Raw genomic sequence first — 288,358 nt, forward strand, 5'->3', positions numbered from 1 at the left:
ATTGAAAGGAGAGTGCTAGAGGTTCTACTATTGCTAATTTCCTATGTATCTCTCATTTCTGGAAGTATTTGCTTCATGTATTTTGGTGTTCTATTGTTAGGTGCATGAATGCTTATGGTTATTTTATTTTCAGATGGAGTGAAAACCCCTCTGTTGTTTTAAAATATCCCTCTTTGTGAGCTGCAACATTCAGTGACGTGGGGTAGTTTTCTGTCATTGGTCCAGCCATTCTACCTTTCTTATAGTTGTCTGCATGATGTAGTTTTATGCTGCTTAATGGCTGGATACATTTGGAGAAATGCATCATTAGAGATTCCTGCATTCTGTGAACATCATGTGTGCATATACAAACACAGAATGGGTAGGCGAGTCATTTGGTGTGGCCTCAGTGCAATGAAGATGTGTGTGGCTGGCATGGCACTGTGTTCTGTTTCACATAGGTATAGTCCACAACGATAAAATGTATAACATCCTGCATACACAGTTGTTTATTATCACTATGAAGCATTATGTGCTGTATATAATTGTATGTTATACTTTTATCTATAGCTGGCACTCTAGTAGGTTTGTTTACACAGCATCTCCACAAACGTGATTAAAATGTTACGGTACAGTGTTACAAAGACTAAGACATCATTAAGCAATAGAAAATTCTCACCTCCATTATAATCTTATGGGACCACTGATGTTTCAATAACTATCACTTCATTATGTAGCACATGACTATGTATTTTCCTTTTTATTTTTGATGTTGTTTTATGTATATAGTTGTGTATCTGCCTGTGCATATGCACATGTGTGCCAGTTCCAGAGGGTGCAAGAGGGCACCCGGCTCCCTGGAGCTGCAGGTGGTTTGTGAGCTGCCCATTGTGGGTGCTGGGAACCAAATTTCTGCTTTAGTCTTTTATTCTCTTTCATTTCCTGTTGAAATGATCATGGTTTGATTTTTTTCCCATTACATTAATATAAATAATCACATGAACTGATTTAAAATGTTAACCAAACTTTGCATTTTCATGATTATGCTTATTTGGTCATAAAATTACATTTATGTATTGCTTTATTATATTCCCTAGACTTTTGTCAAAGAACTTTATATCTATATTTATGGGAAAATGTCTTAGTTTTTCTTTTTGTAATGTGTTACACGATTTTAATATCTGAGTAATTCTGTCATCATAGAATGAGTCAGCAAATGTTATTATGCATTTAATATCTTTGTTTTTATAAAAGTGTTTTTCTAGGTAGCCTGGGTTAGCCTTGAACTCATCAAATAGCCCCAAACATCTTTCAACTCATGATCCTCCTGCTTCCATGTCCTGAGTACTAAAACCATAGGTGTGTGCCACTACTCCTGGACCACTTGGAATTTTTGAAAGTAGAATTGGCACTGTTTCCTCCCCAAAATTTTGTCAGAATTTACTTATGAAGCCTTCTGACCTTAAAGGGCTTTAAAAAATTGTTGTGACTTGTAAAGGATGGGTTTAGTTTACTCAGTAGATACAAGACTATTCATTTCACCTTCTTCCTCTAAACAAAGCTCCTTATGATGCTCTTTGTTTTTGTGAGCTGACCGCTCGGTTTGTTCAACTTTTCCGCAGTAGTTTGTATTCCATAGTCAACCATAACTATGGTGTGTATATAAACTATATATGCTTAATTGCTCCTTTTTATGTTACCTTTTTAAAAGAGAAGTTGTAGGGCTAGAAGAATAGCTTGGCTGTCAATCATGAGTACTGCTTCTGCACAGGACCTTGGTTTGGTTCCTACCACCTACATCAGATGGCTCACAGATGTTTATAACTTTCAGAGGATCTATGTCAACTCTTGACTCCTTGGCCATCTGTGCTATCATCTAAACACAGGCACACAGATAAACACCTTTAAGTAGATGTCAGGGATTCAAATTTGTGAGGTTACCATGTCTTTATAAAAGGATATCGAGCAGCCCACTGGTGACAAGGTTTCAGTCCATGTTACAGTGTCAGAGGAAGGAATTTCATTGTGGGTTGTACAGCTGAACAACAGATAAAGGACTTGGTTTGCACTGATAAATGATGTTTGATGCAAACCAAACCCCAAACAAAAGCACAATCCAGTGACACATCCAAAGTTTACTTTTCACTCCTGGTCCATGCCAGACAAGGGAGACTGCATAAAGCATCGGACCAGGAGCATGCCTTTTGGATGCTGTAGTCTTTGAGATATTATTACTTGATGAGGCAGAGGAAGAGAACTCAGAGAATTGGCCCCCAGCTCTTACATTTCTTATCCAGGAGTAACTGTATACACTTATGTTTATATCCATTGGTAAAGCAAATCTCATTGCCATAATTGATGCCAGTTGATTGAGAAAATACAATCTGCTCGAGTTCTTAAGCGCAGGGGAGAAGGGCTGGTGATACAGCTCAGTGGTAGTATACTTGCCCAGTATGTGTAAGGGCCTTGGTTCAGTTCCCAAAGGTGTGAAGAATAAAAGATGGAGGGAATGGAACTGTTTCTATTGTTAGTGCTTCTGCCACATGGAGCATGCATATTGTATGTGTGTATGTATCTAATGTGAAGTATAGGTTGGGGACCACTATTCACCTTTGTCTGTGGAGAAGTTGTCAGCAGTCACTAATGGTGACCAGGGTTTACTGGGCCCCGTGCTCTTTCCTCCTTTGCTACGCTGGTCCCCACCAGGTCTTCCTCACCCCCACAAGCACTCTAGTTCAAATGAAGTCAGTGGGTAGGAGGTAAAAAGATGTTGATTTTAAAGTTGACATTGCTGGATGTAGTAATCTTGGTTGGCAGTTATTCTCAAACATGTCATTTGGTTTCAATATTAATGATTGTGTAAACATCAATTTTAATTAATATTTCATGGATCTGGCAGTATTCACACATTGTCGTTGAAATTAAAACAGTCTCCACGACCATGGCATGTCTTTTTAAAAAATTAACATGTTTCTTTGAAACAATGATCATACACCTAGGCAGAAACTACTATTTGGATATGAGCCCCCCACCCCCATCTCCCTGCTTAAATCTTCCTGACAGGCTAAGTGCCAACTGCAGAAAATGCCACTTTGAAGGACACCATCTCTACAATGAATGCACTTATGGTTTCTGTCTGAGCAGGATGAGTCAGGCGCCTGGGAGGCTGACCACTATCCATCCTGAAGCCCCATAGAACATAAAAATGCCTCAGAGACTCTGATCTGCCACCTCTGCTTCCAGAGTGCTGGAACCAAGTGCATGTACCACCATGCCTGGCTGGACCAATTTTGAGAATGAAAAAGAGAAAGAATAACAAAACAAAATAAAATAAAAAAAATCAGAAAAGTGCCGGGCAGTGGTGGCGCACGCCTTTAATCCCAGCACTCGGGAAGCAGAGCCAGGCGGATCTCTGTGAGTTCGAGGCCAGCCTGGGCTAGAGAGCAAGATCCAGGACAGGCACCAAAACTACACAGAGAAACTCTGTCTCCAAAAACAAAAAACAAAAAAAAAAACAAAACAAAAAACTTACCTGGCAGGGGAGATACCATGATCACGAAGGTGGTTTTCCCAGGGCGAGGCTTATCCATTGCACTCCAGATGTGCTGACCTCTGCGATTTCCCCAAATGCGGGAAACTCGACTGCATGATTTGTGGTAGTGGGGGACTGCGTTCACGCTCTCCCCTGTAAAAAAAAAAATGCACAGAGATTTCTGAGATATGGGAAGGGTGTGGTAGCAGGAGCTCCTATGTATGGGGTGGGGTAGGTGGCTCAGATGCATGGATTGGCTTAGAATTACATTGGCAAAGACAGTGCCTGGTACAAGCAGTGCTCTCAATGCACACATTGAACAGCAGACTCAGGTAACTAAAATGATAAAGATCAAAATAAAAAAGCAGACACCACCCACAAAAGCAACAAAGAATTATCAGGACCTAGATAAATTCTCCTAAGAGGCTTCGCTGATATTGTTCACTCACTCTACTTTATTAATTTACTCTTCAGGGTCTCACTGTGTAGCCCAGGCTGGCTTTAAACTTGTGTTCCTCCCACTGTGGCCTCTCAAACAGCTGGAGTTGTTGGTGAGGTGCATGCCACAGTGAGGTGCATGGCACAAGCTTTGCTTGGCTGTTGTTATTGGTGGGTAGCTTATTACTTCTCAAGACAGAATACCCAATTAGACATTATTTACGTTGAGTGAGAATTTGCTTTTTCCTGTTTATTTTGTCAATTTGAAAGCTGTCCTTGCTGAATCTTTGTTGGTGGTTATTTGCTTTCAGGGCTTGAAACACACCATTCAATGCTTTTGTGGCTTTAAGATTGCTGGTCGGAGGTCTGATGTGATTCTGCCTTTGGAAGTAAGTTGGTGTATTTCTCTGTGTAGTCGGACTTTTTCTGTCCCAGCAGCCACTCCATATAACCGACACTTAATATTAATTATAAATGTTTGGTCAATAGCTCAGGCTGGTTACTAGCTAACTCTTTTATATATATATAATTTTACAATACCATTCAGTTCTACATATCGGCCATGGGTTCCCCTATTCTCCCCCCTCCCACTCCCTCTTCAATTTCTTTCTTTAGAGATTTAAAGTTCTTATCAAAAAGGTCCTTCACTTGTTTAGTTAGTGTTATCCCAAGGTATTTTATATTATTTGTGGCTATTGTAAAGGGTGATGTTTCTCTGACTTCTTTCTCAGCCCTTTTATCATTTGTATATAGGAGGGCTACTGATTTTTTGAGTTGATCTTGTATCCTGCCACTTTACTGAAGGAGTTTATCAGCTGTAGGAGTTCCCTGGTAGAGTTTTTGGGGTCACTTATGTATACTGTCATATCATCTGCAAATAGTGAAAGTTTGACTTCTTCCTTGCCAATTTGTATCCCTTTGATCTCCTTTTGTTGTCTTATTGCTCTAGCTAGAACTTCTAGTACTATATTGAATAAATATGGGGAGAGTGGACAGCCTTGTCTTGTTCCTGAATTTAGTGGTATCGCTTTGAGTTTCTCTGCATTTAATTTGATGTTTGCTGTTGGCTTGCTATAAATTGCTTTTATTATGTTTAGAAATGTTCCTTGTATTCCTGATTTTTCTAAGACCTTTATCATGAAGGGGTGTTGGATTTTGTCAAAGGCTTTTTCAGCATCTAAGGAGATGATCATGTGGTTTTTTTTCTTTCAGTTTGTTTATATGGTGTATTACATTGACTGATTTTCATATGTTGAACCATCCTTGCATCCCTGGGATGAATCCTACTTGGTCATGATGGATGATTGTTTTGATGTATTCTTGGATTCGGTTTGCCAATATTTTGTTGAGTATTTTTGCATCAATGTTCATGAGGGAGATTGGTCCGTAGTTCTCTTTCTTTGTTGCATCTTTGTGTGGTTTGGGTATCAGGGTAATTGTAGCCTCATAAAAAGATTTTGGTAGTGTTCCTTCTGTTTCTATTGTGTGGAACACTTTGAAGAGGATTGTTATTAGTTCTTCTTTGAAAGTCTGGTAGAATTCTGCACTGAAACCATCTGGTCCTGGGCTTTTTTTGGTTGGGAGACTTTTGATGACTGTTTCTATTTCTTTAGGGGTTATTGGTCTATTTAAATGGTTTATCTGGTCTTGATTTAATTTTGGTATGTGGTATTTATCCAGAAAATTGTCCATTTCTTCCTGGTTTTCCATTTTTGTGGAGTACAGGTTTTTGAAGTATGACCTGATGATTCTCTGGATTTCCTCGTTGTCTGTTGTTATGTCTCCCTTTTCATTTCTGATTTTGTGAATTTGGGTGCTCTCTCTTTGCCTTTTGGTTAATTTGGCTAGGGGTTTGTCTATCTTGTTGATTTTTTCAAAGAACCAACTCTTTGTTTCATTGATTTTTTTGTATTGTTCTCTTGTTTTCTATTTCGTTGTTTTCAGCCCTCAATTTGATTATTTCCTGGCATCTATTTCTCCTGGGTGAGTTTGTTTCTTTTTGTTCTAGAGCTTTCAGTTGTGCTGTTAATTCATTGGAATGGGATTGCTCCATCTTCTTTATGTGTGCATTTAGAGCTATGAATTTTCCTCTTAGCACTGCTTTCATAGTGTCCCATAAGTTTGGGTATGTTGTACTTTCATTTTCATTGAATTCTAGGAACTCTTTAATTTCTTTCTTTATTTCTTCCTTGACCCATTGATGTTTCAGGTGGGCATTATTCAGTTTCCATGAGTTTGTGGGTTTTCTATAATTTTTGTTGTTGTTGAGGTCTAACTTTAATGCATGGTGGTCTGATAAGATACAGGAGGTTATTCCAATTTTTTTGTATCTGTTGAGATTTGTTTTGTGTCCAAGCATGTGGTCAATTTTTGAGAAGGTTCCATGGGGTGCTGAGAAGAAGGTATATTCTTTTGTGTTAGGATGGAATATTCTGTAGATATCTATTAGGTCCATTTGAGTCATAACATCTGTTAGGTCCTTTATTTCTTTGTTAAGTTTCAGTCTGGTAGATCTATCTTTTGGTGAGAGTGGTGTGTTAAAATCTCCCACTACTAATGTGTGGGGTTTGATGTGCATTTTAAACTTTAGTAGTGTTTCTTTTATGAATGTGGGTGCTTTTGTATTTGGAGCATAAATGTTTAGAATCGAGACTTCATCTTGGTGGATTTTTCCCGTGATAAATATGTAATGTCCATCCTGGTCTCTTTTGATTGATTTTAATTTGAAGTCTATTTTATTAGATATTAGGATAGCTACACCAGCTTGTTTCTTAGGTCCATTTGCTTGGAAAGCCTTTTCCCAGCCCTTTACTCGGAGGTAGTGTCTGTCTTTGAAGTTAAGGTGTGTTTCTTGAATGCAGCAGATGGATGGGTCCTGTTTTCTTATCCATTCTGTTAGCCTGTGTCTTTTTATAGGTGAGTTGAGACCATTGATATTGATGGATATTAATGACCAGTGATTGTTAATTCCTGTTATTTTTTGTGGTTGTGTTGTGTTGTCCTTCTGTGGTGTATGTTGGTGTGGTATTATCTATTGCTTGATTTTTCATGGATGTGTTTAGCTTCTTTGGGTTGGATTTTCCCTTCTAGTGCTTTCTGTAGGGCTGGGTTTGTGGACAGGTATTGATTAAATCTGGCTTTATCCTGGAATATTTTGTTTACTCCGCCTATGGTGATTGAGAGTTTTGCTGGGTATAATAGTCTGGGTTGGCATCCGTGGTCTCTTAGTGTCTGCATGGGATTTGTCCATGATCTTCTAGCTTTCATAGTCTCTGTTGAGTAGTCTGGTGTTATTCTGATGGGTTTGCCTTTATATGTTACTTGGTCTTTTTCCTTTGCGGCTCTGTCTACCTCTGTGGACCGCCACTGGGCCTGAATGTCTCTGTCGGCTGCCGCTGCCGGGCCCGTCTACCTCTGCGGGCTGCCGCTGGGCCTGTATGTCTCTACCGGTTGCCGCCGGGCCTGAATGTCCCTGTCGGCTGCCGCCACCGGGCCCGTCTACCTCTGTGGGCCGCTGCCACAGGCCTACCTGTGTCTGCTTGTCTCGGCCACCGGGCCTGTCTGAATTTTTCTTTTTTGTTATGACTATGAGACATGTCGGCTCCTGGCAGTACCAATCTACTTCAGAGAAAATATGGGCATTGAAGAAACTGGAAATGGAGTTAACTTTGATTTTGGCAAAAGTTAGCCACTGGACTGCCCCACCTACAGGGCTTCAATGGGTTCTTGACCACCCTAAGGAGGGAATGTAGGGACAGGATATACAAAGGAAAACACACCAAGTCTAGATCCTGATCAAGGTGCCACTTTATTTCTCTTCCACAAAGGTTTATATAGTTCCGCAGGGTGGGGGGAGCAAGAAGCTGCCATCTGCATAAAGTGGGGCAAGCTAACAGGATGTTTGTATAGGATGTTTAATGGGTGAGAAGGTCAAGGGTTCTGACTCAATGTCCTGTTGCTAGGCAACCTGAGTGTAAGCTGATCTAGTTCCCTGTCTTATTGGGGGTCTGTATTTTTTCACTAACTAGAGATTCTCTCCTTGTCCCTGACACTGGACAACAAATTATCCTCAAGTCAACTGCTGACAAACAGGACAGACAGGACATGAAACAAAGGACAACTGATTCTTGCCAAAACAAGTGTGGTTATGGATTTATCAAAAGGCATCTTCTGAGGCCAGAACAATATGGCACCATCCCTGAAGTGGCCTTTGCAATCCGGAAAAGGTACAGTGTCCTTTTCTTCAAAGGCAGCTTAACAGGCAGTGGGCCGATGGCTTCTGATGTGCAATGAAACAGCAGCTGAAACAGTTATTCTTGAAGAGTAACTAAGCTCACGCCTCTCAATAGTGGACTGGCATTTAATAGAGGGATGTGAAGAAGAATGGAATGCTGAGATGAAGCCATATATACACAGAAGAATGGACAGCTGAATTAAAAAAAAAATCAACAATTTCCAGAATTTAAAATCTTGAATCATGACAGGATACTAGTGGAATTCAGGTGTTTCTGGTACAGGGGCTGCTCTCACCCAATGTGAGGTCGAACTACTGACCTTATGTACATCCTACTTCACAAATGAGTCTGTCAGATATGCTAAGCCTATAGGCTGAAGATGATGCCCCAGCACTGCGGAGAAACCTCAGATGACTGTCCAGGCAGCTGGCTGTTTCTGTCAACTCACAATTTTTTGGAAGTTGCTTGCATGTACTTCCTGTTTTTATTTTTGCTAGGTAATATTATTTCCTTCTTGGGTCTCTGAGGGAGTTGAAGATTAGTCAGTTATAGTTGAAGATTAGTTAGGATAGAAAGTGAATTAGGTACATTTTGGACTTACCAAAATAGGATAGATAATGGAATTATTTTCTCTGAATTTGTCAAATACAAATGGACTAGACATTGTTTAGGTATTTATTACTTGTATATATGGTATATAGTTATTGTACTTTTGTATATAGTTTTTCTTATGTTAGTCATAACCTTCCTCCTTTTTTCTTTTTATTAAAATAGAAAAGAGGAAATATGGTGATATTTTATTTGTACTGAAATGTGATTTTATTTGTATGTTAATAAATAAAGTTGCCTGGGGGTCAAAGGTATTAGCATGCCATAGCGAAACCTGGGCGGTGGTGGTGCTCACCTTTAATCCCAGCACTTGGTAGGCAGAGCTAGGTAGATCTCTGTGTGTTCTAGGATATAGCCAGCATTGTAGACACATGCCTTTAATCTCAATACCAACCATAGAAGACCTGGAGGTCTGTACAGACAGGCAGTAATGAGGCGGTCATGTGGTTGGGTTTACAACCAATAAGAAGGCAAAACAGAAAGTCTTTATAAAGACAGACACACAGGAAGTAGGTCTCTTTCGGAGAGGTAGGACCACCGCGAGAGGAAGGGGAAGGTTTTTAGCTCTTAGCTATTGCTCTGACCTCTTGGCTTTCTTCTTTGCGTTGGTTCTGTGTTTCTTATTGAATAAGACAGTTACTTCTACAAATTGTAAACTGTTTAGCCTATTGCTCAGGCTTACAACTAACTAACTAGCTCTTACACTTAAATTAACCCATAGTTCTTATCTATGTTTAGCCATATGGCTTGGTACCTTTTCTCAGTCCAACATTCTCATGTTAATTCCTCTGTGTCTGACTGGCAATCCCATCTCTGCCTTTCCTCTTCCCAGAATTCTCCTAGTCTGGTCACTCTGCCTATATTTCCTGCCAGCTAGATACAGAGGAATTAACATGAGAATGCCCTACTGAAAAAAATTACTAAGCCACGTGGCTAAACATAGATAAGAATTATGGGTTAACTTACGTCTAAGAACTAGTTAGTAATATTAAGCCTCTGAGTCAATTATTTGGGAAGCAGCTTGTGGGTATTTGGGAACAGGAGAGAAAATTTACCTACAGGGAATCTTGAAGGACTGTCCTTCCTTGTCTTGGCAAAGTTTAGCAGTCACTTTCTTTGCATCCTACTGGTCCAGTTTGGACAGTATACTGTCAGCAATTGAGGCAAGAGCAGTTTTTTTTTTTCCAAATGGCTAGCTTTGGCCAAAAAGAAAGTAAACTCCATATATAGTTTCTTCAATGCCCATCATCTTCTCTGTAGTAGATCAGTGCTGCCAAGAGCAGAAGTGTCTCACTGTCATGAAAGTCCTTAGGTTATTAAACAAATTAAATGGCATTTTCTGTAGGTCTTTGAAGTGTTTGAAGACCATCTATCTATCTAAATATATCTGTGTATCACCTTGAAAACATACATAACATGACTATATGTTTGACTATTATAGATGACTATTAAATTTTATTTCTTAATTATACATTACATTTTTAAATGAGTTGTATAAGCACAATACCTTAAACAAGAGTAGAAACATACATACAGTATAACAAAATTAACTTTTTTTTTTTTTTTTTTTTTTTTTGGTTTTTCGAGACAGGGTTTCTCTGTGTAGCTTTGCGCCTTTCCTGGAGCTCACTTGGTAGCCCAGGCTGGCCTTGAACTCACAGAGATCCGCCTGGCTCTGTCTCCCGAGTGCTGGGATTAAAGGCGTGCGCCACCAACGCCCAGCCAAAATTAACTTTAAATTTGTATCAATAAACCAAAATCCATACCACTGTAAAATATTTTGAGATTAATAGTTGTTTTTTGGATTAAAGTAGATTCAATAATATACCCTTTTATCCTATTGTTTCTATATCTCCCCTTTTTCTTTTCAGAATATGATCCTTTGTTCAGTTTTTTTCTGACCATTACCAATAACAACTTGTAACCACCTCCCCCCCCCCCAAATGATAACAGACAGACACACCAATATTTTGGGCATGTGGGTGCCATTCTTTAGACTACTTCCTGTTGTCTGGAGCACTGGTATCTTTGGGGAACCTTGAGAAATTCAGGATAATTGTTAGGTCTTGGCTGGAGTAGTTTGTGATGTTGGCCCATCTCAGCCAGCAGCCTGGAAGCTGTTTGGATGCAGAAATCTGTGGAGACTGTAACAGAGGCATTCTGAGATGCTGGATCATCTGGGCTACCTGTTTTCATTGGTGTGTGGTCCCCTTGTTCTGAAAATACATAAACTTTTAAAGGTAACACATATTACATGTATGGAATATGTGGCGTGCACAAGTCAATTAAAGATGATTTTTGTTTTACATTTGAGTAGGTGAAATATACATTCCATGTCTTGTAGTTCTTCTATTTTTTTGTAGCCAGAATTTCAGGGAGTCTTCCCCAATCAAAGATGATTTTCTTTAATCTGGAATGAATTCACAGCTTCTCATCTCCTGTGGAAATATAAGCATAACCTGTCCCCCAAAGCAACACACCTTTTGACTCAAATTTTGAAGTAAAGATATTTAAAAATACATAGGTTGATATAATATAGCAGTTTCCCTAATGCAGTGTTTCTTAGTAGTTACCACTCATTCATTAGCAGTCAAAAAATTTAAAGATAACACAATAACATACAGGGTCCAGGCTCTGTGTATTTACCATTTTTTACATGGCTTTTTTCTTTCATATTACTTTACTTTCTCTTTAAGGACTTTACTATTTAAATTTTTTTTTCATGATTGTCAATACCCTTTTTCTTTTTCTCTCCCAAGCCTTTGCACATTTTTTTTAAAACACACTGCAACCCGTTTAGAGGTTTTTTTTTCTTCCCATCTGGATCTGTCTTTACTGAGTATCTGTAACCTTTTCTGTCTGCATGAGCCTTTAAAGGGATAAGCGGCATGGCTAGGACCTCTGCCTCTGATTTGGCAGCTGGCTTCTCCCCCAGTTGGTTCCCCAAGAGCCTAGCTTTATGGCAGAGGTATTGGCAGGAGTCACATTTACTGCCCTAGCTCTGGGAAGTTGCAGGGTTCATGCTGTCCCCAAGTAGCTTACCACCTGCTGCTCATAAACCCCATTTAAGTGTTTGGTAGCAGGGTCTCTTAAAAGAGCTGCACCCATTTTTGCTGCTAGCACTAAGCCAGGAAGCTGTCTCTTAGAGGAGTCACCTCTGCTTGCCACTATCAAATACAGCCTACCCAAGAAAAGGCAGTTAGTTACCAAGAAGCTGTGCTTGACTCTGTTTTGTGTGTTTAAAATCCTTTTTTTAAATCTTTGTTAGGTCTTATGTGGAAATTCTGGCCCCATGTTGGAACTCCAGGTGAAGCATTTATCTAATTATTCTTTATCAATAAAATATTGGGAGTCAGACAGATATCAGGGTAAGAACCTGAATGAACAGAGAAGTGAAGAAGCCACCAGTCACCTCTCTCTCATCAGATCCTCAATCCAAAAGGCTTGAGATCCTCCCTCAGTCTCGCCTTACTGCTTCCTGTCTCCTATCTGTCCTCAATCCAAGACCTCTATGGTTAATTTTGGTCGGCTAGTGGCTAGCTCTGCCCTCTGACTCAAAGCAAACTTTGTCAGAATGCGATCAAAATATCACACACATCTCTGCTTATTCCGACCTAGTTGTTTTGTGGTTTTGGCATCTTGACTATAATGTATCATGGAGACATTCTTTTCTGGTCATGTATGTCTCTTTGGGGTAACAAATACTTCTTGTGTTTGGATGTCTGTTTCTTTCACTAGATTTTGGGGATTTTCTACTATAACTTCATTGAATACATTTTCGATGTATTTAGTGTTTATACCTGCTCTTTCTTGTATCTTGTGGATTCGTAGGTTTGGGTGTTTGGTCAAATCCTAGAGTGCTTGGATCTTGAGACCATTCTGGTTTAATTTTGTCCGTATTGATGTTTGAATGTTGTGTTTCTTCAAGCTTGTCTTTCATCCATGGTATTTGGTCTTCTGCTTTCTATAGTCTACTGGTGGTGCTTTCCACTCCTTGTATTAGTTGACCAAGCTTTTTATTTCCTAAATTTCTGTCCTTCCATCTCAATTTCTTACCCAGGTTACTGATTTCTCTTCTTCACTGCTGGCCTTCTTTCACATCACTCAGTGATTCTTTTAGAAGCATATATTGAATTCTTATGATTCAATAATTTCAGAATCTTTGGATTCAGGAATGAAGAAGTGATGACCTCTTTGGGGATTGTGCTGTCTTGCTTGTTTTCCATTTTCTTGTATTTTTGTGTGCAATGTGGGCATATATTAGTTTTGATTATGTCTTATGGTTTGATTTAGGATCTTCTTAGTTACTAGTCTGCTCTGGAAAGTCCAATTCCCAGTAATACTTAATGTCTTAGTTAGGGTTTCTATTGCTGTAAAGAGATACCATGACCATGGCAACTATTATAAAGGAAAAACATTTAATTGGGGTGACTTATATTTTCAGAGGCTTAGTCCATTATCATCATGGTGCAACATGGTGGTGTGCAGGCCGACAGGGTGCTGGAGAAGGAACTGAGACTCCTACATCTTGACCCGCAGGCAACAGGAAGTAAACTAAGACACTGGGCTGGCTTGAGCATATATGAGACCTCAAAGCTCACCTCCACAGTGACACACTTCCTCCAACAAGGCCATACCTACTTCAACAAAGCCACACCTCCTAAAAGTGCCACTTGCTATGAGATCATGGGGACCAATTACATTCAAACCACCATGCACTCAGAGAGGAGAAAACAAACTGTTTTCATAGCAAAACCTCACAGCAAACACAATGTAGAAATACACTTGAAATTGATTCAAGCCAGCTAACACACCAGTAAATGAATGAGAAGGAAGCAGGGATGGGGGAAAGAAGGGAGAGTGGAAGGAACTGAAAGTAAAAAAGGAAAAGAGAAGTGTATTGTGAAGAAGAGAAAAGTGCAGCAGATACAAAAATATCTGGCTGCCAAATAAAGAAAAAAATGTATAGGCAAAATTAGATAAATGTAAGAAGAGGAATAAAAGTAAAAACATAAAAGTCTTTAAAACTAAAATGTTATCAAAGTATGATGAATAAAATACCAAAGAGACAAAGGAATGAATGGGAGCAACATGCCAGCAGACCAGTAAAGCCACAGAACACATGGCAAAACATAGATGAACAGAAATGGGTTAATTTAAGATATAAGAGCTAGCTAGCAAGAGGCCTGCCATAGGCCATACAGTTTGTAAATAATATTAAGCCTCTGAGTGATTATTTTATAAGCAGCTGGGGGACCATGGGGCCATGTGGGACCTGAGAAAACTTTCAACTACAGTGGGAGAATAACAGGGTAAGTGAGTATATAAAGAATTTGCCTGGTAAGAGAGAGGCAAGAGAATAACCAAGGACACCAACTCCCTGTATAATATTCTACTCTTCTGGTAACTAATCCATTTCTCTGGGAATTTTCTCATTACAGTGACATCGATCTTTTCATGAGCGCTCTGCCATAACTTGTTCACCTCTCACAGGCCTGCCTGTTAGTATTGTTGTATCAATGCATTAGATTTTCACATGAACACTAATTGAGGGAGAAACTGAATTTAATTTATACAGATGGTGCATTTCCATGGCTTTTAGTATATCCTCAAGGTTGTACAACTATCACCATCATTTGATTTTAGAACCCTTCTGTGGTGGTTTGAATAAGAATGACCCCCCCCCAGGCTCATATATTTGAATACCTGGTGGCCAGTTGGTGGAACTGTTTGGGAAGGATTAGGCGTTGTGACCTTGTTGGAGGAGGTGTGTCACTGGGGGTTGGCTTTGAGGTTTCAAAAGCTTAAGCCTTTCTTAGTTAACTCTCCCTGCTTTTCTCTCTCCCTTTCCACCTTGTGCTTCCAGATAAAGATGTGAGCTTTTTGCTATTGCTCAAGTGTTATGCCTGCCTGCCTGCTGCCATGCTCCTGGCCATGGTGGTTATGGACTAACCCTGTGAAACTGTAAGCAAGCCCCTAATAAACCCTTTCTTCTATAAGTTGCTTTGATCATGGTGTCTCTTCATAGCAACAGAAAAGTTACCAAGACAACTTCTATCACTCCAAAGAAACTCCAAACTTATTTACTATCATGTCCTGTTATCCCTCTCCCACCTTCTTAAACCATTTGTCTACATTCTACCTCTGTCTACTTGCCTGTTATGTAAAATTTCATAAAATTGGAATGATTTGTGTTTTTTAAATTTTTTAATTTTTTATTTCTGGCTTCTTTCTCTTGGCATGCTTTCAAAATTCATCCATGTAACAGTACTTCAGTTTTTTTTATTGCCAAATTAACATTCTGTTTTTGGATATATCACATTTCATTTTCCCATGCTTGATTTGATTGACAATTGGGTTGCTTCCACTTTTTGCCATTATGAATAATGTTGATTATTATTTGTTATTATGAATATGAATAATGACATTAATGATAATAATGCCACCATGAAAGTCTGCAGATTGTACATGTATTTTTCATTTCTCTTGGTCACATAATACTTCATAGTGGAACTGCTGGATTGTATAACTATTTGAACACTTCTGGGTGGGTGATAAACTGTTTTCCTCAGCAACCTCCCCATTTTTCTTTCCTACCAGGAGTGTACAGAGTTCCACCAACACTGGGCATTCCTTCATTTTAAATTTAAACATTATAAGTGATATTAAATGGTATCTCATTTTGCTTTTGTTTTGAATTTCCATGATGATTAATGATATTGAATATTTTTTAAATGTTTAATGACAATTGGCATATCTTATAAGGAAATATCCATTCATTTCTTGGTATAATCTTCCATCTTTTAAAATGTTTTTTTTCTTTCTTTTTTGTTTTTGTTTATTTGGTTTTTTTGAGACAGGGTTTCTCTGTGTAGTTTTGGTGCCTGTCCTGGGTCTTGCTCTGTAGATCAGGCTGGCCTCAAACTCACAGAGATCCGCCTGGCTCTGCCTCCCAAGTGCTGGGATTAAAAGCATGAGCCACCACTGCCCGGCCTTAAAATGGTTTTATATTCACAGAAAAATTGAGGATATGGTACAGAGAATTTCCATTTGCTTCTCTCTCTCTCTAGCCTTCCCAACAGTCAACACTGCCCTTTTGTAGCACATTATCACCACTAAAGAAACACTTTGATCCAGCATTCTTGCCCAAAGTCTGAAACTTACCCCAGGGTCCAGTTTTGGGGTGATAGACTGAATGGGTTTGAAAATGTATAATGACATTTATTCATCATTATAATACAGAGAATATTTTAACTGCCATGAAAATTCCCTGTACTCTAACTTTTCATTCCCTCCCTTCCTTTGGTAACTACTGATATATTTTTTTTACTGTCTTACTGTTTTTCTTTTCCTAGAATGTAATAGATTTGGAATTGTATAGTTATGTAGCTTTTTTCAGGTTGTTTTGTGTATTAGTCAGGGTTCTCTAGAGTAAGAGAACTTATAGAAGGAATCCCCCCCTCCCCCTCTCTCTCTCTCTATATATAATTTATTAGAATGGTTTACAGGCTGAGGTTCAGCTAATCCAACAGTGGCTACCTATGGATGGAAGGTCCAAGAATCCAGTAGTTGCTTAGTAGTTGCTTAGTCTGCAAGGCTGGGATGTCTCAGCTGGTCTTCAGTACATGCCGGAATCCTGAAAAAGTAGGCTTTAATGCCAGGAAAGGAATGGACTTGCTAGCAAGGGCAAGAACAAGCAGGCAAAGAGAGAGGCTTCCTTCTTGTAAGTCCTTTCCCTGGGCTCCAGTAGAAGGTGTGGCCCAGATTGGAGCCGAATCTTCCCACCTCACAAGATATGGATTGAAGGTGTGTCTTTTCACCTCAAAGATCTGGATTAGAAGTGGTTCTTCCCACTTCAAATGATTTAATTAAGCAAAAATCCCTCACAGGTGTGTCCAGCCATTTTTGGGTTTTAGTTATTTCTAGAAATAGCCAGGTGGACAACTGAAATACCCATCACGCTTGTCTCAGTTTTTCATTTTCATTTAGCTTTCTTTTGGTGCTGAATAGTACTCTATTGTCGGAAAGTACCACAGTTTACGTACGTACTCACTGATTCAAGTTCACTTTTCTTTCAAGTTTGGCAAGCACGGACAAAGCTGTATAATGTTTTGTACAAAGCCATAGATGGTGACCATGCCTATAATCCCAGCACTTGTTAGGAAGGGGCTGAAAGAACTTGAGTTCAATGTCATCTTTGACTACCTGGTGAGTTCCAGGCCAGGCTGTGCTACAAGAGTCCCTGTCTACAAAAGAAAAACAAAACAAAACAAAACAAATCATGTTGACTTGAGTTTCTAAGTCATTCGAGAAAACACCAAGAGGTGTGACTAATAGATTATATGGTAAGAGTATATGCAATTTTGTAAGAAACTACCAAACTGTCTCCCAAGGTGGCTGTGCTATTTTGCTTTCGCATGAGCAGTATCTTTTTTTTTTTTTTTTTTGAGTGGAGTAATCACTGTTCAAGGTTTATTTGGTGTTTTCATTGGCATGACACTTGGGTAGTTGGTTGCATCATCCATATGCACATCTTACTTTTTATATAGTATTTTAATGCACATTACAGACACATAATACACAAAATAATATCATTTAGAACAGTTATGCACAAATATGCATGATGGATTTACCCACTGGAGCCTCGTTATGACTAACCGGGAACTCACTGGCCTAGGCATGTTGGCGAGGGTGCGTAGCAGACACAGCAGGCTCCCAAGATAACCGAAGCCTGCACACAGTTGGCAGTGTGTCTCAGAGACAGTAGGATGACAGTGGGACTGTCACATCAACCAGGTTACCACTACACAAGTACCACTTAGCATCAGGGCAGAGCTGTGGGAATTGCCACCTTAACACAACCACACTAAACACCGCTCAGATGAGGAGACAGTGTGTGGTCTCCATAGAAACCCTGCTGCAGCCTGGACAGTGAAGCTCTAGGACATCTGAGGACTTTAGAACTGCAGCTCTTTCTGGATGCCCCAGAGTGTATCTGCGCTCTTCTTCAAGCGGGCCTCCTCTTCAGAAGTCAGAGTCACCTTCACAACATCTGAGATTCCATTTTGTCCCAGGATACAAGTGACACTGAGGAAGACTTCATCCTTGATTCCATAGAGACCCTTAATCATGGTAGAAATGGGATGCACCCGCCTAAGATTCTTCATCATGCTCTCAGCCAGGTCGGCCACGGAGAGGCCAATGGCCCAGGATGTATATCCTTGAGTTTAATCACCTCATAGGCACTGTCAACCACCTGTTTGTGAACCTCCTTCCACTGCTCCTTGTCTGCATCGCTGTCCAGTACTGGGTTCAGGTTCTTCAGGGAGACACCAGCAACATTCACACCACTCCACACAGGCACACTGGAGTCTCCATGCTCCCCTAGGACCCATCCATGACAACTTAGCGGGTGAATGCCCAGTCTTTCCCCCATCAGGTAACAGAACCGAGCTGAATCCAGATTGCAACCACTCCCAATAACTCGGTTTTTGGGGAAGCCACTTATCTTCCAGGCCACGTAGATCAAGATATCAACTGGGTTTGAAACAATAAGCAGCTTGCAGTTTGGACTGTACTTCACAACATTGGGAATGATGAACTTGAAGATGTTCACATTTCGCTGGACCAGATTGAGTCGGCTCTCTCCCTCTTGCTGACAGCCCCCCCCGCTGTGATAATGACCAGCTGGGAGTTTGCAGTCACACTATAGTCTTTGCCAGAGACAATTTTTGGTGTTCTGAGAAAAAGGCTGCCATGCTGGAGATTCATCATCTCTCCTTTCAGCTTGTCTTCCATGACATCAACAAGGGCAAGCTCATAGGCCAAGTCCTTCATTAGGATACTGATGGCACAAGCCATGCCAACAGCACCAACCCCAACAACCGTAATCTTGTTCTGGGGGGCTTGTTTTTCCTTAAGTAGATTCACAATCAGCTGGTCCTTGAGGGTTGCCATCTTGGTGGACTTTGAACCTCTTGGGACCGCTAGCGCATGATGAACAGCAGCGTGGTCTGGGCTTGGCGACAGAGGCTCCAGCCGCATGAGCAGTATCTTTATTTAGTTTGGTTTCTATTGCTGTAACAAAACACCATGACCAAAAGCAACTGGGGAGGAACACAATTATTTTAACTTATAGCTTGTATTCCATCGTCCAGGGAAGTCAGGACAGGAATTCAAGGCCGGAACCTAGAGGTAGGAACTGAAGCAAAAGCCATGGAGGAATGCTGATTACTGGCTTTCTCCTCTCCCCTTTCTCCTCCTTCTCTCCTCCTCCTCCTGTTTCTTCTCCTCTCCTTCCCCTACCCCTTCCATTCCCCTTCTTCCTCTTCTTCTTCTTTTAACACTGTTTCCTTTTTTTTTTATTATAATTTAAAGGGTCTTTAAAACATTTTTTATTCTTCTCTCATACATTACAACCTGACTAGTTTCCCCTCCCTCCACTCCTCCCAGTCCCCTCCCTCAACCTCCCTTCTTCTGCACTCCTCCTCCATTTACTTAAAAAAAAAAAAAGATCAGGCCTCCCAGAGATACCAAATGAACATAGTATAATAAGTTACAATAAAACTAGGCACATACCCTCATATGGAGGCTGGGCTTGGCAACCCAGTAGGAAAAAAAAGGGTCCCAAGAGCAGGCAAGAGTCAGAGATACCCCCCACCTTCAATGTTAGAAGTCCCACATGAATACCAAGCTACACAACCATGATGTACATGCAGAGGACCAGGTCAGACCCATATAGGCTCCACGATTGTCGTCTTAGTCTTTGTGAACCCCTATGAGCCCTGCTTAGCTGATTCTGTGGACTGTGTCCTCCACCCCTCTGGCTTCTACAATCCTTCCTGCCCCTCTTTTGTGAGGTCCCCTTGCTTACCCAACAGGGATACTTGCTCAAGTGTAGGACAACCCACAGTGTGCTGGGCCACTCACATAAAGAAAAGGCCACCGTAGACTCGTGTGCAGCCTTATCTAGTGAAAGCATTTTCTCAGTTGAGGTGCCCTCTTCCCAGACGACCCTGCTGGCTTGTGTCAAACTCACAAAAATGTCTAATCAGGTGAAGCAATAGATGAGATTTCTCTGCCATTAAACTTTAAAAAAAAAAAAAAACAACTATGTATGTATGTATGTATGTATGTATGTATGTGTGAGTTCATGGATACCTGTGAGTGCATGTATGCCAGAGCATCCTGTGGAGGCAAGAGGGCAATTTACAGGTGTCAATTCTCTTTTACCTTTTGAGTTCCAGGGATTGAACTCAGGTTGTCAGGGTTGGCAGCAAACTCTTTACCCCCTCGGACATACCCTAGTCCTTTTTGCTCTGTTTTCACTGATGAATTTCTCTTTTTACAATGTTGAGTTTAAAGAGTGCATCTATATATAAAACAATAGATCCCGACACAAATCCATTATTATTTTAACTGCCAAATCTCTTCAAGTTTCCCAGTCCCGGATGCCACATTTGCAGGCGTCCTGGTCACACGGGAGAAACATTTTACTCTTCTGTGTGGCACATTAGCCTGAGGGTAGTGATACTCGGGTTCCATCTGCAAAGAAAGTATTACCTTTCTATATACGATCGTTGGTCCAAAAGCAAGATGCGTCTCAGCAGGAGTAGCCTGAGTAGCTAGTGAAGTTCTGTGAGAGAAAACAATCCAATCACTAACCTTTCTTTACCATCCCGCACTCACTGACTCTGAGAAACACAGGAGGCAGTGTAATTTTAAAAATGAAAGAGCTACTGGAAATGACACTGTGAAAAATGATATTGGAGAAGAACACAGCCAGTCGCCTGGTGTGACACCGCACGCCACGCTGTTGTTGAATTTGGGGGTGGCTCCACAGCCAGGGACCGCATCTCAGGCTGCAGGGCCCTAGGTCCCGCTTCCGTCTGCGCCCGCGGCTAGGTCACGGCGTCCCCATCCCCGCCTCCGAACTTCCAGCTCCGATTGGTTTCTTTCACGGACCCGCCCCTCGGAACCGCCCAATGAGGAAGCTCCCGACGCAGCTCCGCCCTCCCTGCCGGCAGCGTGGGCTGCGGTGCCTGAGACCCGGGGATGGCGGCGTTGGCTGCGCGCGCGGGTGGGCTTCTGCGGCTCCGAGCTGCGGGAGCGGAGCGGCGGTGGTGCGGACTGCGCGGCGCTGGGCGGGTGCAAGGCTTCCTGCAACCCGGAGGCGAGGACGCGGCCCAGAAGCGGCGGGTGGCCCACTTCACCTTCCAGCCGGACCCGGAGTCCCAGCAGTATGGTGAGAGCCGGGGATCTCCCTGCATCCCGGGTCCATTCCCGCCTCGGGTCGGCTTGTGATCTTGTTGCTCTTTCTTGGTGACTCTTCCCTTCAGATGCAGCCTCTGGGCACCTTCGGGATAGGTGAGAGGGCGCCCTGCCGTCTGCGAGGGCCTAAGGGTGCAGAAGTGGTGTCCAAAAAACGCCCCTCTTGTCTGGAAGCTTCATCCCTGCTTTCCCATATCAGGCCCCTTAGGTGTTACCTTGCCAGGACTGGGTCACTAATTTGAGGCAGCAGCCTGTAAAAGACTTTTCTTTCTTTTTTCTTACCCCCCCCCTTTTTTTTTCCATTTGCAAGGGAAGAGTAAACCTAGGGAGTAAATAGTAGAATTTAATTTTCTCAAGGTCACGAAACAGGTTCTACCTACAGATGGGAAAGAATCCAGACTTCTATTTGAGCCTAATACTGAGCTCCTGCTGGGCTCTGCTGTCATTTGGCCAAGCAGAGGTAATCTCTACAGGTGGTGGGAAAGAGCAAGTGGAAGGGTATGGGTCAGGCTCCTATTGTGCCGCCTTTGTTACACTGTTTCTCCTACAAGTTTTGTGTAATCGCCTAAGATCCCAGGTCTATCTGCAGAGTAGCGGGAGACGGTAAGGATACCTGTCCTGCTTTCTTGTCTAATGACTTCTCCCACGCCGGGGCTGGTATTTTTGGAAGCCCGTCTTTACTTGTGAACAATAATTGTTGAGAGCTTGCTGTTGGTGAAATTGGCATTCCTCCTCTCATTTGGTTCATAGGACAAGTTTTAATTTCATGGGATAGGTCATGTTTTAATTTCCGCTTTGCAGTCAGATAAACTGAAGCCTTGAAACAGAGTATTTCAGAGTACACAAGGTGTAAGTTGACAGGTAGCTGTAAAGTTTAGAATCTAGTAAGCTAGATTTCAAAACTGCCACTCTACGTAAGGCAATAAAGGCATTTAGAAATAATTTACCCATCAGTCTTCCCAGTTTTGTGAAATAGTAGATTAGAAAGACGAATAGCAGTTGATTTTTTTTCCCCCAGCCTTCAATACTGTCTTCACAGCAAAGAAACTTTGGCCTAGTCATAGAGAAATAGAGCACAGGTCCTAATTCTCCCTTCCACAATTGTGAAATGACTAAAATCTGAGTGACGTCATGTCTCTATGTTGTTACTATAAAAACAGTACAAGCATATTACAGATAAAAGGCGTAAGTTAGAAAAAAGTAAAAAAGTGTTTGGTACCACTCATGGTAAATGCTGCTAAGCCTTTAAGGTTCATTCTTCCAACTCACTGTATTTTCTGTAATTAGAAAAATTTTCCTGTGATGCTGCAGAGTTTTGATAACACGTATAGTTCAGAAGTGAGAGTCAGTGTCTTGTGTTTGGTCTTGTCCCTATCTCTCTAGACTTTGAAGTTGTCATTCTACAAGCCTCAGCTTCTCTATAATTAAGGGATTAATGATGGCAGCTACTTCGAAAGGAGAGGAGAGCTAAGGGCTGAATGTCACTAATACATTTAACACAGTGTTGCTAATATATTTAAAATACTGTGGCTCCTTGGAAGTACTAACTCAGTAAAGAACAACTTTTAATAGACACCATCATACGTTTGTTATAGTTTCACAGTGTTATAAAATATGAAGATAGCTATATTCCATGCGCATGCCCCCCTCCCCCAATGATAAAGCCCCAGAGATTAGAGTTCTCATTCAAAAAATATGAATGGTTTAATGGAGTTTTAAAATGCTTACTTCAGATGCCCAGTTTATACTTAGTCTGTGTAAGAGTGTTTGTCATATTAAGTGTAAGGGGAAAGGATATAAGAATGTGTTGGGGTTAATGCTGGGAATCCCAGGAACACACCCTTGTGATTTTGTATTAACCACTGCATCTTATGTTTGCATTTGTTTCTCTTCTGCTGAGGAATCTTTTCCCATAATATTTGCTCACTAGTTTATGTTCTTTTGTGAAAGGCATTTCTTTTTCTTTTTTCATATTTTGAAAGTTGTGCCCTATGTCTTTTTTCCTGTCGATGCCGACTCCATTGTTGAGTAATTGCTTTTATCTAGGTGTTGTGGTGGGCATCAGTCTGTTATCTTCACAATAATCACATAGCTAGATGGTATTATGTTCATTGTACATCGAGGCTCAGAGATGTTTGTGACCTTCCCAAATGTGGTAAAGAACAGAGTCAACTTTCAAACCCCATTGTGTCTTACTCAAAGCCTCATAAGTAGTGCTAAAATTTTGCATATTACAGCTGCTAATGAAGATACCAACTCTCTGTCCTTCACATGTGCTGCAAATGCTTTTCATTCACCCACATTGTTCGATTTCACGTGGAAGAGGGACTGCTTCAGTTGGTGGCCAGGATCAACTTCCAGTAGGTGACTTTTAAGCTGCACAGTGAACTGAGACAAGGGCTTATCTTTGCAAAGATCACTGGAATATTGTTTTTCAGTTAGAAACAAGGTAGAAACTGAGTAGGTTTAAGGCCTGGAGTAGGGTCGTCCTTTGTATCAGCAGAGAAAATTGTAGTCAGATTTTCCTTTGGGCCACCAGCACACAAATAATGACACAGAGACTTATTATTAATTATGAAAGCTTAGTTTAGGCTTGTTCCTAACTAGTTCTTATAACTTAAATTAAGCCATATTTTTTATTTTATTTTATTTTATTTTATTTTATTTTACAATACCATTCAGTTCTACATAACAGCCACAGATTCCCTTGTTCTCCCCCTTCCTGCCCCCTTCCCTTCCCCCCCAGCCCACTCCCCATTACCACCTCCTCCAGGGCAAAGCCTCCCCCGAGGACTGAGATCGACCTGGTAGACTCAGTCCAGGCAGGTCCAGTCCCCTCCTCCCAGATTGAGCCAAGCGTCCCTGCATAAGTCCCATGTTTCAAACAGCTAACTCAGGCAATGAGCCCAGGACCTGGTACCACTGCCCAGATGCCTCCCAAACAGATGAAGCCCAATCAACTGTCTCACCTATTCAGAGGGCCTGATCCACTTGGGGGCCCTTCAGCCTTTGGTTCATAGTTCATGTGTTTCCATTCGTTTGGCTATTTGTTCCTGTGCTTTATCCAACCTTGGTTTCAACAATTCTCGCTCATATAAACCCTCCTCTTTTTTGCTAATTAGACTCCCGGCACTCCACCCGGGGCCTAGCCGTGGATGTCTGCATCCAGATTCCTCAGTCCTTGGATGGGGTTTCTGGCCCAACTATTAGGTTGTTTGGCCATCTCATCACCAGAGTAGGTCAATCCCGGCTGTCTCTCGACCATTGCCAGCAGTCTTTTGTGGGGGTATCTTGTGGATTTCTGTGGGCCTCTTTAGCACTTTTTCTTCCTTTTCTCATGTGGTCTTCATTTACCATGGTCTCCTATTTCTTGTTCTCCCTCTCTGTTCTTGATCCAGCTGGGATCTCCCGCTCTCTTTCCCTCGACCCTCGCCCTTCATTACTCCCACTCATGTCCAGGTTGTCCATGTAGATCTCAGCCATTTCTCCGTCATTGGGCGATCCTCGTGTCTTTCTTGGGGTCCTATTTTCCAGGTAGCCTCACTGGTGATGTGAGTAGCAGTCCAGTCATCCTTGTTCCACATCTAGTATCCTCTTATGAGTGAGTACATACCATATTTGTCTTTCTGAGTCTGGGTTATCTCACTCAGGATGATTTTTTCTAGATCCATCCATTTGCCTGCAAACCTCATGATGTCATTGTTTTTCTCTGCTGAGTAGTATTCTATTGTGTATATGTGCCACAATTTATCCATTCTTCAGTTTGAAGGGCATATAGGTTGTTTCCAGGTTTTGGCTATTACAAACAATGCTGATATGAACATAGCTGAGCAAGTGCTCTGGTGGTATGATTGAGCATTCCTTGGGTATATGCCCAAGAGTGGTATAGCTGGATCTTGGGGGAGATTGATTCCCAATTTTCTAAGAAAGCGCCATATTGATTTCCAAAGTGGTTGTACAAGCTTGCATTCCCACCAGCAGTGGAGGAGAGTTCCCCTAGTTCCACATCCTCTCCAGCATAAAGTGTCTTCAGTGTTTTTGATCTTAGCCATTCTGACAGGTGTAAGGTGGTATCTCAGAGTTGTTTTGATTTGCATTTCCCTGATGATTAGGGATGTTGAGCAATTCCTTAAATGTCTTTCAGCCATTTGAGTTTCCTCTGTTGAGAATTCTCTGTTTAGTTATATAGCCCATTTCTTAATTGGACTGTTGGTCGTTTTGATGTCTAATTTCTTGAGTTCCTTATATATTCTGGATATCAGTCCTCTGTCAGATGTGGGGTTGGTGAAGATCTTTTCCCATTCTGTAGGCTGTCGCTTTGCCTTGTTGACCGTATCCTTTGCTCTACAAAAGCTTCTCAGTTTCAAGAGGTCCCATTGATTGATTGTTTCTCTCAGTGTCTGTGCTACTGGTGTTATATTTAGGAAGTGATCTCCTATGCCAATGCGTTCAAGACTACTTCCTACTTTCTCTTCTAGCAGGTTCAGAGTAGCTGGATTTATGTTGAGGTCCTTGATCCACTTGGACTTAAGTTTTGTGCACGGTGACAGATATGGATCTATTTGCAGCCTTCTACACGTTGATATCCAGTTATGCCAGCACCATTTGTTGAAGATGCTTTCTTTTTTCCATTGTACACTTTTGGCTTCTTTGTCAAAAATTATATGTTCATAGGTGTGCAGGTTAATATCAGGGTCTTCAATTTGATTCCATTGGTCCACATGTCGGTTTTTATGCTAATACCAAGCTGTTTTTATTACTGTAGCTCTATAGTAGAGCTTGAAGTCGGGGATCGTGATGCCTCCAGAGGTTGTTTTATTGTACAGGATTCTTTTGACTATCCTGGGTTTTTTGTTTTTCCATATGAAGTTGAGTATTATTCTTTCCAGGTCTGTGAAGAATTGTGTTGGTATTTTGATGGGGATTGCATTGAATCTGTAGATTGTTTTTGGTAAAATTGCCATTTTTACTATGTTAGTCCTGCCTATCCATGAGCATGGGAGATCTTTCCATTTTCTGACATCTTCTTCAATTTCTTTTTTTTCAGGGACTTAAAGTTCTTGTCATATAGGTCCTTCACTTGCTTGGTTAGTGTTACCCCAAGGTATTTTATGTCATTTGTGGCTATTGTAGAGGGTGATATATCTCTGATTTCCTTCTCAGCTTCTTTGTCCATTGTATATAGGAGGGCTACTGATTTTTTTTGAGTTGATCTTGTATCCTGCTATGTTGCTGAAGGTGTTTATAAGCTTTATCAGTTCCTGGGTAGAATCTTTGGGGTCACTCAAGTATACTATCATGTCATCTACAAATAGGGAAAGCTTGACTTCTTCCTTTCCAATTTGTATCCCCTTAATCTCCTTATGTTGTCTTATTGCTCTGGCTAGAACTTCAAGTACTATATTGAATACGTATGGGGAGAGTGGACAGCCTTGCCTCGTTCCTGATTTTAGTGGAATTGCTTTGAGTTTCTCTCCATTTAATTTGATGTTGGCTGTTGACTTGCTGTAAATTGCTTTTATTATGTTTAGGTATGTTCCCTATATTCCTGATCGCTCCAAGACTTTTATCATGAAGGGTGTTGGATTTTGTCAAATGCCTTTTCTACATCTAGTGAGATGATCATGTGGTTTTTTTCTTTGAGTTTGTTTATATGGTGTATTACATTGACGGACTTTCATATGTTGAACCACCCTTGCAACCCTGGGATGAAGCCTACTTGATCATGGTGGATAATTGTTCTGATGTGTTCTTGGAGTCTGTTTGCCAGTATTTTATTGAGTATTTTTGCATCAATGTTCATGAGGGAGATCGGTCTGTAGTTCTCTTTCTTTGTTGTATCCTTGTTTGGTTTAGGAATCAGGGTAATTGTAGCCTAGTAGAAGGAGTTTGGTAATGTTCCTTCTGTTTCTATTATGTGGAACAATTTAGAGAGTATTGGTATTAACTCTTCTTTGAAGATCTGGTAGAATTCTGCGCTGAAACCATCTGGTCCTGGGCTTATTTTTGGTTGGGAGACTTTTAATGACTGTTTTTATTTCCTTAGAGGTTATTGGACTATTTAAATAGTTTATCTCATCTTGATTTAACTTAGGTATGTGGTACCTATCCAGAAAATTGTCCATTTCTTTTAGGTTTTCCAGTTTTGTGGAGTAGAGGTTTTTGAAATATGACCTGATAATTCTCTGGATTTCCTCAATGTCTGTTGTTATGTCTCCCTTTTCATTTCTGATTTTGTTGATTTGGATTCTCTCTCTCTGTCTTTTGGTTAGTTTGGATAAGGGCTTGTCTATCTTGTTGATTTTCTCAAAGAACCAACTCTTTGTTTCATTAATTTTTTGTATTATCATCTTAGTTTCTAATTTATTAATTTCACCTCTCACTTTGATAATTTCCCGGCGTCTATTCTTCCTGGGAGACTTTGCTTCTTCTTGTTCTAGAGCTTTCAGGTGTGTTGTTAAGTCACTAATGTGAGATTTCTCCAACTTCTTTATGTGGGCATTTAGTGCTATGAATTTCCCTCTTAGCACTGCTTTCATAGTGCCCCATAAGTTTGGGTACGTGGTGTCTTCATTTTCGTTGATCTCTAGGAAGTCTTTAATTTCTTTCTTTATTTCTTCTTTAACCCATTGGTGATTCAGTTGAGCATTATTCAGTTTCCATGAGATTGTAAGTTTTCTGTAGTTTTTGTTGTTGTTGAGATCTAACTTTAAACCATGGTGGTCTGATAGAACACAGGAGGTTATTCCAATTGTTTTGTATCTGTTGAGATTTGCTTTGTGGCCAAGTATGTGGTCGATTTTAGAAAAAGTTCCATGGGGTGCTGAGAAGAAGGTATATTCTTTTTTGGTAGGATGGAATGTTCTGTAGATATCTATTAGGTCCAATTGGGTCATGACATCAGTTAAGTCCTTTATTTCTCTGTTAAGTTTCGATTTGGGAGATCTGTCCAGTGGTGAAAGTGGGGTGTTGAGATCTCCCAGTATTAATGTGTGGGGTTTTATATGTGGTTTAAGCTTTAGTAATGTTTCTTTTACATATGTGGGTGCCCTTGTGTTTGGGGCATAAATGTTCAGAATTGAAACTTCATCTTGGTGGATCTTTCCTGTGATGAGTATGTAATGCCCTTCTTGATCTCTTTTGATTGATTTTAGTTTGAAGTCTATTTTGTTGGATATCAGGATGGCTACACCTGCTTGTTTCTTAAGACCATTTGGTTGGAAAGTCTTTTCCCAGCCTTTTATTCTTAGGTAGTGTCTGTTTTTGAATTTGAGATGTGTTTCTTGTATACAGCAGAAAGATGGGTCCTGCTTTCGTATCCATTCTGTATGCCTATGTCTTTTTATAGGTGAATTAAGTCCGTTGATATTAAGGGATATTAATGACCAGTGATTATTCATCCCTGTTATTTTGGGTGGTAGTGTGTGTGTATTTCTCTTCTTTGGGGTTTACTGCTGTGGCTTTATCTATTGCCTGTGTTTTCGAGGGTGTATCTGACTTCCTTCGGTTGGAATTTTCCTTCTAGTGCTTTTTCTAGGCCTGGGTTTGTGGATAAGTATTGTTTAAATCTGAATTTGTCTTGGAATGTCTTGTTCATTCTGTCTATGATGATTGAAAGTTTTGCTGGGTATATTAGTCTGGGCTGACATCCATGGTCTCTTAGTGTCTGCATTACATCTGTCCAGGTCCTTCTGGCTTTCAAAGTCTCCATTGAGAAATCGGGAGTTCTTCTGATGGGTTTGCCTTTATAGGTCACTTGGCCTTTTTCCTTTGCTGCTCTTAATATTCTTTCTTTATTCTGTACATTTAGTTGTTTAATTATTATGTGGTGAGGGGACTTTTTTTGGGGGGTCTAGTCTGTTTGGTGTTCTATAGGCTTCTTGTATCTTCATAGGCATTTCCTTCTTTAAGTTGGGAAAGTACTTTTTTTGGGGGTCTAGTCTGTTTGGTGTTCTATAGGCTTCTTGTATCTTCATAGGCATTTCCTTCTTTAAGTTGGGAAAGTTTTCTTCTATGATTTTGTTGAATATATTTTCTGTGCCTTTGAGTTGGTATTCTTCACCTTCTTTTATCCCTATAATTCATAGGTTTGGTCTTTTCATGGTGTCCCAAATTTCTTGGACATTTTGGTTCATGACTTTGTTGGCTTTAGTGTTTTCTTTGACTGATGAAACTATTTCTTCTACTGTGTCTTCAATGCCAGAGATCTTCTCTTCCATCTCTTGCATTCTGTTGGTTATACTTGCATCTGAAGTTCCCGATCTTTTACTTAGATTTTCTATTTCCAGCATTCCCTCTGTTTGTGTCTTCTTCATTTTTTCTATTTCCCCTTTCAGGTCTTGAACTGTTTCCTTTATTTGTTTCATTGCTTTTTCATGATTTTCTTTCAGTACTTTATTGTTTTCTTCCAGGACTTTATTGTTTTCTTCTAATTTGTTTGCCCTTTCCTCTAGTTGTTTATAGTGTTCTTCCCATTTTTTTTTTTGTCTTTTCCTCTACACAAGCCTCTACCTTCTTCATGATGTTATTCATAAGGCTGTTTTCTTCTGCTTCTTCCAATTTTTGATGTTCAAGTCTAGATGTTGGAGGCGCACTAGGTTCTGGTGATGCTGTATTGCTCTTCATTTTGTTGTATGTACTTCTGCCTTGACATCTGCCCATCTCCTTGTGGTTCATTTTTCTCTTATCAGCGCACTTGGTTCAGACAGAGCTGACAGATTCAGGAAGTCTCTCTCTCTTGTCCAGATGGGAGCTCTCTTGTCCAAATGGGAGCTCTGGGGCAGGATGGAAGCTCTTATCTGGACGGGAAGTCTGGGGCAGGATGGGAGCTTTTGTCCAGACAGGAAGTCCGGGGCAGGATGTGCACTTTTGTCCATAAGGGAGTCCAGGTCAGGATGTGCGCTCTTGTCCAGAAGGGAAGTTCAGGTCAGGATGGGAGCCCTCTCTGGTCCAGAAGGGAAGTCCGGGGCAGCATGGGAGCTGGGGGCCGGTCTCTAAGTCAAAGCCATATTTTTTAATCTACATTCTCCATGTGGCTCGTCACCTCATCTCCATACTACCCATCCTGCTTCCTCCGCTGTCTGACTGGTGGCTCCGCCTCTCTTCTTCCCAGAGTCCTCTCTCTGCCCAGAAGTCTCATCTATACTCTCCTGCTTAGCTATTGACCATTCAGCTTTTTATTATACCAATCAGAGCAACACATCTTCACACAGTATACAAATATCCCATAACAATTCCCCCTTTTCGTCTAAGTAAAAAGGAAAAGTTTTAACTCTAACATAATAAAACTATATATAATAAGAACAATTATCAGCCAGGCGGTGGTGGCACATGCCTTTAATCCCAGCACTTGAGAGGCAGAGCCAGGCGGATCTCAGTGGGTTCAAGGCCAGCCTGGGCTACAGAGTAAGTTCCAGGACAGGCACCAAAACTACACAGAGAAACCCTGTCTTGAAAAACCAAACCAAAAAAAAAAAAAAAAAAAAAAAAAAAAAAAAAAAAAAGAAGAAGAAGAAGAAGAAGAAGAAGAAGAAGAAGAAGAAGAAGAAGAAGAAGAAGAATTATCAGTTAGGAAATATAGTCACAATGTCCAGTTCATTTGTATTTGGCATATACTTGAAGAAAATACTCTATTATCTATCTTGGTGAGTCCAAAGTTTTATACATAAGCCATTTTTTTTTAGCATAACTTGTTTATTATCATCTTAAAAATATCTTTTTAGACCTTAAAACATCATTTTAGATAAACAACTTAAGCTTTTATGTTTTTTAACTTTATATAAATTTTACATCTCCTGTGTAAGTTTGTTTTTCTGAATTTGGTAACAAGGAAAACTGTAACTGTAACTCTTTAATCTTCAACACCATCAAGGATCCAAGAAGGATAAAATGTTACCTGAGTAAACAGGAAGTGCAGAGCAAACAACTTCCAAAACTATGGAAATGACAGAGACATCTAGCTGCCTGGATAGTCATCCAAGATTCCTCTGCAACATTGGAGCATTCGTCTTGGGCCTACAGGCCTAAAATTTCTGACAGACTTTTTTGTGAAGCAGGAATTTTTGAAGGACTGTCCTACCTTGTCTTGGCAAAGTTTGGCAGTTGCTTTCTTTTGTGTCCTGCTTGTCCAGTTTGGACAGCATACTGTCAGCAGTTGAGGAAAGGACAGTTTCTTTGCCCAGTGGTTAACTTTGCCACAATGAAAGCAAACTCCATATGGAGGTTCTTTGATGCCTATCATCTCTGAAGTAGATTGGTGTTGCCAGGAGCAGATGTGTCTCACTATCATGAAAATCCTTATGTTATTAAAACATCTTGGCCGGGCGGTGGTGGCGCACGCCTTTAATCCCAGCACTCGGGAGGCAGAGCCAGGCGGATCTCTGTGAGTTCGAGGCCAGCCTGGACTACCAAGTGAGTTCCAGGAAAAGGCGCAAAGCTACACAGAGAAACCCTGTCTCAAAAAACCAAAAAAAGAAAAAAAAGAAAAAAAATATAGAAAAAAAAAAACATCTTAAATGCCATATTCTATAGGTCTCTGAAGTGTTTGAAGACCATCTATCTATCTAAACTGTATCTGTTTATTTAACCTTGAAAATATACCTAACATGACTATAAGTTTGTTATAGATGACTAACTACTAACCTGCATTTCTTTATTATCCTAAATAGCTTTCAAAGACTAGAACTTTACAGTTTTAAATGAACTGTATAGGTACAATACCTTAAGAGTAGAAACATAAATACATTAAAACAAAAGTGACCTTAAATTTGTGTCAATATACAAAAATCTATACCAATGTAAAATATTTGAGACTAGTAGTTGCTTAAAAGTAGATTCAATAATCTACCCTTTATCTTGTCATTCCTATATACCCCCTCTTCCTTATCTTCAGGAAGAGATCCCTGAATCTAACCTACTTTGTTTAGTTTCTTCCCTGACCATGACCAGTAACAACTTGCAGTTAACGCCCCTAAATGATGACAAACATTCATAACCCACCGAATGACCAAAGACCACCCACTTCACCTCTTGGAAATGTGGGCGACATGCTTTCTAGACTGATTCCTGTTGTTTGGAGCCGGGGGCGGGTGTGTATGTGTGGGGAGGTGATGGCATCTTTAGGAGACCCTGAAAAAATTGGGATAATGGTCAAGTCCTGGGAGAGTTAGCTGTATAATTTGAGGGAGAGTGAAGGGCTTATCTGAAATCCTGGAGAGAGCACTCCGTGAGGCTGAACCCTTTCAGCTAGTAGCTTTGAAGTTGTCCTGGATGCAGAGTTTTACAGTGTAACAGAGGCATTCTGAGAGGCTGGATAACCTGGGCTACTTAAAATATTACTTTACTCTTTCTTTAAAGACTTTATTATTTTTAAACTATTTTTTTTCTATGACTGTCTACACCCATTCTTTTCTTTCTTCAGCATCTAAGCACATTTTTAAGCACAGTATATCTGTTCAGAGGTTTTCTCCATCTTGAACTGACTTTCTGTATGTTTGCAGCCTCCTCTGACCTTGTGAGCCAAATATTAAACTGCTAGGCTACAGTGCTGCTCTGCTTAGCACATGGTGCACTGGTGGCTGGCTGCACTTTTGGGTTCCACGAGAGCCTAGTTTCATGTTGGTGGATACCGTTCCTAAGCCACATTTACCCACCCCACCTCTGGGAATCTGTTGTGTCCGCCTACAGCAGGTATTTGTACCCAGTGCCGTCTGCTCAAGTGCCCAGCTGCATAGCAGGGCTTCTTAAAAGAGCTGAGCCTCTGTTCACTGAGCCTACCTGAGAGACCACAATGCCAGGAAGCTGCTTGTTTGGAACTTGTTTTTTTAAGCTTTCTCAGGCCATATGTGGATATACATAGTCGGATGTTGGTGCCATATGTAGTCAGCTTTTCCTTAGGGACACCAGCTCACAAATAGCCACATGGAGACATATTAATTATGAAAGCTCAGCCTCAGCTTAGGCTTGTTCCTAACTAGTTCTTATAACTTAAATTAACCCATATTTTTTTAAATTTATGTTCTTCCACATGTCCTGTTAACTCTTCTCCTCTGCACCTGGCTTCCTCTGCATCTGGCTGGTGGCTCTGCCTTTTTTCTTCCCAGAGTTCTCTCTCTGCTCAGAAGTCTCACCTATACTCTCCTATCTAGCGATTGGCCGTTTACACTAATCACAGCAACACAACATTCACTCAATGTGCAAATATCCCACAACAGAAAACTTCTATGATTGAGATACTTCAGACAGTGGGGTATGCAGGTCTTGTGATGATCAGGGTAGAAGAAGGACTTTCGTTCGTGGGGATTTTTTTCCCCCAGTATTATACAGGTAAGAATATTATGAGTAAAGTCAGATTAGGAAGCATGGTGTTTATTTGAGTAATGGGAAGTGAGTTTATTTGGAGGAAAAAAAGGAATACATATGAAAGAATAAATGAGGGTTTAAAATTCAGGACAAAGTTTGGGGAGATAATATATCACATGTCTGCTGTGTACCTCAGACCATGATGGGTGCATTGCACTTTGTTTTAAATTCTTTTGTGCTGTGGGAGGCCATCATTTATTTCTAGGAAGAGGGTGATTTGAGGAGTGCTTGTGTTGCTAGCAAAGTGAGTGGGAGGTATTGCTGGGTGTGTAGTGAGGAGCTGAGAGAGAAGCTCTTGAGCATTGTCATTCCTCAGGTGAGAGGGAGTAATTGAACTTGGAGTGTCAGTGGGTGGTAGGAATTTTGGAGACATTGACCCAGTTTAGCTCTGTTTTACCAGTGGGTGCTGGGGAAGGGTGTTGAGGATGACATCATCATTTGTAGCAAGGATAACTAAAAGGGTGCTGTGTTACTTTTCTTTTTGCTGGAATACAGTACCCAGACAAACAGCATCTTAAGGAAGGAAGGATCTATCTTGGCTCACAGTTCAAGGGTGCAGTTCATCATGTTGGAGAAGTCTTGGTGGCAGGAATTTGCTGAAGCTGGTCCCATGACATCTGCAGTCAGGCAGCAGAGTGGGGTGAATGCTGGTGCTCAGTCCTTCTCTTCTTTTAATGCAGTCCAAACGCAGACTGTGCATTGGTGCTGCTGGCATTAAGGGAGGGTCTTCCCACCTCAATTAATGTCCTGTAGATGACCCCTTACAGGAGTGTCTTGAGGCTTGCCTCCTAAGTGAGTCTAGATATTGTTAGGTTGACAGTTGGTACTTAACCATGATGGAGGGTGTAGTTTGAATGTAATCATAATCTTATAGGGAGTGGTGCTATTTGGAGGTGTGGATTTGTTCCGGTGGGTATGTCCTTCCTGGAGGAAGTATGTCACTGTGGGGGCAGACTCTGAGGCTTCCTCTGCTTAGGATACTGCCCAGTGTCCCAGTCAACTTCCTGTTGCCTGTGAGATGTAAGACTTTCAGCTAACTACTCCTCCAGCACTGGGGGCGGGGGGTGTGCCCACCACCCCCACATTTCCCCAGAGTGCTCTTGAGTGGGAGCAGCAGGAAATATTAGATAGAAGGATTTAGAGTGTGGAGATAAACAGGATAGCCTGAGAGGGCCTGGAACCTTTTCCAATGGGCCCTGACTGTTTCTGCCCTAGGGTATTTATAGAAATGCCAAGGGGTGGAGCAAAAGACCTCCCCCAGCACAGCCAAGTGCAGACCATCTCAGACACCTGTACTCAGGTCGGTAGTCCAATCAACCTCTCTATGCAGACCTGCTGGGTAAAGCCACTAGGAACCTGAAAACAGGGTCCCACACAGCACCATGTCTGCCTGCATGCCACCATGCTCCCCACCATGACGATAGTGGAACCTCTAAAACTGTAAGTGAGCCCCCTCAATGAAATGTTTTCCTTCTAAGAGTTGCTGCAGTCATGGCGTCTCTTCACGGCAATAGAAACCCTAAGACAGAGGGTAAGGTGCCAAGACTACTGATAGAAGTAGGGAATTCCTGGGCACATTCCCATCTTCGGAGAAAGGGAGGACACAAGAAGGAGACTTCAATTTTACCCTGATTTGAAGTATTGGTGGATATAGTACCATGAGGCAGGCTGTCTGAATGTTAGTCTGCCACTAAAACAACTTGATGGCAAAGTTGGTCACCCTTGAGGCCAGATAATTCCCTCTTTGACCTGGTGGATTTGGTGTTGCCCAAAATGTGACCCTGTGAGACAGGCTGTGACGGAGGTCACATTATCATCTACACTCTAAGAATGAAGAAGTTGAGACACAAAGACATTAACTTTCTATTTTCAGGCATTTAAATATAAGATGCCGGGCCATGTTCTACTGAGCTGTCTCCTAACGTTGTTCACACATCACATGGGTGAAGGGGTTTCTCTTACCGTTTGTTAGTTATAAAACTCGAGGACTAATATAAAATGTGAACCTGAGATACTTACCATGGCTGAGATGCACCTGCTACACTGCTTCCTGGCTCCCAACTCGGGGCCACTCTGTCTCTCATCCTGGGTCCTCCAAGGTCCTCCAAGGACTCGATGATCCACTCCGGCCAGCTGAATGTGAACTCCATCCCTCGAACCAAATGCCCTATTCAATTGGATAACGGACCAGGACAGTAACGGAATTCCCGTAACATGTGGATGCTTTAACACAGGCTCTACACCTCTTGGCTCTGCTCAGCTCACATCTGGCCTTCGTTGAAGACACCGCTTCTTGGTATTTCAGCAGGGACTGACCTTCCATCTCACATCATATACTTCCCTCAGGCTTCTTTTGAGCATTCTTTTGATCATCTCATTTTGGAGATTTTGGCATTCTAGAGGCAGTATCACCCAGAAGTTAGGAGCTGTGGGTTTGTGCTTTTTGCCCCCCACTCCCTCCCTCCCTCCTTCCTTTCTCTCCCCGCCCTCTCTTTTAAAGAAAAGTTCTCACACTGCACCCCGGGTGGGCCAAGAAATCATACCTAGCCCCAGCTGGCTTCAAACTCTGGTGATCCTCTGGCCCCAGCCTTCCAGGTGTTGGTCTCACAGGTATGAGCCAGCACATGCCTGAATTTTATTTCTCCCTTGACAGCTTTGGGTTGTGACGTTGTCCCCACTCATTAATCTTTGTATATTTTGCTGCCCTCATCTGTACTGTGGGAACCTAGTGAGATGATCCATGTAGCTATTGGTGCCTGGCAGCTGGGGTACTAGAATAAGTCTCTGTAGAGAGGAGAAAGGGGAGGTAGATACCAACATACCAGAGGTGGAAACTCTGGACGTTGGCTGCTTGATAGATATCACCTCACAGGTTTCTCACAATCGTCCTGTACATTAGATATTGTTTCCATTTTTATAGAGGCAGAAACCAAAAGTCAGCAGTTTAGGCAGCTTTCACTAAGTCACACAGAGAACAATTAACTTAGCAGACCTCAGGCCAGGCCTGTCTTGGCTGTTGTGTGTGTTGCCTGCATTATGGTGTGTTATGTATTATATCCTGGCCTCTTTTTGTTCTGAGGTTCCGTAATTGTGCGCGTGTGTGAGGTTGTTAACTCATTCATTTCACACATCTTTATTTCTTTCTGGATGCCAGACTGCTAGATGCTGAGGATGTATATGGCTATGGCCCTGCCCTCCTGGAATTGAAGGTTGGTAGGGAGATGGGAAGAAAATAGCAAGCAAGTGGATAAATAAACTAAAGCTCACTGTGGTCAGTGACCTTTGACAAATGTTCCAGTGCTAAGGAAGAGGATAACACAGATCGGTCAAGGCTCCCAAGATGTTTGGCCCAGGTTTTAAAAGGTACCCACATGTGGGAGAAGGGAATTCTGGCTGGAGGGGTTCTCGTGTGTAGGTTCTGAGGCAACAGAGCGCTTACATAATGGAATTGAGAGAAGACTGCAGTGGTCATCCTTGGGACCAGTGATGCAAAATGGGACAGTCCAGGTGGGCAGGTATGGGTCAGCAGGGTTTTTGTGGATGTGCAAGGAGTGGGATTATTCCAGTGTGGTCAGAGGTCTTTGTAGGGCTTTCTACAGGGGAATGATATGATGTGGTTTGCTTTGTAGGATTCTGGCTGCTCTGAAACTAACTCTGTTGATCATGCTGGCTTTGAACTAAGAGATCTGCCTGCTTGTGTCTCCCCAGTGCTGGGATTAAAAATCTTGGTGTGGCAGGGGGATTGCCTGGAATCCTAGTTCCAGAGGGTGATTCAGGAGGATCCTAGGGCTATCTGGTCAGTCAGTCTAGCCAATTGGTAAGCTCTCAGTTCAGTGAGGGACTCTAAAAAACAAGGTAGATCTGGGTGTGGCTGCACATGCCTTTAATCCCAGCATGTAGAGGCAGAGTAACATGTATCTCTGTGAGTTTGAGACCAACTGGTCAATGTAGTGAATTCCAGGCTAGCCAGGGCTACATAGTGTCAAACAAACAAATTAAAACACACAAAAAAATGAGAGAGCAATAAAGGAAGACACCAGATGTTGACCTCTGGCTTTCATAGACACCACACAGCCACATAGACACACAATTGGATTCATAGAGTCTTACTTTTTTTGTTCTTGTGAGTTTTTGGTGCTGGTAATTGAAGCCAAGCATGCATGCTGGTGAAGCTTTCTCTCGTTGAGCTGTGTCCAGGCACTTTCATTTACATTTTAGTACAAATGTGTGTGTGTGTGTGTGTGTGTGTGTGTGTGTGTGTGTGTATGTGTATCTATCTGTATCTGTCTGTCTGCTGCCTGTGTCTAGTTTTGGGTTCTCTCAAGTCTTAAGTTGTGGAGAGATATTTGGGATGTGCTTTAATGGGAGTTGAAGAAGGATAAAGGTACATGGCTGGCAAATAGAGGGTAGGTGTCTGGAGGCTGAGGCAGGATGATCTTAAGTTCGAGGCCAGCTACACTGTGAGATTATAAAATAAAGTCGTGTCTGTGAAGAATATGGTTTCTTCCATACCACCTGTGCATCAGTTTAAAAAGAATTGCAAGTAGATGTTGCTATGTCAAACTTGTCACTTGTAACTTGAAATAGTACTGGTGCGAACTCCAAACCTAAACTTTACAATCTTTAGTAAAAATATCCACTAGTGAAAATATCATTTCCATGCTGACATGGAAACACAAATAACCTGTAAGTTATCCCCCACAAGGTGAGGCAATATTTTTCAGTGTCAAGAGTACATTCTAGATTTACTTTGTATAATTTTTGTTGTTTTTGGTTATTTTGAGATAGGAGTTCCTTACATAGCCCAGGGTGGCTTTGAACTCACAGTCCTTCAGCTTCAGTGTTGTGTGATTTTTATTGAAGTTTTTACTGTTTTTCTAGTAAAAACTTGCTGAGTAGCAGCAGTATGATAAGATGAATCAAGAGGGTTGGGGATGGAGCTTGAAGGTGGATCCCTAGCTCCAGGAAGAGCATAGGTCTTGTGGGGGCATTTGCTATTAATACAAATGGTCAGCAATTAAAATAAAAAGGATAATAACTGTTAAGGCATTTTTATTCTCCCTAGGTTCTTAACTATGAGAAGCCTAAATGATCAAAATATTACTTTACTACATATATGAAGTAGGTATGCTCTTGCATGTATGAAGTGGGTGTTATTGTCATTAGGAAAAAAGTTTATCTTAAACTGTGGTCGGATGTTGTATCACCAACAACATTAAGAGCCTAGGGGGAGTCCCTCAATCAGATTAGCCTGTGGGCAGCCTGTGGCGTATTTGGTTGATTGCTAACTGCTGTAGAAGGCTGGACAGGGGTCCTGACTTTTTAAGGGTGCCATAGACCAAGCCAGCAAGCAGCTCTCCTCTGTGCCTCTTGTCTCAGCCTGAGTCCCTGCCCTGACTTTGCTCAGTGGTGGACTATATAACCTGTAAGATTAAATAAACATTTTCCTCTCTGGGATGCTTTTGGTCATGGTGCTTATCCCAGCAACAGGAAGGCTAACTAGAACATCAGGCTAGAGGAAGATTTAAGGAAGGTAACTTTTAAATGAGACAACTGCAGAAAAATACTCTATGAAGTAATTCTGGACATTTGGTGTGATTGTGTGTTCTTTGACACGGGTGATGTAATGATACTTTCTGAATGAATTCTTACTGTCTTCAGAAACAAGAGTATAAAGAGGCCATTATTCTGGGTGCAGAGGGAATCCAAGTGTCCTGATAGGGGACTGCCAAGGCCTGAAGTTTGGGTATACAGCGCTATTGAAGTGATGAGGGAGACACCTGAGGTCAAGCAGGAGCATGCCAGAGGCCAGGCTGAGGGAGAACCGTGGGAAGCTTAAAGATGGCAGAGGCTGGTTGAGGAGTCTGGCTGGGCTAGAAGAGGAAAGGATGAGTGACTAGCACTTCATGGTCAGAGGTTGAAGCCAACAGCAGGAGCTGTTAGGTCCCATGCTGGTAATTAGGCCTTGACTGCCTCATGTTCGATGACTAAAAGAACATGGAGATTAGCGGGACAAAGGCCAGAGTGGGACTGGAATTGAAGATAAATAGTTTGCTTCCTGTGAGATTCATGGGTAGCTTGCCTGTGCTTTGAAGGCTGTTGAAGAGGAGCTGGCCTAAAGTGCCAGTAACAGTGGGCCTTGGCCAGCATTTGGTTTTGCTCACAGCTCCAAAGTAATGTGTATTCTGAATTTGCAACATTAGGAATTCTACCCGATAAAGCTTTACTGTTCCACTCAAAATACGGAAGTTGAGAGAGTCATGAGTAATGCTGGGTCTGGCGATCGATAGCCAGCTTGCACGCTGCATTTAGGGATTACCAAATATATTCTTTGAACATCGGTTTTCATCGTTTTTCAGCATTGCCTGTGGTGGCGCCTTCCGATGCACTGTTGGTTTATGAGGCACTATTTAAGTTCTTTCCCTGTATTGCGTCATATGGCCCCTCCCAAAGTCTATTTACAGAGACAGGCATCAGGCTGCAGGGATTTTAGTTAAGCAATGAGACAGAAGGAAGGCCTGAGTCTGACATGTTCAGGGAAGAGATTTTAGGATTCTCCAAGCATCAATGATTTGGCACACCAGTTTATCTCTAGCCTTCCCTGTGTTTCATGGGCTATGGCCACCAGTGCCTCTCCACACTTACTTCCTTTGTATCTGTTATAGGTCTGTCATCTTTAAAAATAATCTGGTAAATTCCTGTGATAGATTCTGTTCCTTTCTTTGTATCTCCCTTTTTTGCCATGTTATAACCAACTGTTAAGAAACTGGTTATTATTACTTTTTTGCATGTTTTACAGTTTTTGATATAATGTAACTTTTCTTTTTGCAGGGCAAACTCAGAAAATGAACCTCTTTCAGTCAATAACAAGTGCCTTGGATAACTCATTGGCCAAAGACCCGACCGCAGGTAAACTTAATGTGTGTGTGTGGCTGTGTTCCTTCCAGAATCAGAGACCTCAGCCAATCATGAAAGCTGAAGGATCCACTTGCAGTATTAACACGCTTACCCCACTCGTTTCTGACATGCTCTCGTGTCTGTCTTTGTTAACTTGCTCTTCTCAGCATGCGTGGCCCCTTTATTATATGTTGGCTTCTGACCGATACCTTTTGGCTACTCCTGTGGGTAGGAAGAAACAGGAAATGCCACTTTGTTTAGATATTTATGTATAGCATAAAGACTTGGTTTGCATGGTTATTTTTGCATCGAACTTGTTGATAGTTTTGGAAATAGTGACTTCAGTATTTCTGTTTTCAAGATCAGTTTTTCAGTTACCGTACAGAGCAGTGGGATTTACGGTAGCTGTTTCCTCCATAGGTGTCCTGCTTTGTCTAATTTGACCTCTTCCTCACACCCACTCTCTTCTCTTGCTTCCCTACCCTTAGGTAGTCCCCATTCTGCTTTCAATCAAATTTCATTACTCTCTCTTTCTCCTCCTCCCCCCTCCCTCAAGATCTGTTTCAGTCCTCTCATGATAAACTTTCTGGTTACACACACACACTCAATCCTCACAGAAGCTCCCTGACAGGCTCTCTCTCTCTCTCTCTCTGTCTCTGTGTTTCTGTCTCTGTCTCTGTCTCTCTCTCTCTCTCACACACACACACACACACACACACACACACACACACACACACACACATTCAATCCTCACAGAAGCTCCCTGACAGACTCTCTCTCTCTCTCAAACACACACACACATTCATTCCTCACAGAAGCTTCTTGACATGCCCTCTCTCTCTCTCTCTCTCTCTCTCTCTCTCTCTCTCTCTCTCTCGCACATACACACTACACACACATACACATGCACACACATGCGCATACATACACATACACACCCCCACACTTAAATCTAGATTCTGATATGAGAGAAAGCAGGCGTATTTGCCTTTCTGAGTCTGGTTTATTTTACTTGATGTAATGATTTATGGTTCTACCTATTTTCCTGCCAATGTCATGATTTCATTTTTCCCTGTGGCTGAGTATAATTTGGTTGTGTATATGCATCACGTTTTCTAAACAATTTTATAGGTAACATTTATTTTTCAGTTTTAGTTTGTTTTTAGTTCTGTGTATGCGTCTGTGTGTGGGGATGTGCATTTGGGTGCAACAACTGCCCATGGAGGCTAGAGGTGCTGGAGGTGTCAGATCTCCCCGGAGCTGGAGTTACAGGCAGTTGTTGGCCGCCTTCTGTGGGTGCTGGGAATGAAACGTGGTTCTTATGCAAATTCAGTGTACACTCTTGACTGCTGAGCCATTTCTCTATCCCAGCGACTTAATCTTCGTCTTGCTGTGACTTTCAAGTTTGGTTGACTTTATATATACATGCATACTTACATATATATGTTTATGTGTATATATACATATATTGCATTACACATACACTGGATTATGTGTATGTGTTTATACATACATGTATGAATTATACAAAGATATATATATATGTATGTATGTATATATATATATATACATATATACTCACACCACATTTGTATTATTCCACATTTGTATTATTGTATTATGAGTATGTATGTGTATGTATAATTTCAAATCTAAATATTTAAATCCTTATTTTTCATAACTTAAAATTTAGGGATTGGTTACTAATTATATTCTTTGAACATTATTTTTCAGTAATATTTGGTGAAGATGTTGCCTTTGGTGGAGTCTTCCGATGCACTGTTGGTTTACGAGACAAATATGGTAAGTGATTAGCTATATAAAGAGTATTCAGTAGATCTTGAAAATATAAAGTATGTCTGTAACATTGATATATTATTGTTTGGTTGAGTTCATTTTATTTTGGCAACATCCTGCAGAGTTCTAGGGCCTGGATTTCTCCAAATCTGTTCTAACTAGAATCTTCTAATATAGTTTATGTTACACGTGTTCACATCATTTATCTCTCCAGGAACCTTGGGCTTCCTCTTATCACTCATCATAGCCAAGCTAAGCCCTGTTGTCTCTGATTCAGGATTCTGCCCATTGGTCTGTGTTAGTGAGAGTGTATATTTTTGTTGCTGTTGTTGGTGATGGTGGAAATTTAACTTTTATTACAGTACTGGCTCACAGGATTGTGGGGGCCTGGCCAGTCTGTAGGGAAACTCAGGCAGGATTCCTATGGTTCAGCCTTGAAGCCAAATTTAGTTTTGTGTGGGAAACTTCAGACTTAAAGCCTTGGGATGACGTGAGAAAGCCCACGCTATGCTGTGCAGTATCATCTGCTTTACATAGAGCCACTGACTCAAAAGTTCTTATATTCTGATAGATATCTATCTGCAAATAGCTATCTCTGGACCTGTGTCTGAGTAAACAGACAGCATGGTGGCCTGGCCGAGTTGTGGTTAAAAGTCACCACCCTGGAGCCCCTCCCCCCCCTCTGGTCACAGCTGCTCTGTGTCCTGCATGGCACAGAATTCCTGTCTGTGTGCTGCACTCACTGTCTTTTCACTCAGGTGGAACCATCCGAGTGGGCTTCGATTCTCTGGTGCTCACCCCTCTGACCAGCTAAGGAAGGTGTTTCTGTCCTTGCTGTTCATGACTCCTTTGTGGTGCCTCGTGTTTTATTTCTTCTTTCACTCTTACCTAACCTCAGAGTGAGCAAAGCAGGACATTTTTAGGCTTAGGAGGAGTTGATATTCTTACACTCCTCTGCCCTGGAGTGTTCACATCTGTTCAGGATGGGCCAGTGAGGGCCTTTAAGAGTTTTAACACAATTATTGTGTGTGGAATTTCAGTTGAAGATGTGTTACCTTCATTTATGCTGTGGAACATTGGTTTAACGATGCAAAGATATGTTGCATTCTTTTATGTTGCATTTGTTTAACTCTGTGAAGCTGTGATACTTTGCCTGCCTAAAACACCTGATTGGTCTAATAAAGAGCTGAATGGCCACTTTATAGGCAGGAGAGTGATAGCTGGGGCTGCCAGGCAGAGAGAATAAATAGGAGGAGAAATCTAGGCTCCAGAGAAGGGAGGAGCAAGAAAAGGAGAAGAGGAGGACACCAGGGGCCAGTCATCCATTAACGCAGCCAGCCATGGAATAAGAAGGAAAGATATTTATATATTATATATAACATATAAATATAATAAAGAGAGGTAAAAAGCCCAGAGGCAAAATGTGGTTAAAGAGAACGAAATAATTTAAGTTAGAAAAGCTTGCTAGAAACAAGCCAAGCTAAGGCCAGGCATTCATAAATAAGAATATGTCTCCATGTATCTATCTGGGAGCTGGGTGGAGGGCCCCCAAAGAGTAAAACCGACTATTGTGTTTCTCTGTTGCATCATTCCTGAGGTACCTGGTGTTGTGGTCCACGTGATGTATTGAGAACAATCATTGTGTTCTTTTTTCTCCCAGTGAAAACAAGGTTCCAATCCTCTTCTTCCTCCTTGCTGTGTGTTCTGTAAGCTGTTGAGAGACAGAGAAAGGTGGTCAAAAGCCTATCTTCCATACTGTGGACTCCTAGAAACTTCTAGATCGTTAGAAAAAACATTAAAGAAAACTTCTATACATTTGGTTTCAGAGAATGGCATATACATTGTGGACTAATTCAGGAAGTTAGGAAAACATAAAGGAGAAAGCAAACATTGCTCAGGTATTTCCAGAGATAATCAGTGGCTACATCTGAATAGCTGTACTTGTGGAACATATTTGAATAGGTGCATATATATTAATATTTAAAATACAGAATTTTACTTTTTGTCACTTGTTGTTTTCTCTGTGTGGTGCAGTAGCATGCTTCTGAGGACGTCCCTTCTTGTCTGACTCAGTGTGATGTATTTAAGCTGGAGAGAGTTTCCTGGCTCTTCCCACAAGTTCACATGTATGCTTCTTTACTGTATCCATTCTGTCTGGGGCATTTCATCCCTATTACCTGCTGCTGACAAAGTAGCAACTTATGAATTTCTGCCTCTTCTCTACACCTCTTCCCTGAGTTTGAGAGCCACAGAATCACTGTTCTATCCTAAATGTTCATGTTAAAGTTGTTAGCATTCAGGCATTTACACCGGCCTGCTCTTGGGGACATAGCAGGACGCATCATCAGCAACAGCCAAGACGTGATGCCGGCACCAAGTAGAGTACTCTCCCTATGCGCATGCGCTATATCCCCTTATGGAAGGCAAGCTCTTCCTGCCCCTCTCTCTCCCTTTCCTTCTGCTCCCCCTCAGAGGTCGCCTCTGCACCTCCCCCAATAAACCTCCCACGTGAGCTTTGTTGCATGGTGTGACTTTGTGGTATCCCCTTGGCTCCAACCCGCCAAGGTTGCCTTCCACTGCTAAACTGTTACAGAAATCCCACAGTATGGTGATTTATCTTGAATGTCGACTTGAGTGGATTTAGGATCACCTAGGAGGCAGACTTCTGGGCACACCTGTGAGGACTTTTCCCTTCTCATTTAACTGAGGCAGGAAGACACGCCTTACCGGTGGCTGGTCCCATTCCACGGACTGGAGTCCCAGACTGAATAAAAGAGGAGAAAGTAGAACTGAGCACCAGGACTCATTACTCTCTGCTTCCGGACTAGATGCTCTGTGACTTGCTGCCTCATGGTCCTGCCGCCATGACATCCTTACCATAATGGACTGTGACTCCTCAAACTGAGGCCAAACAAAGGGTTCTTCCTTCTTTAAGTTGCTGTTCTCAGGTATTTTGTCCCAGCAAGGCGAAAGGTAACTGACTAAGTCATTTAGAATGCAGCCTTTCAAAAGTCAAGCTCTAGACAGACACCTCTGCTGAGTCCATGTCTCAGGGAATGTTTCCTGTTTTGGTGACTACATCACGTCCAGTTAGTTGCTCACATCAGAAACACAGGAGGTTCTAGTCTTCCTTCTTTTCCATCCTTCCTGTCCCGTCTGCCCTGCGGGTTTGTTTTCCTGCCTAGCTTCAACTTGGTTCCTCCTTTCCAGACTACCATTGAATTTCAGAGTCGTGGATTTTTCTCCTCCTGGGCAATTTCACTTCTTGGTTAATTACCTGGCCTTTCTCCTGCCCTCCATCTCATTCCCTGTCCATTGCAAGTGCTGTCATTCTAAAATGCACATTTTTCAGCAGGATTGGTGGAAGACTTTAGATGTAGCTAGCTATCGAACTGACCACATTTTTTCTATTCCCTATAACTTCAGTTACAGGAGATCCTCGCCCGCCATGTTGGTTTTTTGTGCACATTTTCTGCATCTCTTTCCCCCACCTGATTACCCAGCCAGCAGCTTGTTTTCAGGTTGGTCTGTGGTAGAAGACTCACTCTTTTCCCACTGTATCTTTTATGCCTGTCAGTTACATCCTCCTTGTCTCGTCTCGTCTTGGTATTTCTCTCCCATCTCTTCTCACATGGAGAGGTATTTCATCTGCCCAGCTTTAGCTCCAGCGTGGTGTCAGAGTAAGTCATTGCTCCTGTGTCAAAAGCAGCTGTGACTCTTCACTTGGGAGTATGAGTTCAAATCTTTAAAGTTTCCCATTTGAAGTTGGGCAGTTACTGCTCTGATCAAATGTCTGTTTTCAGAACTGAAGGGTAATGGGGATGCTGGAGAGAAATATATATGAAAATAGTTTTTCTTACACCTACAGAAATATTCATACTTGATTCATGGCACCAAAAAAAAAAAAAAAAAAAAAAAGGAAAAAAAAACAGTTTCACATAAACATGTCTATTTAGCTTTATTTTATAAAATTATAAATTATAAAAACTGAAAAATTGTTAGACTACAGTTAAAGACACTGTTTAATAATGAGCTGGCTGTGTTGGTTGTTTTCTTATCAACTTGACACAAGCTAGAGTTATCTGAGAAGAGGCAACCTAGATTGAGAAAATGCCATCAGATTGGCTTGTGGACGCACTTGTGGGGCATTTTCTTGATTAATGACCAATGTGGGAGGGTGAAGCCCATTATGGGCTGTGACATCCCTGGGCAAATGGTCCTGGGTTGTGTAAGAAAGCAGGCTGAGCAAGTCACAGAGAGCAAGCCACTAATCAGCTTTCCTCCATGGTCTCTGCTTCTTCAGTTCCTGCATCCAGGTTCCTGCCTTGAGTTCCTGCCCTGACTTCCCCTCATGAGAGACTTTAAGCTGTAAGGTGAAATAAACCCTTTCCTCTTCAATTTACTTTTGTTCACAGTGTTTTATCACAGTAATAGAGAGCAGACCAAGATACCCAGGAAACCTCTTCCTGTTCTGAGAAGCCTTGTGTGTGTGGTGCTGGACGGCTCATGGCCAGTAGGTGGCAGCCTGTGCTTTGCAATGAGAGCTGGTCCTCTGGGCATTGTACTGGTCTGGAACTGCAGCCAAGCATTTTGTATTCCATCAGGAAGTAAAGGTTGAAGTTTTGCAGGTTTAGTGATGTAGTATTGGAAAGCTGGACACTGCTTTGTATTACAGTGAAAAGGCTGCATGATTACAGATCAGACTATACCCAAAGCTACAGGACTATTTTGTACTCAGATGGCCAGGATGGATGGGGATTTAAAAGCATCAGTTTCTCTTTTCCTTCCCCGTTCTTTGATAGAACAGACTGAGTGCCTTGGAAATGAAAAGCAATAGAACATGTCCGTAGCAACTCATGGTGTACGAAGTGGCAGCTTTGAACCCTGTAAACGCTGAGATCTGTTGCTGAGAAGTGTCGGATGGAGCGAGTGGACTTCTAGGGAGGCAAGGAACGAGAGAGTTGTTTATGTGACTTGGTTTGTGGGGAAGGTTGTGGTTTTTCTTCTGAAGGTCACATGCATGTATAGCATTGATGCTGTACGAGGTGTATGTGTTCAGATGAGACTGGTGTGTGCATTTTTAATTAAATTTTTTTTTTCCAGCCGGGCGGTGATGGCGCACGCCTTTAATCCCAGCACTCAGGAGGCAGAGCCAGGCGGATCTCTGTGAGTTCGAGGCCAGCCTGGGCTACCAAGTGAGTCCCAGAAAAGGCGCAAAGCTACACAGAGAAACCCTGTCTCGAAAAACCAAAAAAAAAAAAAAAAAATTTTTTTTTTCCTTTAAGATACATTTGTTAAATTAGCATGCAAAAGAACAGGTTTCTTGATGCCGTTTTCATACATACTTAGTTTTGGCTGATGGTGCTCGTCTTCCCCTCCTTTTGTGATCTCCCCAATTCTCTGCCTCTGTCTCTGCTTGTACCCTTCCCTCACCAGAGTCACTTCCACTTTCATACCACATGCATTCTATTCCTCTCCTCACCCTGGTCCCGAACACCCTACCTTCATCCCCTCAGGGAGATTTTCTGGTCCCCCCCAAATACACACATATATACACACACATGACCACTAACGCTAGGAGCTGTGCAACGCCATTCTGCACTGCTATAAATATTTCTGGGCTGTGGTTCTTAGACTGACTTTGACCCACTTACTGCAGGAACGTAGGTGAGGAAGAGAGCTTGAAGGAGTCTCCTGCCGGGACATCTGCCTTTTCTCCGTCCCAGAGGATTTTCCATTACTATATCCATTCCTTTATCCAGGTGTGGCTGCCATAGCGGCTTGGGAAAGCTAACATAAGCACTTAGTTGTTTTCTTTCTCCAAACACCACTGAAATTGTATCACCAGATGCGTTAGGATGCTGAAGTTAGGAGGGAGAAGTAGGGCAAGGGTAAGGAGAGGGAAATGTTCGTCTGCAACATGCCTGTGTTTGGGAGTCTGCAACATGCCTGTGTTTGGGAGTTGACTTTGGGCATCGGTCCTCATTGGTAGAGTGAAGAGGGAAGGTCAGGGGAACCCCACGGACTCTTCTAGACACTTTCAGGCAATCTATTGTACTTTCTTCTGTTCCCCCTCATGTGTGACTTCCTGAGAACCTTAGGCACCGTTAAAATTATTTTAAGAAGTGTCTTTCCTAGAATAGTAAGTTTCAGGCCTGAGGGATGTATGCACGGCTTTTTGATAGGTCTCATATTTTTATCTGAATTATGATATTAATATCTTCAGCAGAGTAAATGGTCTTCTGCTACACATTCCTCCTGTGTAAAGGCTTGTCTGACTGGTAGTCATGCGTTTGGAGTTAGTGTCAGGCCTCCCCTGAAGGATGGGCAAACTGAAGCTCACTTGGCTAAAGAAAACAATTTATAAAAACATGAATTCTTCAGAGAAGTGGAGTATGTGTTGTTTGTCCTTTTGAAGTGTGTGTGTGTGTGTGTGTGTGTGTGTGTGTGTGTGTGTGTGTGTGTTTCTCAGTTTCTTAACGTTTTTGTTCTTTGGACAAACTGCCCTCAGAAATGAGATGAAATCTTGTTAATCCATACTTTTTTTATATTGATCCTCCCTTTTATTTACTTTTTTGACCTTTTGTCAATTTTTATTACAAACGATGACTTTAGAATCTACTGAAATTCAAATTGTCAAAAGTGGCCACTGTGTTTTAATTTCTCAAAAACCAAGGGAGTGTTCTCCTGACTCTGCTTCAGAACAGTAGTTCAACAACTGGCATGGAAGAGGATAAGCTCCATGTTTTATAGGGCATCAGAGCTGGAGAGAAAGGGAAGCTGTGGGTAGTCCAGAGATTTTTGGCTCAGCAGTTTTGAGGCAGAGAAGCCCCAATCTGTCCATCTCTCACAAAAGGCCACAGAAATGGGAGTTCTTAGAGGTCAGTCATTCCCAGTGCCCAGTGGCAAGTGGGTCAGCAGTCTCTTGGTATAAAAAGAATTAGAAATATAAAGAGTTGTAGGCCCAGGTGGTGTCACACATCTTTAGTCCCAGTACTCAAGAGGTAGAGGTAGAGGTAGAGGTGAGGCAGGCAGATCTTTATGAGTTTGAGGTCAGCCTGGTCTACATAGTAAGTTCCAGGACAGCCGGAGCTAATCAGTGGGACCTCTCTCCATGGTGGGGGGTCAGGGGAGAGAAAAATATAAACAGTTCTAGAGCTAGAGAAGTCTTTATATTTGTTGTATATATTTATATATGTCAGCTCAGTGGACAGTGTGCTTGCCTAGCAGGAGGTCCTGAATTCAGTCCTCAGCACTTCATAAACTCATCCCAGCAATGGAGGTAGAGGCAGGAGGATCAAGAGTTCAAAGTCATCCTTAGCTACTTGATGAGTTTGAGGCAAGCATGGTACACATGAACTCCTGGGGGGCGGGGGGGGAGAGAGAGAGAGAGAGAGGGAGGGAGGGAGGAGGGAGGGAGAGAGAGAGAGAGAGAGAGAGAGAGAGAGAGAGAGAGAGAGAGAGAGAGAGAGAGAGAATGAATTCCAATTCAGTAGAGCTTAAGGTTTTTGATTTATCCTTGGTGTTGCTGGAGGGCCTCTCTCCAGGTTCCCCAAGCCCCACATCCCACAATCCACATATAAAATACTCACTCAGATGCTTATATCACTTATAAACTGTATGGCCGTGGCAGGCTTCTTGCTAACTGTTCTTTTATCTTAAATTAACCCATTTTTATAAATCTATACCTTGTGACGTGGCTGGTGGCTTACCAGAGTCTTTACATGCTGCTTGTCCTGGCGGTGGCTGCAGTGTCTCTCCTCCTTCCTGTTTCCCCAATTCTCCTCTCTCTTTGTCCCGCCTATACTTCCTGCCTGGTCACTGGCCATCAGTGTTTTATTTATATAGAGTGGTATCCACAGCACTTCCCCTTTTCTTTTTTTTTTAAAAGGAAGGTTTTAACTTTAACATGGTAATATTACATATAATAGAAGTCTGCCACGGCCATACAGTTTATAAGTGATATAAGCGTCTGAGTGAGTATTTTATATGTGGATTGTGGGACTGTGGGGCTTGGGGAACCTGGAGAGAAGCCCTCCAGCAACACCGTGGAGTGGAGACCAGCTAGCAGACGCTCATGTTAAAAAGTTTGAGAACTCTATGCTTTTTATCCAAACAGGTTTTCCAGAGTGTATTAAGTCTTCTGCTGGCAGCTGGTGCCCTCACCGCCTTTTCTTTCCTTAATTGATTAAACACTAAATGTTAGAGCGGCTGCCAGGTGTTCTCGTCGACATTTTCAGCATCCTGCCGAATGGGATGCCCTTAAGCCAGTTTTCCTCAGTCTATTTGACAGCGGCACAGTTTTCACATTTTCAAATGTGAGCACAAAGAGGTAGACTGAGATCAGAGTGACCAGAAAATGGTTTTCGATAGTGCAACATCGACTCATAGATCCCTTGAAACTTGGCAATTTAGAGGTGGAAACACAAGACTTGGTGTTTTATGAAAAGCCATATGCTAGACGAAAAAAGATCTTTTATGTTTTCAAGTATGACATGGTGTGTGTCCTTGCTGTAAGGTATTTCACACGTCCCTTCCAGAATGGATTTGCTACAGTAACCTCCTGGATCTGGACCAGAGCCCCTGACTGCCTTCCTTCCGTGGATGTCTTTTAGCAGGTGGAAGTATTGTTTGTCACTTTATGTGTTAAATACTTTTGATTATTTCATTTTCCTTAACTTTTTTTATGTGTTCAGTAATTGTTTGACTCAAATATAGTCTTTGCTGTAAAGCCTTTCACTTTATGGTGAGTAATTATGAGGCTCTAAAGATGGATAAAGTTGTGGATCGAGCCAAGTGTAGACACTTGCCCAGTAAGAGTGAGGACCTGTGATGAGTCATCAGCACCACAAACAAACAAGAACAAATGAGTAAAAACAGCACAAATACATTGTTTTTGTTTTTAAACAGGATTGCACTGTGTAGCCCTGACTGGCCTGGAATGCCCTGAGTAGATCAGGCTGGCCTCAAACTCACTGAGATCTACCTGCATCTGCCTCCTGAGTGGGGATTAAAGATATGCCCCATTGTGCCTGGCAATATTTTAGGAGAAATTTAATATAAAATAATATCCACCAAAAAAAGAGGAATTCTATTAATCTTAGGAGTTAAAGCCACCTTGTAGAATGGCACATGGCTGCCTGTCCTTCCTGGGTGTGGCTGACCTGGATATGAAGACTGGAATGTGGTACCTAGAGTCTTAGCTACTCTTCTGGATTTTGCACTTTACTTTCACTTGTAGTAATTCGATGTCGAGGACCACGAGAGCCCCTCTAGAAGGAATTCCCATTAGAAATGGGAATACAACCATTTTAAGACGCTTGTAGTTTGTGAATTTAACACATTAAGAAAATACAGTGAGGGAGGTAAGAGAGAAGGCTCAGCCGGTAAGAGCACTTGCTGCTCTTCCAAGGGACCCAAGTTCGGTGCCCAGCACCACCGCTGGATGGCGCCCAACTGCTTGTAACTCCAGCATCAGGGAATCCAGTGCCTTCTTCTGGCCTCCGAGAGTACACGCGCGCGTGTGTGCGCGCGCGCGCGCACACACACACACACACACACACACACACACACACACACACACACACGGTAAAGAAGTACATATTTGTTGAATTCTTCACCCTTTGAATTTTCACTCCATGATAGCAGCTGTGCTAGGGAGAGGCCAGCACTTGCTTCCTGTGATTCCTTGATTTAACTGTTCAGGGTTGTTTATGTATCCTGTCGTCGTTTTCCTCATTTTTTTCAAAGAGAAACCATGGGTGTCAAAGAATTAAAAACAGACTGTCACTGCTGACCTGGAGATTCAAAGATGAGTTTAAGTGGGGTCAGGCTAGTTACCCCCCCCCCCATAGCATTGTGAATTCCTTGGTTTCAATTGTTCAGGGGTCCTTAGGGGGATTTATTAGCATAACAATTTATTAAATTCCTTAAAGTTAAAAACCATGAGCCAGTAAAAGACTATCATTAGCAATAGCTCGTTTAGACTTCTATGAGGCTAAGAGGCTGGGAACAACCATTTTTGTTGAGTGGTTCCGGTTGATCTGTAGTGTCTCTGAATGCCTGGATTCCCCCACCGTCCTTTGCTAAACATGAAACAGATCACATGGTCGGCTGAGTTTTTTTTGAGGATGTTTTTCCCCTGCAGAAGCTGAATGCATGGCAGCTGCAGCAACTTCAGGGCAGCTTGACATGGAGCTGATGTTGCCGCTTTACTTGGCCACTTCAGCAATCTAAATGTACTGGCCATTATATTATACATGGAGGCACATTCTCTGCCTCTAATCCTAGCTTGGAGTTTCATTGCTTAGTGTGTGTAATGCAGCTCTCAGATCACATAGTAATAATTATTAAATTCACTAGGAAAAAGTCATTTTCTACTCAGACTAGGCGTAGCCAGTAAAAACAAGCCTTGTATGGAGGGGACAGCATGAATGTCAGTTGCCAGGTATTTGCTGAGTGAGACGCCTCTGTGAGAGCCACAGAAGGTTGGAGAACATGGCTTTGTTTTCTGTTCCCATTTAAATAGATGGGGTTTCTCGCTTGCTTTGATTGGCAGGGTTGATGAAGATCAGTTAGGTAAAGGTTGGCAAATGTCATGAGCTAAGGAGTCACTTGGGAAGCTTGTTGGACTGAAAGTTTTCAGTTTCCTGGTGAGCAGCTACACCCACAGGCAGCATTAGCCATGCAGTGCGTGACCTTCTCTGTGGCATCCTGCCACCCCGTTCTCTGGCCCCCAGCCAGAAGTAATGGCATCAGGCCAGCCATAAATTAGCCAAAGGATTCCTATTCTAGTTCTGGCTCCTGGAAGCACAAGTGTCTTTAGTAATAAGGAGTTTCTGCTCATTTTCTGGGCAGGTTGCTTGCTTAACCCATCTTCTTCTTTTCTGGTCCTTGCGAGTGGCGAGTCCAGTAGAAACAAAGAAGAAATTTGTTTCTGAGCCAAAAGGGAACACACACAAACCCAGCGCTGCTCTCTGAATTCAACAAGCTCTCTCCTTTATTGAGTTTGAGCATTTGTTTTAGAAAAAGTGGGAATTCGTCAAGTTCAGGAGGAAACTTTAAATCACTGCTGGAACATCTTCATTCCCTAATTAAAACAAGACACGGAGCACACTAAATGCCATAAGTCCATTGTGTTTATTTAAATTGAAATTAAACAATAGGCTGGTATGTCTGTTTCTCCTGTCTCCTTTTCTCTGTCTCTTTCCCTCCCTCCTTCTCTTTTTCCATCCCTCTTCTCCTCCCCTTTCTTCTTCCCTTCCTTCACAGGATCCCAGGTAGCCTCAATGTTGACATCCTCCTGCCTCAGTCCCCTCAGTGCTAGGATCACAGGTATGCATATCATATGAGTATATTTTTCCTTTTGTTAAATAAAGGTTCAGTGGAGTTCTGCCCAAGGAATACTTCTAATTATTCTGTCCATACATGCCAATGAATACCGTAGTCTTATGTTTCCTTGGCTACGGAGTATGTTTATAGGGTTGTGACTACATAACAAGAGAAACACTTGCTTTTTCTGTCTCAGCTGTGTTCTCTTTAATGGCTTCCTTCACCACACAGGATGCTGAAGGTAAATTGGGAGAGGTTCCATCTGTTGGGAGGCTCGGACCTAAGTATCTTCTCCTGATGGCTCCCTGATACTCCTACGCAGACCTAGAATGGAATAATCTCAATGGATAATTGCTCTTCCGTTCTTGCAAGTTACCTTTCTCGGCTTCATGGTTAGCAGATGATTTTTCTTAGAGTGTGGAGTGGAAGGCAGCTCACTTCCCAGTGTTAGCTCCCGCTGGAGGTGAAGATTTTAGCAAAGTAAAACTTGTTCCCAGTTCTTCCAGCCCGAGGATGCTTACTTCCTAGTCTTCATTCACAGAGGAAGCAGCAGGCAAGCCAGGCTGCATCTCTCACCGTTTGAATTGCCTTCCAGGGATAGTACCACTGCTGCTGTCGTTATGGTGTGCACCTTCCTTTGTACCTGGAAGGGCCCAGGGAAGCATGGGTCCCAGAACACATTATTGTTTCAGAGGGCTGTCTCACATGTGACCTCCATAGGGGACAGTATTTGATACAGCAGGATTTCCCTGCTCAGCTTTTTTTTTCAGATCTCCTTCTGGTGTTACTGGTGTCTGTTTTGATGGTTAATTTCTGCTAACCTCTGAAGGGATGAGGCTCAGGAGTTAGGCCTTGATGTATTTTCTTCTATCCAGACCACGCTGAGTCTGCCTGGTTCTTATCGAGTCACTCTTATGAAGGCTTTAGTGATCGCTTGGGGTCTTGCCTTGCCTCACTCTTCCTGCCTTTCAGTGGACTACTGTCCATTTTCTAGGAAAAGGGAGATGAGGAGGTATTCTTGATAGGCCAGTGACACAGGCATCTCAGGTTCCTGCCTTGGCTAAAATGGAATTTTCAGAAATGCTTGGGGGGGGGGGGGCTTGTGCCTTCGGTAATTCTCCCCCATTACCTTATGAGTGCGTCAGATCTCAGTGAACATAACAGGCCTGCTATGGAAATGTAAGTTCAACACAAGCCCTCTGGCTTTGGTTTCTGGCAGGAGCGAGTTTCCTGAGCTTATGCTGTATAGCTATTTTGGATCCCTTGCTGCCTGGCAACTCTATCCCTTTTGTTTATTTGGGTTTGTTTTTTTATAGTCTCTGAAGATCTGGAAAGTTGCCACTGAAAATATCTCTGGTTCTCTTCATGTATGTGATATGATGGTTGGGCTGCTGCACACAGGCAGTGAGTGATGAGCAGTATACACAGTAGAGAAAGACTGGCGTGGACTGGTCCCATCAGTACCTTGACTAGTAGTCATGGGAAGTAGATGGTTAATTGGACAGAGTTTTCTAGCAAGCAGGAAAACTATGACTAAACTTTGTCTAGGCTGATGCACTTCAGTGGAGTTACTTTTCTGGTTTAAGGTCAATTTATCAGGATCAAGAGTTTGCAGGCGATGCCATCGAGGCAAGTAGATGCCTTATGCTTGTGCATGTACACACGTAGGGTGGATGCTCAGAACAGGTCTGCAGACAGCTCCAGTCCTGTTGAATACCACTTCCTGGTTTTGCTCACGTTCAACATCTCTGATGCCCAGCCCCGCCTCAGAGATGCTGAGTTTTTTGAAGGAGTAGGCTGTGGTACTGGAGTTTTAAGAGGTCCTTAGGTAATTCACATATGTAGCCAAGACTGGGAACTGATGCTCTAGAAGTACTAAAGTTTTAAGATGTTATTTCTGCATTTAAGGAAATCACAGCATACTGGATAGACCAACACAGCATTACATAGGGAGTATGAAATAGCAGTATAAAACCACATAAGAAATGCCAAGAGGCTTTCTTTTCTTTTGTATAGAATTTAAATACAAGAGGGTGGGTTAAATTATGTGAGGTTCAAACTGTGTACCAAGAGTTTTGATGGCAAATGGCAGTTGAGACCTCTGTAGAAAGACATACTTAATGTAGGGATCTATTTTTTCTTCCTCCCCAAACACTGAAATCTAAGGGTCTTCCTTTGTAAAGGAAATCATCATGGATATGAATAGTGGGACCAGGTGTGTGGTTTGAATAGGTATGGCCCCCATAGACTTCATGTGTTTGAATGCTTGGCCTATAGCAAGTGGCACTATTAGGAGGTGTGCCTTTGTTGGAGTAGGTATGGCTTGTTGGAGGAAGTGTGTCACTGTGGAGGTGGGCTTTGAGGTCTCATGTATACTCAAGCTATGTCCAGTGTGATAGTTCACTTCCTGTTGCCTGTGGATGAAGATGTAGAAGAACTCTCAGCTCCTTCTCCAGTACCTGTCTGCTTGCATGCTGCCATATTTCCTGCCATGATGATAATGAACTAAACTTCTGAAACTGTTAGCCAGCCCCAATTAAATGTTTTTCTTTGTAATAGTTGCTATGGTCATGGTGTCTCTTCACAGCAATAAAAACTCTAAGACACCAGGAATAGCCTGGACAAAACTGTTAGAAGCTCAAACATAAAAGGTCTCATAGACATGGGAAAACAGAATCTAAAGAACTAGCCTGGTTCATGTTAACATTCTTGCCCAAAGACTCCGGACTTGGTAACAACAGAGACCTCTGGAAATGGGGTGTTGGGGAGGAAGTGGGATAAGGAGAATGCATAGAAAGTCTTTTGAGGAAGCTCTTAGATCTTCAGCTTCTCTGCACCAGCTGGCAGAATCCTGAGGTTCATTCTACATGGAAAAGGTAACATGCACAGAGAAATAGGGGTGACTGGAAGATGTCCTGTGTGCTTTGTGGTTAGGTGGGTAGCCAGGGTTCCGAGTTCTGGCGTGTAGAGGTGCAGGGCAGTGAAATATTGGGGGCAGCTAAACATTATGTTTCCATGCCCAGCTACTTGCTACCTTAATATGAACATGCGGGCAATGATCATGATGGTGATTATGTCGTCAAATCGGTTCTCAGGATGCTTTTTATACGCTAAGTACCGTCCTCCCTATCCGGTGAGCTTAGTTCTGTTATTATCTCATTTTGCAGATGTAGAAACTAAGGCACAGTGTGCTCAAGTACTTCACGGAGGTTTTCTCCATAAAAAATGATTTTGTTCATATACATGATTAATAAACATAAAAAGTTACTGCTGGTTTTATTCAGCTTTTTTTTGTTTCTTTGCACAAATCCAAGTAACAATAGACTTTATATCATTTAACATCTGAGTTCTATTTTTTTTTTTTTTTCTGTTTAAAAGGGGCTCATATATCTTGACTACTGTCCGGCAGGGAGCAAGCGAAACGTTGAAATTGGTAGGTTAGGATCTGACTTTGCTACAGTGTGGGTGTGGGGGTTGAGAAGAAAGACAGGGAGACCAAGGGTAAGGTGACTTCCAGGACAGGTATTTCTACTTGGAAGGTTGCTGAGGACACAGATTGTCGGAACCTGCCCCACAGGAGTTCTAACTTGGAGATCTGGGGTGAGACCTGGGAATTATTACTTCTGGAAAGTGCCAAAGTTGAGAACCACTGTGTCTGAGAAGTGTGAGAGTTAATCTATGGCGGTGTTGGGGACACAGCAGGAAGGGTGAGGGTGAAGTCAGGGTGAATTGATAGGGATTGTGAGTCTTTGGGAATTCAGAAGAATGGGGAAGAATGAGGCTGGCGAAATAGTGAGGGGAGAAATAATGAATAAAGGGTGGCTGAGGCATTTCCATGGAGTCCACTAGAGGTCGTTGGTGACTTCCTGACCCAAAGGAAGGCAATTTTCATGGAAAAGCATGGTCAGAAATCTGTTAGATGACTAAGACTTCAAGATGTTATGACTAAATCCTTTCATGTCATGGAGGATGAATGGAGAATTCTTTAATCTCAGAACATTGCGTTAGAGTGTATATTCTGGTTTACTTTAGCTGGCTCTTTGATTTGGAGTAGACTGGACCCATGCTTACCATAATAGTCTTCCTCAGGAAAGAGCACTCCAATCGGTTATTCAATACTAAATGGTCAGCCCTGAAAAGTAACATTATACAGACTGAGCAGGTTGTGTGCATGTGCGTAGGAAAAAAATCACATTCATGTACACACACATTTATATATAACAATTAACAAAGAAGGAGGCCATGAATTTGAAAGAGGTCAAGGAAGGATGTATTGGAGGGTTTGGAGGGAGGAAAAGGAAGGGGGAAATGATGTAATTATATTACTATCTCAAAAAGAAAAAAAAATCCTAACCTCCCCCCCTGAAATGTCTCTGACACTGAACAGAAAGTGTCTGTATAACCCCCATTTCAAGTGACGCCCCTCCCATGGTTGCTGACTGGCTGGGGACCAACATAAAAGCCTTTCTGCTGTGTTTAATTATAGATAGTGACTTCTAAGATCAACCTGCCTCTTGGAGCTTGCTAGACTCAGAAGGATGACTTCAGAGACATCAAGTTCTGTGGGTTTTACTTTGGGATTCTCTTGCTGTTGTTTCTGGGGGCACTATCATAGTTCATGCTCTCACTACTCATCTGAATATCCTTGGCCCATGAGAATCTTTACTTTCACCTTCCTAATTTGGTTTATCAGTAAGATTAATTTTTCCCAAATGCAGCTCTGGCCAACGCTTCCTTTAAAATCTCCCCTGAGTCTAGCAGTGGATGTCTGTGTTCTTAGCTTAGCATTTAGAACTTAAAGCAATCTGGCTTCAGCTCCAGGCTCCAAGCTTTTGTCATTTTGGCCACCATGTCCTTACCTGTGTCCACCCTCCCTGCCTCTCTTCTCAGAAAGCCCCCCCTCTGCCTCAGATCCAACCTGTTTCCAGACCCTGCCCATTCTCGCCATGACCTTTGACACCTTGCAAATGGTCTCTTCTGGGTGTATCTAGTATTGTGTCCTATACGTTAGTCTGCTTGTTTCTTACCTATACTGTTTGTCCTCATGTCCCCAGTGGCTACAGCAGTGTCAGACATGAACACTGATTGTATGAATGGAGGACTGGGAAGCCAGTCGCCATGATTTTGTGCAAACAAAAGAAACAACATTTAACTGATAGAGTATGTTCTGTGTTGGGAGTGACTTCGGGTGAACTTTTCTAAAGTTGCTGTGACTGAGGGTTTAATGGACCTCTAAGAACATGCAGTCAGTCAACCCTGTCATCTCTTTTGATTGCTCGGAACTATTTTCAAACCGAATTCTTGGGTTTTGATTGTACCCTGGGTTAGTTGAGCTGATGCCTATCATTAACATATGAGATCTCACTGTGTTAATTCTGTTTTTGACAAACTTAGTCATTGCCTGGATGCTATGTGAATATGTATGCATAGATAACACACAGATTCACATACATCTTACTTAAAATGGGGAATATTAATTGCATTTATCCATGCATTTGTTAGCCTAATTATTATTTTCTTTTGCCCACTTTCTTTTTTTTATAGTTCCAGTGATGCTTTTCTTTTTGTTATTATTTTAATTTTACATATATGAGTGTTTTTATCTGTATGTATGTCTATGTACCATGTATATGCCTGATGCCCAAGGAGGTCAGAAGGGGCAATCAGATCCTCTAAGACTGGAGTTACAGACAGCTCTGAGCTTCCATGTGGGTGCTTGGAATTGAACCTGGGTTCTCTGGAAGAGCAGCCAGTGCTCTTAACCACTGAGCCATCTTTCCAGCTCTTGCTGATGCTTTTTGGATTCTACATTTATCTGCTCATTGGAGTGCAAAACAGAAAAGTGATGTCCACAAGCCATTAGACTGTAGAAATGGGCTGTAGGATTTGTTGGCTATAATTGATTCTAGAGGAAAAATATATTTGGAACTAGTTTAGGAAATGATGATGTGATAAGCTCTAAAAATTAGAAAACACTTCAGATTTGCAGGAGGATAATTTATATTGTTCAAAACTATTTTTTTTCCTCTTTGGCCAACCATCAGTTCTTTGGGGGCATTTTACACTATGATACTTTGGGGCTGTATTAAAGATCGTATTTATGGAATAAGTTGTGTTTGGTTTTGCTCACATGTGTGCACATCAAGTTTGTTCCTAGCTGGGAAGCTGACAGATCTTTTAAAAATGGCTGATGACATTTAGAGAACACTGTTTATTTTCTGTTTAAAATGGATTCTTCATTTTCTTGTGCTTTCTTGTATTAATAGCTCTTCAGTTTGGTTGTAGAATTGGTTTGCTGTCAGCCTTCTCCTGTTTACAAAGGGGGAAAGCTCATTTATTTTTTTTATGCTTCCACGTCCTGTTCCTCTTGCTTCGGAGAAAAGGGCAGCATCCTATTTAGATAGGAAAGTGTAGGCTATTTATAAAGCGAGGCAGGTTAATGGAAATTGACAGCTTGGTAATGTCCTCTTGGTGAATGACGCACACGGGTTTCAGATGATGCTGCCTGGCTGGTTTCACTTACAGTCAGGAATCAGCTGGAGGAATTTGTGCGCTCGGAGCTTTGCTGTTGACGTAGGTACTGGGTGCAGATACATTTTCGGAAACATCTCATTTCCATATAAATGAAGGGAGGGTAAAAAGAAAAATGGAGTTGGCTTGCCTTTAAATTCCAGCTGGTATCACAAGGATGATGCAAATCTGTTTTTCTTGTTTATGGAAAGACAGACAGGCTTTGGTTAGAGTCAGTCACCATGAAACAGCCACAGGTTCCTTCAGAGATGCCCTCTGCTCATTGTCTGGAATCCCTTTAGCAGCACCGTCAGCTATGTGGACATTTATTTGAAAAATTAGATTTTCACTGTGAATTTCCTTGATTTTCAATGTTAGTCCCCCCACCTCTTAGGGACAGAACCCAGCCTTGTCTGAAGGAAGGGAGGTGAGTACTCTACTACTGAGTTTCATTTCTAGGCCTTCTTAATACATTTTAGTTGAGTGTACTAGGAAGTTTACATTATCCCATCAATAAATGTTTCCATTTGGTTTCAGTAGAGAGTAGAAGAACTAGGGCTTGAGATATCTTAGTGGTAGAGTGTGTGCTTAGGAGGCATTGGGCCTGTCTCCACCTGTAGTAAAAACAAAGACAGAAGAGCTCACTAACGTCTTCTCTCTCTCCATCAGTTTGAAATAAAATTTGGTATTTTTCAAGTTTCTGCTGTAATAGTATGAATTCTTCAAACCCAAGCCTTTAGACTGTGCTTTTCTACTCTGAGTCATTCACAGTGCTATGATTTCATCACAAGTGAGAATTTCATCTCCTTCAATCATATTGATCAGATCATGCATAGAAGAAAAATTCCAGCCTATAACGCAGTATCAGAACACGGGAGCTGTTGATTGGCTACTAGCTGATACCATACCCTCTGTGGGATCACAACACATCTCAAAACCATTGCTGGGAAATTCATAAAGTTGTCCAAGGCCCTGGGCATGCCATCGTCATCTTCTCGCTGTTACCATGTGGACCACCTTGGCGTGAGGTTTTTATTTCAGTACGTCGTGGGGGCAAACAGCATGTAGCTCAGGCATTAGACATTACCTCGCTCAGGTAAGGAGTGACGGAAAGGAATGCAGGTGTTCAAGGGACTACTAACTAGCCTCACGGGGGCTGCCCATCACCGGGATCACTGCTCTTTCTCCTGTGCTCTGGGTCTCTGTCTGTCGCTCTTTCAGTGTGGTGTCCAGGCTTTTGCAGACCCACAGCAGCAAGCAGCAGCAGTTGCTTTCCTTACTCTTTAGTCCTGAGTTGCCTTTGGCTTTCCATTCTTGCCGCTCAGTATCTCTTTTGTACATGTTCATCCATGACTAAGCCTCTCACTGATAGCTCCACTCTGTCCAGTGCTTGTCCACATGATATCTGGATGGAGGTGACTGGGAGCCTCCTCATGCCCATCCATTGTCTCACCATTGGGACAATGTTAGATTTCTGCTGCTGTGACTCCGTGTTGGGGAAATTGCCTTGAAAGGAGGAAAGGCTCATTTTGGCTTTATTGATGGTGCCTTTGGACCTGTGGTGGTATGGTATGTGCTAAAAGTGGACCGTGGCTGAGGAGGAATCATGTGGGAATCAATGTGTGAGAGGAAAGGGCTAGAGTCTTCATGTCCCCCTTGCAGGGTACACCCCCAGTGACCTGATTTCCTTCTAATAGGCCCCACCTCCTAAAGATTCTAGCACTTCCCAATATGAACTCATGCTTAGCATCTAAGCCTTCTGCATGTGGGCCCTTGGGGCAAGCAGAAACCGAGGCTCCTGGTGTAGACTTGCCTGTCGGGGCTCTGCATCATTCCCGAGTTTCCTTCACTCCGAATGGAAAGACAGTGCTTGTCATTGATGGCTCAGGTGCCACAGACATCAGGTTGGACTTGACTGAGGCTGGGGACAGGCATTATGCAGTCGGTGCTGAGTGGCCTTTTCCAGCTGATGGCCTGGGGGCCTTCAGGACTGTGTGCCCCAGGGTCTCTCAGTGTCAGAGAATCTCAGCTCCATGTGCCTAAATCCCCTCAGTTCCACAGTGTTTCTCACATTTTCTCTTTTTTCTTGCCACTATCCAGATGATAATGCTGCCCTGGGTTTTGCGGTCCATAGCTTGCTTTTTTCTTAGGTCGTCCATGGTTAGCCAGCAGGTTAATTCTTTTTTATCCTAATTTATGGATGGGAAAATTGAAGCATGACACAAGATCACCTAGCTTAGAAGTTGTTAGAGCCGCTCTTAAGCCCAGGGATTCTGGCTCTAAAGGCTCTTCTTTGAACTGCTATAGTAAGTCTGATTTCAAGTAGGAAATGCTCAACGTTTTTTTGTTACCACCACATTATAATTGTGGTCATTTGTTGAATTATACAAGTGATAGGATGGTTGGAGACTTCAGAGACTCTGAACTTATATGATGACTTACCTGAAGTTTCCTTTGTATCCGTCTGCCTCCGCCGCCACCTCGTTATTTTCAGATTTTGAGAATGAACGCCAAGTGATAGACAAGCATTGTACCCCTAAGCTGTACCCCCAGCCCACTTTCTCTTTTGAGTTGTGGTCCCACTAAGTTGCCCAGGTTGGCCTTGAACTTGCTCAGTAGCTTAGGTGGGCTCTGAACTCTATCCTCCTGCCTCAGCCTAAGGTCTTGATTGTGTTCTACCATATCCAGCCAACTTTTTTTTTCTGCATGAAAGTAGGTTGTACAAAAATATCCTGATAATTTATGACTTATGACATCTTAATTCTGTCCAAAGATTGGCGTGTTTAGACCTCTTCTTAGAGGTAGATGTGTGTCCGTCTCTCTAACATAGCTGCTAACATTCCTACAGAATATCAGTACTTCAGTCCTGTGCAGTTAGTATTAAAGCAAGCCTTTTGGGGAAGGTTGTTTAATACGTGCTCCCAATTAAGAGTTTTCTTGTCCGTTTTGGATATTGTTTAGTGTTGAAAAGGCCTTTTTAATTTTATTTTATTGTTGGTAACTAGGTCACATACTGTGAAAGTTTAAATGAGCTGTCTATTTGCTCTAACATTTTGGAGAAACATCTGAGGGAGTTTTAGGACATTGCTCACAGAGACGTATGACATTTGGAGTCAGTGTTTAAAACCATTTTGTGTCTGTGACTGTGGCCAGTTAATTAAGGTCTAATTTGATATGTTTTAACATTTATGAGTTGAGAAGCTTGCAATAGGAAACTTAGGGAGAGCATTTCTATTGTTGAGGGGAGCAGACCACTGCCCGTGGACTTAGGGAGAGCATTTCTATTGTTGAGGGGAGCAGACCACTGCCCGTGGACTAAGGGAGAGCATTTCTATTGTTGAGGGGAGCAGACCACTGCCCGTGGACTTAGGGAGAGCATTTCTATTGTTGAGGGGAGCAGACCACTGCCTGTGGACTAAGGGAGAGCATTTCTATTGTTGAGGGGAGCAGACCACTGCCCGTGGACTTTGGGCGAGTGCCGTTGCAGTGACTCGCTCTGTACCTGAAAAACCTATGGCTGGTAGGAATGGCTTCCTTAGGATTTTGTAATTTGTTTTTCTTTCGCTATCTTTTCATGCCCAGTTGTAATGTTTACAGCTCATTACATTCTTTCTCTGGTCCTTTGCCTGCCTTCTTTCTTGTGATTAACTTAAAAGAGCACATTTGGATCTTCTGGAATCCTTGTAAGTGTAGTCATGAATTTACTCTTTTTCCCCCCTTATAGTGATTAAAGTAAATAGACAAAACCCAACTAACCGGAGAGGTAGACTGTAGAATCAGACCTGAAGCCACACTGTTGCCGAGTGTAATTTTGTATGCATTCAAATAACACGCTGAAGCTGATTGAAGTTGCCATTGTGGGCATGTACGCATCCTCTTTTCAGATACACAATGCCCATTCCTGGTACTTGTTTACGTGCTGTTCATTCATCCATTGAACAAACTTATCTTAACAATTCTGTGTGTCCTAGATACTGGTCTATGTACTAGAGAAAGGGTGGACACATTCTTAGCTCTATGCCGGGGTGGCTGGGTGGCATTTTTGTTGTCACATTTCCCATTTCAATGAAATATTTCATGTGTATATTACTCCCTCAATTCCCCACTTAGGCACGCAGCTCAGCTCCTGTCTTTCCTGCTGCTGTATCTGTGTGTCCTAGTACTTGGTGGGATATGGGGCATGATTACTTCTTGAATTCCAAAGACACGACTGTCTTTAGTTTCCAGTACCTGGTGTATTTAAGCCTGTTCAGTTAGGTAATATCAAATACCTGCTAAGCTTAAGGCATTTCTACTCCATTCTGTTTGGTTTCCAAAGGTGACGGGGACAGAGTCAGTGTTGTGAGTAGAGAAGCTTATGGCTTTTTTTCTTGTCAGTCATTGGAATTGGTTTGGGCTTTTCTGGCTGTGAACACTGTTGGAGGTACACCCAGAATTACAGACTCATTGATCACAGAGGGACATTTGGGTTTTAGTAGATGTCATTCAACAGATGTTTCCTGAGCGTATACATATGCCCCTATTTGACTTTTATTTCCTTGAATTTTCCTCTCAATCACTCACTGGCACGTGTGTCTGGGATAAGACATAGAATCTATAGGAGGAGATGCACAGTGATTTGCAGTGATTGCTTCCTAAAGTTTGTGTCTTGAAGACTGTTGTGAGATTAGTGTACATGTAAGGGAGCTTCCCACGCTTTGAGCCTTGAAAGTTGCCATGATCTAGGATTGACAAAAACGGTATTGTTCCCTGTTGAAAGTAGAGTTGCGTAGTGAGAGATGGCCAGGCACGGTGGAGGACTCATGGCAGCTACAGCCAGCCACATGGGCCGTGCAGTCAGAGGGACTTTTCGGAGTTGAACTCAACTGGGCTGAAATGACCAGGCCTTTGTCCTCACATACAATTCATCAGCGCATGTCAGCTGCCATGGCCTGGGTCTGGGTGGGTCGCTCTTGATGAAGCAGTCCTTGAAGGCAGGGCTGACAGTTGATGCCTCCTACCCAGCAGCATTCTTAGCGGCCAAAGGAACACACTGAGAGAGTGTCACCTGGGAGTCCTGATGAGCATCCTGCCAGGGCCTCCATGGCCGGATGCTTGTTCTTCTCTTCTTCATTTCTAGGACTGGATAAGGAACATCTCACAGAGGAAGTTAACACCGTACTTCCCCTTATTAGTTTTCATGGGTGTTGCTGTCACTGACATTTCATAATAAGGGGACTGGAAGTCTTTGTTACCTGGGGCTGTCTTTTTGTCTAGAACTGCTTTGGAAGATAATATCTATTGTTTTTAAATAATGTCTACCACCCTGAAAAATGTTCCAGTTTGGAAGACAAATTGTATAGTCATCTCATTTTAGAATGAAAAAAAAAAAAAACCAAAAAACCACAAATCCTTAAGAATATTCTATTTTCTGTTTTTAATATAGGAAAAAAATTGGAAGCAGAATGATCTAGATTAGCTTTGTATTGGCCTCAGTCAACCCTAAAAAATGCTTTTCATCTTTATCAAAGCTTTGGACAAATGTAAAAAATGTCGAACAATCACAACATATTTCATAAAGTCTATGACAAAGATTAGAAAGATACAGTATTTCTTTCCCTCCTGTTAAAATTATACCTGTAGGAGCTGGAGAGATGGCGACTTGTAGTACTGAGTGCATGCTGCTCTTGCAGAGGACCTGAGTTCGGTTCCCAGTAAACATGTCAGGTGGGACACAATCACTAGCACCTCCAGGTCTAATGCATCCATCCTTCTTTTCTGGCCTTTGCAGGTAACTACATTCACATGCACATACCCCCTTGCCAACACCTCCACCACATATACACATAATTCAAAATAAAATAGGCGTCTTAAAAAAAATTGTGCCTGCAATGACTTCTAGTTCTCTGTTCTGTTTTGTGCCTTAGTCACAGATAATCATATGTCTTTCTTGTTTTCTGCTTAAGTCCTCTGTAACAGATGGTGATTAAGTTGCCCATTCTTTGAAGGGATGTTCTGGTCTACTGAAATCTGGGTACTGAGGTAGAAGCTGATGAGAGATGGATAGTGTTAGTCCTGCTTTTTATGACATTTTTATGGGAAAAGGAAAATTTAATTTTATCCTAGGTGGCTCCAAGAACTCATTAGGGATACTTGGTTTCAGAGTAAACTCTAAAATTAAGGATAGTCTGAAAACTGTCTAGGGACAGAGGAGAGTGAGGTGCTCCTTGACTTCCTTATCCCTGGAGGTGACTGGCCAGCTGTCATCTCAGGGTCCTTTCCTTTCTCCAGCTTTTTGTTCTTTGCCTTGATTGTGTCTGCACTGTGGCTGTCAGGGTGAGGACAGGACTCACTGCTGGACTCTCTACTTCTTTGGCAGGAGAAGTCAACTACTGGCTTGATTTTGATGTTTGGCATTGGGCAGATGATGTCTCTATAGACAGTGCCCTATTGGGGAGACAGAACTTCCTAGTCCTGTGTCCTTTACAAAGGAACGCTGTCAGGAAGTGGTGCTGTGACCTGATGCATGATTTCCCACAAATGTGAAGTCGATGATATAATGTGTAAGCCGCCAGCCAGCTGATATTCCACATGTATTTTCATTGATTTGGGAGACTATGAAGTTAGATAAACATATAGTCTGAAATTTAAGGAGGCATAGCAAAATATAAGTAAATGACATGTGGCATGGGCATTTTTTTTTCTTTTACTCTAGTTTCCTGTAGCAATATGTTTATCTGAAATGTCAATTTCTTTTTTTTTTTTTTTTTTAATTTTTCGATTCTGGGGATGAAACATATTAGGTGTGTGCTTTCCCACTGACCCACCTCCCAATTGCCTAAGGTGGTGCTAATTTGCTTTACAGCTGAAGAAGTATGTGTAGTATTTACTTTCTGTCTGATCCAGTTAAAGCTGGAAAGTGCTGTAGCTGCTTCAGTGGAGGTGTGGTTTTCTTTCATCTACAGTGAAATATCTAAGCCTACTAATTACATCCTTATACAGCGCAGTATATAGGACTGCCATGTGGATTCTTCTGGAGCCTCAGAAGCTTGGGAAGATAGGAGTTTCAACTGATCCCACATTTTAGCCATTACTTATATGAACGAATCCTATATTTCACAGACCACCAGTTTTGGTACCTGTTAAGCTACAAAGAGGATGGGCTGTGTGAGACTTTTGTATTCCCATAAACATACTTAGCCTAGGGTACTGAACTCAAACGAAAAAACTTGGTTCTAGATTTCAAAAGGCTGAGTTCACTCATTTCAGAACTTAGGACAAGTGTGGTGATATTGTGTTCCCCAAAATATTGTGCACACTAATAAACTTATCTGGGGTCAGAGAACAGAACAGCCATAATATTAAACATAGAGATTAGGCAGTGGTAGCACACACCTTTAATCCTAGCATTCCAGAGGCAGAGATCTGCCTGTATCTCTGTGAGTTCAAGGTCACACTGGAAACAGCCAGGCATGGTAAAAAGAGCCTTTAATCCCAGGAAGTGATGGCAGGAAGTAGAAAGGTATAAAAGGCCTGAAAACCAGGAACTGGCCTGGTTAAGCTTTTAGGCTTTTGAGCAGCAATTCAGCTGAGGTCCATTCGCATGAGGATACAGAGGCTTCCAGTCTGAGGAAAGAGGATCAGCTGAGGAATTGGCAAGGTGAGTTTGCTGTGGCTTGTTCTGTTTCTCTGATCATTCAGCGTTCACCCCAATACCTGGCTCTGGGTTTGTTTTTTATTAATAAGAACTTTTAAGATTCATGTTATTGACAAGGGCTGGGGAGGTGGCCCAGCAGTTCAGGAAGATCAGGGTTTGATTCTTACCACCCACATTGGGCGTTCAAAATTGACTGTAACTCCTCTTCCAGAGGACTTGATGTCCTCACCTGGCTTCTGAAAACAGACTCAGCCTCTCACAGCAGCTCATGTACACACACACACACACACACACACACACACACACACACACACACACACACACACCAAACACGCACTCACATAAATAAAAATGAAAAAAAAATCTTAAAAAGTAGGACAAGCTAATAAAGTGTATTTCTAAAGGCAAATATAGCTCTTGTTACCTAATTTATCTTTTAAAAACAAACATTTATTTAATGGTTTCAGTGTGGTAAGTGATAGGCACATCCACTATTATTCGTCATCAGTTGCTGGGTTCGTCCAATCCTCACTGAGGGCAGACTGGCTGCTGTCATCCTCCATCGTCTCCGTGTCTTCAAAGATGGTCTCCCCAACATCCCAGTCACTCCAGTTCTTATTTGTTTTCCTCTGCTTAATTCGCTCATCACATCCAGACACTCATTCTTGTTCCTGTCAATAGCAGAATTCTATCATCTCATTTTCAGCTTCCCCAAATCTGGATCTCAGCCTTGAACTTCTCTAGCTCCCTGATTCTAAGGACTGCCACTCCAATGATCTTTTTTACTTAGTAGCTTTTTTAAAAATTATTTCTTTTAAAATAAGTAATATTTTCTTAATTATTTCAGAATTTCATATAATATGTTTTGATCCTATCTATTCCCCTCCCCTAACTGCTACCAGATCCACCCCTTCTCTACTCAGTCAACTTTGTATGTGTGTGTGTTTTCTTAAGTCCATTGAGTCTAATTATATATATATTTTGCCCAAATATCCTTGGGGGCGGGGTATGAAACCTGCCTTGGAACATGTTGACCTACTAGGGGCCATACCCTTAAAGAAAACAGACTCAGCCTCTCACAGCTGCTATCTATTGCAGTAGCTCCTCAGCTTGGGGTGGGTCTTTATGCCCACCTCCCCCATGCATGTTGAGACCTTATTGGCTCTTTAATTTTAAAAATCTTACGTCACATGCTGGAGAGATGGCTCCACGGTCAAGATCACTCACTGGCTGCTCTTCCCGAGAACACAGATTTGATTTCTAGCACCCACCAGGCAGCTCACAACCACTGTAACTCCAGTTCCAGGAGATTTGACACCTTCTGGCCTTCGAAAGCACCAGGCATGCATATGATGTACCGGCATGTATGCAGGCAAAAGACCCAGATACACGAACTAAAAGTAAATATTTTAAAAAAATTTATTTTATGTGTATGGGTGTTTTGAGAGCATGTATGTACATCACATGTAAGCCTGGTGGAGTCAGAAGAGGAAATTGAATTACCTGATATTTATTGTTATAGAAAGTTGTGAGGCACCATGTGGGTGCTGGAAATTGAACTTGGGTTCTCCGGGAGAGTGCTTAACCACTGAGCTGTCTACTAAGCCTAGCATTACTGGTTTTTAAAGCCACAAATTCCTCCTCTCTTGTTTCTGTCTTCTCTGATGCTCTTTCTTTCTTTTCTCCCCATCTTGAATTCTACGTAATATTTGCCTGTTGGAATCCAATTCTGGTTAGATCTCCCTGGATGTCTGAATCCTGAGCTTGCTGAGCTGAATGCCGCTGTTACAAACATGGCACTATATCCAGTGCTCTCAGTTTGGGCTCAAGGCTGGTGGTGACCTCCGAGGACCACCCTTGCTGCCCGACTCCCAGGCATGTTCTGGACTCTCTCATTCTTCTTTCTTTAACCCCACCTTCCTCATCTTCCCTCTGCTAATCTGTTTTGTGGGTGTGAGAACACTTGCTGGGTACACACGAGGCCCCAGGTTTGATCCTTAGCACTGCAAAAAAGAAAGCAGGGTCTAGTTTAGGATTTTACTAAAGAGGTGAGTGGATGCCACCGAGACCTTGGGCAGGCTCACCTTTCCTTGTTCCTGGTATCCTTGTGTGGTCCTCAGTGCCCGTGGGCTGCTTGCTTCCTTCTGGATCTTGAGGGATGTCAGGATGCCCTTCGATCTCCCCTGTCACCTGCTCAAAGACATGGTCCTAGTTGTTACGTATTTATGTATTTCACTATACATCCTAACTTTTTTTTTTGGATAGGGTCTCCTGATTTTTTTGGTTTTTTTCAAGACAGGGTTTCTCTGTGTAGCTTTGCGCCTTTCCTGGGACTCACTTGGTAGCCCAGGCTGGCCTCGAACTCACAGAGATCCGCCTGGCTCTGCCTCCCGAGTGTTGGGATTAAAGGCGTGCGCCACCACCGCCCGGCCTGACTTTTCAAGTAGCTCTGGCTGGCTTGAAACTCCCTATGTAGAGCAGACTGGGTGCTCTAAGAAAGCAGGCTGAGTAAGCCATAAAGAGGAAGTTTATACGCAGTGGTCCCCCATGGCCTCTGTCTCAGTTCCTGGTTCCAGGTTCCTGCCCTGACTTTGCTCAGTGATAGACTGTTACCTGGAGTCTATAAGATAAACTCCTTTCTTACAAGATTTTGGGTCATGTTGTTTAATCACAGCAATAGAAACCCTAACTAAGACATACCAGTGACTATTCTTTGCTCTTTTCTTTTCTTCCTTTGCCCCTCGACATTCACTAAGTAATTGTCTTCCATCCCAGGCCATTAGTACATAAAGTGACGTATGCCGAATACTTCTCATATTCAATTGTCCCGTGATACGCTACCTAAATATCTGAGGTGTGGCACACGGTTTTGAAACAAAACTTTGGAATCTCATCCCAAGGAGCTATTTCATGACATTGAATCTATTTTTCTCCCTCAATTATCGGCTATGGTATCTTTAGAGTTACCCGAAGGCTTTCAGTCTTCTTTGCATGCCTCTGACTCATATTGCAGGCTCTTTTCATCAGTGAGTTCTCTGACTCAATTTTAGGACTACATCTAGTCTTGCTCGTTCTCCCCACCTCTTCTGCTGTTACTCATCTCTGTTGTCTACTGCAGCATCACAGTATCCTGTAATCAATCTTGCTGTGCCTCCCTTTGCTGTTTATAGACTATTCATAGAACACCAGCCAGAATGATATTGATGAAAAGAGGCTCACAGTGGCCTGGCTTTGCCCTGTGACTTCCTCTTTCCCCCACTCACCTGCCTTCTGACTCATCCTCAGTAAAAGTCAGTGTTGACACGGGAGTGCTTGATGGTTAGTGCTGTGAACGTGACGGGATCAGGATTCACCTTGGAGATGGATGGGCGTCTGGGCACACCTATGGGGGATTACCTTGATTGTGTTGATGATATGGGCAGGTCATGTGAATTTTGGGTGAGATTGTTCTGTTTTCTCAGAATCCTGGCCTGTGTGAGTGGAGAGGAAGCTGAGCACTGGCATGTATCCCTCACTTTCTACTTCTTGACTTTGAATAGAATGTGACCCACTCTTTGAAGTTCCTTCTGCTGGGACTTCCCTGCTGTGATGGACTATAACCTTGAGCTGTGAGCTGTAATAAGCCTTCTTTCTCTTAAGTTGCTTTTGTTAGAGTATTTGATTATAGCAATAGGGAAAGAAACCAAGACAAAGGGCCCGGAAGGCCTGGCCTGACCCCCACTGCCTCTCTGTAGCCTCTTCCTTATTGCTTATGCTTTCTTATGCTTTGGCTTATCCTCTGCCACTGTTTTTGTCATGTTCAGATTCCTGCTTCTCCTCTGTGCCCTTTCTCTGATGTACTGAAGCCTTCCTCCAGGGTCGTTCCACTCTTGGCCCTATATTAGTTCATCTTACATGCTGTGGCCAACGTCCCCGACAGAACCAACTTGGACAGAAGGATTTGCTGTGCCTCATGATTTTAGAGGGCTCAGTCCGTGATGGTGCGGGCTTAGATGCTTCAGCGGAAGATCCTGGGGCAGGTGCTGTTCACATCTCCATAGGTGGGAAGCAGAGAGAAAGGTCACGTCACTATTAAGCTGGCTTTCTCTTTTCGTCCCTTCTAGCCAAGACCCCAGCCCATGGCCCCAACCTACGGTTAGTGTGGATCTTGGTGGCTAGTTTTAGGAATGTAATCTAACCGTTCTTAGCAAGGCAGAGGGGATGGGGGAGAAGGGGCAAGACCTGCTGGAGACGTGTTTGCCATGCTCAGGCTGGCTAGAGTCCCTTCAGTCATGGTTTTTTTTTTTTTTTTAATCACAGCGAGAGAAGGTAAGCCAGGACAACCCTGACATATAGAAAAGTGTTAATTCATGGTGAGCACTTTATGAACACTAGAGAAATAACGGTGTAAGTTCAGTCTGTTTGGCATCATAATTCTGTTACAGATAAGAACAGAGCCTTAGCTAATTTAGCAATTTGTGGAGATAGCTATCCTGGTCTGCCTTGCCTCAATAGTGCTCTCTTGCTGTTTGTCCTGATTCATCTGTCAGGATATTACGCACATGAACTTCACAGTGGGTAACTGCCCTGCGGGAGAGAGAAAGTTATCAATACTGCGTGTCTTATTAGCGCTCTGACCACCAGTCCATGTTAGACAGAAGCCAGAAACAGATTTTTAACCACGAGTTCATGTTGAAGCACTTCTTGAAGCATATAAAAAGGTCCATTGGTCAAACCATTTCCTTTAAAGGAAGAATTCTGAGAAGTTCACCTTGTCCGCTTTCTAGCGGCAAAATGACTGCACTTTTCCTTACATAGATAAAAAGTACCCAGGTCCTGTGAACTTAAAGCTGCAGGATGACTGCTGCCTGGTGGGTTGAGGTGGCTCGGACTTGCTGGATCTGGCTCCCACTGCGAGCAGCTGAATTCATGTTCCTTTGCTACCACTCAAGGTAGCAATAGGATCAATTTTTTTTTTCCTCCAAAAAATATCCAGGTACTTACAGTGGAGCAGGGCACTGATGAGGTATAGATGTCATGTGCTCGGAAGACAGTCTCAGATTCTTATGACTGTGAATCACACTTTGAAGTTTCCGCAGCTGCTTTTGGAGTTGCAAAGCACAGGATGTGTCTAGTTGGCATTCGCCAGCACCTGCCCTATTTGTGGCTCGTGTTCAAAGGGGATGATTGAGCTGAAAGTGAATTCCGCATACCAAGATGAACTGATATCCTGGGCTATAGAAATGGAGTATGAATACCAACCAGATCTGTCCCTGAATGTTTGGGTTCCTCATCAGATTGCTGAAATTAGGATTTGTCCTAAAATGCTGATAGTAGCTGTGAAGCGGTGCAGTTTCCACTGAGATTTGAGTAGTGTGTTAGTAAAGTGTACGCTGTGGTTTGAAGGCAGAGCCTGAATGAGAGGTTTGTCAAGCTCCTCCCACCCCCAGCACTCCCATTTCTGGCCTTTCCATTTTATCCACATCCTCACCAGAATGTATTGAAAATTTTTGCATCTAAGTTTAATCATCAGGGAGATTGGACTATAATTCTCTCTCACTCTTTCTCTCTCTCTCTCTCTCTCTCTCTCTCTCTCTCTCTCTCTCTCTCTCTTCATCTAGTGGTGGCATCAGGGCAATACTTGTTTTATAAAGAGTTTGCTAGCATTTCTTCCTTTCCTATTTTATGTAGATGTTTGAGAAAGATTGCTATTAATTCTTCTTTAAAGCTGTTGCAGAATTGTGCAGTGAATCCGTTTGGCCCTGGACCGTGTTTAGTTGGGAAGTTTGTATGTATGTACACATGGGTTTGTCGGTGCATGTGTGTAGAGGCTGGAGAACAACCTGGGGTGTCAGTTCTTAGACATTGTTCACCTTGTTTTTTGAGACAACATCTCCCACTGGCTTGGAGCTAGGCCAAGGAAGCTATCAAGTGCATTTTGGGGATCTTCCTACCTCTGCCTTCTGATTGTTGGGAATTATACCAATATGCTTTTTAAATTATTTAATTTTTTTTCATACTGTTTTTTTTTATTATATTTTCCCTCCCCCAGCTCCCCCCGCCTCCCTACTCACTCAGCTTCATGTTCTTTCTCTTTAAACACGCAGAAAACAAAACCCCCATACCAAAACAAACAAGCAAATGAACCCGATAAGATGGGGATGGGCAAACAGTAAGCTCAAAAACTCATGATCCCATTGTGGGCTGGCCGCCTCCTCCTGGGCATGGGTGCTGGCCTGGTTTGGGCTATGGTTGATCTGTTCATTGACACTCAATTGGAGAAAGCTGATTTCCCCCTTCCCAGCAGCTATCAGTCACAAATAACTTCTTGGTTAGGTGTAGGACTTTGTGTACACTATCCTTTCTCCATGCTGGGATTTTGTCCGGTTTAAACTTGTACAGGCCTCATGTATGGTGTCACAGTCCCTGTGAGTTAATACATGATCAATCATGTTGTGTCTGGAAGACACTGTTTCCCAGGAGCCATCTGCCAGCCCTGGCTGTTGCAATCTTTCTGCGTCCTCTTTAGCATAGATTCCTGAGCATTTGAGCACTGAAGCAGGGGTGTGAGGTTGATCCGGATCCCATTTAGGGGTGAGTGCTCTAAAGTCCTTGATTCACTGCACATTGTCCAGTTGTGGGTCTCTGTGTTGATTGACGGCTACTGCCAGAAGAAACTTTTCTGGTGAGGCTTGAGCGACACATTGATTGTTTTTTATCCTTTGACGCTAAGGTGATGTCTTTTCTTGGTGGTGAAGTGTGTTACTTGGATGCAGCAGAAAGATGGATCCCATTTTTGAATCCAATCTTTTAGTCAGTGCTTTTTTTAAATCGTGATCATTAGTATAGTTATTGATCAGTGATTATTCCTTCATTTTGTTGTGGTGTGTTTTCCCCCATCTTTTGATTAACTGTACGTGGATTACTTATTCTTTGTGTCCTCTTGGGTGTAGTTGACCTCTTGAGACTGAAGTTTTCCTTCTAGTGCTTTCTGTGGAGCTGGGTTGACGGACATAAGTTGCTTAAATTTGTTTTATTGTGAACTGTTTTTCTTTCTCCATCAACTGTGATTGAGAGTTTTGCTGGGTGTAGTAGCCAGGCTGGGCCTGTGGTTCTTCTTGCTTGTAGAACATCTGTCCAGGCCTTTTTGGCTTTCAGAGTTTCCAATGAAAAGTCAGGGTTAGTCTAATGGGCTTGCCTTTATATGTAACTTGATCTTTTTCCCTTGCAACATGTATTATCCCTTTATCCCTGTACATTCAGTGTTTTGATTTTATGTTGTGGGGTTTCTTTTCTGGTCCTCTTCATCTGGTGTTGTGTATGCCTTTAGATTGTGTATTTCTTTAGATTGGAGAAATGTTCTGTGATTTTGCTAACAATATTTTCTGTGCCTTTGATCTAGGTTTCTTCTCTCTATTATTTGTAGATGTGGTCTTTTCATAGTATCTCAGATTTCCTGAATATTTTGTGCTGTATCTTTTTATTTATTTATTATTTTTTTTAAGATTTAACATTTTCTTCAACTGAGCTTTCCTCTATCCTGTCTTCTGAGACCTGAAATTCTCTCTTTTACTTCATCCAGTCTGTTGGTAAGACTTAAACCTTCGAACTCCTTGGTTGACCTTCTGAGTTTTTCATTTCAAGTTTTTTTTTTTTTTTTTTTTTTTTTTTTCCCCGAGACAGGGTTTCCCTGTGTAGTTTTGGTGCCTGTCCTGGATCTCACTCTGTATCCCAGGCTGGCCTCGAACTCACAGAGATCCGGCTGGCTCTGGGATTAGAGGCGTGTGACACCTCCGCCACTGCCGCCCAGCCTCATTTCAAGTTTCATTTCAGCTTGGCTTTTCTTTAGCAATTCTAGTTCTTTGTGAAATTCTACTTTCATGTCTTGAATTGCTTCCATTATTTCATTCAACTGTTTGTTTTCACGATCTCCATTGAGGATATATTCATGTCCTCTTTAAGGTCCTGGAACATATTCATAACTGCTGTTTTGAATAGTTGAATAGTGTAGTGCCTCAGCTAAGTTGCTTTTCTTGGGGCCTATTGCAGTGGGATTTCTGTCCCCTGGGGGAGGCACATTATATCTCGATGGTTCAAGTTTGTGTTTTTGAGCTGAGATTGAGGCATCTGGAGCTGTGAAGGTTATGCTGTTCTTAGTGTGGCTATCTGGTCTTATGCTGGGTAGGTGTTCGTTTCTTTGCTTGCTATGGTGGTTTGAATGTAATTGGCCCCCATCATCTCATAGGGAGTGTCACTATTAGGAGGTGTGGCTTTGTTGGAGTGGGTATGGCCTTGTTGGAGGAAGTGTGTCACTGTGGGGGCTGGCTTTGAGATTTCCTATGCTCAGAATCCTGCCCAGTGTCTCAGCTGACTTCCTGTTGCCTGTAAGATGTAGAACGCGCAGCTATTTCTCCAGTCCCATGTCTATCTGCTCCCCACCATGATGATGATGGATTAAACCTCTGAAACTCTAAGTGAGCTCCCCTCAATGAAATGTTTTCCTTATAAGGGTTGCCACGGTCATGGTGTCTCTTCACAGCAATAGAAGAAACCCTAAGGCAGTTATTATGCTCACATTCTGGGTCCTAGCCAAACGTGGTAGCTGTGGGTTCCCTGAAAGAGAGTGGTTCTGAGTCTCAGCTAAGTATGCAGCTGTTGGTCCCTAGCAGTGACCTTGTTCTGTAGATTGGTGGGGGTTCACAAAGGGTTGGAGGTGGCCTAGAAAGAATGAAGGATGTCAGTCAAAAGCTAGGGTGACCCTAATTCTGCAGCAAGAGGCCAAGTCTCAGGAGGACAGTGGTGTGCTAGGAGATGAGGGAAGGAGGGCACACATAGCATACCCAAGTCTCAGCTTAGTGTGGCAGCTGTGTGATAGAAAGCTGTCCTGTGGGTCAGAGGGAGTCCCAAAAGGAATGGAGGTGGGCTAGAAGAAATGGCTGGAAAAGTGGCAGGGAAGACAGAGGGAACCCTGGGTCCACACCAAGTGGCCAAGTCCCAAGGGGATGGAGGTCTATGGTTGGCTTTTTTAAATGTGGGTTTTGGGGAGTAGACTTGGGTTCTCATGTTTGTAAGACAACTGCTTTCCTTGACTGAATTATCTCCCCAGTCTTAGTTTGGAGGTTTATTACTATTTCATTCTCATTGCTTCTTATCGATGTATTAGACATAGTTTAGTGGTGTCATCTGGGATTATTTTGGTAGGTCATATGCATTTAGAGATTTATTAATTTCTCTTAGATTTTCCAATTTAAGGAGGTATGATTTGTTTGTTTTGTTTTTAAACAGGCTTGTAGCTGGAGAGTTTCGTTCTGGGTCCCGCCAAGCCCCACCAGTCCTGCTTCCCACTTATAAAATAAACACACGGACGCTTATATTGTTTAAACTGTTTGGCCTAATGGCTCAGGCTTCTTGCTATCTAGTTCTTCTATCTTAAATTAACCCATTTTTATTAATCTATATGTATCTTGCCATGTGGTTCATGGCTTACTGGTACTTTACATACTGCTCCTCATTGCAGCGTCTGGCAGCGTCTGTGGGATGTCCTGTATGGTGTGAATATGTATTGCTATGATTGATTGATAAATAAAACGCTGATTGGCCAGCAGCCAGGCAGGAAGTATAGGTAGGCAGGACAAGAGAGAGGAGAATGCTGGGTAGGAGAGGGCTGAGGGAGCCGCTGCCAGCCACTGCCATGGGGAGCAGGATTTAAACTACCAGTAAGCCACGAGCCACATGGCAAGGTATAGATTTATAGAAATGGGTTAATTTAAGAGGTAAGAACAGCTAACAAGAAGCTTGAGCCATTAGGCCAAACAGTTTAAATAATATAAGCATCTGTGTGTTTAATTGGGTCTGAATGGCTGCAGAATCTGGGTAGACACAATACTGTAGCTACTCAGGGTCTCAATTTATAGCTCTGGCTGGCCTGGAACTTACTGTATAGACCACATTGGCCTTGAGCTCACAGAGATCCACCTGCTTCTGCCTCCTACATGCTGGTGTCAAAGGTCTGTCTCTGTGACCATGTCCACCTAATGGGATATGTTAAGGTTTGTCATGATGATTTTCTGAATTTCCTTGGTATCCGTTGTAATTTTTCCCTTTTCTTTGGTTAGTTTATCTAAGGATATGAAAACCTTATTATTTATCTTTTCCAAGAACCAACTCTTGGTTTCTTTAATTCTTTTCTCTCTCTCTTCCCTCCCTTCATATCTTGTTTTTTCTTGAATTTTGGGACTTGAGCCTAAGGCCTCCTATATTTTAGATAAGAGCTGCAGAGATCAACAGCACCACATACAGATTTTCTTACCTTTTTTTGTTGTTGTTACTGGTTTCTAGTGCAATCCCACCATGACCAGAGAACATACTCTTATAAATAATTCTTACTGAATTTGCTATTTGACAATTTCATTCATATGCAGAGTGGATCCTGATTCCTCTTTCTCACTTTCAGCTCCCTCCTACCCACTACATATCTGCACTTCCCCCAACAAATCTCTTTCCCACATCCAGAGTCTTTTGCTTTGAGACATGCTGAACTCGAGGAGATAGTGTGATAGCCCAGCAAACAAGGTTGGTCCGTTCCTGTCAGGATTAGAGCACTTGGTGCGGGCACTGGTATCTGCAGATATCAGTTAAGTTACACTGTTTCTTGTGTTATGGCTGTGTTTGTAAAGGCCCCTTCCTTTTGGTGCTCATTGTACCATTAAGTCTGTGAATTCAACCCTTTAACAGTATGAATTGTGCCTTATTAAGTCAGGCCTTTGCCCTTAACATCTGCTATTGATAGTGTGATGTCTACTTCCTTTTGGTTATGGTTTTTACTGTATAGTTCTTTTATTTACGGTTTTCCCTTCAAATAGCAGGATTCTGCTTTTCAAAACAATCTCAGTGTGACAGTGTTTCTGATTGGCATATTTAGGTTTCTTATGTTTAATACAATTATGTACTGAGTCAGTCATAATGCTGTCTGCTGTTTCCTCTACCTGTCCCTTATTTCTTTATCCCACCCAGTTGTCAGATGTATTGTACGTTGCATTGCTTTAATTTGCTACATTAGATTTGTTTTCTGTTTCTGTCCCTATTATTATTATTAATTATTATTTTTTTTTTAAAGGAAAAGATAGAGTGTTTAACACCCCATTGTGTGAACAAGGAATTGTTGGATTTGGGATCGGGATCGCAGTCACTGGTGCTACGGCCATTGCGGAAATCCAGTTTGCCGACTACATTTTCCCCGCCTTTGATCAGGTAGGCGCCTCATGCTTTGCGGGGAAGGGCATCTTTTGGGGTCAGTCAGTCCCTGAGTGTTCAAATACAGGCGCTGCCCACCCACCCCCGCCCTGCTCTCAGCACCTGTTGCCTTGTGTGGGTGCTTCGCGGTTGTGATGGGAATGCATTTGAAGATCCAGCGGCATGCTTGGAGGACAGGCACTGGGCAGGAAAGAGTCATTATGGCGTGCCTCTTCTCTCCGCAGATTGTCAATGAAGCTGCCAAGTACCGCTACCGCTCTGGCGATCTTTTCAACTGCGGGAGCCTCACCATCCGGGCCCCATGGGGTTGTGTGGGCCATGGGGCTCTCTACCATTCTCAGAGCCCTGAAGCCTTTTTTGCCCATTGCCCAGGAATCAAGGTATTCTTGTTTACTTCCTGGATTTGATCGTCATTTGCTGTTTCCACCTTTGCTCATGCTGTTAGTATTAGCCGGTGACCTTACCCGAGGGAAGACAAACAGGACTTTGGAATGGATAGGAGCTTAACTATATTTGAGACAGGGAGGTTGTTAGCATTTCTTTTTAAATTAACTCGGTAACACCCAGGATTCTAGAATGTTCTTCCTGAAGCAGCACTGGCATGATGTTGGCATTAATTAACTCCATAGATTCTAAAGAGCGTGGCTTTCTCCTAAAGCTCTAGTTTCTTCTTTCTAATGAGTTTTTCCTCATTGAACTGATTTTGGGGTACTTTTAATAAAACCTACTGTTTAGTCAATATTTACCTCAAAGTCATGCTTGCTTTTAGCTCAGTTTTCAGGTTTTAAGGAGACAGAGAGAAAGATGTGAGATAGATGGGAATCTTTTCGGTAACTAACTACTCAGTCTGTTTGGAAGAGTCTTCCATGTGTAGTTATCTTCTGTAATAGCTCAAGTCTTTGGATGGTACAAATATTTTGAGTGTTTTCTCTCTTGATATTCACCAAACAGCTTTCCAGGGAATCACAGAAACTCATAGATGTATTACTCGGAAAAGCATGTTTGTTTTTGACAACACAAATCAATTGTAAAATATGTACATTTTTTTTCCTTATTTTTTTACCTGCTGGCTCATAATAAGGTTTGTCCCAGCTGAAGGGAGGCCGTATGCGTTTCTGATACATTTGGACAAGGGCCACCTGGAGGCAGCACTTCTTTTTGAGTTTGAGCAGGATGTTCATCATATTTAATGTTTACACCATATCCTAGAGTTTTTAAACAGCAGAACTTTTAATCTTCTACTGTCTGTTTTCTGTTTCTTATTTTTAAACTTGAAATGCAATATATATATATATATATATATATATATAAAACACTAAGGCTGATAAAATTAAATAAAGCAAGGAGAAACTAAAAATTAGAAGCATAAAGGCATTGTGTGATATGGTTAATAAAGAGATTCTTGCTGTTTTAATTAAAAAAAAAGTCTTTCGATAAAAATGACACAGTTTCCTCAAGGCAGTAGATTAAGAGTCTGAGGCCAGCCGGGTAGTGGTGGCGCACACCTTTAATCCCAGCACTCGGGAGGCAGAGGCAGACGGATCTCTGAGTTAGAGGGCAGCCTGGTCTTACAGAGTGAGTTCCAGGATAGGCTCCAAAAGTTATACAGAGAAACCCTGTCTCAAACAAAACCAACCCCCCCCCAAAAAAAAACAAAAAAACCCCCAAAAAACAAAAACCAAAAAGCAAAAAAACCCAACCAACCAACCAACCAACCAACCAACCAACCAACCAACCAAACCAAAAAAAAACCCAAAAAAAGTCTGAGGCCAGCCTGGTCTACCTAGCATGGCTTTCTCTCAATCAGATTAAGGGCTGGGGATGTAGCTCAGGGTGGACCACTTGCTTAGTATGTATAAGCTAAGGATTTGATCACTAGCTCCACAAAACAAAACCAACCAACCAACCAACCAACCAACCAACCAAACAAACAAACAAACAAACAAACAAAACAACCACAATAGCAAGTTTAAAACCCAAAGGTGGTTTGCTTCAAGGAGTCTTGTTTAATCTTTGTAGTAGGTCCAGGCTTATTCTAATGATCCTTCCAAAGTAAAGTTTGTTCTTCCATAGTTACTTTACAATCATGAAAACTTAGGTACAAATTTGTGATTTGAACCATGGTCAAGAGTGTGGTCTCCTGTGCACATCAGAACAGAGTAAGAATCTCTGTCTTAGCAAGCTCTGTGACCTTGGGCAGTGTCCCGTCCTGAAGGTCTTGGAGCCCTTGCTTGTCCACTGGAGATTCAGAATAGCCAGGCTTTTCTCTTCTCTGTGCAACTGGATGCTAGGATATCTGGTCCACAAAATTCAGTGGGTTGCCTTTTCCCTTATGAAGTGCAGTTCCTCAGAAGGAAGGGGGTTGTGGTACTTGACCTTTGCAAGTGGTAACAGCGTTAGTAGGAGGTGGCACTTAGTGGTGAACACTTCTCTTGGCTTTCTTTTTATGTGCTTGGCAGGTTCCCTTTCTGATACAGGCAAGGTGAGGTCCTTAAAGGAAGACCAGCATCTTAGTTATCAGAATGTGGACAGCAATTTAGAAATACTGTGGACAAAGAGATTTCTGAGGGACATTGCTTAAACTTTGTAATTTAAACAAATACCCGGGTCTCTAGTTGAATTAGTTACCCTTGGTTAAGTATCAACCCCTAGAAATGGGTCTTCTGGGGATATATTCTACTAAACTTGTTTGTTTTTGCAGGTGGTTATACCCAGAAGCCCTTTCCAGGCCAAGGGACTGCTATTGTCATGCATAGAAGATAAAAATCCATGTATATTTTTTGAACCTAAAATACTTTACAGGGCAGCAGGTAAAGCTTTCTTATAGTTTGTATTTGTGACTATCCTTATATTCTTTTACATAGTTAATTTTCTCTTCTTTTTAACATTTCCCCCTGAGCTTGTTTTCTACTTTCCTTAAGGATAGATTGGGTTCCGTGACATTCAATTTTGTCCTTAGATGTAAACTTCAGAGAAACCCATGGAGTTAGACTTTGATTGTGGAATGTAAAATGTTAACAAGCATGAAAGATCATGCTCAGTTTTGTTTAGTCCTTGGGGCTTGAGTGGGAAAGTGAAGGCACTTGTACTTCATGACGTTGAAAGTCCCTGTTAGATAAGTGACCCCGAAGGTCCTCTACGTCAGGGGACTCTGTGATGAAGCGGGCACTATTAACAATGTGCTGTGGCATCAGGTCTCCCTGGGGGTCTGTCACAGTCAACCTAGATGCGTGGTTGCTCTCCTTTTAGCTCACAATCATAATTCTATAACCACACATCTGTGACTGCTTATTTCTCAGCTGTAATGGAAAATTTAAATATCAAATGATTTGTTGTATCTAAAGTGTATTTCCTACCTCCCACCCCCTGAATTCAAGAACATTACTTTGGCAAATCACTCTTGAACAGTTACATTTAAAACCACACGTTTGTGTTGTGATGTAATTTATGTACCATAAAATGCACAGCTATTGTGTTCGGTTTGATGGGTTTTTGACAGCCCCATATATTCATATAGCCACTATACAAAACAAGATGCAGAACATTTTAATCACTCCTGCAGGCCTTTTCCGGTTTGTTTTCTGCCTGTCCATTCTCTCAGCTCTAAGTCTAGTTGCTTTCTGATTGTGATTAGATTAGCTGTTCATGTTTCTGGGCTTTGTGGAAATGGAGTTTCACGTATATTCTTTGTGTTTGTCTCCTTTTGTCCAACCTAGTGTTACAGAGATTCATCCATGCTATTGCCTGTGTCTAGTTCATCTATATTGCTGAGTAACAGTCTATTGTGTGAATAGCCATTGTTGATTATTATTATAATTGTGATTATACTGCACAATTGTGTACAATAGTAGGGCATTATTCAGAGAATGAACATTGTCCTTACTTTATGAATAGTTATTGTGTATCATTATTATTACTGAATATATTTGTTATTATTGTAAGAACAATTATTTCTACTGAGGAAAGTGGGTTACTTCCTCTCCCTTTAGCAAGCTAATGACCTTTGAATAATATTATTAATATATTACACTTCTAGTTCTGGCTATTAACCTGACTGTTAATGAGTTAATTAGGAAGTGCATCTTGGTTATGAAGAACAAAGGTACCTGAAAATCTGAGGCATATACAGTTTTGTTGGCTAAGTATTACCTTAAGTGAATAGTCATTGTATGAATCCACTGTCATTCATTGAAGACCCATGCACTGGGTTCCTATTTCACTTTATCCAGTCAGTTTTTGAAAACTGACTTGTATGGTATTGTTAGGAAAGAGCGATTTCCCCCAATCTGAAGTATTATTGATTACAAAATTCCTGAAATTAAGTTTTTTTAAAAATTTTTAAATTTTTTTTTTTTTAATTTTTAAGGATTCTAGACATAGACTTCCTTGGGAAGCTAAAATGTCAGTCATCTAAAAAAGCTACCTGTTAGCTCTAAAAAGGAAATCAGTAGATATAATTTCAGTCTATACTATATCATTTCAATTCATGTATCTATGTATTCCTTAGGCAGCATGTGTCTCTTGATAGTGAAGTATTCATTTATTTGATCACAAGTGTTTTTACTTTATATGTCTCTGGTCTCATATGAATTGTCCACATAGGTTTATGTTTCTGTCTTAGCTGTGTAGGAGAGCTTTTGTTGTACATCTAAAACAAGTGCAAAGAACATAATTTCATTCCTGAGGACAGTGCTTTGATTCAACATTGGATAGGGAGGAGAATCAGTGGTTCTCAGTGAACTTGAAGTGTAAAGTTACTTTTGAATTTGTTGACATGTTTTCTGCGATTGATAAACTGTACTGTTCATGGCATCGGGCCCAGTGGAATTTCCCTACCTACTTTCCAGATTTCGTTTGAACACTGAACAAACGTATCTCTCAAACCTTAAGTTAGTTATATTCTTAGTGACTAAGCTTATGCCATGTGATAGAGTGATGTATTTTTGTTTCTGTGTAAAATTTAGGATCATGAGTCATGGCACTTTGTAACAAGTTCACCCATTACAGATCTATAGCCATATATAGTTTATACACAGAATAAAAATAGCAAAAATGTTCCCCTTTCATTTCCTTCACTCCCAGCTCCATTCCTTAGTTCCAGTTCTGTGTATTTATATTTATCTTCATAGGTGACTAGGTGGAACATACTTGCTTATGCATAAAACATAAAAGATAAGTACTTTCCTGTAACTTGCTTTGCAAAATATTTTTCTATAAATTTACCAAAATCTATAAATGTATAATCTGTATACTCAAGTAATAAAGAGCAAGCTATAAATTATGCTACAAATAGATTTTCTTTATATTTTAATTCTTTGGGAATTTCATACAGTGCATTTTGATCATATTCATCCTCACTCCTGCCCACCTTCCCAATCTTGTGATTCTCTTACCCTCTTAAGGGCCCATCAGGGCCAGGCGGTGGTGCTGCACTCCTTTAATCCCAGCACTCGGGAGGCAGAGCCAGGCAGATCTCTGTGAGTTCGAGGCCAGCCTGGTCTACAGAGTGAGATCCAGGACAGGCACCAAAATTACATGGAGAAACCCTGTCTTGAAAAAAAAAAAACAAACAAAAAAAGAAAAGCCCATCAGGTACAATTTGTGATACTTCCATATTCCTGGGTATGGGGCTATGCACTATAGCTTGGCGGGCATACCTGGGGCCACACCCTTAAGGAAAACCTTGCCCAGATGCAATCAATTGACAATAGCACTTTTTTTTTTTTTTACGGTGGGGCCTCTTGAGCCATACATCCATCAAATAACTTTTCCTACTTGCCCAATATTTGGATATATCTCTGTCAGCTCACATAGGTGTAACTGATTTTTACTTCATAAAATATATACCATGTCCTTACCTTTCCCCTGCTAATGAAACATTGAATTGCTTCTGAATTCTGGCAGTTTTAAACGGTGTTGCAAGAAACATATGTTTACCTGTGTTTAAGTATGTGGGAGAAGGAAATTATGTCTGTATTAAAAATTCTCTGTAGAAAAATCTGTAAATGTATAGTCTGTATACTCAAGTAATAAAGGGAAAGCTATAAATATTCTACAAATAGCTTTTCTTTAAAATATATTTCTATTAGTTCATTGAGAGAATTACTTCATTAGTAGAAATAAATAAAAATTGTTCTGTAAATGAGAAGCTCACAGAATCTGGACTAAGTCCTTTCCTGCCTTCTTTAATCCCTGTGTATGCTTTGGTTGCATCCTGGTAGTGTGGAGCATGAAGTCAATAGCACCTTGCAGTAATTGTTTTCCAGGGGCCAGTAGTTGCTATTGCTTCTCATGTACAAATATTAAAACCAATACCTGTTCCCTACTGAATAGGTAGCCACATCTGAAAAAGTTCCAGAAAGCTGGATGTGGTGGTGCACACCTAGAATACCAATACTTGGGAAACAGGAATGGGGATTGCTGTGAGTTCAAGGACAGGCAGGGATACATAGTAAGCACTTCTAAAACCTTAATCAACATGCCAAACAAAATTCTAGAAACACCAGAAACCCCCTCTTGACAATGAGGTCTAAATGGTTGTGGGGATGTGGAAAGGGGTGAGAGATGAATGAGGTATTCAGTGGTTTACCAATCTTCAGAAGCAACTGTCGATCGGGCTGTACCTCATGACTGTACCTCATGCCCCTGAGTCTCTAGGGGCAACTATTTAATTTTTTTTGGATCCAATTTAAAAAGTGATGTGTCACTTTTTGGAGAAATATGGATACCATGATTGTAACTGCACAAATGACTGACCCAGAACTATGTTGTAAATGTGGAGGTGTCTTATGCATAACCCAATTTATTATGCTTGGGTTTTGTTTTTATGTGTGTATCAAGGTGGTAGACAGAAAAACTCTATGTCTAATTTTCCTTCTTCTTCTCCCTTTCTCTGCTTTCCTTCCTTTGTCTGTGTGTGCCTGTATGAGTCTCTGTGTACCACATGCCTGCAGAGGCCAGATGAGGAGCTCTTGGAACTGGAGTTACAGGTAGTCAGCAACTGCTTGATGTGTGTGCTTGGATCCACAGCCAGGCCCTCTGCAAGAGCATTAGAACTCTTAATCACGGAGCCATCCCTCTAGCTCCTATTTTTTTTTTTAAAGTAAGAACAGAATTCCACTGGGCAGTGGTAGTGTGCATGCCTTTAATCCCAGCACTCGGGAGGCAGAGTCAGGCAGATCTCTGTGAGTTCAAGGCCAGCCTGAGCTACAGAGTGAGTTCCAGGACAGGCTCCAAAGCTACACAGAAAAACCCTGTCTTGAAAAACAACAACAAAAAACCAAACCAATCCAAACCAAACCAAACCAAAAACGAACAGAATTACTCAAATTAAAATTCTGAAAAGATGCATCAATTTATTGGTGCTTTTTTTCTTACCAATTTACAAAACAGTGATCCATTTTAAATTGGCAGTTAACATAATTTTTTTTGTACCTCAATTCTTGTGTTAAGTCATTTTTCTTCCCAGCTCTATTGCTGATGTAATTTAGTGTTGGTTGCGGCTGTAATTTAGTGTTTAATTTTTTTCTTTGCCAGTTTCCTTTGTGTGAAGTTCACATATTGCTCCTTGCTATAGAAAATCCATTTGAAAATAAAATTCAAATTTAAATATTTATTATCTCTTTGAGAATTTCATACATTGAATTTTGATTATATTCGTCCCCTCCCCCAACCTTTTCTTCATCCATCCACTCATTATTGTTGCCTATACACTGTTAGGTGTGTGGCCACCCACAGGAGCATGGGAGACCTGCTGGGGCCACACCCTTAAAGAAAGCTAACCCTCTTTCCTTCGGCATCTATAAATTACCAGTAGATCTTCAGCTATGGATGGGACTTCATGCCCATTTCTCCAATTCCATGCTGGGGTTTGGTCTTATTTGAGCTTGCACAGGTTTTGTGCATGCTGTTCCAACCTCACAATGGTTGTTCATGTGTGCCACGTCTATGCCACTGCCTTATTGTGCCTGGAAAACCTTGTTTCCTTTTATCTGCCACCTCTGCCTCTTAGCTTTTCAACGCCCCCGAGCTTTGGGAGGAGGGTCGTGTGATAGAGATGTATGTTTAGGCCTGGGCACTCTGCATTCCCTCACTCTCTGCGTCTTGAGTGGTTGTAGCTCTCTGCTTTAATCATCTTGAGTGGTTGTAGCTCTCTGCTTTAATCACCATTGATTGCAGAAAGAAGCTTCTTTGATGAGGTTTGAGAGAGGCAATAATCTATGGGTAGAGTTGAGACTTCATGAAGAGTTGGCTCTGTACTGTTCTGCATTAGCAGAGTAATGTGGTGGTATTGTGTTCCCCAAAATATTGTGCACCCTAATAAACTTATCTGGGGTCAGAGACAGAACAGCCACAATATTAAACATAGAGGATAAGCAGTGGTAGCACATGCCTTTAATCCTAGCATCCCAGAGGCAGAGATCTATCTGGATCTCTGTGTGTTCAAGGATACAGCCAAGCATGGTGACTCATGCCTTTAATCCCAGAAAGTGAGCCTTTAATCCCAGGGAGTGATGGCAGAAAGCAGAAAGGTATATAAGGCATGAAGACCAGGAACTAGAAGCTTTTACCTGGTTAAGCTTTTAGGCTTTGGAGCAACACAGTTCAGCTGAGAGGCATCCAGTCTGAGGAAACAGGATCAGCTGAGGAATTGGCAAGGTGAGGTAGCTGTGGCTTGTTCTGTCTCTCTGATCTTCCAGCATTCACTCCAATAACTGGCCTCAGGTTTGATTTGATTTAATAAGAACTTTTAAGATTCGTGCTACAGAGTAATAGTGGGTTCCCCTCTGGGGTTGATGACTTGTCTAGCCATGGGTTCTTGGCCCTGATGACTGTGCCACGCATGGGTTCCATCTTGTTGAACAGGCTTGAAATCGAACTAGAAAGTGGTCGGCTGCTCCCATGCCGTGTGTGCCACTGTTGCGCCAGTCAGAGTGTCTTGCCAGACACGTTGTAATTTAGCTCATGGGGTTAACAACTGGATTAGACTGGGTTTTAATTCATTCCTCTAGTAGCGTGCATAGCACTTTCTTTGCTAGCCAGTAAGGATTAAGCTTCCAGGTCAGTACCTGCTTGAACTTTCCATGTTCTGTGACTCAAATATATGCTATCTTCAGCCATAGAGTCTTGCCATCAGTTCTGGAGGGTGACTAAGAGCAGTGGCAACAATCTGTCAAACTTGGGAGTCTATAGGACCCAACTGGCCAACAACTCTGATAGAAGTATCCCATTCCTGACATTGGGTTTTTATTGGCTAGTGTCTTAGGGTTTCTGTTGCTGCAACAAAACACAATGACCAAAAGGAAGTTGGGGAGGAAAGGGTTTATTTGGCATACACTTCCACATTGCTGTTCATCCCTGAAGGAAGTCAGAACAGGAACTCAAGCGGGACTGGAACCCAGAGGCAGAGGCCATGGCGGGGTGCTGCTTATTACTGCCTTACTTCCACAGGCTTGCCCAACCTGCTCTCTTATAGGACCTAGGACCACTTGCCCAGGGATGGCACCGCCCACCGTGGGCTGGGCCCTCCGTGTTGATCACTAGTTGACCGAATGCCTGCAGCTGGATCTCATGGAGGCATTTCCTCAACTGAGGCTCCTTCCTCTCTGATGACCAGCTGGTGTGTCCAGTTGACACACAAACTGACCAGCATAACTAGCTTGTGGTGGTTAGTGGGGAGACTGTTGTCCCAGTCAAGTGTACCTTCATTTCAGTTGTTTTCATATATGAAAATGTTTATATTTCAGGAGGCCCCTGCAGTAGTGTTTTGTGTCCTTTCTAGAAAATCTTTAGTGTCTGTCCTCTCTACTGTTTCCTTCATTTCTGTTTCAAACCCCATTTAACTCTTCTTGTTCCATTATTCACCTTCCCCCAGGAGGTGCTGTGTTCTTCCCTCCCTAGAAAACTCCCCTCCCCATGAACTTTTACTAATTTTTGACATCTATGTGGTACATTTACACAATGGGATAGTCAACTGTTAAGAAAAATCAATTTTGCGGGTAAATGGATGGAGCTGGGAACAGCCATCCTATGTGAGGGAACCCTGGCTCAGAACTACAAACCTCCCATGTTTCCTCTCATTTGTGGATGGTCGCTTTGAATCTTCAGATCTGTGTGTGTCTCATTTGGAATACCCAAAGGAATTCAAGTGTTTTAAAGAAAAAGGAACAATTGTCGGTACAATTGATTTGCTAGCACGTTTGCTGACCTAGTGAGTGATGTAACACACTGGTGATTGCATGGAAAAAATTACTCCAAGAGTAACCGAGAAGATTAAACAGGTTGTAGACACGGTTAAAGTTTACTGCACTCCGTCTTATGAAGTATCAGTCCTGTGAAAGCTTTTCTTTGTCATGTTAAACAAGACCAGAAAATTTAATGAGGCTTACTGCAAGTCTTACAAAGAGCAGATAGGTTCTGTTACATCACCGCTGCCTTTGCCGCACATGCTTGCAGTCATCTTGAGAAGCTCTCTAAGTTGCCTGATGCAGAAAAGCTGTAGATATGGAATTTTTTTCTGTTAAATGATTATTAAAAATTATTTTAGGAGCGCTTTCTCTCTCTCTCTCTCTCTCTCTCTCTCTCCCTCCCTCCGTGTGTGTGTGTGTGTGTGTGTGTGTGTGTGTGTCTCAGTTAAAGTGTTGCAACCAGGAGGAACTGAGTTGTATCACCAGAACTTATATAAAAATGCTGGGTATGGTGATGCGTGCTTGTTATTTCAACCCTGGGGTGGAAGAGACAGGAGGAGCTCTGGGGCCCACTGGCTAGTTAAGTATAATTGGTGAGCTCCAGAGTAATGAGAGACCCTGACTCAAAAGAAGTATATTGTGTTTCTGAAGATGACACCTGAGGTTGTGCTCTGGCTTCCACATACATGTTCATACATGCACATGTATCTACACTACACACATGAACACACACACAGACACACACACACACACACACACACACACACACACAAGTGATATCAGGTGCATTTAAATTGGAAAAGGTATAGACTTTAGTTCCAAAGTAATATTGCCATTGAATTAGAAACAATAGGTTTTCATGACATTTCAATGGTAAGAAAACATGGCCTTCTGAAATAATGGCATTGTATAAAGACACTTACAATCTTAAATTCATTATCTTATATATAAAAATATCAGCATGAGAAGTCTTCTGGTCACATGTTAGATATTTGCTGATTCTTGGAATGTCTGTTCCAATGGCTTTTGTTTAATGGCAAGGTTTCAAGGGAATCACTATCTGGCATGCAGGAAGAGCATGAGACACACTTCCAACAAAACCACACCTCCTAATAATACCACTCCCTGTGGGCCTATGGGGGCCATTTTTATTCAAACCACCACATGCCACTGCCTGGCCCCCATAGGTTTGTAGCCATAACATAATGCCAAATGCATTTAGTCCAACTTCAAAAGTCCCCATAGTCTGTAATAGTCTCAAACTTAAGAGTCCAAAGCTCAAAGTCTCTTCTGAGACTCATGCAATTCCTTAACTGTTATCCCTTATAAAACCAAAATGGAAAAGCAGGCCACATACAAATATTCTTCTCCTCTGAAACCTCTTGAGTCAGGTCCCCATAGTTCCATTCACCCTCAGCACCACTGTCTTCCATGCTCCTACTAGTATGGCTCATTAAGCCCCACTTAAAGGGGTCAACTGCTTTTCTAATCCAAAGACCCAAAGGCTACATTCCTCCAAACCAAAGCATGGTCAGGTCTATCACATAAATACCCTAGTCCCTGGTACCAACTCCTGTCTTAATTAGGATTTTATTGCTGTGAAGAGACACCATGACCATGGCAACTCTTATAAATGAAAACATTTAATTGGGGCTGGTTTACATTTCAGAGGTGTAGTCCAGTTTCATCATGGTGGGAAGCATGGTGGCATGCAGGCAGACATGGAGCTAGAGAAGGAGCTGAGAGTTCTACATCTTGCTCTGAAGGCAGCAGGAAGAGAATGAGACACAATTCCTCCAATAAAGTCACACCTACCCCAACAAGGCCGTATCTCCTAATTGTGCCACTTCCTATGGTCCTATGGGGGCCATTTTTATTCAAGCCACAGATGTCTGTTTAAGCACATACTTGGTTGCACACCTCCATGTCTTTTGTATCCTCACAGAATCCTTCTTTATTGTCTCTTATGTCAAGCATCTCTGTCTCCGAGATGTCCCTCAGTTCTGCCATATTTGGTGAGACCTCCTTGATTTTTATAAGCAGGCTGTTTCTTTCTAGATTCCCAGAGTGGCTGGTGATATGTTATCAATGTCATGTTTTTATTTCTTGGCTAATAGTATCTTTTATCTTTATAGCTCCCAGAGAAGGTTGTGTTTCTCAGTAGCATGAGTGGCTTCTTCATTTTTAATTTTTAAATTTTTTTTGTTTTTTGCTTTTTGGTCCAACATTTTACTTGAGGCCTGGGATATATTGGGTGCTTGGTCATTGTTAACTGACTGCATTATGCATAGTGTGTATATTTTTTGCATTTTCTTTCTTGCAAAGCTCTGTTTACGATGGTTTATTAGAAAGAAAACAGGGAGAAAAAACATTGGTATGGAAAATTAAATGAGCTATTTGGAAATAAAATGAACTTATGCATGCCATGAATCTGTAAGTGAACATGTGTGGTGCATGCAAATGTTTTCTCACATGCAAGCAAGTGTGGAGGTGAGAAGTTTGCAGTATACTTTTATGAAACCTGCCCTGCCTAATGATTTTTTGTGTTCTCTGTTTGCCTTGATAATGACTTCTTACTTTCTCAGTTGTATAGTCATCATGATGTATCTGGTACTGATCTCTCTGTGCAGTGTTCGCTTGGCTGTGAATGTAATCAGCATGAAGGAGAGGGGCGTGGATTTAGTTGCTTTCCATGCTCTGAGCATATGTGATGCTCTTTAGCTCCTGATGCCAGAGTTCAACTCCCGTTGCTTGCCCCCTTTCAGAAAGCACGTAGCTACAGGGTAGGAACGCACACTTGCTTGTTTGAAATGACCGTCTCCTGGAATATGTTACCATTTAAATGACTGTAACTACAAAGTACCTGTCATCTTCACTGACTCTTCTGGCTTGGCTCATTGATAAATGAGCATATTCAAGTTGCACTCCTGCTTTCACGTGCTTAAGATTAAACTGATGCACATCTGAAAAAAAACTTTGAAGAGACCTGCTGCATTCAGCAGGGCGCCAGGGACTGACAGGACTGGGCTGGTGAGGTAATGAAGTAATAGTGTCTCTTCTACATAGACACAACATACAGAAAAGCTGGGGATTGGGAGGTCTGAGCTCTTGGATGGAGAAATTGCAGCACCCTGAAGCTCAGTGTGTTTGTTATATACAGTGGAACAGGGAGGTGGGGTTATTACATATGGGTAAACAGAGAGGCGGGTCTATTATGCACAGCTGAATAAGGAGGCAAGTGTAGCTAATCTCCATAGGATTAGTCTGTGTAGGGGAGTAATTTTCAGGCTAGAAACACCAGCGGGAGGCGTAGAAAGTATAAAGCCAGTAGAAATTTTCTGTACACACATCAGCATTCACACTTGGAGCCGAGGAAGTGTTTGCCGTCCCTCCGAGCCTTACCTGGGGAAGACTTTGGCACTCATGTGGCTGAGATATTGGTCCTTGACATTCACTCAGGATTTCACTTGCTCCCTACAGAAGGTCTACTGCCCCAATTTGGTCTTAATATGCCTTTCCCTGAATAAAATTCTCTGTATGATGGAGAAAGAGAGAGAGAGAGAGAGAGAGAGAGAGAGAGAGAGAGAGAGAGAGAGAGAGAGAGAGAATGAGAATGGGGGAAAGAGAGACAGAGACAAACAGAGAATATAAAGCATTGTTTGCCATGCTGTTCCTTAATTGCTAAAATAATGAGGACTTATTGTTCTTTGTAATTTTTTTAAGACAACAAGGCAGTCCTTGCTGGCAACTTTTCAATGAAGATGTGCCAAGATTCCAACCCATTCATGTAAGTGTGCCAGCCTCAGAGTCCTTATTCCAGGGATTTGCTCTTCACCAGCTGACAATTGATTTACAAGGCAGGAAGACAGGGTTCTTGCATGCTGGCCACTGACTCACAAGCAGAATGGAATGTGTGCTAGCTCCATGCCTTTTCTGCTGGCCTGTGAGCTTGCTGCTAGAGCATGAGGTAGTGGCAAAGGGCCAGGGTGCTGTCTTTGGCAGGGCGTCCTCAGTGTGGTCTTGACTTTCATGATGGTAACTGCCTAGTAAGCAGAATATAGTACCGTCGTCAAGTATGTCTCTGTATCTGCCCATTTCTCCATTTGTCTGTTCATTTCTCCATCTGTCTGTCTGTTCTTCCGTCTATCCATTTGTCCATCCATCCAATATGGGGTTAGTGAATAAACTAGAGTTAATCTCTGAATGGGTTGTGTGCAGTTTCAGCTGATATCACCTTCTGTAAAAGAACAGATACTAAGTATTTTAGGTTTAAGGTCACTTCATCTCTGTTGCAGCTACTTAGCTCTGCTGTAGGGTAAAAACAGCCATGTTCAATACATAAATAATTGACAAGGCTGTGAGCTCAAAGACATGCTCTTTAAAAATAAATTGTAGACTATAGTGTGCCAATCTCTAAAAGTATCTGATGTGACATAGTTTGATACGTAATAACTTTTAAAAATACCCTAATGCTTGTAAGTTTTCTGCTACTGTTTTATGTCTTGGGTTTGTTAGCTTAATAATCATCTGCTTTGAGATTTACCTATGAAAGAAATTTTCATAGGTTTTTACTATTTTGTTATTTATTTACATATATTAATTATTTAAAGACTATGTGACTTCCTTAGGTACTGGTTGCTGATATGTGACTGGATTGGAAATAGCACAAATATATACACAAGGCATGGCAATCATCAGTAATACATCAGTGGTATTAGTGTTGGAGCCCATTTGGGTTTCCTGGTGGCTTTATCTAGCAGGTCTGCATAGAGAGGATGACTGGACCACAGGCCTGAGTACCAGGCACTTGGCAGTGTCTACACTTGGCTGTATCTTGCAAGAGGGGAGGTCTTTGCTCTTTCCCTTGGCATTGTCATAAATAGCCCTTTGGAATAAAGTTCTGGGCTGGTGGATTTGGACTCAGGCCTTCCCGAGGCTATCCTGTGTTTTCTGTCTTTCCTCTCATCGTCTAGATATCTCTTTCTAGCTAATATTTCTCACTTCTCCCTACTCAAGAGTACCCTGGGTCGTAAAGATAGCAGCTGGTCTACCACATATTAGCACTATTCAGTTTAACATTTTTTTAAACTTATAAATATGGCTTGAAAACTATATTGACTGGAAAATATGGTCAAGATGCATTGCTGAGAAATAACAGAATGTTGATGCAGTTTTCTTTTTTAGTAGTGTGTACAATGTAATTCTATTTGTGAAAGTAGAAAGGCAAGGTGTTTGCATGTGTGTGTGTGTACTTGCATACTGTTAATATCAGAGGAGACCCTAAGTCAGAGTTCTGAGTTTCCAAACAGATGATGTCAACTCACATACTATAAGTAGAAAACATCTATTGAAGGATTTTTGAGTAGCCCTTTGTTCTTTGAAGTGGTTGGTAACCATGTTGCAAGGCTGTGTGTCTAGTAGCCATTCTTAACATAGTGGTTTCTGCAAAGGTGCATTAGTAGTCCTGCTTGTGTGCTGCACTGCAGTAACTGATATCAATGAATCTATAGGAAGGACTTTAGAATTATTCTCAACACTTGCTTTTCCTTCATTTCTTCAGCTTCCAAATTAGAATCTGCAGATCAGCAGAGAGGTTTGGGATATAGCTGCAAGGGAAGCTGGGGGTGGGGGCGGGGGTTGCTTGTGTAAGTCAAGAACCTGTTTCATAAGAAGGAGAAGAGAATCAAATGTGAAAGCGGATCTAGGAAAAAAAATGGGTGCTGTGTATTGATAGCTTCTGGGCAATGCTGTTTTAGAGATTGGGAAACAGAGGCAAGGTTGTATTTCATTTTCTCCTTTTTGATCTTTGAATGCAAAGCAGAAGTACACAGATCAGTTTAATGTAAGTAGGGGTTAAGGTGAGAAAAAAAAAAGTAGCAGTTTTTCCTAGCACTCCTATCACACTGCTGCTCTCACAGAAGAACCTCAGAGCTTCTAAGCTGGGCAGATCTGTCAAATGCCTACTTAATTTCCTTTAAAAATTCACCTGACAATTTCTTGTGCTTGATTGCATAAAAGAATCATAGAATTGTTTCCCCTGGGACACCAGTGGATTAGTCTTGTCTCTTTGGCCTGGTGGAACTGATTTGGTTAATCTTTGTGAGGTCTGTAGGGTGTTGGTCGCTTTTGGGTAATATTGTTCATCGATGCACAGTACAAAAATGAAACACAAGTTTAATCCTACTATGCATTTCCCCCCACTATGTTTCAAATGTTCATAGATTTCTTGCTTGAAAGAAAACTGGTCTGAAATAGGGTTTTGGCAGATTTGTTAATAATTTTTAAGCTTCTTTTAAAATTAACTTTTTAATTATTCCGTGTGTGCAAGACACAGCATGTGAGGGCAGGGCAGAGGACAACATTCTCCAGGTGCTTCTCTCCTTCCGTCTTTCTGGGGGTTTTGGGAATTGAATTCAGACCACCAGGCTTGTGCTGCAACAACTTTAACGTGCTGAATCGTTTCACTGGACCCACATTTATAAGAATTTTAAAAATATCAGTTTTAAATTTATGCAAAAAGTACAAAATACAGAGAATCCCATCCACCACAGTCCATTTCCTTTGCCATTATCTTACTGTTGTATGTTAAATTCTTGTACTTAGCCAATACTGATGAGTTAAGTTGGACTAAAACATATATCGTTAAGATTTATTCAGTTTTAGCCGGGAGGTGGTAGCACACACCTTTAATCCCAGCACTCAGGAAGCAGAGGCAGGTGGATCTCTGTGAGTTTGAGGCCAGCTTGGTCTACAGAATGAGTTCCAGGATGGCCAGGACTGTTAGACAGATAAACCCTGTCTTGAAAAAAAACAAAAACAACAACAAAAAAGATTTATTCAATTTCTATCAATAGATATATTCAATTTCTCACCTCAGTCTTTCATGTTTCAGGGTAGACAATGTATTTCATATATTGCATGTATTTATCTGTGTAGTGATGTCATGGAGCTATATAATAAAATTTATATTTTACATAAAGCTTTCAACAATGAGATCCTGTCACAGTGAGATTTTTATAGTCTTTAAGACACAAATGTCATGTGAGGGACATTAATTAACAGCAGTTTTTTTTTTTTTCTCTCTCATTATGTGTTTAGTGGAACAGGTCCCAGTAGAACCCTACAAGATCCCCCTGTCTCAGGCTGAAGTCATCCAGGAAGGCAGTGATGTGACTCTGGTTGCCTGGGGCACTCAGGTCAGTAATTGCAACCACCTGCTGAGCCCGCACCCACACTGTGCTGGGAAGTTTTTGTTTGTAATTCTGTTGTGTTCTTTACATCTCTCAGATGAAGTCTCTTGGTGCTGATGATGTTCATCCCCACCTCCAACTTTATTCAGGTGTAAGTGACAGATAAGAATGATTCGAGGTGGACAGCACGATGATTTCACATGTGTGTATACTGTCAAATGGTGACCCCAATCAAGTTAATCAATAGTTGAAGTTAATCAACAGTGCGTGCGTGTGCGTGTGCATGTGTGTGTGCAGACTGAAACATATGATCTGCTCTGAACAAATTTCAAGTAAATGATTCAACCTTTTTTTTTTTTTTTTGGTTTTTTGAGACAGGGTTTCTCTGTGTAGTTTTGGAGCCTGTCCTGGATCTCACTCTGTAGACCAAGCTGGCCTCGAACTCACTGAGATCCGCCTGGCTCTGCCTCCTGAGTGCTAAGCAGGGTTTCATTTATGTTTATTTTTGGCTGATTTTCTGCATTGACAGTTTCATACCCGTATGTAATGCTTTCTGATTACGCGCATTCCCTAACCCTCTTTCATCTCTCCTTCATCCTTGTTGTTGCCCGCTGCTTTATGCCCCTGAGTCTCATTCCTTGATTTGTGACTTTGGTTTTGTGACCCATTTAATTTAACCACAGGGACATCCGTGTGAGCAGTGGATTGGAACTATTGATTGGAGCCTGGTGGGGTCACCAGTCTGAAGGCAGAGTCCTCCTTCCCATAAATCTATCCGTAGGCAATAGTTTCACAGTGAGATGTGGGGTCCCCCAAACTCTTCCTCCATTCCTGACTGGCCATTGATGGGCCTATTCTTGTGGAGACCGAGTGTAGCCATCCACAGCTGTTCTAAGTTCATCGTTTCAATGGGGTGTCCTGCCCGGAAGGTGGTGTTTTTACATCCCTTCTCTCCATCTTGCAGCTCTTTCTGTCCCCTCTTCCACATTGTCCCCGAGCCTTAGAGAGGGTCGGATGTCTTACCAAGGGCTGAGCACCCATCTGTCAGTTATCTTCTGTACCTTGAGTAGTCATGACTGTCTTTAAGCAGAGTCTTAATGTTGCCCGAGTCAGACCTTGAACTTGCTGTGGAGCTGATGACGATATTGAACTTCTGATCCTCCTGCCTGTACCTCCCAACTTCTGGGATTACAGACTCTTTTGCCATTGTGCCCAGTTCATAAACAGCACAATTTTATTAGCTTAGTCACTATGCTGCACATCCACTCCTCGGACTTCAATCATTTTGTGACTGGAAGTTTGCAGTAATGCTTTCTGGGTGGAGGTGAGGTGCCTGTTCAGTCATAGTGTGATATTAGCTGGGTGTCCACAGCTGTGTCTGTTAGGAACACCTCTGCAGCTCGTATTGCATATCCATATTACATGCTGCATTGGTACCTTTCTCATCCTACCTTGTGCTCCCTCTTTCGAGGGCTTTGCTGGGCATGTGGAACATCTCTCCCATGACCCAGTGATGGAATTATGCATCTTTCTCTTTCCTAGTGATAGTTTCATCTGATTGGCCCCAACTGGAACATCAAGGCTTGGCATCATAATTCTCTACTTCTAGGCCAGCTTTTTCTCTTTCTTTTGAACTAGTTGTCAGCCATCATGTGTGATACTGAGGATCGAACTGAGGTGTCCTGCAAGAGCAGCAAGCACTCCTAACCACTGAGCCCTCTCTCCAGGTCCGGTTCCAGTTATGAAACCTAGCACTTATCGCTTACTAGTTGTGGATACTGGCTACTTTGTCTATGCAACCTTTTTGTCTTTAGCTTTTGGGATAGATTGACTTTTTTTTTTCCTTTTCAGTTTCTTTAGCTATTTGTTTATTTTTAGAACTCTTGTTATGCCATTTTCCCCCCTTTAAATGTCTGGTGGTCTGTGGGTTTTCTCTCTGTATGCTCCCTAGCCATCCTGCCTTTGCCTCTGACTTTATTTGCCTTTTGAGCTTTTGAAATGAGTATCTCCCCCCTGTTCCTAGCATTTCTTTCTAACTGATTTCTAGATATTTTTCCTTGATTGTTTCCGTGACACGGGGATCAACATACCCAAAACACATTTCTGAATTCTCCCCGGCAGATCATTTCTCCAGCTGCAGAGAGTATCACCGTGAACGATGCTGACGTCCAACTAGACTTCCAGGTCTGAACTGTTTTAGTTATTCTCTGTGTATTTCCCCTCCTTTTCAGGTTCATGTCATCCGGGAAGTGGCTTCCATGGCACAAGAAAAGCTTGGAGTGTCTTGTGAAATCATTGATCTGCGGACGATTGCGCCTTGGGATATGGATACAGTTTGCAAGGTACAAGTCTGTAACTGATGCACTGTCATTTTCTTAAGGCCTTATGTCAATTTTTTCGAATGTTTACAAAGAACCATTTTGAATTTGTGAGTGGTGTGAGCGTTTTCAACTTGTTTCCGACTTTTGACTTGTGATATGATTGGACTAGGTGCTGTGTAGTGAGCTTGGTGTTCCAACAACCAGATACCGTTAGACTGTCTCTATCCTCCTGTAGTTTTCTCTGTTTAGAATATCTCAAGATTGTTCTTGTAGGCAACTCAGATTGAATCTGTGAGAAACAGAATGTGCAAAGAGGGGGTGTCAGGGCCATTGGAGTTACCTGTGCAGCTAACTTTTCATGGGCTAGGTTTAGCAAGCTGGGTTTGATTTAGTAAGGTAAATAGTTTGGCTCCATTTTGAAATTCTTTTCTCTATAATTAATCACATTATTATTTAGGAAATAGCTCTAGTTATATCCCCTTGGTCCCATGGACCATAGATTGAATATTACATTGTGTGTTTATGGCTACTCAGAATTATGGTTTCTGTTCTGTATGTCTATAGAATAGATTGCTGGTGCCCTTATTACTGTTCATTGACATAGTTGTCTTTGAAGAATAGAGCTGAATTCTCAGATACTTGTTTACAACTGGTATCCTCCACATTGATGTCTGTGTGGTTTATAGTGCATCAGTTCTCACGTGAGTGCCCAAGGGAGTGCAGATCTTCTGTTTTGTGATGATCTTATCTAACGAAGCCTAGTTAACAGTTACAGGTATTTGTCCTTTTTCTGTATTTGCTGCTGTAGCAAATAAATCCTGAGACTTAGAATATTTCATATTTACTATTTTTAAAATTTAAGAATATTGTTATTAGTTCTTTGAGAATTTCATATAATGTGTTTTGATCCTACTCACCCCCAAACTCTTCCCACATGCTTCCCTTCTCTGTATCCACTCAACATTGTGTCTTTTTTAAATTACCTTTTTTACGATTTGAGATTATAATATAATTACATCATTTCTTCTATCCCTTTCTTCCTTCCAAATCATTCCACATAGCCCTCCTTGCTCTCTTTCAAACTCATGGCCTCTTTTTTCATTAATTATTGTTACATACAAATATGTATATAACTATATAGTCCCAAATATATAAACACAACCTCCTCAATCTGTATAATGTTACTTGTATGTATGTTTCCATTGGATTACTTTTCTATGGAGAAGACTATTTCTCCTGTTCTTTGTATTCCTTAATTGCCTGTAGTTCTTGGTCCTGAGTTGAAGCCTCGGGCTTTCCTCCATTCTCATTAGCATGTCTATTGTCCTTGTTCAGTTCACATTTGGTCTGTCATGTTGGTGAGATTTTATAGGTGTAGCTACTGACATTATTGGGAGATACATTCTTACAGTAAACTCCCTCTTCTTCTGGCTCTTACAATCTTTCTTCTCCCCCTTCCACAATGGTCTCTGAATCTCAGGTGTGGGAGTCGTTTTATAGCTATCTGTTGGGACTCAGCTTCACAACTCTGCATTTTGATTGGTTGTGGTTTTCTGTAATGGTCTCTGTTAGGATTTAGTGGCAGAGTTGGGGCCAAGGTGTGCTGCAAAGAGATCACACCAGGCAACAGATCTCATGTAAGAGGTTTATTGGGAGAGGGGAGAGTAAAAGACTGCCTTGGATTGGGGACATGAGAGAAAGAAAAAGAGAGAGAGAGAGAGAAACAGACAGACAGACAGAGACAGACAGACAGACAGAGACTGAAAGACAGAGAATGAACAAGAGAATGATCTGGCATGGCAGGGACCTTCTTAAGAGTTGGCGACTAGTGATGATGTAGCTGCTGAGTGGTTGAGTCCCTGAGGGCAGTCTCTTAAGAGCATCTGATTTCTAACAGTCTCCATCTATGGCAAAGAGAAATTTCCTTTATGAGGGGTAAGGGTTACATTTTTCTATATGTGTAAGGACAAATATTTAGAATGCAGTTAGGGATTATGCTGGTTTTGTAAAGTGGTGGCTGTAGATTCTCCTCCAAGATCCATGACTTCACTAGCCCTGGATAGTTGGCTAGGTCTCCAGTACCAGGCATGGCTTCCTTCTTGAATGGGTCTTTATTCCAATTAGAAGAGCTGTTGGTTACAGCCAAGGTATGTGAGCCCGTACTGCACCCTCAGGGCTCTCATTCCACGCTGGTTGTTGTGGTTCATAGGCATCATAGCTGGGTCAACTGTTGGTTGCTTCTCTTCTTTGGAAGATGGCGTGGTGCCTCCCGGTGCCACGGAAGCTGGTCCTCAGGGAGGAGACATTTGGGTCAGTTTTAGCTCAGGGGCCTGTCTTTGTTTCTGATGTGCACGGTATCTTCAGCAATGGGAACTTTCCTTCCCCCTTTGTGGAGCAAGCAAGCGCAATAGTAATGCTTTGGGAGTCCCTTGGACAGCCCTGACCAATGACGCAGAAGAGGGATTCTTATGTCTGGAATTGGACTTCTTTCTGTTAAATGATTTTTGGCTCATGGAGGAAGTATTGTCAGCACAGATGAGAAAATTTCATTTAAACAATATGTATATTTATACACAGACTTATATGTATTACAGGTTTTTATTGATTTTTTTTTTTTTTTTAGGTTGTTAATTCCTTAGGACTTTCTGGCTCCATTTTTGTTGTAAAGAGCTCACAGTAAAGCCAGCTGGGCCCAGGGCTTTCTTTATATATGGATAGTAAAGCCATGTGGGCCCAGGGCTTTCTTTATGTATAGTTACTGGAAATGAACTCAGTTTCTCACACAGATAATGACAATTAAGGTTTTCTTTTTATTTATTAATTTTAAACAGTTTTGTATTTTTCTAGGAATTTTATCCAGAGTTTATTCATGAAACTGCTGGGATTATTTAGTCTGTTTATATTTATTTAATTGCTTCTATGTGAGTTTACATCTATCATCTACTGTCTGTTTCTCACTGACCCCAGCTGTGTTTTGTCCATACTTTTATCCGTTCTTTTGCATTGACCAACTATTTGTAATTTACAGCTTTTACTGGCTTGATGATCTGCAGTCTTTTATGATTATTTCACTCATTACACTAGAGATTATAACACACACCCCGATTATTGTCACAAGCATAATATACTTCACTTACAATCTCAAAACTGGACAGTTGAGCTATTGCCATGAATTAAAACTTTTCCTTAATCCTGAGTTTATTTGATACAATTCAGTGCTGTGATTCCCTGGGCAACCTCCAAAGCCCTGTTGTGCACCCAGAGGACACAGACTCCTACATACACATATACCCCCCCCACTCCTACATACACATATACCCACACACACTCCTACATACACATATACCCACATACACTCCTACATACACATATACCCACATACACTCCTACATACACATATACCCACACACACTCCTACATACACATATACCCACACACACACTCCTACATACACATATACCCCCCCCACACTCCTACATACACATATACCCACATATACTCTTATATACACATATACCCACATACACTCAGACATACACACTAACCCACTGTATACATTCTTTAACATACACATACACTCAGACAAATACATACACATTCAGTCACACATATATATATATTAATAGACATAGTCATAGATACAGTCACACACTGTCTTAGTTAGGGTTTCTATTGCTGTGAAGAGACACCATGACCATGGCAACTCTTTATAAAGGAAAACTTTTAATGAGAGTGGCTTACATTTTCAGAGGTAAACCTCTTAGTTCATTTTTATCATGGTGGGACATGGTGGTGTGCAGGCAGACATGGTGCTGGAGAAGGAGCTGAGAGTCCTACATCTCCCACAGGCAATAGTAAATGGTTTGAGTGTCATACTGAGTGAAGCTTGATCAAAGGAGACCTCAAAGCTTGCCCCCACAGTGACCTACTCCCTCCAACAAGGCCATATCTACTCCAACAAAGTCACACCTCCTAGTAATGCCACTCCCTATGAGCTTATGGGGGCCAATTACACTCAAACTAACACACACACACACACACACACACACACACACACACACACACACACAAATATAGTCACACACATATACATACTCAAAAACATACACATATACACTCAGACATAAATATACACATATATACTCTTATGTACACATACAATCAGATATATATGCTAACACACATAAGAACATTCATTTATACAAACACAATACACAGTTACTCACATACATAAACACAATCATACATACTCAGACATATACCTATACACTCATTTACATACACTTTTTTTAACATTCACACTCTTACATGCACAACACTCTTGTACAGACACACTCACACATACTTATACACACACATAGATACTCACACACTTTCTCTCTCTCTCTCTCTCTCTCTCTCTCTCTCTCTCTCTCTCTCTCTCTCTCTCTCTCATACACACACAAACACACACACCTTATAAACAATAGACCAGGGCTAAAAAAAAAATAGAAATCCTCAACTCTCCCAGAGTCACTTTCCTGTGCAAGGTGCTGAGACATGTGTTGCATACGTCACTTTTACTTTTAATGACATTTCCTGATTGAATACTCCAAAAGATGCATACTTAACACATAATGAATAAAGCTGAGGAATCCAATTTTGTCTTCTGATAAAACACTGCTACTAAAAATATGACTACATTTTGGTAATTGTAGAATTCATAAAGATGAAGAAAATCTTAACTTGATTTAAGCAAAAAAACAAAACAAAAACAAAAACAAAAACAAAAACCCCAAAGCTATTATTTTTAGTATTTTAATTCTAGGGTCTTCCCCTTTCAGATCATCTCTAGGGGCTGGAGTGACTGCCTCAGGGGGTAAGAGCATTTGCTATTCTTACAGAGGACCTGAGTTTGCTTTCCAGCATCTACATGGTGCCTCAAAACTGCCTCTCACTCCAATCACAGAGAATTGTCTTCTGACCTCTGTGGATATTAGGCACACATATATACATGCAGAACACTCACAAAATAAAAATAAATCATCTCTCATTCCTAGGAGAAAAGGCTAAGTGTCAAAAATACTTTCCCTTTTGATATCTTAAAACTAAAGCAGGAATTACACAGATGAGCAGTGAAGACAGTCACAAGCAGAAACAGCGCCACCAGGGTTGCCCAGCTGGCTTCCACTGTCAGATTGGAGGCCACCAACCAGAAACCCAGCGTGATGAAAGCAGTTCCACACAAAACCACGATAATGACACCAACCAGCCAGAAGCCCCAGTCAGCAGGACACTCTGCTCTTGTCTTTCATCTTGCTGAGGTGAATGGAACTTTAAGGACAGTGGCTCTACAGTCTAGGATCACATACAGATGTGATGAGTACATCTGATAAAGGAAGGCAAAACCAAATTGATAGAAATATCACTGATTCCCCTTTCTTCCTCTGGCTGCCTCTCTTTGATGGCTTGATACCAATTCGGTGTATTATGTTTGTGTTTTGCTGTAAGGGTCTGTAAATCCATTTTGAATATAGAAGATGTAAATACGGTTAAATAAAATTCTAAAAATAATTTACTGATTACATTTCAGAACACAGACCCCCACCCCCACCCCCGAATCTCCTCCTTTCCCTCGCATCACGCCAGGACCAAACCCTGTATCTCCATGCGGAAGTACCACCCACACTAACACAACAAGCCCAAGTGGAAAGATAATGTTGCAAACAAAAGACTAACTGTGGTTTAGCTAGGTTTTGACCCTCTGGCCAAAGAGAGAAAACCTGGTCCCTAATGTGATTTGACAAAGCATTCAGAAAGCTTCAGTTATTTTGATGCAATGATAAATAATCCAGTCTAAACCAGGATTTTTTAATCATGTCAACTGCAAATACCAGGGTTTAAGATATTGTTGAAAGTCCTTGTAACCAAGTCACGTGTTTGACTGATGTCAGCTGGGTTCACAAAAACCCTTACTAGTCTCAAATCTACTCGATCACAACATGACTTCCTTCCAAGAGCACCTTGCTCTGCACTTTTATGGCAGAATATCTGCAGATTATTTTCATGTAAATTTCCTAAGAAGTAGGCTGTAAGCTACCAGAACAGCAGCGCTGGGAGAACCTACTACTATTATTTTGCTAGCTGGGCATAGTGTTAAGCTGACTTGTGGTGACTTATTATTATATCCATAGATGAATGCATCTCCCAACCCCTACCGGAGAAGTTTCTATTTACAGCAGAAAGAGATTAACACAGAGAGCCACCAGTGGCCAAGGTGCAGAGAACAAGATACTGCAGAATTCTCAGCACTAAATGGAAGATATATATGCTCCGCCCCCTTGTTCAAGACTCAGGGATCATTACAGAAAAGGGAGCAGAAAGCGTGTTAGGAGCCAGAGGGTATGGAGGACTACAAGAACAGAGTGTCTAGACCCAGCAGGACAGATATACATATGACTTTACTATGGGTGTGACAGCATGCACAGGACCCGTGCAAGCCCAAGCCGGTCCAAATCCAAAATGGAGAGGGGAGTTGAACACAAATCCCACCCCAGGCAGTTGTTAGCTGTTGGGAGAGAGAGTGAGGGAGAGTTAATTTTCCCTAAGAGTGTCCTGGTAGGTAGCTCCTGCTAAACAGAATATGTGTAAAAGGGAGGCTGCAGGACTGCAGCCTGGGTAACTGGCTATGGGTAGTTCTGCACACATCGAAAAGGACCAAGATTGCATAGCCTTCCCATTTGTACCCGGGCTGATCAGTGCATTTTAATAGAGGAAAACGTCCCTAGTGAAGACTCATCAACTAGATTAGAAACTTAACCCTCACCTTGCAGCCTTTAAAAACAATGTTTTCATTGGGTTGCTTTAGATCACCATAGATGCCATTTCAAAAATTAAGGGTTCTGCCATGAGCAGAGTAGTAGTTGGTGTTGGTGCTTTGTACTGCATGGGTACACACTGAGTTCATGGGAAACTGAGGGTTTTCCTCCCAAGAGTCCCTGGTGGACAAGCACTGCCCATTGCTTTATATGCACTTAAAAAGTCGGTCTTTTGGACTTGAGTAATTCAGTGACTGAGCTACATATTTTTCTTGAGGCTATGTGTGTGCAACGGAGGTGAAATTAGGGAGAGAGAGAGAGAGAGAGAGAGAGAGAGAGAGAGAGAGAGAGAGAGAGTGAGTATAGAGAGAGAAAAGAAGGGAAGATGACAGATGCTTGCAGAATCTGCATGGGGTGGGAAGGGGAGTGGTTAATAACTGACCTGAGCCACTAGAGGCCTCTCTTAGGCAGGGGTTTAGGGTGAGCATATACCACTAGTGGGGTCTGACTTTGTCATTGCAAATTATGTATATTTTATGTTACAGTTCCGAGTAAACATTCTGTCAATAGTTTTATTCTAGAGTATGTATTATGCTGCAACTTAAGTGTCTTATTAATTTGTATATTAGTGGATGGATGCTCAATTAGATTGAAGTCAACTAGTTAGGAATCTCATCTTTAGAGTAAAAGTTGTAGTCAAAGAGTTACTGAAATGATGTATCTTCAATAACACAAAGGTATTCAGGTTCAAAGTTATGATTGAAGTGTTCTGTTTAACTGTGGATAATTCTTCTAATTGTCAATATCAAGGAAAGCACTTTAGACTGTTAATTGAAAAATTTATTTTTATAGTAAAGCTACTGTGGAAGGGAATATCGAAAATTTATTTAACAAATGATCAGAAAATCATTTAGATTTAACTATATGAAGTAGAGTTTGATGTGTTTTTTTAGGTGTAAGGTGAGAGTCTGGTGTTTATTTGGAGTTATTTGTGATGAGGTTGACTTTATAGAGAGGTTGATCAGGGCTGCCTGTCCCAGTCTGACAGAACTGTTTGCTGTTCAGGTCCAGAACATGATGTGATGGCGGATTGGGACTTAGTCCTCTTGTCAGGCGCTCCTTCCCATGCTCCTTTGCTTGTTTTTGTTGTGGTTGTGTTCATTTGGTTGAGGTGCTGATGGGAGCGGGGTTCTTGTTCTCGTGTGCCGTCTTGTAGTCCGGCTGCTTCACCCTACCTGTGACCCCGTGACCAGGTAGGTGTTCTTAGGTCCCTTGAGGTAAGGCTTTGTGTATTTGCTTGTTGCTAGATTCCACTAGCCATGAGGAGTGTCTACAACTGTTTTATTTGTCTGTTTATTTATTTAGTGTGTGCATGTGTACGAGAGTATGTTTGTGGGAATGCATGCTGTGGCACACATGTGGCTATCAGGGAACAATTTGTAGTGGGTACCAGGAATTGAACTCAGGTCATCAGGCCTGACTGCAAGTGACTTTATACTGAGCTGTCTTGTGCCAGCCCTCATGATGAGTAGATATACTTACTAATGACCTTACAGAATCTTAAAACAACTGGTATTTGATCTTTCAATAGGTGCAGGAACTTATTCTTTCTGTAGAGAATAAAAGTACTGAGAATGCCCTGCCACTTGGTCTATTTTTAGTCTGACTTTTGGTCTGTATTTACAGGTATTTAAAATAACTCTAGGCTTTACCCTAATTTTGTGTAATACATTCCATATTAGGGATGTAGTTGCGGTGATATTGTGTTCCCCAATATATTGTGCACCCTAATAAACTTAACTGGGGTCAGAGAACAGAACAGCCACTAGACAGACATAGAGGCCAAAAAATGGTGGCACTCACACCTTTAATCCTAGCATTCCAGAGACAGATCCGTCTGGATCTCTGTGAGTTCAAAGCCACACTGGAAACAGCCAGGCTGGTGACACACGCCTTTAATCCCAGGAAGTGATGACAGGAAGCAGAAAGGTATTTAAGGCGTGAGGACCAGGAACTAGAGCCTTGTTAAGCTTTCAGGCTTCTAGCAGCAGTTCAGCTGAGATTCATTCTGGATGAGGACTCAGAGGCTTCCAGTTTGAGGAAACAGGATCAGCTGAGGAATTGACAAGGTAAGGTTAGCTGTGGCCTGTTTTGCTTCTCTGATCTTTCAGCGTTCACCCCAATATCTGGCTCCCGGGTTTGTTTTTATTAATAAGACCTTTAGAGATTTGTGCTGCATGTAGCAGCAGAAATCCTGGTGAGAGGTAAATGAAAATGGCTGAAAGTACACCTGATGCAAATCCTTTTCATTATTCCCCACAGTTCTAATTAGACACCAGTGCCCATTTAAAGGTGAGAAAGTTGGGTTTGGAGAAGGTGAGATGGGAGGTAGATGACTGAGCTTATAGCTTGGCTGATAGCTCAGGAAGGGCCGGGCGCTTCTCTGACAGCTGGACTTTGATGCTAGTCCTTCATTTTTCTCACACGGCATACAGCTTCCCAAGCAAAGATTGAGCAGATGTTTTACCTAGTTTTGATAGATGATGAAATGACTGATTGATTTGTGTGCACCTGGGAAGTACAGAGGAGAGTCCATCGGAAGATCAATGGAGAGCGACAGCTTTGGGTTTGTGTCATTTCCTGCTGGACTTGGCTTTTTTTCCCCCTTGATTTAACCCTTTCTGTTATGGTGTGTGGTAAGAATTATCATCCCTGTTTTAGGGAGAAGGAAATTGAGTCTCAGAAAGATTAGAAACTTCTGGGTCACTCAGCTAGGAAGTATCTTCAACTGTAGTTCATCCCCAGGCCTGACACCAAACAATGCCTCATGCTAGAATACTTGTTACAATGGAATTATTTTATGCTTTGAAAATACCACTTGAGAGTTTTACTGATATAAACTGAATTTCAACTTAAAACATATTTTATAAGATGTGTAGAAGTTTCCTTCATATTTACTCACTTGTATAATGTTTCTAAAATATGTGACAGAAATATTACATCTACTCTGTGAACTCAAACTGACATATTCCTTTTATTTTGTATTATATATTTTTTCTTTTTACGTGGGCCTGGAGAGAAAAAAATTATATAATTTTTTTCCTGTTTTTAATTTTCTTTAGTATATGTTGGAAGCTTATTTACATATTTAAATTACATATTTAAATTATTTGAGTTTGACTCAAGAGTTTCATTTTGTTTAAATTATTTGTTGCTGCTGTTTTGAATTACAATGGAAAGAAGGAGATTCGCCACCTCATTTCCTGTGTTTTTAGAAAGAAACATACCACTTTATGTGGTAGAGCTAAGAGATCATTGCACTGTGTTCTAGGAAGAAACCTATCACTAGATATGATAGTGATAATTGGTCACCTCCCTGTGTTCATTATATAGCACTTTAGGTATAATGCAAGGAATATAAATTAAATATTATTAATTGTGTGTGTGTGTGTGTGTGTGTGTGTGTGTGTGTGTGTGTGTGTATGGGCTTATATGAAACAGCACATTCCATGGTCAGAGGTCTATGGTGATATTTTATTTGTACTGAAATGCGATTTTATTTGTATGTTAATAAATAAAGTTGCCTGGGGGTCAGAGCTAATAGTAAGCCATAGCAGAAGACGGGCAATGGTGGTGGTGCACACCTTTAATCCAGATCACATGACAGGCAGAAATCTGTGTGTTCAAGGATACAGCCAGTGTGGAGACACACACCTTTATTCTCAATACCAACCATTGAAGACCTGGAGGTCTGTATAGACAAGCAGTGATGAGGAGGTCATGTCGTTGGGTTTACAACCAATGAGAAGGCAGAACAGAAAGTCAATAAAAAGACAGATACACAGGAAGTAGCTCTCTTTCTGAGGGGAAGGACAACAGTGGCAGCAAAGGGTAAGAAAGGTTTTTTAGTATCAGCTCTTAGCTACTGCTGTGACCTCTTGGGCTTTTAACTCTGCATTTGGCTCTGTGTTTCTTATTTAATAAGACTGTTCATCTACAGAGGTCAGCCTTGTGGGGTTGGTTTCTCTCCTTGCACCTTTGTGCAAGTTCTGGGCATTGAACTCAGGCAGCCAGGTTTGCTTAGCAAGTGCCTTTGAGCCATCTTGCAGGCCCACGAAATCTGTCTGTTGACCTTTCCTTCTTCTCCTCCATGGCCATTTAGCTCACTCTCTTCCACTAAACCAGCACTTGCATGGACTAAGGTAGCAGTTAAGCTGTCACAGGGGAGATTTTCCTCTCCTTTTCCTGTTACGATAAGACCCTAGTTTTCCAGTGTCTGTGACAATTTAGCATGGGTAGTTATGAAACTGTGTTCTGAAAGTTGTTTTGTTTTGTATTTTTAATTATTTCTCAAATTTCTTCTGCCCTCAGGCTACCCTCATCAGTCATGGATAATCAGCCCTTCCGTGTACAACACTGCTTTACATACACGTTCTTTCATAGCTGTTTCTTTCTGAAATTTGGCTTTTCTCTCGGTTTATTATTCTTTTGTTGCTCTTCAACATTTTATGTATGCTTGATGATGTCATGTGCCCTGGTTAGATTTGTTTTTTGTCAGATTCACACCAGCTAGCTTTATCAGGGAAGAGGATCCTCAGGCGAGAAAGTGCCTCCTTCAGACTGGCTTGTAGGAGTTGGTTTCTCTCCTTGCACCTTTGTGCAAGCTTGGGTGTCATTTTCTTGGTTAATGACCGATGTGGAAGACCCCAGCCCACGGGGGAAGGTATTGCCGCTCAGCAGGTGGTCCTGAATTGTATAGGAAAGTAGGCTGAACCAGCCACCACGAGGCATGCACCAGTAAGCAGTATTCCTCCATGGCTTCTCCTTCAGTTTCCGTCACCAGGTTTCTGCCAGGTGCCCTCAGTGATGGACTGTTACCTGCAAGTGTAAGTTGAAATAAACTTTTTCCTACCCAAGTTGCTTTTGGTCGTGGTGTTTATCACCCTACCGAGGACATCATGGTCCGATCATTATTGTTGCGTTTCCAACTGTTGCCTTTCCCTTTTTTCAATGTGGCTATGGAAGTGAATAGAAGAATTAAAGTTATACACGGGTACAAAATATATTGTAGCATGGAGCTTATGATACGCAGCCCTGTTTTTCCCTCCCTGTCCTGGGTCTCAACACACAGCTACCTTCAACTACTTCTGTTTTGCTCTTCTGATGGCTAGTAATATGCTGGTCAAACATTTCTGGTATAACATAAATGAAGGATTCGTTTTTCCACCAGTGATCACTAGACATAACAGGGCTTGGGGCGGGGGACACAGAAGCAACAAACAAACAAAAAACAAAAGAAAACTGGTTCGGACAGGCCAGGACGTGGCCTGCTGTGTTACGTAGCAGAGGGTAAAATGCACTTGAGTTGGTGGGGCCCTATAACGAACACTGTGTCCGAAAGCCGAGCTGAGTGTTTTAAGATGGGCCCACTGGAGCCAAGCAGCAGAGTGGACGGCACCACTGCTTCGGGGCTTGAGTCAGCCTTCTGGCTGGGCTGGGCCTTTCACTTTGCTTCATAGTAGCATAAAACATTCATGTGTTGGGGCACACATGAGTTTGTTAATCACCGCCCCCTCCGAGCCACCGAAAAGTGCATTTCAGATGCATGCCAGGAAAATGGACTCTTAAATGGACTCCTCTTGCCGAGTCCTTTCATTCCTGTGGCTCGTGTTGAATCAGGTCTGATGGCCTTGACTGTGATGGAGATCGGAAAACATCATATCCCTTAGGTTTTTACCTTTGAAGGTGTATGATAATCAGGGAGCTAGCAAAATATGTTAAAAAGTTTCATCAGGGTAAGAGAGGTACGCTACACATGAGCGTGCACACTCAGAAGCATACACAGGCTTGTGAGTGTGCAGTTTTTAAAGTTTGTGTCATCTTTTAATTCGTCAGTTTTAAACTTTTATTCACCACTATGGCTATATAGTTCCCGTTCTTGTTGTTGCTGCTGTGAGCCAACATCTTATGGAAACAACTCGTCCATTTTGGATCATGATTTGAAGGAATGCAGCCATCATGAAGAGGAAAGCATGGCATGGTTGCTCTTTGGCGGTCGAAAGCGCAAGACTGCTTGCTCACATCTCAGTGGATCAGAGAGCAGCGGAAGGGAACGCAAGGCTTTCAGCTTGCTTCCTCCTTCCTTTTTCTTTCAGTCTGGGCCGTAACTATGGGATGGTGCCTCTGATATTCTGAGTATGTCTTCCTGTTCACTTAACCCTCTCTAGGAAAGCACCCTTACAGATGCACAGGAAGGTGTACCTCTGTAACGCCCTACATGCTTCTCAGTCCCACCAAGCTGTAATGGACCACAGTGCCCATTTAATACGCCACAGTCCCTGCTGACATCACTGCACTCTTTCTTGAGTGTATTCTTCTGCCAGTTCAAACCTTTTTGTTCGGAATTATTTGTTCCAGATGTTATTGTCTTCTATCACTACATTTCAGTAGTCCCCCTCATCCCCTTTGCTCTTTGGACAGAGGCTTACTCTGAGGCCCTGGGCTAGCCTGGACCTCAGGGCAATCCTCCTGCCTTGGTTTGCCAAGTGCAAGTGCAAGGGTGTGAGCCACCATGCCTGATTCCCAGCCTCTCCTGATCTCTCATTACGTCAGAAGATGATGGTGATGCCCTCACACCACCCGTGTGTTGTCCCTTCCTCTCCCCATGTCTGCTTGCCATTCATTTTTTTTTTTTTTTTTTTTTTTTTGCATTGTGTGCCTGGTGACCTTGCACCCTGTTCCTTAGTCCTGCATCATTGCATCTTCTACCCTTTTTGTATAAATTGATTCTAGAAGCTGGAGAGCCAGTAGCTGCTCTAGATACTATGCTAGTGGAAATATTCATCCCCAGTGAAATGGCACCACCATCTCTGCTCTTGGGCCCCTAAAAGGAGGTAGATGTTCCTGCCTTACCAATCACATGGCTAGCTTTTCACAGAGCATGCTAATTGCCCATCCTTGCCACTCATCTGACACTTCCAATGTGGACCATTGAATTCTTTTAGCTCCTTTTGGATTTTAGGGGAGTTTTTCATGACTTTTCCAATTTTGCCTTTAAAAGCCCTGACAAACCTTTCAGTGATCTTGAAGATCCGTCTTGAGGGTGCACTCTGGTTCCTGACCCCCCAGAGCACTCTGATTTGTTCCTCTAGCCCTCCTCACCCTGACCTAGGAGTGCTGTGGACATCTCCCAGCTGCCTCCTCTGACTTCCCCCACCCTGGCTTCTCCTTCGTGTTGTTGGGCCTTCTAGAGGACTGGCCTCTTTAAGTAGAGAGCATGGGGTATCAGGATGCTTCCTGATATTGCACCCACTTGCACCGGCTCTGGCTAGGTTCACAGCAAGCTTCACTCAGTATGTTGAAAATAGTTTTACTCTATACTTGTGTTGTGTTGGAGAAGAAAACTTTGACATCTGCAAGCTTCTTCTTCTTTTGTAAATGATTTCTTTGTGTGTTTGTTTTCCTTTAAGATGTATAGTTTCTCTTCCCCTGGATTTAATACTGAATGCTGCAGGTGTGAGTGTAAATGAAAGTTGAAAGTCTGCTTCACTCATCTTGGTTTTTTTTGTTGTTGTTGTTGTCCATTTTCCTTTGGGACGTTCTAACTTAATTAAAAATAAGTAAACCTTTTTCTATCTTTTCTTTACAAAACTACTCCTTTTGGCTGCGTGAAAACCTATGTTGGATTTTTCTGTTCTCCTTATCTTTTCTGTCCTTCCTTCCTTCCTTCCTTCCTTCCTTCCTTCCTTCCTTCCTTCCTTCCTTCCCTTCCTCCCTCCCTCCCTCCCTCCCTCCCTCCTTCCTTCCTTCCTTCCTTCCTTCCAACTATGTTTCCCTCATTCTTTCAGTTCTTTCTTTGAATATTTTAGTTCCTGCAATCAAGTCTTTCCTTCCACTCTGTTGTATAAGATGATGTTTGTTTTCTGTTGTATCTTCTTAGGGCATTCTGATTATGCAATTTAAATTTTCTTAAAGGTGTGTTCTGTAAATTATACTTTCTCGGTCATTTTGTGTTTTGTTTTTGTAGTCATTGGTTATTCTGGGCAGCTGACTGGCATGGTTTCCCTGGATGTACACCTCTCTCCCCACTGCTCTTTCCCCTAGGGAAAAATGCTCTGGTTTGTGTTTGGGCTGAGCCTATGCTTTGGGGTGATAGATGAGAAATCCTTCCTCACTCAGGAGGGTCTGGTTGATGTTCATGGGGCGCTCTTCATTCTCACAGGGTATCTTCATCTTTGTCAACACTTTGAATAACTTGATCAAGGACTGGCTTCTTTGTACTGGCTCTGGAGTCAGGCCTTTCCGAGGGAAAAGTGGGGGCAATACGGCTGCTCGCTTTAATGCTGCTCTTTTCATTCCCAACTTTTTTTTCTGGGGCGGGGCAGGTTCTTGCTACATTTTGCCGGTTTTGAGCTGTTCTATCTTAGTTTCCCAGGTTTGGGGATTCAGTACTGTGCCGCCACACTTGGCTTCAATTCTTTTTAAAATTAAATTGAACTCTAGCCGATCCATAAAACACAAAATGTGTACAGATTAACAAGGTAACAGTCTCAGTGTTTGCTCCTACCTTCTCCATCTGCTGATGAGCTTGCCCCTGGAGACATTAGCTTCCTCCACCCCTGTTTCTCCTGTCTCAGGAACTGAGCTTCCTCAGCTCATGTTTACATTTTCGTTATTGCTTCAGTCTCTTGTGTCTGACCATTGTTCCCCTCCCAAGTGTTGTTCATGTTTTGACCATCAGGGTCCTACCTGCCCTTTGCGGTCATTTCCGTCGGAAGCATGTACTCTGTCACCTGAAGCTGCTCTCGAGGACCTTTTCTCATTTCCTAACAGGAAGCGTCGGGATTTGTTTGTTGGGATTTTGAGACAAGCTTGCTGTGTGTAGCTCTGACTGGCCTGGAATCCACTAAATAGATTAGGCTGACCTTGAACTCATGGTGATCCTTCTGCCTCTGCTTCCTGAGTGCTGGGATTATGAAGAGCGTGCTGCCACACTCAGCTCAAAAATTGATTTCTTGTGCCGTGATAGTGAAACTTCTATTTATCCAGAGGTGAGGTTTCTTAAGAGTCTTAGTTTTCTAGCATTTGGCAAAGAATTGGGAAGAAGGGAGGGGAAGATAAGCTTTCTAAGCACTTTGAAGTAGTTGTGCTTAAGGCCTTTGAATGGAGCACCCACACTCGTTCTGCAGAGGAGGAAAGCATTCCCCGATCTTCCTCCGGCAGCGTTTACTGTCTGCAGAATCGTAGCTGACGTCCGTACTTGGTGCTCACAGTAGGTTGGAAGCCACGCATAAGGACATAGGGGAACATTGTGCTGGCAGCAGGAGGTGTTGGAAAGACCCAGAGCTGCTACATTGGTAGTCGATGATGATAGGAGGTGATGGGGTGAGAATCTATGGGGAAAAATATACAAAAAAGTCGGCATTTTTATTGGGTTTTAAACCACAGCCATTTGTCCCCATTTAATGCAGAGGCAAAGCAGATACCTGTTTTGCTACCATGACATTATGCCTGACGTTCTAAATACATCCTTACCATGAAGAGGTTCCTTTTTCCCGTGAGGTGTGTATGACAGTGCTTGGCATATGAGTGGGGCGAAGTGGCAAGGATGTTGCATAATTCAGCGCCCCCCCCCCCAGTGTTAGTTAAACTGGTGTTGCTGGGTTCCTGCATGGTGCTAGTGTTTTGCTTCTAATCATTAATTTCCTTTTGGTTACACCAGTCTTTAATGATGTCATTAAATGATCTTCTGTTAGGGTATTTTCCTACTCGTTTCTAATTTCTTACATCAGATCTAGAAAATAAGAAAACAACTCAGTCCCTTGGTTCTTATCTCTTTCCACCTTTTGATTGATTAATTTGTACTTGCATATAATGTATTGATCAAATCTACCCTCTTCCTTCTCCTTTACTTCTCCCCTTATCAGCCCCACCCTTCTTTCCCAACATGCTCTGATTTTAAAGCCACCTAGTCCTCTCAGTGATACCAATGTGTGCAGGAGTGTAGGGCCATCTGCTGGGACATGGGTGGCCTCTTGGGGGTCACAACCTTGAAGACAATAGACTTATCCCCCCCTCCACCCCCAGTAGCCATCAATTGACAATAGCTCCTTGGCACTACATATTTATTTTCTTTCTCTTTTCTTTTAGTCATGGAACTGCTGAAGCGCTCAGCTGGGTCAGACCTCTGTGTGCTGCTAAATCTGACACAACTTTAGATTAATTCCTCTTAGCAGGTTCCAAATTTTTCTTTAGTTACACTTCTGGGGAGGGATGAGAGGGGAGGTTAGTGCTCCGCTTTGTGTCTATTGAGATGTTGTGGTGTGACAGATGGGATGTCTCAGTCTCAGTTCTTACAAGTCCCTGTGCTGGGCCTTGGAGTGATGCATGTTGGTGTGAATCACCAGAGACACGCTTCTGTGTCTCCGTGTGCTTAAGTTCTTTCAAGGGGAGCTTGGCTCGTAGAACCAAAGGGCGGAGGGGGATTGACTAATCTGTTAAATAGCCTTTTATCCTCAAGTCTAGTTTCTCGTTAGGATTTCGGAGCCGAAAGATGCCTGGTGGGGAATGTGGGTTTGTGTTTTTAATTAGTCTCTCTAGGGATGATGAGAAGCTTATTTTGAAGAATGGAATTTTAAGGAAGCCTGACAACCCTACTTTCCATGTGACTGAGAACCTTTGGCCGCTGAGGAAGGTTTCACAACTGTGATTTCAAGCCAGCCTTTCCCATGGCTTCGCGGATCATGGGGACTGAGATGCTCGGGTGACCTGCACTTCGGCTCCCAGGCCACAGTGGTCTGGGTCCTCTGTAGAATGCCTGGCAGTCCTAGAGATCTTCCGCTTCGTCTTCTTTAGCAGTTCAAAGGACTCCCATGGGGTTTACTCTCATGTCACCAGTACCAAAGTGCTGTGTCCATCCTCTCCTTTGTCTATGCCTTCCACTCAGGCTGCAGGCAGAAGGCTCTAGGACAGCTTATTATCTGTATAAGAAATACTTTTTCCCAGGCTGTACACCACCATAAAATGATAATGCTCCTCTATTACCATGGAGAGTCAGGCAGGTTGGTTGTTTTGCTCAGGATCTAACTGGAAAATAAGGAAGGGTAGCCACAGTGCCCTGAAGTATGACACCCTGACAAATGGCCACTGAGCTGCTTCTTGCCCCTTCCCATGACATGAGGCAACCAGTTCCTGTGTTGTGCGGTTCTGGCTGTTAGAGGGTTTTCTTTGTGAGCCAAAAGGTGCTTTTCTCTCCTCTTTTTGTTCTTCCCTCTCAGAAGGCTCGGCTTGTACACAGCTGCTATGCAAATCTTTACACAGCTTCCAGACCTCCTAGTTGTTGTCTTCTCTAGGTCAGCTGTATAGACTGACCCCCATCCCCCCCCTGCCCCCACCCCGCCGTGATTATCTGCACTTTTACTTTCCCTTTCTGTGGCTTCAGTTACTCATAGTCTGAAATTATTAAATGGAAAATTCCAGAAATAATATGTTTAAATTGTGCACCATTCTGAATAGCTTGGTGAAATTACACACTGTCTCTTTCTGTTACACCCAGGGCATGAATCATACTCTCCCCAGCTTGTTCATGTTAGAGGTGCTGTGCCCACCTTTTGGCCACTGCATGGCTGTCCTGATGATTAGTTGGACTGCGCCATGTTGGCAGTGTTTTATCTCACAATCACCCTGAAGCAAAGGAGGGTAGTAGTGTTACAAATAGGTACCAAGGCCTGGGACATGGAAGGTGGTATGACTCAATGCTGGGTAATAATGCATTGTGGATGGAGCAGGTTGGAAAAGTGGTAACGTGTACAATTCACATTTGGAGTATTTCTGGGGCTTCTGATATTCCATGTCCCCTGAAGGTGGGCTGTCCCCTCTGGGTGATGGAGGCCACTGTTGTCCCTCATTCCTTTCAACTGTTAGCTAAGTTCCCTGGTTTCCAGGTTTCTTCTGGTGCTCACTACCATTCTCAGATACTGTCTCAACGTCCAGTGACGCTTTTCAGTTAAAATGACCTCAAAAAGGACTCTAGATATATGGAGGCCTCTCAGGCCAGTTGCTATGGTAAACTGAGGTCTGGCATGACCCAGGAGACAGGTGCTTTTTTGTACTTCTGTTCTGGAATACTCTGAAAAGGCGGTGAGTTCCTTGCTGTTGTCTACATTAAACCCTTACACAGAAGTGTCTGGGTATTAGATATTATTGACAAGAAGTGGCAGAAAATGTGTTGGGAGGGTAGTGATCTGAGGAACACCTCAAATGGTACTAGTTTTAAAATTTCTTTTTAGTTGATGTGTGTGGTTAGTTGTGTGTGTGTGTGTGTGTGTGTGTAGCAATGTGTGCCATGGTGCACATGGAGAGGTAGAAGGACAACTTTATAGAGTTGTTTTTCTCCTTTCATATGTGTTCCAAGATCGAATTTGGGTTGCCAGCCTTGCTCAGCAAGTGCCTTTCCCCCAAACTGTCTTGCAGGCTCACTTTTGCTTTCATTTTAGCTGTTTATGTACTACCAATCATAAAATATAGGGTAAATGACAGTGTCCATTTCTAGGAATACACCTGCGTAAATCTCCTTTTAGAAGGACATGTGGGTATTTTGTTTTCTGTTCAATCAGTCAATAAAACAGATTTTGCATCTGTGGAAAACTTGTCTTCTAAAATTCATCCCCCCTCACATCACATGGCAGTTTTTATTCCTTCCACATTGGTCCGCATTGTTCACGTAGTCTACGTGTGGTCAGCATTTGGGGCAGTACCCCGATAGTGTTGTGTTTGTGTCTTGACTGTTACCCCCTTTTCATTCCTTGTCTTTACTGAGTAATTCGCTGAACTCTGTTACATGCTCTTGGATATTTACCCATGGCAATCTTTTAAAGAGACCATTCTTTACGCTTAATCTTAAAAGCAAGCTTTGGTGCCAGGTAGAGGATTTTGTTAAATTATGGCAATAAGAATTTTTGTGTTGTTTGTTTTAGGATGAGTGATTTTTCAGTAGTAGGTATGTTATAACAGTTTACGTAATATATAGAGTATTTCTTTTGTTTTCCCCTATGAGGCACTTTTTGAAGAGTGTGACTCTACTAAGATATTTAGTCCAATAGTATATTGCATAGGAATATAATTTGATGAGAAGTTTCTTTTGTTATGAGGCAAGGATTTTAAAGAACTAGAATCACTCAAGTAAATTGTGGTCTGTAACAGCTCCACCCTTGGGGAAGGGAGGCTCGTCGGAACTTCCATGGCTATTAATCTTGATAGAGAGCATGCATGGTGTCCTTGGAAGCCTCTGGTGATCTTATCGAGGCAGGGCTGCAGAAGTGGGGTCAGTCTGCATTCCTTTTGGCTCCACTGACCAGAATAAAGATGGAGGATTGGCTGGATAGTGGATTGGGTCTTTTGACAAGTCAAGTATGAGTCATGACTATTCCCCATTTTTTCATTTTGACCAATTGTCTCCCCAAAGTTCCTCACTAGAAATACACAGCGAGACCTTGGGTTTCCTTGGATCATGAAACTTGTTTGGAGAAGGGGTGAGAAAGGTTTCCAGTTGGAGCAGGCTCCCCCTTGCAGTAGGTTCCTGCCAAACCTGTGGCTAACCCGATATGTGCCTGCCTCCTCCGCTACCATTAAGCGTATTCCCCTGGCCTTTGTAGGCCCCCAGAATGCAAGGCAGGCTCTGGGCCCTGGTGAGCACGTGGAGCTTTGGGGCCTGGAGAACAGTTGGATCGCTGGCCCTGCCATTTCCACTGGTTGCTGGATGACCTTGAGCTAGTGAGGCCGCCTCTTCTCCATTTTCTCACTGAGACTTTCTTTTCTCTCTCTAATACTAAAACATGAAAAATCATGACCATTAAGAAAAGGTAAATGAGTTTCTTTAGTGAGTTAACACCTCTTTGGATACTTCTGTTAATACAGGAGTCTCTTCGCTTGTCAATGGGGATGTGTTCCATTCCTCCATGGATGCCTTAGGGATTACTGAAGCCCATGGATACTGTGCTTTTTCTGACACAACATACCCGTGAAAAGCAAATTTATAAATTAGGGATAATAAGAAATTAACAACAGTAGTAAGAAATTAACAACAATAACTAGTAAATAGAATAATTGCAACAATATGTTATGATGAAAGCTATGTGAATGTGGTTTCTCTTAAAATACCTTCCTGTTCTGTGCTCTCCCTGGTCCTGATAGGAGATGTTGCGATGCCTCTGTGCTAAGATGAAGTGAGGAAAATGGCGGAACTGTTGTGACATGGCTACTTTTGACCTTCTAACTTGTTGTCAGTTGACTACAGATAAGCAGAAACATGGATAAGGCGGGTGGGTTGCTGTATAGATAGAATGACTTTTTGGATTACTAAATTAAAGAAAATGCGCCAAATGCATTCAATATGTATTCCAGATGGTCTACGTTAAATAAAAGATGTAAGTCGTGTTGGATTTGTATAAATCATTTCAATCTCTTTTGGGGGAAAGCAGCTATTATGCTGTCCATGTAAGTTGTACTGTTGTCTTTGAGAGCTTCAGAGGACACCGAAGGATTCTTTAGTCACTTGAACCCTTAAACTCCCTTTGGGAGGTCTAGTTAATTCGTGTGGACTCTCCAAAATGATCTAATTAACCACATTTTAAAATTGCGTCAGGAGTATTTCATCTCCTTTTTACTTTGCTATTTTTTTTCAAAGAAAGTGGTAGATAAATTATGGTTACCCCAGAAAAGTATTCGGGTTCCAGTGTATATAAATCCAACTTTAGTTTTGTATTTTAGAAGTCTACGATGTCTCTCAACTCCAGTTAGCTCAACATTCCCACCATCCTGTTTGAGCCTCACTGACATGTAGACTTTAGCAACTTGTGCTGTGATCTGAAGTTTATAATTTGTTCTTAGTTGTGTGACCATAAAGCACCTTACAGGGGGAGTCTTGCATTTGTATACATGCAAGTATTATGCTCATGGTAATGCCAGAGCTGGAGCCTAATGGGAGAAATTTTGGAAATTGCTTGGCGTCTACTCATCATAGAACCGAAACCTTTCTAGGAGGATGTCCTCCAATTCCCTGCAGTTTCCTTTTATTCCTGTGCAAAAGAAACCCACTGAGGGGGTCAGAAGCATCCCTAGGATGTGGGATGAGAGAGCAGTGGCTTTTTCCAACCACCATATGTGGTGACTAGATTCTTTGGAATGACATTGGGGTACTCTCTGAGCAAACAGCAAAAGCCTTCCAACTAACATATAATAAATAAAGTATGCAAGACATCTCCCCAGCCAGATGTAGTGTTCAATAGTCAAGAAATAAATTTACAGTGCCCTCCCACAGGAAACTTTGGAAATGCTAGCTGGACCAAGAAGGCAGTCACGCCGTTAGCACTGCAGGCTTCTTTTTCCGTTTCTAGGTGAGGCTATACCTCATTGACATTCTGTTTGTATGATCTCTGGGGTTTCGTAGAAAATGCATGGAGGAAATGAAACCTCAGAACTTCAGTGAACTCGGTTTGAACTGGTACTGAATTTTCATTTCCAATATTCAAAAAGCAGAGTATGTAAGTAGGTGTGGTTCATTTCCCTGAATGTTAGTAACTGATGTGATTTTTCTTTTTTCTGTAACCGATCTAATTTTGGTATATTAGATTATCATTTACATGGTGTAGAGAGAAATCCAGTTCTGGCAGGATTCTTGAAGGTGGCAGCCTAAACATATCTATGAGTGCCTTCCCAGGCACTAAAATCAAGTTCAGAATTTTCAGGAGGAGGGCCTTGGGGACAGGCATGGGGGCAGTGGGAGGACTTTTCTTAAGTTTTGTTGCGCACAGTGCTGTGAGTGTAGTGTTATGTTCACCCAGGGCTCAAGATGTCTAGCTTTGTATGTGTCTCAGCTAGCTGTGGGCAAACCCCACCGCTGTCCAACAGACTGAGCTGTGTGTCCAGGTGTATGTCCAGAGACCTGAGGTCAACTCTGGCCTGGCCTGTAGCCATCCTGAGCTCTCCAAAAGCTTCAGAATGTTGTTCCTCTTTCTCCTAGATGGGAGTTAAAAACAAAACAAAACAAAAAACAAAAAACCAAAACAAAACAAACAAAATAAAGCAAAACCCCACTAATACCAGAGACACTAAGCCCTAAGCCCTAAGCCTTCAAGTTACTAAAGGGAGCTAGCCTAGAAGTCTGTCTCCAGGGAAGCTTCGTATCTGCCAAGGGATTCTGCAGCAAGGGCTGGCTACAAAATTTGTAGATAACACCCCACCATAATAGGATCCCAAAAGGCATTCTTGTTAAGACTGTGTATTCGTTATGCTTTTTCCTATAATAGATATTCACTGAGAACCTCTTAGAACAGGTGCTTCAGAAATAAAGGACACGGTAGGGATCAGAACAGGGAATATTTTGCACTCCTGTGGCTTAGATTCTGTTTGGGGAGACAAGAACCAAATATACTCGTGTTTCTAGTCAGGTCATGGTAAACACTATGAAGTAAAAGGAATGAGGTAAAGGGGAGGAAAGTGCCCAGCGACTGACAGTGAACATGGCCCTCAGTTGGTGCCTTTGAAGTGAGTGCTTGACTGAAGTAAAGAAGGAAGCCGTGTAAACAGATGCCAGCATTGTGAGTAGCCTGCCCACAGGGCCAGAGGCGGGAGTGTTCCTCGCCTGTTGGAGGAACGCACGAAGTGGGTGTGGTTACACTAGTGTGAACAAGGATTGTTGAACATTGGGGTCATGGAAGTAATCAGTTGCCAGGTGAGGACCAAAAGATGTATGTCAGCTCACACTACTATTTTTTCTCTTTCTTCCTTTCTCTCTTCCTTTCTTCCTTTCTTTCTTTCTTTCTTTCTTTCTTTCTTTCTTTCTTTCTTTCTTTCTTTCTTTCTTTCTTTCTTTCTTTCTTTCTTTCTTAAGCAGTGCTATTGTATAGGGACAAAATAATGATTACAGGTTTGGAACAAATATGGCAAAAAATTATTTGTGTATGAAAGGATGAGATTATGTACTAGTGAGACCCAGGAGTCTTTCACCACAGTTTGAGTGGTGAGGTGGTAGGACTTGTGTCCAGTTATTGAGGGAGCTGATGTGGGGGAATTCTTTGACTTCAGGAGTTGGAGACCAGATTGGTCAACATAGCAAAACCTTCTGAAAAACACACACATGAAAAAAAATTTAAAAGCAAGTTTGCTGTATCATGACTATTTTAAAAATCAATAGCTTTTTCTTTACTATCCATAAATAGCCAGAAATGGAAAATGACAAAAAAGTCCAATTCATGATAGAAAGAATCAAAAATATTTCAGAATAAATTTTATGAGAATGATAGCAGATATGTGAAGAAAACAATAAAGCCCCATGGAAGGCCATCTGATTAGACTCAAGTATCCTGTGTTTCTGGGTGGTGAAGTAGTATCATATAAACACTATTTCATACAAACCTAAATTAAACCCTTGAGGAGCGCTTAACTTCTTTTTTTTTTCTAAACTGCCTAACTCATTTGAAACTTTGCATGAAAGAATACATCCTCAGAAATAGCTAAGACAGGAAGATCTTCTATTAGGTGAAATTAAAATTTAGTTGTAATGTCTTGTAAATAGTCTGTGCAGAGTGGGGATTAGCAAGCTTTTCCTCTAAGGGCTTGATCCAGACGTGTCAGCCTTGTGGACATGTGCTCTTGGTCTGACTGCTCAACTCTGCCCTTCTGCTTCAACAGCAATGAGACCCAGGTTGTCAATAGCTCACCCACAACTGTTAAGACAGTACCGAGGAAGAGCCAGTGCTGCGTATATCAAGGGTGATATTTTAAATCATCTGGGACGATAATTTATTTAATAAATGTATATTTATAAAACATACATTAATCTGAAGAAAAAACACACTCCGTTTTTCCCTTCACTTCACATGACAGCATTCCAGTTCATATAAACACTACTGAACAACAAAGCAATAGGAGAATTAAGACACAATTTTTGTAACTGAGAGCTCAAGGGGTTTTTAGAAACAAGTCAGAAATCATAAAAGTGATAAAGAAAAATAGAGGTATTTGACTATGTAAAAAATGAAATTTTTCTTATGGCAAGTTACTATAAACAAAGAAATGAAATATCAGGAAGAAAAAAAAAAACCTTACTGCACATATGCCAGAAAAAAAGGATAAATTCCACAGCATTCGAAGTATACCGCCAGCTGACTCGGGGAAAACAGCAAAGAATAGAATTCCCGAAAAAGAAAGTGGGCAGTTAGTCCTTGTTACGTTAGTTATGACAGTTGGTTGGACTGTACTCAGTATTGCTGGAGCTGCATCCTTGAGGGGAGGCAGGATATTAGTTCCCACCTCGTGGTGTATTTAAGGTGGGGCTGATTAGAAAATGCAAGGGAAGAGTAAGGAAGTGCTTGGCTCTCAGCATGTACTCAATAGAATGGTGCCGATTTTAGTCTGTAGAATGTAACAGTGTGAGTGTATCAAGATTGCCATGGAATGTAGTTGTGAATAACTGGAAACAAATGGAATGACCTGTCAGTGGAGAGATGATATGTCATTGTAAGGAAATTTCATGCAGTTATTAAAATAGCGAGTTTAAGTTATTATGTGCATGTATGGTACTAGGCATAGAAATCAAGCCTCACACCCGACAGTCAAATGATGTACCACTGAGTCACATCCTCAGACCCAGTGCGTGAGTTATCTTTAGCTGTTTAGAAAGCAGTCATTATAGTTGATTAGAAGAAAACAAATTTTAGGAAAATAAAAGGTATTATTTTACATTTTATAAAACGTCAGAAGTCCTTAGAAATGTCTGCGGTTTTGGCCAAGATACTTGATCCAGCCACTCAGAATCACTGTCTTGATAGAACAATACAAAGACTGGTTCACTGCCTTCTACCCAGACAGCTTTGGTGGAGACACGTCAACTCAACATTCTCCCTCTGTGTGTGAGTGTGTCGCTGCCTGCCTGCCTGTGTCTGTGTCACCCGAGACCATCTCTGCTTCCAGCTTGGTCTCAGCATCGAATAACACCTTGGCCTGGACTAAAGCACCAAGAGAGAGCTTTGCTGCAGACCCCCTGGCTGTTACTGGGCTCCCTGTTTCCTCTGCCCTTTTTGGGCGGCCCCATCACTTCCCTGTGTTGTCATTTCTGGCACACCGCATCTCTTTTTCTCCTACCTTCTTTTTATTTCTGCTTCTAGTTGGGGAAGCAGCACTAGCAACCATCCTATGAACACATAAAGATAAGTTGGGTCATTACACCAGCCATGGCGATTTCACAGTTCCACTGAGCCACCAACTAGGAGAAAAACAGGCATTCCTTATAGGTAGTAAACACATTGTGATCCCATAATAGACCTACCTACATATTGATCCTGCATGTTTGGTTATGAGTAACTTTCCAGAGGCCTATTCTTTTTTTTATTAAATATTTTTATTTTATAATTAATTTAATTTTACGTATCAGCCACGAATTCTCCTGTCCTCCTTCCTGCCACCCTCCAGCCTTCCCTCCCAATCCATCCTCCATTCCTACCTCCTCCAGGGCAAGGTCTCCTCTGGGAAGTCAGCCCAGCATGGTACATTCAGTTGAGGCAGGTCCAGTCCCCTCCTCCTTGCACTAAGGCTGAGCAAAGAGTCTCACCATAGGCCCTAGGTTCCAAAAAGCCGGCTCATGCACCAAGGACAAGTCCCGGTCCCACTGCCTGGGGGCCTCCTAAACAGTTCAAGCCTATTCTTATATTAAGGAATTTACTGTAAATTTTTTTTCAACAGTAGAACTTCCATTTTCTTTCACATAAACCTGTTTTTCTATTTTTGTAGTATATTTATGTATGTTTATATATATATATGTGTGTGTGTGTGTGTGTGTGTGTGTGTGTGTGTGTGTGTGTGTGTGTTGTAGCATTCCTTTGCTGTTACAAAAATACCTGAGGTAACAATTTAAAGGAGAAAATATTTACTTTTGCTTATGATTCCAGACTCCACTGTGCCTGTGGTGGTGTAATATCTCACGGTGGGAGTGTATGGAGTATACAGCTAAGAGTAATAATTTAGTTACAGTGTAGATGATACCGGAGACAAGTCTAAAAAGGCCACCGAGAACACCATGATCTCAGCTCCACAGAGGACACTGAGCAGTGTCTGCTGGGTAGAGCATCCAGGGCAGCGTGCACGTGAAGGCAGGACTTTCTGAAAGCACGCCGGGTCTCCAAGAAGAGTGTGGAGAGCCGAACAGTTGATTAGCAACACCACAGTCACGGGCACATTCACATGGAAATTTAGGGATCCAAACCCAGGGTATATAAGAGAAAATGAGAGGAGAAAAATAACTGGAACCACTAATGGAAAATTACCAGAGTTTTGTAGCAAGGAGAAGCAAGGGAGGATGCTGTAGGGTCTGGAAATAGGGTCCAGAAAATGGTGGTGTTTCCTTCTTATAAAATATGGGACACATACTGCAGAGTGATCAGAATGGTGGAGTGAGAGAATAATTGCGATTAATTTGCACATACACATTTCTCCTAATTTATCCCGCTAGTATAACGTTATATGAATGTTTCAAAATTTATGCGTTCCCTTATTAACATCTCTTTAAGAGGTTTTCCACATTTCTGCATTTTCCACAGTGCTCCTGGGACCGTTTCTGTGCATGCTTCTTTATGTGCACATGCAGTACTTCTCTGGTAGACGCCTGGGAAAGCAGCTCCTGGGTCACACATCGCCTGCGTTTTCAACTGTGACAGACAGTGTTGGGTTGTTCTCTGTGGCTCTGCCTCTGTGTTTGCTTCATCTCTGGGCGTGTGTGAGATGACATGGTGTCCTCGTGGGTTCAGATGGTGAGGGAGGCTGAACGTCTTTTCTAAACATACAGATCATCCCAGCGGTGCTTCTGGAAATTTCTTCCTTCTTACTACATGGGGGAAGATAAAAAATTCTGACCCGTTTGTTGAGTTTCGTTTTACACGCATGATAATATGTGAGTTATGTGTAGTGATAGTCTTACATTCTCAGCTTGAGGTCTGTGTTTTCTTTATTTTAATGATATCTTTAAATGCATAGTAATTTTAAATTTTGCTATGACCAGATTCATTCACTTTCCCCCCCCCATTTATGTTTTGTATGATTTTTGCCTTGAAATCTTACCACAAGATTGTAGAGACAATTTTTTTTTTTAATTTTTGGGGGGCAGTTTTAAAGTTTTACTATTCAAGCCAAATCTTTAATCACTTATAATCTTTTTATTTTATTTTCTGTGTGAATTTGAAGATTAATTTGATAAGCTCTCTTTTTCCGTGTGTGTGTGTATGTGTGTGTGTGTGTGTGTGTGTGTGTGTGTGTGAGAGAGAGAGAGAGAGAGAGAGAGAGAGAGAGAGAGAGAGAGAGAGAAAGAGAACACATGAACCCATCTAATGGTATTTTATAGATAATCCATGGAACATGAAATCTTGGTTGGCCATGTCAATTCTTCATTTCTGGGAATGCTATATATCTTGTTTAGTTTGTCAAACCTTGTATTCTTCTTTTCGATATAAAATTCCACTACAGACCTTTTGCTCATGGTTGGCTAGATTTATCCCCAGATACCTTCGAGATTTAATTGCTCTGATGAATGTAATTTTTTCCCCTCAATTATTCTTTCTTTTCCTATTACTGGTCCAGAGGAACATTATTTATCATTAAATCCGGAGCTATCTGAAGCTGGATAGATTAGTAATGGAAAGGGCAGTTTTCCCTAGCAAAGCTCCTAAGTGGGGAGACCACAGTGAGGGCTGCGAAGTGCCTCGGTCACACTAAAACCCAGGCTGCCTCATCGCTGACATCGGCAGCCCCTCCAACTTGGTGACCGAGCGGGCTGAGGACGACTTGGGAAGAAGGCACCCAGTGAATGAAAATCTTGTTCACTGCAAGTGGGTGTGTAAGAGAGAGGGTTGAAGTTCATTTGGGGACTAGTTTCTAGTTAATTGGTTTTAAGAACTGCAATTCTTGGAGCTAGCTCAGGAAAAGTCTGTGGAGCATGGCTGGACAGAATGGCTAGAATTGGAGCAGGCATGCAGCCCGAATGGGTAGGACAGCCAGCTTTCAAGCTCTTCATCAGAGTGGCTTGGGTGATGGCTGACTTTTGTCCCCTTCCTTATCTGCTGTTGACCAGCATTGTGATTGATCGCCCTGTCTTAAGCTCCAATCCATACAGCCTATCACCAATGAGCAGTTTTCCTTATGCCTAAATTCTAAAGTATAAATATAGTGGGCCCAGTCATCCTTTCATCCCTTTCACAGGTCTGAGGTTGCTGACTCACCCGCAGAGGGGCTGAGCCCTCTTTTATTTGTGTTGATTTTGGTTAGGTGTTCACCATTGGCTCAGTCATTTGTAGTATACCAATCCCAGTTTGCTCGGCATCATTATTATCTCAGAGCAATCATTAATACACCTTTTCCCTGGAAAGTGTTTTTGTTTGAATAGTTCATCATTTGGTTATATTAGTGAGAGATGATAGGATCTCTGCATCATGATTGTGTATCCCCTCAATCAAGATGTACCCTGATATGCCTCGGGTATTATAATGGTAAATTTGAACTTCTGCCATGTTCACAGATAGTCTGCTGGTAATCAGATGTCAGGCTAAACATAAGAGAACAGACAGAGTGTGACATTTGGGTTGATTTTTAGGGAATCAGCTAGTCAGGGGTGATGGCTGTTCCCTAGACTGAATATTCAGGTAGGGAATGTTTGGCAAGAGGGAAATGCTGGTGTGATGTTTAGTCTTCATTGATGAGGCACACCTGTGGGTATGTCTGTGTGGGCATCATTATAGGATTAACTGAGGGAGAAAAATCTACCCTTAAGGTTGGTTGGCCCCATTCCACAAGGGGCAGATGAAGTAGAAAGAAAATGGAGAAAACTAGAGAGAACCACATTCCACTTTCCTCAGCTTCCTGATGTGCCCTCATGTGATCTGCCCCGCTTGGCCATACCCTCAGCCATGATGGCATGGCCTCTAAAACCTTCAGTCAAAACAAACCCTCCTTCCCCTAGGCCAACTGTGCCATGTGGTCACAATGGTGAAAAGTAACCAATACAGTCAGTGCCTTTCATTAGACAAAAGATTCTCCTTCTGAACCGGGGGTTAAGTGAAAGCCCAGGCCCGCAGGGCTGGGGCTTGAGAGCCACCTCTCAGCTACGGACTGCTTGGGCAGTGTGGTCAGAATCAAGTTTATAGAACTTTGGACAGTTGGATAAGATTGGGTGCAAGTGTACAAAGCAATGTACAAGGACGGGAGGGGGGTAACACTGAACCCGCTCACTTCCAGCTAAAGCTTTGCAGGCTTTATTTCAGCACAGACAGGAAGGCTGTAATGTCAGTGGGTGTTAACCCAAAGGGGAGCTATCTCAGTCAGGGGAGAAGGTCAGAAGCAGGGCACCCCATGCTTCCTACGGTCTTTGCTACTTGATGAGGCGAGAGCAAGCCAGAGTGTGAGCTGGATTAGCCTAACTCTGATAGAGTAGGCTCAGGGTGGCTGGAACATGTCACACGCATGTTTGGGTGCAATTGGGTTAAAATAGGTATTGTTTGACAATAGCTTAGAGTTGATGAATAAGGTTCTCAAGTATCTATATATTTTACGAGCCTCACTTTAAATGTGTTTTGATATAAGAATTATGTTTATATTTGCTTCTTTGGAGAAAGAATTTTATATGAAGATGAATGAATAGCTCACTTTTGAGGGGAGGGGCTTCTTTGAGAGTAAGATGCTTATAAGCCTAATTATGAGCAAAGCATCTAAGAAAATGTCCTATTATTTCCCGATGCCTGCTCTATAAACCCGAGTCTATAAAAGTTCGCTAGCAGAAGCTACTGCCTTGTTATATTTGGGAAACTCTGGCTGGGAAGCATATGTTACAAATTAATGTGTGGGAAAGGCTGAGGGGTCTGATGACAGTTGGAAGTGGAGGGCTGGAGGGGAGTGGAGATGGATGGGCACCGGCGAGGCTGAGGGTGTGCATGTGTGCCTTCGTGCATGCGTACATGTGTGTGCCTGTGTGTTCTGAATCATAAAATGGCATGGCTGGAAGTATGTGTAGTAGAAGTAATAACTAGGCAATGAGTGATTTCAAAAACATTCATTATAAAATTAAATTTCCTTTTGAGGTAATATCCCAGAGAGATTCTACAAGGGTTTGCTCATAAATCAAATCTTGAAAGGCTCCAATGTAATTATAAGGAAGAAAATAGCTCTGTTAAAATGACGGTTAAAGGAATTAGGAATACGCTTGTTTTTTGGTTGTTTCGTTATTGCTTAGGCAGGGAACAGAACTGTCTTTGTTCTGAGGGTGAATGGGTAACAAGCGTTTGTTTGTATGATCTGTACTATGTATGCACGCATGTACTGTAATTGTAGCAGATAATGCCTTTTAACAGCTTATGGAAAGAATTAGTTTCTTCTCTCCCAAAAGCTAGCCTATGGAAGCTGACAAAAGTCATTATGGTATAATGATTTTTGGCCTGAGAAAATGATATCTTGGAAAAACTGAAGAAATATGACAGCAGAAGAAGGATACCCCTAATACAACAGACACATTATTGAAACAAAAGATGCAGTGTTTCGTTAATTGGATTCCCATGGCATGCTGGTTGAAAATGTGCTGAGCAAACACAGTATCTAGGAGAAAAGAATTTTGGATTTCTGGGTCATGTGTTTTACAGCATGGGTTCCATTTGATTTAGAAGACTTCTATTGAGTGCTGTCCTGATGCTGGATAGCTCTGCTATTCTGTTGTTTTAATGGATATCGAGGTTTTTGGACATTATCAGTTTGACACATAAAACCTACTGGGTTTGAATGGGGGGGTGAAAGCTACTCACACTATTCCAATGAGTAAGCAAGCAGAAACTTCTTCGTTTTCAGATGATACCGGGAAAATATTTATTCAGAGGAGACTGAGGAAACGTGAAGGTTGAACAAATAACCACGGTAGCTTTCTGGAATAAAATCCCAGATTTTCTTTAAGGACATTAAAAGGAATTCTCTCAAACTCCAGGAACTAAGAAGTGAGCACATTCACCTGGGCCTCACTGGGCTTCTTTCATACCTGTTGTGACCCCTGCAACTGGCCGCCTTTTAGACGCTAACCAGGGAGAATTGTGAACTCTTAGGTAACATGGAGTGCATGTAGTTCCAGATGTGGGCATATACGCCTTTGTCAGTATGGTGGACACACTGGGAGAAGGAAGTGCTCCACCGAGGCTGTAATCCACTGGTCCCGAGGCTTCTTGTATCTCCTCCCGTGTGAGCCTTGGCCTCCCTCTTTGTGCCATTCCATTTTGCCCCTGCCGATAGCTGGGGCGTCTCGTGGTGAGGTCAAACCCTGACAGGGCCTTGCTGTTGTACTGGCTGGCCCTGGGGCTTTCCACGCGGCAGCTCCACCCTTTCCCCTCTGTGGCAGCAACTAAAGCCCCCTGGAAACTGCTTTTGGATCTCACTGATGCCCATGGAGCCTGGAAGACAAGGATGAGTTCTCTGTGCCATGCTGCCCTGGCATCCTGCTCCTCCATTGCTGTTCAATTCTGTCTACACAGGCAGGCTCCCTGTTGTTTCAGGAGCGGTGTACAAGGCTCCAACATTTGTGGACAATCTCCCATTTTGTCCACCCCCACCCCCTTGCTGAGATGTACCTGTGTGTGTCTCACAGGCCACAGGCCCAGCATATTTTTAACTCTTTGGTTCTTAACCTTTTTATTACCAGCCAACCACAATTTTATTTCTTTGAGCCAGGGAAATGACTCTGGCCTATTATGCTATTGTCCTATTTTATGATTATTGGGCATTTAAACTTTCAGCTGTGTGTGTCAGAAGCCAAAAGCCTTTGGGCTATTGAAGCAACACCATTTCTTCTGTTGCAGTAGAGTGTTGGGTTCAAGACAGTTGATTGCTCCTGCTGCTCTCATGTTTCCAGTCCTATTTGAAAAATGAGAACGGAATAGTAGCATCCCTATCCTTAGCAGTATTTGCCTCCTTCTGAAGTTGCCAAGGCTTTGGTGGGGAGAATGATTAGGCTGGTGAGAATGAAGTCAATCACATGATATTTTGCAAACTGGAGCTTGTTCAGCCCTATTTCCTGTACTGGTATCACCTCCCAACCCCGCAACACTGTGTCGATGAGTCAGGCTGATTTCCGTACATACTTAGGAATAGAATTAGCAGTTTTTCAAAGATGTATTACACGTGAGCAAAAGATGAACTCAGTGAGGAAACTTTTAAGTTCTGCTTCCTCTGAGCCATTTGGACAGTTTTACATTGATTTACAGTTCTGGAGTCTTACCTTTAAGACAGGCATAGAGACTCATGACGGCACATTGTATTGTCTGTACTTTCGGAAACTCAGAGGAACAGTGCCACCAGCCAGCCGCATTCTATTATCAGAGACATATGATAACCTGAAGTGGCTTCTGAAGTGGTCCACGTTCAGTCCTGAAATAGCATCTCCTTGGGTCATCACCACATCAACCCAATAATGGTGGTGTTGGTGGGGGTCTGCGGGGTGAGGAGAGGAAGAGCGCTTTTGGTCAGGGACTTTCCATGCTCTCCGCTACTTCATATTTATCGTAATTCATAGTTGGCGCTAAATTGCTACGAAAAGCCCCTTGATCTCTTGTGAGTGAATGCTGCAGGAAACATTGCCCAGTAATGAGAAGACTTGCTTCCCTGTGGCTCTGCAGGAGACACGATGCTCGCACACATGGGGACCTCTATTGTAATGATGACTGGATACATGGTGACCTGACTGTTGCATGCCTTAGTTAGTCGTTGTGAGCAGTTTGTATAAACTCTTCCGAGTTGCCCCTCACTAGCTTCCTGTCTCCCTCCACCCCATACTTTGTGATACCCATGTTCATAAAGCCTGATTTTTTTTTTTTTAAATGAAAAGCTCCCCTCAGCATTAACAACCCCATGGTTCATTGTCAGGTGTTAGTTATCTGAGCACTGTGTCCACCCTTGAGTCCACAGCTTGGTTGCTTTGGTTCTTTTTGACTCAGACTGTGCGTTTTAAATGTGGGCGCATTTCCAAAGATACTGCTGTTTTGTTTTTTGAACTTAGTTTTCCTAGGCTGCTTGGCTCTTTTTTCCTCTAGTCCTTTTGGGATTAAAGTTTGTTCTTATTTATAAATTGGCTTGGAAATGATTAAATTGTCTCAACAATGTTTCAATCAAGTGTCAGTTACCAGCAAAATGTGGTGTTGCTGGGATCTCTTGGGGCTGAGTGGAGATGCCCAGGTTACTGGTCATCCTGACTGGGCCAGCAGTCAGGACAATAGGAGGAGAGGACATTTGAGGGGACGTCGAGGACAGGTGCAAGAATGAAAGGGACTGAAGAAGAATTCTCTTTTGAAGAATCACTGACTTGTTCAAGCTATCCTGTGAAAGGCTATTCTGTTTTGAGGCAGGGCTTTGTGTCTGAAGGAGCTCTGGTGACTTTTCAACATTCTTGTGTTTAGTGATATCAGTGAACTATGTAGAAATTATACTTTTTAAAAGTTAACGAGGACCATGGCACGATTTGCATGTTTAACCAGGCTGTGCTTTGCTAGGGGGGGATGCCCTGTACATTGAAGGATACTTAGAGGTAATTCTGGTTTCTGCTCACTGATGCTATTGGCACCCCTGTGTGCATCCTCCTCTCTGCAATTTGCCCCCCCCCCAATTGTGGCAACGCAGAGGGTCTCAGAACATTCCTCAGTGCCCTGTGGGCACTGAGAAAATACCATTGGAATGTGTTCTCTGACTTTTGGAAGGTGTTAGCATTTCTATTGCAGAAAAAAAAAATAGTTATGTCTGTGATTATCCTAACCCGCATTTAGGAAGCAGCTCATTCATTTTGGAGGATCAGTTGAGTAATTTGATAATATTTCACTTCAGTTACCTACTGTGGCACAATAGCACTGATAGATGGCAGTTATTGGCTCTTGCTTCTTTCTGCATGTGCACATCGTGTGTAAATGGAACAGGGAGCCTGGGAGACGGGGTGTTCCAAATGGTGAAATAGCCTGCGGTTAGGACTCAGCCAGTTCAAAGGCTTTGCTGTCAGTGCTGTACATGTCAAATATACTAAGCGAGGCCATCCAGAAGTTACCTGATAGGACTCTTGGGGTAGAAGTAGGAGAGTGAGTTTCAAATGACACCCACATGAACCTTGCAGTAGTGATGGGAATGTACAAAGTTTGAACCCTAAGAGGTAGTGCTTAATATCTTTAAACTTGCTGTCTTGGTTACAGTTCATGAAGAAAAGGAATATAAGAAGGTAGCTTAATTAGTCCCCTGCCGTGGAAGCTAAATTGACTTAGAGTACTAAATCCTCCTTAGGTTTTTAAGGATTATTTATCAGTTGTGGCACCCGGTGTGCTCATTGCTTGGAAGTGTGGCTGCCCTTTCTTAGTCAGATGCTTGTCAGTTTTGGTTCATGTCCTACAGCTGCTCCATACCGTGGCACTGGATGATGCAGGGTGGGCTCTAGCAGCCTCACCAAGGAGTCAGGTCTTGTTTCAGCTTGGCTCTGTGGCTTCTTCCATCCTTGCCCTTTCTCTTCACTCTTCTCTGCTGCTGGTAATCCTGATGCTCCATTTGGAAAGAGAGCCGGAGCCAAGAAGTTGAGACCATGGTGGTACCACTTTTCATGGATTGATGTTTAAATCCAGAAGTTATCCCCAGAGCTCCTAAAGTGGTGATTTTGACATTTTATATGCTTACTAATGTGGCTGCAATCATAGCTCCAGTTCCAATCTGAGTCAAATGGAGGAAAGAAATGAGGTAAACTCTAGGCTTTGCTGTGTGTACTCAGTCCCCACTGAGATGGCAATGCTTATGTTTGCAAATCTGGATCTTGGTGCCCTTGATTGATAGACTTGGGAGGGAAAAGGGAGAAAGGGAAGAACAATGGAGTTGTTTTTTGTTTGTTTGCTTGTTTTTTTTTTTTAATTTTATTTTATTTTACAATACCATTCAGTTCTACATATCAGCCACGGGTTCCCCTATTCTCCCCGCTCCCACCCCCTCCCCTTACCCCAGCCTACCTCCCATCCCCACCTCCTCCAGGGCAAATCCTCCCCCGAGGACTGTGATCAATCTGGTAGACTCAGTCCAGGCAGGTCCAGTCCCTTCCTCCCAGACTGAGCCAAGTGTCCCTGCATAAACTCCAGGTTTCAAACAGCCAACTCATGCAATGAGCACAGGACTTGGTCCCACTGCCTAGTTGCCTCCCAAACTGATCAAGCCAATCAACTGTCTCACCTATTCAGAGGGCCTGATCCAGCTGGGGGCCCCTCAGCCTTTGGTTCATAGTTCATGTGTTTCCATTCATTTGGCTATTTTTTTCAATAATTGAGTAAAACTGAAATTTATATAAGCCACAGTCGTCCTAGGGACCTCCATGCTATATATATAGCCTCCATGGTTCTATGGGTTGTGGTCTGATTGTTCTTTATTTTATATCTAGAATCCACCTATGAGTGAGTACATACCATGACTGTCTTTCTGGGTTTGGGTTACCTCACCCAGGATGACTTTTTCTAGTTCCATCCATTTGCCTGCAAATTTCATGCTTTCATTGTTTTTCTCTGCTGAGTAGTACTCCATTGTGTATATGTACCACATTTTTTTCATCCATTCTTTCGTTGATGGGCATCTAGGTTGTTTCCAGGTTCTGGCTATTACAAATAGTGCTGCTATGAACATAGCTGAGCATGTATCTTTATGGTATGAATCAGCATTCCTTGGGTATATGCCCAAGAGTGGGATGGCTGGGTCTTGAGGTAGTTCGATTCCTAATTTTCTGAGAAACCGCCATACTGATTTCCACAGTGGTTGTACAAGTTTACATTCCCACCAACAGTGGAGGAGTGTTCCCTTTGCTCCACATCCTCTCCAACATTGGTTGTCATTGGTGTTTTTGATTGTAGCCATTCTGACAGGTGTAAGGTGGTATCTCAGAGTCGTTTTGATTTGCATTTCTCTGATGATTAAGGATGTTGAGCATTTCTTTAAATGTCTTTCAGCCATTTGTAGTTCTTGTTTTGTGAATTCTCTGTTTAGCTCTTTAGCCCATTTTTTAATTGGACTGTTCAGTATTTTGATGTCTAGTTTCTTGAGTTCTTTATATACTGTGGAGATCAATCCTCTGTCAGATGTGGGGTTGGTGAAGATCTTTTCCCATTGTGTTGGCTGTCTTTTTGTCTTATTGACTGTGTCTTTTGCCCTGCAAAAGCTTCTCAATTTTGAGAGGTCCCATTTATTAATTGTTGTGCTCAGGGTCTGTGCTGTTGGTGTTTTATTTAGGAAATGGTCTCCAGTGCCAATGCGTTCAAGAGTTCTTCCTACTTTCTTTTCTATTAAGTTTAGTGTAACTGGATTTATGTTTAGGTCTTTGATCCACTTGGACTTGAGTTTTGTGCATGGTGACAGATATGGATCTATTTGTAATCTTTTACATATTGAGATCCAGTTATGCCAGCACCATTTGTTGAAGATACTTTCTTTGTTCCATTGTATAGTTTTGGCTCCTTTGTCAAAAACCAGGTGTTCATATATGCATGGATTAATGTCAGGGTCTTCAATTCGATTCCATTGGTCCGTATGTTGGTTTTTATACTGATACCAAGCTGTTTTTATTACTATAGCTCTACAGTAGAGTTTGAGGTCAGGGATGGTGATGCCTCCAAAGGTTGCTTTATCGTATAGGATTCTTTTAGCTATCCTGGGTCTTTTGTTTTTCCATATGAAGTTGAGTATTTTTCTTTCCAAGTCTGTGAAGAATTGTGTTGGGATTTTGATGGGGATTGCATTGAATCTGTAGGTTGCTTTTGGTAAGATTGCCATTTTTACTATGTTAATCCTACCTATCCATGTGTTTGCTTGTTTTTAATCCTGTAGACAGGAAGGAGTGAGACTGGAGACCAGGGAAGATGGAGACCTCTGTGAACTTTCTCTGCTGTGATTTGATTGGAATGACTAAGGTCACATTGAAACTACAATTTCCATTTTATTCACTCACTCAATGCAGAATTAAGTTAAGAATTCGAGTTTCTGTAGCTTAGGTAGCACAGAGGCAATGGGCTGAATATAGATAGCATGGTTAGTATGAATTAATCCCACAAGACTCTGCCTGGTGCAAGACTTTGAGCATACTTAGGTAGTCTTACTGACTCCATGAATATACTGTGGTAGTCCCTTACCCTCTCTGGTCCCAATGCCCAGGCTGTGAAGTCCACTCAGTAATAAAGTTTATTTAATATGGTAACCACAGAAAGCAGTTCCTTACAGTTTAAATGCTGAGTCTATATTATAGATTTCTTGTTTGCTCTAGAATTATGTGAGAAGTATTTTAAGAATTATTTTTCTGCATGTTCTGGGGGATTAAGATTCCTTTTTAGTTTTCATTACTGAGTAGCTATTGTCCTTAGTTAAAGACCCTGCCTGGTATTTGTATATTAAAATTTTTTGAATCAGAAGATCTTTTATATTGGTTATTTTCACTTCTCTGTGATCAAAACATCTGGCATTGCTAACTAAATTGAGAGAGGGATTATGTTGACTCACACTTCCGGGAGGGGCTCAGCCTTCCTGACATCAGGAATGTGAGCAGAGGCCCCTCCCATCATCATAGACCACAAAGCAGCGTAGCTGGAACCAGGGGTCTGTGTATACTTTCACAAGCCCTTCCCTCCCCAGTGAACTCCTGCTGCCAACTAGGTCCCACCTCCAAAAGTTTCTACAGCCTTCCAAAACAGTTCCACTGGCTGAGAAAGCAGCTTTCAAAATATAGCCCCTGGGGACATTTCAGATTGCAAGCTGTAACATCTTTTATTTCTGAAGCACAGATATTATATTTTGTTTTGTTGTTTCAAAACCTATGTGTCTTTTTGTCAAAAATGAATATATTAACTAGGTTGAATCCAGACTCATCTGCTGAACAGCCACAGGAGTACAAACCTTTTTCACAAGTCTTACAGTTTTTCAGGAGTACTTGTAAATGGAAGGATTAACTTAATTGATGTCTTTAATTAATTTGATTCTGTCTTAGAGATCCTTGGTCAAGGCTAGAAAGTAGTATAAACTTATGTAAGACCACTCCAACATACAGCCTGTAGCAGCAGTGTGTGAAAAGGTTGAAGCTCTATTATGATATTATTTTTAACCAATGCTCTTTTTTTTTTTTGCTAAGCAGTCTTTTCACAAATGAATGTGAATTCTGTGTTCCTTCTGTGCTTAGGCTCTTCCTTTGTTCGCTGTATTAAGCAAGGATATTATATAATTAAGAAAGAACAACCCTTACTCCGGGCAAAGATTTATTTATTTATTTTATTCTCTCTTCTCATGGAGAACTGATCTTATTCTCTGAAAGACCACCCTATTCTTGCTGGTACTTCTGTTTGCGTGCAACATTTGTTTCTCTTGTATAGAAGTAAAACGGTTATTTTACATTGAGTGTGTGTGTGCGCTTGTGTGCGCGTGCGTGCGTGTGCGCGCGTGCGTGCGTGCGTGCGTGCGTGCGTGCGTGCGTGCGTGCGTGTGTGTGTGTGTGTGTGTGTGTGTGTGTGTGTGTGTCTATAGGAGGTGGTATATGCTACGGCAAGCATGTGTAGGTCAGAGGGCAGATTGCAGAGTCTGTTCATTCTTCCACCACATGGGGTGGGTCCTGAAGATTGAACTTAGGTCATCAGGCTTGGTGGCATGTGTTCTTACCCATTGAGCCATCTTTCTGGCTCCATATAAGCAATTTTTTTTTATTATATTTTATCCCTTCATTTTGTGTGCGTATGGGGGGGCACATTTTTAAAAGATTTATTTTTAATATTTTAATTGTGCAGGTAGAGTACAGGTACCCACAGCGACCAGAGAGGTCATTGGATATGCTGAAGCTGGAGTTACAGACATTTGTGAGCCACCTGGTTTGGGTGCTGGAAATCGAACTCAGATTCTCTGCAAGCAAGAGTGTGTTTGCTCTTAACCACTGAACCATCACTTCAGCCCCAGCACATTTTTTTTAAAGGCAGTTGTGATATAACATTATTAAATTTCAAATCTAGCAAATGAAAAGTACTTTAAAGAAGCTACGTACAGTTCTTTGCTTAGGTTATTAACTCGTTCGACTGTTGTTGATAAAGGCAGTGGGGACTTTGTCTTGCAAATAATTAAAACCTGAAAGCAAACAGAGAACACAAATTAAAACAGAACAAAAAATTCAGTTGTGTGCCCATGATAGAGTGTTCACTGTAGACACCATGTTAGGAGCTATTGTAATACGTTTTAATAGAAAATAGGAAGCTGTAATGTGTAAAATTGTGTTTAAAAAGCATCAGTTGATCTCAAGCAGGAGATGAGCTATATACACACTTGTGTCAAGCAAGGGCAACGGATGCCAGTGTCGAAGATGGCTACTTATTTATTTTTTTATTAAGAGATTTTCTATTCATTTTACATATCAACCACAGATCCCCCTGTCCTCCCTCCTCCTACTCCCCCAGCCTTCCCCCCAACTTACCCCCCATTTCCACCTCCTCCAAGGCAAAGTCTCCCCTGGGGAGTCAGCAGAGCCTGATACATTCAGTTGAGGCAGGTCCAAGCCCTTCCTCCCTGCACCAAGGCTGTGCATAGTGTTTTACCATAGACACTAGGCTCCAAAAAGCTAGCTCATGCACTAGGAGCAGGTCCTGATCCCACTGCCAGGGGTCCCCCAAACAGTTCAAGCTAAACAACTGTCTCACTTATCCAGAGGGCCTGGTCCAGTTCCATGGGGGCTTCTCAGCTATTGGTTCATAGTTTATGTGTTTCCACTAGTTTGGCTATTTGTCCCTGTGCTTTTTTCAATCATGGTCTCGATATTTCTTGCTCATAGAATCCCTTCTCTCTCTCTCTCTCTCTCTCTCTCTCTCTCTCTCTCTCTCTCTCTCTCTCTCTCTCTCGTCGATTGGACTCTTGGAGCTATGCCTGGGACCTGGTTGTGAATCTCTGCATCTGCTTCCATTAGTCACTGGATGAGGGTTCTATCATGACAGGGTATTCAGCTGTCCTATCACCAGAGTAGGTCAGCTCAGTCACTCTCTTGACCATTGCCAGTAGTCTATGGTGGAGTCATCTTTGTGGATTCCTGGGGACCTCCCTAGCACTCTGCTTCTCCCTATTCCCATAGTGTCTTCATTTATCACAGTATCCCTTTCTTTGTTCTCCCACTGTGTTCCTGTTCCATCTCGAACCTCCCACTCCCTTAAGCTCTCTTTCCCTAACCCTTGCCCCTTAATAACCCCCCTCACCTTCAGTTTGCTCCTGTAGATCTCATCCATTTCTCCATGACTGGTCAATCTTTGCATCTTTCCTAGAGTCCTCCTTACTAGCTAGCATCCCTGGAGCTGTGGGTTGCAGTCTGGTTATCTTTTGCTCTACAGCTAGTACCCACTTATGAGTGAGTACATACTATATTTGTCTTTCTGAGTCTGGGTTACCTCATTCAGGATGATATTTTCTAGTTCTATCCATTTGCCTGCAAACCTCATGATGTCATTGTTTTTCTCTGCCAAGTAGTATTCCATTGTGTATATGTACTACATTTTCTTTATCCATTCTTCAGTTGAGGGGCATCTAGGTTGTTTTCAAGTTCTGGCTATTACAAATAATGCTGCAATGAACATAGTTGAGTATGTGTCCTTGTGGTATGATTGAGCATTCCTTGGGTATATGCCCAAGAGTGGTATAGCTGGGTCTTGAGAAAGATTGATTCTCAATTTTCTGATTTCCATACTGATTTCCAAAGTGGCTGTGCCAGTTTGCTTTTCCACCAACAGTGTAGGAGTGTTCCCCTTGCTCCACATCCTCTCCAACAAAAGTTGTCTTCAGTGGTTTTGATCTTTGGCTACTTATTTTTAAGAAGAGTATTTTAAGTAGCTTAGTATTGTTTTTGTTTCTTATTAAATTTGTGTGTTTGTATGTGTGCATGAGAGGAATACTTATGGGAGTCAGTTTTCTCCTTTCTCTGTGTGGGTACTGGTGATTAAATTCAAGCCACCAGGCTTGGTGGCGGGTATCTTTACTCTCCAAGCATCTTTGGTCAATATTTTAAATAATATGTATGTAATTTATTAACATAGAAGTTTTTTGAATTTTCACTAAATAAAACTGGAGTAAGAAATAAAACTACTTAAAAAATTTAATAGGGCTAGACATTGGTGGTGCACACCTTTAATCCCAGCACTCAGGAGGTAGAGCCAGGCGGATCTCTGTGAGTTCGAGGCCAGCATGGTCTACAGAACAAAATCTAGGACAAGTACCAAAACTACACAGAGAAACCCTGTCTTGAAAAAAAAATTGTAATAGAATTTTTAAATCCTGTTCTCACATTTAAACCGACATCAGTTATGCAGGGTCCTTGTGACGTCCTTCATAGCCTCCTGCAATTGCTTCTCCTCCTCCTCCTCTTTATTCCTTCCTTTCACCAGCATCCTCATTATCACGTCAGCCATCACCATGACCACCGTCTCTATCCTTTCCCTTACAACATCAGCATTAGAAATCCAATTGAAGCAAGAGAAACGGACTGTGGCTAATCATAGGAGCAGTCTCTTTGGAAGAATATCTGTGGGTTTAAATTTGAGAATGTACAGACCTTGAAGAGCATCTCAGGGCTTATAAGGGTTATATTTTTATATCTGTCACTATTATGTTTCACGGGCACTTATTTGAATACCACCTCTCTTAATGCATACAGTGTTCTTTCTCACTCGAATAAGATAATTACAATCTAAAGATGTATTAAAAGCCAGTGCATTGTTGTAGAATGAATAGCTAAGTTGTTTGAAGGGTGATTGTTGTTTGTTTAAAAATCAGTCATATTTTCGGTCTACATTAATTTGTGTATGCTTTAAGAAATAGATTCAGTAATCTGGATTGTATACCTTTTGAAGGCGCTGGCAAGCCTGGTCTCCATAGAGCTTATGCTTTACTGTTTTTTTTTTTTTTTTTTTTTTTTTTTTTTTTTTTTTGCTAACAGTACATTGTAGTGTCACACACTACAACATGAAAGGAAGTAAGGGCTATAATTATCTGTGAAGAATGTAGCATACTAATTGATGTGATTTTTCTAGCATACTATTGAAGGCAAGCACCGTTAATCTTCTATGGAAGATAATTCATTCCGGTCTTTCTGTTGGTACTGGCTTCCAGTTTTTCTGTTAATAATAAAACAAACAAAACAAATAAACGAAACCATTTGGGGATTAAGTCCTCAAGTATTCTTATTTATAAAAAATAAAGGACAAACATTTGAGTCGCCACCAACCCTTTAGAACTAGCAGTTACAATATCATTGTACAGTGTATGGTGGAGAGGCACTCCAAAAAATGCAAACAGCATTGTCTGTTACAGGATCACAAAAACAGAAGAATTCTTCCTGTGTCTCATGGAGAGTGGTGCTGGGGGCGGGCTGTTTCAAGCTGTGGGCTAGGCTCTGTGTGCTCAGAGCACATTGTGGGTAGATGTTCCCAAGTTGGATGTGGTGTATGATTTCCTGTGGAATGGATCTTAGGCTCCTGAGGAAACAATATGTATGAGGACCAGTGTGCTGAGTTTACTGTTTCCTCATCTTAGAGCACACATGTGTCAATACTGGTTGTTTATGGACAACAGATAGGTCAATGAGCCAGTGGCAGGGCTGTGAGTACAGGTGTCTGGTGGCATGACTGCCATAAGCAAAAGATGTTCACCTGGTGTGCTCTGCCTTTGTGATTTCACCGTCAAGGCTGGAAGTTCTCTCGTGTGCTTGTCTTTGAGAAACTGTTCTTTCCCTGTGGATTATGACTGGCGGCAAATAAGTTTAAGTCAATAAAACTCAATGTTAATAAAAGTGTCTCATGCTATTGAATTTATTCTTTAAACCTTTCTCTCTCTCATACACCACACACACACACACACACACACACACACACACACACACATTGTAAATGTAAAGATACTGATTTAAATCCACAGAGTCACATTTTGGAAAGAGCAGTCTCAGGCCGGCTCTTCCTGGGCTCCGTTGAGTAGCATTTGTCCCAGTACTAATGAAGTCTGGTGAGCCTTCATTGTAGGCTTCAGCCCTGCTTTCTAAGCAAGATCCTGTGCCTGGCATCTGTGTAGATCTTCAGAAAGGAGGTATAGTTGTTGATAATTTACTCATAATAAATGTAGTTGGCTGAGTACATTTTTAAAGATAGCAACATAGTTCAAAACAGAGGCTTCTGATTAAATAATTATTGGGTAACAGGAAAGGATATTTTCAGATTTGTGGACTCAGTGGTGGATGGTTTCACTCTAAAGTCTTGCTGTTTCCTGATGTAAGGAGCTTCTGTAACTGCTTACAAATGTGAATACCTAGAGTATAAGGGATACATTTCCCCACTGGAGTTATAAGTTCTTAGAATATGTCTGTGAGACAATTTTAAAAAAGGAAAAGAGCACACCTTTAATCCCAGCACTCTGGAGGCAGAGCCAGGTGGATCTCTGTGAGTTCGAGGCCAGCCTGATCTACAGAGTGAGATCTAGGACAGGCACCAAAACTACACAGAGAAACCCTGTCTCGAAAAACCAAAAAAAAAAAAAAAAAAGGAAAAGTAGATAGTGTTTACTCCTTTGACAGGTGAGTTAATTGAGTGTCTGTCTGTCTGTCTTGAGGGCCTGAGAACAGTTGCTGTTTATGCTGATGCTGAGATGATTCATTGCTTTGGGTTCAAAAATCTTAGGTTTTTTTCTTTTTTCTTTCTTTTTTTTGGTCTTCCTGTCTTCTCCCATCCACAAAAATATGCAAAGACAAAATATCTACACACACACACACACACACACACACACACACACACAATACTATATATTGTGTTAAGCATCTTATGTGGAACAACACACATACTTGTTTTTATACTATATCTTTTAAGTCAAAGAATTAATTTATTATGTGTAGGAAAAATACACACTTTAAGAATTGTAATACTGCCATACATACATATCCTTTTCATTTAAATTTTTGGCTGTATATGAGTGTCTTCCATATTTATTTATTTATTTTTTAAATCTGCTCTGAGCCCCATCTACATATTAACTGTTTCCTCTTGTGGACTCAACCCTTCCCTTTCATGTTTGAAACAGAACACAACACGGTGACAGATGAGTAGTAATTTAAACCTGAAAGTCCAGAAGTATCAAAGAGTAGTTTTTACCAGTTTCTGGTTGCCTCTGGTAGGTAGTCATCTAGGGATGAAAGGTCAGCAAGCTGAGCTGAGGCCTCACATGTTGAGGAATTTGAAGGGACTTTATTGTTTGCTCAGGCTTACTCACAGAAAACTAGCAGAAATTTGACTTTGATTCCAAGTAGAGAACATGATAGTGTTTAAGGCATTTCCTTCTTTGTTAAAATGCATCTTAGGGGAAAAAAAAATTAAAAACGTTACCTTTCCTTTAAAACAACAAAAAAGAAAGTCAGCTTGTAGACATCTATTCATCATTAGCCTGCCTGAAGGTCTGCTGATTAAAGTGTTCTGAAGCAGCAAAGGATGGATCCGAAGCCTCAGAGCTAGTGATAAGGGCCCGGGGTACAGCAGCGTGGTTGAGCTCTGTTGGTGGTTCGACACACCTTACCTGAGGCAGGGCAGCAGGGGGCTTTCTTCCTAGTAGGGGATGCTGTTTCTTAAGAAGTGATAGTGTCCTGGTGAGGAGAACAGACTGGCTAGTGTGGATATCTACTCTTCAAGGTGTTATGTGACAAGAGTTAGTTAAAAAAAAAAAAGTGTACCAGCCTCCGTACGTTCCTGTCACTGATGCTCGTACTGACACAAGCGTCAGTTTTTACCCATATCCTCGGCTCTTTGCGTTCTGATTCTTTCCCAGAGCCCTTCATTCCTTCTCCCAGGTTATAATGACTGTTTGTTTGTTTGTATGTGTTCTTTCAACACAACACCATTGTTGTAAGAGGCCCTGGGGCAGAGATAGTGTTGTGTTGTCAAGGAGACTAGGGATGGAGAATGCCAGGTACCACCAAGATCTTTAACTGTCCATTGCCTTGACAACCTTTCTGTTTTAGCCTTCTGAGCATAGGGATATGTTTACTCTGGACTAATTAAAACCTGGTAGTTAAGGCAGTGGAAACAGTCCACTGACTTCCTTTTTTTGCTACTTCTTCGAAGTCTAGGACTAAGGGAGAGACGCGAATAGAATTTTCCTTTTGTCCTGTATAGATATCTTGATATTCCTTTGGTTTCTGGTTGGACCCGAGTGTATCTTAGTGTAATTTCTGTTGCTGTGATGAAAGACTTGATGAAAGCATCTTAGGGGAGAAAGGATATCTTCTAGCTCCCAACTCCAGGTTACAGTTCATCGTTGTGGGCAGGTTAAGGCAGCAGAAATTTGAAGCAGCTAATTACATCCAGAGCCAAGATCAGAGAGAATGAATTCATCATGCTTGTGTTCAGCTTATTTTCACTCTTTCTATAGTCAAGGACCCAAGCCCAGGGAATAACGCTACCTACTTACAGCCTGAAACTTCTCAAATTGGCAGTCCTTAACAGACACAGGCCAACACAATCTAGACTTCAGTAAGACTCTAGCCAGGTGCCAAGATGGTGTCAAACTGACATTTGAAGGTAACCATCTTGCTGAGCTACATGCATAGGAGTTTATATACGCTCAGTACACTTAAGTATTACGTAATTTTGGTTTATAAAGTAGTTTTGAGAATTTTATCTATCAAGGGAATTTAGACCTTCTCAAGTTGTTATGTGACAAAATTTTCCTGGGGAGATGAAATATACAAGTCTAGATGCAATATACAGGTAGGAAACTCATGGCCAACCAAAGTATGGATAGATACCATCAAAGTCCAACTTGGTGACATGGTGAATTTTATTGGGGTTACTTAGAAATATGGATGACAGGTTACTTACAGCTCCTAGAGCTGGAGTCAGGGCAGTTGTGAACCACCTGACCTGGGTCCTGAGAACTAAACACAGGTCCTCTGCAGGAGTAGTAAACATTCTGAGCTCCCGAGCCATCTCCCAGCCTGGACACTTTGGGTTTTAGGGGTGTCTGTTATCAACTGCTCTGGCATCTGATTTTATTAGTCCTTCTTGTCCTGTATAGATATGCACAAATCTTAAAAGGCCTTATTAATAAAAACAAACCCGGAGCCAGGTATTGGGGTGAACGCTGAATGATTAGAGAAACAGAACAAGCCACATCCAACCTCACCTTGACAATTCTTCTGCTGATCTTGTTTCCTCAGACTGAAAGCCTCTGAATCCTCATCCGAATGGATCTCAGCTGAACTGATGCTAAAAGCTAAAAACTTAAAAAGGCTCTAGTTCCTGGTCCTCACACCTTATACACCTTTCTCCTTCCTGCCATCCCTTCCTGGGATTAAAGGTGTGTGTCACTGTGCCTGGCTGTTTCCAGTGTGGCCTTGAACTCACAGAGATCTAGACAGATCTCTGCCTCCTGAATGCTAGGATTAAAGGCGTGTGTGCCACCATTTTCTGGCCTCTATGTCTATCTAGTGGCTGTTCTGTTCTCTGACCCCAGAGAAGTTTATTAGGGTGCACAATATATTGGGGCACACAATATCACCACACCTTCTCTCTCAGTGAGTGTTAAGCTGGAGGTTAGAGGATGATTATCCTTCCCAACAAGAGGCTCTTATCTTAGCTTCTCTGACCCTTTGTTTTGTTCTCTCAGTTTCTGGTTGATTCCTGCAGGCCTGATCTATGTCATATTATGCTGTCTACTGCTTTGGAAGGTGCTTTCTTTTCTTCCTAAGCATTCAAAGTACCTGGTTAGGTTATCTGAAATACTTCTGACTTTCTTTTTTCTTCTGGATTTAGGAATTTGTCAATGACATTGGAAAAAAAGTTTTTAGATTATAATTACATAGTTTCTTCCTTCCTTTTCTCCTTCTAAACCTTCTCACATACCCACCCTACTTGCTTTCTTTCAAATTTGTGGCCTCTTTTTCTTTAATCATTGTTGTATATACGTGTGTGTGTGTGTGTGTGTGTGTGTGTGTGTGTGTGTGTGTGTGTATTTCTAAATACATACATACAACCTGTTCAGCCCATGTAATGCTACTTGTATGTTTATGTATTTAGGGCTGACCACTTAGTATTGGATAACCACTTGGTGTGTTTTTCCCTGTGGAAGACTCTTTCTCTCCAGTATCCTTAGTTGCCTCTCATTCTTTTTCTAGGGTTGAGGACTCGTGAGCTTTGCCCTGTCCATGTTAGAAGGTCTATGCATTCTTGTTGAGTCGTCTTTGGGCAGCCATGTTGGAGAGCTTCATGGTGTAGCTTCTGACATTTCAGGAGACAGTCTCACAGAGGACTCCCTCTGGCTCTTCCAGTCTTGCAGTCCACCTCCTTCTTCTTCAGTGTCCCCTGAGCCTTAGGAGCAGGAGCTGGGCTGCAGATGGATCAGATGGGACTGGGCTCCGCAACTCTACGCTTTGATTGGATGTGGGTTTCTGTAATGGTCTCCATCTGTTGCAAAGAGAAGTTTTCTTGATGAGGGGTGAGAGCTGCACGTATCTGTGGGTGTGAGGACAAATACTTAGAATGAAGTTGGGGATCATGCTGCTTTAGTAAAAAGGCAGCTGTAGATTCTCCTCCAAGAGCCCCGAGTTCACTAGCCCTGGGTAGTTGGCTAGCTTTCCAGTAACAGGGATGACTTTCCTCTTTCTGATCAGTTCTTACGGAGAGTGAGGGAGGAAGACAGTTCTCTTGAACATTTCTACCAGTCCATGCCCACAAAAACATTGTAACTAGAGAGTTAGAAATCAAACAGGAGAGTATTGACACTGCAGGAAGTAAAAATTCCTGAAAAAATTTAACCTTATAAACTGATTAAAAATACTGAGACGTCTTGATAACTATCATTACTTAGTACTAATATTCCAGTAACATTGACTTTTGAGGCTATAATTCTTGGCCTTGAACTTTTCATGCCTCTGTGTTTTTAACTTTCTTTACCAAGTAGTAGGCAAGTGTTCCAAGAGTTCTGTGGGCACATGATACTCTCTCTGCTTAAGGATTCTTTTCCTGACTCACCTGTCATATTAACAGTTTACTTCTATGATCTTGGTTTTAATGAAAATATGAAGGATTTATAGTTTACTGCTATACCATCTTTGTTATATATGCCTAGTCTATACTTTTGTGGAAATATTCTTAAAGTTCCTATAACACTATTTGCATCCAAGAAAGACCCAAAAGATTTTTAGCCTTGACCATGGATTATGAACTACATGTGATTTTCATTTTGTAATGTACTAGAAATCCATTTATTCTAATAGAGTTAGACCAAGTTTTAGGAAATGAAACCGTTTATCCATGGTGATGCAGAAGTGTAGCTGTGTTTATACTTTTGATCATTTTGTGGAGAAATATTACCTTGGTAGGCAACCAGCTGGCTTCTGGGAGAGTTGTACCCTTGATACATGCTTAGAACAACCATGTAAAATGTAACTGGCCAACGCCTTGGTTGGGGTTTGGGTCACTTTCTTAGTTTTCACGTTAAGCTGGGAGCACAACCGGATGATGTCAGTTTCTACCAGTTTTCATTCTTATGATGGCCAGACGTAGTATTTCCCCCTGTTGTTAACACTTGAAAAAGGTTTGCCAAATGGGGAAATATGAATTGCAAAGAGAAGACATTAGTAATTGCTGTTGTTTCAAGGAGAGAAAAATACAGTTTGTTTTTTGCTGTTATTTTAGAAAAGGACAAACGTGTTGAAATTCAAAATTCTTCAAGGAATTTCTGAACAAATGAACTTCATTTTAATAGCAACGTTCTTTCTTTCATTTTTAATCTACTATTTCTTAATACAGTCTTTAAACTTCTTTGTTTTGAGGGAATGTTTTCCCCTAGGAGGTTGTGGCAGTTGAAGTTGTAACCCTTGGGGGACCTGAGTTAATTGGCTTGCTTCCCCAGTGCTAGCTCATGACTCAAGATGTTATTTTTGATGTGAACTAGTGACCTTTGGAATTTATACAACATTAAAAGTTCACTGAGAAATTTACACACATACTTAAATAAAATGGTGAGGAAAGTGATTTTTCTGGTTTATACTAATGTTCTAAGCTTTCTTGATTGGCATTCAAGTATCTCTGGTTACTGGCACTGTATGGAACAGACCTGAGGCTCAGTGGGTTCTATGATGTCGAACAAGCTTGCACTGTTTTTATGGGCACTGGATACTGTTTATTTGTAATGACTGAGATTTTGAGTAGCTGGTTTTTCAGTGAGGATTTTCAAGAGAGAAGGGCTGTCATGGACAGTCAATCTGGGAAAAGATTAATATTGGAGACATTAGGGAAAACGTTTATTTGTATTAGTTTCAAAATAGTGAAGAAACCAGAGTAGATGATGGATGTTTAAGGATAGAGGGCATGGTGAACAGTTGAGACTTTCCCATCAGGATAGGATGGTCCCCAAAGGGGCCAGTTTAAAAAACAAATCACATGTATGGAGGTCTTAAGTATCAACGGGGGTTGGGGAGCAGGGGAGGGGGGAAGCCTGGTGATTAAAAAAAAAAAAAAAGAGGCAAAGGGCTTGAATTAATATTTTTTTCCAAGAAGAGTATACAGATGCCCAGTAAGCATATGAAAAGATGGTCAACACCTCTACTTTTTAGGGAAATGCCAATTAAACTAAAAGTTAGTTACGACCCTACATTTATCAGTTATGACTGCAATAAAAAGCATAGAAGACAGCTGGCATTGGGATTAGAACTCATGTCATTCTTAGTGGATGTATGAAACGGTGCAGCATAGTTAGATATAGGATTATGGTACAATCCAGCCATTCTGCTTCTGGGGGGGCAGAGGGCAGAGGGCAGAGGGCAGAGGGCAGAGGGCAGAGGGCAGAGGGGAGAGGCAGGCAGATCTCTTGAGTTCAAGTTCGGCCTATTTTCAAACCCTACTAATAAAATGACAGGAACATGCTGAGAATGAAGGACCAAGAGAATACGAGCAGTTGCTGCTGCAGTCTTGGAGGAGTTATTTTGGCAGAAAAAAAAAAAAAAAGAAAGAAAATGTTGCGCCTTAGATTCGTATGATATTTAAGCAAACAGGATGAATGTACTACAATAAGAGGTTTAAAGCCACACTACTTACATCCATTCCCGCACTTAACTGCATATCTAAAAACATCCTCGAATCCAGAACAGCGCCTTTTCCTCATAGTGATCTTTTGTCAAGTGGAAGGAGAAAACTTGTGTTTAGCACCAACCCCGTGTTTGTATGTTGGCCATAACTGTGCATTTATAAAAAGGTGCATCAAAACAGAATTGTATTTTGCTTGGAGTAGGAAACATAGGCGGGATGGGTTGGCCATTAGGCTTCTAGGATTAGGGCTATTGGAGGGTTGTTCGCAGGATTCCCTCCCACTACCTTTCTGACAGCAGGACTCCTTCCTAAGAGATGAGAGCATTGTCAGGTTCGGAGTGGGAGTCACTCTGTTCATATATTTAAAATCAACATAATACAGTCTGCTGAACACCCTCAAACTCAGCTGCAGCTGTGTGTTACATATTTTGGCTAGAGACAGAATATTACATAGTGAATTTCATGGTGTTGAATGAGTGAGTTAGCATTTGTTGGAGGAGGTAGAACTCCTTCCTCAGTAAAAAGGAACATTCCTCAAAAGCAAACAACAAAACAAAAACAAAAATTCAACATAAAAAATTTTATACTTTAATAAGCTATGTATGTCTCCCCAGACAACATTAAATGAGTGAGTGTATCAGCTCAGTTGACTGCATAATGTGTCATGCATTATGTTCTGACTTGGGTTTAGTGCATGGTGTGTTGGGTTAGAACAGCTGCAGGGGGATGTGAAGTAAATCAGTAATGTTTTTAAGAGGGACGTAGCAATGTGTGCTACCTGCATCCTGGTCTTTGAGGCTTACCCCTATATCCTGGTTTTAGGTTTCTATGAAAGGTCCTAGTATTATTGTCAAATGGAAAACTCTAATAATAAACTGAGAAAATAGTACCATGGACTTGAAAGCAAGAGGAAGTCCAGCTTGTTGTGGGGACCAGGCAGGCTTGGAGAGATGGGTCTCCAGAGAGGGTAGAATGTCTGGTGGCTTAGGGAAAGGCAGAGGTGGAAGAACATGGCTCATGTTCTCAGAGTAGCTCATGGCTCACAAGCTTTGGGCTGAGAAGACAATGTAAAAGCCAACTGCAGAGGTAAAGACCGGCTGGCACCATCAGGCATTGTGAAGTAGCTTTTAGAGTCATGGACACTCGTAATTTTGTTGAAGTCGTTTTTCTAAAGTTCTTCGGGATTTCCACTGTGGTTTTTGAAAGAGTGGAGGAGAGTGTGAACCACGGAGAGTGTCTGCACATTTCACACCAGTGCGTGTGTGTGTGTGTGTGTGTGTGTGTGGGGGGGGGGGTCCTCTCGTGTCTTCCTCCTGGATTTTGTTCAGCAGTCATTGTTTTCTCGCTGTTCCTTTACCTCCTTTCCCACAGGGGCGACAAAGCCGCAGGGATTCAGTTTTTCTCGGTTTACACTACTTTCCTGCAATATGAAATATTTGTAGTCCTGCCAGCACTGTCTTTGCCAAAATGGACTTTTCAGAACTCTCCCTAGAGCTCTCGACGGCTCTTTTTAGTGTTGGTATTTCTCCAGTGGAACACTGGCCAGTGGTCCAGTCATGTGCACCAGGCATGCTGATAAATACTGGTCTCCAGGCATCTAGTGATACATTTGTCAGCCTGTGACTAATTGTGTGTTCCTTTTTTCCCCCCCTCTGTGAGATGTGTTTGGCTACTACACATGAAAATGTTTCAAAATACTTACCTAATTCATTCCCATTGATATTTGAAGCCCATCAATACTGTGTCCTTAACAAATTCTAGATTGCGTAATTACCGAGTAACGTGTTCCATAAGTGAAACATGTTGTGACTTTGCCAGTCATTGTGATTACTGTTGAAGGCTAGCTTTGGTGTTTCATTTGTGGTCCTCATTTTTATAGTGATAGAAGTTGATAAATTGCCTATTCAGAATATTATATTCTTATTGTATCTTGCTAACTTGAATTATTTTGCTCACCTTGGTGCTGGTAAGGATCGAAATGTCTCTAGGGAGAAGTTTTGCTATAGATTTTAAGAATTACACACACACACACACACACACACACACACACACACACACACACACACACGTGCACACACACACACATGCACGCACGTTCTGAATGCTGGTGGTGTACTTCCAAGCATATGCAAACTTAATGGTCTGCCTGTCTGTATCGTTTTCTCCTGGAATGACAGCTTAATAGTTTTCCCGGTTGGATTGTGTGAAATCTTTAAAGGCTACATTCACTAAAACATATGTCCAGCATTTGGGCAGCCGGCGTCTGCGTGACCATTTTCGTGGAGTACAGCTTAGCTCTGCAGCGAATATCTTGTTGCTAAAGGGACATTAGCCTGCATGTGTGACACATCCCAGGGGACCTGTATATAGGTATGAATTTTATGCTTTACTCTAATAGCTAAAAATTGCTTTATATCGACAGATAAAAGGTATGTTAAAATTCCATTAATTTGGAGTTTTACATCAAATCTTTGCAGGATGGGCTAAGGTGTATTTTTAGGTTATCTTAAAATGGGTTTTATAATTGTATGAGTGTACAAAGATGACATGTCTTTAAACATTTGTTTTCATGGAGTTTGGTCTGGCTTGTTTGGAGCATCTCCCAAATTCAGACCATTGTGTTAGCTGCCGTATATAGAGGCTGAACTTCTCACCATGCCTACAGATGCTCAGGCTGAGCATAGCAGGTGGGGAAAAGCCATAGATTCCCAAACTAGGGTTCCACCACAACAGGGCATCGTATTTATCTGTGACCTCCCATGTCCCCATTTTGCTTGCCTCTCCTGTGACAGGAGTCTGCTTGTGTCTGGTAAAGGAGCTTGAAATGGTGAGTAACCTTTTGAGGGGCAGCCTTTAAGGTTTTACCAGGCGAGGAACAGCGTCTCCTATTTTTGGAATGTGGAGAAAAACACGGAGAAGCTTTTCACACTCCTAATCTGTAATTGGCTTTGCCTGTGCTGGTGGCATTTGTTGCCTCTGACTCAGCCGAGCCCCTTGTGCCACAGACCATAACCCAGGGGCAGTTTTTAGTGGTAAAAAGTTGAGGAAGCAGGAACTGGAAAATCCAGCCTATGTGATTTTTCCTGGCTTTGATTGGTTTAGCTTTCATATTTAAACGTTGTTTGAACACTTTAATTTTTTTTTTAAACGGAGAAGTATTTATCTTAGATGGGAACTTGACAACTTCAAACTTTAAGCTTCTTTTTCTTTAGAAGAAAAGTATTAGTATTTATGTCTATCATTTTGTATTTTTAAAAGCTAATAGCAACCACCTTTGGAAAACACCATACTAATTTTAAGGGAGTTCAGGAAAGTACCAATTTTGTAAAGAAATTTCTAGGCAGTTCTACTTTTTAAAGTTTGCTTAGGTGCATGTATGATCATTGAAAACTAAACTTGATTTTAACAGATATTTAATTGAACCACAAATGATAGAACTCTGTTTTATAAATTTGGAGTGATCTCAATATTGACCACAGTATTGATAAAGTGAAAATAATAAATGGAGCAGAAAAAACAATTTAGGAGTCTTAGCAGACTAAAAATGTGAGTGATGAAAAGCATATGCCACACTGAGTTTCTCTGCTGCCTCATGAAATGATTGAACTGTATTCAGACAATCAAATAGATGGTAATTCCTAGGGAACATGGCAGAAAATAGCAGTGTTTCTTCATACATGTAGCTGCTTTCCAGGGGTCAGAGATAGTTTTAAGCATTAAAAAAAAATGAAACTTGAGTACTTTCCAAATTCAATGAAATAGTGGGCACAAAATCCGTGGCTCAGAGCAGGGGCCCTGGTGGTGTCTATGATAATTGTGATTCTAATAATCATTTCTGTGTGCCTCTTCTTTGCATGCTCTCTTTTACTTGTGGGAGTGCAAGTGGGCATGTCCACGCATCCAAAGTATGGCTATGTTCTGTTCCATCTGCCCTCTAGTTCTTGGTGTTTCAGGAATTTCTGGACTTGCTGCTACAGTTCTGATAGCAACATCTTTTATCTGAGAATGAAAGTACATTTTTATGTTAGGCACAGACAGAGATATCTGACTTGACCCTCTTACACCAATGGGATATTTGTCATTCTGTCCGAGGTCCATTGCCTTGAAGGATGCTCGGCAAGGAGCTTCATATGGTTCTACATGAACCAAGAAGGTGGTAGATGGAGGCTGGCTTCCAGCGATTTCAATGTGACTATTTGTTCCTGTGGTCTGTGACCCAAGGGTTCCTCTATTTTTGAAGGGAATCCTAAGATATTATTTAAAACATTTCTGTTTCTTAGGAGATTATGAACATAGTGATTTGTCAATTTAGCATTAATTCATGGGCCTTTCCTTTATTTTTAATTATTTAGACTTACTGAGAATACTTTGAATAACCTAAGGACGTAAGATAGTGTTTGAAGTTGCTTGTATGTGCCTCCTTACCTACCGTTTTTCAGGAGAAACAGTGATCATGTAGAAGGAATATTTTTAATAACATACATGTTTAAAAGGGTCTCATCACTTTTCATAAAAATGAGCTAATCATCCTTCAAGTTGCTTTTTTTTCTAATTGATTTGGGATGTCTTTCCATGTTTTCAATCTTTTCTGTGGCTCCACAGTACTCTATGGTGTGGAGGTGCATTTGTGTAGCCATTTTCTTCCTGAGGGATGCTCAGAAGGTCTTGATTCTGTATATTTGCATATCATGCTGCTTGAACTGTTGGAGTTGAAAATGTTTCTCTATATATTCTCTTACATTTCTCCTACATCATAGACATATATGATCTCTGTCTATCTATCTATCTATCTATCTATCTATCTATCTATCTATCTATCTATCTATCTATCTATCCTCTCTCCCTCTCTCTATCCACCCTCCCCCCCTTAGAGTTTTGGCTCTATAGGTTGCTGGAACCATATAGACTATCTGTTCTGATTGCTTGCTGGATTTCAATGTTCATTCTAAATGTTGTTAATTTGATCTTGAATAGGCCCCAATCTGAGTTATAAAGGACTAGTACATTGTATGGAGTTTTAGGATAAGAGCAGCATGTTTAAGGAAGTCTCTCGTTCTGACCTGTTAGACATTAACCTACACCATCTAGCTCGGGTGCTATTAGCTGCTTCATTGGTTGTGCTAAACTGGCAGGGCTCTGTGTCACAGAGCTCTTCAGAGATCTGTCCAGCAAATGGATTGTTCAAGCTGATTAGCCAAGGCAGGAACATCTCTTAGAGGATATTTTGAAAATATATTTGTTTTTATTTTCTTTATTTTAGAATGTTTATGTGCCATCATTTCTAGCCCAGCACATTGAAGTTTAATTGTGATTTTTAAAAATGTCCAATTACAACAGCCATAGAAAGCCAAATGCCAGTTCTTCATATTTTTGATTTTTTGATGGTGTTCTTACACCTCCTGATCTTCAGTCACTACTTAATAACTGCCCAGATCTTGAGGCTTACCGTCTGCTGACAGAAGCTGCTGTCATTCTCTTTGAATTCTAGGCCAGAATTGTCCAGATTGAGTGAAATCTTTTCTTTTAGACATGTCTTTTGCTTGAAGATTTCATTTAAAATTCATAAAATGGTATATATTTTTTAAAAAAAGAGGAGTAATAACATCGATAGCAATTTAGAAAAGAATTTACCTCTTCTCTGCTAATATGGTTTAATGTATTTGAGGCAGTAACTTGTAAATTTTAGTGGTTTTTCCTCCCAGCACAGCCGGCATTCTGCTATGATATGAAGCCACACCTTTGGATTTATGTTTGTACCTGGTCTGTCATGCCCATTGTAAGCCACTGAGATTACATCATTGTGACACTTTTTATGTTGATGTGGGGCTGGGGTCATCAACCAGATTTTAGTGCCTGTTATGAATACGGCCGTAACCCCTCATTTTCAGAGTGACTTCTTACTGGCAAGTCTCTCAAGGATGTACTGGCTCCTCTTTTTCCTTCACAGTGGTGTTTTCATACTGTTTTGGTGGTTTCCCTTTTCCACAACCAGTATTTCTTAAGACTATTGTTGTATATGTAAATATGTTGTATATTGTTGTATATGGACTTACATGTCGTATGCCCCCAATCCAAAAAGCATTTTGAGTCTTAAGTAAAAAGATGGAAAAATCAGACCAAGATATGGACATATGAAACAGTTATTCACTTATAACAAAAATCCTATAAAATAGGCATGAGTTTTAAATTATAACCTACACGGAGTTATAAATCTCATTTTTCTTTCATGCTAAGATTATAAGCTACATTAAAATTTCTTGACAGTGCGAAAATCCACCCAATTTTCTGAAAGCCATTTGTAATAACTTACTAAACATAAGATCAGCTTACTGCTTTTTATTTACGGAATTTAAGCAGTTTGTTTTTTATTAGCGAATGAAAACGCCATCATATGCTTATAATATGTATTCTCTTCAACATCAGGTTCCCCTTTTCTTTTTCAGTCTGTGATCAAGACGGGGCGACTGCTGATCAGTCACGAGGCTCCCTTGACCGGCGGCTTTGCATCCGAGATCAGCTCCACAGTCCAGGTAGAGTAACACAGCGCCGACCGAACACTTGTGTGGTTGTGCGTGCCTGCTCTGGAAGGAAAGATTGCTTATCGCCAAATTCTGAAATACGAACTTTTGGAATATGTACATTTCCCATTGAGGCTGTACTGTCCTTCAGCTAGAGGTGTAATTATATCCCCACAGAAGGAAATTTAAATTAATCAAAGTGGAAAAATCCTTTATGGAAGAATAAAAATGAGATGAATAAAATATGCTGTGTTTGCTACCTTAACGGGGAAAGAGAACTCTTTTTACATATCAACCTAGTCACCCCCTTGTAATAAAACTTAATATTGTTATGAAATAGGTTGGTTATGAAATTAATCTTAGAAGTTTATAGTACTCACCCTTCAATCTGTCAAAAGTAGCTAATTTCAAAAAGTATTTATCAGTTTAATTAGTGATCAGTGTGTGGAACTTGAGAAATAAATTAAACACTTTCATTTTTAAAATGTTCACATAAGATATTGTGTAATGTGGAAAGTCCCATAAACTTCTTTTCAGGGGAATTTTACTTAATCTTTTTTATTCATGCATGTGTCATAAATATTTACAATGTGAAGGGATTTTATTTTTCTTTATTTTTAAAATTTAAAAATTAAGTAATCAAAATATAAACTACATGCATTTTAAACTCAGAATATCTTTAAATTTTATAAATGCTTTTCTTTTTTCTGATACCATGATTTTTTAATTATTAAAATACATCTAGTAGAAAATGCACAAGTATGGGGTTAATAGTTTCATAGACTTAACAGTGAAAGAATCATATTGTAAATTAATTTTAAATTTTTAATCAGCAAATGACTTTTTCCAATAAAATAGTTTATGTGCTAGTTAGTTATATTACATAGACTTTTAAAAATAATAGTATGAAATAGATTTGAACAAATATTTTAAAAACTAAATCTAAGTAATTATATTCAATGAAAATAAAACCGTACATCATCTATACAGTTATGAAAGGTTGAAAAAAAGTGAATATTTGAGGTTGGTCAGTGTTTTGTTTTTCTGTTTACTCAATACCATTTAAGTTTCACAAATACTTGGTTTGCATTATACACTAATTATTGACTAATATAATGTACCAAATCTTTTAAAAATGAGGCTGCAGGAATAATCACTGTAATACCAAGATGTTGTTTCAAGCCAGAGGCTGAATTGGCAAAAGAAACTGGATTTTCTGACTCCTGATAACTCTGCGGTAGTGTACTGCAGCCTCCAGGAGCAGAACATTTGCTGTGGATAGGAACCCTGACAAGCCCACTGCTTGCATAATCTCATGGTTTATCCCAAATGTCATTTGCATATAATTGTACAAGGAAAACTAGTAGAAGGTAGTTGGACTTGGAATTTGTATCTCTTTATAAAAATTTCTTCCCCCCGAGCTTGCTTTTAAAATGTGATCTCTATTGGTAGGCTGCCGTAGAGTCTAATACAGTTTTCAGACTGGAATGGATTTAGAAAGATGATCTAATCTAGTGTCTCTTGATTTTGAATAATATGTGGACTCATGTTTATGGAAAAATGACTCTCCAGCCCCAAGAATACATAAGCAAATCCTCATTTCAGAACACAGGGTTAGGAGTTTAAACACTGCCATTGCAGCTTGCCAGGACCAAAGATCACAGAGTGTGTCACAGTCAGGTCCTGAAACTGTGAGATGATTTATGGTATTAGAAGTTGACAGAGAAATTACCCACTGTGTAATTGTATTTGTACCATAGCATGAATGCAGCAAAGCAAGGCAGATTGTACCACGCCCCGGTGCCCACAGGTTGACCTTAGCTCCTTAGGTGTTCACCTGAAACAATAGCCTTAGCTGGTTCCCTTTCTAACCAGATTCCTGTTTGTTACTAAGATGCTGTGACTGACAGGCTTATAAAGACGGGAAAGATCTTGAACTAGCCCAGGAATTTGAGTCAATGCTCAGAGAATAAATACGCAATCTTTTCTGAGAGTCCTTCAGCCCCAAGAGGAACATAGAAAGTTTGAATTCATTATAAAACTGTCTGTTTCAGTAGAGAAATCATTCAACTAGTGAACTACAAGGTGAATTAGGTAATACTGTAAAATTTGTGGGGGGTTTGTAGTTAATGTTTTGGGTAATTAGAATTTTGTTTTGTCTTAATTCAAGCCTTATTTGCATAAACCCAGAATACAGAAAATGAATCTACATAAATCTTAATGAGTGTGTTTGCCTTTTATTGCTTTTTCCTATTGGTTAAAAAAAAAAAAAAAAAGGAAGCTGGAGATGTGAGCTTTTTCCTTTTTAGAAGTAATGTTTAAAAATAAGTCGAAGTGATTTCAGCAATTGCTTTATGCATGTGTCCAGCTAAGTGAGGTGGACGCTCTTCAGCCTCCCGCCAGTGAAACCTGGATCAGGTTGCCGGTGCTGTGGGTTGTTTTCAATGAAGTCCCTGAAGTGAGTTATAGTTGCTTTCACCACTTGGAGTGATTCATACTTCTACATTTCTTTTTGATGTGTGGACCTTGTAAGGTTAGAAAAGATAAAATAGGGTTATGGTGTTCAAAGTCAACTTTCTGGGCAGAAGACAAAGGAAATGTCCGAGGAAAAGGTTTTCATTGTCGCCGGGGGAAGCAGCTTGACACTGCAGATGAGAATGTGTTCTGGACTTGGTCACTCCTCATTAAAATACCCGGTTTTCATTGTATCAAAGAATCCTGAGTTTTATATGAAATGTTTAAGTTACAGCATTGCAACCCACATGTTATTGTGTGGAACACACATAGCAGCTTTTTATAAACTCTTGGCTAATTCTTTAAAATTGCTTATAAAATAATGTCTTAAGAGAATAATTATAAAACAGTAAAATTACTGTTTTTAAATACACAGAACTCTGAAAATTCTTGGAAATCTGAAAATGTTTCACTTATATTTTAAATTATTACTCAAAGTCAAAATTAAAAAAAAACACTGAGACTTGAGCACCATACAAAAATAGCTTTTTAAGTTTTATAATTGATATTATTAGAAGCATCAGAATGTGCTACAAAACACCTTGACAATAATAGCATGGTATTGTTGGCATTGCTATGGAAAGATTATTTTTAGTTATACCAATAAAATATGAGAAGTATGAGTATAAAATATAGTCCTAATTTATTTACATAACTTTAATTTACAGCAGATGGTGCTTTGATCAGACGAGACATTTAGAGTGCACATCTTTACTCTTTTCAGAGCTGTTTCTTCTTCCTCATACAGCCCCTTATATTATTATTAACATTATTGTAAATAGTTTTATTGTGAAATAATGCTAAATTCACCAGAGAAATGACTACCTTATGTTGAGTCTGTAGAAATCATTCACACATTTATTAATAGCCTCTTCTAATATTTCTGTGTATTGAGAAATGCTGATAAGAATGAAATGAAAATATTTAATCAAGAACATTGGATTTAATTTGGACGTGAAGGGGGAGGCAGAAGAAGCTGAGGTCTGGTATGTTTGCCCCCCACTGGGAGCGATTTCCTGGTCCTTCCCTCAAAGCATCCCTGTCTCTCCCCATCCAATTCTACATTTCCATCTGTTCTCACTTTGGGGTGCGGGAACTTTTTTACCCTCTCCTTTCATTTGGCACACACTGAAACTTGAAGTCCTGGAGATCTTACACCTGAACCCTGGCATGTGAAGAAGGTCAAAGAGTATAGATTTTAGGTAATTCCTTGACCTCCTCATTGTGGCATTGAGCCACAATTTCATTGTTTTCAGAAAATGAGTTTTGTATCGTGTTTGTTCCTCAGCTTCGTATAACCACAGATTTTCAAAGACAGTATTTTACTGTACAAAAGAAGCATTAACTTCATCCCTGTTAATTCCCCCCGAAATTAAGTTGTTTTATGTAATTGTGAATCTGGTGCCTGACCCAGTAATTACACATCTAAATGTTAAGACCAAACAGTCGGAGGCACTTTCACAGCTTTAGATACATAGTGTGATTCCGGTAAACCTTCTAGAAACCAACCTTTATTAGTTTCCCGCACATTCCCATAATGACAAATCTCTGACTCTGGTATAATTGTGTGATAATAAAAAAATAGTCCCCCCCCCCTCTGGATTCAATATTCAATAAGAGCGCCAAAAATTTTAGGGATTGTGGTTGCTTAGAAGGTTCTTTTTTTTTTTTCTTCTTTTTTAAACACATGGAAGCAATAACTCTGCAATAGAGAGTCCAACTGGAGAGGAGATGGTAACTTTCCATACCATCGTTTTATCCTTTCTGTGCGGTCTCCTTGCTGAGAATAAGAACTGAGAAGTCACACACACACAGTCACACACACACACACACACACACACACACACACACACACACACAGTTTGTAAGGTGATCGGGTTCTGATAGCTTGAGAGGATTTTTATAGAGCCCACGTGAATCATTGTGTGAAAGGAAAGTTTCCTAGCTTTTAACAGAAGGAATTTTGTCTTTCTTACTATTTAATGTTAGAAAGGTTGATCTGGCGATTTTTTTCCCTTTTAAAACCATTACTACCAAATATATAAATACTGTATTTAAGCATGTCAGTATGAAAGAGAGGACAGGTTCTAAATGATTCTGAGCTTTTGGCACTGTGGTAAATATGTCTATCATGTTGATCAATTAAGAGTTATCAGGATTTACTAATTTGATGAATAGTTTATTACAACTTTGCCATCTCAATTAAAAACAAAGTGTTTATTACCGACATGTTAGCAACAGATGAAGAAGCAGTCACAGGAACTGTACCTCTTTGCTAAAAGATGGAGCCAGAGCATTATCATGAAACCTGGTCAGCATACAGTGTTTGACTATGAGCTGGTCTCTGGTTTTCTTTTTTGTTTTTTTTAAATTACATATATGACATGTATTCATACCATATCTCATATATATATATGTATAAAAATTCTAAAATATAAATTAAAAGTGTGCTGGGGAACAGAAAATGAAAATAGAAAATTTATATATTATATGTAAAAATACGGACCCTTAAAAATTCCAGCCAGAAGAACTGTGCTGAAATAGCTGCTCATCCCTCAGCCTTAGACGTCGTCTCCCTTCTCCCAGACCGAGGGGGCTGCAGCCAAGCCTAGCTTCCCCTGGATGCTTCTTATGTAGATGTCACAGACACAAAGTGATTGTATTAAGATGTCAGACATTTAGAATGTGATTAGGTCATGAGGGTCGTCCCTCATGAATGGAATTGGTGACCCTCAGAGGCTGGCCAGTCCATCCATCCATCACACGTGGACACAACCAGAAGGTAGTTCTCAGAGAAGCAGAAATAGGAGCTTGAGCCGGACTCTGTAAGGAGCAGTTTTGCACAGAAGCCTGTCGAGTATTTTCTGTGAAGGGCTTCTGTGGCCACAGACGGCAGTCCCATCCGAATCTCGCCAGGTTGTGCCCTGGACTGGCTTGCTCATGAGTATCTGGAGTGAAGCCTGGATTGCGCTCTGGCCCATCTCTCCCTCTTTGTCTTCTGAGTGCTCAGGCTCCACCACCTGCCTTCCCTGCCCTCACTCTTGGTTTTGGGGGGTGGAGGGCAATCTTAGTATTTTGCACGGCTGTTCTTGGAACCTTCGACTCTGACCTACTTACTGTTGAGCTTTGGACATAAAATTCCTTTTCCTTGCTAATTATTTGAGGTGATACAAAATATAATAAAGTGATTCATATGGAAGGATTTAAACAGGCAACAGAGAATAGAGAGCAGTGAGAGTGGGGTGTTTGTTGGCTTATGGAAATCAGCTGTTCACAGTGTGAGCACTTATTCCCCGAAGCGTTTCTGTGGACTTTTTACTTGTCTCCAGCCCCTCATCCTTTATCACGTTCTACTTTTTATTTTTTCACATCAATTTGCCCCCCACCCCTGTTTGAAAACCTCCAAGATGCCCTTTCATTGCAGCAGTAAGTTGCTTATGCAAGACCTTGATTGCTTAAAACGGTGTGTCCAGTTAAGTTTCTTGCATCTTTGTGTGACCCCCACGGGCTGGTTGCACTGACCATTTCTGGAGTGATAATTCATTCTTATAACTGTTTTTTTACTTAGTACTTTAGGCAATGCCTTACCATGGGCATTTGATATGCGAAATGGAGTCCTTGCATTAGGCACTTTGCATTTATTAAAAGGAATAGATGATAAACAGTGATCCAGTATAGAATGTAACACGACATAGTCAACCAGAGCATTGTGAGACTGTAAAATCTTTGACTGTGTCATTGATATGTGGCAGCTAATGTTGCCTGAAGATGAACATGACCCTGGAAATGAAGGTGGATTCAGTCTGGGTAGAAGGGGGTGCAGTTCTAGGGATATGCGTGGTTTTGGTTTGGTTAGAGTACAGTCAGAAAGGCTGTAGCATGAGGTAAGGGTTGACAAGTAGGATTTAGAACCCAAAGGAAACTGCAATATTAAAGAATTTGTCTTTGTCTGGAAGAAATCACAGAACTGAGCCTGATCACCTAGATATCAATTCCAATTTTCCCATATAATATGCTTAAAATACACTTTGTAAACCCCCTGGCAAATAGGAAATAGTAGGAAGTAAAAAATAGTGCTTGCTATTATCATGTAAAAGCAGTGGCATAATGAAAGGATTTTAAGCAGGGAACTAACAGATGGATTTTCCAGTTAGAAAGGTTAGGCTGGGGAGATTCATTAAAAAAACTATCTCCATAGCTGTTTGAAACCTGGGACTTATACAGGGACGCTTGGCTTAATCTGGGAGGAGGGGACTGAACCTGCCTGGACTGAGTCTATCAGGTCGATCCTAGTCCTTGGGGGAGACCTTGATCTGGAGGTGGTGGGAAAAGGGGGTGGGCTGGGGGGAAGGGGAGGGGGGCAGGAAGGGGGAGAACAAGGAAATCTGTGGCTGTTATGTAGAACTGAATAGTATTGTAAAATAAAATAAAATAAAAATTAAAAAAAAAAACTATCTCCATAATCTAATTGAGGGATTTGGGGGCCTTCAAACCAACAATTTAGAGGTAGGATTGGCAAGAAAGGGCTTTAGAGAGTAGGAGAATGAATTTGAAAGAAAGACTTGACTCAAGAGAAAGGTGTGGGGCAAGGACTGAAGTAGTTGGTGGACTGTCTGGGAGTCAAAAGAAAATGTACACTAGGTTTACAGAGGGGGCATGGCTCCACTGAGATCAAAACACCATGGGAAAGAGTGGTCAGCATGTGAGCAAAGACTTGAAAGCACAAATACAGATTACCGTTTGAATGAGGAGAGCGGGGAGGTGCACCACTCCCTCTTACCTGGTTTCTACCCTTCTCTTATGTTTAAGTAAGCCTTGCTTCATAGGCTAATGCCCTCAAAGCTCAGTAGTAGTCATGCTGTGGATTTTATTACAGGATATTGCTGTAATTATTTCACCTTATGATTAAAATGTTATTGTAAATCTCACCGTAGACAGCTTGTAAGTCAAGCTTTGTCAAAGGTATTCATATAGAGGGAAGAATAGCACTGTGATGGTGCTATTTGTGATTTTAGGCATCCATTGGAAGATTTAGAACATTCTGTGTGGATAAGGAAGGATCACTGTGGTTAGAAATAGGCTTGATCCTGTGATGCTATTTGCTTAGCAAAGAATGCCGTTGTTTTGGTTTGAATCTTCCCTGGCAACCACATTAACTTCCCATCTTCACTGCCTCTCTACTTCCCTGCTAGCTCATGGAGTCAAAGTTTTAATGTCTCTCAGATCTGTCTTCCCTTTGTTTTCCCCCAGTAAATCCTAAGTGACCCCAAGAAAACTGTAAAACCTAAAAGAAAAACATGGAAAATAACAGCCATTAAGGTGAGAATTTTCTAAGAAAACACAATCGCTTCCCGCTTTTCCCATGTTCAGTATAGTGTTGACCATTGGTCTGTCATAACTAGCCTTTGTTATATTGGGGCATACACCTTTTGTTTCTAGTATCTTTAGAGCTTTTATGTTAAAGTCATGTTGAATTTTGTCAAAGGCTTTTTCTGCATCAGTTGGGACAATATTGTGATGTATGTGCCTGGTTCTGGATATATGGTGTATTATTTTGATCAATTTGGATATGTTGAACCTTCTGTACATCTTTGGAATGAAGCCAATTTGATCCTAATTTATGATCTTAGTCACATGTCATTGAGTTTATGGGTGCCAAGCTTCCTAAGTTTAAAAGAGGGAGCCTCTTGCTCAGAGCCACGTAGGGCATTAAGCAAATACTCAGTAAATGATTTAAATGGACTGTTTGTGCCCCAGCATCACTCTTGGCAATTTATTTGAAGGTGAGCAATATTCTTGCTGGTTTATATTGCACATAAAAATTCCTGTTAGAAAAACTGGTAGGTGAATTGCTTATTTCTACATCATCACTCCATTGAACAGAAATTCACTGTGGTTTGTGTTTGTAAACTGTGGAGTGGAGACTGACATTACGTCCTGCTGTGCTTCGCCTTCCTGCGCTGTGACCTTTCAACAGCTTCTTTTGAATAAACTTCGGGAGCTTGTTTCCTTCTCTTTCTCTAGGGAGTCTAAGGAAGACATTTGTATTCATGTGTTTATCATTGAAATTTCACAGGCTAGTAAAATCGGTTATCTGAAGTGAGTCATTCCTTTATGTCATTAGTTACAATGACTTTTATAAATCAGTACCTTTAAATAGTTCTTTTTAACACCCAAAGATATATATATGAAGGAATTAAGAAGAGAGCCTCCATGTAATGCAGTCCAGAAAGCGGAAAGGGGAAAAGCTGCTGCTATACTGTTTTGTTTTGTTTTTCCATTTTTCACCTTTGAAAATTACTTCATCCAGGGCTCCAGCCCACTGGACAGGACTGCTCACCATTGCTCTTCTCACCACAGTTAACTGGCATATGCCCTCTCAGATATCCCTGGGTGTGTCTTATCATCTCTTAGGTGATTCTCAACCTAGTCAAATTGGTATCGAATAATTTTTTACATTTTTCTACATATTAAATGTAAAGCTTCATTTAAAATATTTCCAAATAGGCAAGAGAGTTGGTTTATCACTGAAGATCACATGCTGCTCTTGCAAAAGACTTGGGTTTGGTCCTGAGCACCCACATGATGGTTCACAACCATCCATAACTCTAAATCCAGGATTCCCTCTTCTGACCTCTTCAGACACCAGGCATGCATGTGATGCACATTGTAGGCAAAACACTCATACATGAAACAAAATAAATAAGTCTAAAAATGTTTTCCAAACTATAGTAAGTTCATATAAAATTTTGTAAATGATAGACCTCAGAGGATGTATCCACATGATCTGGCCAATTCTGTTGTCTACCTTGCACAACATGTTAGGCAAATCGGAGCAGCATGGTAAATTCTCCAAGCTCCGAGAGGCATGGGTTGCCAGCCTTGCACGCGTACTTCCTGTTCAGGCTGGCTGAGCTTCCTGAGCACACAGCTAATTTTCTCAGTTTGTCCTGCCTTTCACTAGACAGTAATGTTTGTGATGTTGAGAGATCATTTTAGTCTGGTACTTTTATTCAACTCATAGCTCAAATTATTCCATGTATATTTGTAAGGGCCATCATCTCCTTTCATGAGGGAGTTTATGCTCACCAGAAATATGATTTAAGTTTAAATTAGAGATTAACTACTGCCAATGAATTTCCTCCTAAACTTTTAAAACTTAAATCAGTACTTATTGCACAAAAACAAAAAACAAATAGTCAAAAATGAAGGCTATAAACATAAGCCAAATGGCTTATTATTGTTTTGATTTTCAGTACTAATGCAGAATTTCCAAATGATATTTTTATTTGCAAAAATGTCTGAAAAATTGCATTGAGAAATATTGAATGTTTTGATTATTCTCTTTCAAGTTAGATAGACTTGATTTTATTTCTTGATCCATTTTAGAGAGTGGTGCTTTTCCAATTTACATCCTTTTGAGGGAATTGGGTACCGATATTAACTATTTAAAATGGCTTTATGTCCCAGGGGGCACAAGATATCTCTAATTGTCTTAATCAAAATTATTAGTTAAAAAGTATAATTCAGGGCTAGGGACATGGCTCAGTAGGCAAAGGCTCTTGCCACACAAACTTGGTGATCTGCTGTCTATCCTAGAACCGACCTAGAGGAGGAGAAAACTGACTTCGCAGAGTTATTCTCTCCCTTCTCCCCTTTATATGTGAGCTGTGATTTTCACAGATAACACATTTAATTTTTTTAAATAAAGAAATTAAAAGGTATAACAGACTCACCCCACTCCACCCCCCACCCCTGACAGGATCTCTCTGTGGAGTCCTGGCTGTCCTGGAACTCACTCTGTAGACCAGACTGGTCTCGAACTCACCGCTGCCCAGATTATTTTTAAAGGTGTTCAGTATCTTTCTGTTTAAAGAATGCTCTGTGTAACTCACATTTCCGGACCCACATCTGGATCAATTTTAAATTCCCAGCTGATGGCTTTGATAGAATAAAATACTCTCTTGTCTTGGTCTTCGCTGAGCTGGCTTCAACTTTCTGATTGTCCTTAAATCATTTTTCTCTTTTGTTCTGATTACTCTTTACTTTTTATCTGAGTACTTTTAATCAGCAGTTAAAGAAACTGAAATGTAGCTTTGTCTTTCTTCTCATTTCTTAATAGTCTCCTGCCTTTGCATTCAGCCTCCAAATTTATACTCTTCATTTTTTTTTTTAAACCATGTACTTTTCTGGGCATAGGTTTCTACCTAAGTGTGCAGACCATCTTGAGTGTATTTTGTGACTAATATTCCAACATCAAATAATCCTATATATTTTATTAAAACCACCTTTCAGGCAGCAGATCCAAAAAACAGTTCAAGTACATTAAAATAAGTCCTGAACATATGTTGATACAATATTATGGAATATCGAATATGATGGAATGTTTAATTATGCAGGCAGCTAATAACGTAATAAATTAAATGCAATATTTGTTTTAGCAAGACCTACATAGCTCAACAAAATAGGACCCAGGTTGACCAGTGTTTAAATTGAGTCTTGGGACCAGCAGCACACAGGTGTTAGCCTCCTTCTTCCATGAAGGATGCCACATGGGCATCCCTTAGACTGTTCAGAGAACCCCATCTTCTGTGTTTTCCTTCCTGATTTCCTGCCTTCTTGCCTTTCCAGACCCATCTCTTCCTTCTGCTTTTCTTGACAGTTTTTCCACGCCAGCGTTAGCAAGCAGGCGAGTCTTTGTACAAAATTCTTGGTTTGTTGTCACTACAGGTAGACTAAGCATCATTGAGGAGTAGTTTGTACTGAGGAGAACTTCCTGTACTCCAGTAGGTCAGAAATAGAAGTCCCTTGTGGTGCTGGATAGAAGTTAAGGAACAAGATAGGATATAGGCAACCCCTTGTCTGTATGGTTGATCAAAGCTGATTCTTACAGCAATATGCAAACATATCATTTGAATGGCACTTTTAAAAGTTGATTTTTCCATCTGTAAGAGTGATGTATGTGATAAGACAGGGTGATTCTCCCTACATCTTCTTTCGTCATAAAGAACATGTGAGTTAACTCTTTGCCAGTGATTTTCTCAAACAGGTATGATTGAGAGGGTAGATACATGACTTAATCTATGCTGTTAATTTTCTCTGAGGATATCATAGCTAATAGTAGATTAAACTGATGCTGTTAGAGGATGATTTCCTAATGCCAAACCCAACAGCATCAGCACAACACTTGGTTAAGAGAAACATTATTCCCCAAATATGAAATGGAGAAAAAAATACCAGACAGGGATCCATAAAACATTTTAAAATAAGTTATCATTAAGACTGAGCTAAATTAAAACTTGCCACTTAGTACAATGCCCTTTTAGAAAAGCCCTCAATTTGAAATGCTGGTTGCCCCATTTGAAGAAACTTCCTAAGTACTTACCTGGTCATTTGCTGTGACGTTTCTAAGCACTTATGTTGTTACTCAAGATTAGGGAAAGCATTATTCATTGTCAAGAAAGCATTGTGTTAATGATCTGTCCTGCACAATTATTGCATTATCTCATTGAAAACCAAGGCTTGGCTCACTGATAGAATAGTGTCTCTTGGCTTTCCGTGTTGTCTGTGAGGATAGGAGAGGACAGCAGTCTGTTATGCTCATGGGCTTAGGGGAAGCCTAGATAGGCATATACAGTGAAGGGCAGTTTGTCTGAAAGTCTGTTGCTTAAGACTGTGGAACTATCAGTTTCTCTACCATCTATAACATTTAAATATTTTGTGGATAATAGATTTTTATTACTAGTGAAAGTTTCTATTAGTGTGATTTTGTGTGTGTGTGTGTGTGTGTGTGTGTGTGTGTGTGTGTGTGTGTGTGTGTGAGAGAGAGAGAGAGAGAGAGACAGAAGTGAAATGCAATCATCCCTAGTGTTCTTCATTTATTAGCTCGTTTCCTTGCTGCTGGGACAGAATGCCTGAACAAACGTCTTAAAAGGAGGAAGGTCTTGTTTTGCCTCGTGTTTTCAGAGTTCAATCCATAGTGGGAGGGCATTGTGGAACAGAACAGTTCATATTGTGGTGGCCAGAACAGAAAAAAAGGGAACACGGGGAGAATCCAGATGTACCCCTCAAGGACACCCCCCCAGCAGCCTACATTCTTTTACAAAGCCCCACCTCCTTTCACCACCATTCTTTATGTCATAGGTCTTTTGTCTTGGGTTCTTAGGCATTAAGAGGTCCAAATTTAGCATAATATTATGATCTATTAAGGGCCGAATCCAATTTTGTTTTTGTGTGTGTGTTAGGAACCCCTATGATCTAGTTGCATCTGGAGACATCATTACAGATACACCTAATATGTCCACACAGAGATTAGAAAGCTGTGCTTTCCTCATAATTAAGCATCTCTGAATCCCAGGAAGTTGATGATGAAAATTAACCATCACGTTTATCTTCTAGATACTTGCAAGGCAAGCATTTCAAGTATAGCTTTGTTATCATTGCATTGGTTTTCGTGAGCCTTTAGTTGCTGGGATGTGAGACACAGCTGCTTTAAGGTCCTTTATTGAAGGAGAGATGCTCAGATGCTCGCTGAGTAACAGCAGAGTCCCAGCTTCTGTGTCAGGGAGATGAGCTGAAGGCCGCAGAGAAACGGCACCTGCTGCTTCCTTGGTTCAGGTACTGCACATGCTGTTTGCATTTGCAGGGAGCTCCTAAATTTTTATATATCTTTCTGACCAGGTATGGGGACATAGAGGACTTGACTGGTAATGGAATAATGATGATCCTTTACTTCATTTCCCAAACTAGAAAAGCCAACACAAACCAGGGTTCATTCATACAGATGGGGTTGTGTATGTATCCCCTTAAACTACTTTACGGAAAATGCCACCTTCCACATTGTGCCCTTACATTTTATGTAAAAGGTCCAGGATGATGAAGGTAGGGATAAGTTGTAGATGAACAGTCTTATTAAATAAGAAACACAAAGCCAAATGCAGAGTTAAAAGCCCAAGAGGTCAGAGCAGTAGCTAAGAGCTGAGACTTAAAACAGCCTTCTTACCCCTCGCTGTCGTCCTTCCCCTCAGCAAGAGACCTACTTCCCCTGTATCTGTCTTTTTATTGACTTTCTGTTCTGCCTTCTCATTGGTTGTAAATCCAACCACATGACCTCCTCCTCACTGCCTGTCTATACAGACCTCCAGGTCTTCTATAGTTGGTATTGAGAGTAAAGGTGTGTGTCTCCATGCTAGCTGTATCCTTGAACACACAGAGATCTGTCTGTCATGTGATCTGGGTTAAAGGTGTGCGCCACCACCACTGCCCGGCTTCTGCTATGGCTTGCTATTAGCTCTGACCCCCAGGCAACTTTATTTATTAACATACAAATAAAATCACATTTCAGTACAAACAAAATATCACTATATTGTACAAATAAAATACCACCATACTAAGTAGCAATTTTTTTTATGGTTGGAGATTTAATTGAAGATCTTTTGTCATCAAAATAAAACTTTTTAAGCCATCAGTGCAGTAAACTAAACCATAAATACAGTCCATAGGGAGACTGGGAACATTTTTGATCCTTTTTTTCCAAAGATAATACAGGCAATTACTTAACAGAGAGGGTGAAAGAACAAAATGTGAATTCAAACCTCAGATGACAACTTTTTAAAAAAGATTTATTTATTTATTTTATGTATGAGTGCTCTATCTGCATATACACCTTTATGCCAGAAGAGGGCATGAGATCCCACCATAGATGGTTATGAGCCACCATATGGTTGCTAGGAATTGAACTCAGGACCTCTGGAAGAACAGCCAGTGCTCTTAGCCACTGAACCATCTCTTCAGCCTCAGATGCTAAGTAGCAATTTTTGTAAATCACATTTGGGCCTCTTATTGCCCAAGACCCTGAGACACGTGACCAATGACAGACATGCTAGATTTGGTCTCAGTGGTCACTTCTTATAAATGTGAGGTAGTTTGCACTGAATTCTTATTCTGGAAATGAGTGTCTGCTCCTTCACATCCATATGCTTAGCAGCGACTCCTGGGAGTCACAGAGTAGCTTGTTTATTGTAATGGAAGCTGAGTGATCCTTAATAGTTTCAGAACATCAATATTTCCTATGTGTTTAAACTAATGTATTTTTCTCTCTTAGATTAGGTATGCAGTAGCTAGTATTATGCACAAAATGAAGATAAAAATATATTCATATGACTTAATATACCTTTGACTTTTTAATAATGTTACAAATCAGTGCTTGTAAAAAAAATGAACCCATTAGTAGTTACTTTCTCTTTTTATTAGGCTGGGATTTTTAAATAATTGCTGTGAGGGCAGACCACATTTTTCTCTCAAGGCAAATCAAAGCTGTGTGGAGAATCATTAACCGTTCGTGTGTTTATTCTTTCAGCAAGCTTCCTTTCAATTACATTTAATCCTGTCACAGGGTTGGAAATTATTCTACTGAAACTTCTTTAGTAGCACATCGCCTCAGAGAAAGAAACTAGTAGGAAATATCAAAATCATATGGAAAAAGAGTAGCTTATGAACAAATATATACATAGAGGCATTACTCATACAAGAAAGTAGCGTCTTAGGTGTTTGTGTATAGCCTGAGTTTCCCTCCCTGAAATGACCTTCAGACAAGCCTTTTTGCTTGTCTGAGGCACAGCAGTCTTCCAAAAGTATCCTATTGCGGACGGCACTTTACCGTAAGGTTTTAAGCCAATGCTCATTATAATACAAAGTATTATTACCCCCCCCCCCCATTAAAGACTTCTGAAACTGCCCATACATTTTGGAGATTACTCTGGGGTTTATAGATGATTTGCATGGTCTAACATCTTTTTCTGTATTAAATAGCTAAAGTAACAATGGTGTTGGGAAGCCTAGTGGTTGGGGAGAGTGGCAGTCAAGTTAGTGATGAGGTGTTCTTATGTTTTAATGTTAGATCCTACCTGTGACTATAGGAAGAGACCCCACCTTTTAGAATCCCACTCAACAAATGCAAAGTTATTCTTATTCCTTGAAAGAATATAAACGCTCTCTTTCTCTCTCGTGTGTGTATGTGTGTGTGTGTGTTTGTGTGTGTGTGTGTGTGTGTGTGTGTGTGTGTGTGCACTTGCCTGTTGAAGACTGAACACAAGGACCTTGCCTACAGTGTATACACTATTGTGCCACTGAGCTGTACTCCCAGTCCACACCAGTGGCTAAAAAATAACTAACATAAGGCTAGAAGAAATAGCTTCAAGACAGTTACAGAGCAGATAAAAATGGAAAAATGTCCCAGAGAAGACAAAGATGCCCTAGGCACGTGACTACGTCTCTTAAGGTGTTCTGTTATTGTTTTCTTTTTCAGGCCACCATATTTTGAATAAGGCTTTAGAATATGAATATGATTCATACTGAATTAAGTGCTTATCAAAGTTTACTATAGAAAGTTAATTCCCCTTTAGCCTGCAGCTAGAAGTAACAGTACATACAGAAGAGAGCAGACAAATGATGGCTGGATGCTCTTCAGAAACAATGGAGGCCGTGACATCTTTAAAAGACAAGAAGAAAAATTAACACCCTGCCCCCAAATCTATATTTGTTGAACTCTCTTAAAAATACTAGAAAAAATAATAAAATTTTACTTACTCACAGTGTTTATCACCTTGAGAATTAGGTTCCAACATAGAATTTTGGTGGGACACAGTCTGTACTTAACATGGACCCATATGAAGTGACCTCCTTGAGTGTTAGTGAAGTTGTTCCTTTCTCCTTTACATGTTTGATCTGAAACGAAACTGTATTTTCATGTTTAGTATTCTCAAACCCATGTAAATTTTACAGCGAAACTCATGTAAATTATGAAACCTGAAAGTATATTACTTGAGTTTTTAGAGTAAAGGTCTGGGCTTGGGAGCCTTCAAATGCTAGTCTAACCACTGTTCTCATTATGCCAACTAAAGAGACAAGAAATAGTGAAAAGCTGAGAAAGAAATTTATTCATCGTGACCACATCTGGAGGAGGAGATAAAGAGGGCCAATGACCTCCAAGTTCATCTTTAGGGTTCTGACATGAGGTTTGGGTTTAAATGGCGGACATGGTTGGGTATAACTAAGCAGTCCTGCCCGATGGAGGTGTAGTCCAGTCCACCACTGACCCATAGCTGTCTCAGCTCTAGGCTTTCCTGCAGGGTAGTTGTAAGTGGTCCGAACTGTGTGAAGTCTCTTCCTGGAGAACAGGGTCCTCCTCTGGCTGGTGATAGGCTTATGCCTTTTTCTTCTCCCAGCATATGATTTCCTGGGGTGATTCCAGGTACTTGGGGACCATTATGTCGATGGTATTGATAGCCAACCTAAGAATGGAAGGGTACCAGTGTGTCTCTTTGGCATATCTTCTGTCTTGCTAGGACAGTCCCAGAGTGCCTTGCGCTTTGACACACGCAGTGCTGTAGTAATCCAATGGCCCTTTTTAGATGGGAGGGACATAATAGTATCTGGAAAAGATTTTGCTTTGTATTTTTCTACAACACCAGTTTTTCTAAATTTTAAATGCTCTGTAAGATACGTACCTTTTTTCCTCTGATAGGTAAAAGACCCCCCCCCTCAAATGGGCAATATCTTTTTGTATCCAAAAGGAGACAATATCCAGAGAAGAGATTTCTCAGCTGGGCATGGTAGCATGCACCTGTAATCCCATCACTTGGGAGGTGAAGGAGTTCAAGGTCATCCTCATCTGTATAGTGAGTTGGAAGCCAGTCTGGGCTCCATGAGACCCTATCTCAGAAAGGGGAAAAATTTCTCAGCCTAATGTAGTGGCACATGCTTATAATCTCATAACTTTAGCACTCAGAAGGATCAAGACCTCTAGGGTAGCCTGGGCTACACAGACCTTGTCTCAAAAAAGAAAAAAAAAAGAGGTATATTTTTGCATTTTTTTACAGTATAATTCATCTTATAATATTTAACATTAGGTAGTGAATAGAGTATAGTAGCACATACCTTTAATCCCTTGAGAGGCTGAGGTTTGTGGAGTAGTGTCGAGGGCAGCCTGTGCTACATAGCAAGCCCTTGTCTTAAAACAAAAAGACAAAAGAAAAATAAATTGAAGTGTGTTTGTGGTGCTTCTGTGGTGCATTTCAGAGCTGTAGGCGAAGGTCACAATGAAAAGCATCAGGGAAGCATCTTGCATGGATTGAACTATATTTTACATTCATGGTGTGATTAAGATATCATATTACATTATTTTTAAGGTGAATCGTAGATGTTTTATAATTTTTGTAAATGATCTCTTCCGAATGCCAAAAGTTCAGTAATACTTTTTGCTTTGCAAAAGGAGTTCTGTAATCATGATATTAACATGGTTGCCTTGAGACATGTTGGTGGGCTGGGCATTTGAAATGCTGAATTTCTGGCAAAAGCAATGTTGTCAAAGAGAAGCTAAAAAATGTTTTCTAGGAAAAGGAAACCAGCAAACGTTTGTTAGGTGTTGGTCCTAAGAAGCAGCCCAGGCTCACTGGCTGGTCAGACTCGGAGCAAGCAGGCAGCTCTTTCCAGAACTGTATGTTTATGTTTCTTTAGCTTCAAATTCCAATTTGGGTTTGTCTGGTTATGCTGGTGAAGGAAATATATTGCATGAATTTTGCTGAAACAAAATCTTGGACTAAGACGAAGTATGAGTTATGCTGGGAACAAACATGTAGTGTGGCCGTGATGTGTAAGTGACACAATGATGCTTTAAAACGAAGTGGGCATGCCGGTGTGCACAGGGAGAGGGACTTTTAGGAGGCGGATACAGTCTTATGGAGAAACGTATTCACTTGATATCCCCGAGCTCTGATTCTGTCTCATCCCATGGTTCCAGCAGCAGGATCTTCTGCATCTACATCAGAATTCACTAGTATAGAGACAATGCCACCGTAATAGCTAATCTAGGAGACTGGAGACACCATTTTTAAACATGGTTAAACCCACGTACCCCTCAAACCCAGTATGCCTGTGAAAGAGACAGGAAACAAATGGCTTCCCTGAGAAGCTCAATCATTTAGTCTGATTTTTGTCCATCTTAAAGTTTTATCAACACGATTTCCTCTGCCATTTCTTGTCATACCCTTGTTTATATACAGCCTGATATCCAGTGCCATTTTTTTTGTGTTCAGGATCAGTTCATATGGTGGCAACATACAGTGTTTTTCATTGTTATGCAGAATGGCCTTAGAGCCATCTCTGTTTTTATTATTGTTGTTTATCACTGTACAACAATATCCACTTAGGTACATTTCCTAGAAGGCACTGATAGGGAACCCCTGCTCTGAGAAGAGGGTCTGAGAGTGTTCAACTACTTGAGCTCCCATACCTTATGTTTTAAAAGCCCTAAGCAAAGTGGTACCTTTTTTTTCTCTTAAAAATCTTTTTTTTCTTTATTTCTGTCTTAAATCACAAAGCATTGATTTGCCGGTATTCTGTTTAAGGAAGATGGAGACCATATGAGTTAAAATACAGTGAAGGACACATAGCCAATATTTGTTCAGCTATATCGCCCATCAGACTCCTAAGTTCTTTACCAGGATTATTTTATTATTAGTATTTTTAAACCTGCAACCCAAAACATTACTATGAAATAGGAACTAGTGTCATCTCCACAGGGGAAATGAGTGGGTACAGAAAGGGTGTACAACTTGACCAACAATCATATTGCAAGTAGGTAGCTGATTTCAGCTGTGGCCATGTAATTCTCCATAGTTGAATTGCTCTAAATCTGTCTTTTATGGAAGAAACATGCCATAGCTCACCTTTAAAGTTGAAAAATATTTCAATTAAATGTTTATCAGCATGTTTATTATGTTCAGAACACTGGGGTTAGTCTTGTGATAGCTTTTCAGTCATTTAAGTATATCTACCATAAGGTTTATTGACAGAAAGGCTAATATTTTATGTAATCTTTAGCTAAATTGTCTTTGTTTTTGTTTTGGCTAAGCAGCAAGGTAACTTGACAAGGATTATCAAGTGATCCAGTAGTATAAAGATTGCTTTGTCATACTTGGTCCATTTGAATAAGCACAAGTAGGAAGGATTTTTAGTGTTGTTTCACCTTGTTTACAAGAGCTAGATTTTATATTGTGTATTTCAAGAGTTTATAGATAACCCAAGCTTTCAAATCTCAATAAACATCCATACTGCTGGCAGGAGAAACTTGGAGAGCCCACCCACCCCCTTAGTGCTCAGCTCTTTAAAGACATAGACGTCTGACCTGAGGCTGTGTTCTGAGTGTGGAGAGTTTGATCTTGATGTTGCTATTCAGCCGGTGTTTCCCAGAGTTCAGATGCCCCCTGGCTGAGTAACTGGAGTTATGACACAGGGGATCTTAACAGTTTCTTATTGTCCTTCAAAGTTTTATGTATTACATTCTAGAGGAATGCACAAATCATTCAAAATAAACATTAAATATAAAAAAGGAGTATACACAACTAGATAATCCTGTGTTCCCTCTTTTGCTTTTTTTTTTTCTCACTATTGAGAAATAGAGGCAGACATGTTGCAGAAATAAAATTCATTGCAGTGAGGTTGTTTCCAAAGACTGTATTTTTACATTTGTTTCTCAGTTGTGTGACTTTGCGGTGACAGAGCTGAGTGTGCAACCGGTCTTCTGTGACAACTGGCTCTTTGTCTGTGATGGCCTCACACTTGCGTGTGCCTGGTCTGTAGTTTCAATTGAGGTGGTTTTGTTTGCATTAATTGTGAATAGAGTGTGTGGGGGGGCTTGTTGATTTGTAGGTGAAGCTGCTATTTGGGTATTGGGCTGGCAGAGCCTGTGGCTCTATCTAGAAGAAGAGGGAAACTCCTCACCCATGATGCCCTTTATTAAGTTTGCATTCTGTTCCCTGTTCCCCCAAATCAAGCAAAGTATAACCTTTACACACACACACACACACACACACACACACACACACACACACACACACACACATTCCTAGTCATGCTTGCATTGATGGGAACAGAGTATAGATGTGACTGCTCTTAGACAATGCTATGTGCCTGGGCTGGTGTTTCAGGGAAATCACTTCATCTTCTTTTCATCCTAAACTGTTATGAAGGAGGTGGCATGAACTTCTGAGATGTCAAAGGGAAAATCGTACATGGCCTCTTAACAGCTCAAGAAAATTGGATGCACATGTGAATGAATGCCTTTGAGATTCCATCACAGCCCTTTCGTTCTTCGCACTCCTCCCAATTAAAGAAAGATTGTCTACCCTCTTCCTAACCCCTCCCCCCATCCTTACATATGGGCATCTAGAATTGTTTTCTTATATGCCTTTAACGTGTAATTATTCCAGAGACCATTTGCACTGCTCTGGACTTGTAAGTCACCTTGAAGTTTATGCCTTTGCTGAGCCCTGGCAGCACCATATGGTCACAGATTAGGTTGATCTTGGTCTTAAAGCTGGTGTCAGAGGTCAACTGCATTTTAGGAGGCTTTAAGAAAGTACAAGTTTTATGTTGAAAATTCCTTATGGTGTTCTAGGAAACAACAAGTAGCAGTTTTCTTCTAGGATTCTAAATGACAATTTAAGGTAAATGAACAAATCTCTGTCATACAACTTTGAATAGAGAAGAAGCCTGCTAGGAATGTGATGTAGAGGCTCTGTGTACAGTCAAGCTCCCCAAGGATGCTTTCTCTGCCTCACATCACTTGCAGAAATTTAAAGTGGGGTGGGGAGATGTGCTATTGAATGAGGGGGGGGGGGAAGGAGGCAGAGAGAGAATCTATGTTTTTGAGTCTCATAGATGATGCTGAATGCATACAGTGAGACATGCACTTAGTGTCATAGCTTTAATCAATTTGTCCACTGTTTTACTAAAGTTAGAATTGTAATTTAATGGGAAAAAACAGTATTAAAGATTGTTTTAAATAAACATAAAGGAGTATTAAAGAGAAACAAGATTTAGAAAATAGTCTCTTCCTTTTTAAAAATAAGAAAGGCTACGAGGATAAGTGAATGATTCAAAAGTAGTACTATCATAATGATATAAACATACCCTGAAAACTGTCAACAGAATATAAGAAAATCTGCATACTAAGAGAATTTCAGTATTTTTGTAAGTTCTCTTCAAACAGCCTTATGAAAGGTGTTTACAAATATGTAGATCATTATTATCATCACTGGAATTGGGATGAGGTAAAAATGGTTAATATCTTTTTACCATTGCTTCATTTCTGATTTTGAATTTCTGGACTTGATTTAGTTAACATGAAATATATGTATTCTTTTTGAATGTCCTTCAGAACTTATAGTTTTAATTTCATAAATGCCAGTTGTAGAGTTCTGAATTTTTTTTCAAAGTAAAAATTTTCAAAGTTGACTCTATTAAAAAGGAAAATCCAAATCTTCATGTAGCATCAATGATATTAGGTCAGTAGCTTATCCTTGAAGTTAGCTAAAGACCCAACTGCATGTTTTTGTTAAGCTCCATTGGCTGTCAAAATCTTCTAAAAGAGAAGTGAGAACTTAAGCTATTCATTTTATGAAATTTAAATCAAATCATGAAATCAGTATAACTTCAAACCCTGACAATGCCAATTTAAGGACATTCAAGTGTAGAAGAATCTCATTCATAAACATAGATGAAGATATAAAAAATTGAATCTTGGTTTGTTCAAGGTCAAGCTGAATTGCTCTAGGAGTGACAGGTAACTTGCTCTGATTGTATTTATTGTCATGTTAGATGCCCTCAGCAGCACACAAAAGAATCGAAAACATAAAAGGATAGGAGAAATGAAGATGTAAAAAGTATCATTTATTGACAGAGAAATTGATTTCTACATAGAAGACTCAATTTAATCTGAGACTTTAATGATGTTGTTGTAAGTACCAAATAGAACTTGAAAGTATATCTTTTCAAAATACAAGTCTGTATTTATGGTAGTAACTATAGGAGCTTAATAATGCTTAAATATTTATTTGAGACTTTTATAGAAAACTATAAGACAAGTGAAAAACACTAAAAAATAATTTAAAAACGATTCTTAAGGAAGTTCATTGATTGGGAATTCATCAGGGTCGTAGGCTAATGTCTGATTCATCTCTAGACTCATTTCCACTGCATACAAATCTTAGCCTGTTTTCTTTGCAGTTGATTATTTTTTTTAACTTTCATTTTTCACGTGCATTTATGTGTGTGTGCCACATGTACCATAGCCAAAGGACAACTTGACGTTCTCTTCTTCATATAGCATCAATGATATTGGGTCAGTAGCTTATCCTTGAAGTTAGCCAAACTTTGGCTAATGATGTGGGTTTGTGGGGTCAAACTGATCAACTTTGACCAGTGGCAAATGGTCAAAGTTCCACCATTTAGAATTAAAGAATTTTTTAAACTTGGTGGCAAGTTCCTCTCGTCAGAGCCATCTTGCCACCCCTTTCTTGAGTTTATGGAGTTGGTCCTCAATGTCTTAGAAGTGTATAAGAACCTTCAATAGTCAAGCTACACCAGAGGAATTTTCTGCTGCATGTGAAGTAGAAGGAGCAGCCTGCGGCAAGAGTACAGGGACAACATGCATCTCTGCATGTACCTCACATTGACTTTGTACACATGACAGTCAAGACTGCACCTGTACAGCCTGTTGCCTGCAGAGCCAGGACACCTAGCCAAGTTGATTCAATTTCACTGATGCTCCTGGCCTCTTCCTCTTGCATCCTGGGCTGATTGTATGAACAGAAATATAATGAGCAATACAGAGGAAGCCGAAGGCCTGTTCTGCCCCTTTTCTCCTGATGACTGCAGGTGGCTATTTCATCTGTGTTTAAGTTTCTTCACAGGGAAATCAGAAAAACCATAGTGCCTCTTGGGTGAAGTTGTTGTTAAGATAAAATGAACCAACATGCATAAAACTGGTGGAACCTTGCCCAGCATTCATTGAACAGTAAATATTAGCTATTGTTATTTCTTTGCATTGTTTTGTTGCTCAAAATACTTTTATTCTTGTATTCCTTTCTGATAATACTTTGCATTTGGTGTAATTGTACCTTAAGTGTTAAAGAAGCAATAGCAGATTTATTTAACCAGTGTAGACTGAACCCCAGGAATAGCTAGGGTTTAAATTGCCATGAGTTTGTCTTTAAAGAGAACTATCACTTTAGTCATGAGATACCTTAAGCACACTTACCCAAACATGATTAACGGGTACAAAGCTTGTCAACTGTATAGTCTAAACAGAGATGGGGTGACTGAAGACTTCATAGAGAATATAGAATTATATCTTTACAATTTGAGGAATGAGTGAAAATGTCCCAGACACATAGTCAGATACAGCAATAGGTGTCTAGATAAACCAGCCATTATAGAAAATGCAAGTATTTAATATACATTGCAAGGTTGTGACAATGTGTATGTTGATGGAAAACCAGCATGAAAGTACATATAAAGAATTCTTTTTTAATGGTAAGTGATGTGGAAATTTCTAGAAACAGATAAATCAGGTAGTGGAGGTTTAGCTTTGACTTTCCCATGAGTCACATGATTGAAGTCAGTCATCGGTGCTCCCTGGCCTTCCTCCTGTCCTCATGTCTCCTTGTGGGTTGGCTTCATGCCCAATTCTATGGGACAGTGGGTTGAGGCTAACAAGAATTGATGAGCAACTTGTGTAAGTAAACCACAGCCCGTTCCTGGGAGGTGAAGGGCAGTTTCCAGAGATTCATGCAGCCTGGCTCCAGCCCATCCCAGAGCAGCACTGAAACTGCTTTTCTGAGCTTGTCTCAGAGCCCTGATCTTCCCAGCCTCCCCTGCCAGTTAGTTCAATTACATAACTTCAGTGCAGTCGGAGATGTGGTCCCAATCTTAGATGTAGTTTTCACATCCAGCTTTTCTCTCCCAGAAATGTTATGGCCTTGGGGAAATCAGTTTTATTTGGTTGGACTAGGGTTAGAAGCTATTACTTAACAATGTGTCTTCTTCTGAGGTGTTTTATAGTGCATCGTGATTTCTTTATCTGTAAGACAGAGATGGTCATCCCTAACAGACAGGTATCCATGCGATAATGTATGCCGAGTCCCCATCACACTGCGAAATAATAGTGATGTTGTGAGCTTGTGTCTCCTCTATTCCTTCCCCAAAGCTGAGCTTATCCAGCCTCTGTGCCTGTGTTTTTGCTTTCAGGGCTAAAGAGTCTTTGTTTTACACACACACACACACACACACACACACACACACACACACACACACACACACACACTCTTGAAAGAACCTAAGGGCTAAAGATTTTCTGTTACCTATTTTTGATTGTGTGTGTGTGTGTGTGTATCCCCTTGAAAGAGCCTAAGTTTTCAGCTCAGTAAAATGAAACTTAATAGTCTTTAGGTATGTTCATGGTTGGCTTAAAAAAAAAAATCCTCTAAAAAATAGAATGACCATCATTGAAGGGCAACAGAATTACAGACTGTATCTAGCTGTTATAGGAAACATATTAAGTATAGTGTTTACTCTAAGGCATATTCACTTTTTAATAAAATGTACTATAAACGTCTGAGTTGTTATGTTAAATATGTTATCTCATCCTTTTTAGCAGAAAAATGAAGCACACGTTTCATAACAAAGGAAAATTCTTATTTGTATGTAAATCACTTAAAGGAAAAAGTTATTAAAGTTTTAGGAAATTCATTTGTGGAGCTATGTCTAGATGTGTTTTGAATATTTAACATCGTGAGTTAAAATAAAAACAATAAAATATAAAAATCATTCCTGAAGTAAACTTACAAACCACTTTATAATTTAGTCAATTTAACCTAGCTAAGATTTTTCAAATCCAAAATACTGCAAGGGACTTGAGACTCCTAGCTGAAGGGATGGACACTGACCTCAATGAACTATTTTTAATAGTAATTAAAAAAAAATATGTGAGTTACTTATGAGATAGAAAAGATCCTACACCTAGAAAACCAGAAATGTCTGCTGTGAACCATAAATGCACGAAGAACCATTGGCTTATTTTTTTCCACTTTCCCCCATATGCCTAAGTGTTTATTTGTATCATTTTATTTTTGTAATTTTGAGATTGTGTTTTGTATGTGTTCTGTTTCCTACATATTACGAATGTCATGGCATATCCTAATTTTTTCAGAAATCTTTAGTGGGTGTGATATTCTGTCATTTGAAAGCTTTGACACTGTGGCTATTTAGTTAACTTTCTCAGCACTCCAAGCCTCAGCAGAATGATGAAATAAACTTTCACTAAATGCTCACTGAGTGTGCTTTCCTCTCACGTCACACATCAGAGGTAGCGTCAGTCATTACCTTATACTGCTTAGTCTGGTACATGTGATTATTAAACATTATTCCTCAGATTAAATAGGGGGAACCCCTGTGGGTAGAGTTTCTTATTCAATGATTATTTTTTGTTATAAATATACATGCATAATTTAACCCAAGTGAAACAACATACTTACACCTGCCATTGTTTTATAACACCCACATTTCTTTATGAAAATACTTTTGTTTACTATTAATAACACAGGTTCTTGAGAATCAATTTGAATATTGGAGCTATTCAGAGTGCATTTTATCTACTGGTTTTGTCTTATACTTTCACACTTCCTCTTTGATTTTATTAAAATATCGCCTCTGAAATACTGTGTAACAATGAATTTTGGTAGTTTTAGTTGAAGTGTAAATAATGGTTTATTGTTTATTTGACATAGTTTTTCATTGGGACAATATTAAGAATAAATTGTTTAAATAAATTGTTTAAATAAATATAGAGCACCTACCATATCTCGCCTTATAGAATGAGTGAAACATTTTTTCCCTTCCAGCTGATACCATACGTTAGAGCGTAAACTGGTCTGTAAAGCAAAAATCACATTAGAGTGATTTACAAAGTGAAAGTATCCGTGCGGGCCATCTCTGCCGTCAAGCGTGCTGTCGGACTCGGGTAGCTTCTAAGATTTCCTTCATGCGCTGTGAGTTCCAGATTCTGGAAGAGTGGAGATAGCTGGCGGGTTTCCATAGGTAGTGTAATTTCAAGTTTAGCATAATTTAGTTTGACAGTTAAATCATAAAACAGATGTTAAAACATTTGCGGAGCCCAGGGAGTTGCTTTTTAATTGGCAGCCTGATCACCTTCAGTATTTAAGCTATACTTATATTCTTATCTTAGCTTTTCCCTAAACTGTAACGATTTAGCGTGTAAGTGGGAATCGACCACCCTTCTGTATCACGTGACAACACAGCCAGCAAAAACTTCCATGCCATCTGCTGGTTTTCTTTTTTTTCTTTCCATTTTGCCTACGTCTTTTCTCCCCTTTACCTGGATCCCAGTTCTTCACACGATTAAAGAATACAGTCTCGTCTATCAGATGTTGCTTCCTAATAACCAGAAAGGTTGAATCAAGTGTATATCTGATGGATTACAGTACATGTATTAATACCATTCATTAACGACTCTGCAATTAATAGAAAATAATCATGAATGCAGGGTGTGTCCCATAGGTTTCCTTAAAGGGCAGGAAACCTTCTGTATTGAGTTTTGCTTTCTGTGTGCCCATCTGGGAGAGAGAAAGCGCCTCACTTTTTTCCTCCCTCTTTCAGTGGCTTGAGGTCTGCACGTGGTCTTAGGGGTTTGCTGAGGGCTTTGAGGATGGCCTGGTTTGGTGCACAGATCCTGTGGACCTTGGATAGCACCCGAGAGGAGATACCATCAAGGAGTACTCAGTGGTGTCACTCTTCCTGTGGCTGTCCTTAGATGCTCTAAGTTGGCTCTCACTAGGCTTCTCAGGACAGAATCTTGGGGTGGGGTTTAGAACTAGAATGTTGTTTCTCCAGAGACAAAAGGGCTGGCCCTATCTGCCTTGTCCATCGCTGTTTTCTTTGGATTTGCTCACTGGGGTCAGATGTGGTCTCCTTTCCTGACTGCTGCCTCTCCCTTGCCTCTGTAGTTCTCTCCTTCACCCTTAAGGGGTAGCCTTGCCCTAGAATACAGATATCTGTGCAAGTTTCCTATCGCTGCCTGAACACACCGCCACAGATTTAGTAGCTCGAGCCCACACAAATATACTTTCTTTTAATTCTGTAGGAGCTAGAGTCTAGTGCACGGTTCTGTAGGCTAAAGGCAAAGTGTTGACAGAGCACTATTCCTCTGTAGAAGATTCTCTTATAGCTGCTAGAGGCTAACCACATCCAGTGCGTCGTGACTCTTTGTCCACCTTAAAAGCCGGTGAGGTTGTGTTCTTGAACCTTCTTCTGTCTCCTGCTCCTGATCAGAGCTGGGGAAATATTTTAATATTTTTCAAATTTAAGAACTTAAGATTACATTAAGCCTACCTGCATGATCCAAGCTACAGATTCCACGTCATTAATGTTAGTGAGACCTTCATGGTCACTATTGTCATATAAGGCAATGTGCTCATAGCAAGGAAAAATACATGGGTGTTTTCACGTAGGTATTCTGCCTATGGTGTTCTCTTCACTTTTTCCCATAGCCTGTGCAAGTCTAGAGACTTGAAGATGAGCCCCTTTCCCTCATGACAGTGTTCCCAGGATAGAATTACTTTCAAGGCATAAAGCCCAGAACAGTTATATGTAGAACTGGGTTTCCCTGCTAACTGCAGAATGGATTTGCTGCCTCTGACACCTGCTTTTCCCAGAAGCCCCAGGTTTTATTTTGAGGTGTTTCCCCCTGTGGTCCTCTGTCCACCGGAGTTTTGTCTCCAGAGTTCCTCAAATCCTCATGTGTATTGTGCATGCTCTGCAGGTATGGCCATGGAACCCCGACAATCAGTGCTGAGCTCTTAAAACCAGACTAAATTAATTTCAGCTACTCATTTATGTTTACAAGCTATAACCATCAGTAGTTAAAAAGATAAGGCCTTTGACCTCAGGTTTCTAGCTATCTACTTGGGAGACAGACGTGCAATTAATCATTGCTATCTGCCAGGTGTATGTGTGTATACGTATGTATGTGTGTATGTATTCGTACACACGTGTGGTGTGTGTTTAAGTGGAAGCACATTAAAGTCCTCTGGTTTCTCTGTAGGGACTCGGGGCATTATCCAGCTGAAAATCAATAGTCTTGTCAGACAGGTAAACTTTCAGCTTTCAGAGAATATTCATGGCATATCCTCAACTGGTGAAATTTTTGATATTGAAAAAAATATAACACAACTTGTATGTTTCTTCTCACTTCTTAGTGTTGGAAGGAACTAATAGGAATTAGAATTTGGGCTGATTCTGACTAGATGTGTGGCCTTATGCAACATTCTAACTATAATCCTCAGTTCTTCTATTGGTAGTTTCTACCTCACCAAATTATGACCTTTGAAGAGTCAGAGAGCCTCCATATAGAGGACATTCAGCTAAACCATTAGACTTTATAATCACCACCATTGAACATCATGAACTTTCTCTGGTTGTTCAACACATTTCCATGTGATTATGTAACATGATTCCTTGGTTCAAGGCAGCTTTTCTCATTACTTACGCCTGAGGAGCTGCACATTGGCTGTGTTGCAGAAGTGAGGGAAATCAGGTCGATACAGCTTCTAGACGTGAGAGTGTAAGACTTTAGTTTCCTATTAAGATAATCTTTATATTTAATTTACATAACAACAATCCCATGTTGTCCCTTTCTTTATGCATATTTATTGCTGGTGAATCTGATGAGACAATTTAGAGTGTTAATTTAAAATATATTTTATTTAATTAAAATGATTGAAAGCAATTCTTTTAAAAATATTTTTGAACAAAATAAACCATCTCTCATTTTCAGGATTGACTTATCGGCCACATGTTTGTATCTGCTTCTAAATCCTCAGTGAACTAGGAAACATTTTTATAAGCATTATTTTGTGCAAATACTATTAAAATTACACACTAAATATAGGCATTTTGATATTCATTTCAAATGAACAAAAGATATTTTATCAGATTAAACATTTTCATAGTACAATATTGAATTAAACTTCTGTGTAATCATTAAAAGTGAGAAATCATCCTCCTTCCTACCAACTTTGATAGGTTATTTACTATTTAGATTTTAGTTTTGTTGACTGCAGTGACTGATAGGGGGTGTGTTCCTATTGTCTTCCTGCTTATAAAATTAATGAATATCTTATGTTCATACATGTGCAACAGTGACCACATTTATGAAATGTAAATAGACTGCAAGAGGAGCTTCTAAAAAAGATGTTAGTTTTGACTGAGATGAAATTTTCAATATCATAAAAGTGGAATATTTTCTTATCATACCCTGATGCAGCACACCTAAATTATGAAATGAGTAATAATCTAATTAAAACTACCTAGAGAGGCAGTCCTCTTATGCAAATGTCACTTCCACTTAGACAAGCTCATGTTTTGGAAAAGTGATGTTCTAACAAATCATTTAAGATGGTGTAGTCTATTAAAAGTCAACAGGTCCACTTCATGGGCAGCCCATTGCCCCCTTTGAGGAGCTGCCTAGATTTCATATGGGAAATCACTTCATTTGGGACGAGTGTTAGGATGGGTCAGTGGTGCCTACCATGGGTACACAATGCTGGCAGTGGACCAGGAGCAACTTGGATGAAAAGGGACACAGATATCAATGGACCTTACTGAGCTGTGACTTGAATTTCCACCAAACTCTCTATAAACATTCACTGTTTGCGTAACCACATTCCTTGGGAGAGGGGGTAGTCTGAGTTGGGCTCCTGCGGAATGGGTAATTTAAGTATTTGGACATTGACATTGACAGGTTGCTGACATGCTGTGAGAATGATGTTGGATTCTTTTGTGAGCTTGGTGGGGGCTCTGAAGTCAATCCTCAGTAGCTCTTTTAAGCATACCTAAATAAGTAAATATATTTCATTAGCATGCCCACAGTTGTATTTTTTTTTTTTGTGAATCCATAGGACTTTCAGAGAACCCAGATTTGACTACACTCTAAAGAAACAGATAAGAATAGATTTTTATTTTGACATTGTCTCTGTGATGTATCCCACTGTCCCAGTTTTGTTTTTTGGCTGTGATGAACACCTCGACCAAAAAAGCGAGTTAGGAAAGGAAAGGGTTTATTTGGTTTATAATTTGATGGTACAGTACATCACTTTGAGGAAGTCAAGGCAAGAATTCAAGCAGCAAGTCACATCGTATCCACAGTCAAGAAGAAAGACAAATCAATAGGCCATTGCTTCCTTACTTTCTCAACTACTTGCCTAGAAAATGGTGGTGTCCAGAATGGTCCGAATCTTCTTAACCCTTAAGACAGTCCTCCATAGACTTGACTCACAGGCTAGCCTGATCCATATAATTCCTCAATATGACTTTCTTCCCTGTGGATCTACTAATGTTGACAGTTAAAATTAGGGAGCACCTCCAGCCTTGTCAAACGGATGCCCAAGCACATCACTTGAAACCATCATTTCCCACCCTTGTTCATACCATAATAGGAGCCCCCATGGAACTGGATCAGACCCTCTGGATAAGTGAGACAGTCGATTAGCTTGAACTGTTTGGGAAGCCCCAGGCAGTAGGACCTGGACCTGTCCTTAGTATATGAGCTGGCTTTTTGGAACCTAGGGCCTATGCAGGGACACTTTGCTCAGCTTTAGTGCAGGGAGGAGGGGACTGGACCTGCCTCAACTGAATCTACCGGGATGAGCTGAATCCCCAGGGGAGTCCTTGCCTTGGAGGAGGTGGGAATGGGGGGTGGACTGGGGGAGGGCAGGGGAATCCGTGGCTGATATGCAAAATTAAATTATAAAATTTTAAAAAAGGAAAATACAGTCCAATTCCAAATGCCTCCAAACCCTCAAATTCTAACACTTGAAAAGTTCAAATCTTTTTTTTTTTCTTTGAGACAGGGTTTCTCTGTGTAGTTTTGGTTATTGTCCTGGATCTCTCAGTAGACCAGGCTGGCCTTGAACTCAAAGATCCACCTGGCTCTGCCTCCTAAGTGCTAGGATCAAAGGTGTGCGCCACTACCGCCTGTCTCAAAGTCTTTTTTAAAAGTACAGTCTTCTATAAAATAAAAAACAAGTTGTAAGCAGGGCGGTGGTGGTGGCGGCGGCGGCGGCGGCGGCGGCGGCGGCGGCGGCGGCGGCGGCGGCGGCGGCGGCGGCGGCGCACACCTTTAATCCCAGCACTCGGGAGGCAGAGCCAGGCGGATCTCTGTGAGTTTGAGGCCAGCCTGGGCTACCAAGTGAGCTCCAGGAAAGGCGCAAAGCTACACAGAGAAACCTTGTCTCAAAAAAACCAAAAATAAAATAAAATAAAATAAAATAAAAAAATAAAAATGTGTACTTAAATATTCTTATTCCAAAAGAATTGTGCAAAAAATAATCACTCCAAAGCAAAACCAAAATCTAGCATTGTAAATCCAAATCCTATAGCTCTATGTCCAATTATCTGTGACTCACTCACAGATAGTGTAATCTTCTGGTTTTCAAAGGGCTTGGGCAGCCAGCTTTCCATACCAATAGCTTTCTTTGGTGGACACCACATGGTCCTGGCATCTCAAGTATCTTGGAGTCTCCATTGTAACTGAGGCTTCACCTTCACCAGTGGCTTTTTGGTGCCTTTTCTCAGGGACCCTGACTGTTCCCACATGGTGCCTGGTCTTAGCTGCTCTTCATGACCCTTTCATGCCTTGAAAACCATTACCACATAGTTGACTATTACATTGCCAAGTTCTGCTATAAGCTTGAGGTGTAGCCCGACCTCATTGGATCACATCTGAATTGGTTTCTGTGTGCCAACTTTGAGAAGACACTTTCCTGTTGTCTCAGTGAAGCACAATGAGGTTTGCCTCAGTGGTGCTGATCTCTAACCTTTTGTAGTTGGTTCTTTAGCCCCAGCCTGATGAGTATCCCATTCCCCTACTGAGGCTGGGAAAGGTTTCACCTCAAAACACCTAGTATAGGAAACAGAAGAGCCATGTCTAATGGCCTCCCTAAATATAAATAATAACCACAACATGAAATGCTCATTTGCTGATTTCCTGTTGTTCTCTGCTCCCAGTTACATCTCATGAACTGTGGACCAGTACACGTGATGTTCTGGTAGGGAAAATGCCACGGTCAAGTCAGGTGTGCCTTCTCACTTCATATGCTTTGTAAGTGTTTGGATTGATGTCACCTGCTAACTAAGGCCATCGGATAGTCTCATGGAGCTTACTCTCATGTGGTGGGTAGAAAAGGCTCCGGGTTGAGCAGAAGAGAAGGGTGATGCATGATGTACCTGTACCTGCCTTCAAGGTGTGTGCTGATAAGCAGCGATGCTCATCTCTAGATCTTCATGACATGGAGTGTATATATGTACACAATTCAGCAGCTAAGAGGTCTGCCCTGGTGTGGGAAACTATCATCACTTTTCCTTTAATTTGCCCCCCATGGAAGCTTGCCTGTGATGTCTTCTAAACTGAGGAGCGTTCATTCGAAACTGGTACCTGCTCCTCCATCTTCAGTTAGAGGGGACTTCTGTGTGGTCTCTTGTTGTGGTATGTAAATGAAAGGCAGTTGTCAGGGCATATGATTTTACCGAGAGGACTTGAAAAGTGCAGAAAAGCTTGTGTCGAGAAGAATATGAAATTGGGATTTCTCCCTCATCACCAACCAACATCTATGGAGGAACCTAGTGACTGACTTTGGACATGCTTCAGGGTCCCCATCCTAAGAGGCAGGTAGTGAAGCTGGGCAGTGGTGGCGCACGCCTTTAATCCCAGTGCTTGGGATTAAAGTTTGAGGCAAGTCTGGTCTACAAAGCAAGTTCTAGGACAGCCAAGATTATTACACAGAGAAATCCTCTCTTGAAAAACAAAAACAAAGGAAAAAAGATTCAGGCAGTAAATGAAGTCCCCCACTCCACAGCTTATCTGGAATGATGTTTTTAGTGTTACTTTAGTTAAACAAACTCACTTTCTTGGTCCATTTTATCCTAGCAGTGCTTTTTGGATCACTGCATTGCTTATACACATGATATAAATTGACGTTTACTGCTTTAGAATTATCACTTTTCTTAAGCACCATAGAAAAGTGATAAAACAGTTAGTCCTGAGTTCTAACTAAGGATATACTAGCTCCCAATATACATGAGTCTTGAGACATTAAAATCCCTCACAGAACGTTTCTTTATCATAGTTCAGTGAGTAGGTTTATACTCTTGTGTGTGGACGCCATCCAGATGGTTCTATAGCGGAGAGAAGTTTGCATCTTGGTAAGTTTTGCTTTTGGCAGCTCCTCCTAACTCTTCCCCTCCAGTCTTTCCCTGGCATCTGCCTCCCTATCCAGAGTTTCTTTTTCCTTAAAATCCTCATGTCAGTCATAATCACCTCATTTCTAGGACTGCTTTCTGCACACTGGTTTTTCGTCTCTCATCTTCTTCCAGCAGTGTGGAACTTTATGAGAAAACACCACCCCTCCCCGTGGCTCACCCCTCTCATTCCCTCTTGCAGTACACACAGCTGAAAAAGGTGGGCTACAAAGGTTCAGAGGTCATTTGTTACTGACCCTGGGATTTTCAAACATCCTTTAAAATCCTATGCTCTGATTGTACCCTAGGATAATTATTCCATCAGTGCTTGGGTGGAGGACCCCAGGTTTTGTTTTCAAAGCTCTGAGGGTGGCTAAAATGTGCAGCCCAGTTTAAGAGCTGCAGTACAAGGTAGACTTGTAGGAGTCAGGTGGGCAGGCTAGGGAACACCAGGATATGCAGGCTACCGTTCTGACAGGTTTGGGTGCTGAATTGAATGTGAGATAAGACCATTGCTCATGGAATGGTAATAAGAAATGTAACATACTTATGCCAATAGGGGATATACTAACACACACACACACACACACACACACACACACACACACACGCCTGTGAATCTGAGTTTAGGTTTGCAAAAGTGTTCAAAGCGAGCAGAAGCAACTAGATAATTTTGTTACTTTCTTTTTGCCTGTCTTTCAGTTTTCACATTTTCCTCAAACACTCACACCCCAGGTTATACCCCCTGCCTCTTCCTGCCAGTGGCCATATTATTCTTTCCCCTTTTAATTCAGTTAGATTTTAAGTGGCTTTTAAAATGGCCATTAGGGTTTGTTACCCTCCCCAGACTCCCTCCTCTACCCTGCTATCTCATTTCCCACTTTGATCATCGTTTTTGAATTCCTCTTTTCCTTTTATCACAACATATTCTATTTCCCCATACCTGTAAGACACACACCCTACCCCCATGTCCGTACACACTCACCCTGGTCCTTTTCTAACTATCTAAATTTTATGAATACTCTAAATGAAATATATATATATATATATAGCTTAAAAGCTAACAGTCACACATAGAAAACATGCAATGTTTGTCTTTCTGGGTCTTAGTTACCTCACTGAGGATGATTGTTTCTAGCTCCACTCATTTACTTGAAAACTTCAAAATTTCATTTTTCTTAGCTAAATAATATTCCATTGTGTAAATGTACTGCATTTTCACTATCCATTTATCAGTTAGTTGATGGCTATCTAAGCTATCTCCAGTTTCTGGCAATTGTGAATAGAATAGTCATGAACATGTATGAGCATGTATCTCTGTAGTAAGCTGTAGAGTGCTTTGAGTATATTCCCAGGAGTAGTATAGCTAGATCACATGGTAGATTGACTTTTAGCTTTCTCAGGAACCTCCACACTGGCTGGATCATTTCGCAGTTCGCACCAGCGATGAGTAAGTGCTCTCCTTCACCACATCCTCCCCAGCGTGTGCTGCCATTTATTGATCCTGGCCATTCGGTGGTAAGATGAAATCTCAGAATAGTTGTAATTTCCATTTCCCTGGTGGCTAAGGATGTTGAACACTTCTTTAACTGTTTCTCAGCCATTTGTATGTCATGGTTTTGCGAACTCTGTTTAGTTCTGTACCTCATTTTTTAAGTTCTATTATTTGTTGTTTTAATGTTCAGTTGGTTGGGGGGGCAGTTCTAGGTGCTCCCCCTCTGTCAGAAGTATCACTGGTAAAGATGTTTTCCCACCCTATAGGCTGCTGTTTGGCTGGAATGATGCACAGAAGCCTGACCACATGGCTCCAGCAGTTCTAAACTAGAGTGCTAGATTCATCTTGATTAGACTGCGAAGGTCATATTTCCTCACCCTGTGCTGAGGGGTGAAAATGCCAATTTGCTAAGTCACTTCAGGCTCACCCTTGGACTGGAGGAGGTTTCAGTTTGCTTCAGAATCCATGCGTGATAGTCACAGTTTCTCTATGAGCAGGCAGCTCATACGTACAGATCATGAACATTCAATATAATGAGTTGTTGGTGCTTTTTAACAAAACAGGAGAAGGTGTGTAGAGAAGATTGCATGTGTTAGTCTGACTCAGAGGCATCAAACATTTGAGGGAAAACCATCTTTCTGTGGGCTTTTCGAATCTAATATGCATGGCAAATTTGAATTTACTGTGTTAGGGATAGCATTGGATGCCATGTCTTAAGAATCCATCTTGTGAAGGTCAGTGTCTCACAGAGGTGCCATTGTTACAATATCTGGGACCTTGATTGACAAGTATGTAGCTGTCTGTTTTCTGCTGCCAACTTACAGCAGAAAAATGTGGTTCCTAGATAGGAAAGCCTTTTTAAAATTATATGTTATTATTATTATTATTATTATTATTATTAATTTTTAATATGTGTGGGTGTTTTGCCTGTGTGGTGTTTTTGTGTTCCCCAAAATATTGTGCACCCTAATAAACTTATCTGGGGTCAGAGAACAGGACAGTCACAATATTAAACATAGAGGATAGGCAGTGGTAGCACACGCCTTTAATCCTAGCATTCCAGAGGCAGAAATCCATGTGTTCAAGGATCCAGCCAAGCATGGTGACTCACGCCTTTAACCCCAGAAATCGAGCCTTTAATCCCAGGGAGTGATGGCATAAAGCAGAAAGGTATATAAAGTGTGAGGACCAGAAACTAGAAGCTTTTAGCTGGTTAAGCTTCAGGCTTTCGAGCAGCAGTTCAGCTGAGAGCCATTGGGATGAGGACACAGAAGCTTCCAGTCTGAGGAAACAGGATCAGCTGAGAAACTGTCGAGGTGAGGAAGCTGTGGCTTGTTCTGCTTCTGTGCCAGCATTCACCCCAATACCTGGCCTCAGGTTTGATTTTATTAAGAAGACCTGTTAAGATTCCTGCTACATGCCTGAATGGATGTCTGTGCACCACTTGCATGTCTGGTGCCCTTGGAGGCCCGAATTGGGCATCAGATCCCCTGGAACTGGAGTTAGAAACAGTTGAGTCAGCATGTAGGTGCTGGGAATTGAACCCTTATCCTCTGGAAGAACAGCCAATGTTTTTAACCACTGAGCCATCTCTTCAGCCCCTAGATAGAGTCTACAAACTTCTTTCAATAGAAACAAAGGCCATGAAGAGTTGGAAAGGACTATCAAAGTTGCCTGTCCAGTGGCATTAGCAGTTGAAATAAAACATGGTAGTTAGTCAAGAGAAAAAGCTCACATCTGCCCTTTTGTGGGTGCTTCACACAGTGATTGACCTGCTTTAAGAATTCATCTGTTTCATGGTAAAGGACCTTGTTCTGAAGAAGTAGTTTGTTGTGCTAAGCAGTTTCTTAAAAGCACAATGAGCAGAAAGAAGGCCCCTGCCTTGTTTCTGGAAGTTTAAATTGTTAAACTTCTATTATTTCTGCCCAATTTGGGATTAGGTATTTAAGTAGAAATCTTATAACCCCAGTCCTACTATGAGAGAAACATTAGAAAAATCCCACCGAGTGACCTGATACAGAATGACTAGTGTGCCTCAAAACTGTCAAGATTGTTAGTCGAAAGGAGGAAAGTCTGAGGCATGGTTCCAGCCCAGGCCATCCTGAAGAAGTGAAGAAGGGACACAGTGGCTGTGCTTCTTGGATGCACCTTGAAACAGAAGAAGGCACTAGGACAAGATGTGAAAACCTGGATCCAGGTTGGACTTTAGTGAATGGTGAGGTTTGACCTCTGGCCCATCCATTGCAACAGATGGATTGCACTCTTAGACACCGACCATAAAACCTGTTGATTTTAGGCGGTCTGTGGACTATTGGGATAATTATGCTGTATATTTAAAAGTGTCCAAGACAAAAGGTTATTTATTTTAAAGGACGAGATTCTGCTTTAAGGCTATTGTTGTGGAGTCCTAACGTACTAAGGCAAGAAGTCCTGCATTTGGGGGGATTTCCTTTAGACAGGGAGAATAAATAGGGTACTTAAAATAATAAGAAAACATGTATTTTCAGCATCTACTTTATACTAAACGTGTACTGGACCTCACTAAAATTAATACACCCAAGTTTTAGAAGCCTGTGGGATAGGCTTACTATTGCTACAAAAGATGAAATGGAGACTTGGAAGACTGTATTGTGTGTGGTCTTCTGGATGCTACTGACAAACTGCATGAGAGACCCAGGGATTCCCTTACGCTGGTCCCATTCCTTCCTTCTTTCTGTTTCCTTATGCATCTGCTGCCTTTGTTCTAGAAGCTACGGGTCAACAGGGATTCTTTTTAAAAATCTGTACATACATTTTTTTAAAAATCTGTAAAAGGTTTTGAAGTAATTATAGTCACTCAGGAAGTTGCAAAAATACGGTATGTACAGTCCTGGGTATCCTCCCCCCAACTTTTCTCAGTTGTGTTATTTTTGTATAATCCTAGAACCCTATCAAAATGTTGGAACTGACGTTTGACATGGATATAAAAGTATGAACTAGACTATAGGCCGTATCCAGTTTTCATCGTTTGCTGAATGTACATTTCTGTATGTAACTGTATGTTCTGTGTGTAAGCGTCTAGCCTTGTGCAGTTTTACCCGACGTGTGGATTTAAGTAGCCTTTCCCGCCACGGGATCTGGAACTGTTTCAGCACACGAAACTGCCTTGCTCTACACATTTGCATTTACGCCCAGCCCCCCAATCTATTAGCAGCCACACATCTTTTCTCCACGTCTACAGTTTTGTCAGTTTAGGGTTGTGTGCATGGATGATCACAGGGCTCGCTATTGAGACTTTTCCCAGTAAGCTTCCGTCTGCGGGCTCACCCAGGTTGTAGCAGGAGATTTCTTTATTGCTGATTAGTTTTTAATGGTGTGACTGCACCATAGTCCTCCCATCCATCTTTCACCCCTTTGAAGGACGTTTGGGTCACTTCCAGTTTTTTTGCTGTTATGAAAAGGCTGTCATGAATATTTGTGTGCGTGTTTTGTGTGGACATAACGTTTCATTTCTCTGGAATAACTCCCTGAGAGTTTGCGGAGTCATGGGACGTGCGTGTAGTTGTATAAGACAGTGCCGAAATTGCCGAAATGTTTGCTAGAGCGACGTTTCCACTTCCTATTCTTGTCACACACACACACACACACACACACACACACACACACACACCCACACACACACCAATGTCTCGCTGTGTGGAACATCTTTCATGCGGCTGTTGGCTATCTATCTTTCCTCTTTGGAGAAATTTCTGTTCCTTTCATTTCCCCCCCCCCCCCCACTTTCTAATTGTTTTTCTGTATTTTGGTTTTGTGTTTTTTGTTTTTGCAGTTAAGTCCTGAGAATTATTTATACATTTTACTATGTAAAAATTTGTCTGATTTGTGGCTTATAAATGCTTGCTTCTAGTGTGTTCTGTGCCTTCTTTTTACTAAATATGTGACATCTTAGAATTTCCCAGAGATTCTCATCTACCCTCAAAAAAAAAAAAACGTGAACCCTGCTTTAACTTCCAGACATTATGGTTTTCCCCTCCCTTTTACTATGGATGATTTTGTTAAGCTTTGTGGGGTTTTCTCATAAAGAGAGACAGCGCTTTCTCCGCCATCTCTGCCATGTCTTTATAGTTTCCCCATGGGTGTGCCTCTCCCCTCCCGTTTAGTTAGGATGCTAAGATCATTTTCCCAGTGCGGCCAGTTTTTATTTGCATTGTGACCTGGGGACTCTGCAGACTTAACTCTATAGTCAATTCATATATTTCCCTTCCTCCTCACCCCCCTGCCTCTGCCATTTCAATGTTAAAATGTTGAAAATCTTCCAAATCTAACATTTTGCCAGGAATTCAAGGCCGGGGTCCTTCTCGTTCAACTCTTGCTGGCTTTCGTTACCCTTCTCAATGGGTTAATGACTCTTGAGCCTCAGTTGTTCTCCCAGCCCAAGAGATGTGAAGATAAGCAAGAATTCAGACTTTTCAGGCAAGCCTTTATTTATTAATGCATGCCTGCTGGCTGCCAGACTTCGGGTGCTGGTGTGCCTTCTGCCGATGGGACCCAGCACTGATCCATGTGTGGTCATGCTAGGGCATTCACTTTCCCATCCCTGAAGTGTGAATTCTTTTGCCATTCTGTTGGTCTTAGTGAATCCACAGTATACACACCTGCGGGGGAAGGGAGAGCCATGCTGTCACTCACCTAATTGACAACAGGTTGAGGACAACCACTCAGGTGTTTGCTTCCCAGTACAGTGTTAGCCCTACAGTCAAAGATGGTGAGATGTTCGTCATTCTTTTGTGCAGAAAAGCATCTTTTCACAGCACGAATGGAAAGCTAGTTGTAAGTTACTGAAATGGTCTAAGAAATCAGTGCATAACCAGAGACCAAATAATAGAATTTTCCAGCAGCCAGACTTTTTATAAATCATAATTTTTAAATGCTAAGGAAAAACAAGCATGCCCTTATGGACTTTGTGTAATTGGGCACATAGAGAACTTTCTGCCTCTATCTGGCCTTCATGTTTTGGATTACTTCATAATTCCCTTGAGTTTTTTAGGTAACAAAATTCTGATGGGCTCGGCTCACAATTTGCTGTGTCGTAATCAACCTTGGCAGCTGAGAGCTCCGAGGGTGTCGGAGAGAGAGAATGGATTTCCTCCCGTGCCACTCAGTAAAGCACGCGGATATCAGTGTGTGCATGGTAGAAACATACTTCTGCCAGAAGAGCAGCAGGCGGCATTAAACGTACAGCCTTTGTGTGCGTTGCTAGGTTACTTGCTTTTGAGTCTTTTCCTTTACAATAGATAATCATTAAAAACTCAGCACTGAGGGGGAAAAATAGCGAAAGGAAAGCAGTCGTATGAGTAAATGGGAGAGTAATGTTAGCATTAGGACACTGGGTATGATAATAAATATATTAGATTACTGCCAGAGGAAAGATATTTGAACATTAGCCAAGAAAGGATTCCACTTGGCCACAAACCACAGGGAAATATTTTTAATTCTAAAATCATTAATTCTGTTTTCTCAACTTTCTCATGTGGACATTTTAGTTTTCATCCTTCTATTTCTAATGGAATGAGATAATGGCCCTCAAACTGCAAATGCATACGGTCTGCTCATTTCCAGTGTGTCCCTTCACTTACTCTTGTTCTCACTGTTGCGTTTGAATTATCAGCAGTGCCATGATTCATCTCTGATGACACCTTTAGATTCCCAACGAAGGAGCCCCGAGAACAGTGTGTGGCTCCAGAGCTACACGTATGGACTCTGTAAAACGTGGATGTGTGAAATATCAAAACCACTCGTCACTATCTTCCTGTCGTGGCTGGTCTGGGGACCATCTGGTTGTCCCCTTCTTCTTCCTGCACCCCTCCTTTGGAATTCCCTTCCTTTTCCGGGCTCCTTAAACATGTTTCCTGTGCATACAGGGAGGGGTAGGTACGGTGGGGTCTCGTACTTCATTTATAATAATTGAGAAATATGAGCATATTCATAAAAATTTTAATATCAAATTCCCCGATGGCTTCTTGTGAAGGGCATTTCAGCTAAATTTGGAAGGTGGACTATGTGACCGTAGCAGGAAACAGGAAAGCAGGAGACAATTGTAGATGAAAGAAGCTGTATTGAAGGCAAAGATTCTGCCCTTTTCTCCTTCCGTTTCGTTTTCTTTCCCTCTTTCCTTTCCTTGACACATGCATATTTATCTGTTCTGGGCCTAGGGAGCAATGAGTGCGGCAAGAGTAATCTTGGGGATCTAGGAAACTCATTCGGGGTGTGATCATGGGGGCAACAGTGTAGCATCTATTGCACAAAGAAGAGGGTGTTTAGGCATTGCCAAGGAGTGAAAATTTCCCCAGGCTGCTTTCTAAACCGTGCGTGTGTGTGTGTGTGTGTGTGTGTGTGTGTGTGTGTGTGTGTGTGTGTGCAGGCACATGAGTGTATCTCTGTGTGTCTGTGTGTGTGTCCCGAAGTAATTAAGGTGTCTCGGGGGAGCTCTGGTCAAGCTGAGCGCCGCTAATACAAAGCCTTGTGAGGCAGTGTGTGACTCTGTGCTGTTGGTTTTGCACACTTAAACTGAGTCAACACTTAGACAGTTGGCAACTGATACCTGAACCAGTAAAGACCAAAAATAAAATGAGATAAAAATGTCAAAGGTGATCCTTAACTCGGAAGTCTGTATTACCCTGCCCATCAACAACGGGAGAGCTAGAAACAACTACAGATGGTTAACACAGCTATTGAAATGTGTGCCTCTTTTGAGACACCCCCAGAGCTCTGGGGAAGCATATGGTGTTCCCTCTTGCCAGCTTTGCTTCTGATAAGCCCTTTGCTCTCTAAAGGCCATTTTCCTTCTGCCTGGGCCTACACACTCAGCTCCTCCAGCTGTAACATCCCGAGTTACTCAAGTCACAAATTTTGCTTTGTTTAGAAACTGGCACACAATGGCTGATTTCACTGTTTTTGCATTCATTAACAAAGCTAAATTCTACGGCTGCGATTCAGTCAGCAAACATGCTGTTTGCTTTGCACAAAAATAGGTAGATTTTTGTTCTTCAAACTAGGGCATATTGTTATCACTGCAGAAGGGCAAGCATGTTTTCAGAACACTGGTTCTTGCTTATCTTGAGGAAGGGTAGTTGCCATGGTGATCTCACAGTCTCTGGAGGGAATGTGATCATGGCCTTAAACAACCCACGCAGCCCACTGAGTGTGGAGCACCCCTCTGCAAAGGATTTCCTTCCACGGAAATTATTTGCGTGCCTGAAATACGTAGTTGAATTTCTACAGTGCGGATTTGTCATAGTTTTGGTTTGTACTTTTAAGAACTGTAATTAAAACCAATTAATTTGTGTTGATGAATTGTTTTGCAGTTTCCTTTGAGAATGAGGTTAACTATACTCCATGTTGACTATTCCATGAATGCCCTCTCACTCACACAGAAAACTCTATGTTCTTATTCATACAAGCTGTCAGACTTAAGCAAAGCAGTCCAGCAAGGTGTTGTGCCAGTGCATTTCAGTCCTTGAGGTTTTCAGACTTTGAATGTGTGCCCTTAGGAGCAGGGGACCCTCCCGTCTATGCAAAGTCACCAGTGAAACAAAAGACGATAGATACTCGTACACAGAGCACTCTGGAGCAGTACTCTAAGTGCACAGTCGGTAGTTCTGAACGAGCAAGTGCCCGGAGTGCAGATTGATGTGTGAACACTGTATTTACAGGGCCGAGACCGCACATTTGCTCTGCAGCTGTGTTGAACGGTTATCAGTTTGGCGTGCAGCGTGATTATTTTGGAGGGAGAACACACACTTCAGACCCCTTTTGGCAGGGCTCAAGTAACTGAAGTACCTGCTGCTGAGACGAATCATGTGAACTTAATTAGATTTGCTACGTAATTAGCCTTGGAGGAAACCTAGGGAAAATCCTTGTGGGTTGGTGATTTGTTATATCAAATGTAAGCGTGCTCGGTTTTGGGGTGTGGGAATTGAAAGTAATGTGACTTGAATGCATCAGAAAGTCTGATGCGCGCGCGCGCGCACACATCACCTATACACATGTATGTGTGTACATATATATATGTTTGTGTGTACATACATATATATGTACACACACAGCACACACAGACAGAAAGAGAGCACTTTTAAAAGTGAAACTTTTCCGGGGGAGACCGGAATGCTTGCTCCGAGAGCTGGAATTTGTTTGCTTTCTTACTGGGGATGGCTCCCTCTTGCGCACGGCCGTGTCCCCTTGATGGAACTTACATATGTGTTCGGCTAGCTTTTCACGGCCAATGCGAGCCCACAGCTCCCTAGTGAGCACCGAGTGTCAGCTGCGGGGGGGGGTGGGGGCTGTGCCAATAAGCACAGACTCGGCTGGCGTACGCCCCCTGAGCCCGGGACCCTGCGCTGCACCTATGTTTACGTTGAATTTAAGATTGCTGTCATTTCAGTGGCTTGCTCTGTTGCCTGTTGTTTTGATTGAAAAAAGGGGTTGGGGAGGTTAATTTAATTCTTAAAAGACATTTACTTAAATACTTTGGAAATTTGCTTCTCTAGTGCTAATGTCCTAAAAAAATGAGTTAATTGTGGAGAACAGCTATAAAATATTTACTGTGAGGAGATTAAATTTTATTCCCCTATGTAAGGTGAAGCCAAGGTAAGTCTTGCACACTGTGCTCACTTCAGTATTTCATCAGCCTATCAAAAAGTTGTCATAGTTTAATCAGAGTACTTAGTGACATAAATCCTTCCAGACTGTCTTGTAAATGAGGAAATAAATGAAAGGGAGCAGCGTTCATTTTCCTGTGAACTGCTTTAATGGTTTGAAACTCACCGTAGAAACTGTCAAACTTTCAGGGACGACCATAAACTGAAATCACGTTGAGATCTCACAATCACATACTTCGGACTCACGCCAGCTGCTCAGAATGAACTGCACACAAGTCCCTCCCATGCACATCTTCTCAGAAAGCCCCTTCAAAAATCTCCTATCCTGCAGACCCAGGCTTCGCTTGCTGTAATTCTGATTAGAGTGCCGTCTAGTTCCCACTGCCTGAGCCCTCCTCCTCACAACTGGCTTTAACTGTTCTGCTTCTTACAAAAGATGAAAAAGAGTCTCAATTCGACTGGAACTAATGAATCCTGTTCACAGGTGCAGGAGCAGCAGTAACTGCAGAATTACGTTGGGTCGGAACAAGAGTCTTGGAATACTTGAGACTCTCGAGTCTTTTTGATGATGCACCTGCGATGCGTGAGCGCCACTGGTTCGTTCACATTGCCAGCACTGTGTGTGTACCTGTGTGAGGGTGGCTCTTTAGTCTGCCTCTCCCAGACTCCCTTTTTAACTCGTCATCACCACATAGAGATGGTCAAAGGATTAAATCAAACTGTATAGGTAGCTAATAGTAACTTGTTATCAAATAGGACTATCCACTTAGCTACTGTCTAGTTTGGGTTAGTTCATACCATCCCTGCTTCTCTGTGTACATATGCATGCTTCTTCGTTGAACTTCATTTTTCACACACACACCCCATATTTCTCCATGTTGGTTTTCCAGCTGCTCCTTGCGTGTGTTGATTATATGCCAGAGTATTTGTTCGAGGCCGTTTGTGCTTGGGTACACCATTAGCCATGACATATGACTGATATGTGAACCCCTTGTGGCCTCTAGGGTGGGGGCAGGTCAGTACTTTCTACCTGAGTCACAGGATTCTTCATTAGAGGACCTGATTTAATTTTTGGAACTGAGTTCCAAGTTAGTAAGTAGCTTTAAAGACTAAAATAGTAGTAAGCAAATGTTCTGACCCGCCTAAATAAAACACGTGAATGTTACCTTTTACGCCGCTGCTAACCCAGCTCACCTCAAGTCCCTCGCTAACCGTGCCTTTCGTCAGACGTTTCTACACCTAACTATAAAACTGTTAGAAGAGCCAGATGTCAGTCACCAGCCACCCCTCCGTTAAATCTGCGATTTTATCCTCCTCGTTGGAAGTTGATCTCCACTAAGTATGCCGTACAGCCTCCGCAGGGCTGTGCGCAGAGCCGAAATCATCTTATCAGCACCTAATTTTCTCAATTACGGGAGTACAGAATGAGCCATGGCTGTGAACCATCTCTCGACTCCTAAAATACTGGCAGGAAAATGTGTTTGAAATTCATAGACAGTCAACCTGAAAAGCGTTTTTGTAAGAAATAACCAATTTTAAAGGCAGAAACATCAGTGGAGAGAAAAGCGCACTCTGGAGTCTGCATTTTATTTGAGTTAGATACTGGAAATCACTGTAATTGCTTGATTTGTTTTCATGAACAGGCTAGACTTAGCTTGATCCCAAAGTCATATGCATCTAAATAAGGAGGCTTTTCCCGTGCCCCTTTCTCGCTTTTGACACATATCTCTACCACAAATTTAATTTGTTAGTTTTTCAGTGATTAAATTTCACGAAGACAAAGATAACTTTACGAGTAGTGGCAGACAAGAGCAGCATCACATTGCTGACTAAATGTCTTCCAAATGATTGATGACAACATGTAACATTTATTTCTGCTGTGCTTTGTTGTTAAAATTGAAGTAATCTATCTAGTGGCCAGAGTCAAACTACTGAAGAGTAACTCGGCCTAATATAGTCAGCAAAATCAACCTGGAAAGGTTACATTGCTTTTGCACCCACAATTAATTTTTAAGAAAAGTGTTTCATTTCATAAAACATTGATATTGTCTCTTGGCATTATGCATATATGTTACGCGGTCACTCCTCCTCCCAGCCTGTTTTCTGTGTGTCAGTGTGTGTGTGTGTGTAGTGTGTTTGTGTATGTGTGTGTTTAGCAAGTTATTTTCACACCCGTTTAAACATAAGCAACACTATAGAAATTTAACGTGTTTAAAGAGAAGGAAAAATATCTTTTTAAAACTTTGGTGTTTTACTAAGACTAACTTTTGAAATAACAAATATTTTAGCCACCGTTTAAAAAAAAAAAAAAAAACAGTTTCTCGGGTTTTCTTTTTTAGAAAGATGGGGACAGTTGGGAAGGAACCCGTCTGTTCCTTTTAGTTTCACTTTAAGTTTAGGCTTGAAACTTCAGAACAGGTTGCAAAAGTAGGAGAGTGATAACTCCTGACTAACGCAGCCGCTCAAACCCTAAGCAGCGCATTTCCCTGTCAGACAAAGGTCGCCTTAGCCGCGACGATGTCTGATGCCTGACTTCTGAACATCTGGTCGTGGTAGACTACGACACCAAGAATCTTATAGAAAAACATGCAGAAGCCTGGCCTTTTGAGATCACCCAAAGTCACCTTTCAGGAGGATTTTAATTTCCAGGTGCCAAGCACAACGGAAATCCTACCTTATGGAGAACAGAGCTGTTTGCTCCCGGGGAGGCTCCAGGCTGCTGCTCGCTTATGTTTATCATTATGTGCTCGCATCCTAAGGAAATTCCGCCTCCTCACGCCGCTATTGCCTTGTTCCAAGCTCTTTTCTATAGGAAGAATTTGAACTATAAAATTTGAGAAGCTTCGGCGTCTGTGGAAATTTGAGAGCCCTGCCTTCCCCCCTTTCCTGCATATAACATATTTTAACAAACGCATTGCGTCCCAGTGCATTCTACATGTCAAATCGCACATAGTTTATCTCAGAGGAGTCTCAATCTTGGGCTGCGAATTTGTGAAGCCCTAAGGCACCCTCAGAGGCTGTAAATGTGTTGCAGGAATATTTAACGAGGAAATTAATTTTCAGTCATTGTTTTTTCTCTGTCATTTATTGAAAATGGGGAGCACCCTGGGTTGTTCAGACTACGGGGAGAATTCCGAAGTCAGACACAACCCTTGCCGATTTTACCTGGGAAACCAAAGTAGTATTGATGAGGTGCTGGGTTTTATGTTTGTGATGCCTAATTTAGAACTTGTGAAAATTAAAACAAGCTAATATTTTTAAACGTCTGGGCCCCTAAACCATAGTAGTATGGTGTTGTGTTTTTAAAAAATACTTTTAGATATAAGTGAAAGAGTGGTCTATCGTGGCCTTGTTTTCACTCAGCTCTTATTTTAATATAGCAGAATTTAAAAACTAGTTTTGAAAAGCAAAAATCTAATCCCTATAACACAACACTTTTTAGATTAGTATATGAGGCATTGATTTAACATTAAATTGTGATTTTAAAATTTTTACTGCTTCAGTTTCTACAGGCAATACATCAAGAGTTGCTGAGATTTTTCATATTAAGATGTTAATATTGTGGCATATTGTGACTCTGAATCACAAAGCATTCTTTGCCTATTTAATGTCATTTCCAACTGGGTGTTAGGTAGCTTGGCGGTATCCAGGGAAACCTGGGGGTGTCTGAAACGGTACTTGTTTCCAGCTTCAGGAAAAAGCTTCCATTTTAAAAATAGAATTGGAATTTAAGTAGAAAAAAAATATATATAGTTAGTTAGAGTTTAAATTTTAAAAAAAGCCCACTAATTTGGGATTCTTTAAGTAGCTGAAAAAAATGTTGAAAATTTTCATATCAAATTGCCAGTGATTTGCATTAAAGATGAAGAAATGGATACTTAATGACAGACATTGAAGATGTGTCGGTGAAGTCATATAACAGAGGCCTCGGATTTCAATTTAGTTATGACTATGATTTTACACTTAGAAACTTTGCCGAAATAGTTTGCCTTAATAGTAATATTTTTTAGCATTTTATAAATATGGGTAAAATGTTATCATTCATATACATAGTACTGGGACACTGACATATACCTCTAGTTTTCAAGGGTATCCTGTCGACCTGGGGTTAGGGTGGGACCCCGTGACTACTGAAGAATGACTTATGTATCTAATCCCATGGAAAATTGGCACGTAATATATGTGTAGTTTAAGCTCTGTTTTAAAAACATTCTGCGTAGTGTTTAGAGCATTAGCTTAAGTGAACATAACTCCGTACATTGGTGAAGTTGTATTTATTTAGTTCAGTAATGTGGAGTTGCTGGCGCATGGCCCTTTGCAGGTCTCTGTGACTCATGTGCTGAGGAAGTGTGATTCAAGACATCAGAGTCTCTCTTTCTCATTTGCTAAAACTCATGTTTTGACTGTGGGCAAGTTTTCATGGCAGATTTAAAACAAATATTCTGTGATAATATTTGGAAGCTGGGTGATGTCTAACCTTACATAAGTGGGATTAATATAAGGTTCATGGACTTTCAGGCTATCCACTATATGTAATTTTGGAAAACTAATTTAGTCTTTCTTGTATGTTTAGTATTTAACTCTTGTGCTTCCAGTTATGACCTCTAGACACCTAGCTCTGTTTAGAAGGAAATCTGTTGTTTTACTTACTTGTAAGTTAACACAGATGAAATGTAAATGAGTACAAATGCTAATATACTCACAAATCACTTCAAGCTGTTTCAGAATACACTTTCCTAGAAATGGGTCATAATTCTTTGATCTGTCTACCTTATTCAGTGCTCCTGACAGCTTCAGCTTAATCTACTCCCACCCATGTACGAGGTCTGAGATACAGTCTACAGTTCAAATTGTTAAAGTGCCATGGGTGCCATCGAAGGGCCCTCAATACTGGGCCAGTTTGTTAACAAAGCCAATTAAAATGAAATCTTCAGGCTTTCCCCTTGGAATTAGGTTGTGGAGTAATGTTTCTCCTTCTTAGAACATGGAAGCCTGATTCTTCGACTCCACAAGTGACACTTGTCCATTTCACTTACAGCATCTCTCCACTGTTTCTGCTTTCCTCAAATTCCATCAAGTGCACAGAAAAGTTAGTTAGTGCTTGTTCAGCCATTTTACCAGGCAGTGTCAGCATAGTAGCTGTAAGAAAGCAGAACACATAGGAAAGGCCGACTATGGTTTCTACACTCTCTTTGGACTTGACCTCACAGCTTTCCAGCTCTTGCTGGGGTGGAGTCTTCCACAACGGGCTACATCCAACTTTCTGTCACTAGAAGAACTGAGTACACATTATTCCTGAATTCCTCTTAGAAGGAAATATGAGCCCAGAATGGCCTTGAAATAAAAATACAAACAAAAAACAAATGGGTGTGTTAAAGACATACTGAATAGTAGTGTATGGTCTTCTTGACTAGTTTTCCAAGTGTGTGGCTTCCGTAACATCCTCTAACCCGCTGGACTCCTCTCAGAATCTTCTCTGCGGTGACACATCACATTTCCATGGTCTCACCATGTGGAGAAGAAGTTCTTTTGCTATGCAGGATATTTTAACCATTTCTGGAGCTCTTCATTGGTCACTAGCTCCAGGGCCTACTGACTAGCGACCTGGATCTATGCTCCCACCAGGTGGCAACACTAGACCCTGACTTGCCTTGTGGGCTGAGTGCAGCCTCTTCAGTGGTCCTGGATAGCCACCTCCATCCTCCTTCCTGGAGCACTTAATATATCTGGGGTGATTTCTTAGGCGTTTTCAGGCCTTGTCAGGAGCTGCTGGGCCGTGTGCTATTATGGATGCCGTCGTTCAGGTTTGACTGTTTGCATAGCAGAATCTTTCTTCAATGCTGTTTCAAATCCCTGCCTTACTGTAGATAAGGGACTTCTTTAACTTGGAAAATCTTAAGAGGAAAACAAAAACCCAGTGATTGTTGCACATTCTGACGTGTCAGGCATAAAAACAAGCAACTTTTCATATGTTACTACACATCTAAAGAGGTAAATGAGTTACGGGATGGTAGGAAGCTACAGTAATGCAAAATACAAAGTATTTTAATTTTGCTGTTGCTTATGGAGACTTGGAAAGATTAAATCATACCAGAATAAAGATTCTCCTCGTATACAATTCCAGATTCCTTGCTGTGCCAATTATATTATGCAACCCTACCATAAAAACAACATGAAGATTTGCCGAGGGCTGCTGAAGTAGCCGCAGTGTTCTCGAATGCCTGCATAATCTTTTCAGTGAGACAGGAGAATTAGTGGCCGATGAACTTAATTTTTTAATAGAGGAAAATGACATTATATATTGTGAGGTCTTGAGGGATTCCGTGAAAGCCCTAACATGCATTTATGCAAGTATATATATTTCACAGTATTTATTACTACCTCAATCTGTTTTCTGTTGCTGTAATAAAATACCTGAGACTGGGTAATTTATAGGAATAGATAAAGTGGCCCTTGTTTCTGGAGGCTGGAAAGTCTAATTGCATTGTTTTGGCATCTGCTGAGGGTCATATTATGACATAACATCTTGGAAGACATCATGGCTAGACTTAGCAAGAGTGCTATGCTCTTCCTTTTCTAAAACCACTGCTGCTCTCATGGGGCCATGATGAGGTTATCTTCATGACCTCATCTAACCCTAGTCTACACACCAAGCATCCATGTCCACATACCACTGACATAGGAACTAAGGAAGTGTCCAATGTGTGACGTTTTAGGGGACACACTTAAGTAGTTGCAGTTACATCTAGCAAAACACAGACATAAAATGCAAGACAGCTAAAACCTCAGTAATATTTCCTTTATCTTAAACTATAATGAACCATAATTATTTTCTCTTACCTGCTTAAAAATTTGAAGAATCCCTGTCTCTTCTGATCTCATGACATTTGTTTTCCAAAAGCAAAACAAGGAAATCAATGTGTATTTTATATTATAGGAATCAGGCAAATGAAGATGTATTTGCCTGCGTCCATGATTTTAGTGATTTATTATACAGTGCCTTCCTGGCTGTGGTGAGCAATCCAGATGTCTAATATGTACACAACTGGAACTGTGCTTGCTCAGATCTCTTAGGATAGCTCAGACATTCCCAATACCAGGACATCTGTTTCTTGCCTCAATTTTTTTCACATGTTCCATGGCCGTCACCCTTCTCGTGATGGGGTAGAGACTTCTAAGACTGTCCTTAACACCCTGTCCCATTCAGTACTCTTTTGTAAAACTGTGATAACCCAACCTGCCTTCCACTTTACCTTTTTAAAAGGCATTCCTAATTCATTTTTTCTCTTATTATTGCTATTTTCAAAATTAATACATGTAGGACTGGTGAGATGGCTCAGCAGATGAAGGCACTTGCCATATCAGCCAGATGACTGGAGTTCAGTTCCCAGAACCCAGGGAGGAGAAAACTGACTCCTAAAAGTTGTTCTTAGAACTCCACGTACACTCTGTGGCATGAGAATCCTCCCCTCCAAAATCATAAAATTTTTAATAAAAAAAATTAAAAGTAATAAATCTGAGTCTGAAGAAGAAGGACGGAGACCACAGGCTTTGTATCAGCGCATGGATGTTCCATGCCTGTGGAGTCAGTGTTCGACCTCGGACAGTCTCCTCACTCAGGAAATGGAATAAAAAGGAGATAAAATACAGCACTCGTGGAGCACAGAGCCTGGCACAATGGGAACACTGTCACTGTTATTATTAATATGTTTTAGGGGGAAAAACTCACATTTGGAAAAGCAGGTTCAGAAGCAAATTCGCATTCCATTTTGGAGTTCAGGTCTGCTGGAAGGACTCATCATGAGCAAACAGTATGCAGCTGTCACTGTATGACATTGGGGTTCACCTTCATCCTTCTCACTGGACCCCAAATGGCCTGAGGAAATCCTCTTGTGGTTCTTATGTGGATTCTCTATTGACCCTTGTTACATGGTGACTGTGTTGGAACTGGATGCAGGTGCATGCATGCTCCTCTCTCTGGGGAGAAAGACAAGGTACTGACTAAGGCCAGCTCTTGCCCTACCCCAGACATCACATATAACCTTCTTTATAGCCCCGTGGGTTAGGTCATTACTCGATTCCTCATTCTTTGCACTTACTATTTCTGAATTAAATGTCAGCAAATACAATTTTTAAAGATGTATGTGCTTAATCTGGGCTTTCATCTCATACCTGTAATCTCAACATTCAGGGCTACCTCAGTAGAACTGACAAGAGTTCAAGGTCAGCCTGGTCTATATTAGTGAATGAGTTCAAGGCCAGCTTGGGCTGCCTAGTGAGACCCTGCCACACACATACACAAAAAATAGAGTAAAATAAAACAAAACCAAACTATTATACTTAAATTGCCAATAGAACAGATCAATGTGATTAACTTAGATTGTCCTGAAAGTTTAGCACACATGGTGTTATGTGTATGGTTATAATGAAGAGAGATGTTTTGAGGGATTAGTTTCATACATTAGCCTATACATCTGATAACGAGATTCAGGCATTTCTCTTCCAAAGTGCGTATGCATGTGTGTACTTGTGTCTGTCTGTCTCAGTCTGTCGGTCTGTGAGTATAGCTTTATGAAATGCATGGTGCTGAGCAAGGCTGTGCTGTTTGGATGGAGTTGAAAGGAGTGTTGTGGTATAGGTAATTTGCATATAAGCCAGTTCATCGGGCACCAGTGCAGCTGCTAGGTTGATCCAGACATCTTATTCCCAATTGCTTTACAATACTTTCCACTCGAAGTCTGTGGAAGAAATAACTAAAGGTTCTTGGTTGATGTCTTTCATTTAGCGAGACGTTAGAATTTCAAACTGGATCACCTCTCTAGGGCACATGCTAGTTACACCGAGAGCTCCATGTTGTCTTCTGTTCAACGTCCTTGAACTCTCATCCATGATTTGGAGAATGCAGTTTTACGAATCTAATCATTTAATTCCATCTTATTTAATCTACAGTCATGGCTTCGGAGGTGAGGAAAAGCTATATGCCTAAAATCATGAATTTCTGAAGTCCCAAATGAGGGCTTTTATTCAGACAGAAATGGATTATTTACTCTTTTTTTTTTTTTTCATTGTTGCTTGATAACAGACTCAGTGTCGTCTCAGAAAGCCGGAAATAAACCTAAGAAAGTACAGAGTGAAGTATTTTTCCTCCTTGCTGTTCCCAGCCCCAGAGGGTAGCACTGTTTATAGTTCAGGCACGACTAAGTGGTAGCTGGTTTCTTTCTGTGCTAGCGCACACCTGCAGATGACTTCCTAGAAGAAGACCACACTCTCAAGTTAGCGGCCATGCCGCCTGACAACAGTCGAGTTGGCTGTTGGCTGTGTGCCAAAGGGAGTCATGTTAATGGCACTGACAGGTGACTTTGAGGTAGGTTGGCTTTCCGAGTTACTGGTGAACAACAGTGGTAAAATCCAAGGCACTTAGTGACCTGGTTTGTCTGCCATTTCTGTACCACGCTGTGTCCTCGGCTAACTTGTTTACGAAGAAGGCAGCATTCAAGGAAGAAGGGGAAAACAGCCGGGGTCCTCTAAATAAAACTGAGTTCATCCCAAATTGACAATCTGAAGCTCTCTAAAATTCCTTGTTACACTGAGGACAGCGGAGGACCATCGGCCCTGTTTATTGTCCTGGTTTGGTGGTTATCAGTGGACCTCTGAGATGGCTCTGTAAGCTTTTGTGGTGAAGTTCTGTGGTTGTTCGTGGAGATTCCTGTTGCTGGGAAGTTAACACTGGCTTGGCATTTGATACTGCAAGTCGTTGTGGCTAATGGGACCACGGAGAGAGCTGTACATGTCCAGCTGGCTCTCTCTGAAGTTTATTCACCTGATTTGCATATCTTTTCTGCCCCCATTACACTTACACTAATGATAGTAGTTTCCCCGATGCATACAGATTGAATATGGTATCCCGATATCTTCATATAAAATATTTGTTCAAATGATAATTAGAAACACTATATGTAAGAATATTTAGACTCCAATTGATCCTATGGGAAGCAAGGCAGTGTGTGAATATTTTAATTTAAATCCAAGGGTTTTATTTCAGATAATGGCTTTAGTAAATTTAATGATATTTTCTTCAGAGTAGTTTTGTTACATCTTCTATCATTTATCTTTAAAGTTTTATTCAAATTTGACTTTTTAAAAATAAAACTTGTATAACAGTTCCCCTGAGAGTAATTTTGTGCACTGTTAGTTCTACTGAAATTTAGATTTTATGTTTCTGAACTAGATGTCTGCCCTTATGGAGCTTACGGTCTCTACTGAAGACAAAGAAGCTGGCTACTGCCATGGGTCAGGCTTATGTTATCACCTTGGGTGCTCAGGCCAGAAGTCCCTCTGTCACTTGTGTGTGCAATGAGAAATTGTAGTAAAAGGAGGCTGCCCCACTGAGGAGTCTCAAAGGTAACGTCTGAGAGGTTAGCACGTACCAGTCATGCCGTGGACTTGGGCTAGCCAGGGGCCAGCAGCATCTTCAGAAGCCTGGTGATGAGAGCCATAAAGACAGTCAAGTACCTTGATAGACAGTTGGTGCACAGCAGAATCCCAGACATGAATTTATGAAAGCAATACGTCGTCATTTTATAAATTTAAACAAAAATACAGGAAACACGAGAAAGCATACATCATCACTAATTTCAAGAGTAGGGTTAAGTGTTGTGAGAATTTGCTGTGTTGTCTTGCTTTACATTTATACTCACTGGAGTATGGTTGACATGATCCTGCCTCAGTGCTGGTGATAGATATATGTGGCTATAGCGGCACACACATGTACAAAAGCATTTCAAGGAAAGTTGGGATCATGCCAACATGCTATTCATACTTGCTTTTAAGTAACAATAGACTTAGACATTTCGATATCTCTAGCTGTAATTGTGCTTTAAATAGTCAAGTTATTTTAAGTGGAAATGTTTTATTTCTGTGAATGGAAACATGTTAAAGTCGCCCGTTTCGGTCCTTTTCTGTAGGAGGAATGTTTCTTGAACTTAGAGGCTCCGATATCTCGAGTATGTGGATATGACACCCCGTTTCCTCACATCTTTGAGCCGTTTTATATCCCAGACAAATGGAAGTGCTATGATGCTCTTCGCAAGATGATCAACTATTGACCACAGAGGTAGGTGCTGCCCACTTGTTGGTGTATACTAATGGCATTTGCATCCTATTACCCAGGATCAACTGCCACCTGTGTCTTGTATCTGGTAAACAGTAATCTTCAGAACAAAGTGTTTATGTCATAAAAATGCTCAAACTTCTGCTAGCATGTTTACACCCAATGGAAATGTATGGAGAGTGTTAAGATTTATAGAGGGTACCCAGTATGCTGGTATTAAACAATCAAATACACTCTCTTCTACTCTTGTTCCCGCTTTCCCCTTCACATTATATTGTTCCAGCCTTTTAAAATTGCCCGTGTAGAAGCATGATTTCTGTTGCTTGAAAGGGACTTCTCACAGGTCACTGACTCGGGCACTAGTTGTTTATAATATGTTAAAAGGCATTCAGAATTTATCTTAATGTGATCTAGAAAACATATTTTTAAGAGGAAGCCTATTTAGTATAGAGAATTTTTTACTAAGAAATAAACAAAACAAAGCCGGGAGGTGGTGGTGCACGCCTTTAATCCCAGCACTCGGGAGGCAGAGGCAGGCGGATCTCTGTGAGTTCGAGGCCAGCCTGGTCTCCAAAGCGAGTTCCAGGAAAGGCACAAAGCTACACAGAGAAACCCTGTCTCGAAAAACAAACAAACAAACAAACAAACAAACAAACAAAAGAAATAAACAAAACAAAAGAACAAATACCCAGCATTGTTGCTATTTCCAGAATCTTTTTTTGACATGTGAATGCTTTCATTGGTGGGAGGGAACAGCTTGTTTGTTTGGTTTTGAAACAAGATCTAATTGTAGATCAGGCTGGCCTTAGGTCTACTAACTTGCCTCTGCCTCGCAAATGCTGGATTCATAGGCCTGTGCCACCACACCCAGCTTTCGAAAGTCTTATAAATATTGGATGAGAGATTGTATTTATTCATCGTGTTTTCTAAGTTGGACTTATCAAGCCTGTCAGCAGTGCTGTTCTAGGAAAATAAAAGAATATTGTTAAGAATAAATTTGGTTTTCAGGTTTTTAATATGGAAGTTGCCAACACTGACACCCTGCTTTTAACGTGTTCCAAAATGATGAGATGTGGTTGGAGGCTTTATATTTTAATATCTTAGTTATCCAGAAAGTAGTAATAATACATTTTGAGGAACCAAGATTTTTTTTTTTCAGAAGATAAAAGGAAAATAAATTCAGCATAGTGGCAACAGCCTTTTCCTGTTACAATACAAATGATGCAACTCTTAAATTCTGTTAGTGGGTTACAGAGCTAACTTGTAGAAGGTCAGCGAAAGCATTTATGTACATAATGTCCCCTTTTGTCATTCTATTTCCACAATCCCCACAGTTCCATAGCTGTGTTTTGAGACTATTATTACAGGTGTCAATAGAGGTACTGGCCACACAGTCGTGCAGGTATAGAAACTGTATTTCTGATGCCTCGTAATGCCTGTGAAAGTAGTGGGTTCCTGTGGTCAGTGGCCCTTAGGGCTGGTTGGAGATCTTCCTACTCTCTAGGGGAGTCTCTCCATGGGACATGTGCAGCAGAGTCAAGAAAACGTGGCCACATGGCTTACTGCTAGTTTTAGAATATTTTAAAATGATTTTTGTTGGCATTAAATTTGGTGAGTGCATTTGATTTTAAATGTAAGCACAGTATGTTAGCTTATGCCAATAATGTGATAAAAGAATAAAATAGCTTTTCTGTGTTGAAAATTAAATGTGTTATTAAATAAAGTAAGTATGCATGGAACTAAGAATGCTTATAATTGTTACTGGTTTCTTTTACAGAAAACCTGGAAGATTATGACTAGATGTGGACTATTTTTCTGATTTTTTTTATATTTCCTTAGACTTCTTTCTGCTTACATATAATTTTATGAAATGAACTATCATGGATATTGGCTGATGAGCTGCAAATTGCCTATGGTGTTAATATAAGTGGATTGGGGGACTGAATGAGTTAAGAGTGACACTTTAAAGAGCACCATAAGCGGGGGCCTTATGATTGCTTCACAGCTATAAATATTGAGTGGTGTTATATTCAATAAAGCAAAATCACATCGCCTTAAGACTGTGTGTGTCTTCTTCAGTGAGGAGAAAGGATTCTCATTGCAGAATAATGGGTTGTTAACTTGCTAACTGAATAAGAGTTAAAGTAAAATATTTATTCTAGAAATGCTGACTTCTCTACTTTATTATATTTGGTTTTAATTCTTTATGGTCAAGATGGTTTTGAGTTGGCAAAAGTTTTGGAATGTTTCTCTCCATCACTCCCTCTTGGTTGAACAATGTTACTAGTAGAGCTGGCTCCTCTGGACTAGTGGGACTGAATGCGGCTACCCTTCCTTACCAGGGAAGTGGACAGTGTGATCCTGTCCACTATAAAGTTGTTAAGCTCTAGCCGTAATTGTAAGTGGTTTCCCCCCTCCCCCCAGGACTTTGCAAAACAAATTCTATTTCTGTTTCTGTGTAGATAAGAGAAAATATTAGCAAGCAGCGATGGCTTTTTCCAGGTGGAGCCTTTCCTGGGGATACTGGCAGGGCCTCCTTTTGCCTTCTCTCCCTCTCCTCTTAGTTGTAGAAGATCTCAAAACAGCCTAAGGAATTCCCCACAGAACCATCGCCCTGGCCCGCTCTTAGAAATTGAACAGTTTGATTCTCCTTCCCTTCCGTGGTCTCCAAACGACTTCCCCATTCAAGTTCTGGCAGAAAAGTCCATGAAAAAGCAGCAAAACTGGGTTCTCCTGTCTCCTTTTGCCCATAAACACTTAGGAAACTGGACATTTCCGTATAATTACAAATATGTCTTTTTCTCTAGAACTGTAATTGGAAAGGCTGCACCCTGGTTATTTTTGCCGATAACTGGAGAAGGCGACAGAAGGGGACTGGTAGATCGTCCCTAACCTGGAGGCAGACTAAAGGTGGCTTACCACAGGTTCTGTGCCATGGGCTGGCAGTTTGTTCGGGGTGAAAACTAGAAAGCCCTGTGCAGATAAGAGGCGGAAAGATGGAGGTTGTCAGCCACAGTTTGGAAAAGAGCAAGTCCAGTTGGCTTGCTGAACAAAATGTTCTGGGTTTAAGATGCCAAAACTCTGTAGAGACCTTGGCTCCTACTCTTTATTCTCCCACAGGCTCAAGAGTAGGCCTCATCTCCTCGCCTGGTCCAGCAGAACAAGCTACGTGCCACAGTCAACCACATCTTGCCCAAGTCCATCCTATGAGAACATGATGTCTCTAGTTGAACTTATTTCTTCCACTGGTGTTACTTAGGATTATGTGGACCTCTTTATTAGTCCCTTTGCCACTGTATCTGTTAATACTAATTTTTCTACTCATTGGTATTTTGGGATTTTTTTCCCTTAACTACTTAAGACTTAATTTCCTTAACTTTCTTTTAGAAATGGAAAGTACAGGACAAGTCAGGGGACAGTTTGTGTACTAAGTGTGGCATCTGAGAACATCATCCCTGCTCTAATTGGTTCTGCAGGACCTAGCAGTAAATAACCCCTTCCCAAGACAAACAGCTTACAGATAGATAATATTCAATATGAAGCTCAAAACAAACACATCTATATAACTGCAGAAAAAAATTTTTCATAAAACAAGTGTTCTATGTTGTACAAATAAGGAAAATAGTGTCAAGATGGCACTTGGAGCATTGAACAAATGGCAATCAAATCTTCCACTACTGTAGACTGATCTTCTGCATAAGTCTGCACCCTGTGATGGCATGGATATATATGCTAATTTAACTCCCCATAGTTTCAATTGCTCTAGTCTCTTTAAAAATACAATATTGCTGAAGACAACAAGCATTTCAGACCCTGGGCCCAGAGACCTCTCAGCTGGAACTGACCTTTTAAATGTCTCTTTCCTGAGGACTAGCTTTTGTGGAACTAGCAGGCATCATGCAAGCCTACAAAGGAGAAAAGCAACCAACAGTCTTACCCTATCATCCACAACAACAACCATCATAGAACAATAACCCCAAGGATGTAATAGTGGCACACATACCTTGGCAGTAACCAACAGCTCTCTAATTGGACTTAAGACCTGCTCAACAAGAGGGAAATCATGCTGGGTACTGGAACCCTAGCCAACTACCCAGGGCTAGTGAAGTCATGAATCTGGGAGAACCTATAACTGCCACTTTACTAAACAAACATACTTCCTAACTACATTCTAAATATTCTAAACATTTGTCCAATTATCCAGAGATAAGTGTAGTTATTACCCCTCATCAAAAAAACTTCTCTTTGTAACAGATGAAGATGATTATAAGATAAAACTACAAGCAATCAAAATGTAGAGTTGTGGATGTGGAGTCCAGTCCCAACCTACACACACACACACACACACACACACACACGCACGCACGCACGCACGCACGCACGCACGCACATAATTAAGGAAAAAAGAGACCATGAATTTGAAAGAGAGCAAGGAGGGGTGTCTGATAGGGTTTGGAGGGAGGAAAGGGAACAGGGAAATGATGTAATTATATTATAATCCCCCCAAATTAGAAATATATAAATGCTTTACAAAACCGATAGGCAACCTATGTGAACAGACCTATGTACATTGAGCCAGGGACCCAGGGGAAAACCAAATACTACTGTTCTACAAAGGAACATGGCAATAAAATGACTCCTAATAACATTCTGCTGTACTCATCGATCAGTGTCTTGCTCAGCCATCATCAGAGATGCTTCTTCCTGCAACAGATGTGAACAAACACAGAGATTCACAGCAGACATTATGTAGACAGTGAGAGACCTTGGAAGCCTCAGCCCTAAACAGGATGTTTCCATCAAATCCCTCTCCTGAGGGCCCATGGAATCCTGTGGGAGAGGTGCCTGAAAAGAATGCAAGATCCAGCAGGGATGGAGGGCATCATGGAAACACCAGGCCTTCCAAATACAGCAGGATCAATGCACATGTGAACTCACAGAGACTGGAGCAGCATGCACAGGGTCAGCCTGGGTCTGTACCACACGGGGTCCTTGAGCCAAAAGAAGTGGACACATGTCCCCAACCCTAACCCAGAAGCTATTTCCAATTGACAACCACTTGCAAATGAAACAACTAGTAGTATTCTGCAAGGGAGTCGCAGTGGGGAGACAAACTGCTCTTCAGGGTAGTTTGCCCAGCAGTAGATGCCCTACAAAAATGAACTCCACGCCTTTGGAGGTTCTTGGTCTTATATTATGTGTCAGGGCTTTTTTTCTTTTTTAAACCTCACAGGTCCTTTGCCTATATAGTGTGGCTTCCAGTTTTGTGTTTTCATGGGATACCTGTATATAAGAACATGTATGTATATGTGTCTATGTGTTTCTTATGCTTTCCCTTTGGCCCTTTTCCTTCTGTTTGTTTTGTCCAATTCTGATTGGTTTTGTTTTCTTTTATCTTATATTTTATTGTCATCACTTAGATGCCTATTTGTTTTCTAGATCTGGGGAGGCAGGGAGGAACTGGGAGGGCTTTTGGGAGGGAACACCATAATTAGAATATATTGTGTGGGAAAAAAATCCATTTTCAATAAAATAAAAACAATTAACCACAAATAGAATTGAAATCAGTATTTATATTTTCCACATCATTGAATACCTTATTAATTTTCCATAAATTTATAGTGGATATGTGAACTGGGAAAGTGTTGGGTAGCAGTTTCCCTGGGAGTAAAACCCTCAATGTGGGAGGGAAGCTTGTTAAAACAAAGGATGTTCTGAAGGGAGATGAAACATCCCATCCTACAGAGAAACCTATTAAGCTCAGACCGTACATAACTCAGAGGCTTCAGAAGTCCTTGAAACTGACAGGATTCATTTGGCTCCTCCCTTTCCAAGCATATATAAACAGTAAGAACTATTGAGAAATACTCTCAGACTATCTGAGCTACCTAGAAGAAACTCAAGCCTGGAAAGAAGCTCAAGCCAGCTGAATTACTTAGAAAAGTCGCTCTCTAACTTGTTGAGATGCCTGCAGGTTGCATGGCGTGTTCCAGGTTTCTAGCTTTTATGAGCTGTCGTCACCCAAGCTAGGGTGACAGGTGATGTAGCTGTCTCTGTGTTATTTCTATACTGTAAGTTGCCCCTCACCCATACTCCTGTAAGTAACTCAATAAAACGTATTGGTTCACTAGACTAGATGTTAGCAGTATCTTTACTTTGGCCTGTTGGTTCCCCCTCTGGGGTGAGTAGGTATTTCTTCATATTGTCCCAGGAGTTGAGTTGAGTTGCATGTGGTAATATGTTGTGTACCCTACTAAAATATGCCTGAAGATCAGAGAACAGAACAACCCACTAGATTAAACGTAGATGTCAGGCAGTGGTGGCACACACCTTTAATCCTAGCACTCAGGAGGCAGAGATCTGTCTAGATCTTTGTGAGTTCAAAGCCACCCTGGACTATATGAGATTGACTCTGTCTAGGAGGGAAACAGAGCCAGGCAGTGGTGGCACACACTTTTAATCCCAGTACTTGAGATCTCATGCCTTTGCTTGGGAAGCACACATGCCTTCAATCCCCGGAAGGGATGGCTGGGCAGAGAAAGGTATATAAGGTGTGAGGAGACAGGAACTAGAGGGTTTTCAGGCTGAGGAGTCCTAGGGGTAAGATGTGTCAGTGGCTTGTTTCTTCAGCAATTACCACAAAAATGGCTCGAGGATTTTTATTAAAAGGCCTTTTAACATTGGAGCTACAGTTGCACAACAGCCAGACACTGGGTTACAGTTTCAAATGCAAAGTTAATAGAGCAACAGTCTCTATAAGAGAACCAGGAAAAAACCAATGAAAACAAAGCTGGAGAAAAAGGGATGGAGAATGGGGGCATGGATAAAGAAAGGCCAAAGAAAATAATCAGACAGTGGACGGGATAGGGTAAACAGACCCTTGGTTAATCAGGAAGAATTTAAGTTGGATTAAGAAACAAAACCCACTTAAAGGCTGCTTATCTGGTAAAGTCTTCAAAAAAGTTGATGTAGAAAGGTTAGAACTTTGGCAGAGCATGCTGGGGAGGTGGCTCAGCCTCAGATATGCTTGCCAGCAAGTGTGAGGACCTGAGGACCCTGTACTCGTGTGAAAATGTGGGCATGCTGGTGTGCACCCATAAACCCAGCATTGATGAGGCAGCGAGAGGAGGCCGCCTGAGGCCACCTGGCCAGCCAGTCTTACCGAATCTCGGAGAGCTCCAGGTTCAGTGAGAGACTGCCTCAAAACATGAGGGACAGCGGGAAGGGAAGCTGCCTCAGGTTGACCTCTGACCCCCACATGCATGAGCCTACAGGAACACGCACACATACACCAAAATTTAAGCATGGAAAACATAAAATACTAGTAAGGTGAAAAATTTCAACAAAATTCATAATAATCAAAAGAGTAGAGAAAGGAAAATATATTTTCAGTATTGACACAAGGAACATACCACAGTGAAGGTGTGGCAGTTAAATTCTTTATGTTCTAAAAGGGTAACATTCAAAAAGAAAGAAAGAAACACTGAAGGTGTGGACAGAAGACGGGCAGAAGAAAACTTTATACACCACTTTCACTTTGTTAGGTAAGTCGAAGGGTGGATATTGAAGATTGTGTGTCTTCACATAGAATGCAAACCTGTAAATTGGGCATGGCAGATAAGGCATCTAACCACATCCCAAGGCACAAAGAAAAATAACCGTATGCTTCCCAGAGGAAAACATATGAAAAAGCACCAAATTTTCTCACCACATCCCAAATTATAGCAAAGATTCCAGCTTCTTGGAAATAATAAAGCACCCAGCTTAGTAACTGTGAAACCAAAACGGAAATGTAAAGCAGTTACCAAATCTTTAGAGTGTAAGCTCACAGATGGGGTCAGCTGGGATTTTGTGGCAGTAAATTTATGGACTTGGAATTTTTCAAATAGAAAACTAGAATTATAAGACTGCAAAAATAAGGAACAAAGACGGACAAAGAGAAAGAAAACTGAAAATAGAAAATTCCAATGTGGAATGTAAAGTTAATTTTTTTCATTTCATTTTATCCTATGATGGTAAAGTCATTTTAGTGTACGCATGACATGTGCATCTAAGGGCTCCATAATGGCTGTGAATACTTATACTACCTGCATTCTCTCTTTAGGGGTAAGAGAATACTTTTGCTAAATTGAATGTTTTGGCTTCTAGTATTGCCAAAGGTCTTCATTACTAGTGTATCATATCTCACTGCTTTAATTAAACGATGTACCAGGGCCCTAGTTTGCTGAAAATTATAATTTCTCAATGGAGGTCTGCTCGAACTAAAAGCTCTCATCAGAGTCAGTGGCTACAAAGAGAATTATTATTTTCTTGGGGCTGGGGGCAGGGGACAGCTCAGTTCATGCCATGCTTGAGGTAAGCATGAGGATCTGAGTTCAGCCCTCGGAATTTGGGTAAAACCAAAGGCTGGGACGGTGGCACAAGGGTGGAATAAATTTTCTTGATCATTGGATTTATTCTGTTCCTCCAGACCCAGGAGTCTTATGGGTTCCGGAAGGGCAGGGTCTGCAGTTTGATCTTGCTGCTGATGGGTCCACAGAGCCTAGAATAGCCTAGAATCATGCCAGGTTCTCAGTGTGTTCCTGGCTGAATAAGAGTGGAAATGCAAGCCCGTGCCCAAGTAGCAGCTCACTCCCTGTGCTTAATGTGCATGTTCAAGATGATGTTTTGACATTGTGTCTTTTATGCACAGCACTTGCCGCTAATTCCGTCAGAATAATGAGGCTATTAGTTTTTCATTTGGAATGCTGAGACCCTAAGTGTTTTGGATTTCAAAACTTTGGGAGATTGAAATATTTATATAAATAGGAGATACCTTAGGGCAAGGAATACACGTTGAAATACAGTGTTCATTTATATTTCATGTGCACCATATATACAAAGCCTAAAGGTAATTTACACAGTATTTTTATTGACCTAGTGAATAAAAGATATGTCCACTGAGCCCTCAAAAAGCAAAGGTATCAGGACCCTGTTCATCCAGGAGGACAGCCCATGCCCACGTGGCCTCACCATCTTTGCTGACTGTAAATTTATAAATACAGTGAGCCATAACATATTATTGAGACAGAAATGATAGAGATACGATGTGCCACTTGAACAGCACGTGTTCAGGCTAACTCATCAGTGCGGCACCAGGCTCCATCAGCTGCTGAACCACAGCATCCTTCCGTCCCCACAGAGATGCTACATTGGACGTCCCCAGGAGATGGGCACTGTTTCTCTCTGTTTCCGGTCTGTTTTGTCAGATAGATTTAGAACTGTATTTGTTAAAGGGCTCTGAGACAACACTGTGTGTTAGAAGTGCCTATGTGTGTGGGCAAAATAGATTATAGTGCTCATTCAAAACTGTTCTGATAAGAGGCTTGTGGTGGCTTGAATAAGAGGTCCCCCATTGTCTTAGGCATTTGAGCACCTGGTCCTCAGTTGGTAATGCTGTTTATGGAGGTTTAGGAGGTGTGGGCTTGCTGGAGAGAGTATGGCACTGGGGCAGGATTTGAGACGTTAAAGACAAGCTCTTTCTTGTTTGCCCTCTGTGCTTCCTGCTTGTGATTCAAGCTGTGAGCCCTCAGCTTCCCGCTTCGGCCACCTTGCCTCCTCTCCGTGATCGTAGACTCATATCCCCCTGGAGCTATAAGCCAAGTCAACTCTTTCTTCTGTAAGTTGCCTTGAGGTGAAACCTGTACTGTAGTGAACAAGAGAGGCAGGGCAAGGTGGCAGCTGTCACACTCCAGTGACAGGGCAAAGGGGCAGCTGTGACACTCCAGGCTGACTCCTCTTCTGCTGGGGTCACCCTCCCGTGTTCCATGCTTACATTCTCTGAGGGGTCACTTCAAGGTTTTTGTGATGAGTCATCATTACCTTCGTTCAAGCCGGCCTTCTGGAGCTTGCCACTGAGAGCATCCTGATTCACCCATGCCTGTAATTCGGCACACATTGAAACCGAAGAGGGAAGCCCATGTGTTTTCAATAAGGAACATTTGGGGGACTCCTCCACTCTTGGGATTAGTTTTGTCTCGGGCTTAATTTTTCTTTTTGTATCTGTGACACAAATTCGCTGCAGATACTGTGCTAATGTGGAGAGTCTTAGCCATAATATAAGTGAGTTCAGGCTGTGAGCTTGAGTACTGCATACTGCCATCTCCCCCCAGGGAAGTGAGCAGGCAGCTGTCCTCTGGAGACCTTGTTGATTGTTCCTGTGACGTCCCTTACTGCAGTCCTGAGACCTTGGCACTGCTGCTAACCTTAGCCAGAGAATTCAAACACAGACCTAGGAAATTCTGTTCTACAAAGAATAGTAATGTTGCCAGTTTAGCATGAATTTTTTTTAATAAACTTTGTGTAAACTCTGATTCACCCTCCTTGCATTGAACTGAATGTTTATTCTCACCTGAATTTCTTTGTTTTCTTAAATGAAGATTCAAAAAGTTAGAGAACAAAGAAGGGTGTGTGTTCCCAGCACCTAGTGTAAAACTTAGAAAGCACAATTTATCTTCCCAGCCTTCTTTCACCTAGAGAGAAGTTAAGATCCTATTGTTGGCAATAAGTAGTACTTAAAAACTTAAAAAAATGTCTGTCCCAACAGCTAGCTAGCTTCCCAAGGTTCTCCCCAGTGAGATCTGTCCCCAAAGCTGGCTAAATCCTCAGGGGTTTTTCCACGGTTGTTTGGGGGAATTTCAAACCACGCCATCAGAACACGAACAGAGTTCATGCCTCCCTCTGGTTCTGCCTGCCTGCAGACTATACACTGTCTGTAGCTACAGAGGACAGACAGACACCTCATGTCGCTCCTGCCCACAAAGACCACCATAGTTGTGATGCCCAGGCTGCCCTCCAAGCTGCTTACAGGGTGAGCTTAATTGAAACTAGTTTCTACTGTGTTTATGGAGCTCTCCAGAATAGAAGAATCTATTCACTTCCCACGGAGACAAATGGCTCCCCAGGAGGGAGCTATGGTCCCCCTAAACTCTCACTGGTCTTCGCTCAGAGAGTTGTATGTCATGGCCATTAAGTAGCTTGTCAATTATTGTATCAGAACCTCTGTCTCTGGGGAACAGGTACTGTTACTGGGCTGAGCATAGGTCCGAGCTCCCTTTTCTCTGAGAAGTGACTTCTCCATAGGACTCCTTTCTCCCAGAGGCTGGCGTGGTCCTAGAGCAAACTAAGACCCAATTTAGCATATTCCCCTAATGAAAGAGCTCAGGCCTATTCAGTTTGTTTCATGTCATTTTGTACACAGTAAAATTTCATATAGATTATGGGAAACCTGCCTAGGAGAAAAATGGAACAGTAGTGGTCTGTGATTCATGGTGTAGTCACATGGTTAGATACAGTGCAGAATTTGCAAGTAACGATCACGAAAACTATGTGGGAACATAGAAACCATGGTCATTATGTATCTGTAAGTGGAAAAAAAATCAGAATTCAAAATTATATGTGTATTACAATTATAACTTCTATTTCTTGTGATTACAGTGATTATTATGATTTTCCTTGTAAAGGAATCGTCAGAGCACAGAAGCTATGCTAGGGTACATATCATGGGTATTACACACTAAGACACAATTCAGTTGTTAGCATGTATGTTACTCATAGAATGAAGTACCTCCCCATGTATACTTTACCCAACATTGCCAAATATTACCATGGCGTAACTTTCATGTTCTTCAAAAGAACTCTCAGTGAACACCAGCACTAGGGAATCTTTTTCTTTTTTTCCCATGTGATTACTTCAAAAGTAGGAAATAAAACATAACTGTTTCCTTACTCTCAAACCCTCTCTCATATGCAGATAGGCACTCACAAGAGCTCTGCTAGATAAACTCGGAAGGGGAAATTCAAGAGAAGAATTCACTTTCTCCACATACTAAACTCGGGGCTGTGTACATTTAACCCATTTTATTCAGATGCAAATGTTGATTCTTCACAATTGTTGCACAAAGAAAAGGTCACATTCATAGTTTTTAATAAGGGGGCTTTGATAAAGATGTAAGCAGGTTAAAGGAACTAGAGTGGAAAGGCGGGGCACCCAGGAATGAGCGCCTTAGCCTGAAGCCAGAAGTGGGGGATGTTTCTGGACCTTGGAAGAGGGAAGAGCTGCCAGATGAGATGTGACCACAGAGACAAGGTGCAACTGATGAAACGGCCTGGGAGGAGAGGATTCATGTCACCGGTCCCCTCCTAATTCCTCAACGGTGCTTCCCATTGGCCTAACCTGCCTGCTCATGGAAACCATGGAGCCTGGTGATTCTGTCCCTTGATGCCAGCCCCTCTGGGAACAGGGCTGGGCAGGGTAGAGATGGATTTGAAGGGTAAATGGAGAGTCAACAGGGCATGGCAGATGTCAGTACCTGTTCAACCACAGGCTCACTATTCTAAGCCTGCTGGATACCATGGATCATTTTTATTTATTTTTTTAATTATACTTAAATTGGGGGTGGGGATCACGTGACACAGTGAAACTGTAGGGAACAAAGGATGACTTGTGGGAGTTGGTTTTTTTTTTTCCTTCCATTAAGTGGGGTCCAGGGATCAAACTCAGGCTGTCAGGATCCTTCTTGGTGTTGTCCCTTGTCGTGGGCAGGTCTGTTCTGCTGGAGGAAGTTGCTAGCAGGGTCTTCTGTAGCTCCTTGTACATTGGTTCTCAGTTCCTGTTCTTGATGAACAAAACAAAACACACAAGCAGACAAAAATGGCAGCTGTGCTGTCAGTGTGGGACTCAGCAGCTCCACAGGAGCTTGTAGCCGTGGGCTGTACTTCCACTTACGTATCACTCCGCTGGAGCCGTTGGCTGTACTTCCACTTACGTATCACTCCGCTGGAGCCGTTGGCTGTACTTCCATTTACGTATCACTCCGCTGGAGCCGTTGGCTGTACTTCCATTTACGTATCACTCCGCTGGAGCACACAGGAGGTTCCTTTCAATGTGGAGGAAGCTCGTTCTCTGAGCTAGTTCACGTCAGGAAGTCCTGACTCCAGTCCTTTGGCTAAGAGACATAGGTATTATTTTTTTGTCTCAGGATTCTCGGGATATGGCTTTCCCCACCACACCCTTCACTTTGTCTAAGTCTTTTATTTGTTCTCACAAGTACTTTGCAGCCAGCCTTGCCCTCACTGTTGGTAGTGAGAGGACGGACTCCCTCTGGGGCTGTGGCAGAAGAAAATATCCTAGTCTTCCTCAGCAGGGTAGTAGGCTGGGTCCTTAAGCACAGCTGTGGAGCCTGGCATGGTTTGGGGTTCTTCGTTTGTCTGAACTTGGCTTTCCTGACCCTGGGGCTCCATTCCCTCCGCTACCCAGAGGGCAGGTAGACACCTTGCTTTTCTTTGCCCTTCATCCCTTCCCTCAGTGATGCCATCAGCCTCACAGGAGGTTTGGCAGAACAATACACACACACACACACACACACAGTCCCTCTCCCTGGTTCTGAACTTCCCTTTCCGTCACAGACTGGGACTTCCTCCCGAAAAACTCATTGTTTGACTTCCGATACATACACTTGCGTGCTCCTCCGTGTTGTCATTGGGATTTACGCTCAAAAGCAACCTTTTCCATTGTCAACATCGGGTCTCCTCAGGAAGGGGAGGAGATAAGCCTGTGTGGCTCCATAATCTTGTTAAAATACTGTACTAATTACTTTAAAAGAATTCTCGTCACTGGAAATTACCTCAGAGCCAGAGTGCTGCCCAAAGGTCAGGTCTCAACCACTTGTGTTCTCAGCCAGACTGATAAACTGCCCAGTCTTTCCATGTACCTGGTTTCCAACCGGTAAGGGAGGAGGGGTAGGAGGTGGGAGTCGATGACAGGACTCTGAGAGGGGGACTCAGGGTTACTAAGCCCTGATGATGTATCCAATGAGCAATCAGTGTCCTCGATCTTCAGTTCCTAATTACAGAAGTTAGATGGGTTTGGCTGTATCGTGATTGTGTTTACAAGGTAGTAATTCTAACTCTCTTGGAGTTAAGTGAAAATTAAACAAGGCCGTGTCTAAAGAGCCTGCGCCTCTGCAGCAAGTTTCTCACATGATACTGTCATCACCTTTGCGTCATCCATTCCCAGCAGGAAGAAATCCTGATAGATTCATCACCGTGGACAGAGTGTGCAATATGCGGCCTTCCTGTGACGGTGATTATGATTCGAATGAAATAAAGCAAGTTGACAAGTCAGTCTTCGAGCTGAGGGTCAGCTGTGACTAACGTGAACATCCCAATGTTTGCGCAGGATGTTTAGTCATCCCATTTTTATTTGAAGAAATGGGCGAGGAGTACGTGAACTTTTTCACGGTGAAGACAAGAAATCCACTCATGCTGGTTTAAGGAAGGTGGAATTTGTTCTACAGAATCCAATTTTATGAAGAATGCTAAGTCTGATAAAGCAGAAATTCACCCTGTAGCCTTTCTGCTCACTTCCTCTCTGGCCTTCCCTCCATGTCTTGGGCCCTCCACGTTTCCTCTGCACTGCAAGCCAACTTCATTCTTGACCCTCTGCCGACTGCTTCTCAACTCACTCATCACCTCGCACTCTGCTCCCCGAAGAACAGCTTTCTTACTTTGCTTCACATCACAAACAAACTCAGTATTTGTCTTTCTAACTCCCAGGTTCCCAGGGTGAGAATAATGGGCTCAGCTTAGGTCAGGCTCCTTGTCCTGGCCTCCAGCTGGAACTAGAAATTGATGCACGTATATTGCATATGGAAAACTGGGGAAAGATGGCGTCTCCGCACAGTATGCTTGTCAAGTCACTTTCTCTGAAAGAGGTAGTTGTTTCATCTTAAGAAAGAGTTTTATCATGACTTATCGATGAAGGTCAAGGAGAAGTGTGGCTGGCATGTTCTCCGTCAGAAGACTCTATGCAGAAGAAAACGGTTGGTGCTGGCAGCAGGGATTCCTTTCTGTTCCTTTAGTATCACCTTTTCTGTCATCAAACAGGGCACTCACACCCACCAGACCAGGGCTTATTCTCTGCTTCAGCAAAATTTCTTAAATGATCATTAAGAATCAGTCAGCTAACAAAGCCATCATAAGGTAAGTCTGGAAAATGGAGCCTCTGTTACATAAGGCTTGGAAGCAGAAAGTGAGCTGAGCTGGGTGAGTTCATGTCTGTGGTGATATATTGTGTACCTCAATAAAGCTTGCATGGGGATCAGAGGACAGAGCCAGCCACTAAATTAGACATAGAGGTCAGGCAGTGGTGGCACACACACCTTTAATCCTATCACTCGGGAGGCAGAGATCCATCTGGATCTCTGTGAGTTCAAGGCCACACAGAAACAGAACCAGGCAGTGGTGACATACACCTTTATTCCCAGGAAGTAATGTGGCAGAACACAGAAATGTACATAAGGTGTGAGGAAACAGGAATCCTCTCTCTTGAGGCTGAGGATTTCATAGAATTAAGCTAGTGGCTGGCTGTTCTGCTTCTCTGATCTTTCAGCTTTCACCCCTATATCTGGCTCTGGGTTTTTTATTATAAGACCTTTTAAGATTTGTTTACATATTTTCTGCTTTTGTACACAAATCATACATCATTGATACAAATGGGAAGAAAAGAGGGGGTCTGACTTGTTGAAAATATCAAGCCCCAGCCTTGCCAGGGGGCTAGAGTGGCCCTGAAGAGCAAAACCACAGTGTGTAGAGGGGTCTTAGATGGTGCCAGTTAAAGCAGTTATTCATTAATTTATTGTAAATTTATTTAGTTACCCTATGTAGGCCGAGCCTTTTCTGCTTTGCTTTGAAATGTGACTCTGAATCAGGGAGAAATGTCAGTTGATTCCAAGGCCAGACTCCAAGGAAGCCTGTTGTTTGCAGGTGTCACTGGGAAAGCAGCAACTCTCTGGTTCTTCTCTCTGATGCCCAAATCAATCTTATTTCCCTGTTTCTTTAGTTATTTATTACTTTACTTTTAATCCCTAGAGAAGAGAACCAAGTCACATTTTGACTCAGAGTGACCCTAAGGCACCAGTCCCTGGTTCAATCAATGTCCTGTTGATAGAAGACCAGAGCGTGTATCACAGAAAGCACACTGATGCTTTTCTCTTCTGGGGACCATGAGAGCTGATATATGATGATGCTCACTGAGCTGTGCAGTTGATGTCATTGATGTTTCCATCCTGCAGCTATACAGCCAAGAGAACAGCTGTCCTGATAAGAAGAGTACTGGGTCAACATTGACCCTTTTCTGGAATAACCCAGCTATCAGGGCTGCTGAGGGAAGTTTCAGGAGATCTCAATGCCTTATATGGAGGGACACCTTCTCTTAGGATGTTCCCCAGAAGTGAAAGTTTTGAGTAGATGTTGGAACCCAAGATTGACATTTATTCTGCAGGAAAGAACAAAAAGCCCTCCACAGGCTGGGAAACATGCAGTGTTGGGTAAAAGAAAATCATATCAGCTGGCTTGTAGTTTTAAACATTTTTTTCTCACAAAGAGCAGAGGTGGCTTAGAACTTTGAAAAAGTGCTAAGCATTACAAACTGTAATGTAAATTGTAAAGTCAGAGTCCTTCTCTATTCCATCAGCTGCCTCAGTTCCTATGAAAGTTGCATTACCCAAAAGACGTGCCTTTAGATGTAAGTTTAAATAAAGTACCTCTACAGAAGATGAAAATTCTATGTAATTTCACATAATTAAATGTAGCTATTTTGTCACGCTACAATTTTCTGCTCTGCTCCTTATGTCTACAATTTTGACGTTCGTCATGGACTCGGATGGCTTATTTCTGTGCAGTCTAACTCACATTTGTGGGGTGCAGATGGTAATTACTCTCTGCCCAAAACCAAACAAGATGCCCCCGGTTCTCAGTCTGATGGCACTTGAAAAAAAAAATTAGCAAAGAAAACAGGGAGTGCTCTCATTCTGAGCATCAACAGTTATGGCTTCACAAAGGTTGCTGATTTTTCTGTCTGTTCTGCCTTCTCTTCTCCATCCATCCTTCGGTGAGAATTTGATTGAACATCTTGACGTGAGCATCTCTGGAAGGCTGGCGCTTGGCACCCCATTCTGAAAGCTAATATTTCTTGCTACAAACAACAGTGTTCTCAAGAATGTTTCATTAGCAGACATTCATCTTCTTGTCTCTTCAAATAGGAGATTAAACAGAATATCAAAGCCTGAAGTCATGTGGGTTTTTTTCCCTTCTCATTCCTGTTCTCTTGTACATACAAAATTTTGAATTGTTTAGGTTTTCTGTGTAGAAACTACTCATGTGCTAAGATCTGTGAAGTCAGAAAAGCTGAGCCCATTCTATGAGCATTGTGTGGACTTTATCAATATAAGCATGGTACTGGGCCAGGGACCAGTGAGATTACAGAAATATAGACAAGGTCAAATACACTTACCAAGACACAGTCTGGTGAGATAGAAGCAAAGTGGCATCTTAGCATTGTCCTTTAAAATGGCCTTGATTCTCTTAAGTGTGAGGAGGTGCACACTAAAAGCATTAATTGATTAGCAGTATAAATTCTATATTAACATGGAAAATTATATAGTGGCTTATGAATGGCACACTTGTACAACCCCAAGCTCGCAGGAGATTTTGTGGTTTGGTACTGATCCTAAAGACAATCTCACTGATGTTCTTCTTCTGAGATGACCCTGGCTGACCTGAAACTTGTATGTGGACCAGGCTGGCCTCAAACTCACAGAGATCTACCTGCTTCTACCTTCCAAGTGTTGGGATTAAAGGCATGTACTGTCATGCCTGGCTAAAAATGTTCTTTATTCCATGGCTAGGGAGACACAGGTGGTAAGATAAACATCAGCGACAGTTCACACATGTCTGGACTTGCCCCAAACACTCTTCTTTAGAAAATCTGGACTAGACATTTTGCATGGCGAGACAATTGTATAGCTTTATCTGCTTGGGGGGTCTCCTGGCGTTAGGATCAGAATCCATCCCTGGTCTATGAGTGGACTTTTTGGAGCCCTCTACCTATGTGTGGGACACCTCTTGCAGCCAGGAGGAAGGGCTTAGACTTAACTCTACTGGATGTGCCTCCCCATGGGAGGCCTTGCCTTCTTGTGGGAGGGTGTTGGGAGAGGAGGCTGGGGGGGGCGGGAGGAGGAAAGAGGGGGATCTTTGATTGGTGTATAAAATAAATGAAAAAAAATCTTAATAAATAAATTTGGGACAACTAACGAAAATCCAAAGATGGTGTTCTACAACCAACCAACCTCCCTTCCCTCCCCCTCCATTCTTTGCTCCCTTCCTCTCTGTTGATGCTGTTATATAAATCATGTGCAATAGGATTTGAAAAGTATGTGTTACTTGCATATTTATATTTCCACTTATAAGCAAGTATGTAATGATCCTGAATTTTAAATGAATAGGACTGACTATGGGAGGGAAACATCTAGCCAGCATCTTGGAGTCACATGGCAATTGGCAAGAACTCTGGGACATTCTACTGGAATCCAAGAGGTCTGTCAGACTGACCAGATCATTGCCTCTGATATTGCTGTTGGTTAGGAAAAGGGCGCTGATGGATGTGGACAGGGCAGAGATCTCTTCTTCCCTTGAATCCGGTTATTAAGCAAGAGGTGCTCATGAAGGGACAACTCTCCTGATGTCTGGTTTTTTGTTTGTTTTTATGGGGTCCAAAGATGACCTTCAACTGCTGATCCCTCTGCCTCAACATTCTAGGTGCTAGTATTACTGATGTGACCCACCATGCCTGATGCTCTCATTTTTTCAAGTCATTGTAAGCCAACTATTATTGTGCCTGTAAAATGAGTTTCCCTGCATATCTCAGATGTAAATAACAATCCCCTCACTGTTTTTTCTTCAAATCTTTTGGCTCCAACCACTTATACCAGAGTGAATAAGCTGATTCATTTGTCAAGAGTGTCAAATTCTGTGGCTTGCAGCTGAGATGAAATCCCCATTTGTTCACACTGTAGAAACAGCCTCCTGATCATGGCAGCCAGTGCTGGCAATTCATAGAAACAAAGCTGCTCCTGCTCTGGCTTTGCCTGTCCGATTAGCAAACCCGATGAAAGGCAAAGCCTCATCCAGGAATTAGTTCTGAGTAGGAGGCTATAATATGACACTCTGGGAAACATTTGAAAAATCTAACAAGCTCCATACAAATGGTATTAGTTTTTAGGTATAATCACTCAAAAATGTCTCATGGTATGTGCAGTTTGTGTTTTCATTAGTGCAGGGTGTGTTTTGGTTTTCTGCAGGCCAATTTCACTCTCTAGACTAATGCCTTAACCTTGAACCTCAAATCATAAAGGCAGGAATTTCCCTTTTCTCTGGCCCTGAGCTTTCACTCATTAGCTGCTAATGAAGCAATGGTTGTAGAGCCGAGTCCCACGTGGGCCAGTTGGCCTTGAGTTAAGAGAAATTTCTCAAGTCACAGATGAAATTCCTTTTTGTAGGCAGCAACAGGCAGATGTCTATCATGGGATGCAATATGATCTTGAGGAAAGACTGAGGGTGGGTAGTGTATGACAGCCTACAACTACATTTGGGAAAAGGAAGACCAAAGATGCCATAGTGCCAAGAACGGCCTGCTGGAGTGTTCATTGACATACTTGGCAGCATTTTCCTTAATGACAAAGAAAATTCTAAACAAAAATCAGAAAGAAAGGAAAATTTTTAGAAGGTTCTGCTCAAGTATACTATCTAACCTAAAAGGGATGTTTTACTCTGCATAGATGGCTTTGCACAAGATTTTAAGTATTACTCTTGGTTTTCACATGTCTTTTTGTTTTGTGGGAACAGAACTTAAAGCCTTGTGCATGCTAGGCAGATGCTCTACCACTGAGCTATACCTCCAGCCTGAGCTCCCTTTTCTAACAATCTCCCCGTTTCCCCCTTCATACTGTATCCGGAGTAGAAAGCTTGGGGCACACGTCCTCTCTATGGACCTGTCCATCCCGCCGGCAGCCTCTGACAGTGTAAATTCCCCTCGATGAACTAAGCCCTCTCTTGGCTCGTTCCCTGGCCTTCTGAAATCTGCCTTCCCACTAGTGACTCTTCACATACCACTTTCATCAAAATAGCTAGTGCCCATTCAGCCTCCACATTCGACCTCTGTTCTTCAGTCCTCAGTCTTCAGACAGACATCAAGAAGGGCAGACTTGGGAAGAGAGCAATGTCCCTTGGAGTCCTGGTCCTCTGCCAGTTGGGAGGGCAAACATGGAAAGTCCTGCCCTCCACCTCAGGAACAGAACTGCATTTGTACAATCTGTCCTAATAACCCCACTCCCACCCCTGACTGGTTCCATGTTTCGGAGTCCAGAGTAAAGTAAAAACTCGAGTACTTTTGCTCAAAATGCATTAAAAGTTACCACTAAAAATAATGCCTTTCCTTCTTTCTCTCTCAATTTGTCTGGGCAACTTCTTATTTACTATTCAATGTCTTAAGTAAGAAAAAGTTAAAATCGCAAATTATTAGCATGGGTTTTAGATTATATTGTTATATTACAATGTCAGCTTTAAATTCAAATTCTAAAGTATTGAATTTAGAAATCTCTTACTGTGTACCTCACAAAGTCTGGGCATTCTATGCCTCCCAGGACAGTGGGGGCACTGCAAACACATGTTCTGTCATGCTGTTCATCCCTCTGTACGTATTACACACATGTGAGTTGATATGTACACACACAATCAACACTGTAGCTAGCTTATGGATGAATCTGGAAAAAGAGAAGAAAAAGAACCTGGGACTGCCCTGCTCACTCTTCCATCATCGTCTTTTTCTAAGTGTTTTGATACTATAAAGAAGCATTTTGACTAAGAAAAAGAATCTTTGCTTTTCTTGTTATTCCTCTCTTAGAAATGATTTTGTTCTAATTAGCACGGCAGACTGAACAGTAATGTGGCCTCTCAAAGCTTTCAGCCTTTTCCTTTCTCTTCCCCTACTCAGTTTAAAATAGAGTTTAAAATAGGTCATTGCTACCTCCCCACACAGTGAATTCACTAGAAGTTTAAGCTTGAAACATTATGAATGTATGTAGCACCTGACTAGAGAGGCAAGACTATCTAGGTGATTCTTTTCCTTACATACATGCCCCATCTCATCATGAACTTGACTTAGAAAGCCCAGACTCAAATATAAAGTTATTGAGAATTTCTACACTTGAAACTACCATTACAGTTAGTGTTCCATCACTATACAAAATGCAGATGCTTAATTGGTTAAAAAAAAAAAAAAAAAAAAGGTTATTTGGGGTCATAGATCTGAAGGTTCCAGTTTATAATCAAGAGCTTTTGCTTTTGTCCTGTTGCAAGGCAGCAGTTCCTGGAGGGGCTGGTGGCCAAGGAAACGCTGCCTGTTTCATCGACTAGGCAGCAAAATGCAGCATGACTAAGTTTTGGAGAAACACAATGCCTTGCGAAAGTACACCCCCAATGACTTAGGGACCTACTAGAGAGGCCTTCCCTCTCAAACGTTCTACTCTGCCCTAGTAGTACCACTTGGGCACCAAGCTTTCAACACATGAAAATTGGGAGCCTCTCAACCTAGTGTGTCCCCCTAACCCCAGAAGTTCATGCCCACATTACAATGCAACGTGCATTCATCACATCTCCAAGAGTTACCCAACTACTAAATGCTCCAACGTCTCTCAACTGTCCAACTGTCATCTGTCTGAGACTCCAGGGGACTCAACTGAGGGCCCTTGTGAAGATACAGAAGCTGAAAGCTTATAAAAGCCAATGACAAACAGGAAGAATAGGATTAGCTCAGAGCAAGACCAAAACAGAGCAAGGCATATTACGTTCTAAAGCTCCATGTCTGGCATATGGACACACTGTGGCAGATCTGAGTTCCCAAAGGCTCTGGTAGTTCTGTTTTACAGCCCTAGAGACACAGCACATTCAACTGGCTTGAGATTGTTTTGCCTGTTGTCTATACTTTGTGAGCGTCGTGTGTTTCTTTCTGTTACCTTTTCCTTCCCAGGATCTCCACTTGCAGCTTTGGCAGCTTGCAGTGATTCTGATTTGACAGCACATTTCCTGACATCCATGTGTTCCTCTGGAAGCTTCTTTTGGAAGACCCCCAAAGTCCTGCATTTTTCATGACTACAAACTCTTGTGACTTGGACAGTGCCAGGAGATGCCACTTGTAGCTGGGCCTTCTTAAATGATGACTTAGTAGCCTCTAACTGTCTTGCCTACTCAACAAGGGAAACATAGGCCTTAGAGAAACAAACAGTCCTGGGCATGTGGTGCACTCTGGGGCTTTTTTTTTTCTTCACACAGTTCTACCCTGTAAATTCTATGGCACAGGTTTGCATTTCTGTACTAGGAAACCTCTGACGAACCTTAGGGCTGGGAAAATTTCTAGGATGGCCTCCGGGTATCTTTCCTAATGTTTTCTGTCTGAAGCACTTGGCTGCTGTTAATTGGTACTAACAACTGTACCCTCCATGGCTGCAACTGTATAAGACCCGGCGAGTCTGCAAAATTTCCAAATGCCCTGCTCTGTTCCTTGTTCCCAACTGTTACAAGGAAATTTGGCCACAGCACTCAGTAATATCCATGCCACAGCCAGATGTTTTACTGCCTTGAAATTTTTTGCTGTCAGATAAACTTGGTCATGAACAAATGGCCAAGATGCTGCCCAACATTGCTCTGGTGTGACCAGAGTGACACTCTAGTCTAAGTAGAAGCCTCATTTAATTGTAAACAGCACAAGTACAGTCTTTACTGCCCATATTCTTAACATTCTAATCTGCTGTGGCCCAAGCAGAGTCACCCAGGAATCTCAACTCACTAAATTTTAGGCTTTTTCTTTTTTTTCCTTACAATCCTTAATGTCAACCAAAGACTTCTCCATATCACCATAACTCATGGTTAGAGCAATGATCCCAATATGCTACCTGCTTTCTATATTAGTCAGCCTACCATTACTATCACAAAATATTTGCAATTATAAACTTGCAAAGAGAAAAAGCTGCCTTTGGCTCATGATTCCCCAGGTTCCAGTCTGTGTAGTCAAGCATTCTCAGTGCTTTTTATGGAAGGAGTGTGTGCTGGGGAAAAAAAAATACTCTCTTTACCAGCCCAAATGCAAAAAGATGTGTTTGTGTTTGTGTTTGTGTGTGTGTGTGTGTGTGTGTGTGTGTGTGTGTGTGTGTGTGATAATCCCATTTAACTATTTAAGAGGGTGGTTCAATATCCTAAAGTCCTCTTGTAGGTCCCACTCTCACCTTGCAATGCCACCACCACAGAGGCCAAGTCTTTAGCACATGCACTGTTTGGAGACATCCAAAGTCCAGCAAAACAGTAGAGCCCCGACGAGCACAGAGCCTTGTGAGACAGCGGTTCACACACTCGTGGTGCTCTGGACTCACTGCGGCTGCTTAGTTTCACCCCATCTACCTAACAACTGCCATGTGTGGCTCTATCAGCACCTCACCCCCCAGATTTCATCTACCTTTATAGAGTAACTTAACACCCATTTTACCCAAGGGTTTCTCTAGGCTCTGACAATCTTATTGCATTGTAGAACAGATTTTAATACATACCAGTTCTGAAATAAAACTTGCCATTTTCTCCCTAAATCTTTTCTTTCTGGTGTAGTTTCTGGAACCCAAATTCTCTGTCACTGGGGTCACAGACAACAGGATGCTGACAGCACAGTAATTGCTCAGTGAACACTGGTTTATTGACCATACTGAAAATCTGCCTGAGTCACCCTTAATTAACCTCAAATCGATCTTGGTTGTAAATTTCCCATGCCCTAGCTCATTGATCATACCTTTTGTAAAAAAATGATTTTTTTTAATTGCTTTTGAGAGACAGAGTAGGGTTGTATACTTGAATGCAGGTGCCTGTAGAGGGCAATAGAGGGCATCAGCTATCCTGGAGCTGGACAGGAAGTTGGAAACTACTTAATGTGCATGCTGACAACTAAGCTTGGGTTCTCTTGAAGACCAGCAAGTGTTCCAGTGAGCCATCTCTCCAGGCCATACATTTTGAAGTTATTTTTTATGATAATCTTTAAGATACTGGACAGAGGCATGGAATGAAACTCCACTTCTACCCGACACTAGCCAAAAATTTTGAAAAGGAAAGCACTGATATTAGTAGTTAGTGAATTCCTTTCAACCATCCCCAAATACGTAGCTGTATTTCTTCTTTTTCTCTTCCCTCACTCCCTCTCCTTCTCTTTCTCAATGTGTTTGTACTTTTCCAAAACCTTAACCAAGGGCCTTACACTCAGTCTATGTCAAGGCCACGTTGGCTACTGCTTTGTGTGTATCTTGCAGGAATTGTAAGTTGACAGACTTTAATTATGGTGTCTTGATATTTCCACTGCTTACTTCTGGTTAAACCATAAGTACGGTGGCAGTATGTGTGGTGCTTTTCTGGCACGTTCAATTTAAACTAGGAACTAGGAAAATCCAAAGGGTATTAAAAACAACAGTGATAAAAATAAAGAGAAATTTTATGAAGAAAGATAGGGGCCTAGGGATACATCTCACGGTGCTATTTGGATTTTATTCAAGTGAGGTTCAAGACGCTTATTATTTGGGGATCACCTTCCAGGTCAGGTTCTCAAATCTTTGTTTTATGCTTGGCATTATGGAATCACCAACACTGCTTTCTTGGCTAGCTAGACCCATCCAGTCACTAACTGCCTGCAACACCAAAGAAGAATTTTCCTTATTTCAGGTGGCCCAGGCACTGAAAACAGTGGACTATTTGTAATATAAATCCAAAGACATACCAAAATAGCACACTCCATCTGAGTGGCCCAGAAAGTGTTATAGCCAAGAAATAGAAATCCAGTTTAGAATCCATGATGAACTTCTTAATCCAACTGCTGGAAAGTACTATTTTAAACAAACTAGACTTTTCTACATTTTTTTAAAAAGTGATAATTATAGTAATAATGTAATTGAAAAGTGATCTCTTTCATAGCAGTATTCCAAATACTACTAAGAGTTCAGTGACATTGTATTAGACAACATCAAAGATGTAGTGTATTGATCAATCAGAAATGACTTTGATTTCTTTGATGCACTTGACACCATGAGTTTAAAGCAGAAGTAAAATGAGCAACTCCTACCTTCAAAAGATCAACCAATTTGAGGTAACAAAAATATATGCATATGAGTAATCAAAGGAAGACACAGCCTAACATGTAGTTTTGCAAGAGAGAGCAATCAGAGAAGGAAGAAAGTAGAGCCGTGTGTAGGGAGAGAGAGTGAGTGGGAGCATGGGAGTAAGAATGAGAGCAAGCAAGCAAGTGGGGGGGGGAGGAGGGGGAGGGGCTTTTCCCCTTGGAAAGGGGGTGAGGACCATATTTATTCCAAGGATGGTTGCAAGATAAAATATGCCAGAAGCTTCAGATATTGATGATGCTGTACATTATTTCCCATTTCTTTAGCGTTGAAAGCACATGCCAATTGCAAAGGGGAGGCTAAGAGGAGCAATGAAGACTTGGGGCATACTCAGTTACAAAGGGGCTTATGAACTTGGAAGAGCAGCTGGTCTTAAGAAATCACCTCTTCAGAGGAATGAGATGCTGAAGGGATAGGAGAAATATGTTTGTACCCTCTATGTTCTAACTGTGCATTCGTTTTCCAATATTGAACAATAGAAGCTCTCTGTAGCTAGAAGTTTTTTACCATGTATAGTATTTTCATTTTAGCATTTTAATTTGTCTTATTGCTTGACAATGGCACACATGTATGCAATGCATTCCGATCACTCTTATACCCTCTCTATTCTCCCTCCCATCCCTATCAACTCCACTCTTATCTCTGTCAGTCCCTTTCCCACATTCATGACTTTCAGTTTTGTTTTATAACTCAGTTATTATAATCAGAGTCATATGTGTGACTATTGGATTGGGACTAGTCATTAGAGCTTGGTGTGTCACCAGTGGGATCACAACTGAAAGTCAATGATCCCCCCTCTTCCTGAATCCATCAGTAGTAAATAGCTGGGGGGGGGCACCTAAACCCCTTCTCCATCTATGGTATTCTCTGAAGTATAGAAGATTTTTTTTAAAGTCTAATTTACATGTTCTTATTTCATTACTTATGTTTTTTTATTCTGAGTATCGCAAAAAAAGTTTCATATGAAAATATACATGACCCAATTCTGCACCCCAATCAAACAGTCCTTAGGGGAAGGATGTGGACTCCTCTGCTGACCAGCCATTGTTTAGACTCTTTCCAAGGCTTCTTAACATGATGATACTGTTTCCTTGTATGACCACCTTGCTGATGCTATTCTGTTGCCCACTAGTTGCCATCTCCACACACTCATCAATCACAAGATTCATAAAAGGTTCAAAGCCCCATAGTATTCCTTGTACCTGTTGGCCACCATTTAACTTCAATGATAACTTCTTGTCCATAAATTTCTTCAGCTTGGGAGGGTGGGCCTTGCTCATGGTGACTTTTCAGCGGGCTCGGTATGGTGCAGTCATTACTTATGTTTTTGATGTCATAAGAATCCTTTGCCAAAATGAGATCCTAAACTATTTCTCCTAAAAGTTTTACTTAGCGCCTACATCTCCATCTTGAATCCACTTTGAGTTTCATTTTGAGGCTGTAGGATGAGGCTGCCCTCTACTGTGTGTAGCTCTTGAGTTGACCCCCACTGTATCTTCTGTTAGTGAATGGCCTGGGCATACTTGTCAAGCCTAAACTGGCTCTGAAGGTGTGGATGTGATGTACTGTTGTCCCTGGAGGCATGAGCATGCTTCTGGATTCTGTTAGATTACTTATTCTATAATGAAATCCTTATGCCAGCATCATAAGTTTTGAATGCTGTTGCTTTGTAGTCAGTTCTGTGTGGGAGCCCATTTTCAGGTTCCTTGTGGCTTTACCCAGCAAGTCCGCATAGAGGATGATTAGGGCCACAGGCCTGAGTGCAGGTGTCTGGGATGGTCTGCACTTGACTATGCTGGGGCAGGAGGTCTTTTGCTCCACCTCTTGGTGTCTTTATAAATACCCTGGGGCAGAAACAGTCGGGCAGTTGGAAAAGGTTCCAGGCCCTCTCGAGGCTATCTTTTATTTTCTATCTGTTTATCTCCACCATCTAAATCCTTCTATCTAATATTTCCTGCTGATCACACTCAAGAAAACTCTGGGGAGTTGTGGGGTTCTTGGGTAAACGCCCCACAGTTCTGAAATGAGAATGTTTAAGGACCTCTACTTCGGTCTCTTCTAAAGGTGCCTGCTGCCACAGTTCAACTCCTGGAACCACAAGGTAGAAAGAGAAAGTCATGGTAGAAGGAGAAAGCCAACTCCTGCAAGCTGTCCCCTGACCTCCACATCACCATGATGCATGTGTCGTCCACACCCCACACTAAAATAAATGTTAAGATTTTAAAAGTTATTCTGAACTCTTAGAATACAATCAGATTTTAGGATAAGCATGCCATTTTCACAAAGCAATTAGCTGTGATGTTGACGTGGACTTTATCTCAATTTGAGGAGTGTTCCGTTTTAACAAGGTTAAGTCTAGAGGTCCATGTACATGGGAGTTTTCCATTGATTTCTTCCTTACTTAGGTTTGTCTCAGTGATCTAGTGTTCAAACTATATTTTCCCTTCTTTGGTAAGTATATTCCTAATAATTTCACTATTTTAATGCTCTAACCCCTTCCATGTTCCCTCTCTCCAACTTGTCCCATACCCCCTCTCAAATCAACAGCCTCTTTTGCTTGATTATGAAAAGGTAAATGTTGGAACATAAAAAAGATTATATTAAGTGAGGAAACCCAGACCCAGAAAGACAAACCCCACATGTTCTCTCTCATCTGCAGCTCCCAGTTCCAAATCTTCAGATGTGAGTAAATGACATAGAGTTACCGCAGACACCAGAGAAAGTAAAAGGATTTACTTTTAAGTTTGCACGTACACATGCATGCCATCATGAATTTATGTGTACTGTGTGTGTGTGTTCATATGCCTGAGGAGGCTTACACGGGAGTTTCAAGTGGTTGTGAGCTGCCCAAAGTGGGTGCTTGGAATCAAACCTGAGTCCTCTGCAAGAACATTAAGCATTCTTCATAACTGAGCCATCTTGCCAATCCCAGGATTTCACTTCTTTTGTGGCTGGACAGTATTCCATTATGTATATGCACATTTCTTTATTTATTTACAGGTTAATGGACACTTTCGTTATTCCTATTTCTTGAAAACCGTGGATGTTGGTTCAATACACATGGGAGTACAGATGTCTTATTCACATGTTAATTTCATTTCCTTTATATTATACTCAGTAGTTAGATTGTAGGCCCATATAATAGCTCTATTTTACATATTATGAAGATGCTGAATGATAATTTGCATAATGACTGCCCTAATTTCTATTCCCACCAACAGTGTGCTAGGGTTCTCTTTGCTCCACAACCTCACTAGTACTTGCTATCACTTTCATGTCTCTGTTTGGTTAAAAACCATTCTTACTGGTTGAAAATGATTTCTTACTCTGGTTTTGACCTGATGTTGCCGTGATGTTGAGTGATATTGAGCATATTACATAAACACCTGCTGGTATTTGCATGCCTTCTGTTGAGAGAAGTTGAGCCCATTGCCCATTTCTAGAGGAGGTCATTTTATTTATTTGTTGACTGCTCTCAACTTTGGGAGTTCTGGATTTTAACCCTTCATTTCTCTGCTTTGACTCTTGTTTCCTTTATGATTTAATGTATGCTGTTCTTGTTTGCCTTCATTTTCTTTCCTTGCCAATTTCAATATTCTAAAGTGTTTCCATATGCTTTCTTCCAGGAGTTTTATAGGTTCAAGTTTTACCTTTAAGTCTTTAGTCTATTTAGAGTTGATTATTGTATCTGATGAGAGTTAGGGGCCTTCTTTCCCTCTGCTGAATGAAGATATCCACTTTCACAGCACTGCTTACTCAGACTCGTTCCTTCTTTACCTTGTGTTCTTTGCATATTTATTGAAAATCAGTTGACTATATGAAATTGGCAGCTTATTTCTAGGCTCTCTCTCGTGTTACTCTGCTGTCTTCCTTTGTAGGCCAGTACCATGCTGTTTCAATTACTGGAGCATGCACATTACTGAAAGTCCAGATGTAAGACACATTAAGTGATATCAGGGGATGTTCATGCTTTTTGGGTTGGACTTGAAGCTCTTCTAGAAGCCATTACATAAATAGCAATTACATAAATGCTCCAAGGATTCTCCACATGCCTATGGTACAGATGCTTCTCTGCACAGTGAAGTCCGTCAGCTCACCAGTCATTTTTAAATGTTTCATAGCTTAAGCTTTTGTCCTTATAGGTTTGGTACATTTAAACCTTTTGTTTGTGACATAAGGTATAGATATAAGGCTTCCCCCCGCCATCGGAATATTTTCTCTTTTAGTCTTTTGAAAATTAATCTAATGATTTTGACCAGTTTGTACATTAATATGCACACTGCAAAAGTCAAAAGGTGGAAACTTCTGACACTTTTCCTCCTGTGCCTTATATCACATACCATAAAGGGAGCTAGCCCTGGGACAGAGCCTCCTCACATGGACCATAGCTCATCTCCTCGTTCTAAATGTACCACCTCATAGCTAGCCTTTCTAAGATGATGTGAGTGCAGTGTAATTTTTTTCAATACTCTAATTGAGAATTATCATTCTATAGTTAGTTAAACAAGAAAGTATTTAAAATATTTAGAAAATATTTTTTCTGTGAATACTTTAACCAATATTTTTTTATACCTTAATTTTTTTCATTCATGAGCTCTTCCCTTAACATCTGGAAGTAAGTTTGTCATTCTTTAGATTTTTCTCCCTAAGCCAGTAAAAGCTGTACAATGGGAGAATTGTATCGTAAAGGATATGTCTGCAGAGCAATCCCAGAAATGATCGTATCTTAAATGGCAAAGCATATGAATGTGAGATTCGGTTGAGAATCCAAAAAGGAAGAAGTAATCCAGATTTTTCTAGGTGTATTCTTAGAGCAGCAGCAGGAGTCTTGGTGAGCTTTGAAGATAAAGATGAGAGATTCCGAATTTGGAGGATACAGCCATTTACCTGTTCCTGCTCAGGCTTGCCGGCAGCCACAATCAGTGAGCAAGAGGCAATGAATGGTTTCCTCTGCTGGTGATGCAGTTCAGTGTAGACCTTAGCTCTGGACTCCTGACCTCCGTAGTCCAGAGAGAAAGGATGCCCATTGTTCTAAGCCATTAAGGCTATCTAGTTTGCTAGCTGCTTTAGGGTCCGGGCAAGAAGAGTAACACTATCTTGGAGACTGAATTGCCAGTCTCAAGCTGTAACCTATTAATGTCCAGTGTTCTCTGGACATACTTATTCTCATTATCCACTCTTGTTTTGTTAAAGGGAAACACAGCCTTTCCCCATGCTGTAGGGTCTTTTTAAATTTTTTTCTCCTGATGTGCCCCCTCCTTGTTGATTGCATTTTGTCATGCAGTGAGCCAGGTTAGTACACACACACACACACACACACACACACACACACACACACACACACACTTTTCTCATTTCCCCATTTTCCCATTGTTACCTCTTTTTTTTGGTGTTATGGTCCTCCGCTCCCAGTTACTGCTAAGACCAATGTGAAGGAACATCTCCCCTGTTTTCTTCTAGGGGGTTTATGGTTTCTAGTTTTACATTTATCTATCTATCTATCTATCTATCTATCTATCTATCTATCTATCTATCTATTTTATTTTACAATACCATTCAGTTCTACATATCAGCCACGGGTTCCCCTATTCTCCCCCCTCCCACCCCCTCCCCTTACCCCCAGCCTACCCCCCATTCCCACCTCCTCCAGGACTGCAATCAACCTGGTAGACTCAGTCCAGGCAGGTCCAGACCCTTCCTCCCAGACTGAGCCAAGTGTCCCTGCATAAGCTCCAGGTTTCAAACAGCCAACTCATGCAATGAGCACAGGACTTGGTCCCACTGCCTAGTTGCCTCCCGAACTGATCAAGCCAATCAACTGTCTCACCTATTCAGAGGGCCTGATCCAGCTAGTTTTACATTTAAACTTAACTCCATTTTGGCTTGATTTATTTTTGCATGGTATACATGCCCATATTTTTCCTTGTTAGCATGTGGTTATCCAGGTCTGCCAACAACGTTTATTGAAGAGACTGTTTTTTCCATTGTCAATTTTTTGTTCTTTTGTCAAAAATTGGCTAACCATATAAGCATTGCCTTATTTCAGGGGTCTATTTCAATTCCACTGGCCTATGTGTCTTTTCTAAAGTACAATACAGGATTTCCTGGGTTGTTTGTAGTATAATTTATGGGAAGGCTGTAGCAATTTTTTCTTATGCAACCTTATCTTGTTTATTTGAATCTTCCTCTGGTTTCATATGAATCTTAGGATTGCCTTTGTTCCCTTATTTTGGTGCAAATGGCAGTACTTTTGCAGATCGCCTTGATTAGCATGGATATTTTAACAATATTAATTATTTTAACACATGAGCATGGTATATCAGTCCATTTATATTTGCCAACTTTAATTGTTCTCACCAGTGTTTTCTAGTTTCTTAGTTTAAAAATCGTTTACTTCCTTAATTAAGTTTATACCCAGCATTTAATTTTGGATGCTATTGAAAGTGGGAATGTTTTATTAATTTCTTTTAAAATATGAAGTATTTAAAGGTTAATTTATTATTTGTGTGTGTGTGTGTGTGTGCGTGTGTGTGTGTGTGTGTGTGCACATGTGCACACACCATAGTGCACATGTGAAGGTGAGAAGACCACCCTCAGAAGACCACCCTAGTTTTTTCCTTCCACTTGGGTTTGGGAATTAAAGCTAGTCAGGCCTGTGCTACATGCACTTTTACCCCCGTGCCATGGTGCTGGCCCTAACTTCTTTTTCAGACAGTTAATGGTAGTGTATGGAAAGAAAACTTCTTGTATGTTGATTTTTATACCCTGCAATTTACCTCTATCCTTAGCTCTACTGGGTTTTTAAAATTTTTATTTATTTATTTTTATTCATCTCTTTATTTTACATCCTGGCTACAGCCTCCTCCCATCCTCCCCTCCCAGTCCCTCCCGCTATATATTAAGGCTGGGCAAGGTGACCCAGTATGAGGAGTAGGTAACCAAAAGCCAGTAAAGGAGTCAGAGACAACCCCTGCTCCCACTGTTAGGAGCCCCACAAGAGGACTAAGCTACACAGCTGAAACATACATGCAGAGGGTGTAGGTCAGTCCCATGCAGGCTCCCTGGTTTCTGGTTCAGTCTCTGTAAGCCCTATGAGCCCAGGTCAGTTGTTGTATGAGCCTTCCCATGGTGTCCCTAACCCCTCTGGCTCCTACTCGACTTTCACCCTTTCTCCTCCTCCCAAGGATTCATGCACTCAGCATCTACCTCCATCAGTTGCTGTAAGGTGCCTCTCTGATGACAATTGGGCCAGGCACTAATCTGGTCACAGATTTTTTTAAAAAAAATCTTTAGAGGCTTCTATGTATAAGATTATGCTATCAGCAAAGAGACCATTTTACTTTATTTTTCCTTCCCCAAATAAACACCTTTAATTTCATTTTTGGGTATAAGTGCTCTGGCTAGAACTTCTGGTATGGTGCTGAGAAGGAACAGCATCGGGCATCACTGTCTATGTGGTCCTGGAGGGAAGACTTTCAACTGTTCCCCATCACTTATGACGTGAGCCGTGGATGCCTTACATGTGGCTACAATCATTTTGTGAGTGTACATCTCTTCTGTCAGCCCTTAATTTTTTGAGATTTGTTGCCCTGAAGGGACATTGAATTTGGTCATATTCCTTGTATGCTTTATTCAAGATGACAGTGTGGTAGTTTCTGTCCTTCCTCCTGTTAATACTGTCTGCCATATTTGTTGCTTTATGTTACTTTGTAGTGCTGGAGGTTGGATTTAGAGCCTTGGACATGACAGGCAAGTACTCAATGACTGCACCACGTGCTAGCCCACAGGATTAACTTATGTGTATATTGAGTCATCCTTACACCTGAGGGATAAATCATGCTTCCTTATGGTGTATGATCTTATAAATATATTGTTGTTGAGTTTGGCTTACTCATGTTTTCTTGGGAATACTTCCATTTGTGTTCATCGATGTTTGGTGGTATTAGCCTTTAATCTTCATGTCTTATAAAGTAATCATCTGGCTCTGCTATCACAGTGATGCCGGCCTGGTGTTGGGGGTTTCAAGGTGGCTGCTCCTCTTAATTATTTTCAGAAGAGTGTGGGGAGGATTGGCATTAGTGCTTCAAATATTGTTAGAATTTAGCAGTGGCATCATCAGGTCATAGGTCTTTCTCTGGTGGGTGATTTCTTTTTCATATTGAATCAACCACTTACTTGTTGGTGGTCCATTCATTTTCCTATATCTTCAGTCTTATCATGTATACTTCTACAAATTCATTTTCTTCTAGGTAATTCAGTTTATTGAAATATAATTGTTCCCAATTGTCTCATGATGCCTTTGTTTCTATGGAATCAGTAATAAAATCTTAACTATTTAATTTGCAAATATATCTATTTTCCCCTTCTTTAATTAGATGAAAGTTTTCCAGTTTTAATTATCTTTTTAAAAAGATAATTTTTTATCAGTTTGTTCATTTCTACTGTTTGTTTTTCTTCTCTATTTTATGTCCTTTTATGCTCAATTATTCTTTTATTTTCTTTGCTGACTTTGGGCGTAGTTTGTTTTATTTTCTCCAGTTCCTTGAGGTATAAAGATGCATTGTTTGAGACATTTCTTCACTCTTTTCCAAAATTACATTTATTAATTTGTGGGGGGTTGGGTACACATAGGTGGAAGTCAGTGGATAACAATGAAGTTTGTTCTCTTTTTTCATTATGTGGGTCTGGGGATGGAATCTGGGGTCTCAGTCTTGGCGGCAAGTCTCATTAGTCATTGAGCCATCTTACCAGTCCACTTTTTCCTATTTATGTGTAAGGCAGCTGCTATAATCTCTTCTCAGGATGCTTTTCACTCAGGATGCTCATGTCTTCATTATTTCTTAATCATTTTGATTTTCATGTTATCTTCTTCATTGACACACTCAGTGTTCAATGTGCTGCTCACTTTCCACATATTTGCACTTTCAAATTTTCCTTTGTTATTTATTTATTTCTAATCTCATATTCTTGAGTTCAAGCATAGACTTAACAAATTATCCCTACTTGCAGATGATATGAAGTGTACATAAGAAATCCCCAAAAGTTCATCATAAAACTAATGTAAATAATCAACAATTTCAGCAAAGGGGGGCAAGGAACAAAATCAGCCTATAAAAAAAATTAGTGACCTTTCTATACACCATCAACAAACACACTGAGAAAGAGATTATGGGCACACTTCCATTTACAATAATATCTAAGACAATACTGTATCTTAGAATAAACCTAACAAAGAAGGCAAAAGACCTCTACAATGAAAAATTCAAATCTTTGAAGAAATAAATTGATAAAGACATCCTGTGTTCATGGATTGGTGGAATTAATATTGTGAAAATGACCATCCTACTAAAATTTATTTACAAATTCAATTCAATCCCAATCAAAACACTCACAACGTTCTTCAGAGATAAAGAAAACATCCTAAAATACATACAGAACAAAAAAAAAAAAATAACCTGGTTAGCCAAAGCAATCCTGAGAAAAAAGAATGTTGGAAGAATGCTATTCTAGACTTGAAGATAAATTACAGAGCTATAGTAATAAAGGAATATTATACTGGTACAAAAATAGGTCAATGGAATAAAACAGAAGAGGCAAGCATGTATTTTTGATGAAGAGACAAAATTATACAGTGGAGAAAAGACAGCAGCTTCAACAAATGGTGCTGGGAAACTGAATGTTCACAGGCAGAAGAATGAAATTAGACCCATAACTATCACCCTTTATAAAAATTAGATCCAACAGGAACAAAGACCTCAGTTGGAAACTTGAAACACTAAAACCACTAGAAGAAAACATAGGCAGTATCCTATATGATAGAAGTGTAGGAAAGGACTTTCCGACCAAGACTCCACTAGCTAATTTTTATTAAGGTCAACAATTGACAAGTGAGACCTTATAAAACTAAAAGGTGTCTGTAAAGCTAAGGAAACAATCATTTGAGTGAAGAAACTCATGGAGTGGGAGAGAATCTTTGCCAGCTGGACATCTGACAGAGGGTTAATATCCAGGATATACAAAGAACCCAAAAATCAGTGTCAAGGAAACAAATGACCCAATTAAATAATGGGCAGTCATCTAAACAAAGTTCTCAATAGAAGGAATAAAAATACTTAAGAGGCCGGGTGGCAGTTGTGCTCATCTTTAATCTCAGCACTCGGGAGGCAGAGCCAGGTGGATCTCTGTGAGTTCAAGACCAGCCTGATCTACAGAGTGAGATCCGGGACAGACACCAAAACTACATGGAGAAACCCTGTCTTGAAAAAACAAAAAACAAAACAAAATAACAAAAACTTAAAAAATAACTCAAAAAACATTCATAATTCTTTGCAATTAAGGAAATGCAAATTAAAATTGCATTGAGATTTCTTCTTACCCCAATCAGAATGGATAAAATCTATAAATCAATGGACAATGAATACTTGTAATGTTTGTGGAAAAGGGGAACCCTCATTTTCCATTGTATGAATGCAAATTGGAGTAGCAACTCTGGAAATCAGTATGGAGAACCCTCAAAAGTCTAAAAATAAATATACCCCATGACCCAGCTATACCACTCCTTGGCATATATATACCCAAAGAACTTGATACTCTATTCCACAGATGCTTGCTCAGCAAGGTTCCTAGCTACCCTATTCACAATATCAAGGAAACTGGAACATGAATGTCCTTTCCATTGATGGATGGATAAGGAAAATATGATACACACACACACACACACACACACACACACACACACTCACACCAGAATACTACTGAGCTATAAACAAAAGCAAATTCATGAAATTTTCAGGTAAATGAATGGACCTAGAAAAGATTATATTGAATAAGGGAACTCAGACTTGGAAAGACATATAGTATATGTTCTCTCATCTGGTTTTTAGCTCCAAATCCTCGGATGTGAGTATGTAACACAGAGTCACCATAGAACCCAAGAAGTATAAAGAGACCATAGGTGCGGGAGTACCTTGGAGGTGAGTGGCAGGATACAAGTGATATGAAGAGGGAAATTAAATAATGGGGAGGAGGAAGATTCATCCTGGATGGCAGGATGGAGGCCAATATAGCAGGAGAATGAGGGATGAGAGACGAATAATACCAATGCTGTTTGGTAAGCCTTAAAGGATAAGGTTATTTTATATTTACCTAAACTTATATACAACACATAAATGTACACACACACACACACACACACACACACACACACACACACACACACGAAAGTTAAGCTACTTAGGCTGAAAATGCTCCCCACAAGAACCATAAATGAACAAAACCCCAGTACCAGGCACAAGAAACATCCTTTGAAATGGTCAAGGTAGACCAAGTGACTCCTAAAACAATACAGATTATAGAGGCCAAGGGTGGGCTCCTGTTGCTGAAAACACATTTAAGACACAGGACTCAGATGATTTGAACTCTCTCTCTGAGCTGAAAGCCTCTTTCCTAAGGTCTGGCTTCTATGGTTCCAAAAACACAATGACACTTCTAAGGAAAGGAAGCCATTGGACAGTCCTACCCAGTCACAACATCTGTGAACCATGACAATGACCAACATGACAAGATATGTAGGTGCAATAAGTGTCATTCACATGTCGGTGATGACTAACAACTGTCTAATTGGACTTACGGTCCATTCAAGGGAAGAGCAATCATTCCTGGTACTGAAAACCTAGTCAGTTTTTCAGGGCTAGTAAGGTCATAGATCTTAGAGAAGAATCTTTTGCCACCACTTTGCTAGACCAGTATAATTCCTTACTATATTCCAAATCTGATACCCACAGATAAATGTAGCTACTACCTCTCATCAGAGAAGCTTTTCTTTACAGCCAACAGAGACTATCACAGAAAAGCACAACGGGCCACAAGGCAGAGATCAAAGGACTGTGGGAAGCCCAGGCCCAACATACATATCTACACCATAGCTCCTTCATCTATGGCTCAGGGGATAACGCAGGGGAAGAGACTGAAAGATTGAAAGAGTCAGAATTCTAGGAAGTCTGCTGTGAATCATCTCTCCTCGAAATGGCTGCATAAACAAGACCAGAACAGTGGAATTATCAGTGTGGAATATTGGAATGTGGAAATAGCAATTGCAGTGCTAATGTGGAGTGGGGGAAATTTCATAGGGTCCTACCCCTAGACAAAGAATTACAGGCAACTCTTGACTTCTGAGAGAAGGAAAAACAGCCTCTCCCAGGGATGAATCCCTTTATTGGTTGTTCAGTGCAGAGTGAACAGCCTTGAAATCATACATACAGAGACAACAAAATGGATTCAGCAGGTTGTATTTATATGTATGTGTGCATACACATACATATGTATGTATGTAAAATAATAACTAAAAAGATATTAATTTGAAAGGGGAGGGACACGGGAGGGGGTGGAGAGAGGAAAGAGAGGGAAAGTAATATAATTCCACTTCAATTAAAAACATATTTAAAAAAGAAACTTGCAAAATAATATATTTCCTTGAGGCCTTGACCACTTATATTTAAAGTAGTTACTGATAGAGATGCCATTTTTTAGTTCCTGTCTTTATGATTTCTCCCCCACTTCTTTCTTTCTTCCTTTCTTTTTTTTTGTAGTGGTATACTTTCAGTTCTTTTCTCTTTATTTTTCTGGTCTCACTCAGTGGCTTCCATGAGTTTAACATAAAACATTTCATAGCTACGAAAGCCCATTTTAGGTTGATAATTTAATTTTGTTTGCTAGAATTTTACATCTTATATTCTCCCTCATGTTATACTATTGTTTTCATAATTTACACATCACATTTTTTTCCTTAATGAACCTTCATTTGTGTGTGTGTGCTATTGCATAACTAAAGTTGATTTCTAGACTACCAACTCAGTGTTAATGCACTTTGAATTTGACAGCTACCTTTTCAGTGACTTTTCCATGTTAAAATGCTGGACCCAAAGCACCTCACTGAAATGGCTAACACTGTAAGGTGCTTTGTCTTAGTATATTCCTCCTCTTGTGTTGTGTAACTTGGTAAAGCCAATTAGGTCACAAAGTCACCCCATTGTCTTCTCATTGTTTCAGGGCAGGCTAGTCCCCAGGGAAAAATTGCTCCATATTATCTGCTTTATGGAGTACTTGGGTGTTCTATTCTCTTCTGGGTTTTCATCCTCTTTGTCATACTAATTCATTTCTTGTTCATGAGAACTTAAAGTAGTACATGCTGATTTATGGTTCCTTTGTCCTTCCCTACCAAATACTCCACATAGGAATTCTATCTGCTCACAAAGATGTGCTGTGCCCAGCAACTGACTTTTGCTTTGTGCCTGGTTGTCTTTCAGGAGTGTGCAGTATCTGGAGTTAGGCAAAGGATACTCAGATTTAGAAATTATTTTGCTATAGTAGAGACAGATAGTTTAGTTTTCTGGTTGGTGTCAGTTCTGGTATTCTTTCTACTAATGGTTAGCAATTCTGTTGCATGGAGCCAAGTTAGCATGCCAGAAAATACAGCTTTATGAACTGCCTTTAGCTAGTGCTGATTCTTCTTATGTTGTTGATGTCATCCAGTCTATTCTATTTTATTGAGAATTTTCATTTTTCTCCTGCAGCTGTTAGTGAGAAACTGAGCTATGATGATTGGGGGTTGCCATCTGGATTCCCTTAGAACCCAAATTCATGTCCCATTAGTAAATATTCTTGTGGTTAACATTAAACTTCAACCAGACACTGTGGTAAATTGGATAGAGGAGAGCTAGGAGAAGTTGGTCAATGGATACTATGTTGCATTAGTTGGGCTGAATGAGGTCTGGTGTGTAGCATAATAGGGTGAATATAATTAGTAATGCAGTGAGAATCTTGTAGAAGAGAGGATTGTGAACAGAACCACTCTAAGAAAAATGATAAGATTCAATGTATCAGGTGATTGATCATTGCCTAATGTACATGAGTCAGGACAAAAGATTGTGTTTCTGGCGCACGCCTTTAATCCCAGCACTGGGGAGGCAGAACCAGGTGGATCATTGTGAGTTCGAGGCCAGCCTGGACTACCAAGTGAGTTCCAGGAAAGGCGCAAAGCTACACAGAGAAACCCTGTCTCGAAAAAACAAAACAAAACAAAACAAACAAAAAAAGATTGTGTTTCATAAGGTTACAAGTATTTTAATCATAAAACATTAATTTAATAAAGACCTCTCAGTCTGTAATTCTCAGACGTTTTTCCTAATGTCAAGACCAAATATACATATTTGTATGCCAATTTGTTTCTTATTCTTGTGATCATTCTCTACTATAAAAGGTTAGTAATTATTTTTTGACATTTACATTCAATATTACAAACATTCACATTGAAATTCTTCTGTGCTTCATGTGTCAATGTTTATTTTTAAACACATTTTTTTATCCACAAGTATCCTTCTCTTGAGAACTTTGATTTATTCTCTTTTATATAGAACATGCTGTAAAGTAAGAAATTTTGATCTGCGTTTCCCTGATGGCTAAGGATATTGAGCACTTCCTTAAATGTCTTTCAGTCATTTGAGATTTTCCCTGTTGAGAATTCTCTGTTTAGATCTGCACCCAATTTTTTAATTGGATTATTTGATATTTTGATGTCTAGCTTCTTAATCCAATTTTGGTTGAGGGGCATCTAGGTTGTTTCCAGATTCTGGCCATTACGAATAATGCTGCCATGAACATAGTTGAGCAAGTATCCTTGAAAAACAAAACAATGTCATCATGAAAATTGTAGGCAAATGGATGAACTAGAAAAAAAAATCTAGTGAGGTAACCCAGACCCAGAAAGACAAACACAGGCACAATGCATACACCCCACATCCACAAATCCTTCCAAACTCCATACAGCCTTTCCATACCCACACACTATCCTTCCTCAGTTCCTGATCCCTATATCATTCATTGCTTCCTGGCCCCTTGGTGTTTCTCCAGTGTCATGGGAAATATTAGGCATTCCAATTACATCCCGCTGTTTTATCTTCACTCTTTGTGACTGTTATGTCCATTCCATCCTTCCTTATCTCACTTATTTATTGTCTCTGAGTTATTATTATATTTGTATTTTTTCTGTGACTTTTAACTCAGTCTCCTGGACACTGACTACTTGTTCTCTAATCTGTTTTTTCTTTCTCTTAGACCAAGGAGACAATGTTTTTTCTTCAGTCTTCATTGAAGTTGGATATTTCCATACACTCAATGTTTGCCAATGGAATATTCAAAGAACCAATCCAAGTCTGCTCCAGACCTTGCTCATGAAAAATGCTCCTCCCGTGCTCCTCATGCTGTGGAAGCTGTAATGTGACCGTAGTGGGTTACGGTTCCCTGAATGACCGGGTGAAGGAGAAATGTTCGTTAATTAGAAACTTCTGTTTCAGAATCACAGGCCAGAGAAATAATTCACTTTCTTGATCCCCTGAAATGTGTTGGGTTAATTTGTCATGGAGTAGTACTGTAATTAACATTTATGTTCTGTTTATTATGCTTTGGGGCCTCTGATTATAAAATCCATGTCTTTGACATCCTTTTGAGGTGGCTAGTTTTCTCTAATTGTCCCTGAGCATCATCTTAGTCTTTGCTATGACTATCCATTACTCTTGTGTTGTGTGAAACTCTATGGTAAACTTGTCTCCATTTATCTTTAAAGAAGAATACATTATTCAGCGGAGAGGTTGTGGACACAAGGCCTTCATGGTTGTTTTTACTTGGTTGTGCTAATTCTATTTTATTTTATGCTCAAAATCTTTCCAGAGGCATTAAGGAGCAATTCTCACCTCTCAGCAACACTTGGGGCTTTAGTAACATAAGCAAACATACAAAAGGCTGTGAAGCCATGGTGTTCTAACATCTGCTGCCACCAGAGTTTTCTCATTCCTATGTCAGCTAATGTGGTTGATATATTGTTACCCTAATAAATTTATCTGGGGATCAGAGAACAGAACAGCCACTAGATTAGACACCAAGGCCAGACAGTGGTAGCACACACCTTGAATCCTATCACTTGGGAGTCAGCGGTCCATCTGGATCTCTGTGAATTCAAGGCCACACTGGGAACAGAGCCAGGCGTGGTGGCACATGTCTTTAATCCCAGTGCTTGAGATCTCATGTCTTTGCTTGGGAAGGACACACGCCTTTAATCCCAGGAAGTGATGGCAGGAAGCAGAAAGGTATATAAGGGGTGAGGGCCGGGAACTAGAGGCTTTTAGGCAGTTCAGCTGAGATCCATTCTAGTGAGGACTCAGAGGCTTTTAGTCTGAGGATTTGTGGAAACAGGAGCAGCTGAGATGGGGTGAGGTTGGCTATAGCTTGTTCTGCTTCTCTCATCTTTCAGCGTTCACCCCAATATCTGGCCCTGGGTTTTTTTTTTTTTGTTTGTTTATTAATAAGATGATTTAAGATTCGTGTTACAAACTACAGTGCTTCAGAGCCAGTCACTCACCCTTTCCTTCTTTCTTTCTTTCTTTCTTTCTTTCTTTCTTTCTTTCTTTCTTTCTTTCTTTCTTTCTTTCTTCCTTCCTTCCTTCCTTCCTTCCTTCCTTCCTTCCTTCCTTCCTTCCTTCCTTCCTTCCTTTCTTTCTTTCTTTCTTTCTTTCTTTCTTTCTTTCTTTCTTTCTTTCTTTCTTTCTTTCGTTATCACCAATAAATATACAAACCAAAAACATACAGTCTACAAAAAATGTTATTCATCCTTAAAATGAATGGGAACCATGTCACATGGTGTAATATGGGTGAAAACTTATATTATGCTAAGCATAAGCCTGTCAAAAAAGACAAATACTGCATTATTCACTTACATGGGTTATCTAGAGGTGTCAAACTCATAGAAGAAAAAGAAGAGTTGTATGCTATGAATATTTTACTACAATTTAAAGGTAATGAATTTCATTCTTATTCTAACAGCTGAAATTTTATTCATTAGACTAGTTATAGACAAGGTAGAGGTATAAGGTTATGAAAGAGCTTTGTATTATACCAACGAGTAACAGAAAGAAGCGCTGGGCATATTCCTCATTGTGTTTAACTGAAGGCCATATTTCAAGATGGGGTATCTCCTGTTTCTTTCTTGCTAATATGAAAGATTTGTTCTGGAGGGAACACCATGATTTCCATCAGTCTCCCTTTTGAAATAGGGAGTCTTTGTTGGTTAATTATTAATATGGCAAACATTGTTTCCAGTAAGTTCAATAAATGTCTGGAGATCTTGGAAGTTATTAGGTTACTTTTCAAAGGATGTAGTGGTTCTATGGTTGAAGAGAACTTCATAACCAAGAAGTTAAGAGCTGGGAAGCTCATCATCGTCTCCCTTTGTTTGAAGATGTTGAGTGTGGATGTACCCCTGTGGTGTTTATTACTAATTAGATTGTATTTATGAAAAGAAAAAGAATAGCCATATTACAGATGGCTGTCTGAAAAAGGACTTTTCCCAGACAGAAGAAGTGGAACAACTCACTGATACGGAACTTAACAAAGGACAGCTTGGAAGAAACCAAACAATGACGAGCTTACCAAATTGCCACACACGAAACATTCTCCAAATCCATGGGAAATAATGAGTAAGCCCCATGTCAGGGATTTAACTGGGTTGTATGTATGCCACAGATTTGGAGAAAGAGACAGCTCACATTCCTTAGGCCACACTGGAATTCAAGACCAAAATGCTTAACTTACTCACTGGTTAAGTATAAACTGTGCAACCACTGAGCTACGTGAGTTTCCTCTGGTTATGACTTGGTACAGATGCAGCTGCCACACATCACTGAGAAAATCATAACAACTCAGTCTTGTCGACCGAAGAAATATAGATTCAAGGAATTTGCTCTTGACAGCATTTTTCAGTGAACCACTGTGTGGTCAGTGGAGGTTTCCAGCTGGAGTGTCTGAAAATAAAAGCATTTCACAAACATACACGGAGGAGCTTAAAATAGTGTGTGTTGGGACAGGCTCTTTTGTTCTTAAGGAGGACTTAACAGCCTTGGGTGCTTAGTCACTTAGCAGCTGAGACTGCTAAGAAAATGGACCATCTCGAGAACATCCAAGAAGGTGTTACAAACACCACCTCGGGTGTTTGGGCTGTAGTCTGTGTTTTCTTTTAAAAATAATGCCTATGATGCAGGGTCTTCTAAGTGGAAAAATGATTCATCCAAACGGTTTTTTAAAGCGCGATACTTGAGTTGCACACATGGAGATTGAAAAAAAAATGTTGCTTTCAGATGGAAGGTAGAACCTTTCTGCTTCATTTCAGACTTTACAGGCAAAGACGTCACCTACATGGTCCGAAAGGACTCAGCCTTTTCCTGCCAAGCAGTATTTAGCACAGAAAACTAAAAATATACACCACAGAAAGATCCTGTTTGCAGAGTGCTCTACTTTTCTGATGGATTAGCGGACACGAGCTTCTTTTTTGTGTTGGCTTTTCTCTTAAACAGGAGGAAAAATGCCATTGGAGAATATTACCTAAGAGTACCTCTTGGTAATTAGTGATAATGTTGCATGAACATGACTTGATTACACATCCATAGAATGCATTCATTTTCTGTGAGTGGGATGCAATTGTATCTGAAACCAAGAGCACAGCTTCATTTACTTCCATGATTTTCTGTTTCTGTCTCCTATAACATTTTTTATTGCACATTTCTATTTAATTTCAGCTTACTTTATTATCCTTTTTCAAGTTATCAAGGTGTAAGCTTAGACAACTGATTTGAGAACTTCTTTTGAATGTAAGTATAATGCTGTGAATTTCCCTCTAATAATTGTGTTAGCTGCATCCCACAAAGGTTACTATACTATATTTTAATTTTAATTAAATTAAATGCTTTAAAATTCTATTTGTGATTTCTTCTTTGGTCCTTTGGTTATTTAGAGGCATGCTGTATAAATTTCCACAATATTTGGTGGGGGGGGGCTTTTAAAAATAAATCTTGTCATTACTTCTGAGTTCTGTTATCTTGAGATCAAGGAACATATTTTATATGAATTTAGTCTTCTGAACATTTACTGGCACTTTTTGTGGCTCCCAAATGTAAGGATATTATAAAACTATCCTTCATCTTCTTCCAGTATTTTCATATCATATTTAGACACTTTACTTCTACTACAACCCCCATACATTATTACTGATTTTGTATTAAAATTTTTCTTTTAAAGAGCTTAATCAGTGAGAAAAATATTATCAAGAGAATTTTATCTTTCCCTGTATATTTACTATTTTCAGCATCTAATTTTTTCCTAAAGGTCCCATTTTTGTCCTCATTAGCTTTTCCTTAAATTATATACAAAGAAGCATATTGTGTGTGTGTGTGTGTGTGTTTCCTGTGTTAATATCTCTATTGATCTTGTCATTGTTCATGTTTTTCTTCAGTCTGCCATTTCTAAGAGAGGCAGTCACACAGCAGACCTGGTATTCTGGCTCTTGCAATCTTTCTGGCCCTTTTTCCATGTTCCCGGAACCATAGATTCGGGGGCTATGCCACAGATGTATCCACTAAGAGAGGGCTTTCCCGGATCAGTTGATCTCTGCATTGTGACCAGTTGTAGCTTTCTATGATGTTCTCCACCTGTGTAAAAAGAAGCTGCTTTGATGAGGGTGGTGGCTCCACTTACCTGTGGGGATGAGGACAAAATTTAGAATGTAGTAAGGAACTAATGCTGGTCCAGGATAGTGACAGTAGTAGATCCTCTTCTAAGATCCATGACCTCACTAGCCCTGGAGAGGTGACTAGGTTTGCAGTACTCGGCATGTGTTCCTTCTGTTAAGCGGGCCATCAATCTCCTTGGCAGCTGTTGGTTATCACTAACACGTGAGTGCTGGTGGGAACATGGACTCTCAGCCCCGTTCTTCTCTACTGCTTGTTCACTCTACTCAGGAGCGTTTCAGTGACTATTGCTCTGGATTTGGGTCTTTTTTGTTGTTGTTGTTTTTTAATGTACTCACAGACATGTTTATCTAAAACACAAAGGTATGTTTATATAGATATTCAGAGGTTTCTTTCTGGGCAACTTTTCATGTGATTATTTATTTTGAACTTGCCATTATTCTGCCTCTGCCTCCAAGTGCTGGGATTATAGCTACTATGCTCAGTTCTATGCAAATTTTCCTTTTCGGAACATTTGTCTATAAATTGTAGTTATATTGGCTTTTTTTTTTTTTTGTACTCTGATACTCACCTAGGAAGACTGCAAGTCTGTTTGGATTTTCTCAGCACTATAGGCTGGAAACTATTTCTAGGTCATAAGCTGGAGAGACGGTTATACATGTCTTAAAGCCATCACGTCATTTGTAGGTCTTTCAAGGCCAGCAACAGGAGAAGCCAGCTATGCAGAAGCAGATTTTACCAACATTGAACTGGTATTCCCCAGCTTTTATTTGCTGCTTGAGTTTATATTTAGGAGCTAGTAAAATAACAGGAAAGCATTGGTCCATGGACACAGATACCTTCATTCCAGGTACGAATCATCCACCAGCTCCATCTAAATATACATTAATTGTTCAATCCATGACTTTATTCTTTTTATTTTCATAACATTCATTGAACATGTGCTTTATGCTGGACACTGTGTGCTATTTTTCAGTCTTGGTCTCATTTGTAAAATAGGAACCAATCATAGTATTTCATGGTATCAATACTTATGAAAAATGACTGTGATTTTTTTCTACTTTTCTAATGAACTTGAAATGTGACCTCAAAGAACCTCTCATCATAAGGACTCCATTCCTTTACTCATCAAGCGCAGATTCCCCTGTGACTGGCTCAGGTCTATGTATTGTCGTAAGAGTAAGATGGTGTGTCCTGAGCTGGTGGATGTACTGTGGTAGGAAGGTGGAGAGCAGGGGCCGGGGGTGAGAAGTGGAAGTTGTGTGTTCTGACCTTCTGGTCTTCTATTCACATGTTGGAACCTTTTTGTTGTCATGTGAGTAAGCCTGAAGCTGGCATCATATGGGATAAGAGAGAAGGTGGAAGGAGGCACTGGTTATTCTTGTACCCAATATCACTTGAAATCAGCCTCACTGTAAACAGAAGCTATTTAATATCATACACCATGCTCAGTTTATACACCTGAGATCTACTGAGATAGGCTGGGCCCAGAGCTTCTCAGTAGAGGCCAGCTGACATGGTTACTCTGCCAGATTGGTAGCTAAAGTGTGTCTGCTGTTACATTCACTATACTGATCCACTGGTTTAGGATGATTCATTAGTAACACAACTAACTAACAGATTAGCTCATGTTGTTACAGAGATTGAACAACAGGTGGTGAAAACCCACAGCACAATGCCTAATATTGGTGGAAGTATTAAGGCTACTCCACATAGGGAGGTTTATTTTGTGGGGGAACTTACAAGTAAAGGGATAGGTTACTGGGTCCGGGAAAGGTAGTGCAGTCCAGTGGTGTTCTCTGGAGAACTCTGCTCGGTCTACCTCCAGCATCCAGGATCCAGGAACCAAGAGAGCTAGCACATGCGGATCTCAGGTCTTAAGGGCTCCTGTGTCGGCCCCGCCTTGTAGGTGTGACAGTTACTGGAAGCCTCAGTAGGGGTAGTACTTCCAGGTCAAAGCTGTAACAGCTGCCTAATATTTAGTAGGTACTCATGGATGCTTAGAATTGATATTTTAAATATCATTGTCATTATCAGATAAAGACATGTCATATAGGTGAGCAAAAATTATTTAACACCTCTGAATGCTTTCTTAATTTTAAGCTCTATTACATGATATCTCAACTGACATATACATATATATGTGTGTAGTTGTACATATTTAGCACATATAAACATATATACACAAATCTTCTCATGTTTATACACCTATTAAAGTAGCAAAAATGGTATAATAATTTATTATACACTTACATAGTGAAGAGATAGCATGGCCCAGTAATAATAAATAGTCTTTTCTTGTATACACAAGATACCCTTTCTTACAAGTTGTACCACAGATGTCTGAAAACACAGACAGTACCAAACCCTTTAAGTACTCTGTTTTTTGTTCTTATAAACATAAATTATAAGGCAATGCACTCAGGTTGGCTACGTGGACTCACTGAAGAGGCAGCATAGAAAATTTCATGTGAATATTTGGATAAAACATTTAATATTGGATAAAGATTGATCTTTCAGGTCTCAGGTGCCAGATTCCTTCTCTTGTGATACACAGGACACTTGCCTGAATAGTGATACCATGTCTTTAAAAGGAAATTTCATTATTTAACATGTCTGTTTTTATTATCATATTTTATAGTGTTTGATTATCTTATAGTATTTGATTTATAAGTGAGGTATGGTAAAGGATGATCAATAATACTTATAAAATGGAATAATTATAACAATATACTGGTATAACTGTTATTTTTAATATAGGAATTGTTTGTTTCTAGAAATTCCCATTTAACATTTTCAGACCGCAGTTGATGATTGGGTAACTGAAAGTGCAGAAAGCCATGTTGTGGGGGAAGTGACTGTATCAGATAGCCCACATTTGATTGGACGTTTTCAGAAGTGTTACACTCTAGAATGCAGCAGGCATTAAAGCTATGCTAGCCGAGTATTAACTTCTGTGAACAAGAAGTGCCTTGGCCTCTTTTTAAATCCAGGATCATTATTATAAAGGTCAGCTGCCAAGCTGGCAAGATGGCTCAGTTGTTTAAGGTACTTGCCACAAAGCCTGATAACCTGAGTTCAATCTCTGGGAACCACATGGTAGAAGGTGAGAACCAACTCCTTCAAATTGTCCTCTGACTTGCACACATGCACCATGGCATGAGTATGCCCATGCACACACATGCACACATAAAATAAATAAGAAAAATGTAATGAAAAGCTTAAACATTAACTTCATGTGGTCTGTATCTGGGAACATAATGGTTAGTTTATATTTTTGATTTAATGAAAGATAAGTTACCTACATTGTTGTATATTATTTTCTAGAAAATAAACATGATTTGAATATTAAACTTGAAATCATTTTCCCAGAGAAACTTCCCTAACATCTTCAATTAAATTGTATTTTCAACTTTTGGTCTTCTTTGCAGACTACATTTGTTCTTTGTAGCATTATTGCAACTCTTTTTGAAGAATTATTGTTGGGTTTCACAGTCAACTCCACTAGTTCAGGGACTTGGGATTTCTCAGCATCTGTTCTGGCTTCTAGTATAGCTTGATACTTTGTAAATAGAGGTCTAGCAGGTTAGGGACTGAGAAATGTCCCTCGACTCTAATACCAAACCTGATAAATGTGAGAACAGTGTGCTCATGGAAAAGATGTAACCTCAGCTGACGAAGATTGCAAAAGGCAGGGAGAAAACAGGGAAGCCGCCAACTGTGACTTTCAAAATGACAAATTCCTTTTATGCTTCATTCTTTCTTTCTTTTAAACTAAGAAAAAATAATGTTGAAACCTAAAGTGTTGGGTGAAAGATTCCAATGATAAATATGTCCAATAAAAAAATGATTTTTATTAATTTGAACTAACACACTAATGTGTCTCTGAGAATCAGGGTTGGGGGACTTTTGTAAGGGACAGGTACTCTTACAGTTTTGTATACAAATTTATTTGGAGCTCTACAGAGTCTTGGCAACCCAAAAGATATATACATAATACAGTTAATCAACGTGCTCAGGTTGACTATGTAGAGTCATATGAGACTGCATTTATGTGGCCGTGTGAATATTTAAAGAAAACCTTTAAAATGGAATGACTATTGATCTTTCAGATGCCAGACACCCACTTTGTTTCTCTCGTGACACACAGGACACATGCCTGAATATTAATACTGTGCCTTTAAGTGATTTTATTATTTGAAGTGTCTGTTTTGATCACCATATGACGTTAAAGGCAAGAACTGAGTGACCTTTAGTTTCAGCACTATAAATATTTCAAAGGAAACAGACCTTTTGTGTTCGGGAAAGGGCATGTCAGGTGAACAGGTGCCACTGCAGAACATGGGCTGCCTTCCAAAACCATCCACCTGGACTGCAGCGTCGACCGAGTCCCACATGCATATGGGACTGTCCCCTTGAACCCTGCTTCTCTGCACTCACCATCAACTAGAATCCATTAATCACCAATCTGTTATAAACTATCAAGAGTCTAAAGGGCTGGGTTGATAGGACAAGAAGCCAGGCCCTACGACAGACAGTTGGCCTGGATATAATCTTCTTCTTATACAGTTCTCATTAAGTAACAAATGAGTGATAGGTAAATGACAGTCAGCAGGAAGGAAAAAAAAATAACCTAAGTGAAAGGAAGTTCCAGAGACAAACCTTAGCAAGAAAAATGTAAGAAGCTAATGGCAGCAATAAATACTATCTGTAGGTATATAGCCGTTTGTGAGCATGGGAAGAGCAGGGGTTCTCAACCTGTGGGACATGACCCCTTTGGAGGTTGAATAACCCTTTCACAGGCGTCACCCAAAAAACACAAATATTAACATTATGATTCATAACAGTAACAAAATTACAGTTATGAAGGACCACCAAAAGTAATTTTCTGGCTGGGGGTCACCACAACACTAGGAACTGTATTGAAGGGTCGCAGCATTAGGAAGATTGAGAATCACTGACGGGAGAGTCAAATCAGTGAAGACCAAAAGGGGTGCTGGAAGAGAGGTGCAGCCATCTCTAGGAAAATAAACAAAAGTTTCTGTAAATCATCAAGCTCTCCAAAGTCGATACTAATGAAGCTGTCCATTCATTCTCATCCTTTGGTTCTTTTTGTATGACATTCACTTGTTTTTTATACTGTGCTTAAAGAAGCCAGCTGGTAGAGTTAACATACCTACACCTCTCTGTTTTGTGTTTTTGTATCACCTTTTATGCCGTCCTTGGCTCATGCGTGCATCCCATAGACTACTGTGTTTATAAAAGCAGGACAAAGTAGGCTGCAGGCTGAATCCTGACCTTACCTTTATTGGCATTTAATAGCGACACTCTGTTCATTTGACACTATCAACTCAGACTCAGGAAAGGGGGACAGTAGGTCTGAAGCTATGGTAACATCTCCAACAGTGAATCTTGACCACATTTATGTCTTATATTTCTGTCATTACTATATTTCTAAAGTGTCTGTTTCACATGGCCATTTTATTACTCTCTCTGACTTGCCAATGCTCCGTATCCCAGTGCCAGAAACGGCATTAAACTATTCGGCTGGTCTTATCATCTTCCAGAAAACAATAAAGGCCCTTTTGTGTGCTTTAGTTAAATTTGTTCATTGTGCCAACAAGACAGGAGTTAGGCATGTCTTACAGTCCAGGCTGACATCCAACTAGAGAGGATTATGGCTTTCTTTATTCTCCACCCCAGGTTTTGGAATTGACTTCTCCGTATTGCAGAGCACATATTTGGTTAATTTTATTTATAGATACCAGACTTCTCTGAAGCTTATATGTTCTTAATTTCAAAGTCTTAAGCAATCACAAATTTGTTTTTGTTTAGCCTTTTTGAAAAGATGACCTAAAGTTGAACAATCACAAGATGAAGCTGAAACAAATTGGAGAAAGAGGGATAATCATTAGTCTGTCACAATAACTTTGTTCTAAGTCATTGTCACATTCATAGGATATTTATACAGTTTAGGAGAATTGGTTAGTTATGTGTATGGTCAAGGGTGCACGCAATAGTAGTAAACACAATTAAGAAACATTGTTTATGTTCCATGTAATTTATGTAAAAATCTTTTAAAATTTTATTTTTATTTTTTAATTGTGTGTGTGCACATGCATGTGCTCGTGCATACATGTGCACACACATGAGTATGGATGCCAGTGGGAGAGGAGAGAGGCACTGCATCTATTGGACTTAGTGTTACAGACAGTTACAAGCTGTCCTATGTGGGTGCTTTGAACGGTACTCAGGTTCTCTGTAAGAGTAGTACATGCTCTTAACTGTTGTGCCATCTTTCCATCTCATTAAAAACCCTAGTAAGAAGCAATTTTATCTTCTCCTTGCTTTAAGTTTAAGGAATATCATCTTCTTAATTTTGTCTAATAGTATGAATAATACTGTGATATTTGGGGATTTAATTAGTGAACCTGGTGGTTTCACCAAAATTTGTTCTGCCTTTCCTCCTAGAAACAGAGTTGTAGTTGGACACATATCTGTGAACTAAACCCTACCTTCCAGACTCCCTTGAAGCTAATTGAATAAGTTCTTATTCACAGAATTGGAACAGAAGTAACATATTTGGGTCTGGATACTAAACTCTGGCAAAGCTCTTCAAGATTCTTTCTGGATATAGCTTTATTTGTGTCCCAGAATATAAGAGAATAGTCAGCTTGAAGGAATCTGAGTCTTGGAATTACTGCATGTCACATATCTGCCTCATTCATTCAAGCTATGCATTTCTATTCTGTTATGTGAGAAGAAATAAAATTCCAGGGTTCATTGAGCCAGCCAGGAGTGGTGGTACTCACCTTTGATTCAAGCCTATGGGTGGCTGAAGCAGGAGGATTGTGAGTTTGAGGCCACTTTGGGCTGCTCAGCAAGACCTTGTCTTAAAACAAACAAAGGCATGATTAATTAACCCACTAGAATTTTTGCTTCTTTTTGTTAGAGAAACTTGTCCATCAATATAATGAACACAAGATCATCCCAGTTAACTTTTGATGTGTGCTGGTTACATTTAAGGTTTTGTGTTTTTAAAATTTCACCAGGAAGTCAAATTTGAAATGTCACTTCACTAATTGGAGATGCATAGTTTAACATGCCTGATTTCTTTTCATTTATTCTTCACTGCTGGTGAAACTGAGGAATCTTGGAGTCATTTGTACAGGGTGGAAAGTAACTGCTAAGGTCATCTTAAAATTATTTGGTGTTATTTATTTAAAGCAAAAATGTATGACTTTTGACTCCCACTTCTTGAAATTAGTCACACACATATATATATACATATGCAAAAATACATGAATTATAAATACTTTTTATTGAAAGGAAGTATTATAAAGAAGCTAAGCATTGATCAACACAGGAATGGCTTCATAAATTATAGAAGCAGCTGTTCTGTGCCATCTTCAGTAAGGATAAGGTGGTTGAATGTTCAGACACAAAACAATAATTATAATGTAATAAAAAAGTTACAGAACAATGGTAATTGTTCTGTATTATGATGATGATCTGTTTACATGAACAATGTGTGTGCATTCCCATGTGATACTCTAAGTGTGGGATCGGAGGAAGAAAGCACGGCTGAGATAAGAGTGCAATTTCATCTTTGAATTCCTTCATTTGTTGCAGTATCCAACACATAATGGAAGCCAGATGTTGACCCAGATATAATGAGTTTCACTCCTCCATCATCCGTAGTACAATAAGGAATAAGTGCATCCACATGAGTATACGTACATACGTTTGTGTATATACAGGGCAAGCATAGGAGACTACACTCCCAGGCTGCTTCTGGAAAGCAAAGAGCAATCTGCAGCAGAAAACAATAGTGAAGGGAGCTATCATTTTCCAATTCTGTGCACTTCCCTCTTTTTTGACTCCTTAAATATGTCCCATGACTCCTTGATTCAAGCAAAACATTACATTAAGAATCACAAAGTCGTTAGATATAAATCTTTCCACCATAGGAGTTTTCAAGATGCGATTGAGCTCCTGCTCTGACATCTTGGACGATGAACTGAGATATGGAAATGTAAGATGAAATAAATCCTTTCCTCCCCATGTTGCTTTTGGTCATTGTGCTTTATTACAGCACACCCACTTATCTCTAGGTTTTTTATCATGTAAACACAACATATGTTGGTCACATTTAACTATATTTTCATAGTTTTGTTTATGCATCAAAATTACAATTGCCTGTCTGGCACTTAAATCTACTCCGGACTGACAACAGGAAATGCAAAAGGGACAACAGGAAATCAAAATACTCAGTTTGAAGAGAAAAGGAGAGTTAGGAAATGTAATGCTGGAGCCTAGGCTTGTGCTGAAAGAGGTAAAGAAACTGAGGAGAGGCCTGACCTACAATGGACTTTAACAAGGATGTCCTCAGAGCAAGACCCTACCTATCCAAATGTCCAACTGTTCCTAAAAACAACAATGAAAGAAAGCCACTGTAAACACAGTTGAAGGGGACCAGGTCTCACCCCAAGAGGGCATCCAAACTTGGTAACATTGTTCGTGTTGTTCTGGCTTTCCAGTTATGAGGGACACGTGAGTGAAGAGGTTATAGAATCTGTATAGAAGTATAGAACTCTTCTCTGTAGTTAAGAGGACTTTTGAGGCCAAGCAGTGTGTGGCAGGGAAGTTCCTGCACGAAGGCCTTGAGAGGACAAGAGGCCCTGAAATGTCATTGAATGAACTGATGTCTGGATGGAGTTGGAGATCCCAAAATGTTGGCTATGCTAGAGCTGTGGAATGCCTACCAAGGAGATCTGCACACAGAGAGCAGGACAAGCCTGAGAGAGAGAGAGAGAGAGAGAGAGAGAGAGAGAGAGAGAGAGAGAGAGAGAGAGGTATTTCAAGCAACAAAGCTTGAAGGGCAGAGACATCTTAGCCCTTTGACCTTGAACATAGTGCTACAGGAATTGTTTACCCTGTTGGGATGTGTCTTTCTTCATAACGCTCCCCCCCTTTTTTTTTTTGGAATGGCAACGTATAATCTGTGCCATTGTATGTTGGAAGTATGTGATTTGCCCTTTGATTTTGCAGGGGGTTACAGTAAAGAGATTACCTGGAGTGTCAGAAAAGTATTTGGACTTTTAAATATTGTTGAGACTGTGAAAGAGTATGAAGACATTTGAAGTTGGCCTGAATGCTTATTGCTTTATGGCATGACCATGAGACTATGGGTGGGAGCAGGGAGTGTAATGTAATTTGGTGTCTCCCATAAATCTCAGGCATTTGAACACTTTTTCTCAGTTAATGGGAAGGGAAAGATTAGGAGGTGTGGCCATGTTGGACGAGGTGTGTCACTGGGAACAAGCTTAAGGTTTCAGAAATGTCCCACCATCCCCTGTGCACTTTGCCTGTCATAGAAGATAAGTATGTGACCTCTCAGCTATTCCTGCTGCCACGCTGTCATGCCTAGCATGGCTCTAGGGATGAACCAATAGGAGTGGGAAAAGGACAAGCGCGCGCACACACACACACACACACACACACACACACACACACACACACTGGGGGATGGTCTGTATGTCAAATTGCTCTGATTGGTCAATAAATAAAATACTGATTGGCCAATGGCTAGGCAGGAAGTATAGGCGGGACTAACAGAGAGGAGAAAAGAAAGAACAGGAAGGCAGAAGGAGTCACTGCCAGTCACTGCCATGACAAGCAGCATGTGAAGATGCCAGTAAGCCATGAGCCACGTGGCAAGGTATAGATTTATGGAAATGGATTAATTTAAGCTATAAGAAGTTAGCAAGAAGCCTGCCATGGCCATACAGTTTGTAAGCAATGTAAGTCTCTATGTTTATTTGGTTGGGTCTGAGCGGCTATGGGACTGGCGGGTGACAAAGATTTGTCCTGACTGTGGGCAAGGCAGGAAAACTCTAGCTACACACACACACACACACACACACACCAAAAAAACAAAAACAAAACAAAGCAAAAACCAAAAACCAAAAAACTGGGATTGGGTAGACTCTACTCTCTGATGGAGAAACTGCAGCATCCAGGAAGCTCAGGGTATGTGTAATATACATTCAAATAAGGAGATGAGGTTAGAGCAAACAGCTGATCAAAGCAGGTGGGAGCCATCTCCACAGGGGAATAGTTTTCAGACCCTAAATACCAAGGGGAAGTAGGGGCAACCTGTGGTGGGAATTTTCTTCACACACCATCAACATCTATAGATGGGCCAGAGAAAAGCTTTGTCATCCCTCTGAGTCTCACCCCAGGGGGAAGGCTTTGCTGTTTCCCTATGGGTCTGATGCTAGGCTAGGGTCCTTGACGCGGTGGGCTCCTGGCAACAACACACATTTACTCAGAACTTCACATGCTCAGGCCTTCCTCTACTCCCCACACCATGCTTTACTCTGCCATCGTGGACTATCTCTAAAACGGTAAGCCCAATTAAGTGCTTTCTTTTTTTAAGTTTCCTTGTTTATGGTGTTTTAGCACAGCAATAGAAAATAAACTAAGATTGTTATCTAGCAGGGTAAGTGCCATGACCATGAAGGTAGTTTTCCCAAGCCAGCCTTATCCAGGTCTCAGTAAAATTACAGATATTTGGCGGAGGGTGTTAATGACCAACACACCATGGCTTCATGGTTGGGGATTTCTGAAAACAGAGACCAGCTTAGTCGGACAGTGTGCTTGGCTCTGAACAACAAGCAAGGCTCTGAGGTGATGGGACACCAGTTTGATTGCTTGTCTTGCTTCCCACAAACGGAACCTCAAGGAAGGCTCTGCTTGGAATTTCTTCTTTTCTTTATGTGGTGCTCTGTTATGGTATGACAATTTTTGGAGCAGTGGTTCTTAACCTATGGGTTAAGACCCCTTCGGCAAACCTCTATCTCCAAAAAAAATGTATATTATGATTCATAAGAGTAGCAAAATTACAGTTATGAAGTAGCAATGAAAATAATTTTACACTTAGGGGGTGAGCACAACATGAGGAACCGTATTAAAGGGTTGTAGCATCAGGAAGTTTGAGAACCAGGGTTCTAGAGAAACGATTTCATATGTCATGGATTCCTGAAAGAGTCTGCCTCACACAGGCTACCATATGCCCCTTCCCTTCTGCTGTCCGGAAGGTAGTCTGAGCATCAGAAATGAGTGCATGGATGTTGTGGAGGCAGCTTTGTGAGCATAGCAAAGGAAGAACAGCCATACAAGTGCAGAGGAGTTTAAGAAGCAAGGTCCCTGCTAAGTCAGAAGCACAGAAATGTGAACAGACTGGCTATGAACTCTCTTGAGACAAAAACTCCACATCAGCTCTCTCCCTCCCACAAAGGGTGTTCCTAGGTCATTGTTCTCTCTAATTGCAATTAGTCACACTTGTTTTTTTTTTCTCCTCCTTTGGTAGCCTGACAAAAGTGTTGGCCACACACCGCTGAGGCATGGTAATTCATTGATCTGGAAGGCATTGCTACTCATATGTGATCCAATTTACTCTTGAAGACTGTGTTTAGTGAAGCCGTGGGAATTTTAGGCTTGAAGCATTTTTTTTTTTTTTTTTTTTTTTTTTGGTAAATGGGCTAAAGCTCAGTAGTTCTGGTAAATAACAGAAGTCAGGACGACAGGCCTCATGACCTCTAATCTTCCACAGAGACCTGGATGGAGCTGAGTGTTGTTTGCAAGTCTGGATGCTATAACTAACTTTCCAGATGGGATCGCAGGAGATGAAGGCCCGGAGACCCTTGGAATATGTATATAGATTTATCTCTAAGACCACACAGAAACAGTATCCCCACCCTGCAATTTCAGGCCAGGTCCTCCAGTGTTGACTCAGACCATCCATGCTTTTCAGGGGTATTTGCCATCCATCTTCTGTCTGTCGCTGGATTGTCATTCTTTGTCTGTGCCCCAGGTGTTTATCTGTGACTCTCTATTATGGTTTGAGTTTTCCTGTGTTTCTCATACATCCTTTTTATTTTCACCAAATCATTCTGATTCTAGTTGTCCTGCAGGGTTAAGCTGGGGGTTCTCACTTTGTATCTCTTTTCTCATCACCCATATTGGGAAGGGCCTTGCTACCCATCCTCTATCTATCTATCTATCTATCTATCTATCTATCTATCTATCTATCTACCTATCTATCATCTATCTATCTATCTATCTATCTATCTATCTATCTATCTATCTATCTATCTATCTATCTTTCATCAGTTTTTCATCCATCTAGTCCTTCCTGCATTTGTTTCATGCACATACAATCATGTGGTTTTTAACATTGTGAACATACATCATGGTCCTATCCTCTCATGAGTAATGACCTTCAAGACTGGGGTTGTATGTGTGGGAGATGGGAGGAGAAGTATGTAGATGCAAACATACTTTTATGGATTTCAGTTGTAAGCTGAGGTTATCTCATCTGCTGAAACAGATACCATTGCCTCACATCCTTTGGGGATTTCATGGTCATCCCCAAGAGTTCTATAAATTCTGGGGCTCTTACAACTTTATAATCATAATTATTCACTTTCATTGTCATTTCTTCTTTACTTGTTTTTTACATGTCTTATCTCCTAAAGATAACCCCACTTTCAACCAAGTGAACTGAGAAAGTGTTTGCTCTCATGTTACTAGTCATTCAAGGCATTTGTAGTAGCAGATGACCGGCCTTCAAAGTGCCCTGACTCATTGTTTTTAAAATTACTTTTTAGTTTTATGACAATAATGTTTAATAATTTATATTAATAATATATACTATAAATAATTTAATATTAATATAATTGGTCTGATATTTTCATGTATTCATATAAATATTTTTATCATATTTATGTTGTATTACTCTCCCTTATATACTCATCTTTTTTCTCTAATAGTCATGTTTCTACTTTTATGTCCATTAAAAAAAATCTAGATTCTGCTCCTGAAAGAAGCATGCAGTATTTATTTTTCTGAGCTTGGCTTAATTTGTTTAAGGTGATGGCCTCCAAATCCATCTGTTTTCTTGTGAAAAACATAACTTCAATCTTCTTTAGGGTTTACTGCACTTTCTTTATTTATTCATCTCCTGATGGATAGCTGGGCTAATCTCATAATTTAGATATTATGAGTACTGCTGAAATAAACGAGGAAGCGCAGGGAGCTCTGTGTATGCTAGCTGTGATTCCGTTGGGTCTACACCCAGGAGTGGTCAAGCTGGATCATGTGGTGTTCTTATTTTTGAAGACCCTCTGTACTGATTCTCAAAGTGGCTGCACTCACTTGCATTGCCACCAACCGTGCATAAGTATCCTGCATTCTCACAGGTGTGTGTTGTTATTTTCTTGATAATAGCTGTTCTGATTGGAGTGAGATGGACCCTTAGTGTGTGTTGTATTTGCGTTTCTTGATGACTAAAGATGATGGACATCTTTTCATGTGTTATTGGTCGTTTGTTATTCTTGTAAAAAGCATTTGTCTTTTTGTACTATGCAGTATAAAGAAAGGATTTGATCTTACTTTTCTTTATTGTAGTTTCAGTACCTTACCCACCAGAAAATGGAGAACCTTAAAACAAATAAACAAACAAAAACCAAAACCAAACAAAAAACGTGTACATGGTAATGTATGAAGATACTTTGGCAGTTCTTTGTTCCATAAATGCTACATCCCACATTTCCTAATAAACAGTAAGACAGTGGCACTTTTGGGAATGGAGAGATGATATAATCAGTAAAATGCTTGTTATGTAAGTTTCAAGACCTGAATTAATTCCATAGCCAGACATATAAAATATAATATATATAAAAGGCCAGACATGGTAGTGTGCATTTTTAATCACGGTGTTGGGGAGGCCTAGACCAGTGGATCACTGGGTTTTTCTGGACAGCCAACCTAGCCTAACCCACGAGTCCCAGAGTCCAGTGAAGGACCCTGTCTCAACAGACAAGGTAGACAGGTCTTGATGGCCAACACTGGAGGCTGACCTCTGAACCTGCATACATAAACAAAAATAAATAAGATATAGATTTTTATTGAATTACTACCTGTGAAGATTCTTTTTAAAGATTTATTTTTATTTATGTGTGTATGTCTGTATGAATATATGCCACATGTGTGTCGGCATCCATGGAGACTGGAAGAAGGTATTGAATCTCCTGGAGCTGGAGTTACAGGTAGCTGTGATCTGCTTGATGTGGGTTCTGGGAAACAAATTTGGGTCCTCTGGAAGACCAGTAAGCACTCTTACCTGTTGGGCCATCTCTCATTCTCTTGTGAAGATTATTATTTTATTCTTGATACATTCTTAGCAGACTTTTATGCTTAAAAAGTATGAAAGTTGTAGTGTCGATGCATTCATTTCCTATCTATGTTTAGTAAAGAAAAGAATTCTTCCTTTCTTGGGAAAACTACATTTTCAGTCATGATCCACCTGCTTTCTTGTGGGGCAAAGGATGAGTTTCTTATGCTATGGTGACAGACATACACTTTTCCATTTTGTGTCTATGTTTGCCACAATAAATTACTTTGTTGTTCTTGGAGAATAACTCAACTGGGCTTATTTATCACATGCCAATTCATGGACCAAACACACATAATATAAACCTATTTCCCTTGAATTCAATAGTCAGTAAACAAGGAGTGTGTAGATGAATCTGGTGACATGTTAAGCCACATGAGAAAACGGGCCACCAAGCAATCACAGCTGAAATGTGACTTGAATTAGAAATATGGAATGGAATATCACCCTCTTGGTGTGAGTTTGGAACATCTCAATGGGGCCTCTGATGGTCAGCCACCAATGTGGGACTGCAGACTTGTACATTTTGGAGGCCAGACCTAGAACCTCAGAACTATGAGAATTCAGTCCTTGACACAAGTGTTAGGAATCCTAACCACTCAACTGATACTGCTGGCTGACTATTAAATGGCAGTAGACTTTACCTCCTATGCAAATCCTGACCCTGCTCAGAGCTGGGGCTCTGGCACACTGTCAGGCAAAATTGGCACCCTCTCCGTTATGTCTGTGTGGTGACTCACCGGGTATTCAGAGCATATTTTCCCTCCTCTGTCTGCCAGCTTATAGCTACTGGCTCACTCATTCTCTCTTTGGAACGACTCAGCTAATGCAGTCACTTAAACTGATGTTTAATTGTGTAGAGTTCTGCAGAAGACTATAAAACTCTAGTTACTATTGGCTGAAGGCTGAGACCTGTCACAGTTACCAGGACAACTAAACATTGCTACCTACCCTGCCTCCCCCTCCTATTTGTGGCCCATTTCTGCCTCTACGAACTGCAAAGATATGGAAGTGCTAGTGGTCAGGAAATCAAAGGCCAATGCTTTCCATTTCATTTTTGTCTTAAGAGGACAAATAAAGGTTGTGTACATCTTGGAATGTGGGCAGTTCCTTCACCTCTCTTCTATTCTTAGCATTTATAAGTAGTTTAGAAAGCACTGTAGTTAGCTTGTGTATGGACATTGGTTTTAGGTAAGTTGATTTCCTTTCCAGATGATGAACTGTCTTTTTTAAAGAACAGAGATGCAGGCTTCACCCTCTTTTTTGTTTTCCCCAGAGCTAGTGTAGGTTCAGTTATTGGCACTCGGCAGGGCGTGCTGAAAGAATGAATGGAGCATGCTCCCATGGAAAAGCCAACTGTGTTGAAGGAAGCACTGATTTGCCAGTCATGTTAATTTGTTCCACACACTTTTTCAACATCAAAGGAAGTGTCTCTTATTCTTGGATGGGAATGGTGTATAATAAGTCCATCAGCAGCAACCTAATTTCACATCATGGGCTGAGGAAATAGCCAGAAAGAAGTTTTGAAGAAACTTTAACATTTAACAGAAGCTGGATATTTTATGTGAATTTGAGCATGCTTGTGAATGTCTTAATTTGACAGTTACTATTTAGTGGATAGAAAAGGATCGAGATCCTTGGGGAGACAGCAGCATAATGTTGTGCCTGATAATATGAGCTCTGGAGTTCAAGGTGGGATACTTGCTAGGTGAATTGGAAATACATTATTAAACCCCTTTAAGCTTTGGGTGTTTCATATATCAAGCATTTGCAATAGAAAGCCCACTTACAGTTGTAGCTACAAATAAACAAGGTCAACTGATACACAGTAATCAATAAATGACATCTTCTGTTATTGATAGTGTTTGGCTAAATGTGGACACTAAAAGTGAAAAAAAATGGCTCATACCTATGTGTTCATTTTTTTCCCCCGTGTCCAGAATTCCTAAGTAGTTCACTAGGAGAGAAAAGCAAAAAACCACTAAACTCTCATGAAAACCAAAACCAAGCTAAAAATGTGTGTCTTAGTCAGGGCTGTGAAGAGACAGTATGACCACGGCAGTTCTTATAAACAAAAGCATTTAATTGGGGTTAGTTTACAGGTTTAGAGGTATAGTCCATTGTCATCATGGTGGGCACTCAGGCAGACATGGTGCTAGAGAAGGAGCTGAGCATTCTACATCTGGATCTGCAACAGGAAAAGAGGGAGAGATCCTGGGCCTGGCTTGGGCTTCTGAAACCTCAAAGCTCCCCTCAACCCCCAGTTACAAACTTCCTCCAACAGGGCCACACCTACTCCAACAAGGCCACGCCTCCTAATTCTAAGTAGTGTCACCCCCTGATGACTAAGTATTCAAATATATGAACCAATGGGGGCCATTCTTCTTCAAATCGCCACAATTAGTGTCACTAATTATTGGAGAAATGCAAATAAAAAATGATAGCATTTTATTATTGCACACCTTCTAGGATGAGTATCATCAAGAAGAGCAAATGATGAATGTTGAGAGTATGAATAAAGGGGAACTCTGGTACACTGTTGCTGGGAATGAAAGATGGTCAGCTGCTGTGGAAGACAGCACAATGGTTTCTCAAAAAAGTAAACACAAAATTTCCATGTGATTGAGCAGCCTCAAATGGAAGGGTTTCAAATAGATATGAGCACTCATGTTCTTTTCAGCATGATTTCACTGTAGCCACAACGTGAAAACACTGAGAATGCCTGCCAGTTATGGACAGACAAGAGGAAATGTGGCACATAAGTAAGCTACAGTATTATTCAGACTTAAAAAAGAGATTCTTGAATTCCCAGCAGACTGGATAGACTCAGAGAACACTGTGCCAGCCACCAAGACCCTAATAGTTCATGGTTTCACTAGGGTTAATCTGACAGTCTAAGTCATAGACTCAGAGCATGAGATGGTGTCTGCAAGGGGCTTGGAAGAATAAAACTTGGCTATTCAATGGGTAATGTAGCTGCAGTCGAGCAAGGTGATCCTTGAGATCCACTGTGTAGCAATTGCTTACCCTAAATGTTATTGTGTGTTTGAAATGAGGCAAGAAGGCAGACATCAAAGTAGATACCTTTACTGCAATGATAACTTTACATACTGTAAACTAAATGAATTCAACTAAATATACGCCATTTATGGACTATTTGGACCATTGATAATACTTTTGTGGAAAGCTGGCAACATGGGGGTTTTGTGGAGACAGAATTATGGCATCACATTTATTTTCAAATATGTGACTAACATTCTTACTCCTTTTGCAAAGGTCGAATTGCAAGCTTATGTAACGGCATGGAATTCCTTGATGAGTTGAGTGACTCCAATTAATTGTGACAACTTGGATCCATAAGACATTTCCTATGCCATCCCAAATAGATAAAGATCATCTACTGTCAGTAGAACTGGAATGGAAGATGAAAATATTGGCAGGAGACACATTTTCCTATGTGCTCCCATAGTTTTGAGGGCAGTTTCATATTGAATTAGGAGGAAATAATGGCTTACATTAATAGCTTCTGTGTGTGAAAAGTTGGGAACTATACTTATCCCTTGTCTGTATTATATACCTTAAGTGCCAAGATGCACAAAGAAAAAGTTTTGAACTTCCTGGAAAAACGGTGCTCTAATTTTCCAGTTTAGTTATCACCAATATTGAGTATGCCTCACACAGTTCTGCATCAAAGTTCACATATTTTAGCTAATCATAAAATCGTACATGCATCTTTCAAAATCAAACTTGGCTAAGATTTTTCCTTATTAAAATGTATATGTAAATACTAATAAACGTATTAATGTAGAAGTTCTTGCCTAAATCATAGTTCCCAGGGAACTCGACTTGAACTTCACTGCAAGGACATGTAGCAAGAGAGACTTCTGGAATACCCCACCCTAAACAGTAGATGAATTTATTACATCCCTGAGTGAAGAATGCCCAAGCATTGGCTCACTACTTGACAGCAAAGGAAAATGAAAATATCCCAAGCTCTTTTTGTTCGAAAAAAGTTCAGTTTTCAGGTTTATCTTCAAAACATTAATGTCAAGGAGACTTGTAGCTGTGTAACCGGACAGTTTGTCTCAGTTGTGGATTACAAGTGGCCCAGCACATGTGTTGCTAATGTGGAAAGTTGATGAGCTGTATTCCAGACAGAATCAAAGTCTGCTGAGATGATACTTTTGGAGCAGGACTTATCATCTTGGCCTGAAACAACCCTGAGCCAAATGGACACATCTTAGACCTTATCTCCCTTGACCGCCCTGTAGCATTTGGCACCATGGACTGAACCCTTCTCTGGGAAACTCTTGGCTTCTGAGATTTTCCTCTCTTGGGTAATTTTTCTACTGTGATGTTTGATAGCTCTGATTTTCTGACTAATCATTCAATAGCTGGTCTTTCTGCATTTTGTCATGATCTTGCACATATGGACCTTGGTGATTTCACCTAATTATGATGTCAAGTACTACAAATAGGGTAAAGAATCAATGACATCTGTATTTATGGAGGTTAAAAATCTAAATCTATAGTTATAATTTCTTACTAGATTTTAAAAAAATTGGTACCTTTCTACATATAAAATGAACTCATTATTTTCTGCTTTGCCTCTCTGGTCTTCCTGCGCCCATGAATAGCACCATTTAGCTGCTTAATTTAAAAGCCTGGGTCTCATTCATGATTCATTTGTCTCCATTATTCTTTACAAATAATCTTTAAGACTTAACATTCTCGTTATCTGTCCTGTTTATGACTCTCTGTCCATGTCCATTGTCAGTGTCATAGTTCAGGCATCTTGTCTTAGTGACTTTTGAATCACTGGGAAAAAAATCTGATGGGAAATTTAAAGGAGGAAGGATTTATTTGGATTAACCGTTGCACAGTATTCAGTCCATGTCCCCTCAGCGGGTGCTCGGTCTGGACTGTGAGCAGGAACACACGATTGGAAGAGAGTTGTTTACCTCCTGGTTGCCCAGGGAGCAAAGGGTGAGAGGCAGCAGACAGGGACAATATAACCCTGTTCTAGTTAATTTTCTGTTTCCTGTGATGAGACACCCCAAAATAGCAGCCTAATGGAAGAGGTTTAATTTTGGCTTTCAGTTTGAGGCTGGGAAGGTGTGGCATGTCAATCAGTAATAACTAACCATCACCAACTTTGAAGGACTGGCCTTAGCCATTAACTTCCTCTAGTTAGGCCCTGCTACCCAAAGCTCACTAATCATCCTAGAAACCTGTGTCACGGATTCAAACCATAGCATCATACCAAGTGTCCTTTTTTAAAAATCATTTCTCCACACAACTAAGTGTTTTCTCTGGCTCCTTCCATGTTCCAAAGTTTTATGACATATTTCACCTGATTGAGTTCCTGTGAAAGTTTATTATCATCCTTATAAAGTTCAAACATGTGATCACAGAATAAAATACCTTGGACACTTTGATTCTTTTGTGCTGCTTTCAGACTCTATAGCTTCAGTTCTTGCCTTTTTTCCTATAATCTACCCGACCATTGTATTGAAATGCTTAGTTACTAAACTGGCCATTCCCTTATCTTTTCCTTGTGGATTTTCATGTATTCTTCCTTTTGTGTGGAGCAATTTCTGCTCATATATCTGCCTGTTGTCTCCCGTCCTTGTACCTGAAAGGGCATTTACTTCGAAAACCTTTTCCTTATCCTCTAAGATCTGATTCACATGCACCTCATTTTTTACCAGAATAACACCTGATATGTTTATAGTTCACAGGATGTAAGTAAAAATAGTTACTCTTTCACACCCCACCAAGAGCTCTTTAAGGACAGGAATTATGTATTTTCATCATCTTGTTCCTAGCATCTTCTTCAGCATTTGGTACATGGTTGGCACTCAACAAATAAATATTGGAATAAGCTATTTTTCTGTTTAATTAAAAACTCAACAGGAAGTTAATGATCTTGTTTCAGTTTGGAGTCACTCAAGGCCAGATGAGGCTGGTCAGTTCTGTATAGATGATATATCCTCTCTACTCCTATCCCATTCATGGATGTAGTTGGTGGGTGGTAGATAATTAACCAGAAATAGTAGAAAATTATTGTTCCAAAGTCCACAGTGTTCTAAGAGTCCTCTCTATGTATTTCTAAAGTACAATGGAGGGGTTTTCACTATTCTTGGAGACCTTCTGTGCCTATGGCATTTGAAACCCTAGAAATGCACAATTCCACATTCACAGCTTTGGGGTAGGCATGTGGAATCCAGAGTGCTGGGCCTAATGCTTCCCACTTGTGGGAATCAAATTGAGGCTGTCAGTAGCCACAGATTGCCAAGAGGACTTGATCATTCCATAAAGTCTCTTCTTCCACATGCACCCTGGGATGATTTGTCTGTAGTTCTGCCAGGAGTCTGTGAAGACTGTCAAGTGCCATGAGCATACCACCACAAGTATCTTCTCAGGTCTCCATCCTGCAGTCATTGCATGAGAAATAGGATTGGTCAACTGCCTTGGAGCCAGCCTTTCTGAATTCTACAGGACTCCTAAGAGGGCCTAGGAGTGACACCCATTCTACAAGTAAAGGAAAGAAGGATGAGTATGGGAGGAACAACAAATCACATATTTCTGCAAATTAGATTTATCTGTAAGCTTTAAATGTGTGCAAACATATTTTGAGTAATCTGGTATGAATTATGGTTTTGTTATTAAACAACCATTTTGTCTCATCCTTATGTGCGAAGTAAAAAGAGACATGTTTGCTGCATTTTTCTCTTTGGAAAATATTGAATTTTTGAGGGGGATGTGAGTCGTTCTAGTCAAATTGAAAAATTGCTCAGAATTGAAAGGCTATTCCATTTGAGCTCAAGCTGTGTTGGAGTTTGATAGCATCTTTTCCTTTGGCAATAAAAAAGGGTGTGTGATTCTTATGACTTGGTGGACCTCAAACAGACTCATTGTACTTAGAATGCAGATATGGATGCATGCTGAAACTCAGGGATGAACGGAAGCCTCATTTCAAAATAAAGAAGACAAGTAGTATTTAAAAGACAAGGATGGCCCAAATTTAACCAAAAGCCTTGAGAATTTCTAGTGTCTTATAATCTGATTGTATTTGCATTTGAAAAATCTGAAAGTTATTAAATTTTCCAACCCCCTTGCTATTTACTACAGGCCATATCTAGAAATAGCAGAGATAATGTGGTTTGGCAGTTCTCAAGGCTTAGAGAAGAGTAATTGTTATCTGGAAATTATACACCACGGCTCTGAGCACGTATCATCTCATTTAATTTTACAACTTCCTTACAGAAGTTTTATTTTCTTCTCTTTATACATGGAATGGTGAAACTCAGATAAAATGGTATGTGCAAAAGTGTGCAGTTAGCAAGCTTCAATCTCTGGCTGACTCTATGCCTGGAATATCTGTGTGGTACCCCCTTGGGTTCACTCCTCTTTATAGAAAATTCTTGCCTCCCCTGCTTCATTTAGGTATCTTCTATGCCCTTCAAAATTCATTCCTCTCAAGAGGCTTTCCCTGTCTCCCTACTGATAGCTTCGTTAGGTGCCTTCCCATGCTCTGGAGTCTGCCTCCATCAGGCACACATGCCTGCATCTCTAATATGGCTCATCATCCAGACTGTTAACCCCATTTCACAGTTGAAGCCTTGTCAGCTTTGCATCTCCAGTGACTCCACAGTATTTTCTGAATAAAAAAAAGTAATAAATTAGCACCTGCCTTAAGATAAGGATGATTACTCTGTTTCAAAAAGAAGAAAACTGCAGTATTCCATAGTAATTATTCTCCCCAGTCCTGCTGAATGGAGGCTATTCAGGGATGAGCAGAAGGAGACCACTATCCCTTGCTCTCACGTTGCCTCCATCCTACTCTGTTAACATAGTATCTGAAGAATTTCATCTCAGGCTACCCATTAGGCTTCATAACCACATTCCATCTTGGTTCCATGGTCTAGCTTCTATCAAGAGATAGTGCCATGGGCAGAATTGGGTACTCATACTATGTTAGGGCAATAAACAGTGCCCTATGAAAGGAAAGAGGCATGATCAGGCACAATAACTGATGATGGGGAAGCGTTATTGCCAGAGTCATTTTCTGGTGAAGAGCTGTAGCTGAATGTTTTCCTGTGTCCTGCTCAGTCCTGCAGCTGCTCAGATCCAAATAATCACACAGAGGCTTATATCAATTACCAATTGCATGGCCATGGCCTATGGCTCAAGCTTCTTGCTAGCTCGCCCTTATAACTAAACTCTGCCCATTTCTACTAATTTATATGTTGCCACAGTGTTCCATGGCTTTACCTGTGTGCCATTACATGCTGCTCCCTGGCCAGCGGACTGGTGCTGGTGTCTCCCTGCCTCTCCTTTCTCCTTTCACCATCTCCCTTGGATTTTTGCACCTGGCTCCATCCTGCCCTGCCATAGGCCAAACAGCTTTATTTATCAACCAATCAGAGCAACACATTTTCAGTGTACAGAAAGACATCCCATAGCAAAGAGCTGCTGAAAGACATTTCTGTTGCTTGGTAGGTGCCTACACTTGACCACATAGCCCGTATTTAGGCAGAATAATGGGAAAGCTGAGAGAAATGACATTGGCCTGTTCATTTTCTCCTCCTTCTGTCTTTTGGCCAAGAGGACACCGAGGGGAAAAATGACTCTACATTTCAATGTGGCTCATCCAGCTTGTTTGGCAGTGCCTCTCGCTAGGTGGGAAGACAACTTGCTAAATGTAAAAGGAAAAAGATAGATGGGGCTGGATCAAAGTATGACTGTATTATCCTGCACAATCCTTCTGCTGCTTTGGTGGAAGTCTACAGGAAGCATACCCAAGTGGGTAAAGCTGAGAGACACTGAATGGGCATATGGATCCCACAGACATGTTTTTACTTTGTGTCAACCATTCGTTTATCGTTTCCATTCTTCAACCTCATGGCCTTACAAATGATGAAAAACAGACTCAAATACCAGAATGTCTTCTGTTGGACAAAATGCTGGCCCACCAAACACCGTTGAACATGTCTGAAGTCTAATTGATGTAGTGCTTTTCCATCAAGAACTTGCCCTTTTCTGGTTTTTATCATGTCTATGTCCAGAAGCATCAATACTTATACTCCTTCTGGCTGAAATTTTAGAAAACTAGAGTTGTCTCTGATTCTATCCCCCATTCCTTAGACAGGTAGGTTCCATTATACATGTGTATCAGCCATCTGCTCAGCAGTGGCAAGGACATACTCTGGCACCAATTGCACATTCAGGGTGTGTATGGATACGACAAATGAATCTCTTTACTTCCTGGTTTGCTGCTGCATGTGTGCAGGGAATGTTAGATTTCCTGATGGCGAAGCGGAAGCGGGTACAGAGGAAGCAATAACCAAGTACAGTTCATAGCACGGTAGCCAAACCAAACACAGAAGCCTGCCCTGGGAGACTGGACATGAAGAGTGTTCATTGCTCCAGCTGCTGTAACTTTACCACCTGCCTCTGTGGCTGAAACTGCAGGGAGAATGGACATGTACTAGGAAGATATAAAAGGAGGAGTTTAAAAACATATATGATTTAAGTTAGCGGTCCTTTGACACACATTACAGAGCTGATATCTTGTGAATTTCTTGTTTCCAGTAGGTCGTTTCTGCTTTCTCATTCAAAACATGGGATGAGTTCCAGAAACAGTAATGTCTGGTTCTCTTCACACACACACACACACACACACACACACACACACACACACACACACACACCACAACCCACACCATGTATTTACCTTTAATTATATATACATATGTATATGTTTACATTACATTGGTTTCTTCTCTATATGTATTATTTACAATGGGATTTTGGAAAAAAATAGGAAAAAGGCATGGCATTGTTTGGATTTTATGAGAATGAGCAAGCTAAATTTGGGTGCTTTGAAGTTTTAGATACTGTTAGAAGAGGTGAATGAAGTCTGTCCTATTAAGTGTAGTTGACAATAAATGTATCATAAAGCTAGATATTGTGGTGTGTACCTATTATTCCAGGCATTTGTCACCTGGAGAATGACTTGATCTCACAATTTCAAGACCAATTTGGTAACATAGTAAGAGACTTCTTCTGAAAAAATGTATCACATACTTTATGAAGTAACTAGATCTCCAGAGTTCCCATCATATGCATTCACACAAGCGTGACATATGGGGGATAGATATATCCATTAGGTTGATTGTGAGAGTAATTTCACAGTGTGCATATTCTCTAAAAATATCATGTAGTAGGTTTTGAATATATGCAAATTCTTGTTTGTCAATCATGCCTTAATAAAGCTGGAAAAATAAAGAATCTGTATTTCAACTTTCAAAATCTACTTTTCAGGAATACAGTCCAAGGGACTCCCAGGGTCTTTCCTCTTGCTATTGGATCTCTCTCCATAGAAAAACTGTCTTTGGTGACAAAGGAAATTAGACTCCAGAAGTGATATTTTGCTTGCAAAGTATCTAATGGCCTTTCCATTTCCCCACTGAACTCTGTAGTCATGGAAACTTCAATTTCTTTCTTGGATCAGCTTCAAAATTACGTGTGCTAATGTTCCTCAAACTGACTTATCAACTAATGAGCCAAGAAATGTTATATTTTTTGAACTATGCTTAGAAGTGTTTTGCTCAGATTTTAAAGGTCAGGGCACTTTAGGGTCATGTTTGTTCCATAATTTTTCTATGTAACATATTCACTTTCCATTAAAAACTAATTTTCTCTACCAATGAGACGCTAGCCTTCTGATCTCTCATGGAAATTGTACTTTGTATGAATCACCTCATCCAAATGTATGCTCTCATTGAACCTGTCATCAAGTGGACGTGATGCCTTAATTTTTCCCTTTTGTAGTGAGATGCTGAACTTCTTACTTAGCAGGCCCACTATTAGTGGAGTTGGCGAGGGGGAGTGGTAAGGCAAGAAAAAGGAGAAAAGAAAAGTTATATAGCAATTGTTGGAGCTGAGAGTGACTGTTAGTGAACGTCTGATGCTGTAATTTCAGGGCAAACCAAGTAATCTCTGTAGAATTGAAGATGAAGGCAACTAGACTCCATTAATTCCTTCAACACTTATGTCAAGATACAAAGGTAACTGTGGCATAGATTTATCCCTTAAGGGTGGGATGATATACATATATTTGTATATTTATTTTAAAAAAATTTTCTGTGTATGTTTTATACATTTAGGTAGGCCATGATGGTACAACAGTATATGACACAAATTCTTGCAAGTACTAACTGTGAGACCTAATTTAAATAACAGACAGTGAGGGTGAAGTTCACCTGTAACCGGTGTTCAGAAGGTCTAGCAGCTATGTGACCAGGCAGTAGGAAGAGGTTTATAAATGAGTTAGAATTAGCTCAGGACCTGCATGGTAGGCAATACTGGAAATGTGGGAATGGTGAAGAAAATTATCTTCAACAGAGGAAACGTCATCACTGACTTTATTCATCAGCTGTGTGTTACTATAAGGGAAAACTCAGGCAACTATTATAAAGGAAAACTTATTTGGTTCACAGTTTTGGAGGTTCAAGTTCAAGAAAGGTGTCTTAATTTATGTGTTCTCTGGTGAGGGTGTGGCATCATTGTGAGTACATTTGACCAAATGGTAGAGCCTTGAAGAAGAGGAGAGAGAGAGTGGGCAAGATCCCACAATCTCGCCGGGCTGGTGGCGCACACCTTTAATCCCAGCACTCGAGAGGCAGAGGCAGGTGGATCTCTGTGAGTTCGAGGCCAGCCTGGTCTACAAAGCGAGTTCCAGGAAAGGTGCAAAGTTACACAGAGAAACCCTGTCTCAAAAAAAAAAAAAAAAAAAAAAAGATCCCACAATCTCTTTCAAAGACATGCCTCTAAGGAGCTAAGGCTTTCCCATTGGGACCCACATCTTTTTTTCTTTTACTTTTTAAAATATCTTGACAGTTTCATACATGTGCCCAATGTATTCTTATTATATTTACCCTCCTTATCCTCTGTTATTCCCTTACTTCCCTTATGAATGATTTTTACTTAACAGCCCAGAAGCTATACCATCAAAGAAAATGACACCCCTTTCTCTAGCAACTATTAGTAGTCCTTAGCTCCCCAGGAAGGGGTGGCACCTCAGTGGTACCTTCTCTCTTTACAATGAAATGGTGCATGCTCAGTGTCGTACAGGTATCCATTGCTGCTTTGTGTTCATGATTGTAATGCTATGTCATATCTGGATGGCGGCCTTTTCGTGACATGCCTTCCCATCCTCCAGCTCTTACACTGCTTCCACTCTTTCTTTTACAATGTTCTCTCAGGCCGTACGTTTCAAAGGTCCACAGCACCTCCCATTATCACCATGCTGGAAACCAAATCTTTAATGTGTCTACCTTTGGCGGACAAAATTCATATTCAAACTATAGCACCCCTCCTGGTGTAATGTTTTTAATTATGGGATTCCTAGCTTGAATGAACCTTCTTGTAATTGTGGCAAACTGAAGCCAGTCATATAGATTCTAAGGAACTTGAGAGAAGTTTATTCTTGGTGTCTAAAACATGTATGTAGCTAGGTCCTGTAAGAACAGGCAGCAGGACACCTAAGTTCATAACTTATGAACTTAGACCCAAGTTTTCTGGCCCAGTTAATATACTAAGTGTGGGTTCTGTTTTGTATAGGGGCTTTAAATCAAACCAGAAATTGGCTGGTTACTTCCAAAGTATCTATGCCACTATTGTATTAGTAGACATATTTTGCTAAGCCAGTCATAATTGTAGCTGTCGGGGCTCACAGCTAGGTAAGACTGATGATGATTTTTTTTCCTTCACTTTTAATGGTGAAGTCTTTACCTGAAATGTGTACATGTGCATGTGTTATAAGTAGAGTGTTGTGAGCTAAACCGTAAGTTTCATTTTTCTTAGCTGTATATTAAGTTGTTCTAGCATCATTCTTTGGAATGTTATCATAGGATCCATGAACTGTGGGTCTTGGAAGGCCATCTAGACCTGGTTAGTGTAGATTCCAAGGACAAGTCGATCAATATTGGTATGACTAAGCACAGACTCTGCTGGAGCTGGGGATCCAAGGGAATGGAACAGTGATATCAGCCTGGTTTTTAAGGGCACCACCCCCCAAGAAGCTGGTGTCAGACTTTCTTCACAGTTGTAGTGCAGATACCACCGCTGTTCCTTTACAGTATTCTTTCACTTGGAAGAGCAGGGCTCCCACGCAAGGAAGGTGAGGAGATCCTTGTTAATCTACATTGTGAGAATTTCCCTGTAAGCTCTGATGGGAATCCAGGAGTACTTGATCTCTGGTAGACTGGAAAGCCCATTTGTGTGCGTACAGGTGTGTTTCCTTTTCTTCCTCAGTCTTTTCAGAATCTTGTCAGTTTTAATAACTTGTGAAGAAGCACATTTGTGTATGTTGAGCCACTGATTTCACCATTTTACTTTTTTATTTGTTATTTACTATTTCCTTCATGATCTTTTGGGGGTATTTGAGAGCACTTTTGTTAATTTTCTAACATCTGGAGGTAGATGCTTAGTTGATTTACTTTCATGACTATGCTTTTATTATGCATTTAAAGTTATATGTTTATTTCTAAGAATACTATTGTGCATATTGTAGTAATAAGGATAATTCTTCCTTTGAAATATTTTAATTTCCACAATGTTGACTTTTTATTTTCAGTCATGGGATATTTAGGAATTTGTTTATTAATTACAAGACTTTGGAGTGTCTTTTAGTTTGCATTTTTATCATTAATTTCTAATTTAGTTTGTATGGTATTTTGAAAATATTTGATATGTGATCACATTTTTTATAAAGTTTAAATGGCCTCCAAATGTCATTTAAAGTCCAAAGAATTGTTCTTTCCTTCTTAGTTAAGGGTCTTATATTTTCCCACTCTTTCCAGCTTATTAATTGTGCCTGTGACAGTTATGTGTCATGAAGTTTATCCCCTTTCTCTCATTTATTTTTGGGAAGTTGAATGAAGAAAGCCCAGTAGCCTCTATGGGACTCTAATTACCTTTGATTCTTGCCGACTGACTGATGAGAAACAAGCTTGCATTGAATCATCCTTCAATTTTAAGGCCTATTTGTTTCTGCACTGTAACCTCGCACAACCTGACTAGCTGTGTTCCATGTCTTCAATGTTTTATTGTAGAAACTGCCAAAATGTGTATGAATTTTACACATTTCTTCTTGTATTTCTACTGCTTTTTTCTTTTTATATTAGTTGGTGCATATAACTACAGAATAGCGTCATTTTCCTGGCAAATGTTACTTTCTATTGTTACATAATGACATTTTATCTAGCTTAATGTCTTTGCCTTGAGTCCATTTTGTTTGATTCAAATGTGATTATTACCACTTTATTTAGCTGCACTTTTGATACTCCCACACTCTGTGTATGTGCCCCTGGGGGGATCCTTCTTCAACCATTAAAGATCTAGTGAACCATTTGAGTTCAAATGATACATTTATTTTTTTTGCCATTGTTTATAAATTGGAATTTATTTGTAACATTTACAGTTTTCTTTTAATATGTTTCTTTTACTGCATATCTTTTAAAACCGTTATTGCCTTTTAAAATATACTAAAATATTCTTCTCATTCAATTTTGTTTAATCTCTATGAGTTTGGAAGGAAAGCCTTTTCCTCCACTGTTAACAGTTGCTTTACAATGTTCTGTTAAAGTCATCGCTCTCCAGCTTTTTGTTTACCACTCTCTCAATCTTAATCTTTTAAAACTAAAATCTTATTAGGATTCAACTCTAGATGGAAGGCTTTGTTTCTAGGAATTTAGATTAGCTTGTATAAAATCAATCTTTATTCTGAGAACAAACCACAAAGCTGGGGAAAATATGAAGTGTGCTTGAATGCATTGGCAAGGTACCCAGGCAGCCAAGCTGTGAGAACTGAGACCCGAAGAGATTGAAGTGAGGTTAGCCAAACGCCGCCACCCAGTGCTTCCCTCAAAGCATTTGAAGGTTCTTAGTGCTGCAAAGTTGGGTAGAGCCTTTGTTAGTATCCTTGTTTGAGGATATGAAAATTGTAGCGTTTGTGGTATTCAGTAACGAAACAGGAATGGTCGTACTACCCACAAGATAACAGAGGAAAGAAAATGGAAGCCGTTTTGCTAATGGGAAGGAGAGAAGGAAGTGAAAGAGGAGTGTAGACATGGGAAACAAACGCAAACAAACCAGAATACATTATAGAAGGAATCATGTCGTGCTTACATTTCCTGGAGAAATGGGGCTAGAAGATGGGGCTGGTTGGGGATGGGGTGGAGGTCTCACTGGGAAAGTGCCTTATTAGCATGTATGAGATTCTGCATTCAATCCTCAGAGTTACCAGGAAACCAAAACAAAAGCAGAAATGAAATGTCATAGTGAATGGAGAGTAATATGCTTGAGAGAAACGTAGAACTCAACTCTTTATTATTTTTTTTTTTAAAAAAAAACAAATTCTGGGTTGACATCACTTCCTGTCAGCATATTGAAGCTGCTCTTTGACTCCCTAATAGCTTCACTGTGGGCGAGACACTGCTTGTCATTGTAACTGTCATTTGTCATTCCTTTGATTTTTCTTTTTTAAGTATATATTTAAGGGATGTCAGGCTTGTCTTCCTTGTTTTCTGATAGACTTTTTATTGTATTTTCCATTATCTATTTACATACACTAAATTCTAGAAACTTTAAGGTATATGTTACAATTTGTTAATTTAATATTTCATTATATCTAATGTGTTGAAAATAGTATACCTTACTTGTTATTATAATTTTATTTTTATGTTTTTATACTTCTGTTTTTCAAGACCGAATCTTCAGGTTTTTAATAATCTTGTGTTCTGTAATTATATATATTAAGTCACAAATTACTTACTATATATGTTTTCTAATTAAAAATAAATACCTGGAGTTTGTGTGTCTCAGTAACCTTGTAGTGGCTATGGTAGAGCTGTTTAGGCCCTTCTTCCACCAAAATCACATGTTCCTCGGAGTCTCAGAATATGATAGTTATTTGCACATTGAATTCCACAGATACACCCAGTTGAGATGATTTCAAGCCATGCTGGCAAATACAATGAGACCTAAATTGAATGGGAATGATGGCTTCATGGTAAGCACACAGAGGGATGTTGTATTAGCCAGGGTTCTCTAGAGTAACAGAGCTTATAGAATGAATCTCACTCTCTAAATAAAGGGGATTTATTAGAATGACTTTCAGGCTGTGGTCCAACTAATTCATCAATGGCTGCCTATGAAATGGAAGGTCCAAGAATTCAGTAGTTCAGTCCATGAGGCTTAGCTGGTCTTCAGGATATGCCAGAATTCCAAAGAAGTAGGCTCTAATGCCAGTGAAGGAATGGACATGCTAGCCAGGCGAGAGCAAGCAGACAGAGAGCAAAAACTTCCTTCTTCCATGTCCTTAGATAGGCTTCAAGTAGAAGGTGTGGCCCAGATTAGAGGTGGGGCTTCCCAGCTCAAAAGATCTAGAATAAAAGTGTATTTTCCTACCTCAAAGATCTGGAGTAGAAGTAGATCTTCCCACTTCAAATAAAGCAAAAATCTGTCACAGGTGTACCCTCCATTTTTTGGGGTTTTAGTTAATTCCAGATGTAGTCAACCAAGAATAGCCATCACAGATGTCATGTACAGACAACACAAAAGGACAATGCTCTATAAAGACAAAGACAGTCTGGCTACTCTTAGAGGTCAACATATCAAAGATTACTGAGAGACATGGAAAGCTGGGAGAGAGATTGGAAATTGAACACCCCTAAAGACCGCCAGGGAGAAGTCTGCTGGATTTTAGACTTCTAGTCTTCAGAATTATGAAGGATCAGATTTCTGTTATTTTATGTCACCAATTTTGTGGTATGTTTTTAGAGCAGCCTTTGGAGATTAACATAAACTACACCTTTAAAATAAATAATAGCTCCTGTTCCAAGAGATAATATGAAGACTAAATAAGAGCATGTGTATAAACTACTTTGCCTTGTCAATCCAGAGCAAAGGCCTGATAAGGTTACCTGTTTGCATATTTGAATCTTGTGTGTAGAGGAGCCTTGGCTCTTCTTGCCATGTTCTTGTGCCCATTTCCCGAGCACAGACATATCCAGATGTCTACAGATATACATCATTGCACAGCAACACAAAACTGAGTCTAATTGCCTTTCATTCAGACCTCATTCAATCCTATCCATGACCTCAGTCAAGAACCTGGCCATTTTTCCTATATTTTATAATGCTGTGTTAAATAGCTTTCTGTCATTATGATAGAATGCCTAAGAAAATCAACTTAGAGAAGGAAAGATTTCTTTTGGCTTCAGTCTCAGAGGTTTCATTCCATGGTTTCTTGGACGTCTTGTTAACAGAAAAGTATGAAAGGGGCCATATGGTGGAGGAGCAATGGAGGACAGGGAGGGAGATATATATATATATATATATATATATATATATATATATATATATATATATATATGTATATGTGTGTGTGTGTGTGTGTGTGTAAAGAGAGAAAGAGAGAGAGAGATTTCTATAACAAAGCCTTCTCCTGAAGCTCATTAATCTGTGAATATATAAATGATTATTCTATCCATGAAGTCAAGCTTGTTGCAATTCAATCACTTCCTGGGGCCCCACCTCTGAAACTCTGCTGTGCTAGGGAACCAAATGTTACACATGTGAGTTTGGGATAGGGGCAGGGAGGGTGGTGGAATATAAGATACACACCATAACACTGTTCATCATGTCTGAGGATTTCTAAGTCCCCAACCATATTTCATGAAATGGAACAGTAAGGTTTTTCCCTTCAAATAAGAGAAGAATACTGTTTTCATAATAGAGAGCCAGAGTTGGTTGTGCTGAAAGAGGAAAAGTTCAGCAATAGTATGTTCTAGGATGCTTTTTATTGCTCAGAAAGATTTTTTCATGAGTATTTTATAGAAGAAAATAATAAAAAGCAAACTAAGAAAAAAAAAAAGAAAAAGATATCTGAGTAGTTTGATTGTGGCATGCCTCACTTAGAACCAGCCTGAGAGAAATGGCCTTACTTTATGTCATAGGTTTTACTGGTAGTTTAGCTGGGCATCTGTGGCAAAACCTTGCAGCCTGGGGTGGAGTACCATGAGAAAAGTTAAATTTAATCTTCCGAGTCCTAACATAATAAAATTCCTGTGAATCAAAATAACAGTGTGCTTTGAAACAAATTCTAGCATGAATAAAGAGAATGAATGGACATTTAGAATGAATGACATTATTTTTGGAAGTGGCTTTTTTCTTCCTGTTTTCTCATTGTGGACTTGAGTTGGCAAAACATGAAGAAACACTGTGTGCTGTCATGCAGTGTAAGGAGTTCTGCATGCCCCATCTCTTCCAACATACTTTGAGATTTCCAGGGTAATGTTAGGTTTAGTATATGAACAAAGAATAAAGTCATAGGCTGGACAATTGCATCTTAATTGGATGATAGATGGTTGAACTCTGGATAGAAATCAAATGTGGAAAGCACTACAATTGTCTTTTAAGCTTTGTGTTTTTCTTGTAAGTAGAAGTCTCTTCTCCTCTGAAGATTTAGTATCATGGTGTGATTATATAGTGTGGTTCTAGACCAGCACTTTACAGAATGATATCACTATGTAA

The 288,358-nt window shown here is 41.0% G+C and overlaps 3 protein-coding genes and 1 non-coding gene across 5 annotated transcripts; 2 read left to right on the top strand and 2 right to left on the bottom strand.

The window, feature by feature from the left end:
* Nucleotides 1-3,503: 3,503 nt before the first annotated feature.
* Nucleotides 3,504-3,667, top strand: LOC114697305. Its single transcript, XR_003735143.1, has one exon. It is a non-coding gene; the product is annotated as a U1 spliceosomal RNA (small nuclear RNA).
* Nucleotides 3,668-17,222: 13,555 nt separating this feature from the next.
* On the bottom strand, nt 17,223-18,852 carry LOC114697278 (L-lactate dehydrogenase A chain-like). The gene is given in 3 exon segments (XM_037207809.1): nt 17,223-18,016; nt 18,019-18,448; nt 18,451-18,852. Coding segments are annotated over 3 exon segments (1,083 nt in total). The 5' UTR covers nt 18,838-18,852; the 3' UTR covers nt 17,223-17,750.
* A 1,959-nt stretch (nt 18,853-20,811) lies between these two features.
* On the top strand, nt 20,812-212,927 carry Bckdhb (branched chain keto acid dehydrogenase E1 subunit beta). 2 transcript variants are annotated; one of them, XM_037207810.1, is made up of 12 exons: nt 20,812-21,037; nt 40,255-40,332; nt 42,055-42,123; nt 78,690-78,823; nt 79,051-79,206; nt 81,528-81,636; nt 96,112-96,209; nt 96,301-96,354; nt 98,435-98,545; nt 155,885-155,971; nt 210,724-210,872; nt 212,647-212,927. In XM_037207810.1, exons 1-11 carry the CDS (start codon nt 20,848-20,850, stop codon nt 210,862-210,864), a joined length of 1,227 nt encoding a protein of 408 aa, XP_037063705.1. In that variant the 5' UTR covers nt 20,812-20,847; the 3' UTR covers nt 210,865-210,872; nt 212,647-212,927. The 2 variants fall into 2 exon arrangements, with proteins under 2 accessions (XP_037063705.1, XP_028731319.1); XM_028875486.1 differs by lacking the exon at nt 96,301-96,354.
* A 23,914-nt stretch (nt 212,928-236,841) lies between these two features.
* On the bottom strand, nt 236,842-237,687 carry LOC114697268 (small nuclear ribonucleoprotein G-like). Its single transcript, XM_037208261.1, has one exon. It carries the CDS (start codon nt 237,223-237,225, stop codon nt 236,953-236,955), a length of 273 nt encoding a protein of 90 aa, XP_037064156.1. The 5' UTR covers nt 237,226-237,687; the 3' UTR covers nt 236,842-236,952.
* Between the last annotated feature and the right edge of the window lie 50,671 nt (nt 237,688-288,358).

The sequence above is a fragment of the Peromyscus leucopus genome, chromosome 7, assembly GCF_004664715.2.
Source record: "Peromyscus leucopus breed LL Stock chromosome 7, UCI_PerLeu_2.1, whole genome shotgun sequence".
Taxonomy (NCBI): Eukaryota; Metazoa; Chordata; class Mammalia; order Rodentia; family Cricetidae; genus Peromyscus; species Peromyscus leucopus.

Bases quoted from the DNA above. Each gene is read 5' to 3' on its own strand.
- Bckdhb (XM_037207810.1), top strand. From the start codon at position 20,848: ATGGCGGCGTTGGCTGCGCGCGCGGGTGGGCTTCTGCGGCTCCGAGCT. The intron at 42,124-78,689 runs GTAAGTGATTAG...TTTTTTTTAAAG, and splicing joins TGGTTTACGAGACAAATATG to GAAAAGATAGAGTGTTTAAC. The intron at 79,207-81,527 runs GTATTCTTGTTT...TTGTTTTTGCAG, and splicing joins CCCATTGCCCAGGAATCAAG to GTGGTTATACCCAGAAGCCC.
- LOC114697268 (XM_037208261.1), bottom strand. From the start codon at position 237,225: ATGAGCAAGGCCCACCCTCCCAAGCTGAAGAAATTTATGGACAAGAAG.